The sequence below is a fragment of the Lutra lutra genome, chromosome 1, assembly GCF_902655055.1.
Source record: "Lutra lutra chromosome 1, mLutLut1.2, whole genome shotgun sequence".
NCBI classification, from domain to species: domain Eukaryota; kingdom Metazoa; phylum Chordata; class Mammalia; order Carnivora; family Mustelidae; genus Lutra; species Lutra lutra.
This window is the reverse complement of record NC_062278.1, coordinates 198,319,819-198,523,262: the sequence shown is the minus strand read 5'-3', so window position 1 is coordinate 198,523,262 and position 203,444 is coordinate 198,319,819. Positions and strand designations below refer to the sequence as shown.

General features: G+C 38.3%; 2 protein-coding genes across 5 annotated transcripts; one reads left to right on the top strand and one right to left on the bottom strand.

Annotated features, from left to right (window-relative positions):
• Positions 1–76,618: 76,618 nt before the first annotated feature.
• On the top strand, positions 76,619–145,527 carry CCDC66 (coiled-coil domain containing 66). The gene is given in 20 exon segments (XM_047691656.1): positions 76,619–76,684; positions 78,305–78,369; positions 78,990–79,015; positions 87,244–87,685; positions 89,996–90,161; positions 90,343–90,446; positions 92,173–92,294; positions 92,736–92,837; positions 111,403–111,534; positions 111,933–112,183; positions 112,388–112,472; positions 113,734–113,889; positions 118,430–118,511; positions 118,514–118,570; positions 120,246–120,332; positions 140,125–140,609; positions 141,198–141,238; positions 142,185–142,423; positions 142,625–142,749; positions 144,058–145,527. Coding segments are annotated over 20 exon segments (2,865 nt in total). The 5' UTR covers positions 76,619–76,673; the 3' UTR covers positions 144,145–145,527.
• Positions 142,932–196,375, bottom strand: TASOR (transcription activation suppressor). 4 transcript variants are annotated; one of them, XM_047691617.1, is made up of 24 exons: positions 195,832–196,375; positions 187,916–188,061; positions 186,411–186,503; positions 185,678–185,750; positions 185,110–185,201; positions 184,493–184,654; positions 182,046–182,170; positions 180,186–180,217; positions 179,331–179,436; positions 178,284–178,387; positions 178,100–178,203; positions 166,540–166,612; positions 166,383–166,454; positions 164,541–165,242; positions 160,591–160,997; positions 159,100–159,241; positions 157,788–157,847; positions 153,099–154,033; positions 150,425–150,547; positions 149,524–149,683; positions 148,986–149,094; positions 147,511–147,689; positions 147,176–147,340; positions 142,932–146,089 (listed from the first exon to the last, which is right to left on the bottom strand). In XM_047691617.1, the coding sequence occupies exons 1-24, from the start codon at positions 196,160–196,162 to the stop codon at positions 145,557–145,559; spliced, it is 5,028 nt and encodes a 1,675-aa protein (XP_047547573.1). In that variant the 5' UTR covers positions 196,163–196,375; the 3' UTR covers positions 142,932–145,556. The 4 variants fall into 4 exon arrangements, with proteins under 4 accessions (XP_047547573.1, XP_047547584.1, XP_047547595.1 ...); XM_047691628.1 differs by having other exon boundaries at positions 153,099–153,910; XM_047691639.1 differs by having other exon boundaries at positions 145,947–146,366; positions 195,832–196,374.
• Positions 196,376–203,444: the final 7,069 nt, after the last annotated feature.

Below are 203,444 nucleotides of genomic sequence, written 5' to 3'. Positions count from 1 at the left end.
ATGAGAAACAAAATCCCTAAACAACTCACAATTATCTGTCCTTCTTAGGCATGAAGTCATTTGTACATGTCTCTTAACAATGTAGGTTTAATTCAAGAGAAACATCATTGGGGCTGCCATAAAAGAAAAAAGGCGCAATTAACTGACTCACTACCACCACCACCATAGTTAATTGGATCAGAAATAATCACCTGACCCTTAAGAAGCCAACCTATTGGCTTAACTAAGCCAATCTAAGCCAATTCTCTTTGCCAGGAATGTTTTAAGACCTTTGTAGCCTTAAGTGTCAGAACAAGCATATCAAAATCCAGCACCATCAAAATATTTTTCCCTCTGGAAATTTTTTTTTTAAAGATTTTATTTATTCATTTGGCAGACAGAGATCACAAGCAGGCAGAGAGAGAGAGAGAGGAAAGCAGGCTCCCTGCTGAGCAGAGAGCCCCTTGTGGGACTCGATCCCAGGATCCTGAGATCATGACCTAAGCTGAAGGCAGAGGCTTAACCCACTGAGCCACCCAGGTGCCTGGAAATTTTTTTTTAAAAGATTTTATTTATTTGACAGAGAGATCACAAGTAGGCAGAGAAGCCAGCAGAGAGAGAGGGGGAAGCAGGCTCCCCGCTGAGCAGAGAGCCCCATGCCGGACTTGATCCCTGGACCCTGAGATCATGACCCTAGCTGAAGGCAGAGGCTTAACCCACTGAGCCACCCAGGCGCCCCTCCCCATGGAAATTTTTGGTGAAAGTTTTTTGGCTTTGCTTTTATAATTATTTTACTAATTTATTATATTCACTGTGGCTATGATTTGTCCGTAATCATAGAGCATACGCAAGAATTATTGTGAAATGAGGAGAAAATCTAACCTACAATTATTTTCAAATGGAATGAAATGTTTGTAAATATGAAAAACCATAAAGTTATGTTTTGTACACATTTATAAAATTAAACATTTATTAATTCCCCATTTACAGTTTCCTGTAAATCAGTAATCTCAAGGTATGCAAGGCTTTCAGGGCCTTGCAAAAATGTTGGTTAAATGTCTATATAATGTAAAATTACATCAATTGCTTTAGTTCTCAGTTTCCAATAACTTTCCATTTCCACAATTCTAACCACTCATGAAATCTGGCCACCCTTGCTGTCCTTGGGTTCCATGAGGTGCCCTGTGTCCTTCCAATAGATACATACTGTTATTTTTTTGCCTCAGGTAGCTTGAGCAATTTTCTCTTCCTCATAGGCACAATTACTCCCTGAATTGGAAAGCTAGCTTCCTTAGCTTAAACAAAGCCCTTCCCAGTCCACTAGAATCCAAATCTTGAATCTGGCCTAGCTACCAGATTCCCCAAAGAAAACAAACCTGGGGGAAACCGCATAAATGGATATTGTTATAGTTATTGGGTATTCCTTACTCTGCTTCTGGAAAGATACGGCAGATGGCCATGCCAAGCCCTGAGCCTGGACTGTGTCTGTTTCTTTATGGTATTTTCCATGATCTACTGCCCATTCCATAGGCCTCCATTTCTTTCTGCAGTCCCTGGTTTGGCTATTTAAAGGTAGTTCATTAACACATTTTAAATTATGCTAAAAGCTGTAAAATTAAAAGGATTTTTTGCCATGCTCATTTTTCAAGAACAATTTCAAGGTGGAAAAGGCCTCTTGGAAGCCCCTAAGGAGAGAAATAACTGCAGATGCAGGGTTTAAACCCTTCCAAATGCTGCAGGCTCATATATTCTTTTGGCTTCACCCAAACCCTGGCTCCTTCACACTTGTGTTTTTTGCTACTAAAGAAATTACATTCAGACACCACCATGTTCTCTTTCTGAAAAGCTAAAGGCCTTATGGAGAGTTAAGCTATTCTAAAAACCCATGAAAATTTCTTACCTTGAATCCTCTCCGCATTTCCATCTATGCAGATGCTGGAAAGACCCAGCAAAACTTTTAAGGGAGCTAATAATGGGATTCATTACATGAGAGAAAAATAATTTTAAAAAACGGGGATGAGGGAGTTGAAACATGAAAGATGTTTAAAATATCAATAACATAGCAAAGCCACCCATTTTTCTGTTTTTCTCCCTAGTGGCAAAATTTCAGCATTTAAAAACCTATGTGTCTTCAGACAAGTTACTTACTTTGAGATTCAGTCTCCTTATTTATAAAAGGGGAGTAGTTCTCAGTCTCTTCTCTACATGGCTATGACACGGGTAAAATAAAATCATGCAGGTAAAGTCCTTAGAAGATTCAAGGAATGGGGGCGCCTGGATGGCTCAGTGGGTTAAGCCTCTGCCTTCAGCTCAGGTCATGATCTCAGGGTCCTGGGATCGAGTTCCACATCTGGCTTCTGCTCTGCAGGGAGCCTGCTTCCTCCTCTCTCTCTGCCTGCCTCTCTGCCTGCTTGTGATCTCTGTTCATCAAATAAATAAATAAAATCTTTAAAAAAAAAAAAAAGATTCAAGGAATGGTGGCTTCTGTACCCATAATGCTGATCCTGTTAAGGAAGAGAGTAAAACTTACATTAATATTGTCAGGAGTTTTAAATAAATTTGTGAATCTCCATGCTAAATGGTCAGGACCAGGATGAGGCAAGTGAGATACTGGGCTTGGGTGCAAAATTAGAGGCATCAAAATCTCAGCAATCAAGGTAAATCTTACTTTTTTAAAAGATTTTATTTATTTATTTGACAGAGAGAGAGATCACAAGTAGGCCAAGAGGCAGGTAGAGAGAAGGGGGGAAGCAGGGTCCCCGTGAAGCAGAGAGCCCAATGTGGGGCTCCATCCCAGGACCCTGAGATCATGACCCGAGCTGAAGGCAGAGGCTTAACCCACTGAGCCACCCAGGCACCTTGGTAAATCTTATCTTAATACAGTATTTTTTGAAAAAACAAATCAGCAAACTACAGCCCAGGGGCTGACTGCCTGTTTTTGTAAATAAAGTTTTATTGGAAATTTTAGGAACCAAAACCAAAACCAAACCAAAACAAATAAACAAACAAAACCACAAAAAAACTTTAAAAGAAACATTGAGAAAAAGAGGCTGGAGCTTCAATTATAGGCATTTTACACTCTGCCATTCCAAAAAAGAATTTCTTACACTCGGGCTTTTAACAGCCTGATGTGCTTCCAGTATATTGTTCCTGTGAGAATGCCTGTGTTCATCTAGTGTCTTTACCGCCTGGAGTCTCTCTGGGAGAGAGAAAAACAACTGCCCTAAAAGGTGGATTCTTGTGAGAGAAAGGGTTAACATGATGCCTTGAAATGTTTCTTGGGACCAAAATGGACTTGTTTACCCAACTTAACCAAGAACCCAAGGTCTACAGGTAACAGCTTTGGGCTACATATTTGAAAAGTCACTGAGACAAATGTCTGAATAAACACTCTGAGAACTCCATAAACGTGAGTTTTTTTTTAGTAACTGGAGAATCGTTAATGTAATATGAAGAGCGGAATCCACAGTCGGACTGCAAAGATATAAGTGATGGGCTCATTAATCAGGCTGCCCCAGGGCAGGGGTTGATGCTAGATAAATGTAGAACTGGGTGTGAACGCAGAAAACAGAAGAGGGAGCTAGTTTTCCTTCCAACCAGAGGTATCTGTCCTACCACCTACAAAAATAGCTCTGATTACTGAGTGTTCTATCACCAAGCAATTCTTATAGACAGTAAAAAGCTTCATAACTTACATTGCCAAAAATTCCTCCATTTCTTGAAACAGGCTTTGGATCAGCTCTGAGAAACAGAGTTCTTTTCCAAACAAAAGCCTTAACTACACAATTAAATGAAAGGGAACTAATTTGCTTGGAGGAGAATAATAAAAGAAAACAAGCTATTCTGAATGATAAAAATATGTACCAAATTGGCAACAGCTTTAGAATGATGCTCCTGGGTTTGATTAATGAGATATATTATCAACTGAACAAACAAAGAGCATACGGGTTTAGGACCTTTTCTGCTTAACTTTTTTTTTTTTAAAGATTTTATTTATTTATTTGACAGAGAGAGAGAGAGAGAGATCACAAACAGGCAGAGAGGCAGGCAGAGGGGGTGGGGTGAACAGGCTCCCTGCTGAGCAGAGAGCGTGATGCGGGGCTCCATCCCAGGACCCTGAGATCATGACCTGAGCCAAAGGCAGAGGCTTAACCCACTGAGCCACCCAGGTGCCCCTTCTGCTTAACTTTTTAATAAAAATCTTAAAAAACATTTTTTTGAGCTTACAAAAGTTAGAAGAATGGATTGTAAAATAAAATTCAAACATTCCAGGGGCACCTGAGTGGCTCAGTTGGTTAAGCGTCTTCCTTCCGCTCAGATCAGGGAACTGGATTGAGCCCCACATGGATCCCCACTTAAGGCTCCCTGCTCAGTGGGGAGCCTGCTTCTCCCTCTCCCTCTGCCTGCTGCTCCCTCTTCTTGTGCCCACCCCCGATCAAATAAATAAATAAAAATTTTTTTAAGTTTAAAACAAATCAAACATTCCAGAAAAAGTGAAAATCTACCCTCAGAGACAACCAATCACTTTAAAAAAAATTTTTTTTTTAAGATTTTATTTATTTATTTGAGAGAGAGACAGTGAGAGAGAGCATGAGCGAGTAGAAGGTCAGAGAGAGAAGCAGACTCCCCGCGGAGCCGGGAGCCCGATGCGGGACTCGATCCCGAGACTCCAGGATCATGACCTGAGCCGAAGGCAGTCGTCCAACCAACTGAGCCACCCAGGCGTCCCGACTTTTTAAAAATTTTTATTTATTTAGGGCACCTGGGTGGCTCATTTGGTTAAGCAACTGCCTTTGTTCAGCTCAGGTCATGATCCCAGAGTCCTGGGATGGAGCCCCACAATAGGCTCACTGCTCAGCAGGGAGTCTGCTTATCCTTCTGACCTTCCCCCTCTCATGCTCTCTCTCTCTCTCATTCTCTCTCTCTCTCTCAAATAAATAAATACATAAATAAAAACTTTTAAAAAAATTTTTTAAAGATTTTATTAATTTTTTTAAAAGATTTTTTTAAAAAGATTTTTTTTTAAAGATTGTATTAATTTATTTGAGAGACCACAAGCAGAAGGAGGGGCAGAGAGAGAGGGAGAAGCAGAGCAGGGAAGGCTCAGGGAGCCCGACTCAGGGTTTGTGGGGGAAACTCCATTCCAGGACACTGGGATCATGACCTCAGTCAAAGGCAGAGTTTTAACTGACTGAGCCACCCAGGCACCCCAACAACCAACCTCATTTAACACAGGCTGGTATATATTCCTTTGGATTTTTTAAATGTATATTTTAACGAAAATTGGGCCAAATTGCGGTTTTTTCTTTCAGTATCCTTTATCTTCTCCTCTGAGGTTTAGACCTTGTCTTTCTGGTTTCAGGGATTTTCATATCGCCTTTCCTCCTTGGCCACAGTGATTGCTCCAAGAGCTAGACATATGACCACAGTCAGACCAGTCAGAATCCTTCCCTGGGATTTTTCAACTGGCTCTCTGTTCTTTAGTCAAAGAGCTCTAAGAAGGTAATTACAGAGTTGGTGGCATCCATGGCTCCACTCTTATGGAAAATTTGCAAACTCTGAGAAGCAGAGATAAGAGGCAGAGAGGACCTCAGCTCTAAGAACATTCAGGTCCCTGATTCCATTGCTGAGGACCCCAAAGCTCTCATGATTCCAAAAGCTCTTTTGTGCAACATTGTCTCCAACTCTCTGAGCTACTCTATCATCCTTCTAGTTCTTGTGACTGTGCTAGACCCACAGTAAGTTCTATTTCTCCCTGAAGCTATTTCCCATGGTCGTCTGCCACTTGCAACCAAGTGAGTCCTAAGACACATTCACTTCTGCGATTTGATTTTGTTCAGCTGAAATTGTGTACATCATGGACAATTTCATGTTAGTGTACATCTCCCTTTTCTCTTTTAATGGCTGAATCATTGTCCATTGTATGGATGAATGTTTGTGACCTTCTCCTAGGGCCAGGAACACAAGATAGTTTAAAAAGTGATAAACACAAGATTCTCAAAATCACTTATATCAGGAAAATACAAATCAAAACCACAGTGGTATATCTTCTTACACTAGTCAGAATGGCTAATATCAAAAAGACAAGAAATAACAAATGTTGGCATGGATGTGGAGAAAAGGGACCCCTCATGCACTGTTGGTGAAAATGTAAATTGGTGCAGCCACTATGGAAAATGGTATGGAGGTTTCTCAAAAAATTAAAAATAGAAATATCATACAACCCTGTAATTCCACTTCTGGGTATTTACCCCCCCCCCAAAAAAAAATAAGGTCAATTTAAAAAGGTAAATGTACCCCTATGTTTATCCCAGAATTATTTATAATAGCCAAAATATGGAAGCATCCAAAGTGTCCATTGATAGATGAATGGATAAAGATGTAACTAACACACACACACACACACACACACACACTGAAATATTACTCAGCCATAAAGAAGAATGAAATCTTGTCCATGGTGACAACACAGATGGATCTCGAGGGCATTACATATGCTAAGTGAAATAAGTCAGACAGAAAAAGACAAATACCATATGATTCCACTTATATATGGAATCTAAAACAAACAAAAAACAGAACAGAAATAGATTCATAAATACCAAAAAACAAACTGGTGGCTGCCAGGGGGGATGGGTAAATAGATAACAGGGATAAAAAGTTACAAACGTCCAGTTATAAAACAAATTAAGTCCCAGAGATGAAAACTACAGCATAAGGAATAGAGTCATTAATGTTGTAATAACGTCATATGTGGCGAGTGGTGTCTACACCGACTGTGGTGAGCATTGCATAAGGGACATAATTGTTGAATCACTACGCTATACCCCTGAAACCAGTATAATATCATATGTCAACTATTTCAGTAAAAATAAGAATTTAAAAAATTAATTAAAAATAAATAAATGAAAGGAAAATTTAAAAAAAAAAAGAAAAAAGAAAACTGCTCCAGAAATAAAAATGGGGGGAGTAGAAGAAGGATGGATGTCAAGCAATGGTGAAGCTGAGTTCATTTTCGCTTTTTTTCTCTACATTCATGTATGCTGGAAAAAATCTTGCAAAATGAAAAGTTAAAAAGAAGGGGGAAAAGGAAACAAGGAAAAAAAAAAGAGAGAGAGAGGTAAAACTTGGTGGAAATTTGTTCCTAAATGAAATAAAGTCTACAAATTGCCATTCTTTTAAACAAGAAAAAGCGATAAGCATGGAGAATTATATTCAGCTTGAAGAGCTGCAGTCACAGCTCTGCGTGGGGACGATTGTCTTGTAAATGGCAGGCCTACCCAGGTGTTGGTGAAGTGTAGGTGTTCCCCAACCGCCCACGCCCAGCAGTACTTATCACACTTGCCTCAGGGAGAGTCCCTCCAGGCTTGTATTACCGGCCTTTTGCATCTCAAGTTTCTCCATCACACCTAGTAGTGAAATTGTCCATTCAGAGGGTCTTTAAACCTCTGTTTGTCAGAGGAACTTTGTGAGTCACGTGGAGCGAGCGGAGGTTGTGCTTGTAGATGTGGTAAACAAAGACAGAAGAAAACTTTGATTTCCTTACTACCTACAGCCTACAGACAAGTCCTTGAAAAAGGCAGAGTGACATTCTCTAGGGACTCAACTGCCTTGCTGTTAATACTTTGCAGAGGGCCAAAAGTAATCCTAGCCTAGCCCTCTAGCCACCACCACCGCTACCCAGCCACCACCACCGCTACCCAGCCACCACCACCGCTCCCCACCCCCCCTTCATCCCCAGGATCCTGTAAGTCTACTTTAATGTATTAAAATTCCTTTAGAGGGCATCTGGGTGGCTCAGTTGGTTGGGCGACTGCCTTCGGCTCAGGTCCTGATCCTGGAGTCCCGGAATCAAGTCCGGCACTGGGCTCCCGGCTCCACGGGGAGTCTGCTTCTCCCTCTGACCTTCTTCTCGATCAAGCTCTCTCTCACTGTCTCTCTCTCAAATAAATAAATAAAAAATATTTTTAAAAAATTCCTTTAGAAATTTATTTTATCTCTAACCTCCCAAGAAACGTGCTGTCAGTCATCCCCCAACCATATGGCCCACCGATATATATCCGAAGTGTCTCATGACTAAGGTTTTACTAGCTGGTAATAAATGACACTTTCCCAACAATAGCTAGCCTGGAGACCTTGCTTCCAAAATTCCTTAGAGATTTACACCATCCCTAACCCCCTCTCAACTTGAAATTATATGACGGGTCACTCCTCATGACCCCGGTGCAGCTCCTTCTGCCCACAGGTCCTGTCTCTGTACTTTAATAAAACCACCTTTTTTGCACCAAAAAAATCTCAAGAGTTCTTTCTTGGCTGTTGGCTTCGAACCCTAACGTTCTTTCCTACCTCACTTGCATTAGTTGTTGAGGCCCAGAACCCTAAGTACAATTGCGTTTGAATTTGTCTGAAGATCTAACACCCCGTGTTTCCATATTTCTACTGTGCAGTTTCCAAGACATGGAGCAACTGTAAAAGAGCTGAACTTGGGCTTTGTGGTCACACAATTATGGGTTCAAGTCCCAGTCCCTCCATTGATGAGCTGTGTGATCTTGGGCAATTTACTTAACCCATCTAAGCCTATTTCCTCATTAGAAAAAAAAAAGGGGGGGGTGAGTTGATGAATAGTACTTGCCCCATAGGCATTTTGAGAGAATTAAATACGAAATTGTGTGGAAAGCTTCTATGACTGTGCTAAGCTTATAGTAAATGCTCAGTATATGGGGAGGAACATCATCTTCGTGCTGTACAGTAAATTCCATTGTCAGGGCTGTATGCTGTTTTCACTTTCTGAGTTTCTCCGTTGCCAGTGTGACTTTCTAAAACTATTCTTTCCAAACTTTCAGAACACACATAAAAGCTGGGTGCTAGCCAGAACACACCTGAAAGCAAAACAGTCCTAAAAATAAGAAAAGGATGCGTGACTTTTTTAATGTTGGGTTTCTCTTTAAGAGAGAAATTAAACTGTGAGTAAAGACCAAAATTCATTCTTTCTGTGACCTTGTTCAAAAACAGAGCTTATTGGAATTTCATGCATGTCAGATGTTGTTTAGAGTGGCATATGCCCTTCTCAGGACATTCTGAACATGCATTGTATGTCTGCATTTCTCTCTAGTTGGTATTTCTGGGCTGAAGAGGGAAGAAGGGTCCTACACTGGACTACAGTATCCATAGTGCTCAGGGTTGCCCTGGATTATGTTCCGCAAAATACAAACAGGTACAAAAAGAATAATTTCCTACAGCCTTAAGACAAACAGTCTGGGAAATAAAATTCAAGGGCCATATAGGTTTTGAGGTGCCTTGGGAATTCAGACTGATATTCATAGAAAATCCACCAGGGGAAAAAGTGCAACCTGATTCTGGACACAAATGAATGCTTTCCCAGAAACGAACTCCTTTTTGCTTTATCCTCTGCTTAACACCCTCCTCTCTGACCACTCACCTAGTTAACTTTTATTCAACTTTCAGCCTCAACTCAGATGGCATCTTCTCCAGAAGCTCTCCCCAAGCCATCTGTGGGGTGCCCATGCAACCAAATCTCATTGTACCCTGCAATTCTCTTTCATGGTTCCTATCATGACTATGCTGGGATAACCACATTATTCATGGTCCATCCAGTGCTGTCCAGCACCTACATGCTCCAGCTCCACCAGGAACAGGATCACCTCTATTATGTGGACACCAATGTCAGTGATATAATAAATATAGATATAATATAATATATAATAGTGATATAATAAATATCTGTTGAAAATTTCAGAATAATTTTTTTTATTCTGTGAATTTAGACTCTAAGTTTTAGAAACTCAAAGAGTACCTAATTTGCTAAGAAGCTTTCCTTATGAAAGTCAGAAGAATGCCTTTATTCCATGTAACCAAACACAACAAAACCAAACAAAAACAAAAACTATAGCTATTTGATGTCATATCATCTACATTCTATGAAACTGGTTATCAGCTTCACGAAAAAAGTGATAATTAAAACAATTAGCACTAATTGGATGTGTAACTGGTTAGATCCAAAGAGGAATTGAGAAAGACTCAGATAAGAGGGGGGCTTAGAAGCCATACCTTACCTCCCTGTTCAGGCATACTTGAAAATGAGGGTTCTAGAAAAAAGCCAAAGAGCTAAAGGGTTGCTAATGATACCACTCACCTTCTCAGAGCACCTGCAACATTAGGCTTTAGCACAATATTGAAAAGAAAGCAATTCTGACACAGCTGCTGCTTCTCAGAGCCTACCCTCTGCTTGGATCTTCCCTGTGAGACAGGACTTACTCACACCACAAATTGGTCCTTTCCATTATTGAATGGTTCAAAGGGTTAAGCAATTTCTTCCTATGTTAAGACCAACGTGTGTCTGACTTTAATTCTACTCCTCAAAGGCAAAACAAATGGATGCGTCAATAAACTAACATTTACTAATTTGGAAAATGAGGCTTATTGCTGTATTTAAAAATATAATAAACCTCTGAGTTTCTTCATTCTGTGTGTGAATTGTGAGCAAGCATGTGTATGACTGTGTGCATGTGTGTGCAGATATATATGCATAAGCATAATTGTTTTTTGTCACATCAGCATAAACGTTGTAGGTTTATAAGATTCTGGAGGGTTACTCCACTGTAGTTATTTTATAGCCTTCTTTGTTAATTCTCAAAACTATTAAAAATCAAAAACATCTAAATAAGGCAAATTTAATTATGGACTAAACACATAGATCTGCCTCATTTTTAATACAAGATGAGAAATGGAAAAGAGTCAAATGTTTTGTCTGTTTTGCCAAAGCCCAAAACCTTTCTTCTTTGGGCAAGGAAATACTTACACCATAAGGAGTAATTCTTTAATTGCTACTAATTAGAATAAATGGCCAATGCGTGCTGGGTCTCAGGGAACATGACTAACACTTGCCTCACCTTGCAATAACTGCAGATGAAGTGTGGGTGAGGGCGTGAAAATGGGGGGCATCGCCTCGACTCCACCTCCTCCTTTATCCCTGTAGCTGAAATCAGGCACCCGTTAATATCAGAGCCTGTAGCTAAAATCAGGCACCCGTTAATATCAGAGCCTGGAGGCTCTTCCCGACAAGTGTGTGAAATATTAGGGGAGCTCAGATGCTGAGTCATTCTTGAAACAGTTTTTGGGAAGAAGTAGCTGGGTCATTCGTCTATCCTTTGGAGACCAAGAGACACCTCACCACCCCCACAAGTTCCACCCAGGCTCAACCTCAAACTCAGCCCTGAGCAGCTTATGTAGCCTCTCAGTAGAATGGGGATAACACCTCATATGGTTGTTTTGAGGATTCCATGAGCTAATTCATAGAAAGCTCTGAGCATAGTGCCTGGAATAAACACTCAAAAGTCTTAGCCACACAGATATATATGACCAGTCCCACACAGTGATTTAACTGTCAACAGTGTGGCACCTATATGTGCTAGAAGCCCCCCACCAGACAATCTAATGTGTAGCCAGGACTGAGAAGCCCTGCATCAGTTTTAACCCAAACACTGATGAAGACTGAGTGAGGGTACCCGCTATATCCATGATTGAGCTCTAGTGGCAAGTCAGTTACGTGTTTCAGAAAGAGGAATAATAAATTTTTCCTGAGGAACTTCTGGATTTGCTTTAGGGTTTGGAGGCATTTGGTGTGTGGGGCTGGGGGGCGTTGAGAGGGAGAGAAAGAGGGTCATGATAGTCTTGGGCAAAGACAGAAGGATGAGGACAGCTGAGAGAGTCTGTTTTAGATACTCCCCCAGGGAGTCATATCTCAGTTCTGTGCCGAGAGAGCCTGCAAGCCAGAAATGATGGGACCACTTCCATTGCATAAGGGTCTGTGAGACCAGGGGGCTGAAGCAAAGCCGGTTCAAGATCCAGGTGACAAGGGACAACACTCACAATAATTATGGTACAGCAGCCACCCTTAATATACATATTTGTGCCAAGCACTTTGCATGTGTTGATAACACTAGCTGATATCCATTGAGTGCCTACTAGTTATCAGACATTACTCTAAGAGCTTTACAGGGTTCATTTCATTTAACATTTAGAGCAACACTCTGGAACAGTTACCATTCCAGGTGCACTATAAAAGAAAACGGAAGCTCAAAGAGGTGAAGTGACTTCCCCAAGCTCACACAGCTAACAAGGTCAGGCTCTAACCTGGTCGTGTTCATCCCAAGTCCAAGCTCCCAACTAACCACTAGACTACTAAGACTCTCACCACCGAACACATTTGTGACAGTTCCTGAATGCCCATCCCTGCCTTCAAATAAAAAATTACCTCTTTAGAAGATGCTCCCCACACAACCAGAGGATATAAATTGGTACCAGCCTCCTCAGAGTGGGCTGTGGTTGGGTTTCTTAATTGTCCAAGGAGCTCTGGCTATTCAGTCCACTTTGAGGAAAGACAGCTGGTGATCTGTCAAAGGGAACACTGCAAAATATTTAAAAGGCAGGGGGTGGGGGAACAGATATAGTCTCAAGTAGGAAGGAAGGTTAAAGAACGCATTTCTTCCATGAGACTGGCTTCTAAAACGTAAAATGACAAACGAACCTCAGCTTCTGGGCAATGGAAATGTCTCCCAGGATATCAGCAGTAAGTGTGATTTTTTTAGTATCTCTATGGTTCTTCCTTGTCTCAACCCATTGACTGAGAAAGTACATAATTAAAAGTAGACCTTCACAGCACCTTCACCTCAAGGAGCTAAAACACTTCCATGTCAGAAGTAAATCGGAGAGGACAGTATTTCTGCCCCATCTCTGCCTTTAAGACTTGGCTTTTGACCTTAGGTAAGGGATTGTATCACAGGGAGTTCATTAGAGGAAGTAGAAAACAGGATAGCTGACCCTCTCACATTGGCAGTCCACAGAGGAAGACCAAAGACAAACAAATAAGGCTTTATTCTGTCACTGGGTTTCTTTATGTGTTTGGGCTGTTTCCTGTTGCAGAACATACCCTTTGTGGCATTTCCAAGGTCTTTAGAAGCTGATAGTAAGGACTGCTGGTAGCACATTTTAGCTTTCCCGCCTAAGGACCCTTTGGGGAACAGAGTACCAATTTTACCCCCGCTGACAAGTAAGGAAAACTGAGGCACAGGGCTTGTCTAATTTTACACAGCTGAGATTAGTATTATGGCCTCTGACTTCTCCAATTAATTTGGAACCAAGCATGCTTATACGGAGATTGACTCAGAGCCTCTATCTTGTACACTCTTTGACAGTAGGTATAACATGAACCTTAAATAATGAAGATACGGGGCGCCTGGGTGGCTCAGTGGGTTAGATTAGAGCCTCTGCCTTCGGTTCAGGTCATGATCCCAGGGTCCTGGGATCCAGCCCCCAATTGGGCTCTCTGCTCCGTGGGGAGTCAGCTTCCTCCTCTCTCTCTGCCTGCCTCTCTGCCTACTTGTGATCGCTGTCTGTCAAATAAATAAATAAAATCTTAAAAAAAATAATGAAGATGCATATGAAGGCTACGGAGTCGGGGACGTGGAAGAGAAAATAGAGGAGGCCACTAGAGCTGAACTGGAAGGACTCCCTGAATAACAACAGAATCAGCTTCCACTCAGGGAACACTTGCGTGTGCCAGGCACAGGACCAAGAGCTTCACAGACATACACTCCTCTCTCAGCACTCACTACAATTCTGGGAGGTGCAATTTAGTACTCCCCACTTGCAAGATAAGGGACCATGTCCCATAAAGTAATTCTCCCCCTATTGGGACTCTTCTCACACGAAAGGCATGACTGCTCACTGACACCATGATGTCTCCTGTAACTAGTGGATTGGGCAGAAGAAAGACATTTCTTAAAAGTAATTCAGTAGTTCAATTCTTAAAAGTACATTATCTTAAGATTTTGTATGCCAAAAAGAAAAGAAGGCAAGTGTTTCTAGGAACATTTAAATTATTTCTAAGCTTTCCGTTGCTATATATAGCACGGGGGAATGGTTAAGCAGCCTGGCTGGCTTTGAAGCAGGAGAACTTTGTTAAGCCTCAGTTTCCTTCTTAGTAAAATGGGAATAATATAGCACCTCGTTGTGTTGCTGTGAGAACTCAATGATGTATGTAGCATTTGGCACAGCTGTTGTTCCATAGCGGGCACTGTATGAAAGACTGCTGCTGATACATCATGGTAATATGATGATATTGTCGATAATAGATTGGTGATAATTATCTGTGATAAGCAAAATATTCTGACTTAAGACTACCATTTTTTTTTCTTTTTTGCCAATAACTATTTCTCATTGATGGGTATTTTGTTGGTGTTTATTCATAGAAGCTTAGATTTGTGGCTTTGTTTGGTGGGGAAGGTTCTGGAATCATTATAGAGTGATGGTTGCTTCTGCTTGGAAAACAGCCAGAATAGCACCAACAGCGGGGTGGAAAGATGTGATTTATTAGTTCTTCTCCTATTGCAAAACCAGCAGTGCAGATTCACCAGATGAGAACCAAGCAGGAGACTCCAGGTTTTAAGAAAATGATATTGGGGCATCCACCATCTGGCCTTCAAGTATGCATGGGGGATGGTCTTTCTTGTTTAAGGTGAGGAACAGTGGTAAAGGCAGTGCCAGGAGCATCCCAAGTGTCTAAGTATCTCACCCTGTGGGAAAAAACAGCAGTAGCTCAATGGCTGGCTCCCTGTAGAGGCTCAATGCCATTTGAAATGTCCTGAATCCCAAGGACTAATTGATACTCTTCAAGAAGTCAGACAGAAAAATTCTTTTTTTTTTTAAGATTTTATTTATTTGACAGAGAGACACAAACAAGAGAGGGAACATTAACAGGGGGAGTGGGAGAGGGAGAAGCAGGCCTTCCGCCGAGGAGACAGCCTGACTCAGGGCTTGATCCCAGGACCCTGGGATCACTACCTGAGCCAAAGATAGATGCCCAGTGACTGAGCCACCCAGGCGCCCTCAGAAAAATTCCGCAATGTTCACTTCTGTATAACCATGTATCTTACGGAGTTTGAGATCCCATTTTCTTTTTTTTTTTTTTAAAGATTTTATTTATTTATTTGACAGACAGAGATCATAAGTAGGCAGAGAGGCAGGCGGGGGGCCGGGGTGGGGCGGGGAAGCAGGCTCCCCACTGAGCAGGGAGCCCGATGCGGGGGTTCAATCCCAGGACCCTGAGATTATGACCTGAACTGAAGGCGGAGGCTTTAACCCCTTGAGCCACCCAGGTGCCCCTGAGCTCCCATTTTCATACTCATCATCTTCATGACCCCAAGCACATTCTTGCCCTCTCTGAACCTTGATTTCCTCATCTGTAAATTGGTTATAATAACAGAAAACCCAGATTTAGTTTAGCAACAATACAATTTTGGAGCACCTGAGTGGCTCAGTTGGGTGAGCATCTAACTCTTGGTTTCAGCTCAGGTCTTGACATCATGCATCATGGTTCAAACTCTGCAACAGGCCCTGCCCTCAGCAGGGAGTCTGCTTGGGGATTCTCTCCCTCTGCCCCTCCCAACCCCCACTCATGAATGCACTTTCTCTCTCCATCTCTCACTCTCTAAAATAATTAAGTAAATCTTAACCAAAAAAAGAAACAATGCGACTTTGAAAATAACATTTCAGTAGGTTTTACCTAACAAACTAAATGATGCACTGTCACACAAAATTGTGACTTACACCCAAAAGGTCTTTTATAACTGGATCAACTACAAAATTCTTTTTCAATAGATAATTCTCAGCTGTAATATTTTTTTTGTCAGTTTTTACACCCTGCTTCTAATTTACAGTAGTATTTCTCCCAAGAGTCAAAGTGCATTCCATTCCCTTGAGATGCTTCTAGAAGAGAAACTGGACACTAGAAACCTCTCTCAGAAATTCCCATTACAGGGGCACCTGGGTGGCTCAGTGGGTTAAGCATCTGCCTTTGGCTCAGGTCATGATCTCAGGGTCCTGAGATTGAGCCCCGCACTGGGCTCTCTGCTTAGCAGGCAGCCTGCTTCCCCACCTCTCTCTGACTGCTTCTTGCCTACTTGTGATCTCTCTCTCTCTCTGTCAAATAAATAAAATAGTTTAAAAAAATTCCCATTACAAATTAACAAAGTAAAGGTTCTGAGCAAGTGCAGTATAGAAACCTACCTGTATTTAAGTCAGTGTTTCCAAGTTATCAGTCCCTTGAATGCTTTTATCCTTTAACACTCATTTAAATCCCATTTAAAATCCAAGGAACATACCTTGGGACAATGGTTCCCCAATTTTTTATGTTCCTTAGAATCACCTGTAGAGCTCAATAAAACACAGGTTCCCAGTCATGTCCCCAGAGTTTCTGATTTAGTAGGAGCCCCAAGAATTTGCATTTCTGGGATGCCTGAGTGACTCAGTGGGTTAAGCTGATGCCTTCCACTCAGGTCATAATCCTAGGGTCCTGGGATCAAGTCCCTCATCGGGCTCCTTGCTCAGTGAGGAGCCTGCTTCTCTCTCTGCCTCTGCCTGCCATTCTGCCTGCTTGTGCACACTCTCTTTCTCTGACAAATAAATAAAATCTTAAAAAAAAAAAAGAAAAGAATTTGCATTTCTAATAAGTTTCTATGGGATACCAATGCTGCTGACTCAGGGACCATAGTTTGAAAACCACTACTTTGAGACAGGCAGAATTAAACCAAGTTTCAGGCTATTTTTATAATAACTCTGGGCTGTTAAAATCCACAGCAATCAATAGAATATCAGATCTGAGCTGGAACCTGCATTCACTTATTCAACCAATATTAATTGAGCACCAACTATTTGTGTTTTTTTAGGGGGGTGGGCTGGAGTTTTTTTTTTAAAGATTTTATTTATTTGAGAGAGAGAAAGAGCACAAGCTGGGGTGGGTGGGGTAGAGGGAGAGGGAGAAGCAGACTCCTCAGAGCAGACTCTGAGGAGGAAGCCCGACATGGAGCTCGATCCTAGGACCCCAGGATCATGACCTGAGCTGAAGGCAGATGCTTAGCCAACTGAGCCACCCAAGCGCCTGGACACCAACTATTTGTAAGGCACTAGGGTAGGCAGTTGGGATAAGTAGAGAAACACTGGTATGCTACCTATCCTCTCAGAGCTCACAATATAGCAGAGAAAAATTAAGACAGAAATAAACCTGATTGTCAGTTGTGGTTAGAAGAACAATGAAGGAAAAGCAGGGCAGGGACAGGGAGAGATTAGCATGAGAATTTAGGTTAGGTTGCTCAGATAGATCCAATATGACCACAAAGTCATTGTAGCTCTTTCCACAAAAGGCAGATCTGTTTTCCTACCTGTGAATCTGGGCTGCCTGTGTGACCTGCTTTGACCAACAGAATATGGCAGGAGTGGTGATAGGCATGTTCCAGGGCCTAGGCATCAAGAGGCTTTCAGCTTCCGTTCTCAGCCTCTTAGAACCCTGAACCACCATACCATGACAAAGCCAAAATGAAAGACCATAGGAGAAAGTGAGACCCACTGTCCCAGCAGAGCCCAGCCCCAAGTCAACCTGCCAGCTGACTACTACCCCATGAGTGAGCCCAGGCAACACCAGCAGAAGACCCATTCCACCAATTCACATAATCATAAATAATATTGTTACGCCACTAAGTTTTATGGTGTTTGGTACAAAACAGTAGAAGCAATTGAGGATCATGCAAGAGCCCTGTGAGTAGGTCATTTAGGCTGAAGAATGAAGAGAAGCTGAGGGGGCAGCTGGGTGACTCAGTCAGTTGAGTAGCTTGATTTCTCTTGATTTCGGCTCAGGTTGTGATCCCAGGGTCCTGGGAGGGAGGGTGTATCAGACTCCCTCCCTGCTTGGCAGGGAGTCTGCTTGTCTGTCTCTGCTTGTGCTTTCCCTTGCTATCTCTGTCACTATCTGCCTCTCTTTCTCTCAAATAAATAAATAAAATCTTTAAAAAATAAAAAAGTAAAATCTTGGTATTTTTTCCATCATGAGTATTTTACATTAATTTTGAATTTTAATATTATTTATCTTTGCCACTGAATTTTTTGTCACGCCCTTAACTTTTGTACCTCCCTCACTCTCTCTTGTCTCAGTCCTGAAAATGTTTGCTGTCCCAAGAGACTAAGTTTGAAATAATTCATTATACAGCAAAAGTTAACTAGTGTGCTAACTATCAGTCCTTTGGAAATTTATCTGATCTCTCCAAGCCTCAGTTTCTTACCTGTGAAATAGGGATAACATCGTATTTCTCATAGTTATTGTGAAAAGTAAATGAAATATTTCAGGAAAAGCCCTTAGTGTATTGACTGCCACATAGCATTTCAATGCAAACATAATTATCATCAATAGAATCTTAAGAGTTTGATCCTGGTTTTAAGATCTCAGAGTAATATTGATCTTTTTTTTTTTTTTCTAGAGCACTGATGAGAATTCCCTGTTCTGTTTCTCAAATAAGTTTTCTAATTTTCTCCATTTACTTCTTAAAAAATAATCTTTATAAGCCTAAGTCTGGAAGTTTAAAAATGGGAGGTAAAATCTAGTTGCTTAAGAGCAACGGTAAATCATCCTGAGGTACTATCTTAATTACTGTTAGCGTTTATGGAGTACTCATGAAGTGTGAGAACACTAAGGCAAGAATGTCAGATACATTATGTCACTTAACCCTCCAGGACCACCTACAAAGAAAGCATTCCTCCACTCCCCCCAAGATATTCCCCATTTTACATAGAGAAGGTAAGCCCTATGCCCAAGGGTACAGCTAGAAGGAATTTGCCTCCAGCACTAGGGCTCCCAAGGGTCCCACAGCTTGTGTACAGTTCACAAATGGAAGCATTTCTCTCAGTTCCAGCTGTGCCCTTGACTGGGCAAATCACCTTCCCGTTGCCCAATGTAAAAATCGCATCGGCTCATGCTCGCCCAAAATAATATGGGTGTTTCATCCCTTAGGAGTTAGTCCTTTCAAGGATTTCTCTATTCATAATATGACTTGTACACTGATGCTGAGTCAGCACGTTGAGTCTCACTGGTATCCCCGCTTCTGCATGAATATCAGCATGTGCTGAGTAAGAGGTCTGGCCTTGCTTTAATTCCCTCCCCGTGGCTTTTACCTGAAGAATTGGCTTACTCCGCTGCTGGTGCCTGATATGCCAGCACAACACAGCAAGCAGCCTTCTTGGGTTGCAGGACTCTTGTTTTTTCAGTGCCTTATGGTCTCTTTTGCCCTTGAACTACAGATATCGACTTTTCACTTTAATGCACATTACCTCGAGAAATTCAAGGCCAAAGACAAACATTCCACAAGACCTGCCTCTGTAGGAATTAGAATTGAGTAGGAAATGGGAGAGATGGCACAGAGGCCACATTTGTGCCCACAAGTCCGGATTGCCTGAGCAACACTGAACAACTCCCCTCACCGCGGGAGGGCTTATCTTGGGGAGACTCAACACAGTCAGAAACAACTGGATTTCTTATCTTTTTGAAAAAAAATTGAAGTTTGACATCCAGAAGGCATAGTATTGCATTTTTATTCTTTATATTTACTTTAAAAAAACATCTCTTGGAAGGAAGGATCATAGTATTAGTGCAGGTGTTATGTATTTGCCAAGCCCACATTAGATTGCTAACCACTTAAATTTATCTTGTGTCCTAAAGTTTTGAGAGTTTAAATCAGATCCAACTGAAAATGGATGTCGCTCTAAAGAAGGTATAAATATCTTAATCCCAGAAAACAAAACCATTGACCTTCTGAGTTATAGAAATCCTAGAAAATGACAGAGGCTTATGTACTACACTATCTGCATAAAAAAGGGAAAAGGAATTATTTATTTATGCACATTGAGGATCAATTTAACTTCATCAGTTCATTACATATTGTCAGGAGTGTTTATCAAGCACTCTTCCCGAAAGGTCTCTGCCAGCTGGAGAATTCTCTGACCTAATATTCACAGAATCTTATACTTGGACAGGCTTTTTGAGGTCACCTCATCAAACACTTTCCTGGTGCAGAGTTTCCTCCCTGACATTCCTGACAGATGGTTTGCAGATGCAGGCCCTCCTCTGGCATCATCTTCCCCTGCAAGCTTCCCTGACCTCAGTCAGAATTCACTGCTGCCCCCGCGGAGTCTCTGTGCCGCTTCATACATCACAAATGGGATCAACATTAGATCATCAGAATAATTGCAACTTCCTGAGCACCTACTATGCCCCAGGCAGTGTAGGACCTAATATTCTATAATAACCCTGCATAATAGATCTGATCATCCCCATATTTCACATAGGAGATGGGGTAAACGTGCACTCTGGTAACTTGTTCAAGGTCACAAAGCCAGAAAGTGGCAGAGACATGTCAAGTAGGAGGGGTCTCGAGCTTGTACCCCTACTTTCCTTCCTTGCTTCCCCTCTTTCACAATACTCAACAGGTGATATGGGAATTACTCTGTACTCCTTTATCTCCTCTCCACTGATTGTAAATTTTTGGGTTTGGGGGATATTTTTTATTTTATTTTTTATTATTATTTTTTAAATATTTTATTTATTTATTTGAGAGAGAGAGAGACAGTGAGAGAGAGCATGAGCAAGGAGAAGGTCAGAGGGAGAAGCAGACTCCCTGTGGAGCTGGGAGCCTGATGTGGGACTCCATCCCGGGACTCCAGGATCATGACCTGAGCTTGGCAGTCGCTTAACCAACTGAGCCACCCAGGCGCCCTGGGGGATATTTTTTAGATATTTATTTACTTATTTATTTGAGAGAGAGAATGAGAGAGAGCAAGCATGAATAGGGAGGAGGGGCAGATGGAGAAGCAGACTCTCTGCTGAGTAGGGAGCCCGACCTCAGGCTCAATCCCAGGACCCTGGGATCATGACCCAAGCCTAAGGCAGACGCTGAGCCACCCAGGCACCCCAATTTTAAACTTTTTGAAGACCAACGTGGTATCACTTTTCTTCCAATCTCCAGTCTCTACTATTGTGCCCAGCACATAGTAGGGTCTCAATGACCGTTACCAATTGAGTAGGCCACTTCTCTGTACCTCTGGCTTCCCCAAAGCCTCAAACCCTATTCTGGATCACTTCCTTTGTTCCACTCAAATCACACTGATAGGGACTAATAATCAGGAAGCCAAATATGTCATATTAATGTAGATTAAAAATTTTCAACCAAGTGATATTGATGAGAGCTCAGACTAGAAAGAGGTTCTGTATACAGAAAGGTGTGACTATGTGGACATGTGTGTCTAAATTTTTTTAAAGATTTTATTTATTTATTTGAGAGAGAGAGAGAAAGCAAAAGAGAAAGCAAAGTCGGGGGAGAGGCAAGGGGAGAGAGGGAAGCAGACTTTCCAATGAGCTGGGAGCCCGATGTGGGCCTGCATCCTGGGACCCCAAGATCATGACCCAAGGCAAAGGCAGACACTTAACCGACTGAGTCACCCAGGTGCCCCTATATGGACATGTATGTCCATAAAACTGTTTTGCTTTTTATGTTTGTTGGTAGAAATTGAATGCATTAAGTCAGTTTAAGTGGATAAATGTGAGAGTTCAGCCTTGCCAAGGGAGAGACGTGATAAAGAAACAGGGTATATATATATATATATATATATATATATATATATATATGTAATGACCGTGGGATTGCAGAAGAAGGGAGGACTCATATGGAGTTTGGAAGCAATCCAAGCAGAGGGTGTAGGATTTGGGGTTGGCAATAAAAGGCAGGGAAATGAGACCAACACAGTTCAAGAACTTATGGGCTCATCTCATGTATTGTTAGTATTAGTATCTCTGCATGAAAATCCCTTCATGTGACTATGAAGCAACCAATCTTCCTTTTCTGGGTTGCTAACTATTGAAGCAACTTGTTACCTTGATTGCTGTGCTCCCTCGTGACTCCCCCAAAGATGTTGAGTTCACTCAACATGGTGGGAAGAGGATTAACATTCACCCCAAAAGGAAGCTTTTGGGGAAATCTTCATGGAAAGGCTCTTCATCTTTTCTACTTCTTGGCACCTAGATAAAGCAGGACACTCCCTTCCTCTGTACTCCCAATGCTATCTTTCTGTGTCTGTATGTCTCTATCTCTATCTGCATCTGTCTCGTTAGCCCCTTACTTGTTCCAGCACCCATTCCTGAAATGCCTTCCTCATTAATTTCTGTTTACCCATACCTTATTTATCTTTCATAGCCCTCCTCTACTGTGAAGCCTTTACTGACTGTACTAGCTCTCACTGATATCCTGTTATGGACTGAATTCTATCCCCCAAAATTCATATGTTGAAGCCCTAACCTCCCATGTGACTGTATTTAGAGATAGAGCCTTCATAGAGGTAATTAAAAGGGTGCCTGGGTCTCTCAGAGAGTTAACCATCCAGCTCTTGAGTTCAGCTCCAACCATGATCTCAGGGTCCCGGGATTAAGCCCTGAGTCAGGCTCCATCCACGCTCAGTGAGGAGCCTGCTTGGGATTCTCTCTCCCTCTCCCTCTGACTTCCCCCCTTCCCCAGCTTGTGTTCTCTTTCTATAAAATAAAATATTTAAAATAAATATTTTATTTTATAAATAAATATATAAATATAAATATTTAAAATAAAATATTTTTAAAAATAAATTAAATAGGGGCACCTGGGTGGCTCAGTGGGTTAAAGCCTCTGCCTTCGACTCAGGTCATGATCTCAGGGTCCTGGGATCAAGCCCCACATCGGGCTCTGTGCTCAGCGGGGAGCCTGCTTCCCCCCAGCCTCCTGCCTCCCTGCCTACTTGTGATCTCCGTCTGTCAAATAAATTAATTTAAAAAATTAATTAAATAAAGAGGTAATTAAGGCTAAATGAAGTCATAAGGTTGGGGTCCTAATCCAACAGGACTAATGTCATCGTAAGAGGAGGAGTAGGGCACACAAAAGAAAAGCCATATGAGGGCATAGAGACAATGTGGCCACGGGCAAGACAGTGAGAGTCCTTCAGACAATCCAACCCTGTCAGTACCTTGATCTTGGCCTTCCGGCCTGCAGAATTGTAAGAAAATAAATTTATGCTGTTTAAGCCACCCAGTCTTCAATATTTTGTTATGGCAGCTTGAGCAGACTAAGAAAATCTCTCCGGAGATTTTTGGCCTTTTGTGTAGCCTGCCTCTTTGGTAGTTTACACTGTCTTGTTTTCAGTCTTCGTATCAGATTTAAATCTGTTCTATTTACTGCTCCCTTGTTCACACATTACTTCATCAAAATGTGTCTTATCTCCCAAAGCATATTATCAACTCACAGGGAGAAAAAAAAAAATCAGGTTACATAAGCATCTTTTATTCTAAAAGGCCCAGAAAGAAGGTATAAACTCTGGGCATTCAACAAATCTAAACTGCTTAAGTAAGTGGCAGTTAAATTACTCCTCTTCGTTACCTGCCATGTAACCTGGGGTAAATTAATCCTGTTTTCACAGCTGTAAATGGGAAATAAATTATCTCTTAAACAGAATTTTTCTGAGACAGCAGTGGGGATTAAATGAGATAAAACTATTTGGCACATAGTAAGTGTTTCATTATAAAAGAACTATTATCATCTTATTGTTTTATTCTGAAGCGACATCTGGGAAAGGGAAAATGATCTCACCTAGAGGGCACAAAGTCACTGCTGATTCAGTTTTCTCCAGTGGGCGAAGAAGTCCATGTCTCTTGCCTTTCACTTTTTCTTGTTTTGAGATGAGCCAGACAGAAGTTTACTGGTTGAAAGAAATAAATAATGGAACCCAGGTTCCCTTTTCTCTCTGCTAGTACTCCAAACTGGATGCTCTTTGCCTCAGCAATGTTTTCTGTTTCAGTTTAAATCACAATTTGATATGGCCAAAGCATCAACTGTAATATGCTTTACTTATGGAACACATAAAATGTAAGGATGAGGAAATGTTAAAAGCCAGACCTACCAGTCCCTCGTTGTGAAGGGCCTGGTTTGACTTTTTAACTTTCTAACAACTCCAGTGTCCTCAAGATGATTCTGAACAGATTGTACAGAAAAGACAGCTTAACTGTATTAAGATCTCATTAGAAAATTTTTAATTACCCACATGCAGATGGAAGTGTAATCTGTTTTAGGAGTTCAGCCTTCGTGGTGACTCACTCCACCCCACCCCACTGACACAAGTCAGAGGAATTATCCTACGACTGTACAATTTGCAAACTGGATAAATCTGAAGACTTAGATTTTTTTTTTAATTTTTTATTTTTTTTTCAGCATAACAGTATTCATTATTTTTGCACCACACCCAGTGCTCCATGCAATCCGTGCCCTCTACAATACCCACCACCTGGTGCCCCCAACCTCCCACCCCCCACCCCTTCAAAATTCTCAGATCGTTTTTCAGAGTCCATAGTCTCTCATGGTTCACCTCCCCTTCCAATTTCCCTCAACTCCCTTTTCCTCTCCATCTCCCCTTGTCCTCCATGCTATTTGTTATGCTCCACAAATAAGTGAAACCATATGATAATTGACTCTCTCTGCTTGACTTATTTCACTCAGCATAATCTCTTCCAGTCCCGTCCATGTTGCTACAAAACTTGGGTATTCATCCTTTCTTTCTTTCTTTTTTTTTTTTTTTTACAGCTTTATAAACATATATTTTTATCCCCAGGGGTACAGGTCTGCGAATCGCCAGGTTTACACACTTCACAACACTCACCATAGCACATACCCTCCCCAATATCCATAACCCCACCCCCTCTCCCAACCCCCTCCCCCCATCAACCCTCAGTTTGTTTTGTGAGATTAAGAGTCACTTATGGTTTGTCTCCCTCCCAATCCCATCTTGTTTCAATTACTCTTCTCCTACCCCCTCAACCCCCCATGTTGCATCTCCTCTCCCTCATATCAGGGAGATCATATGATAGTTGTCTTTCTCCGATTGACTTATTTCGCTAAGCATGATACCCTCTAGTTCCATCCACATCGTCGCAAATGGCAAGATTTCATTTCTTTTGATGGCTGCATAGTATTCCATTGTGTATATATACCACATCTTCTTTATCCATTCGTCTGTAGATGGACATCTAGGTTCTTTCCATAGTTTGGCTATTGTAGACATTGCTGCTATAAACATTCGGGTGCATGTGCCCCTTCGGATCACTATGTTTGTATCTTTAGGGTAAATACCCAGCAGTGCAATTGCAGGGTCATAGGGTAGTTCTATTTTCAACATTTTGAGGAACCTCCGTGCTGTTTTCCAGAGTGGTTGCACCAGCTTGCATTCCCACCAACAGTGTAGGAGGGTTCCCCTTTCTCCGCATCCTCGCCAGCATCTGTCATTTCCTGACATGTTAATTTTAGCCATTCTGACTGGTGTGAGGTGATATCTCATGGTGGTTTTGATTTGTATTTCCCTGATGCCGAGTGATATGGAGCACTTTTTCATGTGTCTGTTGGCCATCTGGATGTCTTCTTTGCAGAAATGTCTGTTCATGTCCTCTGCCCGTTTCTTGATTGGATTATTTGTTCTTTGGGTGTTGAGTTTGCTAAGTTCTTTATAGATTTTGGACACTAGCCCTTTATCTGATATGTCATTTGCAAATATCTTCTCCCATTCTGTCAGTTGTCTTTTGGTTTTGTTCACTGTTTCCTTTGCTGTGCAAAAGCTTTTGATCTTGATAAAATCCCAAAAGTTCATTTTTGCCCTTGCTTCCCTTGCCTTTGGTGATGTTCCTAGGAAGATGTTGCTGCGGCTGACGTCGAAGAGGTTGCTGCCTGTGTTCTCCTCGAGGATTTTGATGGATTCCTTTCTCACATTGAGATCCTTCATCCATTTTGAGTCTATTTTCGTGTGTGGTGTAAGGAAATGATCCAATTTCATTTTTCTGCATGTGGCTGTCCAATTTTCCCAACACCATTTATTGAAGAGGCTGTCTTTTTTCCACTGGACATTCTTTCCTGCTTTGTCGAAGATGAGTTGACCATAGAGTTGAGGGTCCATTTCTGGGCTCTCTATTCTGTTCCATTGATCTATGTGTCTGTTTTTGTGCCAGTACCATGCTGTCTTGATGATGACAGCTTTGTAATAGAGCTTGAAGTCCGGAATTGTGATGCCACCAACTTTGGCTTTCTTTTTCAATATTCCTTTGGCTATTCGAGGTCTGTTCTGGTTCCATATAAATTTTAGGATTATTTGTTCCATTTCTTTGAAAAAAATGGATGTTACTTTGATAGGAATTGCATTAAATGTGTAGATTGCTTTAGGTAGCATAGACATTTTCACAATATTTATTCTTCCAATCCAGGAGCATGGAACATTTTTCCATTTCTTTGTGTCTTCCTCAATTTCTTTCATGAGTACTTTATAGTTTTCTGAGTATAGATTCTTAGTCTCTTTGGTTAGGTTTATTCCTAGGTATCTTATAGTTTTGGGTGCAATTGTAAATGGGATGGACTCCTTAATTTCTCTTTCTTCTGTCTTGTTGTTGGTGTAGAGAAGTGCAACTGATTTCTGTGCGTTGATTTTATATCCTGACACTTTACTGAATTCCTGTACAAGTTCTAGCAGTTTTGGAGTGGAGTCTTTTGGGTTTTCCACATAGAGTATCATATCATCTGCGAAGAGTGATAGTTTGACTTCTTCTTTGCCGATTTGGATGCCTTTAATTTCCTTTTGTTGTCTGATTGCTGAGGCTAGGACTTCTAGTACTATGTTGAATAGCAGTGGTGATAACGGACATCCCTGCCGTGTTCCTGACCTTAGTGGAAAAGCTTTCAGTTTTTCTCCATTGAGAATGATATTTGCGGTGGGTTTTTCATAGATGGCTTTGATAATATTGAGGTATGTGCCGTCTATCCCTACACTTTGAAGAGTTTTGATCAGGAAGGGATGCTGTACTTTGTCAAATGTTTTTTCAGCATCTATGGAGAGTATCATATGGTTCTTGTTCTTTCTTTTATTAATGTGTTGTATCACATTGATTGATTTGCGGATGTTGAACCAACCTTGCAGCCCTGGAATAAATCCCACTTGGTCGTGGTGAATAATCCTTTTAATGTACTGTTGAATCCTATTGGCTAGTATTTTGGCGAGAATTTTTGCATCTGTGTTCATCAAGGATATTGGTCTGTAGTTCTCTTTTTTGTTGGGATCCTTGTCTGGTTTTGGGATCAAGGTGATGCTGGCCTCATAAAATGAGTTTGGAAGTTTTCCTTCTATTTCTATTTTTTGGAACAGTTTCAGGAGAATAGGAATTAGTTCTTCTTTAAATGTTTGGTAGAATTCCCCCGGGAAGCCGTCTGGCCCTGGGCTTTTGTTTGTTTGGAGATTTTTGATGACTGTTTCAATCTCCTTACTGCTTATGGGTCTCTTGAGGCTTTCTATTTCTTCCTGGTTCAGTTGTGGTAGTTTATATGTCTCTAGGAATGCATCCATTTCTTCCAGATTGTCAAATTTGTTGGCATAGAGTTGCTCATAGTATGTTCTTATAGTTGTCTGTATTTCTTTGGTGTTCGTTGTGATCTCTCCTCTTTCATTCATGATTTTATTGATTTGGGTCCTTTCTCTTTTCTTTTTGATAAGTCTGGCCAGGGGTTTATCAATCTTATTAATTCTTTCAAAGAACCAGCTCCTAGTTTCGTTGATTTGTTCTATTGTTTTTTTGGTTTCTATTTCATTGATTTCTGCTCTAATCTTTATGATTTCTCTTCTCCTGCTGGGTTTAGGGTTTCTTTCTTGTTCTTTCTCCAGCTCCTTTAGGTGTAGGGTTAGGTTGTGTACCTGAGACCTTTCTTGTTTCTTGAGAAAGGCTTGTACCGCTATATATTTTCCTCTCAGGACTGCCTTTGTTGTGTCCCACAGATTCTGAACCGTTGTGTTTTCATTATCATTTGTTTCCATAAATTTTTTCAATTCTTCTTTAATTTCCCGGTTGACCCATTCATTCTTTAGAAGGATGCTGTTTAGTCTCCATGTATTTGGGTTCTTTCCAAATTTCCTCTTGTGATTGAGTTCTAGCTTTAGAGCATTGTGGTCTGAAAATATGCAGGGAATGATCCCAATCTTTTGATACCGGTTGAGACTTGATTTAGGACCAAGAATGTGATCTATTCTGGAGAATGTTCCATGTGCACTAGAGAAGAATGTGTATTCTGTTGCTTTGGGATGAAATGTTCTGAATATATCTGTGATGTCCATCTGGTCCAGTGTGTCATTTAAGGCCTTGATTTCCTTGTTGATCTTTTGCTTGGATGATCTGTCCATTTCAGTGAGGGGAGTGTTAAAATCCCCTACTATTATTGTATTCTTGTCGATGTGTTTCTTTGATTTTGTTATTAATTGGTTTATATAGTTGGCTGCTCCCACGTTAGGGGCATAGATATTTAAAATTGTTAGATCTTCTTGTTGGACAGTTCCTTTGAGTATGATATAGTGTCCTTCCTCATCTCTTATTATAGTCTTTGGCTTAAAATCTAATTGATCTGATATAAGGATTGCCACTCCTGCTTTCTTCTGATGTTCATTAGCATGGTAAATTCTTTTCCACCCCCTCACTTTAAACCTGGAGGTGTCTTCGGGTTTAAGATGAGTTTCTTGTAGGCAACATATAGATGGGTTTTGTTTTTTTATCCATTCTGATACCCTGTGTCTTTTGATTGGGGCATTTAGCCCATTAACATTCAGGGTAAGTACTGAGAGATATGAATTTAGTGCCATTGTATTGCCTGTAAGGTGACTGTTATTGTATATTGTCTCTGTTTCTTTCTGATCTACTACTTTTAGGGTCTCTCTTTGCTTAGAGGACCCCTTTCAATATTTCCTGTAGAGCTGGTTTGGTATTTGCAAATTCTTTCAGCTTTTGTTTGTCCTGGAAGCTTTTAATCTCTCCTTCTATTTTCAATGATAGCCTAGCTGGATATAGTATTCTTGGCTGCATATTTTTCTCATTTAGTACTCTGAATATATCATGCCAGCTCTTTCTGGCCTGCCAGGTCTCTGTGGATAAGTCTGCTGCCAATCTAATATTTTTACCATTGTACGTTACAGACTTCTTTTCCCGGGCTGCTTTCAGGATCTTCTCTTTGTCACTAAGACTTGTCAATTTTACTATTAGGTGACGGGGTGTGGACCTATTCTTATTGATTTTGAGGGGGGTTCTCTGAACCTCCTGAATTTTGATGCTTGTTCCCTTTGCCATATTGGGGAAATTCTCTCCAATAATTCTCTCCAATATACCTTCTGCTCCCCTCTCTGTTTCCTCTTCTTCTGGAATCCCAATTATTCTAATGTTGTTTCGTCTTATGGTGTCACTTATCTCTCGAATTCTCCCCTCGTGGTCCAGTAGCTGTTTGTCCCTCTTTTGCTCAGCTTCTTTATTCTCTGTCATTTGGTCTTCTATATCGCTAATTCTTTCTTCTGCCTCATTTATCCTAGCAGTGAGAGCCTCCATTTTTTATTGCACCTCATTAATAGCTTTTTTGATTTCAACTTGGTTAGATTTTAGTTCTTTTATTTCTCCAGAAAGGGCTTTTATATCTCCCGAGAGGGTTGCTTTAATATCTTCCATGCCTTTTTCAAGCCTGGCTAGAACCTTGAGAATCGTCATTCTGAACTCTATATCTGACATATTACCAATGTCTGTATTGATTAGGTCCCTAGCCTTTGGTACTGCCTCTTGTTCTTTTTTTTGTTGTGAATTTTTCCGCCTTGTCATTTTGTCCAGATAAGAGTTTATGAAGGAGCAAGTAAAATACTAAAAGGGTGGCAACAACCCCAAGAAAATATGCTTTAGCCAAATCAGAAGAGATCCCGAATTGTGAGGGGGGAGAAAGGGGATAAAAAGGGGCTCAGAAAGAAAGAAGAAAAAAAAAAGAAACTATTAAAAAAAAGAAAGCCGGTAAAGAAAAAATATAAAAAGAGGAAAAAATATATATATATATTAGATAAACTATTTAAAAAACGTTAAAAAAAGAAAACGGTAAAAGCTAAAAAAAATTAGCAGAAGAAGAGAAAAAGAAAAAGAAATTGAAAAAGAAAAAAAAATTAAATTAACTGCAAGGCTAAAAAATCATGGGGAGAAAGCCATGAGTTCCGTGCTTTGCTTTCTTCTCCTCTGGAATTCCGCCGCTCTCCTTGGTAGGTGAACTTGGTCCTGGCTGGGTTTCCCGTTGATCTTCTGGGGGAGGGGCCTGTTGTAGTGATTCTCAAGCGTCTTTGCCCCAGGCGGAGTTGCATCGCCCTTACCTGGGGCCGCGCTGAGCAATCCGCTCGGGTTTGCTTTCGGGAGCTTTTGTTCCCTGAGCGCTTTCCGTAGAGTTCCGGAGGACGGGAATAAAGATGGCGGCCTCCCGGTCTCCGGCCCGGAGGAGCCAAGAGCCCGGGGCCCCACTCCTCAGTGCGCCCTCAGAGAACAGCGCCCAGTGACTCCCATCACCCTGGCCTCCGGCCGTGCTCCGAGCTGACCAAGCCTGCGACCAGTTCAAGGCAACCCCGAGCTGAGAGTCACTCCTCGGCTCTGTCTCTGTAGCCGGCTTCCCTGTTCTAATACCGGTAAGCTCTGCGACACTCAGACACCCCCGATCCTTCTGCGACCCTGCGGGACCTGAGGCCGTGCTGACCCTGCCTGGGCTTCACCCCAGTTAAGCCTCTGGAGCGATGTCCCTCAGCGGAACACACTTTTAAAAGTCCTGATTTTGCTCCGTTGCTCCGCCGCTGGACGGGAGCCGGCCCCTCCCCCCGCGGTCTATCTTCCCGTCGCTTTGGATTCACTTCTCCGCCAGTCCTACCTTGCAGAAAGTGGTTGATTTTCTGTTTCTGGAATTGCTGTTCTTCTTCTCTTCAATCTCCCGTTGGATTTGTAGGTGTTTGCAATCTTTAGATAAGCTATTTAGCTGATCTCCCGCTACCCGAAGTAGTCTCAGCCTGCTACTTCTCCGCCATCTTGACTCCTCCCCCGACTTAGATTGTTTTTATGAAGGATCTATTGCAACATTCACCTTTAATTTAGAATCTTTACAGAGATTCCTTCTATGGCTGGTTCAGAAACCTTTCTAATACTAAACAGACTTCCTACTCCCCTTCCTCACTGCCCCTTCCAAAGTCAAAGAGTTTAATCAATACTAATTGAGCTTGGCATAAGGCAACTTAAAAATTATCCTTATAAGCTGGCATGGATCCAAACCATGTTTTGCCAGATCGTTGGAGTCAAAAGAGCAGCACCTGAAACCTCACAGCCAAGAAGCCTTGGTGAATGGCTTATATAGCCTTAGCTATCTGCTGCCATCAGACTTGCAGAAGAGACATGTGAGCTGATCTACTGAGCTGCCAATGGACTTTGTGATTTGATTTTTGGTGAGGAATTTTTAGTGTAATAGCAATCTCACTTTTAAAGAGGTTTCTGATAAAGTTTCTGGCTGGGGACCAAAAGGGGAAAAGAAAGACTAAGGAGTATCAAATTTCCTAGTGGCATTAATTATAAAATTGCAAAGAATAAAATTTTAGGAGATATGGACATAGGAATGGTAATACATTCTACCTCAATATTTTGGTTTAAATAATTCCTTTTTATTTTTTAAAAATATACAATGGTACATGCTCATTGTATATATGAATAATATATATATGCACAAAATAAGTGAAAAGTCCCTCACCTTTCCCCTGGCATCCCATTTATTTGCCATTAATATTTCAGTGGATGGCCTTCTAGATTCTTCTATACATACATATGCAGATTTCTCACCTTAATAAATTATACTATGTATACCATTCTCTACTCTGTATTTTTTTTTAATCCAACAAAATGTTATGGTTCTCTTTCCTTGTTAATTCATATAAATCAACCTTCTTAGTGTCTGTATCTTAATTGCTGAGGCGCAATTTCACCTATCTCTTGCTAATAACATCTAGGATGGTTCCAACTTTTTTACCACAAGGAACAATGGTATAAAGTCTGTATGACTGCAATATGAAGATACTGCATACTTACTAATATTTCTCTAGGTTAAATACTTAATGTGGAATTATTGGGCAAAAAAAAATACTCATTGATATTTTAATGGGTTCTGCCACATTGCCCTCTAAAGGGCTGTAACAATTTAAATATTTTGTTTTTAACAAATCTCTACACCTAACATGGGGCTTGAACTCACAAATCCAAGATCAAGAGTTGCATGCTGTACTGATGGAACCACTCAGGCACCCCAAGAGCTGCAACAATTTAAACTCTCAGGAACATTATACATCTATACTTATTTTCCCAATCCTTCACCAACTCTGAGCACTGTAGACAGTTTTCATTTTTACAAAGTTTTCATTTCCACAATTGTATTTACAATCTTTACAGTGTAGGGCTTGGTTATCATTTACAAACTGTGCGACAAAAGAGTTCAAAGTTTGGGCTCTTTAAGTTAAAGACAATGAAATCTTTGGGGTGCCTGGGTGGCTCAGTCAGTTAAGCACCTGGCTCTTGATTTTGGCTCAGGTCATGGTCTCATGGTCATAGGATTGAGACTGTCATCTGGCTCTGCGCTCAGTGGGAAGTCTGCATGAGATTCTTTCTCTGACCCTCCCCCTGCTCAGTCTCTACTTCTCTCTAAAATAAATAAATAAACCTTTATTAAAAAAAAAGACAAACTGGCTGTGGTGCATAAACAATGAATTCTGGAACATTGAAAAGAAATTTTAAAAAAATAAATAAAAATTTTAAAAAATAAAATAAAATTTAAAAAGACAATACAGTCTTTAAAAAAGCTTATCTTCTTTTCCTAGGCCATATCTTCTCCCAGTTTTTGAGAAGTAGGCTAAAATTCATAATCTCTTTTGCTAGATGAACTTTATACTCCAAGTTTCTGGGCTGTCAATCTCACCAGGATTCCTGATGACAAAGAGTCCTCTCTTTTCTTGAGTGAGGAGCATATTGAAAGACAATCACTTGGGGTGCCTCGGTGTCTCAGTTGGTTAGGTGACAGGCTTGATTTTGGCTCAGGTCATGATCTCAGGGTCGTGAGATTGAGCCCCACATCAGACTCCATGATCAGCATGTAGTCTGTGTAGTCTGCTTGTCCCTCTCCCTCTGGTTCTCCCCTTACCTTACTGTCTCTCTCTCTTAAACAAACAAACAAACAAACAAACAAATAAAATCTAAAAAAAAAAAAAAAGTACAATCACTTGCTTACCCTTCTCTGACATGCCAGAGCTGACCCATGCTGGAATGACAGGGCTAAAGAATTTAGTGCAATCCATACTCTAGCCTAACACCCAACAGCAATGGACTCTCAGCTGCAGAACTTGCTAGTGGAGGCTCCAAAGAGCTTTCTAAATGTTCCAATGTCACTCCAGTGAGCTACCCAGCCTACACACTTCAGCACCTGGACAGCTCTCTCAGCACTACCTCTAGAGGGAGATCATGCTAAGCAGCTTGTTGAGCCCTCTAGTGGTTGCTTTAGTTGTTGCACAACTGTTGTTTGATAACTCAGATAACAAATGAAGGCATTACCGTTATAAAAGACCAAAGCATTTTAAGAATACAGAAAGTAAATATGAAAAATGTCCATTATCCTTTCCACTCCATTCCCCTTCTCAGGGGAAAGTACTGATAATACACAACACACACATATACTTACCCACATCTTTTTTTTGGTGAACGGATTCATCGGAGACCCATTTGCTTTTATCTCCAACTAATGCAATTCCTAGTTGTTGTAGTTGTAGTTGTTGTTTTTAATCTGAGCACACATGTCTCCTCATATTCATGGAAGACAGTATAAAGGAGGGGTTGAAAGTATGTGTGCTAGCAACACACGGGTTGTGAACCCTAATTCTGCCACTTCCTAATTGTCTAACCTTGGCCAAATCATTCAAATTCTATGTGCCTCAGTTCATTCATCTGTAAAGTAGGGATAATAAAAAAATGATACCTTAAGGGATTTTAGGGGAGATAAATGATAAAATACAGGTAAGCATTCAATAACTCTTAGCTCCTATTGTTATTACTACTGTTAATTACAAATTAACTGGTACATAGAATTCCATAGTGTGGTTGTATCATAAATTATGTAACGGCCCTCTTACTGATATACATTTCCATTGTTTTCTAGTTTTCCTCTGTTGCAAACAATGCTGTTAAGGACCACTCCCGTATATATGTCTTTATGTCCACACGTATATGATTCTTTAAGATCTATTCCCAGCACGAGAGTGAAAATTTTTCAATTAACTTCCAAAGACTGAGAGTCCACATCATCGAATGATTTGCAAAGTTCTACTGACAGAGAGAGACACTGAGAGACAATTTCCCCAAGAAAGATGGTATCGTTATAGGTCTAAGTGCTGTGAAGGAAAACAAAGCAGGGTCAGGCATAGAAGAGACTAGGGATGATAGATCGGGCACCCTATTCAGATGGGGTGGTGCACAAAGACTTCAAGGACCTGAACGAAGTAAAAAACTAAACATAGCAAATGGTTTATAAATATGTGGGTCCAGAAAACAGTCCTGACTTTCTGGTCCTTTCCTCCCCTTTTCCAGTGAAAGCAAACCTTATATCCACCCCTCCATCCCTCCTACCAACCTCCATACATTGTCTCTATTTATCTTAGGGTTCTCCCCCATTCATCTTCTCCTACCTTGAACTTCAGCATTTAGCAGACAGGACTTAATTTCTTATGTTTCATATTCTCTCATCTCCCCACCAGAATAGGATCCTGGGTTGTGTAGTCTGTGGGCACTCCAATGTTAACTGGCTGGGATGAGGCTGCTGTTAAATTTAAGTAATCCCTAAGGTTGCTATGCAACACGGCCCTTGGCCACTAGAACACACTCTACCCAGTGACATGAGCACATGGATGGGGAGGCATTCAAATGTGTATTCTATGGGTGTCAATATTCTGAACAAAATGAGTCCTTCACTAAGACCTTGGGCTTTAGTCAAAAGAAAGCTATTTTTTGCCGGAGTTGTGTATTAGATGTGGAGTTAGTGTTTTTTGTATAGTCCTAAAGGCATCCGAGGGTTTATAGAACTTATTTTGTTCTAATGTGTTTTGTTCTGGGTTTCAATTGTACCAATTAGGATGCTTTTGGCTGCAAGAAAGAGAAAACACATTTCAACTGGCTTAAAAATAAAGAAAATGTGTAACTTCATTAAACTAGTTAGAGGTGGTTGACCCCAGGATGATTTATTCAGGGATTAAATAGCATTATTAAGGATTCAGATTCTTTCCGTTTTTCTGCTTTCCTATCCTCAGTAAGGCAGAGTGACTCCTTGGACTGCCTTCTCTCAACCCAACACTGCTATGCAGTTCCAGACACCATTGCAACTAAAAGTGAAAAGGGGACTGTGCCTTACTATATGTCTCACAACCTAGGAAAATGCAGAAACACTCTGGACTTTTCATCTTTTTTTTTTTTTTTAAGATTTATTTATTTGACAGACAGAGATCACAAGTAGGCAGAGACGCAGGCAGAGAGAGAGGAAGGGAAGCAGGCTCCCTGCTGAGCAGAGAGTCCGTTGGGGGCTGATCCCAGGACACTGGGATCATGACCTGAGCCGAAGGCAGAGACTTTAACCCACTGAGCCACCCAGGCACCCTGGACTTTTCATCTTTTAAAAATTTATTTTGTTGGGATGCCTGGGTGGCTCAGTTGGTTGGACGACTGCCTTTGGCTCAGGTCATGATCCTGGAGTCCCAAGATCGAGTCCCGCATCCGGCTCCCAGCTCCACGGGGAGTCTGCTACTCTCTCTGACCTTCTCCTCGCTCATGCTCTCTCTCAAATAAATAAATAAAATATTTTTTAAAATGTATTTTGTTTATTTTTATTTATTTAATTTATTTATTTGAGAGAAAGACAGAGTGAGCACAGGCAGGGGGAGGGGCAAAGGGAGAAGGACAAGAAGACCGCCTCCCTGCAGGGAGCCTGATGTGGGACTTAATACCCGGACCCTGACATCTTGACCGGAGTTGAAGTCAGATGCTCAACCAACTGAGCCATCCAGGTGCCCCTTTTCACTTATCATTGGCTAGAACTGAGTCACATGTGCATTTTGAAATCAATAACCGACGCAAGAATGGACCTACCAGTCCCTTTCAGCACCCTTCAGGTGTTGCTGGCATCTACTGGCACAAACACGAATTGGGCCCATTTCTCACAGAGAAAAGTGGACATTTAAACCAAGTCAAGTTTCTATTGGGAGAGGAAGAGGGGATGAAGATTGTTGGGGTTTGGGTACTATATTAATTTGTGAAGGTGCTGTAACTAAATACTGTCAACTGGGCAGCTTAAATAGCATAAATTTGTTTTCTCGCTGTTCTAGAAGCTGGAAGTCCAAGATCAAGGTGTTGATGGGATCAGTTTCTTCTTGTGGCTTGTACATGGCCGTCTGTTCCCTATGTCATCATATGGTATTCTCTGAACACGTCTATGTCCAGATTTGCACTCCTTAGGAGTATACCAGTCCTATTAGATTAGGGCCCTTCTAATGACATCTTTTTAACTTAATTATCTCTGTAAAGACTCAGTCTCCAACTATAATCACATTCTGAGATACTGGGGGTTAGGACTGGACCTTATGAATTTTGGTGGGGACATAATTCATCCCATAACAGTCACCAACAATGACTGCCACTAGTTATTTGCAGAGTATATAGAGAACCAAAAAGAAGGAAATCTAAAGTACTCATAATTTCACTATCCTTAGGGACCCACTGTGTATATCTTTCTAATCTTTTCTTATACAGATGCACATACCATAAAGATATGTTCTTTTTTCTGAAATGGCATCTAACTGTGCCTACAATTTGCAGTCTGCTTTTTTGGTCTTACCATATCTTGAATATCTTTCTATGTCAACTTTTTTTTTTAACAGGTGCAGAATATTCCACTTTTAGGGTACTTAGGAAATCTCCACTTTTTTGTTAGAAACAACACTGCAGTGAACATCTTTATAGTTAGATCATACCCATTCCTATCATCTTTTTAAGATCGGTTTCTAGTAGCAAAATTGCTCACTTAATCTCTCCGGAAATGCTGAGTCAAGAAGCCCTGGGCCTTTCAGTTGTCATGTCATTACTGTCACTGTCATTATAGAGTTGAGAAACAGCTCAAAGAAAGCAGAGAAGGAAGGCAGAGAAGGGAACTTCTCCTCGCTCCTCAGAATTCTTGTAGCCCCCAGAGAATGTGTGATCAACTGTTAATTATTCTATTTCATGATTTGTTTTATAATCAATTGGAGGCAACATGACAAGGATGTATGTTGTCTACGGCCATACCACCCTGAACGCGCCCGATCTCGTCTGATCTCGGAAGCTAAGCAGGGTCGGGTCTGGTTAGTACTTGGATGGGAGACAAGGATGTATGTTTCAGGGGCCAGAAAGCAAAGGACTTCATATTCTTACCACTCAGATCAGTTATAAAATCCCCCTAAAGGTTTTGAGTGATAGTTACAAAGTGAAGCTGAGAAGTGCAGAGAAAATGCATTACTTTTTCATTGTGCTTTTGAAAATTGGTCTCTAAATCTAAAAAGAAAATGAGGGGCACCTGGGTGGCTCAGTTAGTTAAGCATCTGTCTTTGGCTCAGTCATGATCTTGGGGTCCTGGGATTGAGCCCCGTGTCTGGCTCCCTGCTCAGTGGGGAGTCTGCTTCTCCCTCTGCCTGCTGCTCCCCCTACTCATGCTTGCTCTCTATATATCAAATAATAAATAAAATTTTAAATAAATAAACAAATAAATAGAAAATGAACTATACACAATGTCCCCATGGAAAGTCTCCCATGCCCCAGGTGTAATATGGACAACTGAGTGGGGTTGAAGGTAGACCAGGCAGGATATGGGATCATTTAAGTCCCTGATTTTGGCACTCTGGTTCTGTGAACAGGTTTTCTCATGTGTCACTGCAAACCACACCAGCTATTCTTATTTTCAACAACAACAAAAATGATACTTGATTTAAGAGGCTTTCTGGAAGGTTAAGACTCTACATTCATATCAAGCTTATTTCTAAGCATTGAAAATGACCATAGAATAACATTGTAAAATTATCAAGTCTCTTCCTAATAATTCCTATTTGAACTTTTTGATCAATTTTCAAAGTAATTTTTTTAATAGGGCTTTTACCTTCACTTAATCAAACGAACCTTCCATTTAAATCTATCTACCATACTCAAAATGATAAAAACTGGACTGTAAGCTGTATGAAGGCAGGACTGTTTCTTTTTCTTTTCTTCTCCTTTCTTTCTCCCTTTTTCTCCCCTCCCTCCCTCCCTTCCTTTCTTTCTTCCTTCCTTCCTTTTTTTCTTCCTTCCTTCCTGTTATTGTCTACTACCTGTACCATAGCTGGTGTTTGATAAATATTGCAGAGAGAAAAAAAATCAATGGTTGGATAGCTAACATTTACTGTACACTTGCCATGTGCCGGAAACAATGCTAAAAGCAGTATATATATGACCTCATAGTGAGTCCATAAAGAAGGTGCTATTCTTTCTCCACTTTACAAAGCAAGAAACAGGCTTAAAAAAGTTTTACCTTTTTTCGAATCAAACTGCTAGTATGCAGCAGAACTGGGATTACAATCATGGTCTGAATTTTACTTGTGCTCTTAACTATGACACTATGGAGGAGAAACTCAAACTACTAGCAACATCCAGCACCTTAACAGACGATGATCCCAAAGAGAAGTCATGGAACTAAATCTTTTGAGTGCCACGATTTCCACCTGTATTTCAAAGAGCACTATGAAATGCGTCATCCTCCCTGATCATTCTGACAATCCATCATTTCAGCCATTGTCACAGAGCAGCAACTGATTGGCGGTATTTATTTATTTTGAAAGTAATCAAGGTGATGAGCCTAGAGCTTCTGAAATTCATTTCAGAGGAAAGAATGGTTAAGGAAGCGGGTGATGTCCATAAGTCTGTATCATAGCAGTGTAGTAATTTGTACGTGTGTACAGCAGCATTTCCTCTCATGCAGCCAATCATACCTATTGGGCATCAAGAAAGGATCTGTCTCTGGCAAGACAGAGGAGACGTTTAACACAAAATCCCCTTCTTTAAATAAGTTCATTCTGTTTGGACAGTTAAGATAAACATACATGAAACAACTCAAAAGTCAAAAAGAGCCTATATACGAAAGATGCCATCTCAATCACTTGCAAAGGAGAGGTTGCTGTCTCCATTATGCTAATGAGGAGACAAGGCACAGAGAGGCTAAACTAGCTGTCCAAGTCACACAGCTTATATGTATGAATGTCAGGGTTATCCCCACATTCACCTGATTTCTGACGTCCATCCGCTTAAACCACTTGAATTCACTGCCTCCAAAGAATGACACAGTTACTGGTTGAAATCATCAGAAAATGTTGTATGAAGAAAGGGGACTTGAGTCTGACCTTGAAGAGCAAACAGGAAGGCAGGCAAACAGAAACAGATAAATCACTGTAAGATGCTGAAAAGCACGCACAAAGCCCAGAGGCGAGAATGAGCCTAACACAGAGGGCAGAGGAACAGGGAGGTAGGTCTCCCTGACTGATGGGAGGAAGTGAGAAATAAATAGGAATTGAGGGCAGATTATGACAAGTCTTGAAATCACGTGGGGGTAAGAGGAGGTGAAGGAAGAGTCTGAGTGTATTGTGTCAGGCACATGGGAGGCTATTGGAGCCTGGAAGCAATATCAAAAGTCAGTTAGGATGGTGGTTCTTAACTAGGGTGACATTGCCCTCCAGGGGCGTGGCAATGTCCAGAGACATTTTTAGTTGTCACCACTGGGGAAGGTGCTCCTGGCATCTAGTGTGTAAAGGATAGGGGTGCTACTCAACATCATACAACACAAAGAAGAGTTATCCACCCCAAATTCTCAGTTGTGCCAAGCTGAGAAACCCTGGTGTAGGCAGATAGTATGGTGGTAGCTGTCAAGATAGGACAGAGAGGAAGGGATGGAAGCCAAGAGTCCAGGGAAGACAGTCATTCAGGGAGATAGAAGTTAGACCAGGTTTAAGGTGGGTGGAGGAGGATGAACGGGAAATAGCAAATCCTCCAAGTAGTTGAAAAGAAAAACAAAGATGCAATGTGTTAATCCCTCTTCCAGGTTGTTTGCTACAAAATGTGGGAAAACTAAACAAAACTTTTTTCTTTTAAATCATCTAAAGGCATCTTATTTTATGATCTAAAAACTTGGAAATGATATACAACTGCAAGAAAATTGCCGCCATGAGGGTATAGGGCAGAGAGCTTTAACTGTAGCATAACATTTTCATTCTTTTTTTAAAGCAAAAGCTGAAGCAAATTTGACAAAATGTTAACATCTGTTACATTTGGATGGTGGATACATGAGTATCTGTTATATTATTTTCTGTACCTTATGTATACTTGAAAATGTTCGTGATTAACAAAAAGCAGGGTGGAGAAAGAAAGAAAAAAAAAATCTTGGAGTGGTAGTTGATAGCTTTCATTAGAACTTTTATTAGTATTGACAAATGTCATTTTTTAAGTCCAGAAGTTATATGTGAATGTGTGCACATTGTAGAAGCTGTCCAACCATACAAAAAAAAAAAAAAGAAACAAAAAATAGAAATTTCTCTTTCATTCTTCTTCAGTGCTTTTCTTTTTTCCTTAGTTAACCACTGCTAAATGTTCATGTGTATGTATATATCCAGATCTCTTTCTATACATTTATAGAAAGATGGGGAAGGAGGTTGAGAGGCAGGGAGAAGAGGGATATGTTGCTTCTAGATACAGATATAAATTTATAGATCTTTTCTATCTATCTGTCTTATGCGGGACCACATCACTCATAAAACATGCTTTTTAAAAAGAATTTATTTATTTATTTGAGAAAGAGAACAGGAGGGAGGAGTGAGGGGCAGAGGGAGAGGGAGAGGGAGAAGCAGACTCCCCACTGAGTAGGGAGCACGATGAGGGACTTGATCCCAGACCCTGAGATCATGACCTGAACTGAAGGAGATGCTTAACTGACTGAGCCACCCAGGTGCCCATAACATGCTTTTCTTATTTTTTTTTTAAAGATTTTATTTATTTATTTGACAGATAGAGATCACAGGCAGGCAGAGAGGCAGGCAGAGAGAGAGAGAGAGAGAGGAGGAAGCAGGCTCCCTGCTGAGCAGAGAGCCCGATGCGGGGCTCGATCCCAGGACCCTGGGATCATGACCTGAGCCGAAGGCAGAGGCTTTAACCCACTGAGCCACCCAGGCGCCCCTGCTTTTCTTATTAATACATCTTATAGGGCTGTCTTTCCATGTCAATTCATAAAGATCTCTCTCTTTCTTTTTACCTTGTCATAATATTTCATAGTATGGATATACCTTAATTTATTTACTAAGATTGCTGTATATTTAGGTTGATTTCAGTGTTTTGTCATCTCAAACAATGTTGGAATGTACAACTTCATGTTCATTTGTAAGGATTTCTATAGGGAGGATTCCTAAAAATAGAACTTCTGGATCAAAGGGTAAGCATGTTTCTAATCATGATACAGCACGACTGCTCCCCTCAGACAGTGTATGAGCTACCCATTTCTCGGAACCCTCACTGACACTATATGCAATCAACCTTTAAAAGTGTTGCCATTTTTATCAAAACTGTGTGTAGGAATCTACTCCAGACATACATGAAGTGATGAATGTCCAGTGCAATGTAAATGGGAAAATGCTGAAAAAATATTCACACCAATAGGGAACATTTAAATAAACTGTGGTATATCTGCACATGACATTCTATACAACTTTAAAAAAGTTGGGGCGGCTGGCTGGCTCACTCGGTTAAGTGTCTGCCTTGGGCTCAAGTCATGATCTCAGGGTCCTGGGATTGAGTCCTGTATCGGGCTCCTTGCTCAGCAGGGAGCCTGCTTCCCCCTTTCCCTTTGTCTGCCACTCCCCCTGCTTGTGCTCGCTCTCTTGCTCTCTCTCTCTCTCTCTGGCAAATAAATAAAATCTTTTAAAAATAATAATAATGAGGACACTATCCAGGGACTCACTGGGGTAGCTCTTGAAAGGGAGAGGACAGAGCAATGTGCACAGCAGCATAAACAGGGGCAAAACAACTGTGCATAAAATGGTGGTGGTAGATACACATATTTCCCCCAACATACATTAAGGATCTCTGTAAAATTCACAGGAGCCTGGTAACACTGGTTGCAGTGAGGGAAAAGACATTAGATGTCTGGGAGAAAGAACCAGAAAGGGGACCTTCACTGTCCATTTTTACATCCTTTTCCATTTTTATCTTTGAATGTTGTAGATGTATTCCCTACTCAAATAATGTATACAATTTGAATTAAAATGCTAAAAATTTGCCAAACGATTTATGACAAGTATACTTATTGTTGCTTTACAATGTAGTTCCCTTACTGCTAGTGAAATTGAGCTTATTTATATCTTTATTAGCCATCTGTACTTGCTTTCCTGCAAACTTCCTGCTTATATCTCTTTCACATTTTGCTGTTGACCTGTTTCCCCAAAACAAAAAATTGTTTTGTAGTTCTTTGTGTATCGAGGACTTTTTTATGTAGTTATATTGAGGTATATTTTACATACCACCAAACTCACCCATTGTAAGTATATAATTCAACAATTTTAAGCGAATTTATAAAGTTGTGCCATCATTACCATATATGAAGGATAGTAATTCATTGTTACAGGGTTCTTTGATGCCTCTTGATTACATAATCCCCTTTTGCAAACGTAACTAGAGGAAATGTTTTCTCTCAATCTGATGTTTATCTTCCAGTTCAGACTCTGATATGAATATTTTAAAATTTATCTAGTCAAATTTGAATACAGAAAGACAAAAAGAGACAAAAACAAGGAGAAAATGCCAGTCATACTGGTTCTCAAGAAGAAAAAAAAGGCCTCATTATCCAAGCAGACCAAATGGAATATATTTGCTTTTGTCATTAATTTCATTTATAAAAAATAAATTTAAACTGAGTGGCAGCCGAGAACATGTATCACTACCAAAGCAATTATGTAGTTGAATGTAGTTCACAAAAAGAGCTACTTTTGAAAACATACACGGTTCTATGTAACTTACACAGTTTAAGAATAACTAAAAAACAAAACAAAACAAAACAAAACCCTCCATATTCCTCAAACAGTACCTTGAAGCTATCTGTGAAAAAGGGCACTCTCAATCAGAAGGATGGCACCGCCTTCCCCATCACCACCTCCAATGAAGGAGCCTCCTGGGATGGGTTGATGCTTTCTGCTTTCAATGACAGCTCTGAGTCTCCTGTCAACTGCACAGGCCTTAGAATTTTAAAAATAACCAAGGCTAACATTACTGACCTTTTTTTGTAGAAAGCCCCATGGTGAACACTTTACAATTAGTGTCTTGCTTAATTCTCACAGCAACAGTGACCTGTTGTGGATTTACAGATGGTGAACCCGAGACCTGAAGAGAGATGTAGCTTCCCCAAAGTCACAGAGCTGGGAGGTTGTGAGGATTTGCACCCAGGTCTGCTAGCCTTCCGAGTCCAACTTTTGTAACCACTGACTTCTATTACATCTCAAGACAGAAATGCATTTTTTTTAAAGATTTTATTTATTTGACAGAGATCACAAGCAGGCAGAAAGACAGGCAGAGAGACAGGCAGAGAGAGAGGGGGAAGCAGGCTCCCTGCTGAGCAGAGAGCCTGATGCGGGGCTTGATCCCAGGACCCTGGGATCATGACCTGAGCTGAAAGCAGAGGCTTTAACCCACTGAGCCACCCAGGAGCCCCAAGACAGAAATGCTATTAAATGAATCTTAAAAAATGTATATCTCAGAAGGGAGTTGAGGGAAATTGGAAGGGGAGGTGAACCATGAGAGACTGTGGACTCTGAAAAACGATCTGAGAATTTTGAAGGGGTGGGGGGTGGGAGGTTGGGGGCACCAGGTGGTGGGTATTGTAGAGGGCACGGATTGCATGGAGCACTGGGTGTGGTGCAAAAATAATATTGTTATGCTGAAAAAATTTAAAAAATTTAAAAAAAAATGTATATCTCATATTTCTACATAACTTTCTTTCTTTCTTTCTTTCTTTTTAAGATTTTATTTATTTATTTGACAGAGAGAGAGGAGACCGTGAGAGCAGGAACACAAGCAGGGGGAGTGGGAGAGGGAAGGCAGGCTTCCCACCAAGCAGGGATGTGGGGCTTGATAACAGGACCCTGGGATCATAACCTGAACCAAAGGCAGATGCTTAACCATCTGATCCAGCCAGGTGCCCCTCTACATAACTAACTTTCTCTTCTCAGATGTAGGTGTACACCATTTCTCAGCAATCGGCAGTGTGTACGTGTGTGTTTTATTTTTTACTTTTTCCATAATAAATATTTTTAGATTGTCCAAATAACACAAAATGCAACTGTCCTATTCGATCTTTCAGCTCTTCCTTTAACCAAGTGGGTTTTTTTTTTTTAAGATTTTATTTATTTATTTGACAGAGAGAGATCACAAGTAGATGGAGAGGCAGGCAGAGAGAGAGAGAGAGGGAAGCAGGCTCCCTGCTGAGCAGAGAGCCCAACGCAGGACTCGATTCCAGGACCCTGAGATCATGACCCGAGCTGAAGGCAGCGGCTCAACCCACTGAGCTACCCAGGCTCCCGGGTTTGTTTGTTTGTTTGTTATAAAAAGAGCTTTTACCTTTCTGGCCCAGCTGGAATTTTGTTTATATTTTAAAACCATGAGCAAATGACAAAAGTTTTGCCTGCTGCCCGACTTTCTTTCCCTGTGGAGTCCGTGGCAGATACTCCTACAGGCAAGCAAATACAGATAAAATCTCTTTGTTGACATACCATTATGGTAATGATAATTTCCTACCTGAATTTTCATCTTTGAAATTCTTTTTTTTTTAAAGATTTTATTTATTTATTTGACAGAGAGAGATCACAAGTAGGCAGAGAAGCAGGCAGAGAGAGAGAAAGAGAGGGAAGCAGGCTCCCTGCCGAGCAGAGAGCCTGATGCGGGACTCGATCCCAGGACCCTGAGATCATGACCTGAGCCAAAGGCAGCGGCTTAACCCACTGAGCCACCCAGGCGCCCTCATCTTTGAAATTCTAAAGGGAATTAGGGAACACTTCTATTCAATAAAAAATGTTTGCATAGTTCTCCTTGTTAAGACTCCTCAGTCTAAGCCTAAACTGGGATTTAAAAAGTAACTTTCCCTTAAAGAGCTCTCTTTCTAAGAGCGCCCCAAATTACAAGTCATGTGAAAGAGTGCTGAAAACACCATCTTTCCCTGAACACAGAGTTTGTCTATTTTCCTAGTTATGCATCTGTTCTGAATAATTTCTTCTGATCTGCGATTTCCACTGCCATGGCCGCTAAAGAGATGGTAAAGGCAATTTGAATTGGACGGTGAAAGCATCAATAGGTAGCTTGTATCTAGTCTTGAGGATAAAAATGAGTAGATTCAGACTCACTGGTTATTTGTCTTAAATCCAAATTGCCCTCTTAACAGAGGTGCCAGATAAGATGCAAGCCAGCCCCTGCATGGGAGTAATGTTGCTTTATTTAAGTATTCATAAAGTGACCAATATCTGACACACTCATTGATCTTGTAGAACAGGAACTTTCCCAAAAGCATGCTTGAAACATAAACACATTACCAAGCTAGTTTAAAGGATAATTTTCCCAAAAATCCAGCCATTTACATTTCTGTGGCAAAAAGGACTACTGTTGGGGCGCCTGGGTGGCTCAGTGGGTTAAAGCCTCTGCCTTCGGCTCAGGTCGTGATCCCAGGATCCTGGAATTGAGCCCCGCATTGGGCTCTCTGCTCAGCAGGGAGTCTGCTTCCACCTCTCTCTCTTTCTCTCTGCCTGCCTCCCTGCCTACTTGTGATCTCTGTCTGTCAAATAAATAAATTTAAAAAAAAATCTAAAAAAAAAAGACTACTGTTTGAGTTGTTCTCTGTGCCAAGCCCTTTTTATATATACCTGTTATCAACTGCAGAGTAGATATTATTATCCATATCTTAGAGAGGAGGACACAATCCTAGAGAGAGAGGCTGCATTGCCCAAAGGCACACAGCTGAGCACTAGCTGCTGAGCTGCAGCTATGTGACACCAATTCCTGGGCTATTTTTGTCACCACCAGCCTTGATTAACCCTTTTTCCAGGTTCAGCAGATTCATCAGTGACTTCTTGGACTTCACAACTTTGTGTTCTTTTAGGTCTTCCTCTTTCTAGCAACAGACCCAACTCCTTCAATAATTTCATCTCAGGGCATTTGCCATAGAGCTACAAAATGACTGTCCTTCGAGATGGAACTATGCTGATATGTCCACCAGTCACCACCGCCCTGGTTTGCAGATCATGAATGCATTCAGTTTCTGGTTGCAGAAGAGGTACTTCGGATCTTGCATTATAGTTTACAGAACAGGGGTGGAAATTATGGGACATGTGCTATCCCCCGCACCCCACCTGTATCAGCCAAGGAAGACATTAATAATCCATCATGTGAAGTAGCCTTCTCTAGAGGGTTCAGGATTGGCCTCAGAATCCTTCTCAGTCTGGCACTCCAGGCAAACCAATCAATCAAAATCAGCGAGTGAGATGAAATCCATTCGCCATCACTGATATAAGAAAACCTCCTTTAAGCTTACATGATGCAGAAATCTTTCTTAATTAGTGAAATGTCTGAGATACCAAAAATTATCCCCAAATAATAACTTCTAAGTATATGCATCTGGAATTCAAATTGTCTTATGTAAATCAAAATGTAACCCCTAATCTTCAAAAATTTGTAATTAAATCAGAGCACTGGCCAAATAGGCATTGATGCCTACTTTAAATGTAATCATGGGAGCACCTGGTGCTCCTCCCCCAAAAACTGAGGTCTCTGGGGACCCACATTCCCTGTGTGCTTCTACTGGGCCTTGGGTCTTTGGTATATCAAGTGTAATTCCCAATCAACTAATCAAAGGAGCTATAGAAATCACCTGACTAAGAATTCAAGGAGATTTAATTTTGTCTTCTCTTGCTCAAAGCATCTTTTCTTGTTTTCATGTGTATTCATTCAGGTAACAGATACTTACTGAGTGTCAACCCTGCCAGCTAGTGCTTTGTGCTGGCATGCCAATAAGACCATGGCAGAAGGCATCTCTGTCCTCTCAGAGTTGTGCTCTCCAAGGGAGCAGCCCCCTTGTGGATAGTGCAGTTGAGGGGCATGGGGGGTGGTGAAGGGAGGAGGCCTACAGACCTCTAATTTTGCTTGCTACAGACCCTGCTCCAAATAGGTTCCAAAGCTTCCTGATACCTCTTTTTAAACCACATGGAGCATTTAACAGCCAACCTTATCTATCTCAAGAAACACACACATGCACGAGCACGCACACACATCCCTTAAGCACAAGTATGTTCTTTCAGGTTTGGGGAAAAGCTGCTTTTTCTTTTTTCATGGAGAGTTCCAAGGTAATTCCTTGAAAGATTTATGCACTATAAATTGAAGGTCACAGATCAAATTTTTGGAGAATCTTGACTCTCCCTAATTGTTCCATTTTGTTTTAAAGAAAAAGAAATGAAATTAGGGGAAGTGGGCATATATGTTAAAGACAGAAGGTAGAGAAATAAACACTGTATCTCCATTCCCAAATATGAAGGGTGAGTATTCTTTTTTTTTTTTTAAAGATTTTATTTATTTATTTGACAGAGAGAAACCACAAGTAGGCAGAGAGGCAGGCAGAGAGAGAGGAGGAAGCAGGCTCCCTGCTGAGCAGAGAGCCCGATGCGGGGCTCGAACCCAGGACCTGGGATCATGACCTGAGCTGAAGGCAGCGGCTTAACCCACTGAGCCACCCAGGCGCCCCGAAGGGTGAGTATTCTTTTTGGACTCTCCAGTGCATTTTGGCATAGTTGTATGACTTGGGTATTTGGAATAGTTGCATATTCAAGCTATAAATTTTCTTCTAAATTAACATAACAGTAGAATGTGATACTCACTGGGGTTCAAACTCTACACGGGTAGGTATTGTCACCATCCCTCGTGCCTAGTACAGCACCTGGCATAGAGTAGATACTTGATAAATAATTAAGGAATGAATAAATGAGTAAGACAGCTGGTTAGGAGACTAGTGAATTATAATTACTGAATTCTATTTTCTGTATATATCATTTCCATTTTACCTTTCTATCTTTTAAGTTTTTATTTAAATTCCTGCTAGTTAACATACAGTGTGATATTAGTTTCAGGTGTACAACATATCTGATTTAAAACTGCATTGCAAAAAATAAATAAATAAATAAATAAAGTTGTATTGCACCAATGCTAGCTATAATACTGTGTGCATAATCACTTCTGTGGGCATTACTGAGATTAGGAAATTTTCTTCTTGACATATTCTAGTGCTCTGATCTGGAAAAAAATAAAACAAAACAAGGCACCTTATGTGCAGCTTTAAAAGGTGCAATCACCCTGAAAATAAATGTCAACATATTGGTTTTACATTTCAGATCTACAATAAATAAGACTGAGTTTACAGGATGTAGTGTATCAAGAAGAATACGATAGACAATATATTTTTGACCAAACCCTGCGACAAAATGTATTCTGGCCACCTTTCTCCTGACACGTTGACCCTCAAATCAGAAAGCTGGTGGGGAAGAAATTATACCAAATTCCTGGGCCCATCCATTTGCACTCACAGTCTCCTGGGAAGAAAGGGACCACGTAGACATCTGGTGTTGTTGCCTGATGACCGTTCTTGCTCTGTTAGATAATAGCACCTTGATTTTCCTTAGAATATTCAGAACCCATTGGAAGTAGTCTTGGTAGATTGTCAATCACAGCCCCACCTAGCCTGGATAGGGTCACGTGACTCAAGCAAGACCAGTCAAATAATCTCTTTAGCATCTGAATCATGAACTGAAAAACACAGAAAAAAATTAAAGCCTAATCATTCCAGCTGCACCCTTTAACCTTCACTGGTTCTTGATCCCTAGATTCCCATACCTGTCTAAATTAATATTTTTCAAACTATCTGATATCTTTCCATTAAATTCAGGTTTGTTTTTGTTCTGTGTTTTGCTTAGATTGGGCAGAATCAGTTGTTTTGTTGCTTATAACCAGAGAAATCCTGCTCAGGCAGGAACAAAGTTTCCTACCCTTTCAAGTTCAAAGTTATTGAAACTTTTTTGGTAGCCTGGGGTTAAAATGGGGGATGGTTAGACCTACTGGGGGCCCAATGGCCCAAAAAGCATTAGAATGGGGACGTATGTAACTCATACAGAAGGAAATTCTGTATATGGTAAGGGTAGACATTTCAGAGGTGACATGGCCCCACTCTAAGCCAAAGGATAAAAGACAGTGAACCCACATATTAAGATTCTTCCCACTGCGGATTTCTTACTCCATGCAAATGCTAAGATCTCCACTTTTAAGGGGTACCTCTATAAGATGGAATAGACGCTGAGAAGCTGTGTCCACTCACTGGGTCCTGCATGTGTGTTCTTTGCACCGAGTATGTGCTGGCTCAGTGGTACAACAAAGAGAGGACAATTCTAAATCAAGTCCAAGTCATCCTTTTCTCCAGGATCCAAGTTTGGTCTATTTTTTTATGACCTGCTCCAGCTCAGGGATCACCTTGATCAAGGCAATAGAGATGGGAAGATAGGTCAGTAAGGCCACAAGGAAGAAATATGAAAATGCAAAGAGTCATGTATGCTGTCCTCCACACCAGGAATCAGGTGGAAGGAAACCTTCAAAATAGGTCCAAGAGGCAGCCCAAACCAGATCCTAGCCCATGCCTCCATCTTTCTTAGTAGAAGACTGGCAATATAGGAGAATGTAGAGAGCTATAACCCTGGGACCCATCAATGCAGCACAGAGAACGTTCCCAAAATATGAATCATAGAAAATGCATGTCCTCCTTCAAGATGCCTTTGAGGCCTTAGTTGGGGTGAGCAGCAGCAGCAGCAGCAGCAGCAAAAGCCAATAGGCCAACAGCTCGGTTCAAGCCATCTCTATTCCAACTGCAAATAGACATCTCAAGTCTTGGCTTTGGCAGCATGAATGAGTGTCATAAAGAACAGGTATATGTAGCCACTCTTGTGTATCTTTTCCAAAGGCAAAGGTTTCATTAGGAGATAATGTCAGGTCTCTGGTTCTGAAAGGAGCAGCATGCTCTGGATCAAGCAGCATCCTGTGATGTGGCTTGGGAGTCCTCAAGCCTGAGAGGCACACCCAAATTCCACACATGATCAAGAGCCCTCAGAACCAACGCTAGAGACCTTGGAGTTACTAAAAGAAATCCTACAGGGGAAAAAGAATATCAGAAGATGTGAGGGGAAGACAATCACCAAATTTTCAGTGTCTGCAGGATATAGAAGCAGAGACATCAATTGGCAGTTGCTTAACAGTTTGGAGTTCAAGGTGAACATTAGAACTGAAGGCATGGGTATAGCAGGAATAGAAGCTTCCTTCCAACGGAAATGGCTGGTGTGGCTCAGAGAGAGTACATCAGGAGAACAAAACTAAAAGGGTAAGGAAGGAGAGCTGGGCAATTCCAAAATTTAGGGGGTGCCTGGGTGGCTCAGTCTGTTGAGTGTCTGACTCTTGGTTTCAGTGTAGGTCATCTCAGGGTCATGAGTTCAAGCCGCACATATGGCTCTGAGCTCAACCCAGAGTCTGCTTGAGAATCTCTCTCTCTCTCTCTGCCCCTCCCACTTGTTCTCTCTCAAATAAATAAATAATCTTAAAAAAAAAAATAAGTAGAGGGCACCTGGGTGGCTCAGTTGGTTGAGCCATTGCCTTCGGCTCGGGTCGTGATCCCGGAGTCCAGGGATCGAGTACCACATCGGGCTCCAGCTCCACGGGGACTCTGCTTCTCCTTCTGACCTTCTCCCCTCTCATGCTCTCTCTCTCTCTCTCAAATCAATCAATCAATCAATAAATCTTTAAAAAAGAAGAAGAAAGGGATCCCATGAAGGAGACAGAAAAAGAATGGTCAAGGATAAGGATTTCTCAATCTTAGCATGATTGACATTTGGACCCAAATAATTCTTTGTCACAAGGAGCTGTCTTATGCATTTGTTTAACATCCCTGGCCTCTACCCATGAGATGCTAATAGCGCCCTTTGCCCCTTGTAACAACCAAAAAATGTCTCCAAACATTCCTATATGTCCTCTGCAGGGAAAGACTGTCCTTGACTGAAAACCATTGGTCAAAGATGTAGGAGAAAAATTAGAAGCAAATTATGTCCCAGAAGGCACAGACTTGCAAAGTAATTAACAACAATAAATGTCTAAAAGATATTGAGTTATATGAGGGCTGAAGGGTCTAGTGCTTTGTCACTAGAAGTCATTAATGAACCAGCAGAGAGCAGTTTCAATGGGACAATTGAGGATGGATACCAGTCTAGCTGAATGTCCATATAAGAAATACGTAGTAGGGACACCTGGGTGACTCAGTCAGTTAAGCACCTGACTCTTGATTTCAGCTCAGGTCCTGATCTCAGGGTCATGAGATCGAGTCCCATGTGGGGCTCTGCATTGAGCATGGATCCCGCTTAATATTCTCTCTCTTCCTCTCCATCTGCCCTTCCTCACCCCTCTCTCTCTCAAAAAATAAATACATAAAAATAAAGAGAAAAGAAAAGAAATACATAGTAAAGGAAATTCAAGAGTTAAAAGGGTGTTTGTTGAACTAGGTGACCCCTTTAAGGTTCCTTGCAACCCTGAAACTGTGTGATTCCACATGACCTCCAAGGAAGATCTTTCAAGATCCCTCAAGCCCTCATCTGCTGGTGGCTATTTTGTTTGCATGTTAAAACCAGCCATATCTCTGCTTGCCCTACTCATGTCACATGAAATAAAAATCCAAAGAACCACCAGCTGCTATGTGGTTTGGCCCCAGTGCATGTTGAAAACTAAAATATGTTTGTTTTTTATGCCATCACATAACTAACAGTTAAGCAATAAAAATTTGCCAGGCAGCTGTGGGTTAGAGAGAGATTGAATTGATAAGTCAATCTGAAGGTGTCAGGCTTAAGCTTGGTCTGAGAAGAAAGAAGTAGGGTTGAAGTCACCCAAGGCCTGCTAGAAGTCTTTGTGCACCATCCAACCACTCCAGACTTCATCCCATGTTTGGCTCAGATGAAGAAAGTCTTAGTCACAGGTCAGACTAGCAGGGGCTGGCATGTCCTGAGAGAGCCCACGGGAAGCCTGCATGGTAAATTGCCTACACAATTGCCAGCACTCTTCTCCAGTTTTTGAACAATCAAACCAACTTCTATGTAAGCTGAAAAGAAATCCAAAGCAAGATGAGGTTTTCCAACTAAAGCAGAAAGAAAGCATAGCAGAGAGGTTGTTCTTTTTTCCTTTTTGTTTATGTGTTTTAATGCTGAATTGAAAAATAAGACACAAAACAAAAGGTTTAGTCCTGGTTTAATTACTAACAAAAGGTAGGTCACTTCCCATGGGTTCCCATTTAAACTAGATGCTAAGCAAGATACCTTTTGCTTCTCTAGGCAAGTAAAAGGGTTTATGGCATGTCTTTCCACTGTTGAGGTTCTTCTTACACTTTAGAGTCATAATAAGTTGTGTTTATTTAGATGTCCTCCCACCAGCCTATCAGTTCCTCCGGAGAAGGCACGAAGCTTCTCTTGGCTCACCACTGAGTCCCCAGTACCCTGCAGTTCTTGATAAATATCTAATGGAGGCATATCAAAGGCTAGCTCCAGATGACTCTAAGAGGCAGTTCTAAGAAAAGGGGATTTGGTATAAATCTTTAAAAAGTGAGTCAAGGGGCGCCTGGGTGCTCAGTGGGTTAAAGCCTCTGCCTTTGGCTCAGGTCATGATCCCAGGATCCTGGGATCAAGCCCCGCATCCAGCTCTCTGCTCAGCTGGGAGCCTGCTTCCCCCTTTCTGTCTGCCTGCCTCTCTGCGTACTTGTGATCTCTGTCTGTCAAATAAAAATAAAATCTTTAAAAAAATTTAGCAAAAGATTGAATAGACATTTCTCCAAAGAAGATTGACAAATGACCAATAAGCATATGAAAAGATGATTAATATCAGTAGTCATTAAGTAAACGCAAATCAAAACTGCAAAGAGATATTGCTCCACACCCCCTGGAATGGTTGTGTGTGTGTGTGTACACACACACACACACACACACACACATATATATAAAGGAAAATAACAAAAACTATACTTTTTTAAAGGGGTTGTAGAGGATATGGAGAAATTGGAACATTCACATGTTGCTGGTGGAAATGTAAAATGGTCAGCTGTTGTGTAAAACAGTTTGGTGGTTCCTCAAAAAGTTAAATGTAGAATTACCATATGACCTAGCAATTCCACTCCAAGGTTTATACATAGAGGAATTGAAAATAGCTATTCAAACAAGTATATATACATATAGGTTCATAGCAGAACTATCCACAGTAGCCAAAAGGTAAAAATAGTCCAAATGTCTATCAACAAATGAATGGATAAACCAAATGTGGTATTTCTGTACAATGGAATATCATTCAGCCTTCAAATGGAATCCAGCACTGGCACATTCTGCAACATGAAAGAACCTCGAAAATATTATGCTAAGAAAGAAGTCAGACATAAAAAAACAAATGTTGCATGATTCCATTATTTGAAATATCCGGAATGGATAAATCCATGGCGACAGAACACAGACCAGTTGTTGCTAGGAGCTGGGGGGAGATGACAATGGGGAGAAATCTTTAATGGTTAAAGGGTTTTACTATGGAGTGATATGAGTGTTTTTTTAACTACATAGAAGTGGAGGTTGCACAACACTGTGAATATAATTAATACTATTGAATTGTTTACTTTAAACTGGTTAATTTTGTATTATGGGAATTTCACCTCAACAAACTATTTTTTAAAGATAGCACCTAAAATAAGTCTTTCCTACAAATGTGCTATTTTAAAAAAATCACTTTATTAAACACTTATTTGAATACAAAAATTAATTCCAAATTAAATAATTCCTTCTGGAGAAAGGCCCAGAAAAAGAATATAGAGCTGTTTATAGCTTATTGTTAACTTGCAAATGCTGCTGAATCCTTGCCATGCTTTTTGCATAATATGGTTCCGTCAAGTGTTGGGTAATGAGCAGTTCATTTGGAGCCATTTTTCCAAAATAGAGGATGCTATTCATGAAATGATTCTTAGAGTATAGTTAGATGCCAATCTTTCTTTTTCAGTTTACTGGAAGACTCCTTTTTAAAAGCTCTTATTTGTGACTTGAGTAACTAAAGGAGCCCTGGGATGCTTCTCATTGATAATGGATCCTTTCCCCTCCTCAGAACTATTGTTTTTAGGCCAATGTCATAGTTTGCTAGGGCTGCTATAACTGAACACCACACACTGCGTGGCTTAAACAGCAGAAATTAATTTTCTTACAGTTCTGGAGGCTAGAAATCCAAGATCAAGGTGTTGGCAGGTTTTGCTTGCAGATGGCATCTTTTCAGTGTGACCTCACGTGGTCTTTTCTCTCTGTGCGTGCCCATCCCTGGTGTGTCTCTGTGTGTCCACATTCCCCTTGTTGTAAGGACACCAGTCACATCCGCGTAGAGCCCCGCCTCACAGCCCCATTTTAAATTATTCACCTCTTTTAAAAGCCTTGTCTCCAAATACATTTGGGGGGAACACAATTTGGGGGGAACACAATTAGCCCCTAAGAGGACATATCCACATTGACCCAACAAATTACAAATGTTTCAAATAATCCTGCCATATTAAAGTAGACTCAATCTCACAACTGACAAGGGCAGTTTTTCATGATACTTTTCTCATGTTGTTTCTGTGGCCAAGAGAAAAAAATTATTCCCAGTAACATAAAAATGTTTTTGCTCTTCAAGGATCAAACTTTTTCCTTTTCGTAAAGCAAGGAGTAGTTATAATGAAGGGATCTTAATCAAGCTCCTGATAATACCCTTTCTAAGTACTTGGTGCTTTAATATTCCCATTGGGAAATACATGACTATTCCCATTTGTAAAATAGGAATGATACCTATCTTGCCTATATCACTAGACAATATTGGAGAGACATAGAGATGATATTTAACAACAGTAGTTTTAATCTATGAAATGCAACATTAATGCAAAGTGAAACTATTAATAATGCCATTCAGTGAAACAAATGGGGAATGAGGAAATTTGTGACAAAAATTCTCAGTTAATTTTTATGCAGCCTTTACTTTTTTGGCTAAGGTTTATTTTAAGAACTATTGAATGAGTTTAGAAGGAGTAGTGAAATGTATGTATATGCCATTAAGCAAGTTGCTCTTTCCATTAACTAAGAAAAGAATCCGAAGGTGGGGATTTAGGAAGGGAAGAAACTCAGCCAGATTCTAATTTCGTTTCCCTTCTATGTATACTTTTTTTTTTTTAAACATGAATTTGTTTGAACTCACTCAGCACTCCTTTTGTGAAGGAAGTGTATGAAATGAAGGGAGTTTCAGAGCTGGGCCAGTGTCTATGGCAACACAACATTCTAAGGAATGGCAATGCTCATCAGTCTTTCCTATCTGATAGCAAAAGAGAGGAGCAAGATGCACGTTTGGGGAAAGGTCGCAATCAGCTTCAATTCGTCTTGTGTAAATAAGGATTCTCTTTCTTTCAATGGAAGTTCAAAGCTTTTCATTTTTGTCTTTCCTATCTACATAAATGCTCACCAAGGAAGCATTAGGCTTAGAGAAGATTCTCAAAATTTGTAATTGCTTTATCTTTTCTCTCTTGTTAGTTACCTGTGGTGAATACTGCAGGAAGGTTGAGTTGTTAACACTAATTATTTCAATTCTGATTTGTTATTCAGCTTTGCAAGTGTCAGTCCCCATATGTTTCTGTTTCTATACCTAGCTTTGAAGGTTATAGATAAGATAAAGATACATATATCAATATTTTCAGGTAATAAGTTATTCCAATCTTGGACTCTCCAGAAAATAAAAAGAAAATGAAGAATAAGACTCAGGTTATTTTATAAACTTAATATAACCTTGATATCAAAACAAAACAAGGAATATTCAGGAAAAGAAAGTTCCAGGCCAATTATACTCACTTATGCACCAAAACAAGAATCCTGAACAAAATATTGGTAGACTAAATTATATACTATCATCACGCCAAGTTTAATTTATCCAAGTAATGTACTGTTGGTCTAACACTAGAATAATTCGCTAGTGTACTTAATGATATTTAGAGGCTAAAGGGAAAAAAATCATATAATCAACTGGGTAGGTTCAGAAAAAATATTTGATAAAATTTAACACACTCTTTCAGTATCAAAGTGAGCTTCCTTAACCTATAAAAGGATAACTACAAAATGTTGACAGCAAATGTCCTTCATAATGGCAAGATCTTGAGCAATCTTATTAAAATAAGAATAAGCCAAGCCTACCCTCTATCATCACGTCTCTTTAGCATTACACCAGAGCTCCTAACCAGATGAGTTCTAAGAGATTAAAAAGAAATAAAGTATGGTGAGTGCTGTGAAGTGTGTAAACCTGGCGATTCGCAGACCTGTACCCCTGGGGATAAAAATATATGTTTATAAAACAATAAAAAAAAAAAGAAATAAAGTGTATTGGGACTAGATAGTAAAAAAAAAATAAATTGTATTTATTTGAAAATGATCTAATTGTTTACACAGAAAACCAAAAAAACCTGTAAATAAATAGTTATGAGATGCAAGATAAGATTAATAAACAGATATGAGTAATAAACAGTCAATATTCTTTTTTTTAGTCAATATTCTTTTTATTTTATTTTTTATTTTTTTAAGATTTTATTTATTTATTTGGCAGACAGAGATCACAGGCAGGCAGAGAGAGAGAGGAGGAAGCAGGCTCCCCGTGGAGCAGAGAGCCCGATGAGGGGCTTGATCCCAGGACCCTGGGATCACGACCTGAGCCAAAGGCAGAGGCCCAATCCAATGAGCCACCCAGGTGCCCTCAATATTCTTTTTAAAAGGATACTATTTACAGACACAAAACAGCTATAAAGATACCATTTGCAAAGCCAAAAACTGTGAGATACTTTTAAATTAATCTAACAAGTATGTTGAAGACTTCTATGAAGAAAATTGTAAATTTTTAAAAAGACATTAAAAAGTAATTTTTTGTAAAGACATTAAAAAGTAACTCAGACAAAGAGATATGTCCTGTTCTGGCTGGGAAACATCGATATCATAAAGATTTCAGTTCTTCCTGAGCTGACCTATAGGTTCAGTGCAATTCCTACCCAGGAACTTGACAAGCTAATGTTACAATACATATGGAAGGTGTGTTGAAATATATATTAGAGAAAAGACCTCCCACGATGAAAATCAGAGTGGAAAGACTTGCCATACTGGAAATCAAGATTTATTTTCAAGCTTTAGTAATTAAGGTATTAAGATAAGCAAATATACTGATAGGAGAAAAGAAAAAAACAAATAGGCCCAACACATACAGAACCTTGATATAGGAGAGGAGTGGCATCGTAAAGCAGTGGAGGAGGATCCCAAACTCATCCCTCACACAAAAAAATCAATTACTGGGGGATTAAAGACTTTAACGTGAGAAATACAGCTTTTAGGGCATGGAGAGATGACTAGGTGGAACACAGAGGGTTTTTAAAACAGTGAAAATATTCTGTAGGTTATAATCATGGTTATATGTCATTATACATTTGTCTGAACCCACGGAATATACAACACTAAGAGTGAACTGTCAACTGTGGCTTTGGGTGATTATAATGTGTCAATGTACTTCAATTATAACAAATGTACTGCTCTGGTGGGGGATAGTGACAGTGGAAGAGACTATGTATGTGTGAGGACAAGGTGTATATGGGAAATCTCTGTACCTTCCTCTCAATTTTGCTATAAACATAAAACGCTCTTTAAAAAAAATTGTCTTTATTTATTTATTTATTTATTTTTAGGTAAGTTCCATGCCAGCATGGAGCGCAATGCAGGGCTGAAACTCATGACCTTGAGATCAAGACCCGAGCTGGGATCAAGAGTCAGACACTTAACTGATGGAGCTACCCAGGTGCCTCCCAAAAACTAACTTTAAACAAAAGTGAATTGGGGGAAATTGGAAGGGGAGAAGAACCATGAGAGACTGTGGACTCTGAGAAACAAACTGGAGTTTTGGAGGGGAGGTGGGGTGGGAGGATGGGTGAGCCTGGTGGTGGGTATTAAGGAGGGCATGTATGGCATGGAGCACTGGGTATGGTGCATAAACAATGAATCTTGGAACACTGTATCAAAAACTAATGATGTATTTTTTTTCCAAGATTTTATTTATTTATTTGATAGAGAGAGACACACAGCAAGAAAGGGAACACAGGCAGGGGGAGTGGGAGAGTGGGAGAGGGAGAAGCAGGTTTCCCACCAGGCAGGGAGCCCAATGTGACCTGGGACCCTGGGATCATGACCTGATCCAACAGCAGGAGCCATCCGTGTTTAAGCAATCTTGATTTCTGTCTTTCTCAGACCGTAAGCCAACGATTTCCCTTTGTACGTGAGCTAATTTGGTTGGATTTCTGTTGCACGCAACCAGAACCTCCTGACATGTGTATGTTCTATTTTTCTTTTTTTTAAGAATTAAAAAAAAATTATTTCATTCACTTGACAGAGAGAGAGAATGTGTGCACAAGCAGGGGGAGAGACAGAGGGAAAGGGAGAAGCAGGCTCCCTGCTGAGCAAGGAGCCTGACACAGGGCTCCATCCTAGGACCCTGAAATCATGATCCAAGCTGAAGGCAGATGCCCAGCCAACTGAGCCACCCAGGCACCCCCCATTTTTCCTTTTTTAGAAGAAGTTGATTTTATGAAATTTTCAAGCACATACAAGGACATATGTAATAGATACAATAAGGAGACATCAAAGTATTCACACAAGAAGCAAAGTTTCACAAAGACCACTGGCATCTCTGGTGTGCTTCCTCCTGGGCTCATCCCTCTCCTAGCCACCAAAAAGACCCACTGTTTTCATTAGTTATCTATTTCATTTTTATTTTTTGCTTTCCATTGTAGTTTTGCTTATATGTAGATATCTGTATAGGCCGAATTCTGTTTCCCCAAATTCAGACGTTGAAGTCCTATGTAGCTAAATCTACAAAAGATGGAAGGTAAAATTCTGAATATGTTAATTGTGAAAGTTCCGTATTAGTTCATCTTCAAAAAATGAGTGCTTTACCATAATTACATAACAAGTTGTGAAATTTACATGTGTTTCTTTTTTGAAACATCCATAACCTGGAAAAATGTAATTATGTATATATGACTACATGATAAAATGTTTACTCTTGAATCAGCAAGCCAATCAATCCCCAAAAACCGATCTCAGAAATAAAGGGCATCAAATTCTTGCACTCAGAAAAGAAACATTTATCAAGAAAAGAAAAATAAGGACATTTCATATGACAAAATGAAACTACTTTTGTTTGTTGTTGCAATGAATGACATTAAAACCGAATAGGCTCATGAAAACCTGAAGAGAGATTATGGCTTTACTACTCTCTAAACTGATGGTATTTATATCTCTAAGAAAGGACACTAAATGAGGTGACAATTACAGAGGGCTCTCACTGACCGTGGAAACATTATTCAAAGATGTGAATAAAGCATCAAGTGGATAGAACTGGATTATGTTTCTCCCCTTTGCAATTCTTTTTTTTTTAATTTTAAGATTTTATTTATTTATTTGACAGAGATGACAAGTAGGCAGAGAGGCAGGCAGAGAGAGGGGGAAGCAGGCTCCCTGCTGAGCCGAGAGCCCAATGTGGGCCTTGATCCCAGGACGCTGGGATCATGACCTGAGCTGAAGGCAGAGGCTTTAACCGACTGAGCCACCCAGGCGACCCTGCCCTTTGCAATTCTTGAGGAGGCAGTATTTTGCACACTGGTGGAAGGAGGAAAGAAATATTAAAAAGTCATCACAATACATTCAGCATTTACACGTTGTATGTACCAAGGACTCCATTTACTAAGCACCTACTATGAGCCATGAACTACATGTTGCATCACATTACATGCAGTTTCTTCCACATTTTTCTCTGGCTTAATTGAATTTAACCAGGTCAAAAGCTTCTCTATAGAGACAAAAAAAAATAGATCAGGAGTTGCCTGGGGGTAAAGGAGGCAGTGTGGGTTGAATGTCATTTGTTTTTGAAATTGGATTTTTGAGGTTGATTGGCTTATCTAATCAACAACAAACATTAACATATAATTACAGTCGAACCTTGAACAACAGGGTTGGAACTGCATGGATTCACTTATACATGGATTTTTTTTTATATAAATATAGTTTAGTATTGCAAGTGTATTTTCTCATTCTTGTGATTTTCTTTGTAAGATTTTATTTATTTATTTATTTATTTGACAGAGAGAGAGAGAGATCACAAGGAGGCAGAGAGGCAGGCAGAGAGAGGAAGGGAAGCAGGCTTCCCGCCAAGCAGAGAGCCCGATGTGGGGCTCGATCTCAGGACCCTGGGATCATGACCTGAGCCGAAGGCAGAGGCCTTAACCCACTGAGCCACCCAGGTGCCCCCTTGTGATTTTCTTAATAACATCTTCTTTTTTTCTAGCTTACTTTATTGTAAAAACACAGTATATAATACACATTACATACAAAATAGGTGTTAACCAACTGCTTACGTTATCTCTGTTTCCAGTCAACAGTACATTATTAGTAATTAAGTTTAGGGGAGTCAAAATTTGTATGTGGATTTTCAACTGTGTGGAGGTTCAGCACCCCTGCTCCCTGTGTTGTTTAAGGGTTAACAGTACTGATTCTTTCAGGTTACAGTTGTTTCAAAAGATGTGCATATAAATCTTAATGGGAACTTCTGGAGTGGTGGTGGTGCTCTAGAACTAGATGGTGGTGATGAATGACTTCTCAAAAGATTTTTTTTCCCCAAATGCTATTCATTTAAAAATAAGGCTCAAGGTGATATTGAAATTTGGTACTAAGAGTAAACACTTAAGTGTATCAACTATTATGTGAAATAAGTATTTGTGTACCAGCTAGTTCCCCAAGACCTGGCCTTTACAACTCAGTTGCTTGTGCTCACTAACCTTTGTCTTACACATTTCCCCCAAACTCTTTTTTTCTGGCTTCCTCTAGACTCAGGCCAATGAAACACCAGAGCACCCCCCAGGTGATGGCAACCAGCCTGACCAGGTCCAGGCCCAGAACTCCCACACCTTTTGAGCTAAACCTGAGCTGCACCTGCACAGATGGACCACAGAGTTATCTCATTATAATACTAACATATCCTCTCAAGGAGGAGCCTTAGCCTCATTTACATAACACACAATGTATGTATAGGCATGTTTCCTTAAGGCATATCTGTGACCGTATGCCCATCTCTACAGAGGATGGCAGGCTTCCTTATCTAAATATTCATCCTAACCCTAAACTAAAGGAACCCAATCAGCCTCTCTCAGGGCGTCAAAGCTTTGGAAGCTATTCTCTGTGATCTCCTGATTTGCTGCAAATAAAAGTTTTCTTTGTTGGACAACTCAACCTCATGCAGTTTCTGACTCACCAAGGAGTGAACTCATTTTGGTTAGGTTACATTTGTGTATGAGAAATGCTTCTAAAGAACAATTACAAAATTTGATCTGGGTTTTCATGACTGTTTTATCTTACAGTTAATGATGTATTGCTAGAATTTTTTTTAAAAGATTTTATTTTATTTTATTTATTTGACAGAGAGAGATCACAAGTAGGCAGAGAGGCAGGCAGAGAGAGAGGAAGGGAAGCAGGCTCCCTGCCAAGCAGAGAGCCCGATTTGGGGCTCTATCCCAGGACCCCGGGATCATGACCTGAGCCGAAGGCAGAGGCTCAACCCACGAGCCACCCAGGTGCCCCTATTGCTAGAATTTTTAAAGCTCAAGCAATAATTATGTCCATGACCAACATTTAATTCTATTTAGTAGACAAGTTGTAAGGTGTCATATTTAATTAATGATTACACACACAGCTATGAAAACATCTATCTTGGCTCTTGCAGTTTATGCAAATTTTATGTAATTATTCCCCAGAGAGAATAGTCCACTTAACGTAAAACTCTTAAACTTGATTTAAATTGCTTTTTCTTTATCATGAGTTATATAACATTATCCTTATTATCATACTGTAGAAAACTACATCTCCATAAAATTTGACTTAATTTTGACTCCAGACTGTATGTTCAACCTTTAGATATGGATCAGCTGAAATACACAAAAAATACAATCATTTGTGTCCTCAGAAAAGTAGGTGACCTCATTAAATCCACATTTGAAATTTTCTGTTATTAATTGAAGTACACTAATATCACAAATAGGAACAGGTGGAATCATCTATAAACCTGCACTTGTGTCCAAGTTGTCAGATGCTAAAAGCAAAGAAGTCCCATTTTCAGAGTGTGCTGCCATTAGGGTATATCACAGGTTCCCTCCAGCCACAGACCCTTTGCACACACTGTTTGCATGTTTGCCATTGCTCTTCATTCACCCCTCATATCTGAGTTCTGGCATTTCTTCCTGTAGGAAGTCTATCCCCAGCCCCCAAGTCATATCAGACTCCCTTGTTAAACACTCTCCCCCCTCCAAGAGGCATTCATTTCCTTCTAGAGCATTTCCTTGGATTGCAATTGCATAATCATTAAGTCAAACGTTGAATTAATGCTGATCTCCCACAGTTCTACCCACCAGGGGAGCAGAGGCCTTATCTTGTTTTGTTCTTTACTGACTGTATCTCTTTCTACTAACAAGTGCCTGGCACAGAACAAACACATAAAGTATTATTTCTTGAAGGAGGAACAATAGAAAAGAAAAACAGCATGCTAGATTATTTTCCTGGAGCCATCCTGCTTGAGGTCCAGCCAACCTCACTAAAGAGGGAAAGGGGGTGATTGGAGTCACACATTGGGAAAGCAATATGATTGTGACCAGGTGCCTCCAAGCAAGCCAATCAGACCTGTTCTCTCCCAGGAATTTAAATCTTGAGGGGATTATATAGGACAAACCCTTGGAGGTAAAGCCTCATCTGGAGTGCCCAAGGTCCTACAAAGACAAGCTGTCAGCTTTTGTTCCATTGGGCCCTGGAGCAGCCTTTCAGCTTTGCTCTCGGAGACACGGTTCTTCAACTTTCATTTAAATCCTGTGAGATACTCCAGAATTTTTTATTTTTGCTCAAATTTACCGAAGTTCCTTTCTTTTGCTCACAGCCAAAGAACCCCAACTGTTACATTTTCCTAACTCCTTTATACTGATCAGATGTAGACTTCTATAGTGCAATACTTCTCAAGTCTAAGGACTCATGCTTTAAGTTTCAAAATTATAGCTAAAGGAGTATGCTTCATTTAACCTACACAAGTGCTCAAACACAATGATTGCCTGGACCTGTTGTTTTAAATTGACCCAGGGCACCCCCCTTCCCAGCCCTCCTGCTGGTGCATTTCTAGCACACCTTCTGCAAGACCCTGTCTATTTTCCACCTCCAAACTGTGATGTGTGGGGTGCTTTTTTTTTTTTTACATCCAAGTGACCTTTCTCAAAATTCAATCAGCTCTTTAAGTTCCACATCCCTAAAATATAAAACTTAAGCTCCGTAGACTCCTTCATTTCTCTGGAGCTTGCCTACCTCTACCCAACCTTCCTCCTTCCTTCCTGTCTCTGAATGAGAGACTTCTTCCTCCAGAAACCTGGCCGACTCAGTCAGTTGGTTGTCTTTGGCTCGGGTTATGATCCCAGGGTCCTGAGATCGAGTCTCACAACATGCTCTTTGCTCAGCGGGGATCCTTCTTGTCCCTCTCCCTGCTGCTCCTTCTGCCTGCTGCTCCCCCTGCTTGTGCTCTCTCTCTCTCTCTGACAAACACATACATAAAATCTTTAAAAAAAGAAAAAAAAGAGAGAGAGACTCCTTCCTCAATAAGGCAATCTGCTACCTGTGCCCACCTGTCTGTCTCTTATGGTGCCATCCTCTTGGCAGTCCCAGCTAGCATTCACTGAACTTGGGACAGCTCCAAATACTTTGCCTGCATTACCTCATTAAAACCTGACAACAGCCTTAGGAGGCGGGGAGTACTATTGCAGACCCAGGAAATAAGGCTCAGAGCAGTTAATTAACTCTAGATGAGTTCAGGATACAACATTTGGCCCATACAATTCAACACCTGAACATGCGTGTGTTCTGAAACACTATGTTTTTCTGCCTCAATATTGTGCAAATCCACAGCCCCTACCCAAATTAGTTTTACTGGATCCTGCATCTTCCCATGGCCTTCTTCTCTTCAATTTCCAGTCACTAAATGCACTGTAGTCTAGCTTCTGGCCTTTAAAAAAAAAAAAAGAAAGATTTATTTTATTTATTTATTTTACAGACAGAGAGAGTGAGCATGCTTGCGCCCACAAGCACATGTATACACACACACACTCAGGTTTAAGACAGGGAGGAGGAAGGGAATCAGAGGGAGAGGACCTTTAGCAGATTCCCCGCTGAGCACAGAGCTCAATGTGGGGCTCCATTCTACAACCCTGAGATCATGACCTGAGCCAAAATCAAGAGTCAGAAGCCTAACCGACTGAGCCACCCAGGCATCCCTAGCTTCTGCCTTTTTGATCCCACTAAATCTGCTACAGTTCTCATCACAAAAGAGATCTTCCACACACAGAATATCTCGTAACTACTGAATTCATCCATCCATTCACCAAATTATTTTGAGCACCCATTCTGTTCCAGAAACTGCAGGATATGCACTGGGTGAGCAAAACAGATGGGGTGCCTTCCATCACATATGTGAGATATCAGTGACCTCCTACTTGCCAGGTCCAGAGATCACTCTGGCCACTTCTCATTTTTTTTCAAGTTGTTCTCTGTAGTGCTGGTCATGCCAACCATGTCCTTCTTGAAATTTGGGGCTTTGGCTTCCAGGAAGCCTCTTATCCCTGCTCTCCCTCTCCTTCTAGGACCACATCTTCTCAATTGCTTTGATAACTTCCTCTTTTTTCTGTCAATCCCTTAAATGATTGAGTTCTTCAGAGTTCTATCATGAAGCACTTCAAAGTCAATAAGCCGCAAACTCAGTTTTCCCCACTCCCCATTCACATCTTTCCCTCCTTATTCCCTTGTTCTTGCTAACGTCAGCATTTGATATCTAATCTCTCTCTCCCTTTCTGCCCCTACACTCTCATATGACGGTCAAAAAATTCTCATAGTATTTTTCATCTTTAGAAGTTCAATTTGGGAGGTCGCTGGTTGGCTCAGTTGGTAGGGCATGCAACTCTTGATCTTGGGGTTGCACTTGGCTTTTTAAATATGTGCAATATAGTTATAACAATTGTTTTCATGTTTTTTTCTCTACTGATTCTAATATCTGTGTGGGTTCTTAGTCAGTTTCAATTGATTGATTCTTCTTCTTCTTCTGGACCACGTTTTTCTACTTTTTTGTATGTGTGGTAATCTTTGATTGGATGCCAGACATTGTAAATGTTACTCTGTCAAGTACTGAATGTTTTGTAATCCTGTAACTCTTCTTGAGCTTGCTCCAGGAGGCAGTTAAGTAAATTGGGAACAGTTTTATCCTTTCTAGTTTTTTATGATTTGTTAGCCAGGTCCAGAGCTGTGCTCAGTCAAGGAAAAATTATTCCTCAATACTGGGGGCTAAAAAAAAAAAAATGGAAAACCTTCCTGATTGATCTACCCAACACCATGAATCATTGGTTTTTCCAGTCTGGCTGGTGGGAATGGTTACTGCTCCTGGCCCTGCATGGGTGTCAGGTACTGTTCTTTCTAATCCTGTTGAATGGTTCTTTACCTGGTCTCATACATAGGCTGGTCAGTACTCTGCTGAATACTGGAGGGGATGTCTGCAAATCTACAGGCTCTCCCTCTCCATTAGCTCTCTTGTCTCTAATGCTCTGTTCAATGAACTCAACTGTCCTGGTCTCCCCAGACTCTTAACTCTTTCTCTTTGATCAGGGAGACCTCTGGACTCCATATGTTCTCCTCTCCCTGCATTGCAGTCTAGAAACTCTCTTAAGGCAGTAAGTTGGGGTGACCAATCATAGCATTCATCCCACTTGTTTACTGTTTCACAGGGATCTCTGTTCTTTGTTGCCTGATGTCCAGTGTTTTGAAAAAATATAAATATAAATAAATATATAAAAATATACATAGATGTGTGTGTATATATGTATATACAGTTTCAGGAAGGAGGGTAAATCCAGCCCTATTATTCCATACTGATCAGAAGAGGAAATCTTGTAGTGAAATCTTAACAGATCACCTTGCCTCAAACTTTTGTAATCTGTTCTCACTTCACCAGAGTTTTTTTTTTTTTTCCTGAAATATCAATCTCTTAGTATCCCCCTGCTTAAAGGTCTTTTATGGCATTCTCATTACTTACAGAATAAAACTTAAGCTGCTTAGTGTGGTATATTTCATGCCTCCATGATGAGATCCCTTCCCATCCCTCCACCTTCATCCCTTGCCATTCCCCCATAGGTACTGTTGCCTCTAACCATTTCAAGGCATTAATTGTTGTCTTCTCCATCCCACCAACAAGAGCTTACCAGCACCTACTTCCCTGTCTTTGAACACATTGTTTCTTCTACCTGGAATATTCTTTTCCTCTTCCAAGTGGTGAAATCTTCTTTAACCTAGAAGATCTTTTTAAGCATCTGTAAACTTTCCCCAGACCTTCCCATCCTTACCAGGTAGAATCACTCCCTTGCCTTTTTGCATTACTATGAACTAAATCTTGTATATGTCCCTTTTACTGCATTTGTCACACTATATTACGTTGTATGCATTTGCTTATATGTCTGTTCCCAGTAATATCTAATACACTCCATGAGGGTAAAGAATGCACTTCCTTCATCTTTTTTTTTTTTTAAGATTTTATTTATTTATTTTAGAGAGAAAGAGAGTGTGCATGCACACATGAGGTGATAGGCAGAGGGATAAAGAATCTCAAGTAGACTCTGTGCTGAATGCAGAGCCCTATGCAGAGCTCAGTTTCATGACCCCAAGATATGACCTGAGCCGAAATCAAGAGTTGGACACTTAACCAACTGAGCCACCCAGGTACCCCCACTTCCTTCATCTTTATATGCCTGGTGTTAAATTCATCCAACCAATGAACATTTCCTGAGTTCTAGGTCCCGGAGGTACAGCATTAAACAATACAGAGTCTTTGCCTTTATGCAGTTTATATGAGGGTGAAAGAGACAGCTAATAAACAAATAAAAGTAGGACATATTTAGAGAACAGAGAAGAGAGCCCAATTAGAAGGCTGTTCCAGCCATCTAGAGAACAGAGATGATATTAGCTTGGAATAGGGTGCGGGAAGGGAGGAGAAAGGGGATAGAACCGGGTCCACTTGAGACACATTTCTGAGATAAAGTCAGTAGGGTTTGTAGATGGATTTTTTGTGGGTGGGAAGGGAAGGGGAAAAATTAAGAATGACTTTTAAAGGATAGGTGCCTAGTAAATTGTGTATGAATAAGCTCCTTGATAATTGAAAACTGGTTTTAAAAGGATGAACCTAAAGGGGAACCTGGGTGGCTCGGTCAGTTAAGTGTCTGACTCGATTTTGGCTCCGGTCATGATCTCAGGGTTGTGGGACTGAGCCCCACATCAGACTTCATGCTCAGCAGAGAGTCTGCTTAAGATTCTCTCCCTCTCCCTCTGCCCCTCCCCTGCTCATGCACATGTTCTCTCTCTCTCTCTCAAGTTAATATATAAATAAATCTAAAAAAAAAAAGATAAACCTATAGAATTGATTCAGAATCCAACTGGCCAATTTCACTGGGAAAACTTGCCTTGTACTAACTAGTTACGATAGAATAGAAACATTGAGCAAAATGGGTGAAGGTGGTAAAAAGGTACAAACTTCTAGGTATAAGATAAATAACTCCTGGGATGTAATATATAGCATGATGACTTAGCTAACAATACTGTATTGTATATGTGAAAGTTGCTAAGAGGTAGATCTTAAAAGTACTCATCACAAGAAAAAAATTATAACTATGTATGATGATGGATATTAACTAGACTTATTGTGGTGATCATTTTGCAATATATATACACATATAAAAAATTATTATGTGGCCCACCTGAAACTAATTTAATGGTATACATCAATTATATCTCAATAATAATAAAAAATGAATTTTACCATTGAGGTTAAACTCCAGAGTTAGACTAATTATGCTTTATAGTTGCTTACTGTCTGAACTTACTCAAGTTATAGAAATTTTCAGGGCTTCAGTTTTATCAACTGAAAAAGCCCCGCAGTACTATCCCTAATATAGTGGGTATCCAATAAAAGGGAGCTTATTTCAAGAAAGTACTAGTGAAACAACCAATTAATTAGTTATTTTGTTGTTCTGTGTTCAGGAAGAATATCATGATTAAAATTTTTGTTCCTATCAAGTGATTCTCTGTAGAAATAAAGTTAGGGTAATTTTTGCTGTGATGTATTTTATGTTCTGTTAAAATTAAAGAAGCTTTCAAAAATACATACAAAATAAAATACAAAGTTGAACTATTATAAAAATCTTTCCAACAGAATGCAAATTCTATAATGATTTAATACTTTCAAGTATCTTTCTAAAGTGGCCCATTTCTAAATATTTCTAACATTGAAAGAAGAACCTGTTGGTGCATCTTCTAGCCAAGGCAAGAAGTTCTTAGTTCTCCTGAGCCTTTCTTGGGGAAATGTGGGTGGACCCTGATGAGAAGAAGTTTGTGTCCCCAGCAGGGAAGCAGTAGACAAGGTTTGTTGCTAAGTTCTTTAGAAATTAGGAATGAATGAGGGGCGCCTGGGTGGCTCAGTGGGTTAAGGCCTCTGCCTTTGGCTCAGGTCATGATCCCAGGGTCCTGGGATAGAGCCCCGCATCCGGCTCTCTGCTCAGCAGGGAGCCTGCTTCCCTTCTTCTCTCTCTGCCTGCCTTTCTGCCTACTTCTGATCTCTGTCTGTCAAATAAATAAATAAAATCTAAAAAAAAAAGAAATTAGGAATGAATGAGATGAATATTGGTTTATCATGAGCGAAACAGGAGGCAAGTGGGATTTCAGAGTGGTAATGACGATGAGAAGGAGGGAAGAAAAATATCAGGGCCCAGTGAAGGGCAGCACCTTAGAAAGACACATTACTCCAAAGGCTAGCAAGGAAAGACATCAGGTGATGGGTGTTTTTACATAATCTGTAGAAGGGAAGATAGGGAGAGAATATATACAAGAGGATAGTAGTAGGAGTGAAGACTGGCAATCCTTTTTTTTTTTTTTAAGATTTTATTTATTTATTTGTCAGAGAGAGAGATCGCACAAGCAGGCAAAGTGGCAGGCAGAGGCAGAGAGAGAAGGAGGCTCCCCACTGAGCAAGGAGCCCGATGTGGGACTTGATCCCAGGACCCTGGGATCATGACCTGAGTGGAAGGCAGCAGCTTAACCAACTGAGCCACCCAGGCATCCCAAGGCTAGTAATCCTTAAGAGCAATCATCTGTGGTAATACTGTGAACATATTATCACAATAATCCTAAAAGCTAACATCTGTTGTTATCTCCATTTTACAGAGAAAGAAACTGAGGCTCAGAGTGGCCAATTAACCTCCCCCACATGTCACAGGTGGTTAGCAACAAAGCAGAGATTTGTTTTTCTTTTTTCAAATTTTGTTTATTTATTTATTTGACAGACAGAGATCACAAGCAGGGAGGGGGAAGCAGGCTCCCTGCTGAGCAGAAAGCCAGATGTGGGGCTCGATCCCAGGATCCCGGGATCATGACCCCAGCCAGAGACAGAGGCTTTAACCCACTGAGCCACCCAGGTGCCCTTAAAGCAGAGATTTGAATCTGGTTCTGTTTAACCAGAGCCTTTTCTTTCCTGCATCTTCCCATTTTGCCCTTGAAGTTCTTGCTAATGGGAGGAAAGCTGCAGATTCAGTAGAACCTGGGAAACCAAGGTGGTGGGGGAGAGGGGATGCAAAGAAAATTTACTGGCAAAATCTCTTATCTTCAGTTCTTAAATAAAAATCAATTTAACTCTCTTTGCATTTGATTTTTTTTAAGTCTTGCAAAAAAGTGTAATCTTACATCATGGTAATGAAATATGAAGATTCCCAAGTAATTTTCTGTAAGGAGGTTTATTTTCCAAAGTTAAACTTGAAGTACCAACGAGTTCAGATAATCACTCAAATCTTGTGAGAATGAGAGTCGCTCAGTGTCTCTTTGGAGGTGATGATTCCTATTTCTGCTTAAGAATTAGCTTTTCCTTTATTAACGAAGTATTTTTAACGAGCTTAATATAATTAGAAAATGTGTCTCTAAATCCCCAGGAAGGGAGTCGTGACTTTCTATGATTTTATGTTTTCTATGTTAACTATTTAAAACCACAAATTTTTAGCTTAAGTAAGTTTCGTTGTGAATATGTCCATGTTATTATTGCATAGGAAACTGGACCTACACTGCCATCTGCTGTGTCAAGATTAGGTGAAAAATCACCCTCATAAACTAGGCTTGAGGAATGCAAAATATACCTGTATTACTGCACTTTATAGAAAACGAGTACAAGGAAAAAGAAATGCCTACAGTTATATATTTCAAACTGTATTGAAAGTGTGAGGAGGGATTGTATGGGTGTTTTGAATATGACATGAAAAACATAATAGAGAATAATATAACAAAACTTATGTCCCCACCATCTATATGTAAAAAATGAATATTACCAGAGCACCTGGGGGGCTCAGTGGGTCGAGTGACCGACTCTTGGTTTCGGCTCAGGTCATGATCTCAGGGTTGTAAGATCAAGACCTGAGTGAGGCTCCACATTCAGAGCAGAGTCTGCTTGAGATTCTCTCCTCTGCCCAACCCCCAACCCTCCCTCAAATAAATACATAAATACATAAATAAATAAAATCTTAAAAGAAGAAAGAAAGGAAAAATGACTATTGCCAATGCCTGTTTTTCTTGCTGGTCCCATTGTCCACCACTCTTAGACCCGTGCCAAAGAAATCCCTCTCTGATGTCATGTTTATCACTGGAAAGGTTTTTTTAAAGATTTTTTTTTATTATTTGTCAGAGAGAGAGGGAGAGAGAGCGAGCACAGGCGGACAGAATGGCAGGCAGAGGCAGAGGGAGAAGCAGGCTCCCCGCCAAGCAAGGAGCCCAATGTGGGACTCGATCCCAGGACGCTGGGATCATGACCTGAGCCGAAGGCAGCTGCTTAACCAACAGAGCCACCCAGGCGTCCCTGGAAAGGTTTTAATAAGCAAATGTGTATATTTATTTTTTTATAAGATATTTTATTTATTTGACAGAGAGAGAGATCACAAGTAGGCAGAGAGAGGAGGAAGCAGGCTCCCTGCTGAGCTGAGAGCCCAATTTGGGACTCGATACCAGGACTCTGGGATCAGGACCTGAGCCGAAGGCAGTGGCTTAACAAACTGAGCCACCCAGGCACCCCTCTCTCTGGGTATTTCTTATGATCTTTCTCAGATTTGCCGACCTTTCTCAGATTTGTGCAATTAAGACCTTCATCCTTTACACCTGAACAACTTAATTTAATTTTGCTTTTGTCTAATATATTGTTGGTCCTTTGATATATATCATCTGCTCCTAGTGTTATATTTAGAGCTGCAAGTTATACAGATGGACGCCACATTCAGTAGGCCAAATTGAGGAGTCTTTATTAAAAAGTCGGCTGTGAGGTGGCTCATATGCTCCAAAATCTCACAGCTCCGAATGAGCTCAGGGGTAGACTTATAAAGGCATAAACCACAACCAGTTGCCAGTTTCTAAAAATTGCCAAGCACAGTACAGAAGCAAAAATGCTGGGTTAAGGAGATATTTAGGTAGGGGTACATTTCCTGAAATTGTTATGTCTGGAGTATTTTGTGGTGTTTTTAGTTAAGGTTGCAATAACACGGGTATAATAATATGACTGTGTTATGAAATGCCCCCTTTTATAAAGATGGCTTGATTTAGGGGCACCTGGGTGGCTCAGTGAGTTAAAGCCTCTGCCTTCGGCTCAGGTCATGATCCCAGGATCCTGGGATAGAGCCCCGCATCCGGCTGTCTGCTCAGCAGGGAGGGACCCTGCTTCCTCCTCTCTCTGCCTGGCTCTCTGCCTTCTTGTGATCTCCGTCTGTCAAATAAATAAATAAAATCTTAAAAAAAAAAGATGGCTTGATTCATACCAAGTTCATTTCCTAGGTGTCTCACTAGAGACAGAGAAGACAGTTAATTACTGGCTCTGCAGAGTGGTGGTCACCAATGAATCACAAACCCTGCTTCACAGTAATGCTGTTTAGGGAGGAAAAGTGAATTCCACTTTTGGAGGATGCAGGAAGGTCTTCCCAGTTGTGTATTTCTGAAAGACTTTTGAACAATTTCAAGCAAAACTGCAGAAATCAGCCTAGGATGCAACTTTCCAAGGTAGGGTTTTAATGATTGTGTATCATACAAAGGTGGGTGTGCTCATGTGCTCTAGGAAGAATACCATAGAAGTAGACAGCAGGGTCCTTATTCACTGACAGTGAAAAGGGTTTTAGGTAGTCCTGACAGTGAAAGGCCTCACAGTTTTACAGTTCTAAAGCCACTGGTTTTCACCATCAATCCAAATGCCCCTGCACCAACTGCTGATGCTTGAGATACATGATATAATCATGTTGTAAGGGTGCCTGGGTGGCTCAGTGGGTTGAACCTCTGCCTTCGGCTTGGGTCATGATCTTGGGGTCCTGGGATCGAGCCCCATGTTGGGCTCTCTGCTCAGCAGGGGGCCTGCTTCCCCCTCTCTCGCTGCCTGCTGCTCTGCCTACTTGTAATCTCTCTCTCTGTCAAATAAATAAATAAATAAACAAAAATCTTTTTTAAAAAAATCAGGTTGCAATATAAATTAAGACCGATTGGTACACTGCCACACCTGCCAGTAAGAAATGTTGAAGGGTATCTGATACACTGGTAGAGTGGAACCGTGGAAGTGATTAAAAAAAAAAAAAACCCTTTATTAATTTGAGAGAGAGAGTGGTATGAGTGAAAACCTTGGTAGATATCAAAAATATATGTCAGTTATCATCTTATTGGCTCAGCTTCAGATTCATCCTTTTCATCTCTGTGAAAATGGATCTGGGCCCTTTAAGTATTTTTCTTTGTAGCTGACAGCATGTTAAGCTTTCTTAGTAGAGGGGGCTGGAAAGACACTGCAGGAGGAAAGGGTCCTGTCTTTGCTTCCAGTGTGTTCACTTGGCAGGCTCCTTGACATCCACCATCTTAGTGGAAGAGGCTTTGCACATTTTCCAGCTTCTGCAGCACTGGCAGCTTCTCCAACATCAGGTTCATGGAGCATAGGCAGTATCTCCAGGGTCCAGCCCCCAGCACACAAGTCCTCAGCATTTAACTCCTGTACAGCATAGTAGCCAGTAGCACCCAGCCATCAGCAGCTTCCCCCAGCAACCTTCTCAGGCAGTACTGTAGTGGCATGCCCCTGGTGCCATACCTCGTCCAAAAGATTGCCCCAGGAACCTAGAGGATGGATTTCTGGCAAGATCCTCCAGTAAGTTCTGGATCTCTGTCCTATGGGATAAGGGAGCTATTCTTCGAGGGCTCTATCTAAGCTGCTCCTTGTATCTGTTATCCCCATATTTTTTAGAGTTCTCTTTACTTCTTACTAGGCAATCTCTCATTATGCCAAACCCCTACTAACTATTATCATAGTTAATAATTCACTATATTAAATTTTCCCTGTTCAAATTGCCACGTGGCTTCTCTCTCTTGACTGGACCCAGACTGTTACAAACCCCTGGAAACAAAATAAACAGAAAACACCTTTTCAACTTGAAGGTAGCTTACTGGGCACTTGAGAAAGGCAGAAGTTTCCATGACAAAAAAGTGTTTACTCATACAGGAATAAAATATAGGGGGCACCTGGGTGATATAGTCGGTTAAGTGTCTGACTCTAGATTTTGGCTCAGGTCGTGATCTCATGGATTGTGAGAGCGAGCCCCACACTGAGCCCTGCATTCAGTGGGGAGTGTGCTTGAGATTCTCTCTGTCTCCCTCTGCCCTTCCCCCGCAAATAAGTAAATAAATCCTCAAAAAAAAAAAATACAGTATACAAAGAAATGGAAATGATTTACACATCTGGGGTTTAGATGACTGAGCAAAGTAAGAGCATGGAGTTTTTTTTTTAAATGCTTTTATACAAACAGTTCAAATAATCATAACCATATTTGTTTACTTTTGGATAAGCAAGATGTATACCTGTTATTATATTAGGAGGGTCTCTGCAATGCCCTTAAGTTTGGCTTATTCAAAAGTTAAATTCAGGAGAATCAGACAACCGAATGACTTACAAGCATTCGTTTCTCTGGTAAGATGACTCTTGGCTGGTTCTGTGGGACCCCATTAAGGTCCTTGGACCTGTCCAGCCTATATCAGTATGAATACATTTATATGAAGTATCTAGAATAGGCAAATCCATAGAGACAGAAATGAGATTAGAGGTTACCAGCAGGTTGCAGAGAAGGAGAAATGGGAAGTTATTGCTTAATGAGTACAGAGTTTCTATTTGGCACAACATTGTGCCACAGAATTGTACACTTGAAGATGGTTAAAACGGCAAATTTTATTATATTACCATAATAAAAATAAAAGGTGTAGAGATTGGCTAAGCATTTACTAATAAATATACTATGTTGTTATTCTGCGTGGGGGAGAGGGAGGGATGATATTTAACAACCAAATGTAATCTGTACTCCTTAGTTGACTCTAGCTTTCTAAATAAAAAGCAATCAAAGATATTCTTAGGATAGTGAGGACAATTAAATACAGACAGAAATTAGATGTTATCATGAAATTGCTAATTTTCTTAGGTACAATAATAGTGCTATGGTTATATAAGAGAATTTCATATTCCTAGGAGATAGTTACTTTAGTGTTTAAGGGCAAAGCGTTATAACATCTGTAACTTGCAAATAGTGATGCCAAAAAAGGTGTGTGGTAGGGGGCAGTGTATGGGTGTGCCTGCCCACGTATGTGCAGAGAGAGAGTAAGAGAGAGAAAGCATATGTAACAAAATTTTAACAATCATCAAATCTAGGTAGAGGATATACAGGTGTTCATTTTACCCTTCTGTAATTTTTTATTTAAACATTTTCGTAATAATACGTTAGAAGCAAAGTAACATTTTGAAAGTCACACCATTGTATCTCCCAGAAATACTCCTGTTAACATGTTGGTTTAAATCCTTTTTGTCTGGGGCCCCTGGGTGGCTCAGTGGGTGAAGCCTCTGCCTTCGGCTCAGGTCATGATCTCGGGGTCCTGGGATCCAGTCCCGCATTGGGCTCTCTGCTCAGCATGGAGCCTGCTTCCCCTCTCTCTCTTCCTGCCTCTCTGCCTACCTGTGATCTCTCTCCGTCAAATAAATTAAAAAAAAAATCCTTTTTATCTTTTTTTTCTATGCAAAGATAAGTATTCCTTACACAATACACACACACAAAAGCAAGGGATCAAATGTACATTGGTCCATGTTCATTTATTCAGTCAAGTTAATTAACAAATGTTTAAGTATATCTAGGGACTAGGGACATACACGAATTTTAGAAGATCTCTGAGTTTTCACAGAATATACCCTAAGAATTCATTGTGCCTCATTCATTACAACTACAGTTCATAAAAATCTTATGAGCAGACAGATGAAAATATTTGTGAGGTTTTAGTAATTGCATTATGATCCTCATCATGAAATAGCATTCCATCAACATAATAAAGTTGGCATTTTTTACTTTTGCTGTTCTTTCATTTCACAAGTATTTACTGTCTACAATGTTCAGTGTTAGGTGCTGCAGGGAGGTATGTAAGATACCAACTGCCTGCCCTTCTGAAGCTCACTCTGACAGAGGTTTGTAAATGCATTACTATGGGGATCAAAAGGGAAGGGATTGGGGGCATAGCGAATGGATTCCTGATTTACCAGCAGGGTCTTCCAGAGGAGCTTCTTGGAGGAAATGACTTTTAAATTTAGATTTTTAAGAATGAACGGGAGTTAGACTCATACACTAGTTCCGAACACAAACGGGCTTTGGGGTGTTTGATAGTCCTTGGACAAGTTGCTTAACCTCTCTGTGCCTCAGGGATGATGTTGTAAATCTCCAGTAACAAACTGCTTAGATCCCTGTCTGGAACAAAAGAGCTAAATTTACTGAGTACTCATTATTGCAATTTTTAAAAAAGATTTTATTTATTTATCGGACAGAGAGAGAGACAGCAAGAGAGGGAACACAAGCAGAGTGAGTGGGGGAGGGAGAAGCAGGCTTCCGGCTGATCAGGGAGCCCCATGCAGGGCTGGATCCTAGGACCCTGGCATCATGACCTGAGCGGAAGGCAGACGCTTAACGACTGAGCCACCCAGGTGCCCCTAATTATTGCAATTTACAAAGAGTTATAATGTACCAGGCTTCATGCCTAGGCCAGAGCCAGAAACAAGACAAACCCTGTACCCAGCCTAGGAGTCTCTTCCCAACAGCTTGCCCTCCACGTTATTTTATACCCCAATAGCCTCTCCTGCAAATATAAAATGTTCATTTCCTAAAAAGCTTATGTTTTTTGTTTCTCCACGTTTTCGCCATCTACACTTGAGCTGAGGCACTTCTCCGAGGGCTCCGAGTGAAATCGGGGTGCTACAAGAGAAACCAAGAACCCCAGCACCCAAAGAGCAGGGTAGAGAGCCTAAGGCCCAGCAGACAACACCAGTTGCCCCTGCCCCCTCGCTCCCCTGCGAGCGCACCCGCCAGCACGCCCCACTTTGATTGGTCCGTTCTTCCGGCTCGCCGGCATCACTCTGTCCAATCGGAGCAGCGCTTGTTGAGCGGCGGCAACCGGCGTACACAGAGTTTGCGCATCCTGTGGAGAGAGCGAGAGGTCAGGCCATGAACCTGGGGTAAGCTGGGCCGAGAAGGGTGGTCTTTAGCGAAGATGGGATTAAAGCTGGGTTGCCCCCTTGGAGCCTTTCGTGGAACACCTTCGCAGCTTGCGCCGCATTCAGCGGCTTTGCCTGGCTTCCCGAGGCGGAGAGGGGCTAGGGGCCCGGGACGGCCTTTGCCACCGCCGTCGCTTTTCCACATCGTAACTCGGAGTACATCTGCCCAGGACCTCTTTCCGCCCTGTCACTGACCTCGGGGTGGTGACGGGGAAGAGACGATAAGCGGAGAGGGCAGATGGAGAGATAAAGCTTAGCGGCGTCCTGGGAGAAATCCTGGCACAGGCCCCCAGTACTTAGCGCCTCTGGCTTTGGCGTCTTTTCAGGCTGTCGGAGCGCCCAGATGAGTTTAACCCCCGGAATGCTAGGAACCGGGTCTTAAGGGATCGATGCCCTGCCAGTGCTTGGCTCCTGATAGACCCTCATTAAGTAGCGGTTGAGTAAAAAGGACTGTTGCAGGGTTTTCATCACTGGGAAGTTTAATATTAAAAAAAAAAAAATGAAAAGCCACCAAATTCAGACTTTTGCACGTCATTTAGCAAATGATTTTTGCGTTCTAGAATGTGGAGAGAGAGAAGACATCAGCCTCTGAAGGAGTTTACAGTGCAGTAATGCTGAACAGAACAGACTTTTCGGGTTCATTCTTTTGTTTGTTCAGTTTCACTGACGTAAACATGAACTGTTCTAACCCTGCCTCAGGGAAACCTTTAAAACCCATTTTTTCCCCAGTATTTTATCTTGACAAATTAAGTTGGGGTATTTTGATGTCCTCTACTGAGTAGCACTGCAAATTTCGTTCTTGCCAGTCAGACCTTTCCCAACCTTTCTCTTCTTTGTCTGGCCCGCTGGATTTAATTCTGTCTCTTGGACAGCACTTTTGTCCCAATTGATGGTTAGTGACACACACCTCCCCCCCCCCCCCTTAGGAAACAGTGAATTAAATGTGAACTATTTTTGTTTTCAGTGGTTTTGATTAGAATCTTACGTTGAAGTTTCCTTGGCAGTGTCTGCTGTTACTTTGTGCTTTTGCATTGAACATGCACAAATAAATTAGAGCAGCCAAAGTTTATTACAGATTTGTTGTTGTGATAGTAACGAACTGTCAGTATGCTAAAAAAGTTAATAATCCTGGTGGCAGTGTTACAGTTCACTTTCAAAGCTGTAGCATGCCATAGAATGCGTTAGTCATGAGATCATTATGAAACTGGTAAACAGATACATTTTCCTCCTTTAATGTAGGTGGGGAGTTTTGGTAACAGCATTTTTATTTTTTCCAGTCTAGAGTTGTAAGATTTAAATAATGCTATGATGATTGAATTGTTGCTTACCAGTAAGAAAATGAAGTTGCATGTTAAAGATAACAATGCTTTGCATTATTGGAAAGTTTCAGGAATTTTCTCCCTCTAGTGTTTAGTTTTATCTTGGATTGGATTCTTTTTTATTAAAAGAATGGCTTACTATTTACAAGATTCCTGTATAAATTCAAAAGAACATATTTACTTTCAAGATTCAAATGAGCCTTTCATTTCTATTTAAAATGTTGCTGCTTCTTAAAAATGACAACTTTCTTTTATTTTGCAGAGATGGTTTAAAGCTTGAAACTGAATTGTTGGATGGAAAAACCAAGTTAATATTATCTCCATATGGTATGCTGTGTTATCAGAATCTAAAATGTTAATTTTAAATTCCTAGATAAAATTTATATGAGTTTAATATACTTTTTCCTTATAATAGAGTAATATTTAAATGGTACTTTGCAGAAAGCTGTTTGGCTAACTTTCTCAGATTTATTTTTAGCCAAGTAAAGTCAGATTACCTCACTGCTTACCACTGTCAGTATTTATTCATAAAACTTAATGTTTCAGTATATATTATGTTTAATATGTTGCCTAATGAATAATTTAGATGAAATCTATGTAATTATGTTCTGTACATGTAAAATGTGTTGTTATAGAAAATTAAATTTGTAGTAAGACCACAGTTGCTAAAGTTTTTAGTTTTAATTTTAAAACTCTGTATACTTTGGTAGTCCTCTTTTCCTTTTCTCTGATCTGTTTATAGTTCTACCTTGGGAAATAAACAAATGAAATAGAAATACTTGCACTACACTCTAAAAGTTAGAATATTCAGGACCTGAAGTTAATGCTTTGGGGGTTAATATTTCTACTAAATATCTTCTTAAAACAATGTTAATAAAAATTTTCTTTTATGACTGCCTTAGTATGTTTTTGTTTGATAGTTCAGTAATTATTGTTTTCTTTTGTAGAATGTAAATCAAAAAATTCTGTGAAGGTAAGCCAAATGAACTGACATGTTCTTGAATGTAAAATGTAGTTTTTTTGTTTTTTTTTTTTTTACAGTGGTTTGAAAATAATTCCTGTCAATATATTATAAGGGATATGAGATAATGATGAGAAGTTATTGTTCTCTTGCTTTCAGGCTGGTCCTTTCACAGAAATGGGATCATAATTTTTCAGTTTAAAAAGTCATACAGAACCTCTTTCTCTTACTCTTCAAGTAGCCTGCTTCTCTGCCTACTTGTGATCTCTGTCAAATAAATAAATAAAATCTTTAAAAAATATATATATATATATATATATATTCACACTTTATTTATTTTTTATTTTTTTTTATTTTTAAAGATTTTATTTATTTATTTGACAGAGAGAAATCACAAGTAGGCAGAGAGGCAGGCAGAGAGAGAGGAGGAAGCAGGCTCCCTGCTGAGCAGAAAGCCCGATGTGGGGCTCGAACCCAGGACCTGGGATCATGACCTGAGCCGAAGGCAGAGGCTTTAACCACTGAGCCACCCAGGCGCCCCTATATTCACACTTTAAAATGAAAACATTTTTCTTTTCATACTCAAATTCCATTTTCCACACCAAAATGGTGAATTTGATTCACAAATTCATACATGCATTTTGCTTTCTCCTTTAAGAGATCATACTTGAACTTAATGATAATTTTCCTTTTAAATTATTTTTATCAGCAACCCAAAATGCCTTTACCACTTTAACAACTTTTTGATATCCTACTTTTCTTATTCCCTATTTCTTTTTCCATTTTTAGATTAGTATCAGCAGAAATTTCAACTCCCCCCAAATTCACTATTGTCCTCTTTTTTCTTTTATCTTTGTAGCATCTTAAAGTCTTACTTTGCGTTTCTTGAATAGAGCTCAGTTTGGATGGTGTACTTTTCACCTCTAAGCTCTTGATGGCTTTGCTATTTTTTCCAGGTTTAATCAAGGTGAAGTTGCTTGAGTATCCAGCATAAGTGGGTGATGATAATCAGAGTAATTCCACATGCTACCTGTAAAAGTTATTTCTTTCTAAATATGGTATATAGCTATATACCTTGTCTGCTTTATTTTAGTCACAATACAAATTGTATAATTTTTCCTGGTCCTGCACTATTTTTTTTTTTTTTTTTTTTTAATATTTTAAGATTTTAGGGCCCCTGGGTGGGTCAGTGGGTTAAAGCCTCTGCCTTCGGCTCAGGTCATGATCCCAGGGTCCTGGGATCGAGCCCCTCATCGGGCTCTCTGCTCAGCAGGGAGTCTGCTTCCTCCTCTCTCTCTCTCTGCCTGCCTCTCTGCCTACTTGTGATCTCTGTCAAATAAATAAAATCTTTAAAAATATATATATATTATAAAAAAGATTTTAAAATTTATTTTAGTGGGGGGCGCAGAGGGAGAGGAGACTTAGCCGTCTCCACAGTGAGTGCAGAGCACCACTTGAAGCTCTAGGCTCCATCTCCGGACCTTGAGATCATGACCTTATCTGAAACCAAGAGTTGGATGCTTAACTGACTGTGCCACCCAGGCACCACAGGTCCTGCTCTATTAAAATACTGCAACTAATTATTTTATTTGAGTCACATTAGCAAATACTGCACCCCTTTTTGAGATGTTAGAGAAAAAGCTGCTTGTCATAGTTGATTTCCATCTTCCCCTGATCTCTTCTCTTTCACTTTTCCCCTCCTTCCATTTATGTCTTTAACGGATTTGCTGTAGCCACCACATTTGTGAAGACATTTCAGTCTTTTTAACCAACTTAGAACATACGATGGTTCCTGATAAAATCATTACAGGATTTTGCTAGTCGTCTAGAAATATTTTTTTCTAGGATTCTTTTTTCCAGAATAATGTGTCTCAGCCGATGTTATCTTAAATTATTTACTCTCTTAGAGCAAATTGTTTGGTTTTATTCCTCTTGCTTTGGGGACTTCAGAATACTGATGATGGTAACTATGTGAGGTGATGGGTATGTTAATTCGCTTGATTGTGACTATTTCACAGTGTATGCATATATCAAATCAAGTTGTACACTTTTTAAATATATACAAATTTTAATTGTCAGTTATACCTTAATAAAGCTGGAAAAAATTACTGATGGAACCTAAGTCTCCCTTCTATATTGATTCTATTTTAAGTAGCTTCTCTTCCCGTATTTATAGGGGTTGGTAAGATCCTCCTCATTTTTTTCTTTGCTCTTTACAGAAGACAAAAAAAAAAACCAAAAAGAGTAGTGCTTATCTTTTTTTGCTTAAATCTGTTTTTCAGTCTCCCAGATCTCAGTTATCCAGCTATATGTTGGATTCTCTTTTCCATAAGTTACTGGTAAATTTTCTTTTCATAGTGCTTTTCTTTTTCTGCTGGGAGGAGTTCCTGAGTGACTACAGCACCTATCTGCATTTGTGGTTTTCCCCTACCTCACAGGTTGAATTACTGTCATTGTCATAGTGTCTTCATCAAGTTAAACACGTGTGGTCAGAGTACTTTCTTAATTTTTTCAAAATCCCTTCTGCATTTTTTTGAATCTGTGTAAGGAGTATAAAGTAAAAATGGTTACCAGCTCAATTTCTTAAGCTTATAGGAGGAGAAATGAAAGAAATATTAATGATTCAGTGTCATGAGTAATTTACAAATTCCAAACGCTTATGCATTTGTCTCACAAATTAGTTGAAATATTAAACATTAAGAATTTTTTTTCACAGGTATTTCTACATGTGAGAACCAGAGTAGTGACATACTAAAGGGTGTATAGAGTATTAGTGTTAGGTAGCATATTTCATAATTTAAAATGTTACTTTTCTCTGGTTCTTTCTGGCCTTGGATCCTGGCCCCATATAAATGGTAAACTCACCCAGTATTAAACAAATGCTTTGGACTTTGTTTATATTATGAAAAATATTGGTAGAATTAAAAGAGTTAGTTAAAAGAGCCAGCTTGCTACATAAAAATGTTTGAGACATGAAGACTATTCTTCGATCTATTAAAATTCATCTGATCCAGTAAGCGCTTGGGGAATTATTTGGGCTAGATTGCTTTGTCTTATGAAGTAACCTGAATATGATTGAATATTTATTTGGTAGGTCATGATTTTTTGCTGGCTCCACTCATTTTTTTTTTCCCCCCTGCTATTTAGCTACAAAAATTAATCAGGGGCTGCCTGGGCGGCTCAATCATTGAAGCATCCCACTCTTGGTTTTGGTTCAGGTCATGGTGTCAGGGTTGTGAGATCAAGCACTGCTCTGAGCTGGGTGTGGACCCTCCTTGGGATTCTCCCTCTCCCTTTCCCGGGCCCCGCCCCCCAAAAAGTAATCAGACTTGAGCTGAATATATATGGATCTCATGCCAGATCATTGCCCTTTTCCCCCTTCTTATTAAATATTTTTAGAAGATTTTTTTTTTTGGTATATTTTTTTCTCTTGTAAGTGGAATGTGGTGGGATAATTCTACTTAAATTAGAACTCCAGTTAGTAGGTTTCTATTTAACAAGGATTTATTAAAGCTGTAAAATTTTAGTGGAGTGCCATTCTTGGCTGTATTTCTTCTGTGACTGAGAGGGAAAAATGAGTAAAGCCTAGGCCTTATTTTCTGAATGTGGGGTTATCAGTTAGGTAAATAACTATACAATAAAGTAGAATATAATGTATGCCATGGTAGGGCTATAAAAGGCAGAGAACACTGCAAAGAGCATCTCTTTGTAGTTTGCGGAGACCAGGGAAAGCTTTGTAAAAGGAGGTGACATTTTAATTAGAACTTAAAAGGTGAGGCCGATATTTATAGGTAAGTAGGTATGGGAGTATATTCTAACCTTAGAAAATAGCAAAACACCAAGATAGCATAATTTGCATCTGGGGAATAGTGGGTATCTTGGGGGAAGTGTAGAACATAAAGCTTGGAGGGAAGGGAACCTTACAGAGTTTAGATGTGTACTCAGTTTGAACTTCCTTGATTTATGTATAGGAGCATTAAAGAATTTTTGAAAAGAGAAGTCCATACAGTATAATTTGTGTTGTAGGAAAGGGCTTCAGACAGTGTGGTGAAGGACAGATTATAATGGGGAGACTAGTCATGGACCAGTTACAGTTCAGGGAGAGTCTTAGGTATTCCTGAATATGTGTAGTGGTTAGTGAAATGGGAAATAGGGGACAGAAATGAGAGATGTTCAGGATATGTTAATGGTATGCGTTGTACTTATTAGTAGTTTGAATGAGCAACTGATTAGAGATATGAAATGTTCAACTATCAGTGACCAAAAAAGGCCCAGTGTGAATCAGAGAAAGGTGACATCACAGTAGCTGTAGTTAGAGACTGAGGAGGTAGGGCTCAGCTGTGTAAGCTATATGCAATCTGCTGAAAATTTGCTTAATCCACTTAGTGGTTTCCAAAAACTGGAGTGAACTATCTAAAAATTGGAAAATTTAATGTAAATCTGCTTTTTTGGTTCTCTTGAAATATTGGGTAATCTAGCAAGTAGACTAAAATTCCTCTTTGGAGGTGTAGGCTGGTTCTGAGTTGTGGCTGCCTCCTTTAGATGGAAAAATGATTTTCAGCTCATTCCAGTTCCTACCAAGCCTAATTTACAGTAGGTATTTGAGGTTGCCATCTTTCTTAGAAAATTAGTTGTATTAAAATAACCTCAGTGGCACCTGGTTGGCACAGCCAGTTTAGCGCCCCACTCTTAGTTTTGGCTTGGTCATGACCTCAGAGCTGTGAGGTCAAGGCCTACACTGGGCTCTGTGTTAATTGAGGAGTCTGCTTGAGACTCCCTCTCTTCCTCCACCTCGATCCCTCCCTTCTCTACTCTAAAATAAATAAATAAATCTTAAAAAAAGCCATAAGTTGGGAGGGTAAAAAGGCATTTTCCATTGTGGTACTGGTGTTATTAAAAGCCTAAGGCCAGGAACAAATAGGATGTAGATGAGATGAAGAGAAAATAAGCAGATCTTGTGGCTGATAGTACAGGTACATTTTGAATAGTAGGGTGAAATGGGATTGGCTGTTGGTCTAAGTATGGTTATATATTTTGTAAGTTACAAAGGACAAGGAGAGTTGGGATGTAAGCTGGGTGAAAATCATGTGGCATCTACCTCACTCTCTGACGGTAAGTATGTTACTAATCTTTATCTAGCACTTTTCCATATTGGTGAGCACATAAAAAGCAACAGTGAATTTTGATTGAATGACCGTTGAATTATTTTAGTTTAATTGGGTTTGCCAAAATGTACAGCGAATTAAATAGAGGAAAGTAATGAGATAGGCAGGGTGTAATCTAGTAATGTTGTAATGAAATCCTGAATTTAGGCTTATAATCCTGTAAATGGTGAGAAAAAGATATTTGGAAGGAAGAAATGACCAATACTTGTGCATAAGCTAAAGAAGACCATGAAGGAGGATAAAGTTAAAGACGACTCCATGCTTACTGGTCTGAGAGATTAGAAAACAGTGCCACAGAAATGGGATATTTTGAAAGAGGGAACAAGTATGGGAGAGAAAGATAATTCAGTTTTTAAATGGTATAGTTGAGGATAATAAAAAATTTACTGAACACCTACTCTGTTCCACTCAGTGTTCTGTACTGGGTTATAGATGGCAGTGGACAAAGTATACAAAAATTTCTGCCCTAGGGAGTTTGCATTGGAAAAGGAGTAAGATGAAAAGTGGTATAGAGAAAAATAAAGGAGAGAAAGGGGGAGAGGCACACCACAGGTGCACAGCAGTCTTTGGAAAAGGGTATGCTAGGTAGATGAGAGTGTGAGAGAGTGTGAGAAACCTGCTACAACTACCCTCCACCCCGAAAAAAAAGAGGAAATCAACAATTTTAAATAGGATGGTCAGAGAAGACCTTACTGAGTTAGTGATGTTGGTTGAGTGCATGAACCATGTAGAATCTGAAGGAAGGGTGTCCCAGTTAGAGGGATTGATTAGTGTGCTAACGCCTAAAACTGGAGTCCCTTAAGAGTACGAGGAGTAGCCAAGAAGCCCATATGGCTGGAGGCTAAGATAGAAGATGAGATCAGAGAGATCAGATAAGGGGATAAAGTGTGAAGAAAGCACAGATCATTAGGTCTGTTTTGGTTATTGTGTGAAGTTCAGCTTTCCCTCCTAAGTAAGATAGGAAACCATTAGAAAGTTTTGAAGAAAGCGACATGATCTGACTTAACCTCTTAAGGTACTCACTGTGGCTGCTCTGTTGAGAACAGATTGGGGAGCAAGGGCAGAAGCAAGAAAATCTGAAGGCTTTTCAGTAATTCAGGCAAGAACTAATGTCTTCGGGTAGAGGGATGGTAAGAGTTTTTCAGGAGTGGTCAGATTTAGGATATATTTTGAAGATGGAGCAAAACAAGGTCTGATGAAAGTGTGGCATATGAGAGAATAGGTGATAATTCCAAAATTCTTGTCACAGGTAGGTGAGATGGGAAAAATGAAGGGAAGAAGTTATTTAGGGGCATGTGGGAGATCAAGAGTTTGGTTTTAGGCATGCTGTTTTAAATGGCTATTAATAACCCAGTGGAAGTGTTTGGTTAGGGAGATGGAACCTCAAGTTAGGGGAGAGGTCCATTCTGGAGACAAATTTGGGAGTCATCAGCATATGGATAATACTTAGAACCACAAGGGTAAATGAAATTAACTAGTGAATGAGGCAAGTGAGAGCTAAGAGATTCTGGGACTAAGCAATTGTTAAGAGGTCTGGGGGAAAGGGAGCCAGCCAGTGAAGACTGAGAAGGAACAGCAAGAACCAGAATTGTGGAGTCCTCAGGAAATTAAGTAGAGAAAGTGATTCAAAATGGAGGAATAATCAACGGTGTCACATGCTGCTAGTAAGTCTGGTAAGATGATCTGAAGAACAGTCACAATTTGCAATGTAGTTATTAATGACCTTGATGAGCAGTTTTGGTGGAATGGTGTTGTTGAAAGCTTGGCTGGAATGGGGTTGTGGGAGATGGGAAAGTAGTATCATGTATTTTTAAAGATGATAAAGATGTGATTTAGCAGGAAAGAAACAGTTGGTTCAGGAGAAGGCAAAGGATTGCTAGAGAAAGATCCCTGAGAAAGAAGGAATTATAGGAGTATCTACAAGTAACAGGAGTATAAGCAGTTTGTATGAGTACTGATCCTGGTGCAGATTTAGTGGTAGAAACTTGGAAATTTTTTCTGAATGCTTCTCTTTAAGATTTTCAGTGCAGTAGTATTCAAGATCTTCAGCTGAGAATTAGTATGAAAGGGAAAGTGTTAGTTTTGGGAAAGAGGAGAAAGTTGAAATTATTAAAATTTTGAGTGAGAGAGTTAATGAATGAAATGTCTAACTGCCAAGTAGCATGAAGGGCACAATTGTTTTGGGTTATATATTTAAGGTGAAACTAGATATTGTGGCTTTGTGTTTTTCTTCTTGAGTGCAGGCACAGAGTAGGTGAAGAGTTAGATTTTACCAGTCTGGGGATTTGCAAAGCATATATGTTAGAGCAGAGGAGTTGAGAATACAGGGTGATGGTGGTTTTGGTTAATCGTGGAATTTAAGATTGGTAAGGGAGGACAAGAGGAAGGTGGTAGGATAAATAGATCATAGATCCCAGCTGAGTTGAAGAATTATCAGAATTGGGATATGCAAGAAAAGTGAGCTGGGAAACATTGGGTGTTGGTCATTCTTGAAACAGATTATGGAGGGATTGTAGTTAGGAGTAGTTACAAGGTTAGTATAATCTATCACTATGAGAATGAGTAGCTGAGGTAGCATGGAGGACAAGAATCTAGGAGCAGAGTTCAAGGAAATGAGAGGCCGGGACATTGAAAGAATGATCTATGTGGATATGAAAGCACTAATAATTAAGATAGGAGTTATGTTAGAGGGACGTTGACCCACAAGTTAAGTTATTCAAGAAATAACTAACCTACGTTACTAACTCACAGGTCTATAGATATCTATAAAGAAAAGAGGTGGTCTGAGTGACATATCATGACATGAGATTCAAAGTCGAAGTAGAATGGAGATATCCTGTAACAACTAGAATAAAACTTCTGTATTCATTATGTTGAAATAAAATTGTAATTTCCAGTTGTTGATGAAGCTTTCAAGTGAAGATTTGGAAAGGTTAAATGTTAGTATCTCATGGAGATAGTGTCTTAACAGCAAAATGGAAAAAAGTTTAGAGGCCTGACGTCACAGATTATATAAAGATAATTGTTGATTTTTCATGGACTATTGTAAAGAATAAATTTTTGGTGTTTTAACAGATGGGAAATAAAACCAAGCTTGCAAAATGTCCTTTAAGAACAAAACAAACTGGATACATTCTCAAATCAACACAAAATACTTGTATCAGGAGTGGAAGACTTTTGCAAAAGAAGAGAATGGGTTCAGAAACTTCACTGGCAAAAGGCGAAAAAAATAGTATGACTTTTTCACCCACTAAGGATTTATGCAAGCAGTGTATAGATAAAGACTGTCTTTATGTCCAGAAAGAGATTTCACCTGCAGCCCCCAATATACAGAAGACTAGAAACACCATAAATACATCTGTAGTAGCTAAACAGAAGCTTTGCAAAAAACACATCACAGCTGAAAATATGAAGAGCAGTTTGGTGTGTCTAACACAAGACCAACTACAACAGATTTTGATGACTGTGAACCAAGGAAAATCTGTTTCCCTGATTGAAAATGGAAAGGAAGAAAAAAGTAAGGTTTTTCTGAAGTTTTAATTAATATTAATTTTACCAGTATGTGTTTTAGAATTTCTCATTCTTTGGATTTTACATAACTGTGCCTCTGAAATTCTAATTTACCACGTAGCCCTCTTTTAAAATATTCTTTTAGAGAATATTCTCATGCAAAATTACTTTTATAGCTGTAATATGCCATATTTTAAGGTTAATGCTCAGAATATTACAATCATGTTACAATAGCCTTAAGAAACCCAGTTCTGTGGATTCTACAGATACTAAAGATCTTAGTACAAAAAGATGTTGTACTTATTCCGAAATGTAGAAAGCTTTACTTACATTAAAAATAATTACATTGGGGCGCCTGGGTGGCTCAGCGGGTTAAAGCCTCTGCCTTCGGCTCAGGTCATGATCCCAGGGTCCTGGGATTGAGCCCCACATCGGGCTCTCTGTGAAGCAGGGAGCCTGCTTCCCTTCCTCTCTCTCTGCCTGCCTCTCTGTCTACTTTGTCTGTCTACTACTCTGTCTGTCAAATAAATAAAATAAATTCTTAAAAAAATAATAATAATTACATAGGGGCACCTGGGTGGCTCAGTGGGTTAAGCCTCTGCCTTGGGCTCAGGTCATGATCTCAGGGTCCTTGGATCCAGCCCTGCATCAGGCTCTCTGCTCAGTGGGGAGCCTGCTTTCCCCTCTCTCTCTCTGTCTGCTGCTCTGCCTACTTGCGATCTCTCTCTCTCTCAAATAAATAATAAAATCTTTAAAAAAATAATTATATAAAATGTTCTAAAAAATCAGTATAGTATTTCTAGTGAAAATTGGAGAAACCTTATTTTGAATATTTGACTTGAGTTGCTGAAAAGGATTATTTTCCTGGCCCCTGCGTTGTACTTTTCCTGACCCTTAATCCCTGCTAAGGATTGGCAGCACTGTCTTTTTAACCAATATAAAATACAGACTTGGGGGACGCCTGGGTGGCTCAGTGGGTTAAGCCTTTGCCTTCGACTCAGGTCATGATCTCAGGGTCCTGGGATTGAGTCCCCATCGGGCTCTCTGCTCAATGGGGAACCCCACCCCCCGCCTGCCTCTCTGTCTACTTGTGATCTCTGTCTGTCAAATAAATAAAATCTTAAAAAGAAAATACAGACTTGGAAGGAATAGAAGAATGTTTCATGTCTTCTGTTTCATTAGCCAGAGCATTGTATTATGTTTTTAAAAGCCTTCTGATTTCTTTAGTGTTGAGCTAAGGAATTAATATGAATAGAAACGTCATTAAAATTTTGTTAGGCAATAATGAAATAAATAAAAATAACATTAACAGTCACCAGGAGGAGGTCCACAATGATCTGGGGACTAGGTAGCTTCTGTATATTCCCAAGGTGTTCAAGTTGAAGTGATTTGTCTTGGTTTAGATTATTCTTTGTAAAATGAGGGAGCTGGGTCTTTAAAGCTAGAATTGTAGCCTAGAGAACAAAAGATAAAAACTTAAAGCATGTAATGAGAGAGAATGTCAACAAAGTTGAAGGTAGAATTTGTCTAATCATACAGTGACCTGCATATTAAATATACTTTCTCCTCGGAGCACTCAGTGGATTAATAAGCCTCTGCCTTCGGCTCAGGTCATGATCTCAGGGTCCTGGCATCGAGTCCCACATCGGGCTCTCTGCTCAGTGAGGAGCCTGCTTCCTGCCTCCCCGCCCCCACCTGCTTGTGATCTCTCTGTCAAATAAATAAATAAAATCTTTAAAAAATAGATATGTGTGTATATATATATACTTTCTCCTCATTGGGAAAACTAGCACATTAAGAAGAACTAGAACAATTTCTGAGTCAAGCATAGGAGCCTATATGAAATATTTGGAATAGATATAATGGAGGTATAGAGATGGTTTTTCATTGATTTTCCAGCTAAATGAGAAAAATAAAGACAAGGTGATGAGTTTTTCATAAACCTATTTGCATTTATTCTTTAAGTTCTGATTTGTGTTTTATATTATTCTTTAAGTTCTGATTTGTGTTTTATACTATTGGTTAAAAATACTGTTAGCAAGAGTAAATAGAAGATTTTTGTTGTTGTTTGTTTTCATATTGGACACATGAGGTTATACAGCAATGGTCGTATCACTGGACCATTTAACCTCTGGGCTCAGTTTCCTTTTTTGACAAAAGGGAATCATAATACCCACTAAAGGACTGCTGTGAGAGGTGATTACTTTGTTAATGTGTAAGGCAGTGTTTCTAAAGTGTGTAGCAGTATGCCAAAATAAGGTATTGTAATACATGCGATTTTAGTGTTCATTTTAAAACCTGCATTTTTACCCCCTAGGTCAGGGCAATCTACATTTAAACAATATTTCCAATCAGCCAGAGGATGAGAACATTATGGGAGTATTCCAGAAAACTGAGACGCTTTCATCTCTCCTAGATGAAAATAAATCTGTTTTAAGTACAAATCAAGAGACATCTAAGCAGTATGAGCAGAAAATTGCCATGTATGTAACTCATATCTGTTATTGTGGAGTCGTCATGTGAAAATGGTTTTGCTTTTCTTTGAATTTCATGTGAAATTTTCAGTCTGAAGACTGAAAGCTATTTAAGTTTATTACGTAATATTTATGGAGTAGCTTGTATAGAAACATACAAGATTTCTGTTATTTTTTTGTGTTGTTTTAGAGAGAATGTTTGGAAACCAGCTGACATATTCAGTACTCTGGGGGAAAGAGAACGTGACAGAAGCTTGTTGGAAGCAAAAAAAGCCCAGTGGAGAAAAGAGCTTGGTAGATAATTGTTATACCTTTTATTATAGTTTTGTTGCCTTAAGGAGTATATATTAAGGTTGAAATAGGTTTTTTCAGTATGATTTTATAAAAAAATTTTGTTTTATAACATTTACCATCTAGACTAATTTGTTGCAATATGTAGAAAGCGTTGTGGTTTTATATTCCTTTAGGTTGTGACTTTTGTCTGGTAGTCTCTTGGTGTGTACTAGAAGACCAGAGGTGAGCAATAAGCCTTAATGTCATCAGTATCATTCTGGAGCTCAAAGATTCCTAAACTTTTCTCATTTCCTGAGAATCCATTTTCATATTTCTCCATTGTAGAAATCCTATGGATTTAAAGATGGTTTGATTTAAAAATAGAGTTCATTCTTTAAAATTAAACATTCTGACCAAGAATCATTAAAGATTCTTGCTTTTTTTTAGCCAAAGACCTTGTAACAGAAAAATTTATCTTTTCTATTAAGAGTCTTAAAATATTGATAGTAACTAAGAAACTCTTGCTTCTTCTTGGACTAAACTTATGGTCTGCATGTCAGAATTTGGAAAATATGTGAAGTAACAGTTGTACTTCCTTTTTTTTTTTTTTTTTTTTTTTAAAGATTTTATTTATTTGAGAGAGAATGAGTGAGAGAGAGCTTGAGAGAGGTTAGAGGGAGAAGCAGACTCCCCGAGGAGCTGGGAGCCTGATGCAGGACTCGATCCTGGAAGTCCGGGATCATGACCTGAGCTGAAGGCAGTCGCTCAACCAACTGAGCCACCCAGGCGCCCCAACAGTTGTACTTCTTAAGAATAACTGTACTAAAAGCATAAAGATGCGCTTTACCCTCCATTCAAGTAGGAAATCCTATGAGGCAGTCATAACACTGTGGAGACAGGTGATAGAAAAAAAGAGATAAGCAGAAGAAAACAGGCATGAATTTGTGTTGGAAGTCAAGGTAACAGAGAAGTTTGAAGAAATTAAATGTAGCAGTATCTGAAGGTTTGGAGATTTGATGTGTGTATATCATACTTTCAGTTTTAAATATTTTCTTTGAGTACAAATTTTGCTTATCAAACTGTAATACCAAACTTCTGAAGTTGGATGGAACTACTTGGAAATGACTGAAGCGTTTTATGCTTTATTATGTAAAAAATTTACTTTCTTATATTTGATCCTGTTTAAAAAACTGATCTCTCTTTGTTGAAGTCACGCTTTCATTAATATTCTTGAAATTTAAGTTTATACATCTCCGAATTTTTAAGAACTACTGATGCTTTCAGGCCTAGTTTTTATATCAGTTTGTTAGACACAAGATTTTGGTTTTTTTACTCTTCAGCAGTTATGAATAACAGAGGCTAATATTTATTACATATTACTTTGAGCTAGACCCTAGCTCACATTTTACAGAAGAAACTGAGTTTTAAGAACGCTAATAGCAATTTGCCCACAGTTGCATAGCTAGGAAGTGGTTGAACTTGGATTTGATTCTAGGATCCTTGATTTTTATTGGTAATTATAATAAACATTTTATAGCCATTGTGCTATACTTAAGTTTGGTTCTGGTTAAATGTTTTTTTCCATATCTCTTAAAATTCTTCTCTGTCTTGTGAGTTAATCTCCTTAAAAAACAATTTTGATTAGATCTGTATTGGAATCTCCGCTCTTTAAGAAGGTCATGATTTGTTTACATGATTTTTTTTTTACAGTTTTTTTACATTTTTTTAAAAAGGACATTATTTACAGATGAACAGGTGGCTTTAAAGAAGAAAGAAAAAGAAGCTTCTGAAAAATGGAACAATCCTTGGAAAAAATTTGACACTGATAAAATAGTATGGGAAAAATTTCAAATTCTTGACCAGCCTAAGGTAAGAGTATCAAAATGAAGCATTTATGGAATATAAGACATCTTAATTTTACTTTTTAAAATGCTAAGCCATATTTATATCATAAAGCTTTTTAAAAATTATCTTTCCTATGTTACTGTAAAACAATGTTATTTTGAATTTAGTTATGACCTCATCTAGTATCTATTTGCATTCTATAAATTGTCTTACTATGTAGGTAATTGTAGAGGCCTGAGGCACCTTGTTTAGGCTCTTGTAAAAGAGCTCTGCAAGTTTTTAGATGACCACGAAACTCTTACACTGACCATGTGGTATCTGCCACAAGGTTAAATCAAACATAAGTGATTGCTTATCAAGCATAAGTATACACCAGGTGTCCCTTAGGTAGTGTTTTAGTGACCTTTAAGTTGTGTCTGTGCTTAATATTATACAGAGAAAAAGTACCCTTGTTTTCTCTTTTAGACTTGTGCTAGCTCTTCCAGCATTCTGTCACAGTCTCCCAGTCAGATAACAGTGGTCCAGACTGATGGGCACCCACTACCTAGAGCTAGTCAGATTTTAGAGGTAAGTCATAGGTGTCATTACTTTGAATATATAAGACCATTAATACTTGATCTTTATATTACCTATCTTCCTTGAAAGAGTGGACCTTAATACTCTCATTTTTAATTATTGGTTAATTTTTACTGAATGCACTATGCTCCTTAAATTTAAAAAAGTTATGAACTGTTTCTTTTATATGCATATAGTAATTGTTCCTTCCTAGTGAACACTTGCTTTTAACAAATGTATTCTGAAAATAGTATAGTAACCTAAAGGGGATGATTCTGACGGGAGACATTTTCAGCACTGGTAGATTTGTTATAGAATCCCTCCAAGTTAGATTGTTTGTATGGCTTTCATGGCTGTTTGTTCTGATCCATATAGAGCTGACTGCCTATATCATAGAGTTTTATAGTTGTTGATAATTGCAATAAATTAGCCTTGATAGAAGACATTTTGCAAAAATCTACAGTTCTGGAAGATAGGTTTTTTTTTTTTTTTTTTTTTTTTTTTTTTATGGATGTTAAGTTTTTTTAAAGTGGGGGAGCAGCAGAGGTAGAGGGAGAGAGTATCTTCAAGCTTCACTCTCATCACTCTGAGATCATGACCCAAGCCAAAATCAAGAGTTGGACACTTAACTGAGTGAGCCATTCAGGCACCCCTGCATGATAATTTTAAGTGTAAAGTTTAAAAATTAATGCATGCAAATACTACTAAAAACTGCAGCTAAAACTATTCATGAAGTTGGTAGGAATCAGTTGTTAGTTTATTTACATTTCAACATTAAGATTGAAGAATCTTTAATACTAAAGATGGTATTTTCAGTTTGCAAAAAAGCTTATGTTGAAATGTTAGTATATTATTTATTGCTTAATTTGCACTATTTTTAAGGTTATGTGTGAGTAATTCATAGTGTGATTGCTAAAACAAATAGCCATTTGAGGCTATTTTTAGGTGTTTTTACATTTTGTATATATTTTTAAATGCTAGCATGCATCTTTTTTTATAATACAAAAAAAACCAATAAAATTATTTATATTTTGCCGTAGAGATGGGAGTTGGGGATGGGAGAAAGACTAAAAAGTAAAATACACACTAAATGTAAGGCTGGAGAACCTGTGGTTAAAGAATATGATTATCTACTCATCCTCATAGTATTTAAATACAGTTTTTATGCATTTTTTTATGCATGTGGTAAGATATTGGAGAGATGCTATTGAGGGGAAGTGAATTTAACTGTGTAACTAAAAAACCCCCCTTCTTAAATGTCTGAAAACAGTTGGTTTCAGAAATCCAAGCCATAGCCAGAACTATTTATATTATTTGAATATCAAGTTAAACTTTTCATGTAATTAAGAGGAGCAGAAATTTGGTTACAGGCAGAATCACCAAGGCCAATTTTGTTAAAACACAAGGTAGTGCATATAAAGTGCTTAGAACAGTGACTGACAAATAGCAAGTGTTTGATGAAGGTTTACTCTATTTATAACTTAACAAAGCAGATCCATTTGGGGCTATGAGACTGTTACGGGTCTGTCATCTCAACAGCTTTCCTTCCTCTCTTTTCTTGATTGTCAGTCTTACACGTCCTCCCCCAGTGGAATGGCCCTGTATTCTCATCCCTATATTGTTCAGCCCAAACATTCTTTTATACTGCGTAATTTTGAACTATTCTGTGTTTAAGTTTCTTATTGCAATCACCATACCACAGTTCTGCATTTGGCCAGTAAAAAATTCTATTTTCATTCCTTTTGTTTTTTTAAATTTTATTTACTTATTTGACAGAGAGACAGAGTGACAAAGGGAGTACAAGCATGGGGAGTGGGAGAGGGAGAAGCAGGCTTCCCACCGAGCAGGGAGTCTGATGTGGGGCTCGATGCCAGGACCCTGGGATCATGACCTGAGCCAAAGGCAGATGCCTAATGACTGAGCCACCCAGGCGCCCCCTATTTTTATTCCCTTTCAACCTTTTTTTTTTTTTTATTGTGGCAAAAGATACATAACATAGAATTTACCATTTAATAATTTTAAATGTGCCATATTGAGAGATTAGTACATTCACATTGTCAGGCAACCATTACCACTGTCCACCTCCAGAATTTTTTCATCTCTGCAGACTGAAACTGTATCCATTAAACATTGCCCATTTCTGCCTCCCCCCCCCCCCTCGACTGCTGGAAACCATTCTAATTTGCCTGTGATTTTGACTATTCTGAATAACTTTAAGTAGAATTATGTAATATTTGCCCTTTGGTGTCTGACAAAGTTCACTTATCTTAATGTTTTCAGGGTTCGTCCATGTTCTACACTGTATCAGAATTTCATTCCCTTTTAAGGCTAAATAATATTTCATTGTATTTATAACAATTGCATTTTGTTTATCCATCCAGATGTTGATGGACATTTGAATTGTTACCTCTTTTTGGCTACTGTGGAATAACGCTGCTATGAACATTATGTATAATCTTTTTGAGGCTTTGTTCTTAGTACTTTCGGCTATATACCCATAAGTGGAATTGTTGGATCCTATGGTATTTTATATTTAATTTTTTGGTTAAACTTTTATCAGTTTTCTTTTCTATTTAAGAAGAGGGAGAAAAAAAAAGAGTTTTTGTGGGGTGCCTGGGTGGGTCTATTGGTTAAGCATCTGCCTTGGGCTCAAGTCATGATCCCAGGAACCCCGGATCGAGTCCCACATTGGGCTCCCTGCTCAGCGGGGAGCCTGCTTCTCCTTCTTCCACTCTCCCTACTTGTACTCTCTCTCTGTCAAGTAAATAAATAAAATCTTTAAAAAAATCTTTGTTTTTTTGAGAGAGATCACATGCAAGCTCGTGGGGTGTGAGGGGGAGCGTGGAGAGTGGAGGAGCAGAGGCAGAAAGAGAGAATCTTAAGCAGGCTCCATACTCATTTTGGAGCCACATATGGGTCTTGATCTCATGACCCTGAGATCATGACCTGAGCTGAAGTCAAGAGTTGGAGGCTTAACTGACTGAGCCACCCAGGCACCCCAGACTTTACCAATTTTCATTGGTAATTTTATGTTTAACTACTGTCCTCTTTTCCATAGTTCCTACACTATTGTACATTTCCATCAGCAGTGCACAAAGGTTCTCATTTCTCCACATTCTCATCAACTTTTTGTTTTAAAATAATAGATGACTTCTAATAGGTGTGAAGTAGTAGTAGCTCTTTGTAGTGTTGATTTACATTTCCTTTAATAATTTGTAATGTTGAACATTTTTTTCATAGCTTATTGGCTATCTTTGTATGTTCTTTGGAGAAGTATCTAAGTTTTTTTGCCCATTGAAAAAATTTTTTTTTCATTGTTATAGGCATTCTTTTTTTTTTTTTTTTAATTTTTATTTCTATATGTGGGAGAGCATGAGAGGGGAGAGGGTCAGAGAGAGAAGCAGATTCCCCGCTAAGCAGGGAGCCCAAAGCGGGACTCCCATCCTGGGACTCCAGGATTATGATCTGAGCCCAGTGCTGTCGCTTAACCAACTGACCCAGGCGCCTTGAGTTGTAGGCATTCTTTATAAATTTTGCATACCTATTCAGATATATTGTTTGCAAATATTTTGTATCATGCTTCATTTTACCTTTTCATTTGCTTGATAGAGCCCTTTGATCCACAAAAGCTTTTAATTTTGATGAAGTCCATTTTATGTTTTTGTTTTTGTTTTTTTCCTTTGTTGCCTGTGCTTTTGGTATCCTGTCTAATAAATCATTGCTAAATCTGATAGGGAGCTTTTCTATGTTTTCTTCTAAGAGTTTTAAGAGTTTTATAGTTTCAGCTCTTATGTTTAGGTCTTTGATCCATTTAGAGTTATTTTTTGTATGTAATATAAGAAACAGGATGTTTTTTCTTTCCATATTTTGCATTTAAATCCAGTTTGCTCTGCCATTTGTTTGAAAAGATCGTTCTTTCCCAGTTGAATGGTCTTGGCACATTTGTCAAAAATCATTTGACTGTTTATGGGAGTATTTAATTCTGGGCTGTCCATTCTAGTCCATTGTTCTGTATGTCTCTTTATGTCATTGTCTCACTGTTTAATTATCATACCTTTGTAGTAGGTTTTAAAAGCATTAATTCTCCAGTTTTTGTTCTTTTTCAAGATTGTTGTAGCTATTCAGGGTTTCTTGAGATACCATAGGAATCTTAGGGTAGATTTTTTCATTTCTGCAAAATACAGCAAGTTTTTCATAGAGGTTACTTGAATCTGTAGATTGCTCTAGGTGATCTTTTTTTTTTTTTTTTAAGATTTTATTATTTATTTGACAGATGGAGATTACAAGTAGGCAGAGAGAGAAGGGGGGAAGCAGAGCAAAGAGCTCTGCTGAGCAAAGAGCCCGATGTGGGGCTCGATCCCAGGACCCTGGGATCATGACCTGAGCTGAAGGCAGAGGCTTAACTCACTGAGCCACCTAGGCGCCCCTGCTCTAGGTGATCTTGACAATACTGTCTTTTGATTCATGGACGCAGTATCTTTCCATTTATTTGTGACTTCTTTAATGTCTTTTAGCAATGTTTTGTAGTTTCCCATGTACACAACTTGTTGCCTACTTATTCCTAGGCATTTTATTCTTTTTGGTGCTATTACACATGGAATTGCTTTCCTAATTTCCTTTTCCCAGATTGTTCATCATTAGTTTATAGAAATATGATTAGTTTTTCTGTGTTTGTTTTGTATCCTGCAACTTTGCTGTATTTGTTTATTTCTAACATTTTATTTCTTGTGTAGAGGTGATGATTATTTTATGGCACATGAACTTATGGATCTTTCTGGGTAATATGTATGAATAATTTCCTTTTTTGACTTTTACTTTGAGTAAAAAATACTATGTAATATTTCTGGCATGCAAAAGGATATAAAGGATAATACAAAACACATTTCTACCATGTCCTGTACCAGAAACAGCGCATTATAGTATAGTATAGTCTAGAGTTCATGAATTTTTATGGATTTCTTTCAGTAATGGGACAAGCTTTTTTTTTTTTAAGATTTTATTTACTCATTTAAGAGAGAGAGAGAGCACAGGCAGGAAGAGTAGCAGAGGGAGAGGGAGAAGCAGGCTCTCCACTGAGCAGGGAACCTGATGCGGGGTTCGATCCTAGGACCCTGAATTATGAACTGAGCTGAAGGCAGTGCCCTACTAACTAAGCCACCCAGGCACCCCAGACTTTTTCTTTTATAAAGATTTTATTTATTTATATATAGAGAGAGAATGAGCAGGAAAAGTGCCAGAGGGAGAGGGAGAAGCACACTCCTCACTGAGCAGGGAGCTGGATGTGGGGCTGAGCCAAAGGCAGACGCTTAACCAACTGAGTCACCCAGGCACGCAGGACAAGAGTTTTTAAAAATATAGTCCACAACCCAGTAGAATGAAAATGGAATACATATAACCATTATGTTCCTTCTCTTGTCAATTTTCTTCAGAATCTTGAGAATACTGTTGTGGATTGTGAGGCTCTTCCCACAGCAGAATTGGGATGTGACTAAGTTATAACTTAGTCCCAATCCATTGATGGCCTTATTTCAGGACAAAGAAAATACTGCAGCCTGACCAAAATGAGCCAGTACGGCCTTTCCTCTCTACACAGCAGTCTTGGACTCAAGGGAACTGTATCTCAGTTCTCCAAAATTGGAACTCCCTAGAAAGAGACCTTCCTTACCTCAAAACTAGGAGGGTCTCTTGGCCTTGCCAAAAAGATTAATGGTTAACTAGAATAAGTAATGGAATTGTTTAAAGGTTTGTTAGGCTCCAAGAAGTATACTAGGCACTTCACAGACTTGTGCATCCAGTTTTAGAATAAGAGCCAAATATACTAACACTTAAAACAGGTGCAGGAGAGCACTAAAGTACTTATACATCCTGAACTACCTGTAACAGTAGGCTGGATAGGTCTTTGTTCAGGGAGGGATATATAGGGAAAAATGGAAACTATGAAAATATTCACACTAGAAAGAGAGATATTCCTGCTGAGTACTCAGAAAAATCTCAAATAAGAAATATGTCTCATTTGTGAAATAGGAAATTTTTTAAAGAAAACACTTAGTTTTTATTTATTCTTATCTTATTCCACAAAAGACTTGAAGTGATTTAGGAAATCCATATACAAGAATAGACCCAAGATGAGAGTAGTAGAAAACTAAGAGACAGTAGAAAGAAAGAAAAAAAGATTGGTAATGAAATAAATTGAAATCACAGGAAGGAGAAGAAATCACTGTGGGGACACTCCATGAATATAGGTAAAATTTGTTTTTAAAGATTTTATTTATTTATTTGAGAGAGAGGGAGAGGGAGTATAAGTGGGCTGAGGGCAGAGGGAAAGGGAAGGGGACAAGCAGATTACCCATGGAGTGTGGAGCCTAATGCAGTGTTCAGCTCCCAGGAATATAAAGATCATGACCTGAGTCAAAGTCAGACACTTAACTGACTGAGCCACCCAGGTGTCCAAATATAGATAGAATTTTTAAATGAAAGTCTGACATAGAAGATTACGAATAGCTTATAAAGATACAACCTTGAATGATATGCTTTTTTTGAAGAAGAAAAACAGCGAATAGATACTGTTAATAGGTATCAGAGAAAAAACTTCCCTAGACCAGAAAAAAAATTAAATGAAAGAGGCTGATTTGAAGAGACCTCCTGATAACTGTTAAATTTCATGAACAAGTATAGGCTTCTTCAGGCATTTAACATAAGAAGACCGGGAACAAAACTCAAATTAACCTTAGATTTCTGTCTCTGTAGATAATAGAACAGTGGTTTATAAAGGTTATTTGTTGTTAACATATGTATTATTTGCTGCAGGGGTACAGGTCTGTGATTCATCAAGTTCACAGCACTAACCATAGCACATACCCTCCCCAAAGACCATCCCCAGCCACCCCATCCCTCCTATTCCCCTCCCCTCAAGCAACCCTCAGTTGTTTCCTGAGATGATGAGTCTCTTATGGTTTGTCTCCCTTTCTGTTCATCTTCTTTCATTTTTCCCTCCCTCCCCCTATGATCCTCTGTCCTGTTTCTCACATTCTTCCTATCAGTGAGATCATATGATAATTGTCTTTCTCTGATTGACTTATTTACTTAGCAAAATAGCCTCTAATTCCATCCACGTTGTTGCAAATAGCAAGATTTGAGTTTCTTGATGGCTGCATAATATTCCCACACACACACACACACACACACACACACACACACACACGACATCATCTTTATCCATTCATCTGTTGATGGACATCTAGGCTCTTTTCCATAGTTTGGCTATTGTGGACATAGCTGCTATAAACATTGGGTGCACAGGCCTCTTCAGATCACTACATTTGTATCATTGGGTAAATACCCAGTAGTGTAATTGCTGGGTCATAGGTTAGCTCTATTTTCAACTCTTTGAGGAACCTCCATAGTGTTTTCCAGAGTGGCTGCCCCAGCTTGCATTCCCACCAACAGCGTAGAAGGCTCCCTTTCTCTGTATCTGGCCCAACTCCTGTCATTTCCTGATTGGTTAACTTTAGCCATTCTGACTGGGTGTGAAGTGGTATCTCACTGTGGTTTTGATTTGTTATTTCCTGACCCCGAGTGATATAGAGCACTTTTTCCTGTGTCTGTTGGCCGTTTGGATGTCTTCTTTACAGAAATGTCGGTCAATGTCCATGCCCATTTCTCGATGTATTGTTTGTTCTCAGGGTGTTGAGTTTGGTAGGTGTCTTTATACACTTTGGATACTAACCCTTTTTTCAGACATGCCATTTGCAAATATCTTCTCCCATTCTGTTGGTTGTCTTTTGGTTTTGTTAACCGTTTCCTTTGTTGTGCAAATGATTTTGATCTTGATGAAGTCCCAGTAGTTCCTTTTTGCCCTTGCTTCCCTTGTCTCTGGTGGTGTTTCTAGGAAGAAGTTGCTGTGGCTGAGGTGGAAGAGGTGGCTGCCTGTGTTCTCCTCAAGGATTTTTGAAGGATTCCTGTCTCACATTGAGGTCTTTCATCCATTTTGAGTCTTTTTTTTGTGTGTGGCATAAGGAAATGGTCCAGTTTCATTCTTCTGCATGTGGCTGTCCAGTTCTCCCAGCACCATTTGTTGAAGAGACTCATTTTTCCATTGGACATTCTTTCCTGCTTTGTCAGTGATTAGTTGATCACAGAGTTGTGGGTCCATTTCTGGGTTCTCTGTTCTGTTCCATTGATCTATGTGTCTGTTTTTGTGCCAGTACCATACTGTCTTGATGATCACAGCTTTGTAATAGAGCTTGAATTCTGGAATTGTGATGCCACCAACGTTGGTTTTCTTTTTCAACATCCCTCTGGCTATTCGGGATCTTTTCTGGTTCTATACAAATTTTAGGATTATTTGTTCCATTTCTTTGAAAAAGTTGGTGGTATTTTGATAGGGATTGCATTAAATGTGTAGATTGTTCTCGGTAGCATAGACATTGTCACAATGTTTGTTCTTCCAGTCCATGAGCATGGAACGTTTTTCCATTTCTTTGTGTCTTCTTTAGTGTCTTTCATGAGTACTCTATATAGGTTTTTGAGTACAGATTCTTTGCCTCTTTGGTTAGGTTTATTCGTAGGTATCTTATGGTTTTGGGTGCAATTTTAGATGGGATCAACTCCTTAATTTCTCTTTCTTCTCTCTTGTTGTTGGTGTATAGAAATGCAACTGATTTCTCTGCATTGATTTTATGTCCTGGTATTCTACTGAATTCCTGTATGAGTTCTAGCAGTTTTGGAGTAGAGTCTTTTGGGTTTTCCACATAAAGTATTCATGCTATCTGCAAAGATTGAGAGTTTGACTTCTTTGCCATTTGGGTGCCTTTTATTTCTTTTTGTTGTCTGATTGCCAAGGCTAGGACTTCTAGTACTGTGTTGAATAGCAGTGGTGATAGTGGACAGCCCCGCCGTGTTCCTGACCTTCGGGGAAAAGCTTTCAGTTTTTTCCCCATTGAGAATGGTAATTGCTATGGATTTCGTAGATGGCTTTGATGATATTGAGGTATGTACCCTCTATCCCTCACTTTGAAGAGTTTTGATCAAAAAAGGATGCTGTACTTTGTCAAATGCTTTTTCAGCATCTATTGAGAGTACTATATGGTTCTTGTTCTTTCTTTTATTAATGTATTATATTACATTGATTGATTTGCAGAGGTTGATCCAACCTTGCAGCCCAGGAATAAGTCCCACTTGGTCCTGGTGCATAATCCTTTTAATGTACTGTTGGATCCTATTGGTTAGTATTTTGGTGAGAATTTTCGCGTCTATGTTCATCAAAGGTATTGGTCTGTAATTCTCCCTTTTGATGGGGTCTTTGTCTGGTTTTGGGATCAAGGTAATGCCTCATAAAATGAGTTTGGAAGTTCTCCTTCCATTTCTGTTTTTTGGAACAGTTTTAGGAGAATAGGTATTAATTCTTCTTAAATGTGTGGTAGAATTCCCCTGGGAAGCCATCTGGCCCTGGGCTCTTGTTTGTTGAGAGATTTTTGATGACTACTTTAATCTCCTTACTGGTTATGTGTGTCTGTTCAGGTTTTCTATTTCTTCCTGTTCAGTTTTGGTAGTTATATGTCTGTAGGAATGCATCCATTTCTTTCAGAGCTGGCATATAGTTGCTTGTAATATATATATTTTTTAGTATTTTATTTATTTATTTGACAGAGAGAGATCACAAGTAGGCAGAGAGGCAGGCAGAGTAGAGAGAGAGGGAAGCAGGCTCCCTGCTGAGCAGAGAGCCTGATGTGGGACTTGATCCCAGGACCCTGAGATCATGACCTGAGCGGAAGGGCAGCAGTTTAACCCACTGAGCCATCCAGGCGCCCTATAATATGTTTTTATAATTGTATTTTTTTGGTGTTGTTTGTGATCTCTCCTTTTTCTTTATCTTAAAATTTTTTTTCTTTTTTTTTTTTTTAAGATTTATTCATTAATTTGAGAGAGAGAGAGCAAGCACGAGTGAGAGAAGAGAAGCAGAAGGAGCAGGCAGAGGGAGAGGGAGAAGCAGACTCCCCCCTGAGCAGGGAGCCCATTGTGGGACTTCATCCCTGGACCCCTGGGATTATGACCTGAACCCAAGGAGATGCTTAACCAACAGGAGCACCCACAGGTGCTCCTGTGATCTCTCCTGTTTCATTCATGATTTTACTTATTTGGGTCCTTTCTCTTTTCTTTTTGATAAATCTGGCCAGGTGTTTATTAGTCTTATTAATTCTTTCAGAGAACTAGCTCCTAGTTTTGGGGATCTGTTCTGTTCTTTTGGTTTCTATTTCATTGATATTTACTCTGGTCTTTATTATTTCTCTTCTCCTGCTGGGTTTAGGCTTTGCCATTCTTTCTCCAGCTCTTTAGGTGTCCTCAGGTCTTTGTGGATAGGTCTGCTGCCAATCTAATGTTTCTACCTTTGTAGTTTACAGACCCTTTGTTCGGAGGTGCTTTCAGGATTTTCTCTTTGTCTCTGACATTTGTAAGTGTTACTATTACATGTCAGGGTGTTGACCCATTTTATTGATTTTGAGGGGGCTTCTCTTCGCCTCCTGTATTAAAAAAAATTTTTTTTTTAAATTCAAGATTCCATTTATTAATTTGACAGGAGAGATCACAAGTAGGCAGAGGTGCAGGCGGAGGGGTGGGGGGAAGCAGGCTCCCCGCTGAGCAGAGAGCCTGATGGGGAGCTCAATTCCAGGACCCTGGATCATGATCTGAGCTGAAGGCATAGGCTTAACCCACTAAGCCACCCAGGTGCCCTGCCTCCTGGATTTGATGCCTGTTTCCTTCTCTAATTTAGGGAAGTTCTCTGCTATAATTTACTATAATAAACCTTCTGTCCCTCTCTCTTCCTTCTTCTTCTGGGATCCCAATTATTCTAATATTCTTTTGCTTTATGATTACTTACCTCTTGAATTCTCCCCTCATGATCCAGTAGTTGATCTCTCTTTTTCTCACTTCTTTATTCTCTATCATTTGGTCTTCTATATCACTAATTTTCCCTTCTGCTTCATTTATCCTAGCAGTTAGAGCCTTCATGTTTGATTGCACCTCATTAATTGCTTTTTTAATTTCAACTTGGTTAGACTTTATTTCTCCAGAAATGGATTCTCTAGTATCTTCTATGCTTTCTTCAAGCTCAGCTAGTATCTTTACAGTCGTCATTCTGAACTCTAGTTCTGACATCTTACTAATGTCCATGTTGATTAGGTCCCTGACAGTTGGTACCACCTCTTCTTTTTTTTTGAGGTGAGTTTTCCCATTTTGTCATTTTGTCCAGAGAATACATGGTCGAGAGAAAAAATGCTAAAAGGGTAACAACGACCCCTGAAAAATATACACTAAACAAATCAGAAGAGACCTGAAACTGCAGGGGAGGGAGGGGAACAACAACAACAAAAGAATATGATTAGGCTGGTGAATAGAACGGAGCTGCACAGTAGATTTTGTGTGTATTTTGCTATGTTTGAACAAACTGCCTCCTAAAATTTTAAGGAGAAACTTACATACATATATACAAAAATAGGGTAAATACAATGTAGGGATGGACTATGACTGTAAAAATGAACATGTAAGAAGATTTTTAAAAAGGAATTGATAAGAAGTTGGTTGAAAGAATAATGAAAGATAATTAAAAAAGAATGTGATCAGGCGGGTGAATAGAACAAAACTATATATTAGATTTAGGGTATATATTAGTCTGTTACAAGAAACTGCATCCCAAACTTAAAAGAAAGAAAACTTATATACAAAAAATAAAGCTATAATATGACTGTAAAAATGAAAATTAAAAAGATTTTAAAGAAGTAGTTGATAATAAGTTGGTTGGAAGAGGAGGAAAGAGGAAAATTTAAAAAAAAATCAAAAAAATTTTTTTTTAAAAATTAACTTTGAAATACTAAGGAATCATGGGGGAAAAGCCATAAATTCTTTGTGCTGTATTCCTCTGGCTCTGGAGTTTTGTGGTTCTGATTGTTTGGTAAACTTGGTCTTTGTTGGATTTTTTTTTTTTTTTTAAGATTTATTTATTTGTTTGAGAGAGAGAATCAGAGAGAGGATGAGAGCAGTCAGTGGGAGAAACAGACTCCCTGCCGAGCAGGGAGTCCGATGTGGGACCTGATCCTGGAACTCCAGGATCATGACCTGAGCCGAAGGCAGTCGCTTAACCAACTGAACCACCCAGGCGCCTTTGATTGGATGTTCTTGCTGATCTTGGAGAGGGGCCTGTTGCAGTGATTCTCAAATGTCTTTGCATGGGCAAAATTTCACTGTCCTTGTCGGGCCAAGCTGAGTAACCTGCTCAGGTTGCTCTGGGTAGCTTTTGTTCCCTGAAATCTTTCTGTATAGCTTTGGAGGATGAGAATGAGAATGGTGGCCTCCCAATATCCAGCCCCAGAGATACTTTGAACTCGGGGCCCCAATCCTCAGTGAGAGCTCAGAGAAAGCAGTCAATCACTCCGTCTCCATGGTCTCCAGCTGCACTCCTAGCTCACCTGGCCTGTGACTGAGCATTTCTATCTCCAGCACAGGACCTTGTTTGGAGTTTACAAACCTAGCAGATTTCTGCAGTGTGCTCCCATGCTATTCTTTCTAGGGGAGGAAGGGGAGTCTCCCTGGATCTGCCACTTGTTCACTCTGTGCTTGAAGAGTAGTGGCTTGACTGTGCCACGGATCGTGGTTTATGGCAACCCCAAGCTGAGAGCCCCCTTCTCAGCTCCCATCTTTGCAGCCAGCTTCCTTTCTCCAATACGTGGGAGCTGTGGCACACTCAGGCACACCTGGTCTTTCTGTGACCCTGAGGGTCCTGAGACCACACTGTCCCAGCAAGGGTTCCACCCTCCGCTTAGCCACTGGAGTGATGTCCCTTTATGGAGCAGACTTCTAAAAGTTTTGATTTTGTGCTCCACGCTCTGTCACTTACCAGGAGCCAGCTGATGGAGGTTCCCCCACCTGTGGCCTGTCTTCCAGATATTACCTCTGATTCATTTCTCCACACGTCCTGCCTTCCAGAAAGGTAGTCCTTTTTATGTTGATATCATTGCTGCTATTCTTTTCTTTGATCTCCTGTTGAGTTTGTAGATGTTCAGAATGGTTTGATAACTATCTAGCTGAATTCCCCTTGTAGAGATTTAATAGGTACACTGAGACAAAGAATTTAATGCCTAAACAGCACGTTCACATGTAAAGGGACCATCATGTTATGTTCAGACCTATAGAATTTATAAAATACTCTTCCCAAAGATCTTTCTCTGATTTTTTTTTTTTTTTAAGCAGTTTTTAAAGATTATTCCTGGGTCAGAAAAGTGAATCAGAATTAAAACACAATAAGGAATTTATGGTTTAAAAACAGGGAATATATAGCTGACACAAAGTCTCTATAAGACTTTGTGAAATAAGGTAAATTGCAAAAAAATACATACAATGTCACCATTTCCATGTTTAAAGGAAAAAAATCTGGAAGACCTATTAACAAATACAAATATGTAAAAGAAAGCAGATTGTTGGCATTGTCTAAGAGTAATGGAAACAAAGGTGACCTTTCCACTTTTGTTCTTTATGCTTTTGTTTTATGCCTTATATTTTTATGTTGATATGTTGCGTGATCTCTCTGTAAAGACAGTTAATTATGATTCTGAAACCCGGATAAAGGTTTAAGAATACAGAAAGCAAAGATAATCACTACTTTAAGTATAAAGAGACTATCTACTAATGTAACCTGTACAACAGAAAACAAAAATCAACTCCGAAATGTCAGAAATCTTTTATTTAAAAGCAGAGGTATGAGAACCGCCTCCTCCCCTGCAGATCTGCTGCTTAAAAAAGATACACTTGAAATAGAATATACATTATTAAAAACAGATAACGTAAGCCAATCAAAATTTTAAAAAACACAAAAAGCAAAATTGCTTGTAATTTTAGAAACATTACTTGGGGAGAGAAGCTGTTAACTTATTCATTTTAATGTAGGCTCTATGCCTAGGGTGGAGCCCAGTTTGAGACTTGAACACATACCCCTAGGGATGCTTGACTGAGTCACTCAGGCACCCCCATAAAAAATTATTTTTGATAAAAAGTAGAGTCAATGACAAAGATGTAAGAATAATTATTTTTGTGATTCATAAGCCAAAAGTAGTAGGAGAAATTGAGGCACATTTTTACTGGGGTATTATCAGAGTATTTGGACCATAAAAGTTTCCAGTGATTTTATTTTCTACAAATACACATACCAAATTTTTAAACGTCAACAGAACATTACAAAATTTGCTATAATAAGAAAAACATAACCAAAAATTAAAGTCAGGCAGAAAATACTGACAATAAATAAGCTTTTACCAACTTAAAATACTAAGATCCCATGATCAAGATACTGAACCTTGGCTATAAATTGCTATTATCTCCCCTTAAGGTCATTTCTTGAGATAATAGAAAAATGAGGGAAGGATACTTTTTTGGTTTGTTGGATTGGTAGGTGGCCTGTGGTAGAAATTAACCCAGCATCTCTGTGGGAAAGGAAAATGAATTTTTAGAATTCTGTTCTTGTTGACATGCTTTCCCCCATCCCCCTGATGTCATTGTCTTAAACAGTGCCTCACTTTCCGTTAACTGTAAATTGGATCTCTGTTCTAGCTGTCTTCTAGAATAAAATCCTGGGCCAGTCCTTGCTTAAATCTTACTTCTTTGCAGGAACTTGGAAAATCAGGTGGAGACTACTGTACTCCTTCCTGTTCATAGTCACTTGTCTTGTGAATTACAATAACAGTCTAAGGAATGCTCCCTAAAAAGAAGCTCTGGAGGAGTGATTGTAGTTTAACACCCTGTTTCAACCCCTAGGGCTAGTCTGCTCTTTGCCATTCCTCCCACTGAATATTTGGCTGTTCACTGCTGGACAAGTTTGGTTGATAGTGCCAGGAAAAAAAATGAACTGCTGCAAATAACAAAAATGTTGGAGGAACACAGCTATTTCAAGGAAGAAGTGTAGATAGAGTATATCAGAGTCTAACAGAAGCAAAAATTATTAGGACAGATAAATTGATAAATTTAGTCTAATGAACATAATAAAAGAAGTAAGGGAAAGTGTTACAAATGAGAACATAGAACAGATACAACCATGCAGAAAATTTAGGTGTGAAACATAAAAAAAAGTGTAAAATACAATAGATGTGAACTAATGGGAATGATAGAGCTAGGAGTAAATAAATAATGATAGGGACATATTTAGAAATAGCTTGAAAAGGGAAAGGACAAATAGGGAAAAAAATTTAAGGCAGTATGAGAATGAAAATAGAAATGCTGACTTTTCCCTCCAAACAAAGAGGGACATTGGGAGAAGAGAGGAAATATTTGAAAAAGTAATTGAGATCCGTTTGTTAATTGACTCAGATTTAAAGGGCTAGAAAGCACCCCAAAAATGAGAATAAGGAAGACCTCACTACACATACTAACCTGAAATTTAAGAATATAGAAGACCCAGAAATTCTAAAAGCCTGCAAAAAGAAAGAACAAACAATATATAAGAGAACAAGTATGAGCTTCTTTTTTTTCCCGGCAGTAGCACTGGGTACAAGATAACTATTACAATTTAGAATTTAATATCTAGCCAAACTATCATTGAAATGAGAGTAGATAATAAAATATCCTCAGGCATTAAAGTGCTCTGAGGATTTTTATTAAAGGTGACACTGAAAACAGTTTGAATGAAGTCCTTAACCGAAAAGGTAAGGTAAATTAAGGGATGCTGTAAGAGATTCGTGATTATTTACCTTAGTAGAGTGGATTGTTACCTTTATAACAAATAAAAAAGGTCTAGTTAATACCAATCTTGATGGGTTGGCAGAGGAAGGCAAGGTCAAAGGATATGAGAGCATATTAAGTTCTTATTAGAAGATATCTTTGAAGTCAAAAATTTAAAGGAGCCTTAAAAATAAAGTAAGATAAAGTGGAATGTAAGATTAAGATAGAAATAGGACCAAATACATCAATAAATATAATAAATCTAAGTGAACCAAAACTCACCAATTAGGAAAATACTGATTAGCATAAAGAAATCTAGATACTTTCTAGAATACAAGACACATGTAAAGCATAGGAGTGCAGCAAGGTTTAAATAATTGGATTTAAAAAAAAAAGAAATGCTAACCAAAATAAAATTGTTATTGCTACACTAATAAAAATAAGATCATTATTAGGGATGGTGAGGGTTGTAAATATAGATAGAAGATTTAGGAAATCAAGAAATAACAATTTTTAACATGCATGAATCTGATAAAATAAATGAAGCAAAAATTGGTAGATTTAAATAAATGAAGACTTCAATATCTCAGTTTCTCAATTGAGAAATTGCTAAAACTACAGAGAAATTGTTTTCAAAGATTTATTTACTTATTTATTTATTTTAGAAAGTGAGAAAGATCATGAGTGGGAGGGGCAGGGGCAGAGACAGGACAGACATTTCATCAAAGAAGACATACTACAGACGGCCAATAGACCTATGAAGAGATTCTCAGCATCACTCAGCATCAGGGAAATGCAAATGAAAAGTATAATGAGATATCACCTCACACCTGTCAGAATGGCTAAAATCAAAAACACAAGAAACAAGTATTGGCATGGATGTGGAGAAAAAGGAACTGTCCCATGCTCTTGGTAGGAATACAAACTTCTGCAGCCACTGTGGAAAAGAGTATGCGTAGAAAATGAAAAATAGAACTACCATATGACCCAGTAATTGCAGAACTGGGTTTTTACCCAAAGAATAAGAAGACACTAATTCGAATAGGTAGGTGCACCCCTGTGTTCATTGCAGTATTATTTACAACGTCCAAATTGCGGAAGCAGCCCAAGTATCCATAGATGAATGGATAAAGAAGATATGGTATAGGGGTGCCTGGGTGGCTCAGTGGGTTAAAGCCTCTGCCTTCTGCTCAGGTCACGATCCCAGGATCCTGGGATCAAGCCCCACATTGGGCTCTCTGCTCATCAGCAGGGAGCCTCCTTCCTCCTCTCTCTCTGCCTACCTCTCTGTCTACTTGTGATCTCTGTCTGTCAAATAAATAAATAAAATCTTAAAAAAAAAAAAAGATATGGTATATGTACAATGGAATATAACCCAGCTATAAAAAAGAATGAAATCTTGCCATTTGCAACAATATGGAGCTAGAGAGTAAAATACTAAGCAAAGTAAGTCAGAGAAGGATAGATACCATATTATTTCACTCAAATGTGTATGTAAAAAAAATTCAAAGATAAACTGAAAAAACCGATTTGAAACCAAATCTGGTTAAATCATATGTAAGAAACGTGAACAGAGTTCTAAGGTGATTGAGTGCCATGTTGAGAATGTCTTATAAGGAGTTCAGAGGGCCATTTGTTTTTCTTTTCCATTTTCATCCTTAAGATAACGTTTTTAGAGCTAGAATTGTTCAGTTACCTACCTGAAGATAATGCTCCTTTTGAAGTGGTTCTTTTAGGCTTAAAGAAATGTGATGGTTTTTATCTCTTTAAAACATGTAAGAATACATGAGATACTAAGATTTTTTTTCTTTTTTATAAATATTTCCTTTGATTTAAGCAACTGCTTATAAACTAGGAGCTTTGCCATTGTTTCTGTTAAAAACAAAGGCAGAAAGTAACATCAGGTATATTGCCATTGTAGTATTCTGTCAAACTATTTTTTAAATCGTATCCTGCAGTTATTCTGTACAACAAAGTGTTTGTTGCTTAGCTTTTGCCTTTCAGGACAATCTGAGTAGAATATAATCTTTTCTTTTTGTTAGAGCATACCAAATTCTCATAAATTAAGAAGCAACTTCAATTAAGAAATTTTTATGCTACTGTTCAATTTTTAATTTTTGTTTTTTTTCTTAGAATTCAAGGACTTAACCTGAACATAATACGTTTTTCTTATTGAAGTGTCATAGACTGTGATAGGGCTATAGCAGTAGAAATGGAAAAGAGGGATATCCTAGAGAGACATGATTCAGGAGAGAAAGCCTCTGGCTCTCTTACATCCTCCTGGCTTTTGGTACAAAGGCAGTATTTGTTTTATCCTGAAGCCAAATTTAAAACAATATTCATCTATTTTAAATTATCTGTAACTCCTTTCAAAGTCTAAAGAAGACTATTAGGATACTTTTGAAAAATCTTATACTTAGTTTAGAAAAAATTTATTTATTTTTAAAAAGGTATTTATTTATTTATTAATATTTAATTTGACAGAGATCACAAGTAGGCAGAGAGGCAGGCAGAGAGGGAGGGGGATCAGTCTCCCTGCCGAGCAGTGAGCTCCATATGGGGCTCGATCCCAGGACCCTGAGATCGTAACCTGAGCTGAAGGCAGAGGCTTAATCTACTGAGCCACCCAGACACTCTGAAAAAATTTATTTTTTTTACATTTACATTTATTCTATGTTCTCTACTTTATGTTACAAGTATGATTCTGAAAATTGGAATACATCTGTTTAAGTCTTGTATAATTCAAAATTTTTTGTATACAGTTGTTCCTCTCAGAGATTAATGCCTTTCTGTTTGTATAAATTCTTGTCAAGATTGATAAAGTGGTTAGAAAGAGAGAGTTGTAATTTAAATAGTATTGATGACTACTGTTTAGGAAGCAGTACCACGGGAGCACCCTTTCAGTGCCATGAAACAAGAACAGCAGAGGAAATGGATTGAAGATTTGAACAAGCAAATAGAAGATGATCGGCAAAGAAAAATAGAGGAAAAAATTACATCTTCAAAGGTAACTTAACAAATTTAGGTGGATGTTGTCACGGGAAAAAAAATAATTTGAGTCCTTAATCATAAACCTAAAAGTATCCTAAAGCTATTTGACAAGACTACAGTATTCAAATTAATACACATTTGCTCTTGTAAACCTTTTATTGAATGCATTTAGTAAGTGATTTTGTGTAATTCTTAAAACTGGCTTTTCAGGAATTTCCTAATTTGAATTTCTCGTACTCTTCATGTTAGTTACCTCAGATATATGGAATTAATAAAGAATATAGCTCTGTTAATTTTTGTGATGCTTATTCTGCTCTGTGGTGACTTTTAAAAATTGTGTTTGATTATCATTTTAGAACTTTATACATGAGAACAATTGGAAGAATCTTAGTAATTCTTATTTATCATGATTAGGGTGAGGAACATGACAGATGGGCAATGCATTTTGATTCGTTAAAGACCTATCCTGCTTCTCAGTCTCAACTGTCTTCTTGGTCAACACACAACCAACCCGAGTACTTCTGTGTCTCTCCGGACACTCACGAACTGGCTGATATCAGCAGTGTTTATACGCCTATGACTGGAAGCCAGGTTGAACCTTCAGAGGAGGAGCATATGGCAAAACCAGTTAGAGATAAGACCATGGCAGATAGTCAGAAAACAAAGTAAGTTTATTTTTCAGTATTTATTAATGTTTAAGAAAGTCTATGTGCTTTTAAAAGGACTGTCATTATATTTATAATACGTGTTAATTGATTTCAGGTTTGGTATTTTCCTTTAAAGTAGAAATTACTAGTGGATGTATCTGGAGCAAAAATGATTTAGCATCTTTTGGGGGTTTTGTGTAACTAAAGTGTCCATCTTGCCAGCTTTCTCCGTTCTATGACTGCTCTCTTGGATCCAGCTCAGATTGAAGAACGTGAGAGGCGACGACAAAAACAGTTAGAACATCAGGTATTGCATTGTAAAATACTATTCTTTGCCTTAATAAGTAAAGTCATTTCCAGCGGATACCTAAATAAATGGAAATTAAAATTCCAATATAAATGTATAGCACAGGCCCTTCCATTTCTGTGATGAATCTAATTCTTACTCCAGCTGGCAGTAATACTCAAATTATACTGATGCTGAGAACCAGACAGTATCACATAGTACAACCAGCCGCTTGCCTTCCAGAAGACAAGGTCTTTAATAGATGTTTTATATATGAAATGGCACTAAATCTTAACTTAGTACTGGTTATTTTTTTTTCATCTGTTTATAGGTCTCCTGAATTTTGTTTAGGATGAGAATTAGTTCTTTAAGGGAACTATACAGGGCACTGAAGTAGAATTCTGATTGAGAAATCTAGCAGATAATATAAGGAAGGAGACTAAGATTAATTCTAATTTAATCTAACACTAAAAGGACTTAAAATTCTGAATAATTCTTTAAAACCTTTGATACATGAAGAATTCGATGTAATTTATATTGTTAATCTTAATCAGTAAGTGAATTACAGAATGTCTGCTACTTACCAGGCACTATGCTAAGTGCTGAGATTTTTTTAGTTGTTTTTGGATTACTTCTTCTAACACACCTCCTCTGTTAAAAGAAAAGCACGGGCGCCTGGGTGGCTCAGTGGGTTAAAGCCTCTGCCTTCGGCTCAGGTCATGATCCCAAGGTCCTGGGATCGAGGCCCGCATCGGGCTCTCTGCTCAGTGGGGAGCCTGCTTCCCTCTCTCTGCCTGCCCTCTGCCTACTTGTGATCTATCTCTCTGTCAAATAAATAAATAAAATCTTTAAAAAAAAAAAAAAAAAAGAAAAAGCATAGGGGCACCTGGGTGGCTCAGTGGTTAAGCCTCTGCCTTCAGCTCGGGTCATGATCTCAGGGTCCTGGGATCGAGCCCACATCGGCTCTCTGCTCACAGCAGGGAGGTCTGCTCCTCCTCCTCTCTCTCTCTGCCTGCCTCTCTGCCTACTCATGATCTGTCTGTCAAATAAATAATAAAAAAAAAATCTTTAAAAAAAAAAAAAAAAAATAGAATTCCAGAAAAAGGAACAAAAGAGATGGGATAAATACATTAGAATTGACATTTTGTTTATTTATATATTGATATGCTATATATTATCTTAGACTATAATTTAGAAGAAAAATTCAAAGCTTCAAATAGATTTTTTTATATGTTGTGACAGTGCGTTTGTGATTTATGATTTAATACTGAGCCAAATCTAGCCATCACGCTCAGGTAGAAAGGAACGCAGGAAGAAAGAGCTGGAAGAACAGCAAAGAAAGAAGGAAGAACAAGAAGAGGAGCGTCGTTTAGCACGGGAACGAGAAGAGATGCAGAAACAGTATGAAGAAGACATACTTAAGCAAAAACAAAAGGAAGTAAGTATATTAAAATTTTTTTCATTGAAATATAATTAACACAGTGTTACATTAGTTTCAGGTGTACAACAACATAGTGATTCAGGAGTCCTATATGTTATACCATGTTGACAGGCATACAATACACATATTATAGTACCATTGACTGTATTCCCTATGCTGTTGCTTTTGTCCCTATGACGTTCATTTAATAATGGGAAGCCTGTACCTCCCACTCCTCTTCCCTCATTTACTGACTCCCTCTTCCCTGCTACCAGTTTGTGAGTCTGTTGTTTTGTTTTGTTTTCTAAAGATTTTACTTATTTATTTGACAGAGATCACAAGTAGGCAGAGAGGAAGGCAGAGAGATAGGCAGAGAGGCAGGCAGAGAGAGGAGAAAGAGAGAGGAGGAAGCAGACTCCCTGCAGAGCAGAGAGCCCGATGGGTTCAATCCCAAAACCCTGGGATCATGACCTGAGCCAAAGGCAGAGGATTTAACCCACTGAGCCACCCAGGCCCCTGTGGGTCTGTTTTTTTGTTTGTTTGGGGTTTTTTGGTTTTCATTTTATCTTTTAGTTTCCACATATAAGTGACTTCATATGGTATTGATCTTTCTCATCTGACTGACTGACTTTAGCATAATACCCTCTGGGTCCATCCGTGTTATTGCAAATGGCAAGATCTCATTCTTTTTTTTTTTTTTTAAATTTTATTTATTTATTTGTTAGAGAGAGTGAGCACAGGCAGACAGAGTGGCAGGCAGAGGCAGAGGCAGAGGGAGAAGCAGGCTCCCCGCTGAGCAAGGAGCCTGATGTGGGACTCGATCCCAGGATGCTGGGATCATGACCTGAGCCGAAGGCAGCCGCTTAACCAACTGAGCCACCCAGGCGTCCCGTCTTTTTTATGGCTGAATAATACTCTACTTTTGCATACACTACATCTTCTTATCCATTCTTCTGCTGATGGATACTTGAGTTGCTTCCATATCTTGGCTGTTACAAATAATGCTGCAGTAAACATTTGGGTGCATATATCTTTTGTTTCCTTTGGGTAAGTACTTTATAGTGAAATTACTAGACCATGTGGTAATTCTACTTTTAATTTTTTAGGAGGGTCCTTATTGTTTTCCACAGAGGTTATACCAATTTCCATTCTTACCAATAGTGCACAAGGGTTCCCTTTTCTCTACATCCTCACCAACACTTGTTGTTTCTTGTCTTTTTGATACTAGCTGTTCTGACGATGGTGAGATGATATATTATGGTTTTGATTCACATTTCCCTGATCATTAGTGATGTTGAGGATCTTTTCCTGTGTCTGTTAGCCATCTGTATGCTTTGGAAAAATGTTTGGGTCCTCTGATCTTTTTTAAAAATTAAATTATTTTGGGGGCAGTTGACTAAGTGTCTGAGTCTTGGTTTCAGCTCAGGTCATGCTCACTGGGTTGTGAGATCAAGCCTAGTGTGGAGCCTGCTTAAGATTTTCCCCCCACCCCCACTCTGTCAGCCTATCTCCCCATTCATGTGGTCATGCTGTCTCCCTTAAAAAAAAAAAATCATTATTTGGTGTTTTGGTGTTGAGTTGTACAAGTTATTTGTATATTTTGGATATTAACTCCTTTTCACATATGTTGTTTGCAGATATCTTCTCCCATTCAGTAATTTGTTGTTTTGTGGATGGTTTCTTTTATTGTGCAGAAGCTTTTTATTTTGATGTAATCCCAACAGTTTATTTTTGCTTTTATTTCCTATGCCTGAGGAGACAGATCTAGAAAATGGAAATTAAAATTCCAGTATAAATGTACAGCGCAGGTCCATGGTAATGCCAGTGTCCAAGAGGATACTGCCTCTGTTTCCTTTAAGGAGTTTTATAGTCTTAGGTCTCACAGTTTATATCCATTTGAGTTTATTTTGTGTGTGGTGGAAGAAAGTGGTACAATTTCATTCTTGTGCATGTTAACTGTCCAGTTTTCCCAGCATATTTTATTGAAGAGACCGTCTTTTTCCCATTGGATATTCTTGCCTTCTTTGTCATAGATTAGTTGACCATATAAGCATGGTTTTATTCCTGGGCTCCCTTTCATCTTCTTTTGATCTGTTTTGTGCCATTGCTATACTATTTTGAGTACTGGCTTTGTAGCATATATGGTTTGAAATCTAAGATTGTGATACCTTCAGCTTTGTTCTGCTTCCTCAGAATTGCTTTGGCTATTTGGGGTCCTTTGTGGTTCCATACAGATTTTAAGATTATTCTAGCTCTGTGGAAAGTTCTGTTGGTATTTTGATAGGGATTACATTCAATCTGTAGATTGCTTTAATAGAGTAGACGTTTAAAGTGTTAGTTCTTCCGGGGTGCCTGGGTGGCTCAGTGGGTTAAAGCCTCTGCCTTCAGCTCGGGTCATGATCTCAGGGTCCTGGGATCGAGCCCCGCATCAGGCTCTCTGCTCAGCAGGGAGCCTGCTTCCTCCTCTGTCTCTGCCTGCCTCTCTGCCTACTTGTGATCTCTGTCTGTCAAATAAATAAATAAAATATTAAGGGGCGCCTGGGTGGCTCAGTGGGTTAAGCCGCTGCCTTCGGCTCAGGTCATGATCTCAGGGTCCTGGGATCGAGTCCCGCATCGGGCTCTCTGCTCAGCAGGGAGCCTGCTTCCCCTCTCTCTCTCTGCCTGCCTCTCTGTCTATTTGTAATCTCTCTCTGTCAAATAAATAAATAAAATATTAAAAAAAAAAGTGTTCTTCCAAACTATCAACATGGTAGTATTTATATTATAAATAACATTATAGAGTAAAAATGGATAGAATAAAAATGGGTATATTTTTGAAAGAAAAATAATCAGAAGTTGAACATTTGCATCTGTTTTGAAATTTTGAAGGTGTATGCAGAAACACTGAAGTGTTGCATTATAAAGGTTATGAATGTAAAGGAGAATCTAGAGAAGGTTTAATTATTTCAAGTGATCAGTTCACAAATGCCATATTGCATGGGTTTTTTTCTCTGCTAAGAAAGGCTAGTACAGCACAAAAAAATTACCCATGTGCTTCATTTTGAAATGTTTTCTAAGCAATAATTATTATTTTTTTTAAGATTTTATTTATTTATTTGACAGATCACAAATAGGCAGAGAGGCAAGCAGAGAGGGGAAGCAGGCTCCCTGCTGAGCAGAGAGCCCAATGTGGGGCTCAATCCCAGGACCCAGATCATGACCTGAGCCGAAGGCAGAGGCTTAACTCTCTGAGCCACCCATGCACGCCTAAGCAGTAATTATTAATAAATATCCTAGATGTGTTAAAAGAAATGATTGGCCTTTCTGTCTGTATCCATTAGTGAACAGGAGCATATATTTGCAGTGATTGGCTGAGATTGATGATACATTTCATTGCTGTGTTAGAGTTTTCCTGTATGCTTAAATAAGATCTTTTTTTTTTTAATTATAAAATTTTATTTATTTATTTATTTTAAAGATATTATTTATTTATTTGAAAGACAGAGATCACAAGTAGGCAGAGAGGCAGGCAAGAGGGAGAGGAAGGGAAGCAGGCTCCCTGCTGAGCAGAGAGCCTGATTCGGGGCTCGATCCCAGGACCCTGGGATCATGACCTGAGCCAAAGGCAGAGGCTTTAACCCACTGACCCACCCAGGTGCCCAAATTTTTTTTATTTTTTGTGATTTTATTTATCCATTTGTCAGAGAGAAAGAGCACAAGGGAGAGCACAAGCAGGGAGAGGGGCAGAGGGAGAAGCAGGCTCCCTACTGAGCAGGGAGCCAGATCTAGGACTCGATCCCAGGACAGTGGAATCATGATCTAAGCTGAAGGCAGCCGCTTAACCAACTGAGCCAACCAGGTGTCCCTAAATAAGATCGTTTTTAAAAAAGAGTAGATACCTGGTTAGCTACAAGAACATCTCTGTTAAGTGGTACATGTGGCATAGGGATGATTGTGTGAAGTGTCATGTTTGAGCTGACCTGACATGAGCAAATCCTACAATGACATGTGATTGCCAAGGATTTGTGAGGTTTATAGTAGAGCATAGAGCATTTCCCCTCGCCCTCGGAGATGCAACCCAGAGCCTGCATTTTCTTGATTTTTCCCATTTTCAGCCTTAACTCCACACTGATGAAGCGGATGATCTGGGTTCTATTTTCATTATGTTGAATAGGTTAAGCCAACTACTCCTATGAAAAAACTATATATGTGAATAAAGTCAAAGGGTCATTTGTTTGAATTGCAAGAAATGGCCGTAAATCCTGTGTTTTACCTCTTAATAATTTGTTTTTAATCTTAATGGAATTTTGATGGAATTAATCACTGGTTTTAGAAGCTTTAAAAACTTTATTATAATAAACTTCAGTGGTAAAAGAATTCTTACATTTGTGGTCTAATACAGCTGTAGAATATGATACTAAAATGTAAGTTCCAAAAGGGAGAAGCTTTGCCCTGTTGACTTTTTCCCAGTATCTTGAATAGTGCCTGGCACATAGTAGGAGCTAATCTGCTCAGATAGTCAAGTCTATAGGTGTCTGATAATTGCATTTAATAATTCTGTGCCCTTCAATTTTAACAGGAAATCATGACTCTCAAAACAAATGAGCTATTTCAGACAATGCAGAGAGCACAGGAGCTAGCACAGAGGCTGAAACAAGACAGAGAAGAGAATTGGCTCAAAAGGGACACGACACTTCTGGATTGATTAAAAATCTTGGTGGTAAGCAGTTCACTAGAATTTTACTTAAAATATCTTTTGAAGAGGATTTTAAATAACTGCCTATTTTTGGTACCTCTAACACACCTAGTGACTAAATATGTTTTAGGAATTTCAGATCTTGAACTGATGTAACTTTATAAAAATGCTTATTTTGTTTGGGAGATTGGTTTAAGAGAAGAACTAAATAATGTTACACTTTCCAATAATCTTCTTTGATACAGGAAGGATGTTAGGGTTTGAAGACAACAACCAAGAATTCTCCAGATGTTTTTGGTGCAAAAAGGTGGTTTTATTAAAGCACGGGGACAGGACCCATGGGCAGAAAGAGTTGTGCTAGGGTCGTGAAGAGTGGCCCATCATATACTTCAAGTTGTGAGGGGTTAGGGATAGTGTAAGTATAAGGAATTTGGAAGCACAGTTTCCAGGACCTTGAGGGGGCTAGCTGTTGTTGGGAAAATGTCATTTATTACTGTCTAATAAAAACTTAGTCATGAGACCCTTCAGATGTATATCAGTGGGTCATATGATTGGGGGATGATTGCCAATATGTATTGGGGAGAGGGGTAGAGATAAAGGCAGTTTCCAGAGGAATTTTTTTTATGTTACAATAGACATACAAGATGGGGGTTGGGCTAAGATTACGTTCTGCCCTTAGCAAAGTGTGAACATCCAGGCAGTTGAGTTCCTAGAGGAATGTCACTAATGACCTATTTCAAGGACTTGTCAGTGGGCCGTAAGTAGTAAGGAAATTTAATTTAATTAATTTATTTTTTACCACGGTCTCCCCTCCCCCAGCCTCCTGCTGGGGGGTCACAGTGGCCATGACAGGGCCGGGCCAGCCATGGTGGCCCGTTTGCCCAGGGACAGGGGGCTCCTCTGGTTGTCCAGGGCACTCGACAGGTCCCCTCCATCCCCCTTGAGGGACCCCCTGCGGCTGATGCGCTCCTCCTCACACTTCTCCAGGCCCAGGCCCAGACCCTCGATGGGCCTGGGTCTCCGGTAGAGGCTGGGGTGGGCATTGAGTGGGTTGAGGGGGTTCAGCGGGTTGAGGGGGTTGGGGGGTTCATTGGTGGGCCTCCTCTTTATTGAGGGCCTCCTGGCTGGACATCTGCATGTGCCTTCGCAGCTGGCTGGTGCCCTGCTCCCACACCGACATGTGGTGCCGGCACCTCCGCTCCCTCATACAGGTGGCTGCTGCGTGGCTCCCACATTGACATGTGGTGTCTTCGCCTTCTGTCTCTTTCGATAGAAGGCATGTTGGGTGCAGACATCGGGCTGACCTCCTTGGCCTTCTGCAATGCATGTTTCTGGTTGAAAGCCTCTTCTTCTTGCTCATCTTGCTCATCTTCTGCTTTGTTTCCTACATTTTACATAAATTTCTTATGTTTTGCTTAGTAGGTAAAATGATACTTTTTTTTACCCAGTGTTTTTAGAGCAATCTCTGAAAGGATCTCATATTCAATAAGGGATAAAAATGCAGGTCACTTTTTGTAACAAAATTTAGGATAGCCCTTTTATATTTTTATTGTAGTGTTCACATTGATTACACTGAAAATCTTGTGCGTATATAGTTGCTGCTACACATACTTTCTCTTAATCTTCCTGAACTGTCATTATGTTGGATAATTTATTTCTCTTGCTATTTGATAGGTGACTAACAACATTTCAAATTTAGGACATGGCTTGGATGATGTCAGTGGTAAAAAGAATACATGTATCAATTCTACAACCTCTCCCAAAAAGGATACTGCTGTGCAAACAGGTATTTGTTTAAAAGTTGTGATTTGGTTTAAAATTTACTTAAAATTAGCATCACAGTCAGAATTAAGCTCAATTTAGAATTGAGCTCTATTTAAAAATGAAAGGAATTCACCACTTTTCAGCAAGGATTAGAAAATGAAGGGATCTCTTGATTTTTAATTTCTCTGTAACAGCTTCATTGAGGTTTAATTCACATAGCATACAGTTAACCCCCTTAAAGGATACAGTGCAGTGTTTTGGTTTTGTTTTTCTTCAAGTTTTTAATTAAATTCTAGTTAACATATATGGTGAAATTGTTTCAGATGTAGAATTTAGTGATTCATCACTTACATATAATACCCAGTGCACATCACAAGTGCCCTCCTAAATACCCATTACCCAGTTAGCCCATTTCACCACTCACCTCCCTCTATAATCACTCAGTTCTCTTTTTTTCCCCTCATTTATGTGAGAGAGAGGGAGAGTGAGAGAGAGCAGAAGCAGAGGGAAAGGGAGAAACAGACTCCCTGCTGAGCAGGGAGCCCAACATTGGGCTCAATTCCAGGACCCTGAGATCATGACCTGAGCTAAAGGCAGATGCTTAACCTACTGAGCCACCCAGGTGCCCCAGTATCTTCTAGTTCTGTCCATGTCATTGCAAATGGCAAGCTTTCATTCTTTTTGATGGCCAAGTTATATACCATCTTCTTCATCCATGGATATTTGGGTTCTTTCTATATTTTGCTGTGTTGTTGATAATGCTGCTATAAACATCATGGTGCATGTGCCCCTTTGAATCAGTATTTTTGTGTCCTTTAAGTAAATGCCTAGTAGTATAATTGCTGGGTCATAGGGTAGTTCTATTTTTAACTTTTTGAGGGACCCCCCCCCCCCCATACAGTTTTCCAGAATGGCTGCATCAATTTGCATTCTCATCAACAGTGTAGGAGGATTCCCTTTTCTCCATATATTCGCCAACATCTGTTGTTTTCTGTGCTAGTAAATTTTAGCCAGTTTGATAGGTGTGAGGTGGTATCTCATTATGGTTTTGATTTGTATTTTCCTGATGAGTGAAGTTGAGCATCTTTTCATGTGCCTATTAGGCAACTATATATCTTTGGAAAAATGTCTGTGTCTTCTGCCCCCCCCTTTTTTTCTTTTTTTTTAGGATTTTAAAATTTATTTCACAGAGAGAGAGAGCACAAGCAGGGGTGGCAGGGAGAGGGAAAGGGAGAAGCAGGCTCTCCACTAAGCAGGGAGTCCAATGCAGGGCTTGATCCCAGGACTCTTGGAATGTGACTTGAGCCGAAGGCAGCTGCTTAAGTGACTGAGCTACTGAGGCACTCCTTCTTGCCCATTTCTTAACTGGATTATTCATTTTTTGGGTGTTGAGTTTGATAAGTTATTATAGATTTTGGATACTAACCCTTTTTCAGACACGTCATTTGCAAATACCTTCTCCCATTCTGTAGGTTTTCTTTTAGTTTTGTTGATTTTTTTCTTCACTGTGTAGAAGCTTTTTATCGTGATGAAGTCCCGGTAGTTCACTTTTGATTTGCTTTTGTTTCCCTTGCCTCTAGAGACGTGTTTAATAAGAAGTTGCTATGGCTGAGGTCAAAGAGGTTGCTGCCTATGTTCTCAAGGATTTTGATGGATTCCTGTTTCACATTTAGGTCTTTCATCCATTTTGAATTTATTTTGTGAATGGTGTATGAAAGTGGTTCAGTTTCATTCTTCTGAATGTTGCTGTCCAGTTTTCCCAGCACCATTTGTTGAAGAGACTGTGTTTTTTCCATTGGATATTCTTTCCTGCTTTGTCGAAGATTAGTCGACCATGGAGTTGAGGGTCCATTTCTGGGCTCTCTATTCTGTTCCATTGATCTATATGTCTGTTTTTGTGCCAGTACCATACTGTCTTGATGATTACAGCTTTGCAGTAGAGCTTGGAGTCCAGAATTGTGATGCCACCCGCTTTGGTTTTCTTTTTCAACATTCCTTTGGCTATTTGGGGTCTTTTCTGGTTCCATATATATTTTAGGATTATTTGTTCCAGCTCTGAAAAGAGTTGATGGTATCTTCATAGAGATTGCATTGAATGTGTAGATTGCTCTAGGTAGCATAGACATTTTAACAATATTTGTTCTTGAAGGTCTACAAGCAGGGAATGTTTTTCCATATCTTTGTCTTTCTCAGTTTCTTTTATGAGTGTTTTGTAGTTCTGTGAGTACAAATCCTTTGCCTCTTTAGTTAGGTTAATTCTAGGTATTTTACAGTTTTTGGTGCATTTGTATATGGGATTGACTCCCTAATTTCTTCCTTCTGCCTCATTGTTAGCGTATAGAAATGCAGCTGATTTCTCTGCATTGATTTTATATCCTGCCACTTTGCTGAATTCCTATATGAGTTTTAGTGATTTTGAGGTAGAATCTTTTGTGTTTTCCACATAGAATATTATGTCATCTGCAGAGTGAGAGTTTGACTTTTTAGCCAATTGAGATGCCTTTTATTTCTTCTTGTTGCATGATTGCTGAGGCTAGGACTTCTAGTACTATGTTGAACAACAGTGGTGACAGTGGACATCCCTGCCATGTTCCTGACCTTAGGAGGAAAGCTCTGTTTTTCTCCATTGAGAATGATATTTGCTGTGGGCTTTTTGTATATGGCTTCTATGATATTGAGGTATGTTCCCTCTGTGAAGAGTTTTAATCAAGAAAGAATGCTGTACTTTATTAAATGCTTTTTCTGCATCACTTGAGAGGATCATATGGTTCTTGTCCTTTCTTTTAGTCATGTGGTATATTATGTTGATTGATTTGCGAATATCGAACCTTTCCTGCAGCCAAGGAATAAGTCCCACTTGATTGTGGTGAATAATTGTTTTAATAATTGAAATTATTAAAATATACCCTCTATTATTGAAATGGACCCTCAACTCCATGGTTGACTAATCTTTGACAAAGCAGGAAAGAATATCCAATGGAAAAAACAGTCTTCTTCAACAAATGGTGCTGAGAAAGCTGGACAGCCACATGCAGAAGAATGTTTGAATGTACTTTTATTTTTTATTTTTTATTTTTTTAAAGATTTATTTGTCAGAGAGAGAGAGAGAGAGAGCAAGAGTGAGCACAGGCAGATAGAGTGGCAGGCAGAGGCAGAGGGAGAAGCAGGCACCCTGCTGAGCAAGGAGCCTGATGTGGGACTCGATTCCAGGACTCTGGGATCATGACCTGAGCCGAAAGCAGCCTCTTAACCAACTGAGCCACCCAGGCGTCCCTGAATGTACTTTTAATGAACTGTTGGATTTGATTTGCTAATATCTTGTTGAGAATTTTCACACCCATGTTCATCAATTATATATTAGGTATAATTCTCCTTTTTGGTGGGGTCTTTGTCTGGTTTTGGAATCAAGGTAATGCTGGCCTCATAGAATGAATTTAGAAGTTTTCCTTCCATTTATTTCTATTTTTTTGGAACTGTTTGAGAAGAATGTGTATTAACTTTTTTTTTTAAAGTCTAGTAGAATTCCCCTGGGAAGCCATCTGGCCCTGGACTTTTGTATTTGAGAGATTTTTGATTACAGATTCAGTTTCTTTGCTGGTTATGGGTCTGTTTAAATTTTTTTCTTTCTGTTTCAGTTTTGGCAGTTTGTGGATTTCTAAGAATTTATCCATTTCTTCCAGATGCTTGTTTTGTTGGCATATGATTTTTCCTAATAATCTCTAATAATTATAATTCTGTGGTGTTGGTTGTGATCTCTCTTCTTTCATTGGTGATTTTATTTATTTTGGTCTTTTTGTGTTTTGATTAAGTCTGGCTAGGTGTTTATCAGTTTTATTCTTTCAGAGAAAAATATTTTAGTTTCATTGATCTGTCCTACTAGTTTTTTTATTTCTGCTCTAATCTTTTTATTTCCTTCCTTCTGCTGCCTTTAGGCTTTATTTGCTGATCCTTTTCTAGCTTCCTTTAGGTGTAAGGTTAGGTTGTATATTTGAGATTTTCTTGCTTCAAGGTAGGCTTGTATTGCAGTATACTTTCTTTTCAGGACCACCTTTGCTGCATCCCCAAGGTTTGGACTATCGGTTTTCATTTGCTTCCGTGGATTTTTAAAAATTTCTTCTTTATGGCGCCTGGGTGGCTCAGTGGGTTGGTCTGCTGCCTTCGGCTCAGGTCATGATCCCAGGGTCCTAGGATGGATCCCACATCGGGCTCTCTGATCAGCGGGGAGCCTGCTTCCGCCCACCCCCCCCCCCCCCCGCCCCGCCTGCCTCTCTGCCTACTTGTGATCTCTGTCTTTCAAATAAATAAAATCTTTTAAAAAAAATTTCTTCTTTAATTTCCTGGTTAACCTCTTCATTCTTTTTTTTTTAAATATTTAATTATTAATTATTTGACAGAGATCACAGGTAGGTAGAGAGAGAGGGGAAGCAGGCTCCCTGCTGAGTAGAGAGCCCGATGTGGGCCTGATCCCAGGATCCTGAGATCATGACCTGAGCCAAAGACAGACGCTTAACCCACTGAGCCACCCAGATGCCCCCTCTTCATTCTTTAGTAGATGTTCTTTAATGTCCATGTATTTGTGATCTTTCCAATTTTTTCTTGTGGTTGACCTTAAGGATTCATAGCATTATGGTCTGAAAATATGCATGGTATGATCTCATTCTTTTTGTATTGTCGAAGGCCTGATTGTGATCCAGTATGTGATCTATTTTGGAGAATATTCCATGTGCACTTAAAAGAATGTGTATTCCTGAGGTGGGGTTATGGACATTGGGGAGGGTATGGCTATGGTGATGTGCTGTGAAGTGTGTACAACCGTGGCGATTCACAGACCTGTACCCCTGGGATAAAATATATGTTTATAAAAAATAAAAATTTGAAAAAAATGTGTATTTTGTTGCTGCTTTAGGATGAAATGTTCTGAATATGTCTGTTAAGTCCCTCTGGTCCAGGTTGTTCATTCAAAGCCATTGTTTTTCTTTTGATTTTGGGCTTAGATGATCTGTAGGTTTCTGTTAATGGGGTATTAAAGTCCCCTATTGTTACTAATGGTTTCTTTATGTTTGTTATCAATCGACTTATGTATTGGTTGCTGCCCAGTTGGGGGCATAGATATTTGCAATTGTTAGATCTTCTTGTTGGATAGACCCCTTGTTTTATGAGATAGTGCCCTTTATCTCATATTATATTTTTTTTGTTTAAAATCTAGTTTGACATTAAACATGCCTACTCTGGCTATTGACTTCTGTTAGCATGATAAATTGGTTTTCACACCTCACTTTGAATCTGCATGTCTATAGGTCTAAAATGAGTCTCTTGTAAGCAGTATATAGGGGATCTTTTTTTTTTAAAATCCATTCTGATACCTTACATCTTTTGATTGGGGCATTTTCCATTTACATTTAGGCATTATTATATTTAGGAATTATTAAGATAAAAGGTAGTGCCATTGTATTGCCTGTGAAGTCACTGTTTCTGGAGATTTTCTCTGTTTCTTTCTAGACTTTGTTGCTTTTGGTCTTTCTTTCCAACTTTAAAGGGTCCCCTTTAATATTTTGCAGGGTGGTAGTTTAGTTATCATAAACTCCTAATTTGTTTGTCTGGGAATCTCTTTATTTCCTTCTATTCCAAATCCTTGATGGATAAAATATTCTTTACTGTATATTTTCCCCCTCAGCAGCCTTGAATGTATCATGCCACTCTCTTCTGACCTGCTGGGTTTCTTTGGTAAGATTTACTACTAACCTGATTTGTCTTCCATTGTAGATTAGGGATTTCTTTTCCCTTGCTGCTTTCAGGATTCTTTCCTTATCTCTGTATTTTGCAGATTTGCTGTGGTATGTCTTGGGGTTGGCCGGCTTTTGTGAGTTTGATGGGAGTTCTCTGTGCCTCCCAGGTTTGGCTAACTGTTTCCTTCCCCAGATTATAGAAGTTTTCATCTATAATGTGTTCAATATAAACCTTCTGATGCAGTATTTTTCTTAAAAGAGTACAATTAGAGTTTAGAGTTGTGCAACCATCCCCACAGTGAATTTAAGAACATTTTATCACCCCAGAAAGACCCCTGTGTTCATCACCAGTCATTCTTCTTTTCTCCCTTGTCTCCAGTTAAAGGTACCAGCAATCTACTTTCTGTTACTCTAGATTTGCCTATTCTAGACCTTTCATATAATTGGAATCATACCATATGATTGGTATTTTGTGCCTGGATTCTTTCATTTAGCGTAATGTTTTAAGGTTCATCATGTTGTAGCATGTAGCAATACATCATCATCCTTCATCACTGAATAATATTCCGTTTTGTGCATATACCACATTTTGTTTATTTCTTCATCAGTTGCCACCAGTTGGCTATTAAAAATATGCTATGAACACTTATGCAGAACTTACCTAGACATATATTTTCAGATCTCTTGGGAGAAAAGAATAGCATTGCTGAGTTATATATAACTGTATGTTTAGCATTTGATGAATTGTAAAACTTTTCCAAATTGTATGATTTTACATTTCCATCAGCAGTGTATGTAATTTCTCTGCATGTTAACCTACACATATTATTCTCATGGTTATGAAGTGGTATGTCATTGTGGTTTTGATTTACAATTTTCCCGGTGACCAATGATGAACATTTTTTATGTGTTCATTTTATTCATTTTTTTTTAAAAGATTTTATTTATTGAGAGAGAGAGAAATAGCAAGCAAGTACACAAGGAAGGGGAAGGGAAAGCAGGAGAGGGAGAAGCAGGCTCCCCATTGTGCAGGGAGCCAGATGCAGGGCTCAATCCCAGAACCCTGGGATCATGACCTGAGCCAAAAGCAGACAATTAACTGACTGAGCCACCCAGGCCTCCTCATGAGTTCATTTTAAATTTTTAAAAATGTGATAAGGTAATATCCAAGTTGGGCCTGATTATTATAGGTCTCCATGCTTACTGTGAATCCTTTCAGTCCTTTACATATCTTTCTGGGAATTTTTTTTTTTAATCGTTTCCAGAAAATCCCTTAAACTTTTCACTTTTTAAAAATCCAGGGATAATTGACATACAACATTAGTTTCAGGTGTAGAGCATAATGATTCTATATTTGTGTATGTTGCAGAATGGTCACAGTAGGTCTAGTTAATATCACCATCAGTTAGAAATTTTTTCTTGTGATGAGAAATTATTCTCTTAAATATGGAATTATTATTAACTAGAGTCACTGTGTTGTATGTTATATCCCCATGACTTATAACTGGAATTTATAGTTTTTTGACTTTTCACCATTTTGTCCTTCTTTCCCCTCCCACTGCTGCCTTTGGCAGCAATATATCTGTGAGCTTCTATGGTTTTTGCGTGTGTGTGTGTGTGTATTTTTTTTTAAGATTCCACTTGTAAGTAAAAGAAAAAAAATTCCCCATATAAGTTAGATCTTATAGTATTCGTCTTTCTCTGTCTTTTTTTACTTAGTATAATGCCCTCAAGGTCCATCCAAGTGGTCACAGATGGCAGGATTTCATTTCTTTTTATGGCTGGGTAATATTCCTTTGTGTATGTAAACACTACATTTTCTTTATATTTATCTGACACTTAGGTTGCTTCCATGTCTCCACCATTACAAATAGTGCTCCAGTGAACACAGGAGTGCATACATCTTTTTGAGTTAATGGTTTTGTTTCTTTCGGATAAATATCCTGAGGTGGAATTGCTGGATCATGTGGTAGTTCTTCTTTTAACTTTTTGAGGAATCTTTATATTTTCTGTAGTGGAAATTAACCAATTTAGAAGTCCTACCAACAATGCATGAGGGTTCCCTTTCTCTACCTCCTTGCCAACTCTTGTCATTTCTTCTCTTTTTGATACTCAACATTCTGAATGGTGTGAAGCCATATCTCACAGTGGTTTTGATTTTTCATTTCCCTGATAATTAGTTATGTTGAGCATCTTTTTATGTAGCTGTTAGCCATCTGTAGGTACTCCTTTGAAAATTGTTCAAATCTTCTGCTCATTTTTAAAATCAGATTGTATCTTTGCTTTTCTTATTGCATTGTATAATTTTTTTTTAGATTAACGTAAATATATTACTTGTTTCATGGGTACAGGTCTGTGAATCATCAGTCTTACACAGTTCACAGCACTCACCATAGCACATACCCTCCCTAACGTCCATAACCCAGCCACCATATCCTTCCCCCCGCCCCACCCCAGCAACCCTTAGCTTGTTTCCTGAGATGAAGAGTCTCTTTATGGTTTGGCTCCCTCCCTGGTCCTATCTTGTTTCATTCTTCCTTCCCTTCCCCCCATGAACCCCGACCCTGCCTCTCAAATTCCTCATATAAGAGAGATCATATGATAATTGTTTTTCTCTGACTGACTTAACTTTGCTTAACATAACAGCCTCTAGTTCCACCCATGTTGTTGCACATGGCAAGATTTCAGGGTTTTTTTTTTTTTTTTTTTTTTGATGGCTGCATAGTATTCGTGTGTGTGTGTGTATGTATCCACACCACGTCTCATCCATTCATCTGTTGCTGGACATCCAGGCTCTTTCCATAGTTCTGCTTTTGTGGACATTGCAGTCTGCTATAAACATTTGGGTGTGTGTGCCCCTTCAGATCACTACATTTGTGTCTTTAGGGTAATACCCAGTACTGCAAATGCTGGGTTGTAGGGTAGCTCTATTTTCAACTCTTTGAGGAACCTCCATACTGTTTTCCAGAGTGGCTGTCCAGCTTGCATTCCCACCAACAGCATGGGAGGGTTCCCCTTTCTTCCCATCTTCGCCAACACCTGTCGTTTCCTGACTGGTTAATTTTAGCCATTCTGATTGGTGTGAAGTGGTATCTCACTGTGGTTTTGATTTGTATCTCCCTGATCCAAGTGATATAGGGCTCTTTTTCCTGTGTCGTTGGCCGTTTGGATGTCTTTTTTTTTTTTTTTTAAAGATTTTATTTATGTATTTGGACAGAAATCACAAGGAGGCAGAGAGGCAGGCGGAGAGAAAGGGGGAAGCAGGCTCTCCACTAAGCAGAGAGCCCGATGCAGGCTCTATCCCAGGACCCTGAGATCATGACCTGAGCCGAAGGCAGAGGCTTAACCCACTGAGCCAACCAGGTGCCCCTGGATGTCTTCTTTACAGAAATGTCTGTCCATGTCTTCTGCCCATTTCTCGATTGTATTGTTTGTTCTCAGGGTGTTGAGTTTGGTAGGTTCTTTATACACTTTGGATACTAACCCTTTTTCAGACATGGCCATTTGCAAATATCTTCTCCCATTCTGTTGGTTGTCTTTTGGTTTTGTTAACCGTTTCCTTTGTTGTGCAAATGATTTTGATCTTGATGAAGTCCCAGTAGTTCCTTTTGCCCTTGCTTCCCTTGTCTCTGGTGGTGTTTCTAGAAGAAGTTGCTGTGGCTGAGGTGGAAGAGGTGGCTGCCTGTGTTCTCCTCAAGGATTTTGAAGGATTCCTGTCTCACATTGAGGTCTTTCATCCATTTTGAGTCTTTTTTTGTGTGTGGCATAAGGAAATGGTCCAGTTTCATTCTTCTGCATGTGGCTGTCCAGTTCTCCCAGCACCATTTGTTGAAGAGACTCATTTTTTCCATTGGACATTCTTTCCTGCTTTGTCAGTGATTAGTTGATCACAGAGTTGTGGGTCCATTTCTGGGTTCTCTGTTCTGTTCCATTGATCTATGTGTCTGTTTTTTGTGCCAGTACCATACTGTCTTGATGATCACAGCTTTGTAATAGAGCTTGAATTCTGGAATTGTGATGCCACCAACGTTGGTTTTCTTTTTCAACATCCCTCTGGCTATTCGGGATCTTTTCTGGTTCTATACAAATTTTAGGATTATTGTTCCATTTCTTTGAAAAAGTTGGTGGTATTTTGATAGGGATTGCATTAAATGTGTAGATTGTTCTCGGTAGCATAGACATTGTCACAATGTTTGTTCTTCCAGTCCATGAGCATGGAACGTTTTTCCATTTCTTTGTGTCTTCTTTAGTGTCTTTCATGAGTACTCTATATAGGTTTTTGAGTACAGATTCTTTGCCTCTTTGGTTAGGTTTATTCGTAGGTATCTTATGGTTTTGGGTGCAATTTTAGATGGGATCAACTCCTTAATTTCTCTTTCTTCTCTCTTGTTGTTGGTGTATAGAAATGCAACTGATTTCTCTGCATTGATTTTATGTCCTGGTATTCTACTGAATTCCTGTATGAGTTCTAACAGTTTCTGGTATTTTATTTTTGATGCAATTGCAAGTGAGATTTTTTTTTCTTAATTTCTCTAACAGTATTAATGTATAGAAACACAACAGATTCATGTGTATTGAGTTTTTTATCCTGCACCTTTATGGAATTCGTTTTTTCTGACAGATTTTGGTGGAGTCTTTTGGGTTAGCCACATAAGTATCATGTCTTCTGCAAAGATTGGAGAGTTTGACTTCTTGTTTGCCGATTCGGGTACCTTTTATTTCTTTCTTGTGTGTGATTGCCAAAGCTAGGACTTGTAGTACTGTGTTTGAATAGCAGTGGTGATAGTGGACAGCCCTGCCATGTTCCTGACTTTAGGGGAAAAGCTCTCAGTTTTTCCCATTGAGAATGATATTCGCTGTGGGGATTCTGATGATACTGAAGTATGTGCCCTGTATCCCTACACCGTGGAAGAGTTTGATCAAAAAGGATGTTGTACTTTGTCAAATGCTTTTCAGTAGATGTTGAGAGTATCATATGGTTCTTGTTCTTGTGTATGATTTATTTATATATTTTAGATATTAACCTCTTATCAGATATATTATTGCAATATTTTCTTCCATTTAGTAGGTTGCCTTTTCATTTTGTTGGTTCCTTTGCCCTTGATGTGAAGAAATGTTTTTAGTTTGATACAGTCTTAGTTGTTTACTTTTAACTTTGTTGCCTTTGCTTTGGACTCAGATTTTAAAAACGATTGCCAACATCAATGTCAAGGAGTTTATTACTGCCTGTGTTTTCATTTCTAGGGTTTTATGTTTCAGGTCTATATTGAAGATTTTATCTATTTGGGTTCATTTATGTGTAGTGTAAGATAGTTGTCAAGTGTCATTATTTTGCATTTGACAGTCCAGTTTCCCAGCACTGTTTACTAAAAAGACTGTCCTTTCCCCATTGTGTATTCTGGGCTTCTTTGTTGTAATTAACTCTTCATATAAGTGTGGGTTTATTTCTGTGCACCTTGTTCTGTTCTTTTGATCTGTGTCTCTGTTTTTATGTGAGTACTGTACTGTTTTAATTACTATAGATTTGAAATGTAGTTTGAAATCAGGTACTGTGATGCCTCCAGCTGCGTTCTTTCTCAGGGTTGCTTTCGTTATAGGGTCTTTTGTGTTGCCATAGAAGTTTTGGGATTGTTCTATTTCTGTTGAAAGATGCCATTGGAATTTTGATATTAATTGTGATGAGTCTGCAGATTTTGGACAATATAGACATTTTAGGAATAGTAATTCTTCCAGTCAGCATGGCATGTTTTTGCATTTATTTGTGTATTCTTCAGTTTCTTTAGTAGTATCTTAGAGTTTTCAGTGTACAGGTTTTTTACCTCCAAGGTTAAATTTATTCCTCGTATTATATTTTTGATGCAATTGCAAGTGGGATTTTTCCTTAAATTCTCTAACAGTATTAGTGTATAGAAACAGAACAGATTCATGTATATTGATTTTTATATCCTGCACCTTTATGGAAATTGTTTTTTTCTGACAGATTTTGGTGGAGTTTTTAGAGTTTTCTGTATATAAATGATGTCATCTGTAAATAGTGACAGTTTTACTTCTTCCTTTCCAGCTTGGATGCCTTTTCCTTTTCTTGCCTAATTGCTATGGCTAGGATTTCCAGTGCTATGTTGAGTAAAGTGTGGAGAATAGACTCCTTGTCTCGTTCATGATCTTTGATAAAAACTTTCACCTTTTCACTGCTGAGTATGATGTTAGCTACTTGCTTGGCAAACATATATAGTCTTATATGTAAGGGTATAGTCCCTTTATATGAGGGTATAGTCCTTATAACCTTGTATATGAGAATTTTTATCATAAATGGATTGAACTTTGCCAGATGCTTTTTCTGCCTCTGTTGAGATGATCATATATTTGTAGCTTTCATTTTGTTACTCTGTTGTATCTCAATTTATTAGCAGATGTTGCAACATCTTGCATCTCTGTAATAAATCCTACTTGATCATGGTGTATGATCCTTTTAATGTATTGTTGAATTCTGTTTGGTAATATTCTGTTGAGGAAATTTTTAAAAAAAATATTTTTATTTATTTATTTGACACAGAGAGAGGGACAATGAGAGAGAGAAAGCACAAGCAGGGGGAAAGGCAGGCAGGCAGAGGGAGAAGGAGAAGCAGGCTCTCTGCCGAGCAAGGAGCCCGATGTGGGGCTTGATCCCAGGACCCTGGGATCATGACCTGAGCCGAAGGCAGACACTTAACCGACTGAGCCACCCAGGCGTCCCTGTTGAGGAATTCTTGCATCTATATTTATCATGGGTATTGGCCCGTAACTTTCTTTTCTTGTAGCAGTCTTCTCTGATTTTGGTATCAGGGCGATGCTGGCCTCATAAAATAAGTTTGGAAATGTTCCTTGCTCTTGTGTTTTTGGGAAGAATTTGAGAAGGATTTGTATTATTCTTCTTTGAATATAGGGTAGAATTCATCATTGAATCCATCTGGGCCTGGTCTTCTATTTGTAGGGAGGTTTTTTTAATTATTAATTCTCCTTACTAGTAATAAGTGTGTTTGGATTTTTCTTTGTGGTTGTATGTTTCTAGGAATTTATCCATTTGTTCTAGGTTGTTGAATTGTTCATTTGCAGTTGTTCATAGTAGGTTATGATCCTTTGCATCTCTTTGGTATCTTTGTCATGTCTCTTATCCTGATTTTGAGTCATCTCTTATTTTTCTTGAAGATTCTAGCTAAAGGTGGTCGGTTTTGTTTAGCTTTTCAAAAAAACAGCTTAGTTTCATTGATACTGTGTGTTGTCGTTGTATATCTGTATTTCATTTATTTCCATTCTGATCTTCGTTATTTCCTTCCTTGTCCTGAGTTTGGTTGGTTGTTTTTCTATTTCCTTGAGTTTTAAAGTTAATGTTTATTTGAGACTTTTCTTGTTTCTTGATGTAGGAATTTATCACTCAAATTTCCCTTCCCTCTTAGAACTGTTTTTGCTGCATTGTGTAAGTTTTGATGTGTTGTATTTCTAGTTTAAGTTGCCTTAAGACATTTATTTCTTTCTTTTTAAAAAGATTTATTTATTTATTTCACAGACAGAGATCACAAGTAGGCAGAGAGGCAGGCGAGAGAGAGGGGGAAGCAGGCTCCCTGCCAAGCAGAGAGCCTGATGTGGGGCTCGATCCCAGGACCTTGGGATCATGACCTGAGCTGAAGGCAGTGGCTTTAACCCACTGAGCCACCCAGGTGCCCCAAGACATTTATTTCTTTTGACTTTTTTTTTGACCTGTTAAGTGGCATGTTATTTAATCTCCACATAATTGTGAGTTTTCCAGTTTTCCTCAGGTAATTATTAATTTCTAGTTTTGTATCATTGTGGTTGAAAAAAATGCATGATGTAATTTGAATTTTCATGAATATTATTATTAAAACGGACTTTGTGGCATACCATGATCTATCTTGGAAAATGTTCCTTGTGTACTTGAGAAGAGTGTTCTGTTGCTTTGAAAATTTTCTGAATCTGCCCGTAAGGTTTATCTGGTCTAATGTTTAAGGTCTGATGTTTTTTTACTTTCTCTCTTGATCTATGCATTGATATGAATGGGTTGTTAAAGTTTCCTACTATTATTGTACTTCTGTCAGTTTCTCTCTTTAGGTGTGTGAATACTTCCCTTATATATTTAGGTTCTCCTGTGTTGAGTGCATAAATATTTACAGATGTTATATTCTCATGTTGGATTGACCCCTTTATCACTATGTATTGCCCTTCTTTGTCTCATAATTATTGCAGTCTTTGTTTTAAAGTCTATTTTGTCTGATAGAAGTGTAGCTACCTTCACTTCCTTTTCCATTTGCATAGAACATCTTTTCCCATCTGTTTATTTTCATTCTGTGTATCCTTCTGAAATGAGTCTCTTATAGGCAGCCTAATTTTCTTTCCCATTCAGCCGCTCCATCTTTTGATTTGGAAAATTTAGTACATTTAAACTTAAAGAAATTATTGATAGGTGTGTGCTTATTGCCATTTTGTTCATTTTTTCCTAGTTCCTTTCTTCTCTTTGTTTTGATGACTTTAATAGTATTGTTAGATTCTTTTTTTGATCTTTTGTGAATCTGTCTTTTGTTTGTCTACTATAGGTTTTTACTTTATGGTTACATTTAGTCTTACATATAACTTAATTTATAAGTCTTTTTAAAGTTTGTAACATTTTTAAGTTTGAGAGCACTCTAAAGCTCTGTCTCACATCTTTTTATCTTTTGTATCTTTATCTTTCATATCCCATAACTAATTATTCCAGTTATGGTTATTTTTACTACTTTTCTGTTTTAACCTTCAGACTAGTTTTCAAAGTGATTAACCCACTACTTTTATTTTGTATTAATGTTTACTAATGAGATTTTTATTTTCATAAGTTTTCTTGTTGATTAGCGCCCTTTGTTTTAAACTTGAAGAATTTTCACATTCCTTTTACAGCCAGTTTAGTGGTGGGGTGGCCTGGGTGACTCAGTCATTAAGGCCAGTTTAGTGGTGGTTAACTCTTATTTTTTGCTTGTTTGGAAAACTTTACTCTCCTTTAATTCTGAATAACTCTGCCACATAAAATTGGCTGGAAGTTTTTTTTTTCCTGGACTTTGACTATATTGAGCCACTGTCTTCTGACCTACAAAGTATCTGCTAAAAAAATCTCATGAGGGTTCCTTGTATGTAACAAGTTGATTTTCTACCGTTTTTTTTTTTTTTTAAAGATTTTATTTATTTATCAGACAGAGAGATCACAAGCAGGCAGAGAGGCAGGCAGAGAGAGAGGAGGAAGCAGGCTCCCCGCCGAGCAGAGAGCCCGATGCGGGGCTCGACCCCAGGACTCTGAGATCATGACCTGAGCCGAAGGCAGCGGCTCAACCCACTGAGCCACCCAGGCGCCCCGATTTTCTACCGTTTTTAAGATATACTCCTTAAGTTTCAACATTTTAATTATAAGAATCTCAGTGATGGTTTCTTTGTGTTTCTTATTTTGAGTTCTCTGTGCTTCCTGAATCTGGATATTGGTTTCTTCTCCGGGTTAGGGATGTTTTCAGCCATAGTTTCTTCACGTAAGTTTTTTGCTGCTTTTCTCCTCTGAGGCTCCAAATAATTTGAATATTTGTTGGCTTGGTGTTGTCCCATAAGTTCCTTGAGCTGTCTTCACTTTTATTTTTTTTTGATGCTCTGATTGGATGAATTCCACTATCCTGTCTTTGAGTTCACCAGTCCTTTCTTCTGTATCATCTAGTCTCCTATTGAACCCTTCTAGTGTTATTTTTCAGTTCAGTTAATATATTCCTCAGCTCTGTGACTTGTATTTGGTACCCTGAATATTTATATTTTCTTTTTGAAGTTTTCACTGTGTTTATCCATTCTTTCAAGGTCTGTGAGCATCTTTGTCACCATTACTTACTTTGAACTCTATTAGGTAAATTTTTTCATTAAGGTTTTTATCCTGAGGTTTTATCTTATTCTCCTGTTTGGAACATATTCCTCTGGTTTCTTCATTCTGTCTTGGTTTGTGTGCATCAGTTTTAACAACTGCCTCTCTCAGGATTGGAGGATGGCCTCATGTACACACTGAACCTTATTGTTCAAACCTACGCACGCTCTTGGTTGTCTCTCAAGCCTTTGTGATAGTCCCTGCAGCCAGTTTATTTATAAAAGCTCCCAGTAGTTGAGTGTGCCAAGACTGGTCAGTGTCCTAGAGAGGGGAGTATCTGAGTCACCACTTAGATTCAGGCTGATGGAAGCCAGACCTTCAGGCAGCAGCTTTTAACATATATAAATATCCACTAGGACCACAAGCAGAAGCTCCCCTGGCCTCCAGGGCCTGGTTATCCAGGGTATGACATAAAATAAAGGGCAACAGCGTGTATAAAAGTTCCCTTCCAGGGGATATTGGCACTCTGGAGTAGGACAGGAAAAGCATGAAGATGACACCTGCTGGTTGGGGTGAGGTGGGGTGGGGTGGGGGCTAGAACTCTAAAGATAGCACCTGTTGGAGGTTCGTAGTAGGCCTGTATTTTTTTTTACTTTATTTTTAAATTTTTCTTTAAAGGTTTTATTTTTATTTAATAGAGAGCAGTCATGAGTGGGGGACAGGGGGAGGTGGAGGGAGAAGCAGACTCCCTGCTGAGCAGGAAGCCTAGTGCCAGACTCGATCCCGGGACTCCCGGACCATGACCTGAGCCAAAGGCAGTTGCTTAATCAACTGAATCACCCAGGTGCCCAGGCCTAGTGTTTTTTGTTTTTTTTTTTTTTAAAGACTTCATCCATTTATTTGACAGAGATCACAAGTAGGCAGAGAGGCAGGCAGAGAGAGAGGAGGAAGCAGGCTCCCTGCTGAGCAGAGAGCCCGATGCGGGGCTCGATCCCAGGACCCTGAGATCATGACCTGAGCCGAAGGCAGCGGCTTAACCCACTGAGCCACCCAGGCGCCCCAGGCCTAGTGTTTTAAATGAAGGTAGTGCCTGCCAGCCTTACTTCCCTGGAATAGTATCCCAGTAAGTCCCTAGATATGTGGTTAAGTTAGATACCTGCCCCTCAGGCCAACACTTTATGTGAAAAGAAGTTTGTTTACTTATATTAGTAACTCTGGATACTATTGGCTGCATCTTTGCTGGGCCCTGGGGGAAGTTAGTCCACACAACAGGCATTTTTGCCTTCTGCTATAACTTCGTGGGTCTCATAGACATCAGCCCTATTGGCTTTCTAAGCTAGATGTTTTGTGAACTCCTCTCTCAATATCAGATCTTAAAAGCTGGGGTGCCCAGTGTAGGGTTCAAACCCATTGCACCTCAAGAAGGTGGTCTGGGTTACTTACTTACCTGAAAGCTGCTCACTTATCTAAAATTATTCTGCTTATGTGCTCTTGGTATTGTTTGATACTTTGTGCTTAAGATTGGTGAATCGGTTTCAGCCCTTTCCCTATGTCCAGATAAGTAACAGACTTATATGAATCCTACACATTTAAGGGAAAGTGAAAATAATTCCTTAAGACAGTGAAATTATGTGTATTATCACTGAGTGGCTCTAAATAAGAGAATTTAATCAGTCAGGTCCAAAATAGAGTAATTCAGGATGCTTTATGTAGAAAGGGACCATTTCCAAAAAAACTGGGTGTGAGGGAATCAGAGAGAGTTCATGACTTCGGTGCTAGTAGCAACTAAGCTGATTACCAAAACCTAGAAGGCAAAAATTGTGTTAGAGGTAACTTTGAGGGGAACAGTGACCTTTGGTAAAGGGACAGAGTCAGCCTCAGGTCAATACAGGGAATGAGCCAGTGGAATAAATATCCTGACTTCATTTGCTTTCAATCTGCCAGTGAACCCCTCGTGACTGAAGTTGGAGGACCCAGGAACCCATTGATAACGGTTCATACCAGTTTAGCTTGCCAGGGCAGAGAGTCATGGTAGAAAAAGGCATTAAGTGGGGTATAGAGTGGCAAAAGAAGATATCCAGTATTAGAATGGTGCAGGCTAGGCAGCCTCACTAGAGACTGGTCCTAGAGCATCTCCATCCTGGAATAAGAAACCTGGTCAGTGTCCAGGATAAGAGAGCAGTAAGTGGACTATTAATTTTTTTTTAATGTGTAGCAAGACCTTTTTTCATTAGCTAATTGTGTATTTAAAATTTTAATCATGAGGGACTGCCTGGGTGGCTCAGTGGGTTAGGCCTCTGCCTTCAGCTCAGGTCGTGATCTCAGGGTCCTGGGATCGAGTTCCGCATCGGGCTCTCTGCTAGGCAGGGAGCCTGCTTCCTCCTCCCTCTCTCTCTCTCTCTCCCTCTCTGCCTACTTGTGATGTGTCTCTGTCAAATAAATAAAATCTTTAAAAAAATTTTTTTTTAATCACGAGTCAAAGATTTTGAAATTTTGTAAAATTGTTCAACTGGTTTCACAGCTGTTACAGCTGAATACATCCGTAAACATGTAAGAAGAAAATTTCAGAAGTCTTTTTTGTGCAAACTTTTCCAGTGTTTTATGTGATTTAGCGATGGTCTGCTGGCAGAATATAATGGTATATGAGTCATATGGATCTAAAAGTACAAAAAAACACATGACTTCATCATTTCCCTAAAAATTTGACTCCAAGAAGGGAGGTATAAGAGACATTTTCCCAGTACTTCAGACAGTGGAAGGACATTTTCCAGATCCTGTATATTTATGTACTTTAATTTCAAGCCAAGTTATGAAAAAAAACTTAACATCTCACTTTTTTGTCAGTTACCACTGATATGAAAAATATAGACTTTTGCTGAGAAGGAAATACTCTTAGATATACAAGATGATACTCTATACTATATGGCTTTTGTATATTCTAAGGAAAGCCAGGACAGTCCTGTGAAAAGTTTCTTTTAAAAAATGGTCTGTATTATGTGATGTTAAGAACAAATCATCTGGGGGAGCCTGGATGGCTAAGTGTCTAACTCAGTCTTACCCGAAGTCGTGATCTCAGGGTTGTGAGTTCAAGCCCGGCATTGGGCTCCACAAAAGACTGAACCTTCTTAAGTTGTGAAACACTTTATGGCACGGGTGACCAAGGCACCTTGCTGAGTAAATAATGAGGGTCTGTGTTTGGCAGGAGTGCCGAGAAACACAAATACCCTATAGCTTCACTTGTGGGAGGAATCTAGAGTGGGGTGGACAAATTCATAGAGATGGAAGGTAGAGAGGTGGGGAGGGAGGGTGGAATGTGGAGTTACTACTTAGTGGATGTAGGGTTTCTTTTTGGGGTAAATGAAAGCGTCTGAAAATTGTGGAGTACTGTGGGTTTGTTTGGTACAGTGAATGGTACACTTAAAAATGGATTAATGTAAGATTTAGAACCCTTGTGCACTATTGGTAACACAAAATACAGTAGTCACTATAGGAAACAAAGCATTTCCTCAAAAAATTCAAAAATAGGGGTGTCTGGGTGGCTCAGTGGGTTAAAGCCTCTGCCTTCAGCTCGGTTCATGATCCCAGGGTCCTGGGGTCGAGCCCCGCGTCGGGCTCTCTGCTCAGCAGGGAGCCTGCTTCCTCCTCTTGGTCTCCCTCTCTACCTATTTGTGATCTCTGTCAAATAAATAAACAAAAAATCTTTAAAAAAAAATTCAAAAATAAGCATATGGTCCATCAATTCCCGTTCTGGGTATATACCCAAAAGAGCTGGAAAGTGAGAAGAGATATTTGGACACCAGTGTGCATAGCAACATTAGTCACAGTAACTAAAAGGTAGAAGCAATCTAAATGTTGTCCCTTGACAGATGAATGGATAAACAAAGTGTGATATACACCTACTATGGTATATTACTCAGCCTTAAAAAGGGAGGAATTATGACGCATGCTGTACAAATACACGGTTAAACTTCAAGGACATTATGCTAATACGAAATAAGCCTGTCATAAAAAGACAAATATTGTATGATTCTACTTGTATGAGGTACTTAGAATAGTCAAAATCATAGAAACAGAAAGTAGAATGGTGGTTGCCAGAAGCTGGCAGGGAGAATAGAAGTTGTTTAATTATACAGAATTTGGGGGGGGGGGACCCCACAAAACTATAATGCCTTTGAAAAAAATAAATTCTGTGTTTTACAACAATTAAAAATTAATCCTCTGAAATTCTTCTTTAGATGACTTAAATACAGGAACATTCACCAATGCAGAATCATTCTGTGGAACAGTAATAGAGAGGGAAATACTAAATTGTTCATCTCCTGAGATTCCTGCAGAATTTAACGAACAGTTTAACACTAAGAAGGACAAAGAGGAACTAATAAATCAGGTTAAAGGAGCCAACCTAGAAAAAGAAAACAGTTGGTATGATGATCCGTGTAATGAGTTTGCAAGGACAGAGAAAACACATTTGAAGAAATGTCCTAAAAGGCCTGATTGGAATATAAACAAACCACTCAAAAGGTATATTCCAGCATCAGAAAAGTACCCCAAACAGCTTCAAAAGCAGAGAGAAGAAAAAAAAGTAAGAAGGCAGATGGAACTGCTTAATTTGGTAGAAAGAAATAGTCCTGGACATCTCTCTCAAAATAGAGGCACTTCACCAGTTCTTCCTTCATCTCAAGAAACTGAGCCAAGGTTCAGGTGGCATCTAATCAAAAAGGTAAGACTTTTCTGTCTTAAAAATATTTTTAAAGTATGTATTGATGTTTCTGGATTGAAAACCGTTCCCCACATGCATATTTTGACAAAGTGGCTCTGTATCTGAGCAAGAATTTAAGAAATATACTTTGGTTTATACTAGGGGTTGTCAAACTATGGCCTGTGGGCAAATCCATCATGCTGCTGCTTTTGGAAATCAAGTTTTATAAAAATGCTCATTCTTTTATGAATTGTCTGTGTCTGGCTTAGAGTAGTTGTAAGAGATTACCACATGGCCCACAAAGCCAAAAGTGTTTACTATCTGGTCCTTTACAGAGAAACTTGACACTTTAACCTTGTATAGATGAATGCTGTTCATTGTTTTAATAGCCATTTCAGAATTCTTGTTTATAGTTCATATAGACAGAGGATAATTTTATAAGGTCAGGAATTACTGCATTGGTTCTGTGATTGGAAAAATATAAAGTCTCTCCCATTATCATCCAATATGTGTTATTCAGTTATCATCCTCAGATTATCTCAAATTTTAAGTATTTGTGGGGACATATGGCAGTACTGCCACTCCTGTCTGCATTTTTCTACCCTTTAGGAAGAAGAGCCTCTGAAAATTAATTCTTTCAGCAAGGAAAGGTATGTTATGGACTGGATTGATTCCATAGTTACTTAGTGCTGTGTGGGACAAAAGTACAAAATATTTGCTCAGAATATAGGTAAAATCAAAGCTTGTATATGTATGAAGTCAGAAACCAGTAATGTTAAAAAAAGAAACCAGTAACGTGTAGGAACTTAGAGGTGAGAAATACAGGTTTCAGGGAAATGTGGCTGACATTTTACCTAAAATTTGAAGGCCCAATTTGGACTGGGCCTAACTATCTAGGTAGGAATGTAAATCTGCAAGCTTAGCTAAAATAATTTTGACTTGGGGCACCTGGCTGGCTCAGTCAGTTAAGTGACTGACTCTTGGTTTCATGAGGTTGTGGTCATGGATGGAGACCCACGTCAGGCTCTGTCCTTAGCACAGAGTCTGCTTGGGACTCTGTCTCTAAATCTTTAAAAAAAAAACAAAACAAAACAGTTTTGACTTTCCAGTTATGTCACAAGTGGAACAGACCTTCTGCTTGGATTGAGGAGGTTATGAAGAAACGACCAGGAGGAATAATGAGAAATTCAGCTACAGTAGGAGGTTTAGATGGTTAGAAATTTTATTTTACGCTTTTGTGCATGAACCAGGTGGTTTAGAGTTGTGTCAGAATGTGGCTGTAACAGGAAGTTTGGTTCACATGGTAAGTACATTGTTTTATGGTGAATTATCTAAGAAGAAACATTAGTCTTAAGTCAGCCCAGCTAGTGTTGATCCTCATTTTTCCTCTGTATATCCTTGCCTAGTAAGAAGTCATCCTATTCTCTTGCCATTTTAGGAAAAGTATCATAGAACTCATTTGTCTTCCTAGTGTTCCAAAGGTGTTACATGTAGACTGAATTGAAATGTGATTGAAGAGTAGATATATTCAAATACATAATTTTGCAATAAAGCTTCTTAGTCCTTAATTGTGCTTTTTTGGGGGGAAAAAAACAGGTCTCAGTCACCACCACCAGTTCCAGTGGTGAAAAACAGAACACAACAAACTCTAAAAAACAGTAATTATGAAAGACAGAATCTGATCTTAGAAGACAGTCAAACAGAAACATCACCTGGACTTCCTGAACGGTCCCATTTTATCCCCTATGTCCGAACCAATGAGATTTATTACCTTGATCCAGATGCACCAGTGTCTAGGCCTTTAACCCACGATCTTCAGTACCAAAATCCACATGGTAAGTAAATATAAGTATCCTTCCCTCCTTACCCCCAACACTAAATTCAGAATCCAAACTAATATTCTTGCCCTTAGGAGGGGTAGAATTTCTATTTTGGGGTCCATTACTCAGAGTTTATTAACGAATCCTTAGACTAGTATAGTATAGGGAATATCATACTGGAGATGTATTTAACCTACCACTTTCATCTGTCTGCAGGCTGTGACCAAGAACAACGGCAGCTCTTTGATTCTGATGTCAGGGACCCACTTCTTAATCCTAACTTGGTGAAAAACAGGGACCGACAGCAAGCAATCCTTAAGGGACTATCAGAACTGAGACAGGTAGGAGCTTTTTCACCAAGTGTGAATGTAACTTTTCTGTTTATGGCTACTGGAGGACTGTGTATCAGAAGGGCGAATTTACTTTAAAGGCTTAATTGGTTACATGATTATATGGGACTTTTACCACATCCCAGTTAAAAAGTTATTTCCTTCAATTTGATTCACATCACAATACTCCAGTATGAAATCGTAAGACAATTTTATTGAAGGAAAAAAAACATACATATTTAAAGGTATTAGTCATGATTAATAAGCCCTAAAACGCAAGACAGAAAATACACAATTATCCTTTAATGAATTCTTAGTAATCAGTTCACGTTTTTAATTGGATGTGTTGGCAGTGTTCAGAACAGAATATTGATGCAAGTCCCAAAGAATAATAATAAAATTCGGTGTGAAAGTATATACACATAACCTTACCCATCAGACTACATCTCCTCCTCCCAGGTCAGTTATTGTCATTTCTCATTAGCTTGCTCAAGCAAGAATAAAATCTAGTAACACATTCAATATTTAAGTGTATATAACCTTTATCAGGTGGCCTTTAAATACCGATCCCTGATCTTAGGAAAAATAAATTGCCACTTCAGGAGTGCCCTTTTCCATGTCCAGTCATTTACATATATGCCTCTTGCATTTCAAATTGTCGATTCACGAGTTGCTTTCCCAATTTGTTCACATAGAGCTAGAAAATCATAGTAACAATTATGTAGAAAGTATCTTTTGGTTCTTTAAATGGTTACATAGAGATTATGTAACAAGCAGTAAATCTTTTAAATTTTCCTTTAAAGTGACAAGGCACTTTTCTTAATAGAGGTAAAAGTTGTGAGGTCAAGAGACAGGAATATATACCATGTACATAGTGACCCACCTGTACACTAGCCACATCTTAATTTCAGCAGGGCCTTGTCTAAGCCACTAAGGTCAGTGCAGTCAAGATAACACTGGATGTTAGGAGACTCCTTTAGTGTGTCTCATTACCATGTTAAGAGCCTTTAAGGGGATTTCAGCCCCATAGTTATGCAGACTTGGAAAAGTCATCCCTATTGGTTTTTATGCTAAAAACATAATCTTACACATATGTGATAGCTATACAATATCCAAGTGAGAAGGTCTGATGTAGGTTTTTTTGAGTGGTTAAAATTTAACATGACAAAGATAAAGCTTAAGGTATAGCCAAGTAACTGAACTAATTACAGGTTTTCAAAGTAATGTAAATATAATTCTGGATTAGAAGGGCAGAGATGTAAAATAGGAATAATTTGCAAGTCTGCTGCACACCTTACTAACATATCAATGTGATTTCAGGGCCTTCTCCAGAAGCAAAGGGAGTTGGAAACTAATCTCATGCCTTTAGCTGCAAATCAAGAAGAGAATTTTAATTCTTCGTTTTAAATGTAGAAAATCAAATCCTTCACATTTGTTGCTTCTAAATTATAAAATGTGTTCATTGCATTACTGTCTTTTCCAAATAACCTAGATTTTATAAATGCTTATTTAAAACTTGTAAATTATGTAGTACAACGCTGTGTGTGTATATATATATATTTTTTACAATAAAACAGACATTTTTGTAAAGCTTAGTAAAAAAACATTTTTTTGCTTTATCACAATCTAGGTATTTAAACACTTTCTACTTACCTTAAGACAGGTTTCTGACCTGTTCACAGACCACGTTCTTCTACACTTATGTAGCTTATTATTGGAATACCACTTAGGTATTTTGTTCTATAAAAAGATTTAAGAGGTTAGAACTCTCCCAAGTTCTTCTGAGGGGCCAAAGGAAGGTCTGACTTAACACATCCCAACTTTAACTAAAATAGCTCAGTTTTTTCCCTCTAATTCCTGGTTTTAGGACTTTACAAAAACATTTTACAAGTTTGCATTTCTAATGCAGGCAGTTATAAGGAACAGATATGGTTTTAAAATTGATCACCTTATACTTTATCTGTGAATTTTAAAAGTTATTTTTAGTAAAGCACTTAAGTTTTTACCACCTCAAAAATATACTTAAATTTCTCTAACACTACTAATTTAAAAATCTATAACAAAGTTCTTCCAACAGAAGCCTATCTTTTGGAAATATGGGATTGAATCTGGTTACGTCCAGGACCATACTAATAAGCACTGAAAACTGTAATGATCAAACACCTCGAATAAGAGGTTGATCCAAAATTTTAGCAACAGGCAATTTTTACATGACTAGGCCTAAAGATAAAAATAATGCTGCCCGGTATTATGTCCTAAGTTTTACTTATATACATAGTTTATCATCTAAATTGAAACTGCATTCACTGTTAGATAAATCTTGAGGTATTGAGCCAAAATCCATTAAGTATCTGTTGACATCACTGGCTTATACTTGTATAAAACACTATACAAAAACTTAAAATAAATACAATAGTTGATTGGTATGTCATTTTAGCAAAAGTAATTGGTATCATCTGATGGGGGGAAGAAAAGCCATTGCTGACTATCCTTTTGCAAATTATCTGATTTTATATATATAAAACAGGCTTCAATTTGAAGCCCAGGTATAGGTAACTTATAAATGTAAAACTTAAAAAGTGCCAACATGAGATAATTCAAGTACAATATATGTTAAAAATATATATATTTATTTCAGTTTTCAGATGCTTCAACTGTTACAGGCCATCATGATTTAAATAAGAGGAAAAAAAAACATTGAGGAAGGACAAGAAACCTTTGTTTAGAGAATGAAATATAAACTGTTAATTCACTTATAAGAAACAGATAAAGTCCATAACAACCTATTTCCAAAAAAAAAAAAAAAAAAAAAAAAGTTACTATTTCTCTTTTGAAAAAGGCCTGGAAGAATCACTTTCCCCCCAACTTAATGGAGATGGAGATTTAGCTCTATCCAAGCTCTGAGTATAAGCAGATAAAAAGTAATTTTCACTTTCTTGAGACTGACTTGATGAAAGGGCATATGGTGTCCCCAAAAATGTCTGATGAGTAAGAACATTAAAATGACTAAACTGATGGGACATATTTAATTGACTGTGATAAACCTGAAAGTTGCTATATGAATCTTGTTCAGTTGCATTGCTGTTCTCTCCTTCAGAGCATACTAAAGCAACAGAAGCTCTTTCTTCAGAATCAATTTGATAAGTCTTATCTTCTAATAAACTTTTTTGCACGTCAAGAGACGATTGCAACTCAATTTGAATATTCTTATTTTGATCTGTTCCACGTGATCCTTTGGTCTCTTTCGCCAATATTTCTGAATGAAAATTGCTGCATACTTCTATTTGTGAGATTTCATCCCCTGAATCCAGAGACATATCCTCTTCATCCTTTTCATCGTTTTCTAAAAGAGCTACATTTAAAAAACAAAAAGTCCTCCTCTATTGAAATACACAATTTGTTTAAGTTTTAAAATTATACACTACTCACACAATATAATGCGTCAGGGTCTGCAAGTCCACAATCCCTTAAAGCTTGGTCTTCTGCCACAAGTTCACTTAGTCACAACACTCACACTAGGTGTGAATGTCCAGATAATCCGATGCTAAAAGCTTCTGCGAAATGTGTTCACGTTTAATGTTGGGAAATCCCAACTCCCAGCTCCAAAGGGGTTAATGTCAAAACAGCATCTAAAGTTATACGGTAATTCAGTATTTGACAAGACAAATAAAAAATAAAATTTTTGACATCTAGCTTCACTGGATTATGACTAAACTGATTAGTTCTAGCAAATGTTTGATCATCTCTGCTTTTCATAAAAAAGTACGTACATCTTTCATTTAACATAAAACCTGGAACCAAAGCAGAGGCCATCTCACAAAACACTGAAGCTATGGATATATTCCTACTACCTTGTACTTAAAATTGCTATATACATCTGGGGAGATTCTGTAGCCCAATGCTAAATTCCCCACTATCTGGTGTCCTTTAAAAAAAAAAAAAAACCCCTCTGGGTGCCTGGGTGGCTCAGTGGTTTAAGCCTCTGCCTTCGGCTCAGGTCACGATCTCGGGGTCCTGGGATTGAGCCCCGAATTGGGCTCTCTGCTCAGCAGGAAGCCTGCTTCCCTCTTTCTCTCTCTGCCTGCCTCTCTGGCTACTTATGATCTGACAAATAAATAAATAAAATTTTTTGAAAAAAAAAAAAAAAAAAAAAAATCCCTCTGCTGACAACAGCAGCCGATAAAGTTTACATACCCTCAAAGAGAAAATGCCTACTCTGGTAGTATCCAGCATACTTAAGAGCTTTTATTGACTATAGTATAATAAATGAGATTTTGTGTACGCTAAGAACAGTAAGTGGCTTGAAACACTTCCCCTGAAGCTGTTTACACAGAGGGCGAGTAGTTTCAAAGCAGGCATTTTGTTCTATGAAAACAACACAAAACCATTCCTCTTTTTCTGTCTGCCTTAAAGAAAAGTAAGACTACTGAAAAGTTACCTGACTGCGACTCAAGAGTCTCATTAGCACCAAGCAGTGGAAGGTTTTCTTCTGTGATTGAGTTGTGATAGCCCACAAGATTTTTAAAGTTTTGCATAAAGTCTTCAGTACTCGCAACCACTATTCCATTATCTGTATAACTGGAGAGCATCTTGATATTCTTTTCTAAATGAAAAAAATAAAAAGGTTCAGGTATAAAACATGTGAAAACCTACGTGGACAGACAGACGATGATGCCACCCCCATGAAAGTGCTTAACACCCACCACTGGCAACAATACCCTTCTGTCCACATGCCTATATTCATAATAGAAAGCTTAAGACGGCACTCTTTACCTGTTAGAAAGACTATGTGTCGTTGCTGTATGTTTTGAGCCTGAAGTCTGATAAGGCAGTCCAATTCTGGAGCATTTCGAGTTTGTGAATCACAATTGTGGTATGACAAAATTTCAACCAGATGTTTCTTTTGATAGACATTCAGAAGTGTCAGCAGACTTAGAGCTTTAGCATTCAATCTGTGGAAGTAAGTAGTTCAATATCTGGATCTGCATTTCTAAAATTTAGTATGGAAGTTTTTGCTTCAAATTAAAATCATAATTTCTCAATTGAGGCAACCAGTGACAACTGCACTGCTTTAGTTCACTGCCTGATGGACTGGTGCTTCCTAGGAGAGAGAGGAGTGCAGGAATTGTGCAACCCATGCTGACATTCAGGGGCTTTCTATGGGTGCAAAGCCTGAGAGCCAGCTGCTCAGCTTTGTACTACAATCTCATTGTAGCTACTGAATAACAATACTTTCCCCTTTAGCTTTACTAATTTAGAATGTGAACAAAGGGCATAGGAGGACCAAAAAAAAAATCTTTCCTTCAAAATATATGGCTCAAAACTATTTGTACACCTCCAAGCACAAGGCAACAACTGGTAGAAACTACTGTCGTCAGCAAGATGAGGGTACTAACTTTGCACCAGTCACACCTTTGGGCCTCGTTATTATCTGCTTACTGTTAGCCGTTACACAAAAGTAAAGGCTCTTCCAATGCCTATTTTCACATAATGTGAAGATAAAACAAGTTTTTAAGAAGTGAATTACTATAAAAAGTTAAATACTTGTCAATCATTTAAACCTGAATTTCCCTAAGTGTTCCATAGAAAGTATTAGGGTATTAGAAGAAAAATGTTTTGTGAATGTCCTAATCACAAATCCCCTTATCATGTTGGGATTAATGTCTCAGTATATGTGTAAATAGATTAGTTGACTAAGGTAGTTCTCCATTGGGAGAGAGTCTAATCTAGTTGGCATATACAGTTTGGTTAAAAAAAATTTGAGTTCTGACTGTTCTTTTTTTTATTATTATTATTATTCTAAACCCTCAAGTGGCAAAGATTAAACCAATTTTACCTATATACCTAAGAACGTCAACTTCAACTTTAGCAAATCTCTACCTAAATAAGAATACTATTTCCAAACAGGCTAGAAAAATAACTACATTCCCCCTTATGACTGGCTAAGGACATCTGTGAAAACTGCTATAAACACAAAAAAATAGAAGTTTTATGAACACAATGTTGGTATCAACAATTGTATAGTTATATTTTCCAACTCTCTCTTTTTTCTTTAAAGATTTTATTTATTTATTTGACATAGAGACCACAAGCAGGCAGAGCAGCAGGCAGAGAGGAAGGGGGAAGCAGCCTCCCTGCCAAGCAGGGAGCTCAATGCTGGGCTCTATCCCAGGACCCTGAGATCATGACCTGAGCCAAAAGGCCTAATCCCCTCAGCCACCCAGGCACCCCTATTTTTCAACTCTTACCTGCCCAATTCCTTTAGTTTTTTCTGGAATTTACAGTGGACTTTCCATTGCCATTTTCCTTCTGGAGTACTAAGTTCTTCAAGGAATGTCAAAAAATTTTTAAGGTTCTCTGTTAGAGATAATTAAGTTTATTTTAAATTCAATAAAAGTCACTCAACAATCAATTATGTAAGAAATATTTGTTGATACTATATAGAAATATCTACTTCCCTATGTAGTATTTTACCCTCAAAGGGAGACAGACATCTATATATACTCTTAGATTTAAGAACATCTATGTAACAAGAACATGCTAGTAACAATAAAAAAGCAGAACGGATCCAAATGCAACCAGTGCAGACACTTGCTTTATATCAGATTTAGAGGAAATTTGCAGTGACTAAGAGACAAGGAAAGAAATTTGAGGTAATAAAATGATGGTAATGTACTCATCCATTTTGCCAATCAGAGATAACAATACATTTAAAAGCATGAGTCATTAATGAGAAAAAACCTAGAAAGGACAAAGTTCATACTCCAAATAAAGCTTAAATCTTACCAATTGTAATAACTTCTGGATTTAGAATGGATTCATCAGACACAATGAAACCTCCAGATACAAATAATTCATTATATGTATGATTTTTAACATCATCCAGACTATCAACACCAGCAAAACTAACGCAAGATAGCTTCTTTAAAGTCACCAAGCCAGGTACCTATTTAAACCCCAAAACAAAAACAGAAATAAGGACATAAGAGAATGAAATGGTAAGACTCAAGTGTGAAGTAACCTACAAGAGAAGTCTAACAAAATACAAAAATATTCCCAACATATCCAAAGACATAAACCAACATTTCTGTCCTGGGTACACACCATGACCAGAACATTCTGACGAAAAGGGACCTGGCAACAGAATAATGAAGGCCAACCTGCCTGGCCCTCTGACTGCAGTCAGAATTCAGAGGACAGCAAGAGCCCATGCAGTCAGGAAAGCCTTAAGAGGGCAGAAGGACTTGAGACAGGTTCGTAAGACTGTATGGGTACCTCCAAATGCAATGGAAAGAGGAAATGGTCTGGCAAAGGGAGGGTACAAACAGGTTTTACCTGGGACATACAAATGAAGACAATACAGAGTCAATGCACTCACTGACATTCAAGGAGTCAATACTCTTAGTCTAGATGAGTGACAGGGAGGGTCTGTGATGTGACGCAATTTAAAATATTACAAGGGTGCAAACGTGATCACAAGCTGATTCACAGATGGATCGTTTACATCTCAAGCCCTCGTTTACATCGTTTACATCTCAAGCCCTAAATCTCCCAAACTTGAAGTTTTGCCTCTTTTAGACCTTATAAGGATATTTTAAAAACAAAGTTTAGCCTCGAAGACAGTAAGATTTTAAAATAAGGGAATTTTTATAACCAAAACAATAGTGAATTTGACTTAACAGTCTACCTTGTGAATGAAACCTGCAATGTCTTCATTCTGAATAATAATCAATAGTTTATCTAATTTTGATCTTCTTTCCAAAAACTGTTCTGGATGACATTCTGTATTGCCTAATTTGATAAGATATTCCTGTTAAAGAGAAAAACTAAATCAACATTAAAAGCCTTTTTTGCAAATATCCACTCAACACCAGAAGTGCAAGATCAACTGATAAGTAGTCACTTAGAAATGGCCACTAGTAATGATGACATTATACTATGGACCTTAGAGATCATCAGGTCCACTCTTCTTATAGAATCTATAGATTGAAGCCTAAATGGCCATGCCACGGTCACAATGTTACAGTGCTATGCAATCAAAGCGAAGTAAATGCCAGTGGTGGGTACAAAAAGAACCGTAAGAACAATGGATTAGCCCAGGTTCTTAACTCAGTTCCATCATTTATTCTGGGCAACCCAGAGCCCAATCATTAACCACTCTCACATTTCACTTTCCTCTCCTTTCAAGGGAAGCCCTTGGTTATTTGCAGCAAGGTTACCAGTACAGTACGCCTTCCCTCACAAAGCACTTTTCAGACTACTGGACTCATTTAATTCACAACAATCCCAAAGTCATTCATACAGCACTTCAGTATGTAGCTTCACCATGGCATTCATGAACTATTTAGCCGTGTCTGTCAAAGTCACACCTTCAAATAAAATAGACCCTCCCATCTAATACCTCCCTCCATGTTGGTGACATGGTACTACCTTTCAAAGGACACAGAGTAGTACAGGCAGTTTCCTTTGCTCTTTGGTTGCTGGTGGAATCCTGAAATCTGAAGTGAACTGCAGGGTCCTAAAGGTCACATTCCTTGTTTCACAGATAACAGGAGATTAATTTTCTCAAGGTTGGCAAGGCTGGTTATACAGCCATTAAGTCTAAACCCAGCTTGCCTCACAAAGAGTCTGTTGCTCTATCAAGAACGGTCTACAAGCATCACCTCAAAGAGGATATTTCTGTGTAGCCCTGAACTGAAGCAGCATGTTCTACATTATTAGATTTTGATCTAACCTCTACAGCTTCTGGGCAGATCTCAGAACAGCTTACAGACTGGTAATGAGAAAGTAAATTACAGGCCAGCTTGTAATTTTTGGTCTTTTTACATTAAGAAGATTTAACTGCGAATTCATTTTAAATGAGACCATTTATAATAAGTCCGTTGGACTTATTATAGATGCTTAAAATTTCATTAATAGTATTTTTACTCTATTTTAACATTTTTGCTGGATATTTTCCAATGGATACTGATTAAAAGAAAGTTCTGATCTGATTTGTAAAACACACAGCATCTTTCTCTTCTACATAAGTAACAAAAACAAGATTTATTCTATGGTAGAATGAATTAAATGCACCTATCATAAGTCAGTACATTTTCTGTGTGATACAGTTAGTGTATAAAATGTGGTGAGGAAGATGGGATGATGCTGAGCACAGTGGGGGACTGGATCCACTCCATCCTCTCAACTAGAACCCCCAACACACAGCTATTTCCCCTCCCCACCAAGTACTATCCTTGAACATGTTGCTGGGGATGGAAAAAGTTAAGCAGCTCTACATTCAATAATACAGGGCAAAATGCAACCAAGAAACTCCTATATGTCTGATTTCATCCTCCTAAGAAATCACAGGGAATTAGTAGTAAAGGAGGCACACTGAGCACTCTTCCACCTCCTTCATTTCCATGTTCTTCATGTTCTCAAGGGCACGCTACATGAAACAAGCTGACATCAAAGAAACTCCCAAACTGACAAAGGCTCAGAACACAGCAGCACAGATTCTGGGCCACTCTCAGCTCTAAGGCACTTATTTATAGTACCTTCTGCTTCCTCTAACAAAACAAACAGAAACTTGTCATGATAAGTTAATTCCATAAATGGGAACAGGCATTTATTTTAAAACCTGTATCATTTCCTGAAGGGATTAAAATCCTAGAGTTTAGTAAATACTAATTGTTAATATTAAATACTGATACAGCTATTCCTTTGTGTCATAATTTACCTGTTACAAATTTTATATATGTCTGTATCTACACATACAAATACATGCATGTATTTTTAAAAATCAAATACTTGAAAGACTAGTCTTACTTTGTAGCTTCAGTAGAAAAAAATATACCTTGCAGTGAGGAATTTTTCATGATTGGGGAGTCTTTGAGGATCATCGTGTTTTTTGATCGAAAAGCCTGTAGGGAACCCTGACATGATCAGGGTATCAAGAAATGCCAAAAGACTATATATATCACCATTAAGTCATCCCTGGGCAGTTTTTTCTATTTGACTGATAAAAACCTCCCCCGTAAGAAGTAAACACTAACAGCTTCTTCTACCTCTCTGTATCTTTCTAATTAAAAACCCAGGTGAGAAACATTTAAAATCTTCAAAGCAACAGTTTAAAGGTATTTGCAGTGTATATACAAATGGTCTATAAACTCATTGATAAGACAAGATTCTAAATTCTAAGATACTTAGATCAGAGGTTCTACATTTAATTGAACTTACTAGTCTTATTCCACTGTTTTAAATTATGAAAATATACGGTCAACATTTAAAAACAAAAAAACCCCCTCCATTTTATAGAGATCAGACCCAGTAAGACAAGTTTATATAGCATTACCATTATTACCTTCTCATTTAGTTACCTTTATTTCTTTACAGAGCACACTCTCTTCTTCTTCATGAATATAAAATTTCACAGTATTTTTCTGGACATCTTTCATGATTTTAACCAAACTGTTAAATACTTCAGGTTCTAACTGGCTTATAAAATTTGAAAGAGCTGGCTGGGCAGAAATGTTTACATCACTGGGCGATTTTGTTGTTTCTTTTTCTACCGGTTCCCGGGCAGTATCACCAGGTACAGTATGATCAGAAGTCACCATCAGCTCTGCGGCATGGTGTGGCTGGTTCACTTCTACTTCGGTTAAACCCAAAGCTGAAGAGGAATGCTGCTCAATGGAGTTGGTGTCTTTCAAAGTATCACTACAAAGTGGCTCAAGGAGCTGTTTATTGTTGAAGTCACTTGAGGAAACTGGTAGGACAGGCTTTCCCAGAGGATTCAATGCTATCTTACTACCAGAATCATTGGGACTGACTGGTGGCAAATTCCCACCCTTGGCCGATGCTTTGATAATAATAGTATTTAGTTTCTCATGCAAGCCATCTACAAATTCCTGTACACCAGCTTTGGAAGTCTTAGAATATATGAACTCAGAAAGCCGTTTCATCTTCTCTTGTGTTGAAAAAATAGGTGTGGAAATTCTACTGACATATGAAACATTCTTTTGCTTCAAAATCTCTTCTATCTTCCTAGAAAAGAGATTGTACTCTCCTAACACTGTCCTCTCTGTGGTCTCACTCATTGTGGGCGGCTCTGCTGCTGGCACACACTGCTCCTCCACTGTCACCACCTGACCTGTCAACACGTCATCCTCAGTGGTGCCCTTTAGTGTGTCTGTAAATGGAGAGGATGGAAACTGGTAATCAGAACTTCTCTGTCTACTTATTACCCGGGGGTCGTTAGGAAAGGCCTCCTGTGGTGGCAGATACACCACTTGTTCTTCTGGTGATTTCATACCTATATAGGAAGAGTTCATTATTATAAGAGCAATCCAAAAAAATAACATCTGAAAACACAAACTCATAAATAGGAATGTCAGATCAAAGTATGTATTTAAAACTATACACTGGAAGGTAGAATAAATATCTCAAATGATGGTATGAGCCCCACTTTCTATGTGCCCTACTTATGGCTGGTCTTTGGATTTCAGTAGCTAGAGTAACAAGTCTGGATATTATTTTCTTTGATTTCTTTTGAAGTGTTCGAACATGTGCAAATTTGGCATCAATACAAATTGTTTGCTTATTTCTGCTTCCCAGATCTGTTGAGGGGGAGGGTTCAGTAATACGGAAAAAAACATATTTCATATCTGCATTAACAGTAATACTCCTGAGATCTTGAGAAGAGGAAGTCATTCAGCTACCTGGTGTTAATGGAACCGTAATACTCTGACTTTTGACAGCTAGCTCCATTAACAGATTATATTTTTCCCCCCGAGATTGTAATTCAAACATGTTTTAAATTTTTTTATTTTAAGGATTTTATTTATTTACTTGACAGAGAGAGACACAGCAGGAAAGGGAACACAAGCAGGGTGAGTGGGAGAGGGAGAAGCAGGGAGAAGCTCCCTGCTGAGCAGGGCTCGATTCTAGGACCCTGGGATTATGACCTGAGCTGAAGGTAGATGCTTAACGACTGAGTCACCCAGGCGCCCCCATATTATGTTTTATAAACTGTATTTCAAAACACATACCCCAAGTCCCTTTTTAAAAGACAAGGGGAGAGGCGCCTGGGTGGCTCAGTGGGTTAAAGCCTCTGCCTTCATCTCAGGTCATGATCCCAGGACCCTGGGATCGAGCCCTGTATCGGGCTCTCTGCTCAGCAGGGAGCCTGCTTCCCTTCCTCTCTCTCTGCCTGCCTCTCAGCCTACTTGTGATCTCTGTTCGTCAAATGAATAAATAAAAATAAATAAATAAATAAAATCTTTAAAGCTGTACACAACTTAAGATCTTTAAAAAAAAAAAAGACAAGGGGAAAATATGTTTAACAGCAATTTATAGTATTTTAGGAAAAGAAAAAAGTTTGTGATCTTTGCCCAGATGATATTATAAAGTTTTATTTTTTTAATTAATTTTTCTTAAATCTTGGCCAATTATTTCCTAACAAATCGGTTATAGTCTATGAAATGGTACCTCTATATCAGGAAGTTGCAGGTAAAAGTACAGTTTTTAGAACTATGGTACTTTGAAGATACAGCGAATTCCTTATTCAAGTTTGCACCCACATGTGGCAACATACCCTCTCCACACAAATGCAGTTTTGGTTTCCTCACACTCACACTTTTCTACAGCTCTTAACGGCCTCAGAAGCAGTCAGCTTGTGACATTTCTCCACCAACGCTGGTAGTTGCCATGAACCACTACACCCGTTAACTACTGCAAAGGTATTTGCTGGCAAGTAAGACCACAACAGGTCTGTAGGTGGAAGAAGAGTAGGGGAGCAAAATATCCAATGTACCAAGGTAAGAATTAAAACTTATGAAACTGAGGGGCGCCTGGGTGGCTCACTGGGTTGGGCCTCTGCCTTCGGCTCAGGTCATGATTTTAGGGTCCTAGGATCAAGCCCCACATTGGGCTCTCTGCTCAGAGGGGAGCCTGCTTCCCCCTCTCTCTCTGCTGCCTCTCTGCCTACTTGTGATTCTCTGTCAAATAAATAAATAAAATCTTAAAAAAAAAGTTAAAAAAAAAAAAAAAGCTTATGAAACTGATAAAGCAGAAATTCAAGTTCCATAAAATAACTCCAGAATATAGAACATCCTTCTTAAATCTGTAACATGGGGTTTAGTGCACACACAAAATGTCTGGAAGGATACATAAGAAATTTCTAACAGAGGTTGATCTATGCAATGAAACTAAGTGTCTAGGACAGGGCTGCAAGACTTTTTGAGGTATTTTACTTTTGGAGATACTTTTCCACTTCTTGAGTACCATATCAGATGTCTGATTTATTTAAATCTGATTTAAATATGTCTGATTATTTAAATCAGAAATAAAAACATTTAAACTGTACCTTGTAAAACAAACAGGTTGGGGAATACCACCTATAATTTTTAAACTTCCAATTAAGTATTATTTCAAATGAAATACCTGCTCCCAAGACATACAGCTATAGTTCAGACCAATAAGCTTATGCCTGAAGGGCTATGATAAAGGGAATTTTTTTTTAAAGCTGAATTAAGCTTAAATCGATGTAGGGAATTTTCCCCCATTAAAAAAGTTTAAATCTCTTTTAAAAAAGCAAAGTACCATCACCTAATTCTATTTTGCACATTTCCCCATAAGATTCTAATCACTAGAACTGACAACTTTATCTTAAAAAATGTCTTCTCAGTAATGATCTAAAGGAAACACATGTCAATAACAATAATACATGTTTTCTAGTGATTGTCACTCAAGCATTGCAGTACTTTGAAAGGGGAATAATGAGTTCTCTAAAGGCAGCATCATTTACATATTTACATTTTCCATCACAAAATATAAAGATGGTATGACAAATAAAAGAGGACTGCAGATGCCAATGGCGCATGTTGAAGCATAAACAAGATACCTGGCTGCTTCTAATAAGAAAGGATTACTGACAGAAAATAGGTGAATCCCAGGGATAATGTTGAGTGAAACAGCCAAAAACAAAACAAGACATTGTAGGTTCCATTTACCTTAAATTTAAGAACAGGTAAAACTAATCTATGGTAAAACAAACAAACAAAAAAATTAGATTAGTGGTTACAGTTGGGTCAGGGGGAGTACTGACTGGAAGACTACAGAAGAAAACCTGGGGGTGTTGGAAATGTTCTAAATCTTGATTTGGGCAGTTGTAACATGAGTCTATACACATGTAAAAACCCATTGAGCTGTGTACTAAAGATTTATGCACTTTCCTGTATGTCTTATATTTGTCGTTCCTATTTTGCTTTTTTGGGTCATTATTCCTAGGAAGAGACTAAAGATTTTCTTAAAGAAAACCATTCATTTTTTTTTTTTAAACTCTGTGGAGAGGAAAACCATAAAGATCAACTAACTATGCCATTTAGCTTTCCTTCAAATTAAGGAAAAAAACCCATTACCACTTAAGATTTCTGAAAGAATAAGATACAATGAAATTGAAACAAACAAAAAAGGCCCACCACCAAACTCTAAAGCAAGAAAACAATGCCTATGACCATCTGCAGAGATGCTGAATGGACTGAACTCAGACAAAAAAAAAGTTCTTCTAAGAACCAACAACAACTGGCTAATCAGCAACATCTGTAACTATTTCTGGAATCCCAAAATTTCCTAATCTCTTATTTACACTACTTAAATAATCAGAAGAAGAATTGGGTCAAAAATTCAAGATTAGGAATAATGAACCTAAAAGATAACGGGCCTCAATCCTTTTGTTTTTTAAACTTTAAAGAAACTTGAAGACTATTTTGCATAGGGTATTCTACAGAAATGGATTAAGAAAAATATTCCCATCTTCCCAAGACATCGTATCAGACAGAATCACTACAGTGAAGAAAACTTAATCTCCGAATACTCAGTGACTTCTTTAAACACATTCTTTGTATCAGAATATTTGATACAAATCAAAGATTTTAAATGCAAATACGATATTGTCCAAATTTTCTGTAATAACTCAAAATGGTGCCCTACTAATAGAGAACCAGAAATGCAAGTAGCAATTCTGAAGAAGGGCACATTGGGAGGAAAAGCAAAGGGAGGCTTCTCACCTGGTGTTTGTTTCTCACCATGTTTCCCCAGCTGGTCTTCTGGGCTTCTTGTGTTCCCTCCTGAGGGAAAGTATCCATTAGATTTGTAGACTCTTTTCAGATATATGTGATACCTATATTAAGCACCTTTCCGACAACCCCAAATGCTAACAAATCCAAGTATTACATCTTCTGCCTAAAACAATCCAGAAGGGTCATTCAGAAATAGAAGTTGCTTCCCTTTCCATTCAGATGATGATGGAGTCAACTAGATGTGCCTTCAAATGGCTCTGAACATCAATTACAAAACTACCTAAATGAAGAATGGTTAGGATAATCACTTGTATTGACTACTTTTTTACTGTGTTTCTTCCGTTCAAGCCAACATCTCCAGCTCTTAAGTACCAGTCACTTCTCTACCATCACTTCTAGAGCTCTTGCCCTTCTGGTAAGGTACTAAGTAGAGAATGGTGCTGAAGCCCATGGTAATTCTTCAAGTTTTAGAAATTCTTCTCAGAGTTCTTGGAGGTCTCAGTAGCTTCTAGGTCACAAGCCAGTCTAACTTTTTAGCAAAAAGTTGGTTGTTGTTTTTTTTCTTTTTAAAGGACTAGGAATGGAAAAGATGTGCCCTGGAAATATTTCCAAAAATGCTTAGCTAACAAAGGTAAGAACTTAGAATATTAAGAGTATGTGTGTGTGTGTGTGTGTGTGTTTATATATGTGTCTACACAGAGAAATTAGAATACTGCAAAATGATCTTTCAGCATTAACCTAGTCTTGCCCCATGGTCCAATAAGTTTTCTAGGGACTTCTGCATTTGATCGCTTCAGGGTAATCTCTATGATGATCTAAGTTTTCTAAGATAATCCAATGTTAAGAAATCAAGTTTGTTTGTTTTTTTCCCCAAACAGATGAACCTTAACATAACTTCTTAGATGACAGCTTATGGTGAAGTGTATTCGAATAATTTGAGAATATAGCATTTAATCTGTTGTCCCAAAGACCATCATTTCATCTCTGTCACTATCTCACCTTATTAGAAACTCAATTTCTGCCACCAATATTCATTAGGAAGTCTGCATGCTAAACTCCATTGGGAAAGTATGTTTTAAATCCCTCTGCTTTTATAGGCTGTTTTGCAGATACTTGTTGATGCTGACCAAAACCAGCAACAATCAATGATGAACATTACATTGCTTAAAATAAGATGATGTCAGAGCCAAGTAAGACGAACCACCCACTGACCCAAGAACAGAATCTAGAAAAGATGAACCCTTTAGGAAACTGCTAAGTAAAACCAAGCAAACCGAAGTCCCAGTATACGTATTCTTACCTGTAATTGGAATCAGTTTCCAATGTATTTCAGTCTCTTCAACATTATTTGACTTAGACTGTCTGCGGAATCCATGTTCAATGGGAACAGTGGGACACAGACTACAATCTTCAAAATTACTCATGTTAATTAAATTGGGATCCTAAAAATTAGAGTACATATTCAATAGCTTTTCAATTAACTTTTATATCCAGAATAAACAAGTAGGCTCCACACCCAATGTGGGACTTGAACTCACAACCTTGAAACCAAGTCACACATTCCACTGTTTTTTGATAGCAAATCCACAAGCTTCAATATAAACATTACAAATGAGTAAAAACAGCATGGCAAAGTTAAAATACTCTGGTCTTAAATTAAAACACAATGTTTTCCCTCAAAACATAATTTGATGTTGATTTAGAGCAGAGGCTGTAAGCATTTTCAGTAAAGCACCAAGTATTTTAGGCTTTGTGGGCCAGATACCCAGGTCTGCCTGTGTAGTGCAAAAGCAGCCAGAGGACCCACCTAAACAAATGGCTGTGTTCCACTAAAGCCTGTTATAAAAACAGGCAGTGGGCGGGGGCACCGAGATGGCTCAGTCAGTTAAGAATCTGGCTTTTGACTTTGGCTCAGATCATGATCAGGGTTGAGATTGAGCCCCATGTTGGGCTAAGATTCTCTCCCTCTCACACATGCCTGCGCTCTCAAATAAATAAATAAATAAATAGACAGATGAAGGCAGTGGGCAGAGTTTGGTGCATGCTCCTATCAACTCAATTTAGAATATTAAATATGTCAAGAAATGTTAATAATATTAGTTAGTTACCTAAGTTACATACTTCTGCAAGTGGGTCTCCTGACATCATCCTCCCCCTAAACTAAATATCCTAAAACTATGTGGAGAAAGCCTGGGGACATGCATATGACTTTTATTCAAAGGCAGGTGAGAGAAATAGGAGATAAAAGGAAATTAGAAATGAACCCTTGGGAAAATGGTGCCATCCTGTTATTGTTATTTCCCAGAGATGCAGCCACATTTTGGGGAAGACAAGGTTACTTCTCAGCTGGAGATCAGTACTAAGTTTCCTTCACAAACAAACTGGATGTCCTGTCAAGCAATGCTGAGAGTCATTTCAGAAGTAATCCTTAAAGGACACTCACATTCCATTCCTCTTTGCCTCAAAAATACAAACTACCTAATCTTGTTTATATCACTTCTGGATTCTAGAACTGCCAGTAGAAAGCCAATCTTTTGAGGATTCAATTTTATTAACTATATACATGCCGATATACACAATCCTATAAGCAGGAAGGAAAACAGCTACTTCTGCATTTATCCCTTTGTAATAAGGAATAACTTAGAACCTCTATCCTGGACAGATACCTTCATTGCAATGTGTATTTTCTTTCTTTTTGAAAGGGAAAAAAATCCCATTGAAACACACCTACATCCTCTTTCAGACACACATTCACAAAAACAACATATATAATCAAGAGACATATGCTTACTTCTTTCAAATGTAGTTTATGGTCCGTGCCTGCTTCACCAGTAGAAACAGCAACAGGATACTTTAACAATGATGTATCAACTTCTAGCAATGGGCTCTGAGTGCCCTTAAAATGCACACTTTCAATTTTTGCACAAGTAGGCTGCTCATATTCTTTCTTATCTGGGGGAGAGCTCAACTCATACTCATGCTTTTGCCTCAGCTCTTCATAGGCATCATCGGTATTCAATCCTAAGGCTTTGTTGACTGTGTCTGTCAAGGATGCATCAGAATGCCGTGCATTTGCTAGTGTTTCTGATAGCCAATTAAATAGCCGATGGATATCAGCAACACCGGAGTTAGAGGTATCCTGCGGCTGCTGTCGCAAATCAGCATCATGCCCAAGACAGCCAATAGGCTGAGGAGACCCTGAAGGTAAAGAGAAAGAAAAACCTTATCTTAGTTTGGGATGTTTGCATAAAAACTTAATCATATATACCTAGAAATTAATTGTCATAAGATATTTATGGGCAAGAATCCAATCAGACCACTGGCTTAGACTGTACAAGTACATCCATCCCTTTCTTTATGAATATAACTGGTTCTAAAATTTTGCACATAGCAGGTACCAGGGTGGCTCAGTTGGTTAAGCACCTGCCTTTTGCTCAAGTCATGATCCTAGGGTTTTGGGATTAAGCCCCACATCGGGCTCCCTGCTCAGTGGCGAGCTTGCTCCTCCCCATATGTATGTACTTTCTCTTTCAAATAAATAAAAATCTTTTAAAAGTAATAAGAAAAATTAAAAAATAAAATTTTGCACATAACCAGAAATTCCCATAAATGAAAGCTTATTTTCGTAATTTGAAAACGGTATTAATGGATAAATGAGCTCAGACATCATGCTGGTAGTATGGATAATATATATTAATACCTGTACTGTAGTTACCTTAAACTCTATTACCAAAATCCCAATCAGTTTACCCCCAGTTTTATCTGACTTGAAAACAGATAAAATATCTGTACTTGTTAATTTGCAAAATGTTAGGACATGCAGATTACATTTAAATCTACTAAAAAAAAACCAAGCCATGGCTTAATTTGATTTCTATCTCCTTTATACCTATTAGATTTTGTCTTTAAGATAAAGCTTGATATTCTTATAATCTAAAACCTTATCTTGAATGACTAGATTACTTAATTTCATAACAAAGCTAAAATACTAGAGATACAAAATTATCCTGAAGCAGTCTTTACCAAACTTGCACTAAGAACAAAAAGTACTATGAGAGAAAACATGTTAAGAGATGGTTATAAGCAGGTATAAATATGGGTGATCTGCACAACCATATTTAAAACCTGCAAAGGGAATAGACATTCAGGAAATGGTGCTTGTAATGCTGAAGGAGGGTAAAGCCTGGATAGATGTCAGGATTTCCAATTTAAGCAGGGTATAATGAACCACAGGGGGGAAAAATTTTAGAAACAACAAAGTACATCCTCTACTTATATGGATTATAAAATCATAGTAGTGGAAAATAATCCATAGAGACAGAAAGCTGATCAGTGGTGGTGTGGGGTGAGATTACAAAGGAGTATAACGTAGTATTTGAGGGTAATGAAAATGTTCTATATATTGGAGTGGTGGTAAAATAACTACCAAAATTTGTCTTTAAACTATGCCCTTAAAATTTAATGCCATAAAATACATTTTATGGAAACCATACCTCAAAAAAGTTAATGTAAAAGGGGGTAGGGAAGATAGGAGGTTGCCTCTTATAAAATGAGTGGGTTCACCACCAAATCAAGATGAGGGTATTTTAAAAGTTAGAATCCGACCTTTAAATCTTTATTTTCAGAAATCAAAAATAAAGTGTACAAAATGACTAAAAAGAAACAAAAATGAGGGGCACCTAGAAATGCAAGTCTGACTGTCACTAGTTCAAATTTAACCTATCTCTCCCTTCTCCACTACCTTACTTCTACTTTGGCCTATTGGCATGGCTTTCCCACCATTTTTATTATTGATAAAGTCTGACTGTAACCCACGACTATTTTTTCACATAGACAAAAACAATGATCAGCTAAAACAGTACTGAAACTGAAGTATCTTGACCATTATGTGCTAGTGCTAGTAAATACAGCCAAGTTTAGGAACAATGTTTTAGAGTCAGTCACAACTAAATTATGAATTAAACATGGATTAATGAACTATATAACTTTAGGTAAAATTACTCAAATTCTTCAGATTTTTTTCATCTGTAAATTAAGGATAATAATGTCTACCACTCAAGAACTAAATGAGTCCATATATGTAAAACACCTGGTACACGGTAAGCACTTAATTCTCAAGACACCAGGTCAAGAGTTAAGACAGTGCAGATCAGTAAATGTCCACAGGTTCAGCATGGCATAAGCTAAAAGTAATAACAATCAAGAAGCAGAAGAGCCAAAATCTAGGGAGGGATCTGAAATGCAAAGATATAAGGGTTGAGAGAAATGAAAGATGCTTCAGGAAGAAAGAAAGAGGAGTGTAAAGGGCTGACTATGACATATTCTGAGGAGAGAGATGAACCCTAATCAAGGAATATGTGAAAAAAGAGTGGGAAACATGGCTACCCAGGTGGGTCATGGCCAACCTATTAAAAACTTTTGAAAAGACGTATACGAAGCTGAGACTGGAAGAACATGATACTGAAATGGGTGACAGATGCCAGGAAAGCCACCCAAGAGGTAAGAACAAGATGAAAATGCTGGAAAGAAAGAACACAGATCAAATAAAGAAGAAACACTTGAAAGTTACTGAAGACGACAGCAGTGCCAAACAGAACTCTCTGCAATGATGGAAATGTTCTCTATCTATGCTATGCAATACAGTGGTATGGCTTATGCAATGTTCCAAATATAATACATGAAATGAACCTTTATTTCATTTTAATTTAAACTTTTTTTTTTTAAAGATTTTTATTTGACAGAGATCACAAGTAGGCAGAGAGGCAGGCAGAGAGAGAGAGAGAGAGAGAGGAGGAAGCAGGCTCCCCACAGAGTTGAGAACCTGATGTGGGGCTCCATCTCAGGACCCCGGGATCATGACCTGAGCTGAACGCAGAGGCTTTAACCCACTGAGCCACCCAGGTGCCCCCATTTTAATTTAAACTTAAATACAACACGTGGCCAGTGGTTACCATATGTGCAGGAATAGAGAAAGGAGAGCAGGTAAGTGAAAAGTAAGTGAGGATACAAGCACTGATGGCTAAGACAACAGTATAAAAACACTGATTTAACCTAATCAGTTCTGAGACACACTGAATTTGAACATATACAAGTAAAATAGCTTAGTAAGAAACAGGAATGGAATACTGGTATCTGCCATAAACAACAAGAAGAGCAGCAGCACAAAATTCAAAGGTCCATGAACTCAAAGAAGAGATTTCATGGTTTTTTAAGCAGTGTGAAGATATTAAAAATCTAGATGAAAAAATGTTTTACAGTACTTGCAGTACTGAAACACACACTTAAAAGAAGGATCTCCCATTTCTGACTTTTACTGTCAACTAAAACAAAATAAAGAAAAATAGAAAAAAAGAAGAAATCAAACATATTACTGGGGTGGGAAAAAAATGTGTATGCATCTAAGATATCAAATTTTAAACCTCAGAAGGTTCCTTTCACTAAGCAACATGCTAAAGGAACCTAATATTCAATGTACTTTCCCAATTATAAAATTAACAGGACATAAAAGGACAAGAACTCCAACTAATAGGACAATAGCCAAGCATACTTTATTTTCCTCGTATTAGCCTAAGCTATACAATTCAGAAATCCGATTACTTTCTTTACAAAAATAGGGAACAGACTGGATTGGTTCTGAGGCTGTAACTTGCAGACCCCTGTACTAGGGGAAAGGACAGAACTACTTTACTGTATTTTTGGTTGTTATTTTTATACTATATAAAAGCAACCTGATATTTTTACCTTCATATAGATGGCAATTTTCAGATAAATTACTGGTTTTGGCGAGCTTTCTCATATTTTCAGGTAGATCCTCAAGCTTCCTCTTCAAGACAGTTTTGCTTCTCATATCTTCTGTGTCTGAGTCCCCACCCACATTTTTTTTCCTACACTGAATTAAATTAATCAATTCTTTGACTCTATCTTTATCATAATCCAAAGAGTGAGAGGACTTCTGCTTTCTAGGTATAATAGTTTCACCCCTTGAGTTATTTCGTTTTCCAAATTTCATTTTTGTACCATTCATTTCTTCTTCTTGGCCTTCATAATCTGAGAGTGGACTGAACTGTTGAAGTTTTCTATTTTCTTCAAAAAGCTCTTTCAATTTACAAATTGGTAACTGATACATTTCAGGCCGAAAAATATAGGCATGCAAACAATTATCAATATGGGATTTATTTTTTGGAGCTGAGTATAAGAATTTTTTATCATCTAATCGGGAATCATATGGAAACATGATAAACTCTCGTTTACCTGAACCAAAACCTCGCTTAAAAAATTCATTTACATACTTTTCAACAACAGAATGAAAATTTATAGTATTTATATTTTTGAATTCCTTTCGACACTGAATCAAAGCAAACTGTAAAAACTGAGTTATTTTTAATACATCTGTCATGCTCTCATGTCTCTTCTGTGGTGTTGCATTAGTTGAACCTTTCTGTGCTGTAAACAAACAAAAAGGCAAACCATGTTAGCAATCAAGAATCAAACACAGATCTACATGTTGTCAAAGAAATGCAACAACATTTATGCATTAATGGTAAACCAGACTAGCAGTACGTACCCTAATACATATATGCAACATAGAAACGAAGAGTGTCGCTTCTAAAAAGAGGCCAATTAAGAAACTAAAAATTGTAGAGGGTATTTTTAAAGGGAAAAACACCCATTCATTGAAGATCTTCATTCCTTATTGTCCCTTGGCATTCAACTGGTAGCAGGGAAATGTAATGAGAAATAAAGAAGCAAGGTAAAATCTGAGGCCCCTTTTAAGAGAATCCTGCAACTGATAGCAATGTCACTCCTTCCGCTGTACTGTAATAAATTTAACTTTACATTAATGTTTTACACCCTATAGACAGATATCTAAACACCAAGTGGCTACAATTGAAAATGTCATTCTTAATTTAACAATGAAACCCATCAGTGGGAATTTTACCTTAATATAGCATTGAAGTACGTTCTTAGAAACAGTGAATAGCAAATTTTCTCTAACACCAGTGTAAAAAATTTTTATTAATTTTAAATGGCCTAAATTTAGCCTAGCATATGATCTTTTTATTGTTGAAATTTGAATGCAAAAATGAACTAAGCTAAAAAAATACTAGTAATAATATAGAACACTAAAAACCAAAGCTACTACAGTATTTTAATAATTACAATCAATGGGGCACCTGGGTGGCTCAGTGGGTTAAGCCTCTGCCTTTGGCTCAGGTCATGATCCCAGGGTCCTGGAATCAAGCCCCGCATCGGGCTCTCTGCTCAGCAGGGAACCTGCTTCCCTCTCTCTCTGCCTGCCTCTCTGCCTACTGGTGATCTCTCTGTCAAATAAATAAATGAAATTAAAAAAAAATAATTACAATCAATGTTTATTTAGTGAAAACACTGTTAACTCCCAAAGAATTTTCCATTAAAAAACAATCAAGTCATATATAGTCTATGTTTTATTTTGCTAATACGTCTTAATAGCCCCACAGTATTTTCCAAAATATAAGAAACAAAATGTTTACTGAGTTATCTGGAAAATTTCAAAGAAATATAAGTATTTATCAGTGACTTGATTTAGATATTCAAAGAACTTACAAGTAACTATGCCTCTAGGTTCTTGAAATAGAAATAAAGCATGTAGGACTCGAGATTTGGCAGTTTGATGTTCTAAAAAAACAGAAGCCAAACTGGTTAGCAATATGTTCTAATGAAAAAATTAAAAAGAACTGTAAAAATTAAAGAGATCACTTACCATATGGAGAAACCATTTGACAAGGAGAGAGAAGAAAAAGGTATCCTCGGTCTCCCAAAGGTTTAACAAGAACCTGCATTTTTGGAAAAGGGAAGAAGTTGAATCCGCTTCATTATTACTCATCATAAGGCAGGCACACAGCAGTTTCTAATAATTGTAAAGCAAACAAGTTACTGATCATCTTGCTTTAGGAAAAATATTGCTACCACATTAAAAACTCTATGAACTCTCTGATTAACAGAATTCCAATCAAACAAAAATTCCCTAGTTCTCATATTAGTAATAAGAAGAAGATATTACTGAACGAATTCCCCTAATTAACTGTGAAACCAGCTTGAATTTTCCTTGACACTAAAATACAAGGACCAAATTAAAGACTTCAAATACCTTCCTCAACAATTCAAAAGACATGTTAAATTGCCAAAGCACTGTGCTAAATGTTAGGGGTATAAAGACAAGTATAGCATAAACATTACATTTCATGAGGTCAAGCTAATCTCAAATTAAATGTGTTGCTAAAATCGAATTCTTCACATAGTTAATGAACACCTTTCAACCTAAGGCAATTTGCCTTGCCAGAAAGAACTTTAAAGACAAGCAACACAAGAGCCTTGATCATAAGAAATTTATAATTGGGTGGAGAGTAACAGAAGAAATATCAATAATTATTCAAAACAGAGAAGTTCTCAAAAAGATATACAAAACAACAAGAGAGAAAAAATATAGTTTAGAGTTGGAAAAGATGCTGACAGGGTACTTTAGGTGGATTTTGAAGGATAGGAACACTGCCAAGAGCCCAAGATTATGAGAAGGACTATTTTAAGAGTCAACATCACAAGCAAAGGCAGTTATAATTGATGAATGGTCTGCAGGCATTAGAGTACTTAAGATTAGCAAAAAGGTGATGGCAGACTAGGACAAACATACAAGTCTAGAAGGAAAGATTATGAGCTCAACTGTAAAAAGGCAAGAATACCAGGTTAGCTAGGAATGTCCTCAAGAGTATATGCCCTTTTGAACTGGAGTTCAAAAACCAACAAAAAAACTCCAACAGCACAGTGAAGGAGGGGGAAATAAAAAAAGTAATGTAAGAAAGTTTGTGAGCTACTGCAATCATTTGCAATATATTTTAGATTGAAGAAAGGGGAAGTAAAGGAAGATCTAAGCATGACAGTTGAACATAAAAGGTTATTGGGACTCTAAAAGGAAGTACGTGTCACCTAAATTTCTATTAATTCCAGTAAACAAAGTCTGTGTAAGAACCCATAATTTAATGGACAGAAAATAACTGCTATCGATTTACATTTAATAAAGACAATGAACAACCAAAAGTAAGATGGACAATGTACATGCAAAATTTCTGTTTCAGACTCAAATACTTTTATCCAAAATGTTTCATTTTTATTTATTTAGAAAGAGAGTATGCACAGAGGGCGGGGAGAGAGAATCTCAAGCAGACTCTTGAGCACAGAGCCTGACATGGAGCTGGATTTCAAAACCATGAGATCATGACCTAATCAAGAGTCAGATCCTTAAGCTACGAGCCACCTGGGTACCCCTAAAACATTTTACATATCATATTCCTTTTAACATTTTACCCATCTCTTGGTTTGTCAGAACACGAAGCTGGGAAGTATGAGTAAGATTTTCATATTTTGTGGTCATTAAGGAAAAACAGATAATTTTAATGTCTCACCCACTCTAATACCAGGGTTTTAAATTCCATTGGTTCAGTGCCATAAAGACCCTTGTCTTCTAATGGGCCTTAACATCCCCAGAAACCCATGGAGCACAGGGAACCCACATCCTGAAACAACAATCCAGCAGACAGAGGCCCTAAAAATAGTATCTTTGCCTTTAGCTCCCAGAAACACTTTAAATGCTTAGGGGAACGAAACACCTTTGAATTCCATACTTCTGCTGCCTCTATTATACCTTACTGTTTTCTTCCCCTCAGAAAACAGTATTAATCCAGTCTGCCAATTTTTATTTCTTGATTCTACTATTTTGACTTTTCAAATAAACATTACAGGTAACATGGTACAAACACAAAAATGCTGGGGAGCCTGGATAGCTCAGTTGGTAGAGCGTGTGACTTGATCTCGGGGCTGTGAGTTCAAGCTCCGTGTTGGATGCGGAGATTACTTAAAAAAAAAAATCTTTCAGGACCTGGGTGGCTCAACTGGTTGAGTCTGATTCTTGGTTTAGGCTCAGGTCATGATCTCACGGTCCTGGAATCCAGCCCCACGTCAGGCTCCATGCTCAGCAGAGTCTTCTTGAGATTCTCTCTCTTCTCCCTCTGCGCTCCCCCTGCTCACATTCTCTAAATTAAATAAAATCTTTCCCCTGAAACGAATACTACACTATATGTTAACTAACTTTAACTTACATAAAAACTAAAATAATAATAAAGTCTAAAAAAAAAAAGCAAACAAAAATGTTAAAAATATAAAACAGTAATCTCACAACCTAGGAGGAAATAAGCCACGGTAAGTGAGATTTAGCAGAAACAACAGATTCCAACACCCAAGGATTTCAAATGGAATTTCAGATGTAATATATAAAACAGGTTATGAGCTGCTTAAAGAAATAACTTGAAGAATTGAAAATATGTTCACATAAAAACTGGTACACAAATGTTCAGAGTAGCTATTTATAAAGAAGAATGGAAACAACTGATGAATGGACAAAATGTGGTATTACCCATACAAGGAAATACTGTTCAGCCATGAAAAGGAATTTAGTACTGATATGTGCTACAACATGGGATGAACCTTAAAAGTATTATGCTAAGAGGGATGCCTGTGTGACTGAGTCAGTTGAGTAACTGACTCTTGGTTTTGGCTGAGGTCATGATCCCATGGGTCTTGAGACTGAGCCCCAGGTGGGCCCCTCCATGCTCAGCAGGGAGTCTATGTGAAGATTCTCTCTCTGCCCTTCCCCTCTTAAATATACAAATCTTAAAAAAATATATTATGATGGGGCGCCTGGGTGGCTCAGTGGGTTAAAGCCGCTGCCTTCGGCTCAGGTCATGATCCCAGGGTCCTGGGATCGAGCCCCGCGTCGGGCTCTCTGCTCAGCAGGGAGCCTGCTTCCCTTCCTCTCTCTCTCTGCCTGCCTCTCTGCCTACTTGTGATCTCTGTCAAATAAATAAATAATCTTTAAAAAAATATATATATATTATGCTAAGTGAAAGAAGCCAGGCACATACTGCACGATTCCACTTAAATAAAGTATCTAGAACAGACAAATCCATAAAGAAAGAAGTAGATTCATTGTTATTAGGGACTAGAGAACAAATGTGGAGGATATGCTTAATGGGTATAAGGTTTCTTTCCGGGGTGAACAAAATGTTCTGAAAACAGATAGTGGTGATGGCTGCACAACACTGTGAATCCACTAAAAATCACTAAAAAAGTGTACACTTAAAAATGGCTAAAACACATAGCAGCAATATCCACAACAGCCAAACTACAGAAAGAGCCTAGATGCCCATCAACAGATGAATGGATAAAGAAGATGTGATACTCGGGGCGCCTGGGTGGCTCAGTGGGTTAAAACCTCTGCCTTTGGCTCAGGTCATGATCCCAGGGTCCTGGGATCGAGCCCCACATCGGGCTCTCTGCTTAGCAGGGAGCCTGCTTCCTCCTCTTACTCTCTCTGCCTGTCAAATAAATAAATAAAACCTTAAAAAAAAAATGTGGGACACACACACACACACACACACACACACACACAGAGAAATATTATGCAGCCATCAAAAAGGAAATCTTGCCATTTGCAATGACGTGGATGAAACTAGAGGCTATTGTGCTATGTGACATAAGTTAATCAGAGAAAGACAATTATCATATGATCTCACTGATATGAGGAATTTGAGAAACAAGACAGAGGATCATAGGAAAAAAGGAGGGAAAAATGAAACAAGACAAAACCAGAGAGGGAGACAAACCATAAGAGGCTCTTTTCAAGAAACAAACCGAGGGTTGCTGGAGGGGAAAGGGGTAGGGAGATGGGGTGGCTGGGTGATGGACACTGGAGAGGGTGAGTGCTGTGAACTGTGTAGGACTGATGAATCACAGACCCGTACCCCTGAAACAAATAAATTAGATGTTTAAAAATAAAAAGACAAACAGTGAAGCTCCTTTCAATAAAAAAATACTAAGGAACATCAGAATATAACACCTCCACCTCCTATAACAGTGCCTGGCACATGATAGGTACTCAGGAAGTATTCCTAAAAAATTAACAAGAATCTATCTATTAAAAAAAAAAAAAGACCCGGCAGATCAATAATCAAATATAACTTTTGGAAATCAAAAATATGTGAAATTAAACACTCAATGAATGAATTAAACAACAAATTAGACACAGCTGAAGACAGAATTTGTAAACTAGAAAACAGCTATGATGAAATTACTCAGAATGCAGCACATAGAAACAAGTGAATACAAAACACAAAAGAAAACCACAAATATCAAGTACAAAATGAAAAGACCTGACTTATGGTGCTCTAGGGTCCTATAGACAGTCTAAACAGAATGAAGGACAAATATAGCCAGATAAAACCTAACGTATTACAGAAATGAATATGTAAATCCAGATACAAAAGAATATACACCAGCTAGATAAATAAGAAACCTACACCCAGACATGTAATTGCAAAACACCAAAGATGAAGATAAAAAGCAACCAGAAAAAAGACAACTTACAAAAGAATAGTAATCAGACTAAGAACAGATCTCTCAACAAAAACAGAAACCAGAAGATACTGTAATACAGCTAAAGTGCCAAGAGAAAATAGCTGTCAACCCAGAATTACGCACCCAGGATCTAACAATTAAGGAATACATGGTTTTTTTTGGGGGGGGGGGGAGGGCGCGGCAGCAAATCTACCAAGAGGGCATGTTCAAAAATTGACCGCAAAGTGAGTTTTAGATCAAGTATCAATAAATTTCCAATAATCACTACCTGTTCTAACAGGATTAAATTTAAAAAGTATTATATTTGGAAATTTAAAAACATCCTCTGTATCATGTGTCAAAGAAAGAATCACAATGGAAACCAAGAAATATTTAGAACTGAACAATAATGAAAACTCTACACATTAGAAGTTGTGGAATGCAACTAAAACAGTTGTTGGAACTCAAAATTCAATGACCATTTTCCCAACTTCCAAGAAGGCAGAAATAATAAAATGAACCCTCCAAAAGTGGAAGTTAATAAAACTAACAGCTAAGATTAGTAAAAGATAAAACAAAGATACAATAGAAGGTTAAAACCATAATTTGATTCTTAAGACCAATAAAATAAATAAATCTCTGGTGAAAGTGACTAAACAAGGAAAGCAAAATGAAATTACTATATAGTAACGTTCATAACAGCTATTAATAAGAAACTATATAAATGACTGTATCACAATAAAAAAACACAGAAGAAATGGACAAATTCCTAAAAACCAAACAAAACCATATGTTCAAACTTAACCAAGGAAAAATGGAAAGCCTGAAAAGTTCAACTATTAAACTGAATCACTACTTTAAAGTCATCCATAAATGACAAGTTTTGCAGTTAAGTGGTAGAAAACATCCAAAGAATATATCATTTTAATCATTTATACATCCATCTCTTGCAAAATGAGGAATACTACCTAACTCAAATCTAAGAAACTAGTAGAATATGGATACAAAACCCAGACAAGGACAATATGAGAAAGAAAGTTCACACGTTAAAACTCACTCATCATCACAGATAAAAAATTCCTAGAGAGAACATTCACAGACCAAACCACACATTTCAAAAAGAAAAAAAGTGGAGCTGTTTTTTTTTTTTTTTTTAAGGTAGGCTCCACCCTGGTGGGGCTCAAACTCATCATGACCATGAGATCAAGACCTGAGCCAAGATCAAGAGTTGGATCCTTAACCAACTGAGCAACCCAGGTGCCCCTGGAGTTGGGTGTTCTTAACCAGCAAAACAAATACAGTTTAATACTGGAAAAAGATAAAATATAATTCATCTTATAAGTCTACAGGATAAATTCTACATGTGATGGTTCATTTTATGTGTCAACTTGACCAGGCCAGGGTGTCCAAATATTTGGTCAAACTTTATTCTAGCTATTTCTGAGAGTATTTTTGGATAAGTTTAACATATAAGCTCTCCTGAATCTCCAGCTTGCTGACTGCAAATCTTGGAACTTTTTAGCCTCCATAACTGTGTGAGCCAATTCTTTATAATAAACCTTTTTCTGTATGTGTACATCCTACAAGTTCTGTTCCTCTGGAGGACCCTAATACACCAATATACCATGTTACCATCTTGATAAAGGCCCTCCCAAAGCATTCAATAAATTCAAAACCCATCATGGTTAAAAAAAATGAAGAAAAAAAAATTTTTTTTTTGCAAGTAGAAAATAGATATTTTTTTTTATAAACATATATTTTTATCCCCAGGGGTACAGGTCTGTGAATTGCCAGGTTTACACACTTCACAGCACTCACCATAGCACATACCCTCCCCAATGTCCATAACCCCACCCCCCTCTCCTAACCCCCCTCCCCGCAGCAACCCTCAGTTTGTTTTGTGAGATTAAGAGTCAGTTATGGTTTGTCTCAAAAATGAAGAAAATTTTTAAACTAATGTAAAGATTTTGAAAAACCTACTGCAAACTTCCTACCTAGTGACTGATGTTAGACATGTTCAAAAAGATAAGAGAATGCCTACAACCACCACTTTTATTCAACATTGTAGTACTAGAGAGCCTAGATTACACAGTAATATAAGAAAAAGAAATAAAAAGCTAAAGGAAAGGAGAGGAAAAAAATACAACAATGTAGTTCTCAGATGATAAAGTCTATACAGCAATCCCAAACAATGTATAAAAAAGAACAAAATAAGGATGCCTGGGTGGCTCAGTGGGTTAAAGCTTCTGCCTTCGGCTTGGGTCATGATCCCAGGGTCCTGGGATCAAGCCCATCCAGCCCAATATCAGGCTCTCTGCAGCAGGGAGCCTGCTTCCCTTCCTCTCTCTCTGCTTGCCTCTTGGCCTACTTGTGATCTCTGTCAAATAAATAAATAAAATCTTAAAAAAAAAAAAAGAATATCCTAAAGGAATGAAGAGATAATCTTGTTCATGGGTAAGACAGTATCACAAAAGGCACCTATTCTGTCAAATGTGATCTACAGATTTAATAAAATTCCAATTAAAAAATCCCGGTAGGGGTTTTTTGGCGGGGGGAGAAGAGGGTTTGGGAGGAGGAACCTTAAAGCTGATTCTAAAATTTTTTTTTTAAAAAGCAAAGTTGAAACTTAAATTTTTGAAAAAAGCTGAATGTCATAAAGCAAAACACTCCTAAAAAGGATGAAAAAAGTGGGGCAGTTGGCTCTACCTCCTATCAAGGCGTGGAGAAAGGTGAGACTATTCAATAAATGGTTCAGAACAACTTGTTATTCATACTTGTTACTCATCAAAGTGAAGGTGGATTCCTACATTATATCATGCAAAAAAAAAAAAAAAACCCACATAGGCAAAATCATAACACATTCACAAGAAAACTTAGGGCAATATCTGTAAAATCTAGGGGTAAGGAAAGATTTCTTAAAGTCACAAACAGTGCTTAAAACTCAGGCAGATAAATTTAATTAGATTAAGAACATCTGTTCTTCAAAAAACCCACCATGAATAAAGTAGCTTATGAAAAAAAAAATTCTAGCACACGTACCTCAGTATTAGTACCCAAAATATATACAAAATTCCTCAAATTAGTAAGAAAAGCCACCCAAAGGAAAAACAGGCAAGTGAACACTAAAATAAATTTATAAAAGGATGATCGACTCATATCTCAGGAAAATACTGGCTAAAATCACAGTACAATATAGTTGTAACTACAACTATAGTTATAACTACACAACTTTTGTAGATTTTGCTACAGTCTGACTTTATCAGTGACTGTGTGAATTAAGGAGAACTTGCTCATAGTAGGGGATATAAATTGGTATACTTAAAACAGTATCGCATTATCTTGTAAAGCCAGTCATATGTTTATGTTATGATTCAATAATTCTACTTATAGATAATAAATCTAATATGCTAAATATATATCCAAGAGAAAAAAATTCTTGTACATGTACAACAGGAAATATATAGAATGTTCACATCAGAAATAACATTCAAATTTAGGAACATCCATCATTTTCCTTTATATTAAGTTAGCTTTAAGAATTATTAACTTGGGCGCCTGGGTGCCTTAGTGGGTTGAGCCTTTGCCTTCGGCTTGGGTCATGATCTCAGGGTCCTGGGATGGAGGCCCGCATCAGGCTTGCTACTCAGTGGGGAGCCTGCTTCCCCCTCTCTCTCTCCCTGTCAAATAAATAAATAAAATCTTAAAAAAAAAATTATTAACTTACCCCTACCAAAAGAGAGCTCAATATAATTTTACTTACATTATAAATCTCCCTGTGCGAAAATAAAATTTCCCTAGATTTTTTGGTGCTCCTCTATCAAAACTAGCCTTCGAATACACAGAAAAGTAAATATAAAGATAGGGAATGTTTGCTTTCATTCCTCCAGAAATATTTTACTCCTCACATTATTTTCAGAATTAGATCTGTAGTCAATTACCTAAGTAACTGCTCTGAGAGAAAAGGATAATTAAATTTCCCTTATCTCCCTCAGAGTGCCAAGTGAGTATACAAGGGGGCCAAGAGGTTACAGAACAGATTAGTCCCTATGTCAAGCCCCAACGTGCCAGGAAGACTTAGGTATTAATCTTTCAATGATGAAGGAGTCCCAGAAACTTGGAGATGTCTTTAGTCCCAGAAGGCTAAGCGGCTCATGAAGAGATTTTATTTACTACAGGGTTGGAGTTAATATTCATTACATTTTCTTTACCTTTTTTTTAAAAAAAAAAAAAGATTTTGTTTGACAGAGATGACAAGTAGGCAGAGAGGTAGGCAGAGAGTGGGGGGGAAGCAGGCTTCCCGCTAAGCAGAGAGCCTTATGTGGGGCTTGATCCCAGGACCCTGGGATCATGACCTGAGCTGAAGGCAGAAGCTTTAATCCACTGAGCCATCCAGGTGCCCCCATGACATTTTCAGGGAGAACTTTCCAGGAGGGGAGGGAGATAGTAGCCTCCTTCCTTTAATAAGCAAAGAAAAACCATTTTTCCTTGTCCTTTGCCTGTAGAATGTCCAGCTACTTGCCTAGGATAACAGACCTGTCTTTCCTTGGGTTGCCCTAAGGTTAAGGATGAGGGCAAAGGAAGGCTAATATATTTATTATTGTGAGGTATTCATTAAATCTCTGATCGATAATACTGTGTACATACTCAAGATAAAATTACTGAGAACCCAATAATCCTCAATGCATCTTCCATCATCATTAGAACTATGAAGAAAGTAGCTGTAATTAGAATAATTTCCACGGAGGTTTGTAGGAAAAGGTATAACTCCATAAAATACCCAGGGTCCATTAGATTCAGGTAGTGTATCCTTGCGGAACATTCATGCCCTCTAAGCTACAGAATCTTTATTTCTTAATTCTGGGAAAACCCAGTCCTCCAAGAACCTAGTATAATATTTGCTCAGGTAAAGAATAAAATACCAGTATCTTCCTATCCTGATTCTCACTACTAGAAATGGAACAGATATTATAATTCTCTGATAAACTCCTCACTGTCAAGACTCAATACTCATTCTCTGAAATGCAAGAACCAAAGAGATTTGGATAACCAATATCTCACCATATCCAAACCTACCATCTAAACTTTAACTTCCTGAACTCTGGAATTAAACAGATTTTGGTTATGAGGAATAGTTGTATTTCAAAATAAAACAAGAAATGTAAACACAAAAGTATATCCATATGTAGCGAATGTGCCTGTGTATGTAGTGTGTATTCTAAGATGCCTAGCTCGAAGATTTCTAGCTGGTTAGTCAAAAAGTTATTGTTAGGGGCGCCTGGGTGGCTCAGTTAAGCATCTGCCTTCAGCTCAGGTTACGATTCCAGAGTACTTGGATGGAGCCCCACGCCCGGCTCCCTCCTCAGGGGAGACCCTACTTCTCCCTCTCCCTCTGCCCCTCCCCCTGCTTGTGTTTGTGTTTTCACAGGCTCTCTCTCTGTCCTTCAGAAAAATAAAATCTAAAAAAAAAGTTATTGTTAGGTGTCCACCAATTCATAAGTGTATAAACTCTGCCTCTAAGTTTTGCATATAATTTGACTATCCCACCCATAAACATATATGTATACAATGAAATTCTACAAAGCCATTAAAAATGCAATTGTAAGTTCTGAAAATCATTGATACTAACCTCCATTTGACTACCTGGAAATTGAGGCTCAACAAAGTGAGAAGTAAAAGGAAGTCAACTGCTGAAAAACTTACTAGATGGCATACTTGTGCAAAAAAACTTCCCCTCTCTACTGAAATGTCCCATCAACATGTGAACATGAGCCCCTCTCCTCTCTAACTACCTCCTCTCCCTTCAGCTGAACTATGGGTAATAGCGTGAATTTTCTGTTCCTTCCTGAACCCATCACAACTGATGTCTGACCTAATAATCTATATCTGAACTCAGTAAAATTGTTATCTGTTTAGGTATTAACTAGCAAATATCCCTTAAATCAGTCTCTTATATCATCACTTACCTTTCTCCTCCAACCCACTATCACCCTCTAATGTAATGCCTCATCTCCCCTCTTCAGTTACTTCTCTACAGAGTAACCAGATAAATTTCCAAAACACAGATGTGATCATGTCGCACACACAATCAAAACCTCATGCTACTCCCTTCAAAACCCAATTGCTGGGGTGCCTGGGTGGTTCAGTGGGTTAAGTCTCTGCTTTCGGCTCAGGTCATGATCTCAGGGTCCTGCAATCGTGTCCTACGTTGGGCTCCCTGCTCAGCAGGGAGGCTGCTTCCCCGTCTCTCTCTGACTGCCTCTGTGCCTAATTGTGATCTCTCTCTTTCTCTGTCAATAAATAAGTATTTAAAAAAAAAAAAAACAATTGTTCTTAGGGTTACATCCAAACTTCCAATCACTTGAACACTGCCTACATAACGCTGCAGGACACAGCCCCCTACACACTTTTCTAGCCTCATGTCCTACCACTTTCTCTCAACTACTCTAGTGTTGTTCATTTCTTTTCAACCTCACCAAGCATCTTGTTCTTTCTGAATCTTCAAATACAGCACTGTCTCTACTGAAACAAACCATATCTATTGGAGGAACTCCATTTATCACTGTGTAATCCAGAAGAATAGTCTCATTTTTTACCGAAGTATACATTCTACATAAGAAAATGGTATTCAATAAGTATTTGTTGTCACAATCACAAAATACAGTAAAGACACTTCAGGGGTAACACTGGCTTGCAGAAGGTCTAGCAAAACAGATTACTAAAGGCCATAGTAAAACCGTTCCCTGAATAGTAGCAATAAAGACCGAGACCTTATGGTACTTTCAGAGTGCAAAAATGAAATAAATTGAAATAATATGATCACTTATTGAAATACTTATTTCTAAGGGAGAATGAGGAACATTTTAAAACCTTTCACTCACAAGTTTTTCTTTCTCTAGTTTTTGTAGTAAACTCTCCATGTTACTTCCAATTCTTGTTTTTTCTACAACTTCATAAAGGCTGCAATACATTCCATTCTTCAAAACTGTCATAAGAAAAAATACATAGTAAATATTCAAATCAAATCTGTTTTTTTACATACATTAATAAAATTAAATTACTTACCTTCACTTGGACCTAAGTATGTTTCCTTATAAAACAGCGCTGGAGGAACTTTCTGCTTCAGATGATCAATACTCATAACTGTTTCAACATCTAACTTCTCAGGGCTGAAAAGAAATTGAAAAGACATGTTTGCCTTACCTGTATGTTTAACTCTAGTAATGTTATTTCCTTCCCCTTCCCCACAAGGCTCTTGGTGGAAAGCAGAGCATACTTATTATTATCATAGCTGATTCTAAAGAGGATTTGATATGGAAAGTCTAGATATATACAGAAGTAGGAAAAAAGCCTGGCAATATCACCAACCTTCCATCTTTAAGCAAGAAGCTAATTCTATACCCCAATTTTACTAAACCAAAAAGGATAAAATGCTGTCCTTTTACTAAAGATAATTCAAGTATTAACTGTTAAAGTAATCTTCAAACATCCATGAAGGCCCATAATATTCATTGGGATGGTAGCAAAAGATCATTCTAGATCTTTCTATTCCAATATATGCTGCACAGGACTGAAAACAGTCTGTAAATTTTAACAACTGACAATATCAACGCAGTTTCCAACAAAGAACTGATTAACTTTTAAGTCTATCACATTCAAATTACTAAATGAAAAATATATCTAATTAGGAAAAAACTCTGAAAAAAATCACTTTCAAAATTTAAAATCAGGCTCAGTCGTTAAGCATCTACCTTCTGGGGAGTCTGCCTTTCCCTCTCCCTCTCCTTCCGCTTGTGTCCCCCCCACCCCGCTCAAATAAATAAAATAAAAATCTTTTAAAGAGAAAAAAAAAAAACTTAAAATCATTCAGAAAAAGTTTTATGCCATAAATGTGTATGACTATTTAGCCCACTCTCAAACCTAGACAGAAAAGTAGAAGGCTCACTTTGCCAACTAAGTCTCCCAAGTTGCCAATTTTTTTTTTTTAAACAAATTGACATTTATATTCTTTTGGATCAAAGTAAAGTTTAAATAAAAGAATAAAAAGCAAAAGAAGAAAGTGAATAATTAGCAACGATTAATTGCTATTTTCTTATAAAATAACATACTTACAGCTTGATGGGCAAAAAAGCACGAGTGGCTGACCTCAGAGAAATATAACACAAAAGCTTTCCTTTATTTAAAAGCTGTCCTTTCCACAAGGTGTAGTTAAATTTATCTAAATAAAAAGAATTACACAATTCAGCCACTAGCAGCCCAGAAGCAAATACATGTTTCCTATACAAAAATAAGGGAAACACATCTAGAAACAATGTTTAAGTAGAAGAACAGCAACAACAACGAAAAACAAAATGAACAAAAACCACCCCCGACATTCCTATTTACATGAGAATTCAAGTATTAGGATTTTTGTTTCAGTATCTTTTCCCTTGCAGGGTTATTCCAGCTGCAAAAAACAACAAATCTATCTGTCTAAATGTCTTATCAGAAAGTTGAAGAGCAAAGACAATATGTTTACTGCCCTCTTATTTCCCCCAAAGGAGACTATATTAAATCCAGTTAACTACATGAATTCCTATAGCATCTCATACCTCTATTCACTCTCTTTTCATTGTGGAGAAACTTGATGACAGAAAATGTCAGTATTGCTTTCATCTTCTCTAGGTCTTATAAATCCTAAACCTCTGATAAACACAGTATTTTAAAAAGCTGAGTTGTGAAGCTTGTTTTAGTTTTTACATTTATCAAAGTACTAAAATCCTTTGATCTATTCACAGTATCAGCAGCTTCTAAGAGAGACCTTATGCCTGAACAACCAAATGTTGAAGCTACATCATAACATGGCCTCACCTCCTTTGACTTTCCAGATTTTTGTTCATTATAAAAATAAAGCAAAACACTAATTTTTTTTACAATATGTACTTATTTTTTCAATTTACAAAACTAAAGAAAATAAAAGAATCTTACCTGTGTTTCTATCTGCATTGAAACTGTTAGCTCTATAAACAAATGAAAAAACAAAAAAAGAAAAACATTACTCATCAATAACAAGAAAGTTAACATTCAGGACCTTGACATAGTGCTATTTTTAATGGTATAATGTACAAGAAAATTAAGTCCTTCATCCAAGTAGGAAGAACATATTAACTACTTATTACAACATTTAACAGATCCAAACCTACATGAAGAAATCAGTTACTTGTCTTAAATTACCATATCTGTCCAAATTTATATTATTTTTTCCAAAAACAGTCATCAAAGTCCATTAAAGTCTCTGTAAATTACTTTATTTTAGTGATGAAATTTGAAGATAGCCTCAATATATACTTAAACCTATTTATTATTAAATGTTTATTATTAAATTAAATATTAAATATTAAACCTAGTCAATAAATATTTACTAAGTGCCTATTATTTACCAGGTACAGTTCTAGGTAACAGGATTACCAGGATGAACAAAGCCCCTGCCTTCACAAAGTTTACAATTTCTGAAGAGAACAGATAACAATAAAAAATAAATAGTTTACCAGATGATGATGGCTTTAAGTGCCATGGAGAAAAAGAAAAAGAAATTAAGCATATGGGGTTAAAAATAAAAATCATGGAAGACCTTGCTGATAAGGTCACCTTTAAGGAGAGATCTGATAAAGTGTTAAATGTAAATGATGCCATGAATTGGGAAAAGAGAAGAGCAAATATAGAGATCCTGCAACAGAAGCATTCAACATACAGCAATGGGTTCAATCAATGCTCATTTTTAATGATACAGAGATCAAAGGATGGACTTAAAGAAGAAGCAAAGAAAATTACTATTCCTGGAGGTATGACTTCATAATTAAGTGCTGGGTGCCTTTTAAAGATTACTACTGTAAAGGCACTAATATAAATATATCATGGAAATCATAAATACAGAGCCACGAGAAAAATGAAAAATCACAAGTGTCTGGGTATCATATGAAGTGCTACTTATGGCTAAGGATGGATGGTTACCAGGGTTATTTGCTGACATGAAAAAAATGAACACATGATTTGATCTGGAAAACCAATGTAAGGACTGACCTCAAAAATGTATGTATTTCATGAAATGTAGCTTTTTAAAACAGTCTTTCTATATTAATAGGTATCAATTTTACCAACATTTTTCTGGAATCACCATATGGGAAAAAAATAATGGAAACTGCTTTATATTTGATCACTTTACATTAGAGCTTATAAGAAATCACGAGTGGTACTCAATAAAAATCAATCACCCAGAAGTTTTAAAAATTACCAATGCCTACACTCCTTAATAAACATTTGATTTTTTAATTGTTAGAGGTGGAATTAGAGTATCTTTTTTTTTTTTTTTTTGGTTTTGTTGGATTTTATTTTTTTTTAGCATAACAGTATTCATTATTTTTGCACCACACCCAGTGCTCCATGCAATCCGTGCCCTCTACAATACCCACCACCTGGTGCCCCCAACCTCCCACCCCCCACCCCTTCAAAATTAGAATTAGAGTATCTTTTATAGAAGCTCCCCATTTTTAGGAGAGCTAATACACAAAATTTCACTTTTAAAAACTACATTTTACTCAACTATGCAAAACTTCAGTATCAAGAGAAAAAGGGTTAACTGGTGAGGGTTAAGTAAATTTTAGTTTGTATTTCCATATAAATTACGTTCTTCACACTGACCTTTTAAAAGTCATCATGAACACTCGTGCATTTAATTAACTGCAAGGTAAGAAAAAAAAAATGGGAGAAAACAAAGAGTTCTTCCTAATTCAGCAAGGCAGGACATGTAAAATAATATTTGGGATGATGTAAAAAACTCCTAAGTCTTACCTTGATGAAGGCACAAACTTTGGAGTTTGTATATCATCTTTGTAAGTAAAAGACACAACCGCATATGGACACACATGTCTTGGTCTTCGCCTGAGTTCATCAAAGCTATACTCATAAAAATAATACTAAAAATAAGAAAATGCAAAATTAACTTCTGTAAGAAGGCAAGATATACATAGTAGAATCTTTATTTGCCTGATTTTTGAGAAATATAACACCATTTAAAAGTACCTCTAACAGAAATGGTCTTTAAGCACTGCTTGTCAATTTTTTAAAAATAATCTGTACTTTATATTCATTTTATGATATAAAATATTCTACTTCTCCTCTATCTTATCTATCTTAGATGCACTAATGGGTACTCTAAAAGCTTACTTCTGAAAAGCTGACTGCTGGGAATGTGCAACAAATGCCCTCATAAAAATGTTACAAATGGACATTTGTAAGCTCCCAAGTCAGCCCAGAAAAGTCTATTTGATGCAAAAAAGTAAAATGCTAACTAAAGACACAATCTCAACCAAATCTAGCATTTTGTTCATTATTTTTTTTAAGATTTTATTTATTTATTTGAGTGGGAGAATGAGCAAGAGAGAAAGCACAAGATGGGTGGATGGGAGAGGCAGAAGGAGAAGAGATTCCCTGCTAATAAGCAAGGAATGTGATGGGGGACTTGATCCAAGACCTAAGCCAAGACAGACATGAGCCACCCAAGTACCTCTGTTTATTATTTGAAAAGAAAAACATATTCTTGGTTCCAACTGCAGACCAAGCAGCAAAGAGGTGGTGGAAGAGATTATGAACACAGGTGACAAAGGCAGCTAATTCTCTTCTTTCTACCCATCTACTTCTCCCCTACACCTATTCACAATATTCATTAGGGTTTTGTGACTTGCAGACTAGTGATTTTCATTAAAAAAAAAAAAGTCCTAGTTTACAAACAAAGCATTGTCCTTCAAAGTCCATTCCCTTGGGAAACTACTGATTTCAATAATGCTGTTGCTGCTCTAAAAATGCCTGAAAATTTTTTGGAAACATCAAGCTAGTTTACAAGTTCTGTTAGAAAAAACCTATTTAAAAGCTACTGAATTCTGCAACTACTGTCCAAAAAGTAAAATCAAACGAGCCAGCCCAGATGACTCTGATGAATACAATTTTTGCTAAAAGCCCCCAACAATATGTCTTGCCCATTCAGTCTTCGAAAAGAGTAAATTATACTTCAATTTTAAAAAGTTTCACTTATAACTGAGTGTTTAAAAAAAAAGAAGGAAGAACAAATTTTATTTTACATAAATAAAGTGAAGATTAAAGAAAGAAAAAAAAGAGCATCTCCAGAGGTGTTAGTATACCACTCCTTTTCCCACACAATTCATCTGGCTATATACATTTTTTATACATTTGTTAAAAAAAAATAACATTCATTACTTTATACAGTAGCCTCTCCCATACACACAGTTTCACCTTCCAGTTTCAGCTTCTGTGGTCAACCATAGTCCAGAAGCAGATGTTCCTCCTTCTGACAAACAGTCAGGAGGTCAACAGTAGCCTAACACTATGTCTAGTGCCTACTGCCTGTATCATTCACCACACTTCATCTCATCACGCAGGCATTTTATCATCTCACATCATCACAATGGTGAATATAGCACAATGAGATTTTTAGAGAGAGACCACAGTAATTTTATAATCTAACTGTTCTAATTTATTATTATTGTGATTAATCTCTTACTGTGCGCTTAATTTATAAATTAAACTTTATCATAAGTATGCAGGCATAGGAAAAACATAATATATACAGAGTTCAGTACTATCCACGGTGTCAGGCATCCACCAGGGAGCCTCAGAAGGTATCCCTGAGGATAAGAGCCGGGGGAAGACTACTGTAGTCAAAAATCATATAAAAATATAATGACTATAATTTGGCAAATACATACTTTTTTACTGTATATCAATTATATCTGAATAAAGCATAAAATTTAATTCTAAGTTTGCATCTTAGAAAAATGTAAATTAAAATAAATAACACCTATCAAATCAATAGTATAAAATTACATGAATTAAGGTAATTCAAGGGGCTTCAACTTTACCCCTTGAATTTTTAAGGGGATTTTATTATACAGATCTTTCTAGGCCAGAATTTAGGCCAAGAGAAGCCAAGGCTTCAAAATGAAATGAGGTGTTTGAGGACAGCAATCATACAAAATGCCAAGTTGGAAGAAGTAGACTAAGGAATCTCAGTATTACTCTGTAAGTCTAGGGAGCCATACTATGTTTCTGAGCTGTTCTGAAAACACTGAACAAAGAGCAATGAGAGACACTCTGGTAGTATTATATGGAAACCAGAGGTTAGACTGATGTGGTGGCAGAAGGTACAGAAAGGGAAACGATTTAAATGATTTGGTGACAAACAGATATGAAGTCATAACACTGAAATGAAACCAGGTACCTACCTGAGTAAGCTCATAGGCTCTGTAAGCCAAAAGTGATGTAATTCTATTGGCATTCTTTGACACATGACATTCATGCTTTGGTGTTGGGTCCAAAGCACTTTTATTTAATATAGATTCCAAACTTTTTACACCCATGGGGTCGTATATACTCTTTATCTTACCCTAAAATAGACAAAACCTTTTAAGTTTAAGACTTAAAGTTTAAGACCTAAACTTAGTTATTGACTATATATAACATTATAAAACACAGATCACCTATGACAACAGTTCTTTCCTTTAATACCTGCTAACACTCAACACCTTTTATCAATGTTGAAGCAGTAAAAAAGACAACCATGAAAAAAAAGTGCTGTTTGAATTTGCTTAACAAGGAAATAAAAATTTTATTTATAACACCATTCACTAGCCTAAATGACATCACCAACATATTACTCTTTTCATTCTTTTCTTTGGAAGGGAAATCAAATAGATCAAAGATGGCAAACCACTCTCAAAAATATATACTAAACTAAGCAAGCTCTGAATTTAATTTAATCAAACTCCTACTAAACACAGGGCCAACTAAAATCCAAATCAAATGTTGTCCTTGATATATAAAATGTAAATGTTAAAATTACCTTCATTATTTTAAAAATAACAACATCGCCCACTGCCCCAGCTTCCAAAGGATTAGCTTGTAATAAATCAGCATACCTAGAAAGATAGATACCTAGCGAAGAGGGAAAAATTAAAGAATGTGAATAAGGGCACACATACACATACACACACACAAATTCCGGTTTTAACCTAATGATGAAAGATAAAAGGTATGACATATTAAAAAAAAAAAATGACAGTAAAGATAGCTGATATTTAACGAAGACAGAAAAAGCAAAAACAAAAAGAAGCAGAAAAAAGCAAAAACAATAAGAAACAGAAAAAAAAACCCAAATTTCTCAAAATCACCAGGACTAGACTGACTTTAAGAAAAAAAAAAAGAGAGGTAATTTCTGATCAATTTGAAGTATGCAAAATCAGAAACAAAGGGCAAAACTAGTTTTACATTATAGAACCTGAAACTATCCTCTTCTAGGAACATAACAAGACATACATGAATTTAATTTTCAGGAATGCAGCAAAATTAAATAATGTATGTTCCAGTAGCAACTTAATAGTAGATAAATGGGGAAAAAAAAAAAAGATTACCCATGGAAGGACTGCCAAGAATTGTTATTTTGGACTGGCCCACCTGTAATCCTTTTTCACATATGCTTTGGACCTAAATAAACAAAACAGTTCATCTCACCATCATTACATTAAAAACATGAAAAGATAATTTGTAAACTTGCTCTAAATAAAACCCAACCTTCTAAACTATGTAGGTTCTACATTAAGGAATTTTATATATATGACAGTTTATAACTAAATATCAATGTGAAACTGGCTTATGCTTCCAATGTAACCATAGCTGGAATCCATTTTCGTTTATACTAGGTGTGACAGATAGTCAAAATTCATGCCACTCACATATATAAACTTCCCTTTTAGAGAGAATTAGAGCTGGCAAAATATTTAAATAAAACTTCCACCTAAACATCTTCAATTGAAGGAGAAAAAAATGGTTCCCAGCACATATAACAATATAGAAGATAATCTATTTTAATAAAGGGAAGTTTATTCATTATCTAGCACATCCTAAGGAAAGAAAACAGGTTTGGTCAGAGCATTTGAAAAGCAAATTTAAAGCAAAAGTACATCTGAAAAGCAAATCACATGACAATGAAATACCTTGTCCTACTAAATCATTTCTTCCATTTACACATCATATCATTTATACTAACTTATAAAATACCAGTTTATAATTATCAAGTGTATTCTTACATTCAAAACTAGTAACTTACAATGGAAATATCTTCAAATCATTTAAGAGTTCACTCACCTGGTATCGATCAACCATAAGAAATGCATACGATTCTGAAAGTTCTTTATCTAAACGACCATCAAACTTCAGTTCTCTTCGCTTTTCTGTGAACTAAACAAAATTAAATCTATAACAACTCCTTAGTATGTGATTATGTCTTTCAAGCTAAGATCTTCAGTAATTTTATTCCTAAGAAATCCAAAATATAACCAAAGTAGAAATTATGTTTTCTCTGTGATTTCTGTGCTTCAATTTTTTTCCTCATTCTAACTAGCTCTTTACCTCATAATAATTAAATAAGCATCTAATGTTTATCAATTTTAACTAAATTTCTATTAAAATTTTACCACATTCCAAATCTCCCACAAATTTTTCAGTTCATGTTTTAGTTACCTTTGGATCTCTCAGTTTACTTAACATGATGAACTGCATACAGCAAGTGATTTAATAAATCTCTGCTGAATGACCAACTTTTGGACTATAAACTCAATTAGAACATGGAAAAGGTTTCATTTCTTTATTACTATAGCCTCAATGCCAACTATGTAAGACAAGCTCCATACGTATTGCCAGGATAAAAAAAGCGACTTTGTCTAAGTATAACTAAACTGCAAGTCACCCAAAAAACTGACTTTGACTTTTAGATACAAGCAAACAGATACATATTCAAACTATGGAGCTCACATCTAACAGATTTATATGCAGTATTCAGGCCATTACTGATGTTCAGTAATATGCTTAATCTATCATTAGAGTAAATTTTCATATAAAATTAATTAAAATTAATAAATAACCCCTATTATACCATGAAACCACAACAAACTATCAAGGTTTTAATTTTCTTGGGAGCCAGTAACGTCACAGATTCCCTCAAAACTCAATTCTGATAGCACTGGGTTAACCAACACACAAAAGCACAGAATTAATAGTATTTCATGTGCATTAGGAAACAATAAACACATAAAATATTGCTAAACATCTCATTTATATTACCTCAGAATTATGCATTCTGGCTTTTCCTAAAAATATTATAAATTTGTACATGAAACTTAATACTTTGTTTATACTTTTCCACTAAGAATATCTACTAGTGATATTAAGAGAATTCTACTCCTAGTCAGTAATTGGGGAAAAAAATTAAGCATATCTTTAAAAAATACACATTTGATTTCACTAATTATCTTCCAACGGAAACATAATACAGATTATAAATTTCATTTAATAAGCACTTAAAAGAGCAAAGGGCCTTATAAATTTATAATTAGGCCATTATACAGTAAGCTATTCCTATGCTTAAGATTAATTTTTAATAAGTTATTTTACATAATTGAACATTAATTTATCCAGATAAATAGTGATAAATCAATATTTAGAAGAAAAAAGATGTCATTTAAAACTTGTTCTCCTTTCCATAATTTGGCTTTCCTAAGAATAAGTATTTTTAAAGAAAAGGAACATAAACCAACTTCCAGGCTATTAACTGGTTCTAAAGAATCTTACAATAAGCACAATTTAAAACATACCTCCTTTTCCAAAAGTTCATTATGTATCAAGCAAGCACGTTTGTAGTTAAAATTTGTTACCGAGGTTGGTTCAAGGTAAGATGAATGAAGAATATTTAGAACATCTTCGAATTCTCGAGAGCCTGGAGTTAATGGCTGAAAAAGTGCTAAAACAACAAAAAAATTAATTTTAACATTATTCCATCTTAAATGTAGTCTCTTAAATTTTGTGGTTTTTATAGAACTTCTAAGAGAAGTTGAAAAAACAGCACCAAAGTTATCTTATTTTGTGATATTCAAAAGAGATACTTATTAATTCACTGAAGGAAAATTACAATCAGTTGTCTACATTGACCAGTTTCTTCAGCAATGAGCAACTGTCATTACAGATGAAGACAAGGTTACAGTTTTGCAAACCTTAAGAATGCTACATTAGGCAAGCTAAATTGCTTTAAACTCTCACAAGAAAGAACCTGTATATATCCTCAACTTGTCTCCACTTCTATCTTATGTTACACTGAAATAGTATGTCTAGGACCATTTATTTCAGCAAACTAAATGTTTACAGCATAAATGAACCCATAAAAACATTTAAGACACTTAGGTGTCCATAAAATTATTCTATTTTCTTTTTAGAACTAAAGTTAGAATAAAATATGCTAGATCCATTGGCTTCTTGTATTACCAACAAAGTAGTAGAACATTTGTTATGAAAACGTAGTAAACAGAAAGATGTAGAGCTTTGGAGTCAAGCCTGGACACAAATATCAAATCTAGCATTTATTAGCTTTGTGGGAGAGTCTGGGTAATCAACCAAAAATAAGTTCAGTTCTCTCATCTATAAAGAACCCTAGTCATCCTAATGACCACTAAATTCTACATTCCACACATGAGACAACACATGAAAAAACCTCTAAGCACAGCACCCAGTATAAGGACAATAAAATTGTTTATTCTCTCCCTCCTAAAACTATTCCACACCCCCACTTAATTTTTAAAATACTTAAAGTCAAATATCCGATTTGTTCGATTACTGGTCTAATAATTTCAAATTTCCACTTCATGCATGAAATAGTTTAACTTACTAATTTCAAAAGTCTAAACATATAAATGCTCCCCAAGCCAAAAAAGGAACCACTTATATTTCACTGTATATAGAAGCATCCATAGAACTTATGTAATACTATATTTACCTTAACTTCTTTTGAGATACTATTTCTTAACAGTGAATAAATGTCAGTCAAAATACTTTAAGGCTACTACTAAAAACAGTGTTCTGCTTATACATATTCTTAAAGATACTAGAGAGCAGCTAATAAACTGTTTACTATTTTCATATATAGCATTAAGCTTTAAAGGACATGATGTCAAATAACCTATCCATACATCCATTTACCACACTACGTATATATTACAAAAGTGTCTGTAAAAATGTAACATTCAATAATAAAATGTATATAAACAGTTCCTACTACTTTGGGCTCCCACATTAAAGCAAAGATAAAGCCAACAAACTTATGATGCAATAGACACTAACTTGGGATAAGCAGGGGGAAAAAAAAATCCCTCAAAAAAACATACTATTAAATATAAAAATATGTCCTAAATTCAAATTTGTAGATGAATATACTCAATAATCTATTGATTGTTAAGGTCCACAGGATCAAGAACTGTATCTGCTTTGTTCCTTACTCTATCATATGCCAATAGCTAGAACTGTGAGCAATGGCCCCCAAGCAAGTTGAATTAAAATTAAGTTAGTAAAGAAAATAAGAAAAACTTTGTCAAAGATTTTAAAAAAAACTGAATACAAATATATTCTACAACTACCAAAGTATCACTGCTATCATCTTAAGTCTTAAAATTTCAACAATTCAGTAATATGTAAAACAAAATGAAAGCTTAAGAGAGGAAGAAATACAGCCTCATTCAAATCTGTTTTACAGAATGTGGTAGAAAAAAAATCTTTGTGACTGTTCCCAACTAAGTTGGGAAAAACTTGGCAACGAAAACATCATGTGGAATAGTCTTTATAGGCTTTCACATCCAAAATGAGTTAAGTATGATTTTAAAAATTGGGTTTTATGAAGGTCTGACTTTTGTTTTTAACAAAGTGACTTCAGACATCTAAAATGCTCCCCCCTAAAGTACCATATGGCTTTAAACTTCTATGAAATTTTACATGCTTACATAAATTATTTTACTTTGTTAAGCTGTCCCAATACTACTTCCACCATTGATCTAATCATAAATGAAAAAAATTAAATATATAATTTATTAATTAAATATAAATTATATAAACTTATATAGAAGTTAACATTCCAATTCTCAGAGAAGTACTAAACAGTTGTTTTATTCCAAGGTATGTCCTATAGTCATGTCAAATGTACTCAAGTGGACTGAAGGGCAGGGGAAACTGTAGACAAAAATAGAGAAAAAAAATGCATATGTCCCGGTATTTTATATTTTAAATGACTCTTTTGGCTTTACTACTTAGGCCAGTTAAAATTTTCCCTCCTCCCAGTCATCATTTCTACAGAAGTAATGTTGTAACTATTTTTAAGGATTTCAAGTCAATGTGCTGATAATAATTAGAAATTTAACAAGTGTATGTTCTGAATGTACATTCCCTCACGGCCTATTTTATACTTAATAATCCTCAACCCTGAACATCCTTTGGTCACTTCTCTTAAAGAGAACACATATGTATCATAATCTTAATTATGGGTCATTATCTGAGGCAGTAGTAAACAACCCTGCAATTATCCCAATGGGGAAAAGAACATTTTATACAGTAATTATTTCACTTAAAGTATCCGAAATATTTTTCTCTGGATTCTGACAATTACTGAGTCTAATCACTAGCAGGTCATTATTACTATGCAGATACTATACTAAGTGCTTTACATGCATTATCTCATTTAATCATTAAAAACTATCCTATGAAGTTCAATTATACCCATTTCAAAATTAACCTAACAGCTAACAGCTAATATGGCCCAATGTTACATAGTTAATGAATAAACAGAGCAGGTGGGATGAAAATTCAGGCTGCCTAGCTCCAAATCTCGTATCCTGAGGTCTAAATAAAAGTCAAGATTTATGTATGTATATACAAGAGCTGAAACTAATTACAGAGCTGGAAAAATTAAATCGTTTCTTCATTTTAGATCAAGAAATCATATAGAACACTTAGACACAAGAAATTAGGTGTGAAAGGAAAAGAACTTGACGTCCACGATTATGCTTTCTACCTCATGTGTCTTCTGTCAAATCTCTTTTCTCATTTCAATACATTTAACAGAACCAAAAACCATCACACTTTCTTTTTGGTTTATAAAAGTTAACAGAAGTAACAATAGTTCCTTCACACATTGAGAAACATATTGCTTATTTACAGGATTTCTATCAAATACATGTCAGACACATGGGTAATGAGTTGACTTACATAATTCATAAGGCTTCCTTAATGACAAAATTGATTATAGATGTTTTATGGGACTCAAAAGCAGATTTAGAAAGACATTAGGAAATTATAATTCAGACAAGGAAAATGACTGTATCACAGAATTAGAGCCAGAATCCAGGTCTCCTGACTTCGTATTATCCATACTATTTTTTTTTAAACTGGTAGCATACAAAACATACTCAATTTAATGTTATATTTAAGCAGCTGGAATGGACATAAAATTTAGGTCACGAAACAGCTTGGTTCCTTAGTCAAAGGAACATTTCTTCCAATTACTTTTACCAATTTACTTAGTTCAAAGTCATGTATTAAGATGTGCATATGTAAAATAAATCATATATACATATATGTAAAAACAAGCTAACTTTTAAAATAAAAGACCACTGTTACTAAAACATATAAATAAAACAATGTGAACTACACATTCCAATTTAAAGTAATTCATGGAAGAAAAGAGCCCAAAGGTGGGCTCTGGATCATGTGTGTTCTGTAATTCTCTGAATCTCTCTCTCTACTGGTATTGATTAAAATACAACAAATATCCATGTTCTTCCCAGTAACTTACTTGAAAGGTTTTAAAAATCATTTTTCTTCAGTCTAATAAAATTGCCAGACATAATACCTTTGGAATGGAGGTTTCATCTCTAATCAAGATTGAACATACTGGGGTGCCTGGCTGCCTCAGGTCATGATCCTGGGGTCCAGGGATCAACCCTAGCATAAGGCTCCCTGGTCAATAGAAGTCTGCTTTTCCCTCTCCCTCTGCCGCTCCCTTACCCTCTGGTGCTCTAATAAAGAAAATCTTCAAATACATATACACACGCATACATACATTTAAAATAGCGCAGAAAGGAAAAGAGAGACAAGTATAAATATGAAACTGTTGACTTTTTCTGGCTTAGGGAATAAGTCAAAGAAAATTTTACTTCTATTATTTAAAACATATACACACCGATCAAATGTTTTATATGGGTGACTAGATTCTGCCTATACTTCCCTGCTTATTTCTATATAGGGAAATCTGTAGTACTTAGAATCCAATCATCCATATACAACTACTAAACACCATGCAAATATCCTTAAAGGAGACTTTGCCCCAAAATCTTCAAAAAGACAACTGCAAATTCTGTGGGAAAAGATGGTTATTGGGGAGGAGAACTAGCCATTAATTCTGCTAGAATAGACCAGTATGGATGCGAGTATATGAGTAGTCAGTCTTGTGCCCCACAGAAAACATTAACCAATAAAACACTTTCCAGAGAGTGAATCATCACTATTTCATTCCCCAGAAACTTTGGAAGGAAAAATTCTATCAAACTACCAATTTTAACTTGCTTTTAATGACTTATAGTATTATTAGATTTTAAAGTAAAAAAAAAAAGGCAAGAGTGAAACATCTACTGACAAAATGCAATTGTACAATTTGGTTAAACGTCGTTAACAGTGCCTCTTTACACTACAGAAAATAGCCCAGCCAATAACACCACAACATATATCAAAGAGTAAATTTTACTCTTTTAGTCAACAGTTACATCACTTAATCTGTCACTACTGATTAAATGTGTTAATTTCATAATGAATGTAAGTTCTGAATCTCAAAATACCCCAGAGATGAAGATATACTAAATATTTCTAAACATAACAGAGGTTAAAACCTTTTTTTTAATAGATCAGATCAAAAGCTAACAAAGACACTTGTATCACAAAAAAAGACTTGCTACAGTTTGAGTAGTGGTAAGTACTATACACCTAAGTTCAAATGCCAACTCTACCTTTTACTAGCTGTATGACCTTGACAAGTTAATTGACTTCTCATTACTTTGGTTTCCTCATCTGTAAAATGGGAATAATATCTACTATGCAGAATTGTTGAGATTTAGTTAGTATGTACAAATTGCTTTAAACAATGCCTACAACTTACTAATAAGCACTATAAAGTGTTTGCCAATATTATTAATTAGAATGGAGGCATTCTGGATGTTATGCTATTGTCAAGACCAAAAAAAAAAAGAACTTGAAGTCAGCAAGTCATACTCACACAGTACTTAAGGTATCAAAAATAATCAAGTCATAATGTTAAATTTCACTGGAAAAGCATAGTTACAAGCACAGGTCTGCCATATTAAAATATGAATGCAAAAGAATCTTTGATGCTGAAAGGTTCAGAGGTATCTACTGAAAATGATCTAATATTCATAAGAGACTCACATGACCACAACTAAAATCTAGCCAAATCTGGTACACGGTGATACCTTTCAGGAGGTGATTTGGAGATGCAATGTGAAACTAGAGCACCTGCTGTACTATTTCTGATAAAGCATTTTTTTAATGATGGGAAAGTTCAATTTTCCTATTAAATTCTATCAGCAAGCATGATCTACTTTCAGCTTGGACAGGATAAAGTTCATGGTGATAAAAGAGCTGCTTATTTAACTTTTAAAATCTCTAATTAAGTTGTTACTGCATCATTGAACAGCTGCTTACTGCATAAATTATTTTCACTAAACATGAAAAAAGTCTAGTGTGTTTTATAACCTCCCTGACAAGACAAAGGTTGACAACCTTTGGCTTCTAAGTGAAAACAGAAAACAAATTTTCCCCAAGGAGCATCAGACTCGGGAGAAAATGAGGTTTTGGATTTCCTAATTCCTCAATTATGTTCACTTTTAGTGTGTTCAAATAAAGCCTATTTTACAGCAACCTCTGGATTTACCTAATTTAAAAAACCACATGTAAACACAATGCCTTTCAACATTTCCTGGTGACTTCCCTCATCTCAAACCAAACTATGAGGATTTCTGCAACATTCTGGTCCTATCAAAAGTTAAGAGATGGTAAATCCATGGTTTAAGATGTACCATAAACCATACTCTTGGGCACTTAGAAGAGAAAAAAATTAAAAGAAAGATGAAAAAAATGGACTTCAAAGTTTTATTAAGCTAGGAACAAGAAAAAAAGCTCAATCTCCTACCTCCTTAACAGAGCCCACCTGAATGTACTTTCAACCTATTCTCTGCCAATTGGTAATTCAGGTTGAGCATCTGAATTTCCTCATATAGATTCTACCATTCATCTTAACTAAATAAACCAAAGAATTGACAGCCCTGACCTTTACAAGTATCCTCCTGAACTCTAAAATACATTAATTCACTTAAAGATATTTCTAGAAACATTCCTCATGCTAGCGGGCAAAGGTAACTTCATTTTTGTCAACATCATTTCTCACACCAAGAATTTCTTTGGCTTTGTCATGGAAATAGAAATTAACAGTTTGACTTTATTTGTATCTTATGGGTAATAGGCTCTAACAATTTCAGTTGTGCAAATGAAGATGGGTAAGCAATGGAAAAAGGAAGCTCATGCTTAATTCAAGATTCCAAGTCTTTACACTAAGATTTAAATTACAAATTAAAAAGTTTATGCAAAAAAAAAAGCCTTTAATTTTCCAAAAAGTGAATCATGAAAAACTGAGCCAAGCAGTAAAACAAAAAGAAATTTTAAATTGACTAAATCCAGAATATCCTAAATCACTGGATAGTCAAAAATAGTATAATAGAAAACGGTAATACTAATTTTGATCTCCATTAGAAATGTGTCATAATATAGCATTAAATTTTAAAAAAGGTAAAAGTAGTTCATGTAACTGTTCCTATATTGGTTCCACTATCTAGACTGGCCTTTTAAAAAAACAAACCAAAACCAAAAAAACAAAAAAAAATCTGAAGTCTTCTCGTCTGCAAGATCAAGTTGGTGACTCTTGGGCATAAGCGAACTTCTATTTTTTTCCACAGGGAAATTACTGCACCAAGAACCTACCTTCCCATTCTTCGGAAATACAAGAGAAAACATACTAAAGTTTGGATTTAAAGAGAAAGACCTATATAATCTAACGCTTCAAAAACAAGGGGAAAATTCTATATGGAAATGAGGTGTGATGGAAAATACCAGTGTGCATGGATCACATCTAATGGAGATTTCTTAACAAGAGGAGACGCTGACATCAAGCAAATTTCAAGTAGACAGAGCTGAAGAATTTCCAAAGGGAGAAGCACTTGTGGTCCTCTGAATGCAATGGCCTTGGAGAAAGCCCCAGAATCCATGGCCAAGGGCTATTTCCACAGTGAGACTTGTCAGAAGCATCCTTAGGAGGACACACCAGCTTCTGTGCCTTCAGGGGCTGGGAGGGAGGGGCGCCGAGCACCATCTTTCCTCTCTGGGAGCTGCAGCCTTACGGACAAGCTACTTCCAACTTCCACGGGGACAGGGGGAGCAGGGGAGCGTGGTTCCACCGCTTTCCTCTCGCACCAGGCGCAGCAGCTGGGTGGCCGTGGCAGTGAGGGGAGAGGCGGCTGGCGCTGCATGCGTGTTTACGTGTCTCGGATGGGTGTGGGAAGAAGAGACAGAGAGGTTCTAATGAAAAGATGGAGGGGAGAGAGAAAGAGGGGTTGGGGAAGAGGGGAAGCACCACCTTTCTTTTCTCTGCTCTTCCTGGGGATCTGAAAACTCCTCCTAACGGGTCTTTCGGGCTCTTCGGGGCCTTTGAGGAGAGCGGCCGCGCCCGCCTCAGACGAGTCCTGAGGCTGCTCGTGGCTGACGCTCGGGGCGGCCGAGGCCGCAGCGGTTTCCTCAGGCCCGGCGCCGCCGCCGGGCTCCGCTATGCTGAGGCCGCCGCCGCCGCCATTTTGTGGGGAGGACTCAAGCTCCGGAAGCGCCTGCTTCATCTCGTCGTCTCCGCCGCCGCCACTTTCCCAGCTCGCGTCCGTCGGCGGAGAGGCCTCCGTCTCCCCAGCAGTCGCCATCGCGCCGGCGTGAGGAGCTCCGGGAAGCTTCTGCCGGCAGGGTCGGAGGGGGTGGGGGGAAGGGGCGGCGGGCTGGCCTCGCCACCGAGCTGCTCTCAGCCCACCCACCCCCTTCCCCCCGTGGCCGCGGGTCGCGGTCCCGACCCAGCAGCCTCTCGGGGGCCCCAAAGCTGGCGCCCCAACCCCGCAGCCCGGCCCCAGGAGCCGCTCCTCGCTCTGGCAGTTCTGCCGGCCCCGCCACTCAACGTGCTCGCGTCGGGGCCGAGAGGGGGCGGGCCCGCCGCGGGCCGCTCCGCCAATGGGGGTGCGGCGCCCGCCTCCGCGTGTTAGGATAGACGGCGCAGGGGGGCGGAGCCTTAGGGCGACCGAGCCCGCCAAAAGGGGCGACGGCAACGCCCTGCTAATATCTCGACGCCGCGGACCTCTTTGGGGTGGACAGAGTTTAAGGCGAGCTGCAAATCCTCGGACCGCTCCTGGCCAGCGCTGCAGGGGAGGGAGGTGCGCCTGGACGGGTCCCGCGAGCCCAGGCGTCGACTATGGTGGTAAGATAACCTCTATCTCCGCGCACGAGTTTCCTCCACCAAAAGACGACTCAAGCAGTGGATGCCGGAGGAACTGTGAATTATTCACGTGCATATGTGGGCCTGGAGAGGAGATAAGACAATGGACTACAGCGATAACAACCTGAAAGCCTCCGAGCCCCGGCATCTGCCTTTCCAACGGGATCTTGCATCTTTTCAATACATTCTTCCCGCCCCCTTTGACCTTCAAGGGTTACAACCAGTGGCATGCTTCCAGCCCATAGTCAATACCTGGGATCCTTAAATGTGACTTCACAGCCTAGTGTTAACGGAATTTGGTTCTGGGGAACTTAAAGGGAGGGAGAGGGGGTTGCTGACTTCTAGACCTTTTTCGTTTGATGTTTTGAGTTTTCCTGTATAAAAGAAATCTAGAAGTTTACTGCCACATTAAAAGATACAGAGCAGGTGGTCGGTCGGTCTCCCTTAAAACAATTTGTCAAGAGGAAGTCGTTTTAAATACTTGATGCTAACTAAATTGAAACTACTATCATGGGTTATCTTGAGTACAGACAGTATTCACGGGGTGCACTCTGTATGCCAGGCACTGGACAAAGCAGTATACATGCTATAATCTCCATTTAATCCTCACAACAACAGATATCAGGAAGATCTATTATGCACAATTTAAATAAGTGTTGCAAGACATTGAACAATTTAATAAGATCAAAATTTGAAACCAGATCTATTTAACTCCTACAGAGTACTTGCACTTCACTGCTTTTTCTAAAACTTAATCTTCACAGCAGGACTGCACCTTTAATGAATTTTGCGGATGAAGAAATGAGGATAGATATTTTGCTCAGTCTCCAAGCAGCGGGATCAGGATTGAGACCCAGATCTCCATTTTCAAATTCCCGCTGTCTCCCTAGGAGTTGATTGACCAAATCTATATAATTATAATAAAACCCTGGGCCTTGCCACCTGGGTACTACTTGAAGAGCATTTCCCAAGGGCAACAGGAAAGTCAGATTCCTATGTCCCATATTAAATAACATCTCAGCTAATATGGAAAAGCTAATCAAGCTTGGCCAATCTATTTGCATCAGCTCTGTAAATCATAGAAAAGTGAGTTTCAAACAATCACTTCTTTTATTACATGGTTAATGTAAAAACCTTTTTAAATACTGATGAAAACACTAGGGGCTATGTTGAGACAAAACACTACATTATTTTAAGTTAAAAATAACCTTTTAAACTTGGGGAAAGAGACTTTACTTAATATAAAAGAGGCTACAGAAGATCAGAAACTCAGATGTTGAGGTCTCCAGATGGTAACTCTCTTTTTTGTTGGTTCATTAAAGGCATCCCTACAAGCTCATTTTTATAAGATTTAAAGATAAATAAGCCCTAACTGAAGGCTGGTGCCATTACTCAAATAACAGGCTTTTGTCATTTGCTCAGCAAAAGCCAACTTTACCTGGAAAGTAGAAACCCTTAGGCTATGAATAAGGCAAATACACAGGTTGTTGGTAGAGTACCTAAAACTAGGCCAGAGAAACCATTTTTACAGAGATTGAATCTTAAATTTTGTATGGACAAAATTTTTTCCATCCCAAAACATTTATTTAAAAATAATTTTAATAAATTTATCATTATACCTTATAGGGTAGAAAAAAATCGGGAATCTTTAACATATAATTTTAACTATTCAGTTATAGATAGCAAAAAGTTTTAGGTTTAGTTGGAGCACATTATGAATATTCAATATTAAAGATATTTTTTAATTGCTTACTGGGAGCTAAGCACTGCTATGCACTGAGGATGTAATGGAAGCAAATGGACATGGTTACCTCCTTTAAGTTTACAGGCAAGTGGGGAATATATGTAAATTAGGATCTATGGTGATGGCTAAGCAGAGACAAAGAATCAACTACAAGAAAGGGATAGAGGGGGGCACCTGGGTGGCTCAGCGGGTTGGGCGTCTGCCTTCAGATCAGGTCATGATCTCAGGGTCCTGGGATCGAGCCCTGCATCGGGCCCTCTACTCCACAGGAAGCCTGTTTCTGCCTGCCTCTCTGCTTACTTGTGGTCTCTGTCTGTCAAATAAATAAAAATAAAATCTTTAAAAAAAAAAAAAGAAAGGGATAGAGGGGGCATAAATTTGCTAAATCCTACCTATCTCAGGAAAACGAACACAGTAAGACAGGCTATCCATATGTGTTTTTATATATGCATGTACATATATGTATGTACATATACATATATGTTTATGTACACTAGACAGTACATATATTTGGTAGAGGTGGGGGAATGCAAGTGGTGGCACCATTACAGATGTTCATGGTTCTGGAACAAGGGCTATCAAAGGTTAAAAGTATAAAACTTATGTTGTCCCCTACCCACAGGAATGAACAAAACAATAACACAAAGAACATTAGAGAACAATATGAGACAGTATATAATTAAATATCCAGGGACCATAATCACCTTTTAAAACTTGGAAACACAAAAAAATAACTCAGTTCAACTTCTCGTTTTAAAAATAGGGAAAGACAGTGGCCCAAGATCACACTGCCAGCTAATAAGAGTTAACATTTATTGAGCACTTCCCATGTGTCAGGCACTGGTATAAAAGTTTTGTATGTATTATCTCATTAACCGCCCCCCCCCCCAAAAGTACCAATGCCATCTCTATTTTGCAGATAAACAAGCTGAGTGGTTATTTAACTTTCCTAAGGTCATTTAGATCATAGTGGCAGAACTAAGATTCTAACCCAGGCAGTCTGCCTCCAAAGCCCATGCTCTTAATAACCTCTATATGCTAACTTCTCTTCTAAGTGGTAAAATAAAGTCCAGAACTCAGTGCATTTTCCCCCACATAATTTCGCCTCTCTTCCTCAAACAGTACTTTAAAAGACAGCTTATAAGTGGTATAGAGCACCTAAGTGGCTTGGTTGGTAAAGCATGTGCCTTTAGCTCATGTCATGATCCCCAGGTCCTACGACTGAGTCCTGCTTCAGACTCACTGCTCAGTGGGGAGCCTGCTTCTCCCTCTCCCCCTGCTGTTCCCCCTGCTTGTGCTTGCCCTCTCTCTCTCCCTCTCTCCCTCTCTGTCAAATAAATAAATAAAATCTTTTTTAAAAAAGGACAGATTGTAAATGGTATAACTTAACAATAAGTATCAGTATTACTGATGGGTAAACCTGTGATCTAATAATTTTACTTCTAGACATTTATAGTACAGATATACTCATTCACATTCAAAATGTTTACTTAAATATATCTATTGTTGTTTATAATGGGATAGCAAGTATTTGTAATAGCAAAGGATTGGACACAACCTAAATATCCACCAAATGGCATATATCCATCCATACAGTGGAATACTATGCAGCCACAACAAGGAATGAAGCACTGGCACATGCTACAACATGGATGCAACTTGAAAACATTGTACTGAGTGAAAGAAGCCAGACACAAAAGGTCACATACTGTATCATATATCTATTCATATGAATGTTCAGAAGAGGTGAATCCATAGAAACAAAAAGCAGATTGTTGGTTACCAGAAGCTAGAAAGGAGGGAGGGTTATTCAGGGAATGAGGATAGACTGCTAATGAGTATGGGATTTCTCTTTAGGGTGGTGAAAATATTCTGAAATTAGACATGATGATAGTTGTACAACTTTGTGCATATACTAACAATCACTGAATTATGCACTTTAAAAGGATGGATTTGTGGGTACCTGGCTGGCTCATTCCATGGAATATGTAACTCTTGATCTCAGGGTCATGGGTTCAAGTCCCATGTTGGGCATAGAGCTTACTTTAAATTTTTTTTTTAAAAGGATGGATTTTGTGATGTATGAATTATATCTCAATGAAAAAATTAATGGAAGACCTACTCATTCCCTGAAGACAGAGACTCCAAGTAGCAGAGACTATCTCTCCCCAACCCCCCTACACCCCCAGCCCTGCCACTGGCTCAGATAAAGCAAACTGCCATGAATTCAATAGTTGCCAACAACTTGAAGACACTTAAAAGCAAAGTCTTTCCTAGTGAGTCTCCAGGTGAGAATGAAGTCTAGCTGACATGATTTCAGACTTGTGATACCCAGGCACAGAAACCGGCTAAGCTATGCTCAGACTCTGGCCTATAGAAAATATAGGATAATACAGGGATATTGTTTTATGCCACTTTGTGGTAATTTGTGGTAATTTTGTGGTAATTTGTTATGCAGCAAAAGGAAACAGATACAGCTATAATATACTTGGTGTGTTCCAAGTGCTTTGCATATGTTAAGCTTGTTTAATTTTCACAACTTTATGAGGTGGGTACTCAAATGATTCCCATTTTGGGGGGATAAAGTAGCTCATTCTGTGCTTTAAAAAAAAGGCAAGGTACAGAACAGGATGGATAGAATGTTAGCATTTGCACCAGAAAAGGGGAAATACTAGTTAAGTATATGCACCTATTTGCATAAAACTTTTGTGGAAAGTTACATGAGTAACTAGCAACATTGGTTTCCTGTAGAAAGGGAACAGTCGCTGAAAGACAGAGATAGGAGAGACTTCACTCTATACCCTTCCAGACTTTATTATTTTTTTGCAGATTTATTTATTTATTTGAGAGTGGAGAGGAGCAGAGGAAGAGGGAGAGAGAGTCTTAAGCAGACTCTGCGCTGAGAGCAGAGCCCAACAACGGACTCAATCTCACAACCCTAGGATCATGACCTGTGCCAAAACCAAGGGTTGGACACTCAACCAATCGCACTACCCAGGTGCCCTTCTCCTTTTATACCTTAAGGCATATGAATACATCCCTAAAAAGAAGAATGCATCCCTTGCTTTAAAAAATTACTTTTTAAAAAGAAAGCTCAGAAGCTGTCATTGTCATGCAAGATTAAAGCTAATATCTTAATAATCATCCAGAAAGTCAATACAAAGATTTTAGAAGGGTCCCTATGTTTCAATCTAGAGAATTATAAACTTCCACATGATGATCAAAGCTATTAGGTAAATAAATAGCTAGTTACGGGATTCACACATAGTAAAACAGAAGCATTAATAATAGTACTTCTGAAGTGAATGAAATCACTAAAAAGATTGGTAGTAACAAAATACTTTAACATTTGCAAAGCAATTTCATGTGCCTTTTTCAGGTAATAGATGTTACTCATGTTCACCCTTCAAGCTTATAGCTAAAAGGGATTTTTTTTTTTTTTTACATTTCCTTTGAAAAGCAGCATTATGGAAGGATAATGAGAGCCAATCAACAAAACCACCCCTAACAGATCCAACCATAGAACTTTAAGGATCTTAGGGATTAATTAGTCCAGTCCATTCATTTTTATAAAGACAGTATTACAAGGCTACAACTCCATCGTCTACTCAGATTCATCAAAAAATGTGAAACTGTCATTCCTTCCATTACACTTAAGATAAAACCACAATTCTATTTCCATGGAGTCTTATTTCCCCAAAGTACTTACTTACTCTGTTACTCATGGAGCAGTAAGTAAGTAAGTAAGTACTTATCCCAAGTAAGTAAGTAAGAAAGACCCTGTAGTTAGACAACAAACTTATTTGAAATTCATTCATGGTTGATGTCTGGAAGGAAAAACTTGCATGCAATGAAGAGAAGCCTCAGTTGAAGATAAGAATATAATTAGGGATGAGCAAGTATGTAAGTATCCCTTCAGCTGCTGAGCTGACTTTGGTAGCCCCAAATATCAACTAAACCCAGGAGTCAAGAGCTGTTATTAAGTTACTGCTTTTGTTTCATTTCTGAGTCAAACCCTTCTAAGGCTTCTGTTAAATTTAATACTATGGATAAATCTCACAGGCACAATGTTGAATGAAGTAAGTCCAGATAGAAGAATATGTTACAGTATGATTCCATTTATATGAAGTTCAAAAAAAAGCAAGAAAAATCGATGGTGATAAAAGAATGGTGGTTTCTTTGTGTGCAGCTGGGAGAAGGTGTTGACTCAAAGGGGACATTAAGAACTTTCTGGAATGATGGAATTGTTCTGTATCTTGATCTGGGTGGTTGTTACACAATGTATACATATGTAAATATTATTAGGCTATACATTTTACAGTTGTGCATTTTACCCTACGATGTTATTCTTTTAATTAAACAATAAGAATAACAACAACAACAACAAAACCAAACTCTTCTGAGTGTTCTCATTACTCAAGGGGTAAAGATAAGAATTCTTCACAGGGCCCATATAGTCTTGATAATTCTGACCCTTCCATCTGCATTCCTCTTCCCTAAGCCCCTCCTCAGTGCTTCCACAGTCTGGCACACTTGCCAAGCTCCCCTGGCCACATGATCAACTTTAGCACATGTTGTTTCCCCAGTGTGGTATGCCACCCTCTTCCCCATTAGCACTGTACTTCCTTTGGCTCAAGTCCCTTCCTTGTATAAGCTTCCTTGATCATCTAGGTTGGGTTCCCCTGTTTGGTGCTTTCATAGAAACTTGTTTCTTGCACCCAGTTTACTTCCCACTTCCTTCAAATACCACATTTGTGGGATTATTTAATCCAGTCTGTCTCTCCCAGTAGTCTATAGTCCACTCCAAGGGCTGGGGGGCAATATCTGGGTTTGCTTACCATAATATTCTGAGGGCCTGGCACAGTGCCTGATATACAGGAGGTGTTTACCAGGTATGGTTTTTTTTTTTTTAAGATTTTATTTATTTATTTACAGACAGAGATCACAAGCAGGCAGAGAGGCAGGCAGAGAGACAGAG

Coding starts and splice junctions, on each gene's coding strand:
- TASOR (XM_047691617.1), bottom strand. CDS start 196,162: ATGGCGACTGCTGGGGAGACGGAGGCCTCTCCGCCGACGGACGCGAGC. Junction 185,751..186,410: donor TTATGGTTGATCGATACCAG/GTGAGTGAACTC, acceptor TTGTTTATTTAG/GTCCAAAGCATATGTGAAAA. Junction 147,690..148,985: donor AAACTAAAGGAATTGGGCAG/GTAAGAGTTGAA, acceptor TTACTTCCACAG/ATTGAATGCTAAAGCTCTAA.